Here is a 249,065-nt window from a genome sequence, read left to right as displayed (position 1 = left end):
TGTGTGTGTTTTTCCTCCGTGTTCAGGTCCCGTCGCTGATCGTGTACGGCGACCAGGACACTCAGCTCGGGGATGTCTCGCTCCGTAACCTGAGCAATCTGGCCAATGGCAGCGTGGCGGTGATGAAGGGAGCGGGTCACGCCTGTTACCTTGACGACCCAGACGCCTGGCACAAAGCGCTCACAGACTTCCTTAATTCGCTGTGAAGCTCCTCGCTGCAGCACACAGTGTGACTCAGAGGAGGCGCACGAATAAACGCATGAGTCATTCAGGAGGGAATCAGGCCACAGCTTCCCCGCGCAGCTCCCGCTTCTAATGGCTTCGTATCTGCACCGCTGTTAATTATTCAAGGATCGATGTTTAGTGAAACAGTCAGAGAACAGGAGTGTAAACATTAAGCCAGCTTGCAGAGTATCTGTCAACCTCACGGACCAAAACTGAGCTTGATTTTTTGAATATAAATATATATATTTACCATTTTGTAAAAAAAAAAAAGAAAAAAGTTTCTGATTGTTCTATTGAATTAAAAAAGTTGATCTAATGTGCATCAAGAAGTGTAGAAAAACGCCTGAAGCTGAAACTGTTCCAGTGACGCTACAAGAAGAAAAAAAAGCCTGTTTGTGAAACACTTTAATGAACTTTAACGACACAAAGAAGGAAACACAAGAAGAAATACTTCACTGACGTGATTTTTGAATGTGAAATATGTAAAATTTAGGCATGTGACTCTTTCACCTATTTTGCATTAAAGCTTTTCGTGCAGTTTGAATAAATGTGTGAATTTGATTAGTTACCAGCTCATATGAAACAGAAATTCCATTTCACCATCATCCTAGTGTGAAATACAGTGAGGGCGCCGCTCTGCATCCAGGAACTGAAGATTCCTCAGGCCACAACTTCACACTGGGTGTGTGTGGGGAAAACACTGAAGACACACCCACACACACCCCAGGACTGCTCTGCTGACGTTCACCTTCACTCCACGGACCAAACCTTTTTATTTTTAACCCATGAGGAATTCGACCTATCATTATTCAAATGTGATAGTTTGAACTTTTTCTTGAACCTTTTCCCTCCCGATTATTATAACAACAAAACATGATTCAGTGCAAATCTGTGTCATTTTAATCGCTTTATCCATCACTGAGCCACAGTTCTTCTCCTCACTACAGTTCTTCTTCGGCCAAACTCTGAATGGACAGAAAAAAAACACCACACCATGAAATGAAGTGAAAAATATGAACATTATTTAATAACTGATTCTCTGTAATAAACAATTTGAAAATATTTTACAAGGAGTCACAGACACAATATTTTACAAATTTTGCCCTCTTCTTCTGTGTTTTCTCTCTCTCTCTCTCTCTTTTTTTTTTGTAGCTTCATCTGTACAAAAGAATGGAGCGACATGGACCAGTGCCCAGCAAAGAAGGAGCGAAATCTTCCGCGCACGCAAACATTCACACTCCCACACGCACGCACGAGAAATGAAAATCAAAAGCAAACCGAAAACATTTTGACGTCAGATCTCAAACTTATCGACAGTGCTGTATTCCTATATATACTTTTTTTTTTTTTTTTAAACTTCACTTAAAATTGGACTGCTTTTACTCACTTTGTTTTTTTTTCTCTAAATGTTGCTGTTATTTTTTTTTTTTTTTCACACACTTGTCAAACATGGTCACATAGCACCAGACTACAGACTACAGAATCACATACACACGTGTCTTTCCCACAGAGACGCACCAACACAGACGCAGCGGGGGTCGGGAGGAGGGCGACGTCTCCACGCCGACTCCTCCCTCTCAGCCCGACGCTGCTCCAATTTTCTATTTTTTTTTTTTAAAGATTTTTTTTTCTTCCTTTTGTTTGTTTATTTCTTCTTTTTTTTTTTTGGCAAAAGTAAAATTTGTCAAACCACAGAAATCAGATGTGTGTGTGTGTGTGTCCTTTGGAGAAGACGTATGTGTTCTCGTCCGGATGCGCACACAAACACAAGCGCGCACACACACACGCACACACACTCACGTCACTACATGATTCCTCCGTGACCTTCGGTTCAACAGGGCCGTGCTGCTCTGTGGAGACCCACTCCCTGAGCTTTCCTCTGACATCCCCCCGCTCACAGGAAAAAAAAAACAAAAAACAAAAACAAACAAAAAAACAAGTGACAACACACCTGGAAGTGACGTCCTTGGCTTATTTCTGCCTCGTGTTTGACATCTCCCAGCTGGGCGTGAAGAAGAATCGTTCTATGTTTGTTCTGGTGTGTGTGTGTGTGTGTGTGTGTGTGTGTGTGTGTGTGTGTGTGTGTGTGTGTGTGTGTGTGTGTGTGCGTGATGCCGTGCAGCAGGTGCGCTCGGTGTGTGCGTGTTTTAGCGAGTGTCCGCTGTGCATACGGGAGTCAGGAGGGCAGAGGGAGGAAGTTGCAGGGGGTACATTTCCACAGGCACGTGTAGCGTTCATTTACAGACGGTGGAAAGTCGGGCGATAACAGACAGACGGACGAACGGACGGACTTCGTGGCAGAGGGGGGGAGAGGACGGAGACAAAGCAATGCCGGGAAAGTGAAACTGCGTTCTGCGTCAGGCGAGGCGGGCCGCAGCCAGCGCCGATTTGGGTTCAATAAACACACTCGTCTTAAATTCAAATCATCTCCTGTTGCAGTTACGGTGCCAGCATGGCTTGCCAAACCAAATATTGTATGAACAACTGTACAGAGCGTGTTGTTAAGGTTCACACTGCGGCGGGAATCCCTCCACCCTGCTTCCCAGGTTTTGGGTGTGTGTGAGAACACAGAGGGCTGAAAAGACTCCCGCCCTGCTTTCAAGCATTAAATCAAACAGGAATCGATCGACAGCGAATCGTTCCAGGACGTACAAGGACCAAGTCACAGCTCACTGTACTTACTGCATAACACATAGAAAAACCCAGGGGAGCGAGCATTTTCCCATCTGTGTGTGTGTGTGTGAGGAACGAGGGTACATGGGTGTGTAATAGAGCTCCATAATGTGTAACACTAAGGCATTTAGAGAGGCTTTCTTAACTGTGTTGCATTTGAAACTGAAAAATACTGAAAATACTACACATTCGATCCGACACCTCTGTTCTAGATACAGTCACATGCAGAAGAACGGCCCAAAGAAAACATACCTGAGCCGTCAAACACGTGATCCTCTCTGAAACGAAGCCTTTCATTTCCAGACTGCAGCTCTTTATGGGCCAGACGCCGTTCAGCTTATTGTCGTTATCAACCGATGCGTGAAATTGACATTAGAATATTTACACTTCTGCAGTCGCTGCGCACTAAATTTAAAGGAATTAACATCAGATGTTCCAGATTAAATTGAGTATAAAGACTTTGAGACAACATTTGCAGCCCCGCTCTGGTGTTGCTGTTGGACAGCTCAGCTTCCTTCACTGCAATCTTTCTCTCGCCGTGGAAAACTTGCTCTTAGATTTTAATCTGCAGGTATCAGGATGAAACTTTCAGCTTTCCAAGACTTCTTTCTACTTCCAACTTTCTGCTCAGTTTGATAAATTGTGAAGAAGGGGCAGTTTTTCGTCACTTTTGTTTGGAAATTTGGAAATCTTTTAGTGATTACGACCAAACAAACTTAACTATATTGAAAAGACAGTCCTGGAATCACACACAGGCTTGATCTGTCACTCCTCCTCACTTGGTTGTAATTATCTGCAGAGAACTGGGACTGTAATTTGGACGTTATGAACATATTCAAAACGTATTGTTCTAAATGACGTGATTAGTTCCACAGTGCCACCTTGAGTAGTTCTCATGTTGTTTCAGAGAGGAGTGGATGTTCGGCGCTCCCAACATGTCTACAGAGGCTTTCTTTGAGGCTTCCGCACGTCTGTATTAACATTCAAGCAGACTCCTACAGTAAAAACACTGATCTTTTTGTTTTACAGTAAAATCCCCTTTTTTCTCCTTGACAACACTGGATTTTGTCTGTTACAATGCAGAAACAAGAAGAAGAGAAAAAAAAAACAGCTCTCACAACTGTCATCTCCCCAGACACTCCACAGGACTCTTTTTTTTCTTTTCTTTTTTTTTTTTAAACATAACATTCCCTTTGTGGGATTTCAACGCAAACACACACACACGCACGCACGCACGTACGCATACACGATTCAGGCAGAATTCTAGCAGTCAGGAGGCCCTAAAAACGCTCTATGGCCGGTTCAGTCGCTGTATACTGATACTGTAGCTCTAAACGCGGCTCGGTAGAGGGACGGTATGGTAGCTCGGCGCGGTGACGGTCAGGTGGCTGTGGAGGAGCGCAGCCACGCCAGCCGGCAGGGAAAATACATTAAGTGGAGCCAGTCAGTTTGACAGCTCTGTGTAAAGCTTTTTCTCCGGCCGACAGATTGGGCCTGGGGCTCCCGCGGCGTCCAGAGCTTCACGAAGCGACGACACCGCAGCTCTACTCTTTACACCGCCGACGGGTTCCAAAAACAAAGTGCGTCAAGGCACTATGAAACAGAGCGGCTCCTAAACATGGGAGTCTGAGTGACTTTTCACACATCGCAATGACCAGATGACGAACTCAGCCAAACTACTACAGCACACGATCACCATATTTAGTGGCCTCTTCTGCACTTTAGCTGGAAATGTTGATAAGCCCCCTATCCCCCAGCAGCGAATGGTTTGGAAATCTGAACAGCATCAGTCAAAGGTATTACAAGCCCCCCCCTCCCCGCACTAAACAAAACAAAAAAAAAAAAAAAGTACAATGATTAACCCCAGTCACCGATCCCAGAAGAAACAATAAGAGAAAAAGAAAGAAAGCCACCAGGAGGGGAGTGTGAGGCGGGGATGTGGGTGAACTGAAGTGAAGCACACACACCAGCGGTGGTCCGGAGCATTAGCGGGATTTGAGAAGCCTCGTGAGCATTGGCAGAGGTGAGCTTTCCCATCAGAGGGGAAGGGGATTTGTGTGTGTGTGTTTTTTTTTTTTTAAATTTATTTATTTATTTTTCCTTAAACATCAGTCTAAACCCAAGGTCAGAGGAGTCGACGGATCACAAAACGAGAACACGACACTGACGGTGTTCCTGCAGCGACCCGACACCGACTCATATCTTACAGCCGCCGCCGGCCCGCCACAGTCAATACGAGGAGAAATACTTGAAATGTGATTACCATCGTGTAATTACGATAATCCCCAGTGGACGTCTTTTAAAAGCATTAATCTGTAATTAGGAGCTGCTCAGAATGAGTCAGCGTTCCGTCGCCGAGCGTCTCCTCTGCCGCTCACGGTTTATCCCAAATCGAAATCCATTTCCTCCTCGTGTTTTGGCTATAAAAATAAGACCACATGAAAGTATATCTCATTTTGGCAAGTAGATATAGAGCATAAATTAATTCATGTCTTTTCAACATTTAACATCTTCCATTTGAAATGAAATCCCTAAAGATACTGTATGTTTGAAATACTCTTCACTTCAGCAGTTTATACTTGTTGACATGTTGTATACTCAACAGTTCTTTTTTATTTTTTTTTTTGTTTTCCCCCCACATATTTTCTTTTATGGAGGCTATAACCGGCTGAATGGTCCGCAGCCTCGCTTGAGAGGCAAATGACAGAGCGGTGACACTCTGGGATGGAGGAGAGGAGGAGGAGGAGGAGGAGGAGGAGGAGGAGGAGGAGGAGGAGGAGGAGGAGGAGGAGGAGGTGCAGGCGGGCAGACAGCCTCAGTTCTCCAGTCTGTGTGTGGTGGGAGGTCTGTGAAGAGCAGGCCGACCTCTGGTTCCCCCTCCCACGGCGACAGCGGCGGAGGTTGCGGGACGGTTACGGGTGGGGCGGAGGAGGGTGCTTGTTTTCTCTTTTCTGACTCAGGTGGCCTGCCGCCACCCGCCCTTCCTGCAGATGGAGGTTAAGTGGTGGAGGACGCGGACGTCCGGCAGCTGTCACTAAGCGGCGCACACTGAAGCAGGCTGGGTAACGCGGCACTCTGGGCTTCCGACTGGCCGTGACGGGAAGTCCCATTATTACCTATCACTATACCAGGCGAGGGGGCTTGGCCGGGGGGGGGGGGGGGGGGGGCGTGGGGCGGACGGAGCGTTGTGGGGCTGGAGAGAAGCTCGGGGGAGGGGGAGGGGCCAAAAGGAGGATTAGCGCCGGACGATGGAATTAATGTAGTAGAGAGTGAAGGTGGGGACTGACCGCTGGATAGAGCAGGAGCAGCTGGACGAGCAGTAAAGTATAAAGAGGAGGTCGGAAGGCGTGCCCTCGTCCGCAGTCCGACGTGTTCTCCTGCAAGAGAAGGGTATCGATAGCATTAACGCTGGGATTGATCGCAGTTCCTCTTCAGCCACAGAGACGATCCACCATCTGAACTCAGGGACTCTGCCCCCTGCAGTTCAGTCTGAACAGCTTCACTGATCGGCTCCAGTCATGTCTGCACATCTTCATTAAAATGGCTTAAATCACATCAGGCCAGGGGTTTGTATCATTTATGTCCACATTCATGGCAGTTTTTCACATTTCCAAAATATCAGCACTCGTGTCAATAAAAACAGTATTTACTGTATGCAAACCTGAATGTATCTTCTAACATCGGCTGCGATCGAGGCTATTTATTAATGGCCTCAAACTCCAAGTACTGTTTGAATAAGTTCCTAATATGTGTGAAACTAAGTGCCACGGTGGGTAAATGTTGGTTTTCCTGGGTGACTGTGGCTTACAGTGACGTTATTGTCGAAGCAGGTGGAGGGTCCTTTTCGATAGCGCGCCACAGCCAATTCTTCACATGGATTATCCTCCTTGACTGAAAATAGACTCAATTAAAGAAAATTAAAATCCATTGAAGCTCTGCTTTTTCATCATTTCTCATCACCCGCCTGCACAGTGATTCACCACGCAGCCCAGCAGATGCAAACGACTGGTCATATTTCACGCCATCGTGATAAAAATAACATTATTAAAATGATTGCGAGGCGATTGCTTTTCCACAGGTACGGCGATAAGTCCACAGATTAGAGACCGGCTCTTTTGTTCTTTGTGTGGCAGCTGGTGCACATTGTGCAAAAAAAAAAAAGGATACATTCCTCCTCCTCCTGGGAAAGCTTCTCTATCTCGCAGGTGTTGCATGGCATCTTTTCTGCGACCACAAAGAGCAAGTTGGTGTTGTTTATCCTCTTGGCATGGATCAGCCTGCAGAGAGAGAGAGAGAGAGAGAGAGAGAGAGAGAGAGAGAGAGAGAGAGAGAGAGCGAGAGAGACGGCTCTGTCAACAAGCCCTCTTCTGCTCACTTACATCACAGACCACAGACTCATTTGCTAATGGATCAGCGAGATTCATGAGACAGTCTTCTAAGGCTCATTTAGTCAATGATATGACCGTTTCATTAGAGACGATGCGGGTTAATCATCGGCAGAGTTTATTAACTCCAGCAGGAAGAAAAATCCGTCTTGCTAACTGTGTCTGTGTAGCAGCGCGACCCTTTGTGATGTTTACGTGCGCGCACAAGTCCGTGTCATTATCTGTGTGCGTGTGTGTGTGTGTGTGTACACAGACCTTGAGCAGTTGCCACAGTCTTGCAGTATGTTGTAGGAGCTGCTGAGATTACTTAAGTAATACTGGGTCTGGATCATTACACAACTCCTCTCTTTGGAGTCAAATCCCTCGGCATCCACCTCGTCTGCAGCGTCACCAGAACACAGAGACAGACAGGAAACACTCAACGTTTCAAATGATACACAGCATCCGACACTGAACGTGGCGCCCGGGGATGTGCGTCTCTGCCTGGGAAAAAGCAGTAACATCGTCTGCACTGTTTCCTTGACATGCTTGGAATATAAAGCTTGTGTTAATGAATTACAGGGACCACACAAAAGCCCCGATTTCTCATTCCAGGACTTCCAGGCTTTTAATCACTGCTGAGTTTTAACAATGGAAAAGTGTAACAGAGCAGAAAACTTGCAAAGCCCCCCAAACCCTCCCGCTTTCACCCACCTGTGACAAACCAGCTGCGATATGCCAGCCCGTATATAAACTGCTGGAACAAAGACCTGCAGGGACAAGAGGTGAAATTGGGGATTTGTAAATTCAATACATCAGGCCCACAGGTTAATGCAAAGTATCTTTGACAGCACATAAGGCTATGCAGCGGCTCTGCAGGCCCTCTGGACGTCGACCAGTCACTCGTCAGTCAAGAAGCTCCTCACTTTGTCAGTCAAGTCGCTGCATCTTAATTAGCAGAATTATCTTACACACGGCGGACAGCTATAAAATTTTACAAACCAAGTGTAAATTACACAATTACGAAAACAGCTGGGATGGAAATTGAGGGCAGCGCAGAGCAGCCCACCGCTTTCTGCTTCTCTCTGAACTCTCAGCTGCAGAAGTGCAGAAACACCCGATAAACCTTTTAAAGAACTTTTTAAATAGGACGGAAAACCTTCTGCCGTTCAGCCAGCCGAAGAAAGTGTGCGGTATTATGATTTTATAACTGCGCTATGATCAGGAAGCATTTCATCTGTCTGCAGAAACAAATTTCACAGCACACATGACTGCAGGTGACGGGTTAAATAAACACACGGGGTGGGAGATGCTACTCCTTTTACACTGATTTGCTGCTTTCTGCTAAAAAGTTGAAGCTGAATAAGCTGTTTTTGTGCAGAGTAAAGCGTCTGAAAACAGAGCACACAGTAGAGATGCTGCTAATGGTGATGATGATCATCACTTGCCTGCTAGATTGCAGGTTTTCATAGCAGTCTGGTGTCTCTCTGTGTCGTTCCTTCTATTTTTTTGTTTAAACTTCCCTTCGTTAATGAAGGTTCATCACCCTGAGTACTGAAAGACACTAATGCACATATCTAAGATGTCCCTTTATCTGCTACTCTACCCTGCACTGCAGTAATAGTGAGCTCCTCTTACATATAAATATATCTTGCAATAAAAAAAGCAGTCTGAGTATGTTTTGACTGATAACAGTGATTCAATTTTTAATATTCCAACACAGTGAAAGCAATTCATTCGTTGTTTTGTTCTTGTTTTTTGATGTTCAGATATATGAAGGTGAAATGCTTATTCAGCAGTTACACAGGTAACTATGGACCTTTGTTTCTTTTTGTGTGGTTGTCAATGTTTCTTCAGATATAGCCTGAAATATAAAACAACATACTGCAAGCTACGTAGCTCACCATGCAGCAGCTGATGTCCACCATGCTATGTTGACAAAATCTGCAATTGTGGGCTGGAGACAGAGGGAAAATCATGAGAAGAGCGTCTTTGTATGCTTTGTTTAGTTTGTTTTTCCAGTGATAAATGCTTTCCACTCACTACAAACACTCCTCTGGGTGCAGCTCCTGCCTCGCTGTTTGGAATGCGCTCACACACAGACTGGTAATCGTACGACTGCTTCCGATTGTAGAAGGAGTTATTGTAGAGGGCGTGCATCAGGTACGGGTCCACATCGCTGAAGAACATGCCGACCTGCAGGGGGCCAGAGACGCCGATCAGGAAAAATCTCCCCAAAGAACTCCACAGTCAGACGAAAACCAGGTCGTCTAATCTGACCTTGTTCCAGTCTTCTTTCTGATTGGACATGATGAGGAATCCACCGTCGTCTATTAGATAACACAGGAGATCCTGAACACACACGCACACACACACACAGAGGGATGCACTGTTAACTGGAAACACATGCATAAAGTGCAGCTGAGCAAAACAAATTCAATAAAGCTGACATATTATGATAATTCTCAGAGTCTGGGACTCCAGCGGAGCAGTTTCTCAGCGTCACAGTCACCCATTCATCTTCTGGTAACCCTGAAGGCCCGTGGCCTGCAGCGGCCACATGGACCGCCTGGCACCGGCCGCGGCCCCGCTGACAGTTTCTAATGCATGTCTGATGAATGCCCACACGCTTGTTTCACCTGGCTGCACAGCTTCTACTGAGGCTGTAATTATAAGAAGTGATGAATACCATCAGAGGGAGCTGTGTCGCTCTCGCAACGCTACAAATCGCTGATACACTCGCGACTGTTCTCGATTCGTCATGTCCTGTCTGCCTCCTGTCCCTTCTTCTTCTCACTGGCAGTAACTGCAGGGCTCCACTCACTCCACTGTGGGGTTTTGCTATGTTTGCCATGTCTGGTGTAGTTTCACTATGGAGCATTGAGGGTACTGCTGTGACTGTAGAAGACAAATATATATTATGTCTGAATAAGAATACGTCTTTTTTATAGTGTAAAGTAATACTCACGTCACTGTTGGCTTCGCAGTCCATTTCACAGCCTCGGTTTGGTCCACACTGTCACACACAAACAAACAAAGCCGGCAAATCAGAAAAAAACTAATTTCAAAAAAAGGAAAAAAAAAAAAAATATGATACAGACAATCATTTACCGTATTTGAGCCTTGGCGGTTGTCGGTGTGGTTGCTGGCCAGAATCTTGAACTTATCGGTCCAAGCTTCAAGGTCTAGTTTCACCCCAACAACTGACAGAAAGAAAAGTTTCAGAAAAAGACGGATTGGAAGAGATTCAAAATGCAAATAACAAACATGTAGGCGCGCATGTTCAATGCAGCGCACGGCTCCTCACAAAGAGACAAACACAGACGTGCAATTATCTCTGACTTGCTCTCAAACATTTTCATTAAAGTATGTAATTACATTGATTTTATCATAGACGAGAGCCCACCTGCAGGCTTGATGGTCTTCCCTCCAATTGTAATGTCAACAGCCGTGCTGACCAGAATACCTATGGTGTCATTTTCTGGGTTCAGCAGCTCGTCCCTCGCTACGAGCACGAAACGAGAGAGAGAGAAAGAAAGAAAGAAAGAAGCCAGGAGGGGGTTACAAACAAAGAAACACACCATTACAAGGCTCGGTGTGAGATATATAGGCGGAGACTCCGAGCATCACTCACCTGTTCGATAAGGCGCTCGGAAGATGTAGCCCTTGTTGTCGAGGCTGCGGCGGTAATAGCTGGCATTAAACGGCTCAGGGTCTTCCTCCCAGGTTTCTGCAGCTCTAAGATTTAAGACCACAGATAACAGACTAGTAAATTTCTGATGTACAAGCTTCCCACTGTTCCTGTGCCTCGTGTTTATACAAGCCGCCACTTCAGGAGATCAAAGTAGGAAACATAAGAGCAGCTGCGGTCCAGACACGCAGCCTTGATGAAGAGTGCACTTACTTGTTGGGAAACACTCTTGTTACCCCTCCATCTGTCGCAGCAAACACAGCCAGAAAGCCGTATCTAAATGTCACGAAGGGAGAAAAGACAGAGACAGACTTCAGAAGTCCAGTCGCAGCCTAAAAATACACTCCGCTCGCGCACGACTGGCTGATCACGCTCACGTATTTAAATCTTTGTTCTTCCACACTTTCTCCACCAGCTGTCTGATGATGCCGGTGTCCAGGATGAGGTTGTGAAGAAGCAGATTGTCACCTAAAAAGGAAACGAATGTCCACGGCACACAAAAAGAGCAGGATTTGTTTCAAAGCCACACAGCATATAATATACAGAAATTAAAAAATATCTAAAGTGGAGGCTTGACTGAGCTGCTCCATCAGAACTGAAAACTCCTTTATATGCTGATGATGACATTATTACATGTCTCTCCGTGTTGCACCAAGACCTGATAATAGGGTCAATTTTTTTCTCTTGGATATAGAAAATCATTTAAAAAAAACATTTTATTTGATTTTCTTGAAAAAGAGATTTTTAAAGAGAGACGTGTATTTTCACTGCACATTATTTATACTGAAATCTACGACATTTGTTAGGATAATAAACATTCCAGGGTATTGTACGAAGGATTAATGTCAAACCAACATTCCAATTAAGTGGAACATTCTGTCCAGTTTGAAGGAGCAGCTGATTTCTTCTTCAGTATGTGATCAATATAAATGAGTTTTATGAAACACCTGAACAACTCAATACTTTTTCCTTTTTTTAGGAGAATAATTGAAAGATAATTATTTCATCTACTGCTCTTGTTCTTCTAACACTTCACTCATTCTAAGAGGACTAGACGACTCCTTTAAGTTTAATTCGGGATGTCAGAGTCTAATTAAATAATGTCCATTTCAGCTGGAATACACTGACCACCTGTTGACGCCGCTATCTGCCCTCAAAGCCACACATTCATAGCCACAGAGTGGATTTTGTGAAGCGATAACTTTATGAAGACTCACATTGTTTGGAATCTGGAGTCACTTTCTCCATCAGAGCGATGAAGTTGAGCAGGAACTCGGTGTTGTTGTTGGACAGTTCCAGCTCATTGCAGTATTCCCTGAAGGACAGACGAGACGTTTACACTCAGAGCAACACGCTACCCAGCGCTGAAACGCCACGCCAAACGTCCTTTATGGAGGGGGAGACGACACGAGGGAGAGTCACGAGAACAACGTCCACGCAGCGCTGGGCGCTGCAGTGTGCACGTCTTAAAGCTCAACATGTCCATGACTGCTGTCGGTTAAAACAAAATGTGACCCGGACTGCAGATCAGAGCCCGGCCGCCATGACGAACAGAGACAGACTTCATCGATGTTTCGCAATTTGGGTTGAACTCAGACACAACAGCTCGATAATAAAACAGTACATGCAGAGCTTCTGGTTCTTACTTGCATGAATGAAGGTTTTTGTTTTAGGATTCCTTTGTGGATTAACGACACAATACGATACTTTGCAGAATGAAGCAACCACTAAATGTATTTATAGACGGTAAACATGCAGCATGAGAGAAGCACATCAGCTCCATGCAAATGAAGTTTGACCTGCCTTTTTGGAACTGTGATAATGTGGAAAATACGTAGCAAATACAAAAGAAAATCCATTAAAAATCAGATGGATTTGATATTTTTCTTCACTGAAGTTTAGATAATTTTCTGCTGTCACTACACCAGCATCTGAAAACATCCAAAAAATTAAAGGAATGAATTTTGAATCGTGCATCTCAACGTCACAAAACACACAATTCAAGAAAAAAAAATATGACGGGGAAACTGAAAGGTGGAGCAGAGACAAAACAAGCAAACACATCGCTGTGCATCAAAAACGTGTGAAGATCTGACCAAAAAACTGAGAGCAAGCATTCACACAGGGCTACCTGGGAGCAATGAATACATGTCCTTCAGACTCAAAACTGTTTGGCAGCAGTGATTCAAAATCTGCAACAGAAAGGGGAAGATTATTGGGGAAGAGCAGTGGGCAGAGCAGTGGGGAGTTGTGGGTAAACAGCAGCTGTTCTTCAGAGGTGCGGGGACGGAGAAGGGACTTTACCATAGCAACACTGAGGTATCATGGGAACACTAGCGTTAGCCAATATGGTGCCTCAAATGGAACCTGACTCTGCTTTAACTCGACGAGCACTCACAGCTTCCGGCTATGCTTTTTGCTCCTTTTTGCCAGCAAACGCTCTCCGATCATGTCCGGTTTCACTCTAACAAGTTTCGGACGTCTGAGAACTGACTTCAGAGACGTGGTTTGTCAGGGAGCAAGTTCTCAGACGGATTTTTTTTTTTCCCACGTGAGTGCCGTGAGATCAGGCAGGCATCAACATGGCCAACTATTGCGAGGGGGAGGTGGGTGAAGGTCCTGATGGAAGTGGTCACCCCTCAGACCGGCAGAGGAGAGGACTCCGAGAGACACATAATGGGAGGAGGTGCATCGCATTGTGAAGGGCATTTCGAAGGGCAACTTCAGTTCATCGATCACAAGACGAGACAGTTCACAGAAAATCAACCGAGCCTCGACACGCCATTTTCTCATGTACCTACAACTGTGAACAGAGGAGGAATGGATTTAAGCGGCTAAAAATAGAGTGCCCAGGTAGTTTTCCGCCCACAATGCCATGCACATCCGGGGTCGGGTTTACTTGAGGAAGCCTTGGGGCCGTGCCCCTGGCGGTCTGAGGGGTGAGAAGGGAGGGAGACAAGCCGATGGAGACAGGGAGTACAGAGGGGCGACACAGGAGTGAGGTGCCGTGCCGAGCCGAGCGGCAACCCTGACACCTGACCACATGGGAGGGCCCGGGCGGGCGGGACGCAGCTCGGGCCTGAAGGGTCAGTCTGCAGGCTGCGGCGGGTCCAGCTCAGGAGGAGCGAGCTCACAGACAACAACTGTCAGACCTGTCTTTTGTACGGAGACAGACGAAGAAGGCTACGGCTACAGTCAAATAGAACGACTAGTAGAGATGTGAATGCCAAGAATCAAAGTATGTGTTTACGTGGAATTATCAGCAAAAATGTGACATTAAGAAAAGATATGTGTACGATTCAGTGAGGCCCAATACGCCAAAACTGATCTACCTCCGTCAAAGAGGAGGGATTAATCAAACTTATCTGTCAGTGCCTGTGTGCCTACTGTGAGAATTAGCAAAGGCAATTATGAACTTAGGACTCTGCGAGAAAAAAGACAGAAAGGGGAAGATGAGAGAGCGAGAGAGGAAAGGAGGAGAAAGATGACAAAAAGAGAGAGACATGGTTCCAGGAAATGAGAAGAAAGTGAAAGAAAGGAGCGAGACAACTCAGTTCGGAGTTATCTAAAGAGGGGAGAGGACTGAGGCGGGGAAGGAGAAAGACAAGTTTTAACAGAAAACATGAATCTCTGTCCTCGTCGGGTTTCTGAACCCTCTCTGCGCTTTTGGAGCCGGGGTTATGTGGAAGAGCAAAGGTGAGTCTGGGGACTGGAGGAGCCGCCGTGAGAGGTGTGAGATCTGAGCTGCAGCGAGAAGGGTGAGGAGAGAGAGGGACCGAGAAAAGCAAGAGGGGGGGGGGGAGAAAAAGAGGGGAGAGGGAGGAAATCCTGAAGGCAAGACGGGCAGGAACAGAGGCAAGCAGGCTGGGACAGGTGAGGGTCGGAAGAAGGGAGCAGCAGGAGGAGGAGGGTGGGGGGTGGGGGGGGGGGGGGGGGGTTGGGGGTTTGAGGACGAGAGGAGTGGGAAGGAGGAGGAAGCGGTAGGAAGGAGGAATTAAAAGTAGGGAACGTGGACCAATATGGAGTATACTTGCCCTTGGTGAATGGCACTGTGTGGATCCATCAGAGAAGGAGTGAGCAAGAAAAGAAACAGGGGGTCGGGTGGGAAGGGGGGGATCACAGACAATATTTTATTCAATTACTGTTTGAATAAAAATATTGTTTCTCTTGAAAGAAAGAAACCAATTAAAGTCAAACAAGACAGGAGAGAAAAAAAGAAATGAAGAGCAAACATCTTATTTGCAGGAGCAAACGAGGAAACGGAAGAGCAACGGAAGAAAGGAAAAATAAACTGGGTAATCCAGGAAAAGAAAAAAAAACAATAAAGACAAAACAAGTAACTGTAAGAGATAACGTGGCACAACGAAAAAGAGAAAATAATCAAATGCACTCAGGAAAACAGGGGAGCAACAAGGTCTGGACAAAGTAAGAATGAGAGAGACAGCAGGTGTCTCCATTCAGACCCACAAAAACCCAAACTCCCACAATTGATAAGCCGGGATCCCGGGCCATGTGGGAGTTTATCTGTCGAATGATTCCAAAGCTGAGAAACATCTCAAACAGAAAGGAGAACAATCACACACACAACGGAAGGAAAAAAAAAAAAAACTCTCCAAAATCATAAAACTCATCATAAGGAGTGAAAAGCATGCGTGTTTTCACAGGTTTTTCAGAACATCAAGTACTTTGAACACAGACGCTTCAGAATCATTTCTCGGTGGAGAAGAGGCGAGAGCATTTGGCAAAAAAAATAATAGCACAGAGGTCACCATTATTTTCACCTGAGTAACACAGTAAAACCACAGCTTTCACCTTTCTGTCAGTTCAGTCATTTTTTTCTTCAGCCAGTGTGAAGAAAAAACATCACCGTTTTTTTTTTGTTTTGTTTTTTGTTTGTTTTTTACAGCACAGCATGGAGACAGGAGGGAAGAGGGGCGGAGGAGGAGTCGGGGGACTCAGGTATGATCCTGCCTATCCAGGGCAATAGAGAGGTGGGGGGGGGGGTAAAGGGGCGGGGCAGGTGGCTCCGCTCACACACTCCCTACGATGATGTTGCAGACCCGCTACTCATGACTGAATAAGAGTGTATCCGGGAGAGAGAGGGACAGGGAGAACAGAGCGAGAGAGAGAGAGAGAGAGAGAGAGAGAGAGCGCGAAAGAGAGAGCTAAGGATGCTGGGTATTCCCGAAAGTACTTACACTGCACCTGAAGGATCTGGTCACTTAAGTTGGCCTTGATGTGGTTCTCACTATATGTTGGTAGAACCAACCCTAAACTGAGAGGACAAGGCAGACGCAGAGAGTTAGAATCACACATTCCAGGACTCACACACACGTCTGGTCAGAGAATATCAAAACTGTTTCAAGGTTTGCCATTTCTTACCCCACTTCAGAGAATTTCCTACAGCGCAGCTTCAGATTTCTGATTAGTTACTCAATTTTTTTTTTTTTGTCACAGTGGCTCTTATGCTCAAACTGTCAAAACTTCCTTCAATATCAGTCAGTAGATATCCCAATACCGAGAATAAGGCCAACAAACAGCAGAAAACTTCAAAAGCGTGACATCTCTGACCTCTGAGTAAAACCCTGAGTGAATTTAATTTGTGACTATAATCCAGACAACACACATGTTTTGGAGTATTTATCATTGTAAAAACCTCAGAAGATGAAGCACAAACATAAGTTTCACTCTGTTGTACCATAATTTCTCAGTTCCACATCTGTGCTGCGTTAATAAAAATTTACTGTCTTCCACCAAAGCCCGAAATTAAAACAGACAAAAATGGAAAACATGTTTTATCTTTTAATCTTTGGTGCCATACAAAGCTGAAATATGACTCATTAAGAGGATTAATTGGAACAGATAGAAAATCAGACTGTAAAATGTTCTCTTCCTGAGAATGGAAATTCAAAAAGCTCATTTAGATTTAAAAAAAAAAAAAAAAAAAAAAACCTCCGACATCAACGATTCTCAGCGCTTTGAACCAGATAATTCAGGATGCGTGAGTGTGCCAGCGTCAGGGTGTGAGTGTTACATTTCGCGACGGTGACACATGCAGACTCCTGCCTGAATGCGCTGCATTAATAGAAATAAGCAGAGACAGCCTCATATGGACTCTGACAGGACCAGGCTCGCTGCCAGCAGATGGAATAAAACAAATCAGGGATTTGTAGGACTATTGAATATCATAAACTGCAATTTGCAAAGTGCTGCCTGGAGGAAATGTCATTACGAAGCAACCTCAAATGTTCAACCAAGTTTTGAGATGAATAAACCACCGGCGATTAATTTGAGCTTCGAGTACTGTTGAGGATTTTTCTGAGTGGGGTAAAAAAAAAAAAAAAAAGGCTTCATTTGGGTAATTCAGATGAATTATTTAATGCAAATCCAGAAGGCGAATGAGCCGTCGGTTCGATCAGTGATAGTTTGGGTGTATTTTCTGTTGTGTGACACAGACACTGCAGTTCACAAACACTTCCCCTCAAAATGGAATCGCTGGTGTCAAAGTCGGACTTCACTCACGGCTCTGAGCTGCGCTTTTGATCTTTTGATCGGACGCCCAGCGGCTGCGCCCGTCGTTTCAGACCTACCTGTAGTCCGTGCCCTCCACGGGCGTCCACGTGTACGTCCGCAAGGCCTCGTCGATGTATCTCTGTTAACAAGCAGACAGACACGGCGGTAAGCGACGCCGTCACATCGTCTGCACATCCCTCTGCCCGTAATTAGAGGGAAACAACAGACACTAAACATACTGAGTGATTCAGATTCATTACAACACCGTTCAGGAAGGTGCGACGCTGGATCATGATTGAGTTTCATATATTGATGACTTGCCTCATCAACTGACTTAATGAGCGTTTTGATTTTCCTTTGCCCTGATTCGCCATCAATCATCCGTCGACGGATCTGAAACGAGAGTTGGGGGGGGGGGGGCACCTTATTCAATTCAATCACAGTAACAGGAAACAAGCTCCACTGAGGAAGACGTATGTGTGACACAGAAGACCGAATGACTGAACGGTTTCAGGGATGCTTTTACCTCCTCCTTGTTGCTGTCTTCCAGTTCTGCATCCAGGAAGTCCAGAGTGACGGGTTCCCTGAAGTTAATGATCTGAACAGAGGAGGAAGGCAAGGGGAAGACGGAGCGGGGGCGAGTGAGCGTCAGCCAGCAGCAAGAACGTCCAGATTCACCACCAGAATTAAAAGCAGGAAACTTCTCAAGCGCAGAGAGGAGCTCCCTCTCAGATCGACCCACCTTCGGTCTCAGATTTGGATGCAGCAGAACATAACCGTTTGGGTCAATGGCGAAGGTGTATCCGTTCGCTCCGAGCTGCACAGGTGTGTATGGAGGGAGAAGGTACGGATTGGAGACAGATATTCATGTCACAGAACTGTATTCACACACAGCGTGTTCCATCATTAATCTGCACATGACAGGAGGGCAGTGCCGAGTGTGAGACATGCTCACTCTGTATGTCGGCGTCTTCTTTTTGATTTCGCTGATTGCGATGTCGACGCCCATGACTCCAAGGATGAGCTGATTCTGTAAGAACAGAGGAAGCAATTATTGCCATTTTATCCACACCTCCCGCCGACCTCAAAGAATCCCTGGCAGCCGGCGGCTGCGCCGTCAGCGGCGTCTCCCCACCATCTCCGACTTATCACTTCTGTGTGCAATCTGATTAGTCCATATTTTCACAGTCTATCTTAAACTGAGCCGGCCTGCCGCTTTAAGCCCGGCTGATAAGCTCAGAGTAAATACTCCGGTCATGGATACTGAAAGCGGGATGCGTCTTCCCTCTCCGGACGGTCGCAGATCCTGCAGATGAGCCGCTGTCTGCCGTCACCTCAGGGTGAGGCGTCGCCCCGAAGAGCAGCGTCTGGGCAGACGCCATGAAAACTGATCGATGGCGGTCAAAAACAAACGGACCGCTGCACTAAACCTGGTCTGTCTGAGAGTAACTTCACACTTGTACTCGGCTGAATGACAATCAGATGATGCTACAGCATGATAGTTGTGTCGCGGTGCTATTTTCACCTGAGAGCTGCTGGTATCTGGAGTGTTGTTGAAGACTGGCATCGTACCAGTAATGACGAGGCCCAGACCCTGAAACATTAAATACAATTAAAAGGTGTTTTTTTCTTTTATCTTTGACAAATCTATTAAAAGATTAAAACAAAAGCAAAATCTCTTGGACAGCACTGTCAAATTTTCTAATCTAAAAAAGCACAGCTAGAACAAAAAAAGCAAAATCATTGTTTCAAACAATGAAAATACTGATTCAAATGCTTTGCACAAGTAAAAGTAAAAGCTCTGGAAAGAAAATGAATAGTTATTTTGAGGGTGTTTGCATTTGTTGAAGAAAAAAAAAATCAATGTTAGTTCTAATTTTTTAAGCTTCTTTCATCACACTGACAGGTGCTGTTTGTTTCTGTCTCTACTAAACTGAACTTATCTAAAAACCCTGAGCACCAAATGCAATAAGTGAAGTAGCCTACTGGTATTTGTTTTTAATCAGTACAAGTAAAATAAAAGTGGTATCTCAAAAAATAAGAGTTGAAAAGCAAAGACAAACACACCTCCGTAAATAATTGTGATTTAAATAAAGTAAAAGAAATGTATCGTGGATTTTTGAGTTAAAAAAACTGACATTCACATTTCGTAAATGGAGGAAAGTGTGAACATCTAAAGATCAGAAAGTCGCGGATGAGATTCACGCCGAGTCCATCAAACGTTGCCCGTTGCTTTGAAGCTGGTATTACAAACATCAGTCTGGCTCACCAGGGCGTCCTGGTAGACGTTGGTCCACTGCACCTGCTTGGCTTTGGGGCCGGCCAGCACCATGGGCCGTCCCAGGACATCCAGGTACTCCTGCAACATCAAAGACACACACACACACACACACACACACACACACACACACACACACACACACACACACACGCACAAACTCGTGTGAGCGCCCAGACTAAGCACACACATTATCAAAGAGACATTTATTGAGCTTGTCATGTTCTGGTGTTAAAAGCAGGAAACTGGAAGAGCCCTCCGATGTTCATCTGTCGTAAAACTACGAGAGCCTGACCGGCCTCGTCTCCGCCGGCGGGGGCGTCCCGGCCCTGCAGCCCGGCCGTAAAGCCTCCGGTCCCGAGCCACTCAGGGCCGTTTCTCATCATTATGAAGGAGCTATTAAAAACACATTAAGGGTGTCAATGGCGCCACGTGCAAACACGCCATTTCCCCGGAGGCTCTGCTGTCAGGGAAAGCCGTCCACAGCGGCTGCGAGTAGAGGTGAGGGGTTAAGTCTACAAGTCATACATCATATTCGCTATATTCTTCCATTCTCATGAGAAAACCCATACATCAGCTGAGATGTCTATTTTTTTTGTGTACAACCTATCGATCCTTGTCGTTTTGGACACTGTGTATAATGAGTGAAATTATTGAGCGGCCGACCTCGTGACACGAAGAGGAACCGCTCTTTCTCTTAAGAAGAGAAAGAAGCACACCGAGAGCGACCACACCGCAATCCCTCTGTGTCTCATTAATATAAAGACCCATGATGAATTACTCTGAATCCGGTGGCCCGTTTTTGCTCGTAGCAGCAGTTCCAACCGACGATGAGACACTGTGTGACCACCTTATCAACACAATACAATCAAGTGTAAAAACAGGATCAGCAAGAATTCAGCGGGTCTGCGGGGGTTAAATGTAAAATCTGACATTTAACATTAGTGCTTTGTCAAAAACTGACAAATTTCCATCCATCTAGTGAAAGGGAGCCGTTATCAGGAACGTCTGACCCTTGGCACCATCTATTGCTGATACACAAAAGAGGTGGCCCGTGTGAGCGCACAGCTATTCCAGCGCTGCGCGTTTGACCGTTTGTTTTCCATCGTCTGAACAGCGAGGTGCTGACAGGCGTAACCTATTCTATTATTAGCTCAATAAAAGTGCGGGTTAATGCGCCACAGGGAGATATTCCATCAGGACAGTGACAGCCAGACCTTTTCACGGGATATAGGGGGGAAATTTTCCGCCTGGCAAGAACAATCTAGGAAACATAAAAAGTCAGCAGCGGCAGATATGTGGTCCAGGACTCCAGGGGAGGCAGAGCCGGAACGCAGACTGTGGCACCATCTGAGGTTTGATCAAATCGATATCGCCGATCTGATTAACCTGACAGCCATGATTGTGGAACGTGAACTCATCAGTATTTGTCCTTCTAAAGACAAACTAGCCCTAAAATAAAAGGTTAAATAAGTCACAGATAACAACTGAAAACCAGAGTGTTTTCTCTAAAACACTTCTGCTAATTCTACAAAGAAATCAGGCTCAGATATTATGCAAAGTGATATATTTTACCATCTGCAATCCACCTGCTATTTGAATGTTACCATTGTATTAAAATGAGAGGATGTGATACTGAAGGGAGGAGTGCAGCGAAATAACATCAGGCCCCAGTGTGTCTTCAGGGCCAATACAGTCACCCACCTTCACAAAACCTATTAGAGTAAGTGGCAGTTCTTAGAATATAAATATGCCAGAGTTAATGGAACAGCTGACAGTCTATTCTGGGGCCCGATCGCTCACCGGGGCTGAGGGGCGGAGGGAGGGAAGGAGAGGGAGAGGAGAAAGGGATGAAGGGGAGGGCTGTGCGGTGGCCTCCGCCTTCAACGACCACTGAACAACGGAGCCGGTTTCCGCTGCAGGAGTGAGGTTCTCCCACTGGCCTCTCTAAGCTCAGAGAGCCTCCAGCAAACTGGGGGTCGGAGTGTGAGAGGACCCGGAGGTGTGTGTCCATGCAAACAAGAGGGGAATACATGCATGTGTGATACATGTTCTACAACTTGTGTCGCTTCAGATTTATTGCCTGTTGTACCAGCTGTGCTATTTTCTGGTTCTTTGTTATAGAATATAAAAGAAAAGTACATTAATCGTAATGAAGGCCAGACCAGAGGTGGTGAGTAACAAAGACATTACTGGAACAAAACACTATTTTTGGGTCTTTGTGCCTTATGTAATTTCACCTATATTAGAATTTGCGCCTCAAAAGATGTTTTTGCTATGATTCTGTCGTGAATTAGAGTTCAGAACTGAGTCACTTTCGCTACAGTCTGTCTTTAATCTGACTCTCAGACGTTTGCCTCTTCATTTTGGATGATATTTGCTGAAATCCAGATTGGGTCCAGCCGGCACCTGCCTCCATGAGCACGAACCTTCAGCCATTTTTGTGTTATTTATTCCTCATGTTGCTCGTTTGCGTGACTCAATACACCATCTTGTGGTTCAGTCTTGTACTGCAACGGGCGAGGCTGAGCTAGAAACCCGTCTGATTCTGTAGATATACCACATCGCACACTTTAAACATAACAGGAGTGCTTTTTGCATCATTTTACAAACAAAAAAAAACCAAATTATTAAACCAAAACCACCCAAATTATCCAAAGATTAAACTCTGCATCATTGTGTAATTCATAGACTTGTCTGAGCAATGTTTTCTGAAGACACACATTTCAGTCAGGAAAAATCATTAAAATGCATTTGATAGACACTGCAGAAAGGTCACTGAAAAGTAACTCTATTCTTGAGAATTTCTAACAACTGAAGCAGAGTCACAGCGGTTGTAACTGAGTTTTAAATTTCACTCATGCTTCCACCTCTGCTCTGCTATTTCTCCAGATGTCCTCACTACACTGGACTTCTTACCTGGGTATTGATCCTGATGGCTCCGATTGATGGAATTTCAAAGTAGTAACCTGAAAACGAAAAAGGACAGAATCAATACACGGGTCCAGCCGGAGGCGAGCATCAACAGTCGCTGCATGTCGCACACCTGTGCCGCGTTCCCTCTGCACACACAGGAATTAAAACAGTCCCTGTGTGTACATTAGGGATCCATTTGTAGATTGGACTATAATCTCTTCACATTATTGGGAACATGTAATACGATCATCTCCTGCTGATGAAGTCGGGGCGGCGCAGGCGCGGCGGCGCCGGCAGCCACTGACCCGTACGCGCTCGCGGTCGCGCCGTAGGATGTAAATGTGGAGGCTCATTGGGAATGCTGGGCTTCGGGCGGCGCTGCAGCTGATTAAGGGTGGAGGAGAATGACCGACTGGGTCAATAACCACACTGCTCCCCAAGTTATTAAAGCCAGGAGTGTTTATACAAAGAGCCGCGAAATGGAGGCAGCGCCGGCTGAATGTTAAAGAGCTGAAATAACTTTCATTATTTTCATAAATTATGCGCTTCCTCCACAGAGGTCTGTGTGAGATTTGCCTCCTCTGTCTCATCCATTACTGGGCTTAAGGACTGGAACAATATGCATGTCTGTGCACATCCACACACATCTCTGCACATTCAGCCTCGGGTTCAGGCGCACGTGCACGCACATATGCACACGCAGAGCAGTTATTTGTTACAGTTCTGTTCAAAGCAGCCGTGTCTCTGGTTTTTGGCTGAGGACCAGCGAGGCTGCATCAGAGGCTGTGGAGCCAAACAGAGAGGAAACCGTAGGTGGGAGGCAGAAAGTGAGACGGGAAGACGAATGCAGGTCTCCTCTGCAGGTTAACCAAAGAGATTTGCAGTGTGAAGATCAATTATGAGCCTAATTATTTACTCCAGACTCATTTACATAATATCTTGGCACTTGTAGATGTCAGCGCTCTTTAAATGCCATCTTTGAATTCATAAAATATTGGGTGTCTATTCTGGGACAAATGAAAACTTCGATATATCCCGTACTATAAAGCAATGACTGAAAATCACACTTCAGTTCAAACTGAGCAAAACACTGGAAGACAGTGGAAGTTGAGTGAAGGAGATCTGAGGCCATGGAGTGTGCAGAAGGTCTATTTTGCCACTTTCTGGGCTATGAGAAGACAACTGAATCATCCAGAATATGTAAACACTGTGCAGACTTGCCCCCACCAACCCCAACCAGGGAAACTCAAGCTAACCATGACTTTTAGCCATTACTTGTTTTCATCTAAACTTCACCCGAGGCTACATCTAAACTGAAACCTGACTCCGGCAGGTTTGTGTGGATTTCATTGTTCTTCTTGTTTAGGTGACCAACAACAATTTAGAGAAAATCGTTCTGTTTTTTTCTTATTCTCTACTTCAGCTGGTTTTTTGTTTTTTAAGATAACCTTTTTTTTTTGGTTCGGATTTTCTTGCGCCGTGTGAGAAAAACGGTTCCATTGTGCTCAGAGCCACCGAGCGGTTAACCCTCCTCTCAGGGTGGGACTGCAGCTCAAGTCAAACAGCAGCGAGGAGCATCTGCAAAGTGGCCTACTTGTGTATGTTTGTACTTCTGGGTGTGCGTTCCTGCGGCCTGTCGACTGTGTGCATGTCACGGGTGAAGGGTGAGGGCCTGGAAGTGTCAGGGAGCTGGCTCTGCAGGAGTGAGATACCAAAGAGTAATAAGCAGTGGAGATATGAGAGGACAGCTCCATTGAGGACGGTGTGTCAACACCATTGTCTTCTGCTGGCATTGACTTTAGGAGCAGGGTAATCACTACAGTCATAAACAGCAGAGAGCATGTTGGCACAGAGGCATAATCCTGGACTTTCCCCAGCCTGACAGGGAGATGGCATGGTAATCACACTGCTACCAGACTCCTCCCGCTAATTAATAACAACTTCTGGGGCGACGCTTCTGAAGCAGTCGGCTCCGCCGGCAATAAGCTAATCAGCCGACAGTTAAAGCCCCTCATAAAGGAGCGGCTTCAGATAAACTGCAACACTGAGAAACAAATAACGCCACAAAAGACAGGAGGAGAAGTGGCTTAGGTATTAAAACTAAAACAAAAGTGAGCCTGGGAAAGACTGAAGAGAGTGAGGGGAAGATGAGATCTGAGCAGATGACAGAGACGGGCTGAGTCGTGAGGGCTGTCAGCCTGTCGGTCAACAGTGAAACTGCCTGTTTTTGAAGGCCGGGCCTCCTTAATGTTATATATGACTGAAAAACTGTCAAAAACTAGCTCAGCATCAAACTGAAAACTGTTTTTATTGGCATTTTGGACTCAGAAGCTTCAAAAGTGTTTCACCACTGAACACACTGACGGGTGTGTGTTTGCTGATGAACGCTGATGTTCACAGTTTGTGCAGTTTTTTTTCGCCTTTCTCTTATTTATAAATTACTATCGGTGGGACCCCCACATTTCTGCTGGCTCGATCTCAGACCACTTTACAACACAGTCCTCTAGCCTGGCGGCATTACTGCAGCTCCATCCCCTTTTAGTGGAATCATCTGTCATCATCAGGTATCATTCACACACAACACACTCTGATCCATAGTTTCCCACTTTTTTGTCACTTTTGCATTAAAAATGCAATGATCATCGCTTTGAGATAATGTGAAACTGAGTAAATATTTGTTTGGCTAAACCACCGCAGTCAGTTTGTCACAGCGATCCATACGTGTTGCAGAGAAACGCTTCGGGACACGGCTAATTTAATCCCTAATGCAAGCCACACTTTAACGTCCAGCTTCCACGCCGGCTGCATGGTTACTGGGAGACACTGCTGTTTCAGGACCAAATGTGTTTTTATCAGAGTGTGTTAGGTTTAAAACGAGATGTCGTCACGTTGCTGCTCAGCGGCACGTTTCGGTCGGTGATGCAGCTTTTTTCCTGTCAATTTCTGGGACCTAAGTGACCCTTTATAGAAGGGTGAAAGCAGCATTTCATTAATACACAACAGTTTAGCCAAAACTTCCAACATGAAGTTGTATTTGTTGCACCACACTGGCATAGTGCTCTTTAACGTGTTCAATGAATACTTGCAGCATCTGCAGAAGCTTCTTAAAGCATCTGTGCTCAAGGCACATCCGTATAACGCCATGATTTACCTGACAGGAGGAGAAAAGCCAATATCAAGACACTGCTTAATGTTGCTGGCTTCATACAGTCCTGCTGTCACATGTAATTTGTTACAAAGTGCATTTCCTCAGTTCTGAGCTTCATCACAGCTGTTGCTTTCACTTTGTGAGTGAGCAGATCGGCTCTTGTCTACTGAAAAGAGTTTCTTTCTATTGGCTTGTGTGGAAATTTACTACTTCTAGGGTCAGGATTAGGGTTAGTTTCAATTACTCGACAACTGATGTCATGAACAGGATTCCGGTGGTGGAATAAGGAGGCAGAGAAGGAACCGACGTCACAACCAGCTGGCCAACAACTAAAACGTAAGCCTGTTGTAAAAGTATCAGATTAGCAAAAGCTAAATTGATGGTTGTGAAGTTGTTTGTGCTGGAACCTGTGGTATAAATGTTGAAAAAAGCAAATTTTTTTGTTGTGCAAGTTCTTAATTTTGCCTGCGTCATCAGGGACGTCAGGGTGGGAAGGTGGTTGAAAAAGGATTACTAGTGGATAAAAGGTCTCATAAACCAGCCTCGCCCACTCCAAATCCACATTTGGATTTTGGAGCTGGGGAGGTTCTGGGCACGAGGAGAGAATGCGCCAATCAGTGTTGAAGCTTTTTGTTTTCACATTTTTTTTGGTGAATTCCAGTGGCTAAACGGGAAGTGACGCCATCACTGCGCATAGAGGAGAGTACAGAGATAAACTTTAACCATCATCTGAAAGCTGCAATAAGTAAAGTTACAGCCGAAATACCAAGCATTACAACAATCAAGCAAGAGCAAGAGTCAAGGAAAAGACGTTTTCGTGTGTCGAGAAGCTAGAGCTAAAGAGCTAAAGCCAACCCTTAGAGAAGCTATGCATTTTGATGACGTATTTGTTTTGAAGCGCTGATTGGTTGAAGTGCGCTGTCAGTCAAAGGAGTAACCGACACCCCCTGCTGAAGTTCCTATTGCCGTGTCCCCAGACCCTCCCCAGGTCTAAAATCCAAATGTGGATGAGGAGTGGGCGGGTGTGGTTTACGAGGCTAGGCGAGACTGGGTTAAAGGTTAAAAGTTAAAATGGATGGTGAATTTGACGAGGTTATAAAGGAGTTGGCTGTGAAATGGGTTGAGGATTGAGGACGTGTGTTATCACTTGGAAAAAAACGCTCTAAACCACCACCTGACCAAATGACTGAAATCATCCCTCTTTAAGAAGAGCTTAGGTCAAGAGGGGGAATTGCGGAAATGTATTATTTCTATTGCTATTTTACTCTTCTCTGTTCTATTTACTATTATAGAAAAACACAGCTTGTGAACTCATATAATCTTGCTCGTCTAATCAGACGCGTTAATGTTCATGCAAGGACTTCTGAGTATCTCTGTGCAGAAAGACGGTTAACTCCTTATCAGGCACGCAGCGGCTGTGCTGGAACAACAGGAAGAACACCGTGTCCACATCAGTGCGCGAGAAGCAGAGGCCCAACCAGCCCAAACCAGCTCCAGCGATGGAGAGCCAGTGGATGAAGAGGTCACCCCACCTGCGAGCGGAAGTGGTTAGCACTCCCACCTCATAGTGAAAAGGTCCCCGGTTTGAGTCCATAACGGCCTTGTGAGCTTTTCTGTGTGGTGTTTGCATGTTCTCCCCATCTATTTATTTCCTCCATGAGCACAGGACAATGACATTTGAGTGAGTTGAGTCTTTAAATAGCTCCTAGCTGTGAAAGTGTGTGATTTTCTGTCTCTGTTTGCCCAGTGATGGTCTGGTGACCTGCTCGGGGGTTCCGACTTTGCTCCGAATTGGATGAAGCAGCGCAGAAGATAGATGGATCACAAATATTGGCTTCCGTAATTTTTTTTTCTCATGCCTATTAACATTACTGCCTTCAAATATTTGAACAAATGGAAAACGTAATGTTGTTCGCTACTGTGGTGCTACATCAAATATGACATGCGTATTGACTGAATCTGAATGAGTGGAAGTCACCAGATTTATTCTCAAATGTATTAATAATAGAAAGTATTCGAGTATGCAGTGTATGTATGACAGGAAAACACGACCATCAATAAAATCAGGACACGCATAATTCAATATATGAATAAGAGGAGGCAGAGATCAAAGCACCAACTGTTCGACAGCCAGTCCATCTGTTTCAATGCATATTTTACCAATGAGCGGTACGTGGATTGCTGTGCTGGATTTATGCGTAGCTCCTACAGCTTAATTATTTTTACCGCCAGGAGGGATGAAGTGCTTACGAACACAAGCTTGCTCTCGTACCTTTATTGGCACATGCGATCCACTGCAGAGGCGTGACGTCGTAATTATGCTGACCGACGGAGAAGGTGAAAACTCGAACCTGCAGAGGCAAACAGTTCAAATAAGGAAAAATACAAATGCTTCATGGCAAAAGCATGTCCTGACGTTGTGTTGTCGATCTACCGACACACTTTGTGTCTGTGCTTCTGCTGCAGAATATGTCTTTTTCTATCCTACAAACTATAATGGTTCTGAACGTCCTATTTTCTATAAACATATGTTGAGTTGGACTGATTTGCTCCTGTATGACAGAAGACGCAACGGGGAAGCCGAGTCGTAATAAATATACGAATTAATATTGGTTGGGAAATGAAAAGAAGGCGTGGAACCCATAACAAGACGAGAACAAAGACACAAACTCAAAGACTATCTACAGGCTTTAATATTACAGGCTCTGATGATAAAGTGGCTAATTAGTCAGCAGGTCAGAGCTGTTAACACCAGCAGCTAAACAACAAAAGAGACACAAGAAGTGCGAAAGACGGAGAGACAGATTGAGAGCGGAGAAAAGACGAAAAAAAAAAATCCACAATAACAGAAGAAGCGCAACGAAAAATAGATGTGAAAAAAAGCTGGGAAAGGACAATTATTTGCACAGATTGGAGTACTTGGCATGTCTGACAGTCCAACAACTGCTTGGGTTATAATGAGACAATGTCAGCAGCAAACAGTGACAACAGGGGGTCTGAAATGGGACTCCGAAGACTCTTTTCTGGACATACATGATCTCCTGGGCTGGCAGAGGCGATCGGCAGATAGCCGCGTTACAGGGACACACTCACTGTTTTGTTGGGCCAGTTGTACTTCTCAAAGATTTCCTGTGCGCGATCCTCCCCGCCATCTGTAAACATCATTATCATCTTATTGCAGTTGGCCCTCGGGGCGCTGCTCTCCTGTGGCACACGGGGAAAAAAACACACACAAGAAAGAGACAAGCAGAGAAAGAAAAGGGAACATGGCGGGGACACAGGTTAGAGAAACAAAAGAACAAGGTCCCGCTGCTCAAAGATTATTCTAAAAAGTGTATTAGTGTGGGAAAAATGGAGGAAAACAAGCCTCTTCATGCTAATTACCATCCGCCCCACAACAGCACAGACGCCATCAACATTCATATTCATCCTCCATGTATTATTTCATCACACTATTCTTTTCCCTCTTCTTCCCCAAACATGTCGGCGTAACAGATCCATCTAATCCACTCTCAGCTCTTCATCAGACGTTTATGGCCTCCTTCGCTGGCAGGCACGGGCTTTGTCATATTAGCATGACTTTAGGAGTGCATCTCAAGCATATAACGTCATTCTGGCGTTAAACTTGGTTGTTTCGAAAGCGTTTTGTCAAGCATATCCGCGGCCCCTCTCCCCCTCTCGCTGTGGCAGCTGTCATTGATATGCAGCCCGGCGGCATGTCAGCGTGGCAAGATCCTAATAAAGATAAATAATACAGCGACAATTACATATTTTTATTGTGCTTCTGCCACCAATCATGGCAGCGAGTCTGCAAGCAGACAGCGATTAAAGGGGCCTTTTTATTTCTAATTCTGCCTGCATAAGGAAGAGTGGGGTGGGGATGGGGGGGGGGGGGGGGGGGGGGGGGGTTTAGGAGGTACTTGGCTCTATGCCTCTAAGCCCACCAGAGGAATATAAAGTGTCTGTGGCTGATCTCCTCTGGGCTGCGCTCATCAATCATCCCATCAGAGCCCATTAGGGTGGCAGCCTCCTAATATACACAGCAGCATATGGAGCTGAGGCAGCACCTGTGTCGAGAGCACGTGGATGCCTGCTGCTGACAGACCTCACCACGGTGCTGGCTGCTGCTACTGCAAAAAAAAAACAAAAAAAAAAAACAGCCAGTCGTACTCCATCACCTCCGCAGCTATGATTGGACCTTCCTTCAAGAGTGACAGTACTCTGGAAATGTCTTATGCAGGCTGGAGCCAATCACTGTCAGGGTTGTGTTATCGTTGTAAATTCAGTTTTATCAACCGGATTAGACAGGATGAACGTGCTGGATCTATGGCACGGCGCTGCAGCCTGTGATTTAAGGCTTCCTGGGTGCATATTAGTCAGCAGTCAAGGACAAACAATGTGCTTTAGGACTGTTTAAAGACGGTTCTTACATTGAGAAGCTGTTCGAAGGCAAACGTGAAGCCAGACTTGTAATCCGTGGTTCCTTTGGCTTGCATGTGCATGACGGCTTCCTTGAAGATCTTCTTGTTGCGAACGTTGGCTTGGACCAGAGTCCTGAAGCACGGGACGACGGCGTCTGCCTTTTCATTGAACTAAAATGGAAGATATGCATGAGTTCAATGACTCAGTCAAGTAAAGTGTTTTCGAGAAATAAAGAAAGTCCGTTTCTTTGCAGCCGGCCGGCGTCGCTCGTGTGCGCTTGTTCGGTGGCAGCAGGATGCAGATGCAGGAGCGTACAGATGTAAGCTGCCCTGCGACTCTCTGTCTGGCAGTAAACGCAGGTAATTACAACTTTCCACACAAAGAACAGGTGCATCTGGAGCGCCAGCGTGTTACACCGCGCACAAACCCAGCCAAGGTAATAATATCTGTCTCATCTCATCTACCAAATTACACTAAAGCTGTGCAAGTGTTCACGGGTGTGTGTCTTGGATCAACTGGCGTGCAGCGTCTGCGTGTGTGTGTGATCACGATATCAGCAGCGATGTCTGTAATAGCATGTTTCAAATGTTGTTTCTCCTTGAAGGTCAGCTTCAGAATCTGCTGACATTTTCGGGACAGATTGACGTAAAACGTCGCGTAAAGTAAAAACGCTGACATTTCTGGTTCGGTGCCGTTGTCTCTTTAAAATGACAGACAAAGAAATTAAAAGTATTCAGTGGCGTGCATTCGACATTCATCACAGTGTCAAAACTTGAAAAGTCGGGCTGTGAAACAAGATTAAGAAAAATGAATTGGGGTACATCTATCTGCTATAAATTAAAAAAATAAAAGAACCCCATCAAATAAATTCTATATCATTATAACTAATTACGCTGCTGTTAGAAGAGGAGCCATAGTTGGTCATAAAGAAGAGCACTGAAGCATGCAGACACACAAGATGATGTCTGATGATTGCTTTCAGTTCATTTTTCAGCTATTAGTGTATTTTGTGCTCGCAAATAATTCAAAGTTTCTGTAGGCTCTCACTTTCTTTATACGAGAGAGAATCAGATGCACTTTCACACAGATTATCATGCTCATATGCTCATTTCTTGCTCTTAGAGCCGGGATTTAGAGGCATACACTGGCTAAAAGCTATGGATTATGAAGGATTACTGAAGGCAGTCTACAAACACAGTCACCATACCAAGCGAGTGGACACGTTGGTGTTAGTGTGTTTGTGTGTGTGTGTGTGTGTTTTTATCTATCCTGCTATATAGAATTACATTATTATTCCCCCGCACATTAGTCCTAATAGAAAACTTGGTAATCAGTGAAGAGTGAAAGACACAGACGAGTCCAATCCGACAGACGACGGTGAGGCAGCGAGAGCAAACAACGCCGTAATGGGCGAGGAGCACAGTTTCCACTGCGAGCAAACAACTGGGAGCAGGATGAGCACGCTGCGCCGCGCACCGACTCCCTGCTTGATTAACACCTGCCTAATGAATACAACAAATATTTGTATCAATGTCAGGGAGCGTCCTGCACCGTTAATCCCGGAATCGCGACCCGACCTGGGCGCGACGACTCACCCTGGCCACGTTCACGTAGTCGTCGTCTGACAGGGTGTCCAGCATCTCTATCACCGAGGTCTTCATGAGCTTCAGCGTGAGTCCACTGACGCTCCCGCTCCTGCAGAGAGGGAGCAGTGACACACTGAGCTGCTTCGTAACGTGAAGGGAAACCCATTCAGGTCAGCTCTTTTGAACGCAGCTTTAAACACCTTCATCCTCGTGTGCCAGCAAACGCAGTTAACGGCGTGTTAACGTGGACTTAAATCAAGGTCAGAAAGATGAATGTTGAACACTCTGGACTTTCCACACACCAACAGATGGCACTAGCGCCCTTTGAAGGAGACTTACACTCCACCCGGGGAAGAGGAGAAGGGTGTGTGTGTGTGTGTGTGTGTGTGTGTGTGTGTGTGTGTGTGTGGGGGGGGTGGTACTTAAAAGAGGATTTGAGATACTCACACATCCACTATGATGACCATGTCCTTTGGAGACGATGCTCCTTGGATATACCTGTACAAAAGAGGCAAAGAGCGGGCTTTAATTTGCTCCCATAATCTCTGGAAATTGCAGTAAAGAAAAAAAAAAGCCAAAGTCACAATGAGCCGAACCACGATAATGTGGAGCGACCACGGCTGAGCCCACTTAAGCTACAGAATACTGAAAAGGCTTATGTGCTTAGAAGAGTTAATAAGTTGTTATATACTTCAGTGTTGGCTGCAGCTGCCGTCGGCTGACTTCAACACAGATAGTCCTCCTTGTGGAACAACAATGCCTCCTCTAAATAATTACGGCATGAGCCAAAGTAATTACTAGTTTATGGTCTAAGTAAATAATAACACATTTAGCACAATGGCCTGCACTGAGCTGTATAACACTCTAACCATGCAAGCCACCACTGTGGGAAAGACCTTTTTAAGACTGGTAATGAATCTAAAAGGCTTGAAAATGAAAAATAAATCCAAAATATTTTCCTCTGTAAGAACAGAAGAAGTCTGATGTGCAGCTGTGTTAAGTGCACCATTATCTTCACTTTAAGGCTAACATTTAGGTGTTTAATATTTTAAAATAGACCTGACATTTAAAGAGCGTCATTTAGCTGCTAGAAATATTTATCTCCAGGTTCATCTCTTACGTCTGTTTTGACATTATTCGAATAAGACTAAAAAAATAACAGAATAAGATTCCTGCAGTCGGTGCCGATGTTGATCTCGTTCATTTTAATTAGTGTCAAACGGTGATTAAGTATCACATAAAGGTGATAAACATTTAAAAAGTCATGGCAGCTGTGATGAGAAGCCGACTCTCCGTCATTAAATCTACTGTGTGTTGCTTCACGCAACGTCTACAAGAGTAATTATTGCAACAAATACGACTCCAAATTTTCAGACTTGGTTGTTTAAAAAAAAATCATTAAAAGTACTGACACCCTGTAAAAAGACACATTAAATCAGTTTTGATGTATTCATTTTTTGCCGTCACGCTGCACTTCGGTGACTCACAGAGTCAAATCTAGAGTCAAATTTATCTAAACTTGTGCAGCGGCTCCCTGCGTGGCGCCGACCTGCGCGGTGGAGAGTCCACGCTGAGCCAAGTGCTGTCAGTAAAATAAGATCGCTGATGTCCTCCTGCTTCCATGACTCATCACTTTGGCGTCAAACACACTATTTACTCCGGCGGGCCCTTTTGTTAGCAGCGAGCGCCGGGGGGGGGGGGGGGGGGGGCGTGCAGTCTGGATCATGCTCCTGTGCTTCAGCAGCTACCGGTCTGGGCTGTGCTAGCCTCGCGTCTGCAGGGAGAGACGGCCCCAAACTAGCTGGCCGGACCACTCGGATCCTGGAACATGCGCGCGCAGACCGCCTGTCCAATGTTGATAGAGGATGACATACAGAGGGAAATCAAAAATCCCCTCAGTCTCCTCCAGTGGCAATTAAATTCACATTTACCAGTGATACAAAGAGAGCGGAGATTGATGGACATTATAGGCTCTGCGATGGTGCAGTGGGAGCGGAGGGAGGGGGTTTCAGAGGAGAGTATTAGTTTGACATTCTGAGGAGTGAGCAGGCGAGCAGTTAGCAGCCGTCTTCGGCAGAGGCAGAGTAATCATCAGGGGTCTCTTTCTGCTGATTATCAGCCATTCCGCTGAGTGTGGAGGGAAGCCAGCTGCCTGTGGGCCACAGAGCCTCTTTTCTTATGCTCGGCCAAGCCGATATGAAGGTAGAGCCACGGCGCCCCGGCAGGATCCGCCGCCGCTCCCGCAGGTCTCGGCGGTTCCGCTCGCTGGCAGGCGCCACCCCAACCTGCAGGACGACCTCTGACCTGTGTTAAAGTGACATCTGCCTGCACACTGCCCGGGCCGCTCAAATCCACTTTTCCAGACACAACCTGGGCCCCACTTGGCTGAAAACCTGCCTGAAACCACCAGTTAACTCAGGGACTCCAGCAGCAGCAGCAGCAGCAGCAGAAGTAAGAGGTCGAATAACAGAGCATGCCCAGAGCGAACATACAGAGAGAGAGAGAGAGAGAGAGAGAGAGAGGGAAAGAGAGAGAGAGAAGGAAAGAGAGAGAGAGAGGAATCCAATTATTTTCAATAATAAAGAATGCCACATCAAAGGTAGAACTTCCACAGCTCTCCACAACTGCATGGTGTATGAAATCAGGTCTGGAACCATGAGGCATATTGGCATGCATGACTTTTATCAATTTAATTACTGAAATCTTAATTTGAGGCAGTGAGAGGCAGGAGGGGGGAGAGAGAGAGAGAGAGAGTCAGACAGCTGAGACTTCACACAGCGGGAGCTGCTTTCTCTTGGGAGGATGGGGTTTGTGAAAGTGATCATCGATGCAGGACGAAGACGCGGTGAGAATGTGACCCACGTCTCAACTCCCTCGGGCTCGCGGACGGAGCGGCGCCCCGTCTGGAGATTGAAGGAGGGTCGTTTGGTGACAGCTGATGCCCACAGACCAATTGCTGGATTTCATTAACTCCGGTGGTCAGTCCGCTGCTCGCGGTGGAGAATAGTCCTGTAATGGGACTGGAAGTTATTTTGAAGTGGCTAAATGTTAATCATAAGGCAATGCAGACTTCTATTACTCATTCATTTCTGGTCATCTTCGGCTGGACCAAGGTACAATCTCACAATGGAGCGCCGTGCAAGCTACGGCCCGAAAATACGCTGAAAAAAATATTACTTTCAAGCAGATCATTCCCCTCTAACTGTGACAGAGGCAGCATTGATCAGCAGTAATGAGGCTTAAGACGAGTGTGTGAGCAGCGATGGAGTAAGGAAGAGCAACTCATGAGCCCGGGATAGTGGAGCTGTAGTGCTGCCATGGCTGATCTTCCACACAGATTGTCTTTTTCTCTCCCTTTCCTTCGCCTTGAGTATAACTGAATCCTCTCCGTGCCTCTGAGCAACGAGCATCAGGATCAGAGAAAACGGGATGGAGTCAAGGATTTTCAGTCTCCGGGCTGATATGTCGCTTCATGGCTGACAGATAGAAATCACGAATTGCGGCCGGCATCAGTGTATAATTCTCCACATTTTGACTCATAGATCCAGATGTGTTGTTTCTGCATGGATTCCAGTCAGTAATTACCTCTCAGCTTCTGCCCACTGATGCCATTCTTTCCCTGTCATTACCCAGTCTGCTGCGTGCCAAGGCCAGGTGACAAGCAGATGGGCCTGGCTGGTGCTGAACCGAGTCCTGTCGCCCATTCTGTCCCCCCGCAATGAAACCATCATCCGGCGAGCGCCGCGTCTCCGACCGTGGCCTCTCCGCGCCCTCTCTGTGCTCATGCACCAAACGCCGGGCTTCCAAATTCCACCACTCACACCAAAGCATCAGTGCTGGCTTCACCGTTTGTTTTTCAGGCGGCGCTTCTGCAATTTCCGTGATCATGTGTCAGCTCTTGTTTACTCTGCGAGCAGCTCATTACAGAAGATAAACGGATGTGAAGGCTCTGAGTCCGGCTCCAGCCCCTGTCCGTCACACCCCATCCAAGCAGCTAAGTGACATATTACACCTCATAAACTAGAATTACGGCCTCGCGGTGGAATCCCTTCGCCAACCGGCAGAGTTGCCGTTGACTTAAATGTCTGTCTAGACTCAGATATTACGTGCGGTGAAGACTATTCAGGAATGTAATGAAAGGTACAAAGAGAAGGCTTTCCTGTGACGCCGCATTCACAAAACTGCGGCAGTCCTGAGGTCACGGCGACCTTGGCATCCAGCCAGCCGGAATCTGAAGAGTTCATTGAGGAGGACACGTGATCACTTCAGTTCTAATAGATTCCTTTAGATATTGATGCATGCATCCGTCTTCTGTAACAAACCAACAGTTAGGGTTCAATTTAAGGCTGAACGAGCAGACAAAGGGGATGGCATCTTTTGGGATACTGATATAGATATTATATGTGAAAATTTTATGCAACAGAATATAGACACGCTTAATGTAAACGGAATGCCAGTAGAAATAATGATAATTCTAGACCACAGTGAGGCAGGTTAGTTTTACCCTACTCATGATGTGCTGCTGCAATGATTATCAACAGTAATAATAATATTTTTACTGTTTCTGCAAGTTTCTGAGTCCAGCAATGAGTCATAAATAAACCAAGATTCGTGTAAATGAGCACCATATTTATGCTCATGAATAGATGTTGAATTTATGTTTATTAAGAAGCCAATGATGTTTATTCAGATTATTTTTTTGATATGTTTATTCTTATTTCTGAAATTACAAAATAACAGTCTTGATTTTGGATTGGAGTACAACAGTGTATTTTTAAGTATGTATAATAAAAATCAATTTCATAAACCAATGCAAATAATCCATATGATGCAGGTTACAGTGAAGTTTGGGTGGTTAGAACGTGGCCAATGTTTTTCTTTACACCATTTATTCGATACATTAAATACACTGAAAAGCCCATCTGGTCAAAGCAGCAGCAGCAGCAGCAGCTTGTACGCCCGTGAAAAAGTCCCCAGGAAGTCATATCAAGCATCATGTATGTGATGATAAAAACGTGCTCATACCGTCACGAAAACACGTGTGACAATACGCACGACCAAGATAAAGTCTGAATCGCGCGTGCAGCCGCCGACACGTGCTCCTCACGCCGAGGTGGATGGAGGTATCGGCTCCAAGTGAGAGGAGATTAAAAGCAGAAGCATTCAGAGCCACTCCAGCCTTCCAACCCACTCCCGTAAATCTCAAAGATATGCATTATACCAGCAATGAACACAATAACATATTTGGCGTTGTGGTGATTGTATTTTGCTCTTTTTGCAGCAGTCTGGTAAAAGAGTCTCATTGGAATTCATGAAATATTTTTGTCATGGCACAGTGCCGCAAAATCAATACATTAACTTCGCCGGGGGCCAACTCCTCTCTGGAGATTGTGTTTATGCACCCTGACCCATTCGACAAAGTGTTGTGCATTACATTTTAAATTGGAGGAATTATCTAATACATACATTTCAGAAATGTGCCGCAGATACACGCAGATACATGATGCACGGGCTCGTTCTGCGGCGATACGGTAAATGTGACAGATAAACCTGCTGCTTTGTCTGAGTGTGTGTGTGTGTGTGTGTGTGTGTGTGCAGGAGCAGCTGTCCACAAGTGTGGATGTTTCAAGATTTCCCACTGTGGACACCACGCAGTGCGTCTACGTAATGAGCAGGACATGTATACCGTACCTTTTGTGCAGTGTGTATTTACTGTCACTGCGATGTGGAGAAGCTTTGATACAGAGCAGACGTAATGGGACAACTGTATAATGCCGGGAAGACGCCGCCGTCTGTGTGCGTGCGTGCGTGTGTGCTCCTATACACGTGTGGGTTTGTGCTGTGCTGATGGGCTTATTATTTTATGGACTGCTGCTCTCTTAGTGCTCCTGTGGATGTGGCAGGCGAATAAAGATTGAATTAAGATAAAAATATAGGAGGACGGCGCCCAGAGAGCTCGCGGCAGAAAAAGATGTTGTCTGTGGTTTACTTGTTCCATATTTCTGTTGATTATTGGGAAATGTTGGTACCGAGAGTCACCATTTCTCATATTTTTGGCTATGCCTGGCGACATGCAAAATTATTTTTGCTGCATGTGTCTTTTCAGAAAGAAACCAAAATCAGGACGTAAAAAGAGATTTGCATTTTAGACTTCAATACTAAGAGGAGGCGCATTTTAAGACTTTAATTCTTGGCTGAAACTGAGTTCATCACCTTTTTTTAAAAATTCATCAGAGCCCTTTTTAGTGAAACTGCTGAAGCTCTGCTTCACTTCCAGGAACATTAACAATACCATAATTATTCTGGACTCAGCATCTAACCCGAGGAGGGGAGAGGAGAATAAAAGGAGGCTCCGGGCTCCAGATATTGGGTGATGTTTTTTGGGGGGGAGCCTCTGCTTTGAGGACTGACCGGCAGTCACAATATTTATAAAGAGGTTAGATTGACTTTTTGAAGAAATCAATATGTGATATAGCCTACATGCTGTTGTGAACCTGGGAGGTAATGGGATCTTTGCAACGCTTGGCTAACAGGAGTCCACGCCTGTCTGTGGTTATTTCTCCCTTCAGCCGTTCACTTTCTGCTCTCCCTCCGCCTCACTTCACCCTCTGCTTCACTTCCCCTGATAACGCGAACAGACATTATAATGGACAAATGTTAATAATTAATGTCAGAGCAATTGGAGACAATTAAGTGTGTTGACTGGACCATTAATTTTCCGGAGGCTGCTGGAAGCGGAAGGGAAGGAAGCCCATCTGCAAGAGGCAGGAAGCCCTATATGTGTTTTTCCCCTCCCTCCACAGAGAACCACCTGGACTTTAGGGCCAGGTCAGCCACGCCACCATCGATCGCTCCCAGTAAAACAACAAGTCCACTTCTCTATAAACTGGCTGGGAAGCTGAGCTGCTATGTCCAGGTCAGAGTGGGAAATCATGTAATTGACTATAAGACTCCTCACGGAGGCGGCGTCGGGATAAGTGTTACTGAGGTGTGTGTACTCCGCCGACTCCATCGCAGTCTGAGAAGCTACAGCTTCTATCTCATGAGATCTGATGGATTTGTGAATTTAAGAGGGGAAAGAGCCAGGTGGGGATGTTAGTGAGTCTGGGAACAGTATGCGTTTGATTTTGAAAAAAGTTTTAAAAGAATATTGATATTTTTCATGAAATAGTTTTTTTTGTCTTTCCTTCGCAGTGGATACACGTTACAGAGAAAAGAACAAAGTGAGCTAAGAACAGAACTCAAGTATTATTCACAAATAAAGTCCAATGATGAGAAATTATATGTGTTTTGATGTTGCAATTGCGTGTGATCATGGATGAAAAGATCATTAAAAACTGAAACTCAAAGTCACAAACCTACCGTGGACACAGTGTTACAGCCTCTAAAGGGCACCGGCATGTTTTGATGCTTACATCTGCGTTCGTTTCAGCATTCCTCGTCAGTTTGAGGCTATAACCATCATCACTTAGTAAAAGCTACGGTTGACTTTATGTTTGGCTTGATAACCAACAGTATGCGGGCTTGTTGAAGAAGCTCATTACATGTTGCATCAGTGTTAATAAGTTACACGGGGCTTTGACGTGCCTCAGCGAGCAGCGTACCGCCAGAGATGACAGTGTGTGTCTCTGTAATGCTGGTTCTCGGATGTCATGCTAAAGCACATCCAGACAGTACAAGCTTCGACAAAATGTCTAAAAACAGCTTTTTAAATGGATGTGGGGGAGAAAAAAAAAAAAAAAGAGCCAAACTACTGGCTTTAATCCAGGTTTTCCTTCCACTTTTCTGCCACATGGTTGCATCAGTTATGCTCATCATAGCATCGGTATGCCTGCAGTCAATGTTTGTGTTATTGATGCTTCTGTCGGCGTGATGGATGCTGCTATCTGCGGCTGTCACCAGCACACATGATGGGCTCACCTAACTCCAGTGGGCTGGTTTTGTGAAGTGCGTGATTGGCCGACCTCGCCAGAGAATGTCAGTTGGGGAGACAGCATGTTAGACTATAATCACACCGGCCTGACCTGACATATCATGACGCTCCCCGCCACGGCCCCGCCACTCAGCGCGGCTGGGCACAGGTTGCTAAGCAACAGGCTAAAAGGGGGGGGGGGGGCGGGATGTCTGAGACTCCAGCATGGGCGAGAGCTCGACAGAAATGACAGCGACTAACATGGAGGACCGGGGGTGACGAGGTGTTCAGCCCCTTCCTCTGTGTGACCCGCCGCTCCGCTCGGCGCGACTCCTTGCATCGTCTCCAGAAACAGTCCGCCGCGCCGTCCGCCGGCTCGGGCGCGCGGTGGATTTTTTGCGCTGACAGACCAGAGATGGGACTGTTGCTTAAACTTGCTCTGCTTCACGGCGCCTCGTGTTTTTCAGCAGATTACATGTTTATCGTGCCGCCTGGTGGGACAGCACGGCACTCGGGAGACGTCGCGGAACTTTTAACTAAATTAAAGTGTCTCGGGGAACACCTTGTTAGTCTCACGGCTGTAGATCTACTGAGCTGTTTCAAGGTTGTTGTTTTTTGTTTTTTTTCATTATAGGGCTCAATCAGAGGCTAAACTGTGAACAGTAATGTCAGCCAAATATTAGAATTGGCAAAGATTTTTAACTATTTAATAGTTGTTAAAATGGTAATTTTAAAAGAAACATAACTCTGTGTCTTTACACATGTTTAAAATGCAAACAAAAATCTCGTCTGTATGAGATTTTTTTTCTAATATGACCCACAGAATAAAAGAAGTTATCTAATTATCAAATCAATTTGCGATTGCTATATATAGCTTTATTCATCTTATGAACACTGGGGCTAAATTGAACTTAATTTGAAATACATTTGCAGTGATCTCTGCAGTGATTCTAACTAATTGACATCTGATGAACGATCCTGATAAACCTACACAGTTCTGTCACAAAATATATTACGTAATAAAGTCGGAATCAAAGCTTTTTTAGGTTTTTTTTCTTCTGAACTATGTAACAGGACTATAGATGTAAACACAGCCTTTGTTCTGATGATATTATGATTCCATCTCCAGGGTCTGACGGTTCACATAAAACCCTGAAACGCACTGTGCAGGTTTGCTTGCTGGCGTTTGTTTGCTCTGAGCTTGTTGACTCCGTCTGCCAGCCCGGCCTGACCTCAAACAGCCACTCAGGTTGAGCTGGACGGAGACAGAGATGGAAAACGGGGTCAGGTCTAATCAACATTGCTGTCATGATTATGTCCAGTTCACTCCAGCCTGTAACCAGGCAACGAGCTCCGCTGCCACAAAGCCGATGTGACAGTGGCAGGTAGATTGAAAGTCGAGGGCTGGACAGGAAGCCGGGGCGGGCGGGCGGGCGGGCGCTCGGCCCCTCGCAGCCTAGTTCTGTCCAGCTCGTCACCCTGTGCAGGTTATCGGCTCTTTAAACCAAGACCTAGCCTCGTCTTGTTTTGTACATCATCACTAATCAGGATGAATATGGGACAGGAAAACACTCTGAAGCCAGTCCAGTGAAATAAACCTGTCCTTTCAGCTCCAGGCTGGCGAGCGCTAATGAGAGCACACTGCACAGGAATGGTGACACTGGCAGGATTTAGATATTAAAGCCCCTTTTCTGTGTATGTGGCAAATTCACAAAGTCCTTCATTGAACCAACAGGCTTTAATCCAGTTAGGAACATTTTTGTGAAAATCATACCCACTTGAAATGCATAATATATAAGTAACTTGAGAGAAATGGTTTTATAATAGCGACAGTGATGCGTCAAGTATGCTACATTGTGAAGAGTATTTCAGTGAAGTAAGTACAAGTTTGAAAAAGCAGCACAAAAGATGGCCTGGTATTCACTGAGCGAAGAACTGGGACATTCTCATTTCTTTTCAGTGCAGGAAATAAAAGCATACTCACTGAATGGACACAGGCTGATTCATCTAATATATCACACACATTTACATCTGAATGTGTTTGCAGTGTGTGTGTGTGTGTGTGTGTGTGTGTGTGTGTGTGTGTGTGTGTGTGTGTGTGCAGATGCAGAGCAGATCAAAGTTTTGTCCCAGCATGACGGCGCTGCAGCTGACAGGACAGTTGTTACGACGACGAGCGAAATTCCTGCAATTTTTTTTTTTTAACCACTTTGACTCGTCTCTCCGCCGCCGTTTGTGTCGCTGAGAGATCTGTCTGCTCTGACCTACACACACTCCTTCGCTCGCATTACTCAGGAAGATTCGCCCGGTGCACGGCAGACACCAAGGACAAAGATAATACACTCTGAAATGTATCGCCAATTTGCCTAGGAATTGATCACGCTGTTTAAATTCAAGTCATCTTTGGAAAAACTTTGCGCGTTACAAAACAAATGTGAATCAATGTGAAAATCGACTACAAATTTCTTACAAATGTTTGAAACAAAACCTTCAGACAAATAAGAGATTTGTTTTTAACTGTAAACACGAATGAGTTGCAGCTTTTGCTGTTTTGATGAGTTGGGAGAACACAAGAAACTAAACAAGGCTCTAAATGCTTCAAAATGCTAGAAATCTTGACTTAACCTTCATGTATTGAAACAAGCAGCTTGATAATTGCTAAAGGGAAATTAAATATGGCTTGAGGGCTGCAGTTGGCCCACGACTTTGCAGCGGGCCTGAAGGCTGCTGGGGGCAGCGTGGATAAACAGACGGCACTTACCATGGTCTTCTGCGGACATCGTACAGGTCAATCTTGTTGGGCGCCCTCCACGGAGTGGCTGCAGAGTGCAGGAAAATGAGTTACAGTGCTCTGTAGGATATTTCAGATCAGATTAGATCAAAGTAATCATAATTTCATTCTGTCTATCGAGTTACCACTACAGCCATCTGATAAGAGATTGCCAATGTTCTGCAGCCGAGGATCCCGGGGGTCAATTTAGACTTTATCTGGTCCTGAGTTATAAAGCAGACTGTTGACTCGGTGCCTACCTGGGTAGTACCGAGTCACTCCCGTGGCACTGCCAAACACCTGCCAGCGCAGGGAGCTGTCGTCCCTTCGGTTTTCAATGAAGACCCGCTCCAGCGCCTGGGTCCAGTTCAGCTCGTTGAGGATGACCGGGGCTGTTGGAAAACACACACAAAGACCAACGCGTGTGGTAAGACCGACAAGAGGAAACGCAAAACGCACTTTCACTTGCATTTAAATGTATTGGAAAGTTTAATTTTTGCTGCAATGGGACACTATCCTCCCAAGCTTTGGCAAACAATAGCCTTTTGTAGTGAACACAACTCAGAAAAGACTCCTGTTATAGAAAGTGAATTTTAAAAAATGCAAATGAGTTTGATAAGCTGCAAAAGTGAAAATAAAAACAATAGGAGACAACAATAGTTTCACACAATTCATTTTTTCCAATCACTATTTTAATAATGACAATAATAATAATAAAAATATTAAACTAATATATCTGCACTGAGCTGTATAAAAAGCAGAAGCTGTAAATGTTTTTCAAACATAACAGAATTTCTCTTTGTCTCTAAACCAAAGGTGAACCGTCTCTGCTCAACAACCTTGTCCGCGCCAGCAGAAGTCAGCTCGGCACATAAGAATGGATGTATGCAGGCGGCTCGGCCGGCGGTGGCCGTCTGGGCCTGGCATTTGTCTAATCTGGGTGATCTCTGCGCAGCGCAGGAACGGAATCTGAGATGACCTTGGAGGAGGTCGCGCAGCGTGCCACTCGCTGCATGTGGACCGAGAAACCACCGCTGGAATCTTTGACCGCAAAGTCACAGAAACTCCCGCAGATATCGGCGAGTGGGCGTGCGAGAGGGATTGTGGGAAGGCGGAAGGCGGTGAAAGGAAAAGAGCTGCGTGGGTGCGCGTGTGGTCGCATGTGTAAACGTGTGTTCTGAGTTACAACGTAAGGTCACGGATAGCGTGGCAGTGGTAAATAGATTTATTGTCGCAAAAAAGAGACATTCATCATCATGTCAGGAATTGAAATTGAATTTGAGCGGCTTTTATTGTCACCTTTGCCAAAAAAAAATAAAATAAAGAAAACAAGGGAAATCAGTTTGGCAGCATTAAAAGATAAATAAGTGGAGTAACATGCTGCAGGTGGAGAAATAACGTTGACGTGTGATTACCGTCTGACGGCGTCACACTGTACCTCCCCTTCCTCCTCTTGGGATTTAAATTACATTTTATATTCATACCATATTGTATAATATCCATCTGGACACACACATGCACACACATGCACACACACGCTCAAGCTAAAACACTCTCAGTCTGTTTTAATAGCTAAGCTGAAGTCAAAGATGGGGAGTGCAATCAGAGGTTTAATAGCCACCTGATTAAAGAGGAAACAAGACGAGGCGCTGAGCTGAGGAGAACTTCACTCGCTCCTCTGATTTAATTACTCAGCCAACCAAAGCAAGATAAGCCTCTGAACCGGCAAGTCCAGCTTTTCTCAACCCCTCGTTTGAATTTCACACAAATAAATGATCATTATCCACTTTTCCCATGCTTTTTCAATTACAGCTCGGTCTCTGACGAGCTGTCGGTTTAGAGGTAAGAAACGCCACACTAACCTCTCACAGACTCTGAACCATCATAAAAAAAAAAAAAAAAAAAAAAAAAAAAAAAAGATAAAAAAAATTACACAACATTACCCCAGACAGCGGTTGCCAACGTCGCTCCCTGGAGCTCCCCGCCGCTCCCCGCCGCTTCAGTTTATGATTTACAAAAATATTACAGAGGAGAAAAATGCTGGCACCAACATCGCGAAGCAGGAGGCTGCAAAACGGAGGAAACGGGCAGTTTCCCAGGTCTGCTCTGGATTCTAAAAAGCGTCTCAATGTGGTTTTCTCTGACATGTGCGGATCTAATTTTAACAAGCGCAGAGCAGGCAAACCCTCTGGCCCGAGATGTCTTCTTTAGCCCCCTCCAGCAGGGTCCAGGACCTGAAGCCATTGACCTAAACCATGCCGGTATTTTTGACGAAGTTCCACCTCAACCGGAAAAGCGCCGGTCTCTGGCATCCTTTGAAACAAAAGCATTCAGACTCACACGGCAGCGGCACAAAGCGGCGTCTGGAAGACAGTGCTGCATGAAAGCCAAATTGCTGCCATCACCAAGGGGAGCTCCTTGACATGTTTTTCTCAAAAAAAAAAATCATAGACACAGGCACAAAGGAAGAATGGAGGTGGATGGAGCCTCGCAAATGGGCATAAACATAAAACCCCCATTTGGGGAGGGGGTGATTGATGGAAAGAAACAGAGAAATTAACACGAGTGAGTGACTGCTTTCACAGCAAGGAAAAATGCAATTTCTCACCCATGAGAGCAAAAGAGAATGAGGGGGGGGGAGAAAAAAAAAATAACAAAACAAACTTCAGCTTAAACCGCTAAATCAAAAACGGCAGAATGCAAGGCCCATTTTCAGGACAAGGACTCATTATCCGGTGTGTTTTCATATTATGTAAGGAACGTCAGATCAAATTCACCATCGTCTAAAAACGTTTTTATGTTCAGAGGAAATAAAATTCACCATAAAACTCAAGATCTTCCCCGTTTATGTGGGTGTAGTGAACTAAAATATCTCTCACGCACATTTATAAAGTCATTATTAGTCAGTAACAAATGGGTCAAAACGGCTCAGCGTCCGAGGAGTCAAGCGAGGTTAAAGGAGAAGATCTACGGCACAGTGGCGAGCTCCAGCTTCGAGACGATGGCGGGATTAAGAAGGCTTCATGGGAACGAGTCGGAGATGGTTTCGTCATACATGCAGGAGAGATGTGACAGCTGAGGCGGGAGGAGAAGCGAAGGTCAGCGAGGAGGGAGGACAGGCGAGTGGCTGCTGTCCAGGAGGAAGCAGGAAGACGACGAAACGTCGCTGCTGTGACATTTATTCACAAAAATGTATCTATTTTCCGTGTATTTGCTTTCAAAGTGTCAGTTTTTTCCAGCACAATTTATTTTCTATTTTGATTAGTCAGCTTCTCGCTGTGCGGTTATTTAATGCTTGATTTGAAAAGGACGCGCGCCTCTGACACATCCACGGCAAAATGAAGCCAATCGAGGTTTACGCTGTCTCCCGCGACAGCGTCCACATTTTCACATCTTCTGAAGAAGCAGAGGAGATCAAACTACAGAGAGAAATTAGAGAAACTGCAAGCAATTCAGATATTTTTAACATAAATTTAAAAACTGACTGCAATCACTTCCATCAGTCTGAAGCGTTTCATGAGACCGGTGGCTACATTTCCACCGATATTTATGCGGAGATTATCGGGAAACCAAGCCACGCTTTTCAATTTCATCGGGGCCGAGCGATGCTCCATGGTCAAAGAGTCATCTGATTAATGTGTAAAAAGTATTATCCTTTAAGCATGAGCTATCACAGCGGGTTTCTGCGGCGGCAGCCCGTTTGCTGTGAAGTCCCCGGCGCTCTTATCAGGAGAGGCAGCGGCTCTGTCGTGATCGGTGTCCCAGACAGGCCAAGGGCGAAGAGGCATCCTGCGACCTCCACTTAAAAGTAGCACCATCTCAGCTACTTTGACGAACATCAAGAGCCAAACTTCTGGCTACGCGGGAAGAATTATCTCACGCGAAAATCTCTCAACTCCTTTCCTGACTTTCCTGCCGCTGAAACGGAGCCGCCGCATTTCATGGGTGTTTGAGTCCGGGACGTGCCGGGAGGGGGGACGGAGCCGAGCGCTTCTGTTTAACCTGAAACTGCCGCAGTCACACGTGAACCCGCTGCACATCCGCGCCCATTCTCTGCACACGCACACCGGCATTAATACAGTAAACGCACATCTGCCGCAGATCTCTGCTGAAAAACAGGCACGTCACAGATAAGAGAACACAGCCAACTAATTCTCTTTGATTTATTCAGTTAGGATGTGCTGTGACTTCTCTGGACAGTTGATAAAAAGACAAATTTCCCCTGGGGGGGGGGGGGGGGGATGTGCTCACACTGGCAGACAGGGCAACGCTGGTCTCATCTTTCACATGAAACGCGCCTCTCTCCGATATCTTTAAAAGGTAATTCATCAGCGCGCCGCTCCCCTGACATTTAGAGCACCCTTGGCTTTTCCCCTTTATGGAGCAAGACTGCACACCAAGTAAGGAAACAATTATGATTGGGATTTATGGAGCATCACTGCGCAAGCTCATTCCTTAACACCCCCCCTCCACACACACACACACACACACACACACACACACCCAGCATTACCTCTATCCTATGACCCCACCCCGTACCTCGTACACACATTACTCACACCGATGTGCTCGAGATAAAGAGCTATCCAGACCGATCTGTACCCCACGCCCTGCATTCGCTCAGAATAACATAAATGACTACATGATCGTCCTGAACACCGGGAGCAGGAGGAAAAGGCGCAGCGGTCTGCAATATATCACGAAAGGACACGAGTGGTTCCCTGTAAGGAATCCATAATTGTAATGAAGCCGGTCCTATTAGCTGATTATCTTCGAGGAGTCGTCGCTGTTAACGCCGCCACTGCCGTCGAGTGTTTACATGTTTGATTACTTCGGCAGAGTGGGGGCGGCGTCCTTACAAACCCACTTGTGTCGATATGTAGGTGACATAAATGGAGTTGACAGGTCGGGGAACTTTGAAGGTTAATAAAAGGGAAACATTCATGTAGGGGCGGGAAAAAGAAATTAATCAGAGTTGATTTGATCCACCAGATAAAGAGAAGCAGACAGAGATCGTTTCAACGAGATGCTCAGACACTCATTTGGTGTTCAGAGACACAGATTACAGGTTTTCTGCATTCTGAGTCTGATTTGTTGGTTTCTCACCGCTGTTGTGAGTCAAGCTTTTGGATGAGTCCAGTTCAGAAAATCTTTTCGTTTATGATGCTTCATTTTTCCCCCCATCACCTCCGATGTCATGAAAATCCCTCGAGTGTCAGCTGCATGGCTCCAATTATATTTTTACCTCTTTCCTTCCAGAATAAATCGGTCTTTATTCTGCTCTTTAAATATATTCGTATATCTTCCTACGTGTGCACGGTGGTGTAGTGGTTCGCACTCTCACCTTAGACCAAGAAGAAGAAAACTGCTTGTTTCAATCCCACGTATCGAACCCGTCCGTACGGAATAAGATACTTGACAAAATAAAGGCCGGCTGAGTTAATCAATCAAGTCAAATCTTAAACTATTGCTTGCAGTTTTCTGACCTATAAATCGAATACAGAGCAGTCTTTCCTCTCCAGGCTCCAGTTTCTTTCTCTTTTTATTGTTAAACTCTTCCTCCTCTGTGTATTACAGGGTGATTTTGGAACTTGGTCGACTGTTTAAAGAGTCTGAACCGTAAAATTTTAACCAACTGCAGCGGAAACTGGCAGCGTCTCACACAATCAGGAGAGCCAAGACAAAGTGCAAATTTGGCAACACAAGAAGAAAACATCAAAAATAGACTTTTCCAGAATAGACAACCTGGCCACACCCACAGTTAGCTGCGATTGGCTCCGAACAGGATAGACGCAGCAAGGGAAACGGATGGATGAATACTTATGTACTTTACTTGAAAAGGACATTGTCACTCAGTGACAGTATTTATGATGAACACATTCATCAATGAGGACCTTGGATTTAGAAAATGTTGATCTTTCACTGTGAATGCAGCGAGACAAAAGGCCATTTCCTCTGAGGAGGGATGATTATTCAATATACAGAGTGAGACAGAAGGGGAAGATTTCAGCGGAGTGCTCCTCCAAATACTTTTTCTAATTAAAGAAGAGCAGTAAATAACAAACACATGAAATGTAATTTGTGAGCCTGGTGGTGAGTGAAGTGGAGTTTGCTGTGCCGACTGTTCTAATTAGTGTGTGGGTAAATGATAGTGCCCCTTCACTGGGCACACACTATAGGGGTTGGATGGGTGAGAGAGGGAGAGAGAGAGGGAGAGAAAGAGCGAGCGAGCGAGCGAGCAAGAGAGAGAGAGAGGGAGAGAGAGAGAGAGAGAGAGAGAGAGAGACGACGTCTGTGAAGTTGAAGACGAATGAAATGCAGCCTGCAGTGTTTATGCCGTCTTTCTTCTCTTTTGGTTTAACTTTAAATCCCTTTCTCTTCTTTCCACTTCGACTCTCTCCCTCTCTCTCTCTCTCTCTCTCTCTCTCTCTCTCTCTCTCTCTCTCTCTCTCTCTCTCTCTCTCTTTTCACAAATCACTTTTGCTTTTTCCACACATTTAAATCTGGTTTGATGTTGAGAGGGGCTGAGTTGATCTCCAGCGTGGCGTGAGTTGGTTGACAGGGAGGCTTCCTCCACTGGAAGGAACCTGGGGAGTGTGAAACGAACACAAAGTGCATGTACTACACACACACACACACACACGTGCACAGTCACCGAGTGGCAAAGACGACATTTTACATTTAACCAACGCAAAGCTTAAGATGAATAACTTACCACCTTAAGGTGACAAACGGAGCATTTTAGGACTGAAATCTGAGGCAGAAGCAGCGTTTAGGAAAAAGGGACACTGAGTAATATGAGCGGAGGCACATAATACAGCCGGGTAACAAAAGCACGATTCTCATCCCTGTCATTATTATTTCCTCCTCCTTTTGTGAACAGAGCTAAGTCGGCCTATCTAAAGTCGCCTTTGTCCCACCGGCGGCAGATGAGCCGAATCTCCAGAACCATTTTGAACAAGATGAAGCAGATCATGTGTTTTTTTTTTTTTTTATACACAAGTATAACTTTAAAGATGCAAATCTTTAAAAACTCATACCACAACAAGTTGAGCCTCTATCTGCTGCATCTGTTGCACTCAGCCTTTTTTTAAGCTGCATATTGTATATTCTTTGCCTTTTCGCAGAGGTGTGAACGGGATGATTATTTTTGCCCTGAGCTTCCCAGAGGGGATTCAACCACCGACCGGAGAGCGCTGCAGGGAGCTGACTTCCAAAGAGCCAAAAGTTCAGGCTTGTTACCCGTTCAGGCAGTATTTTAAATGTCTTGTTAGCTGAAGTCTTGGCAAGCCTCCTACTTTGTTTCTACTTTACATTGAACTTAGGTCTTCTGCCTCAAATTTAATCCTTCCTTACTTAAAACACACAAGTAAAATCCTCTTGCTCTTTTTTTTTTTTTTAACTGCTGAAGATTATATATCTCTATGCAAAGGTACTGCACGCCTCTCTCATTGTTCACTCTTGTCAGTCACCTTCCCAGATGCAGCAGCCAGCTGTTCTCAGTCAAAAGGCTTGAATAAATCGGCTGTGCTGTACATCACCTGCCCAGCACCGACCGGCACACGCACCAGAAATCAGCTGCAAGCCGGCTGAGCACAGAGAGGCGTTTAGCAACCGAGCAGACAAATATTTCCCCGGGAGCCCAAAAGCACCAAATAGAGAGATAATATTCTGCATATCTGCTGGAGGTGTCAATAACTAACTTAAAAGGCGATAAAGTGAGTGTTGTGCGAATAGCTTTTTTTTTTCTTTTGCTCCCTTCAACTGAATAACTAAAAACAATTATTATTTTTTTTTTCTTCAGATTGAAAAATCTTCGAAGGCTTGGAGCATCTTTAAATTCAGCATTCAGGAGTCAAGGAAGCCACGAGCTGCAGAAAACACTGCAGACAACTTGAAGATGACGGTTTTTCTTCAGTTTACTAACCGTAACTAACAGCTGAAGGTAGAATAAATCTGATAGATGTGAAAGAAGCAGTAGTCACAATCATGTGTGTGTGTGTGTGTGTGTGTGTGTGTGTTAATCACCCCATGCATAACATTTAAGCTCTGCTCTTTCATGTGCTCACACAGTTGGCCAGTGGTCGCCATTCTCCCCTGATAACAGAGTCTCTGACTGTGCGCGACGACAATAGCAAACTGACAACATGACGTTAGGCTGCTGGAGAAGACGCTGCGGGCGGCGGATTTAAACTTCAAAATTTAATGAAAGAACTTCCCACAATTCATTGGTGGCTTCATTTATTCCCTGCTGGGAACAGTGGCTGCTTATTCTCATGCCAACAGTAATGTATTCCACACACACACGCACACACACACTTATTACCTATTTTAAAATGGCTGATTCACCAACATATATATTTTCTACATGTTATAATTCACATGTAACCGTAGAATGACCCAATCTGGCTTAAAACCTGCTGTCTGCCGGCGGGAACTTGGTCCAATTATCGGCAAAATGCGAGTGAATCTACAAAATACCCACTGAGGAATAATATGTGTATTCCCTCACCGTTTGCTTTCCTACTTTTTAGTCATTATTTTAAAGATTATATTCTCAGAGCTCATCCTGTACAATTATTCGGTAAATCCCTGCCTGTCTAACGCCATTTCTGTAATGTTCACTCACTGGGACAATAAAACCTGTTCCTCTACGGATGACACCACCCACATCAATTTATTCCTCTGTGGCAATGTTGTGATGTCCATTTTGTAATAAGCAATGATAATTAGAAGAAAACTGTATGAATGTTTGACCTAAGCTAATTAGAAAGTTTGCAGACTTGGCAGCAGGAATCAGCAGTGGGATAATGAATCATAAAATGGTTCATTACTGCGCTCAGGGAACACTCTCAATCTCAATAAACGGACACGGGGCCTAGCCGACAAATCAAACCAAGAAGCATACATCGCCTCATTTAGCTGCTGAAAGGATCACAATAAAAAAAAAAGAGAAAGAAAATACTTTTTCTGGACTAAATGGTTTCTATTATTAAAGTGTCTCTTCTCCTCTTCTCTCCTATCACCTCATTTCTTTCTATCGGTCCTTCTATCAGCGCTTCTTCTTCTCTCCCTCCGTCCATCTCCAAAGGGACACATTTCAATGTGACTGGTAATTCAAGCTGCCATTTCTCAGGGAAAAAAAAAAGGAAATTTATTCAGTAAATTACCAACGTGTAAAATCAGAGCGAGCTACTTCAACTTCAAAGCGCAGATGTGTCAATAAACAGCCCAGGACTCTCACATCGGCTGTTAAATGTTATGCAGCGCTCTGGACTGTGTACATTTGTTGCTTCACTTTTCTTTTTCTCTGCCTCTTTCCTTCGCCGCCCCCCTCCTCCGAGGAGCGAGCGAGCGAGCGAGCGGCGGATCTACCCACTCACAGCGCCTCTCCGGTGCTAATCCCAAACCCACAGAAACACACTGCCGATCCAGACCTCTCCAGACCCAGAGGACAACAAAACGCCCACACTGGTTTCCTCAGACGTCCTCTCCAAGGCTCCTGCTGCTGGGACCAGAGCAGAGCCTGACGTACAGATAATAATCCACTCCTGCCGTCTCACTGAAGCAATAATAAGAAAAAACAAAAAACAAAAAACAAAACAGGCGCTGTATCATAATTACATTGTAAATTCCTGGAAGCCAACTCAGCTGAAATAATGCTCCGGGAATTCAGCATTTTACTCCTGTCAGATGTGCAATAAATAGATTAAATGAAAGCACTGAAATAAATCCAGCAGAACCAGATATATTAGTGGTGTAATGGATCACAGCTGACCGCGCTGCGGATGAATCACTGCCACAGGCCAGCGGGCGTCAGAAGCACACGACACACAACAACGTTCACCACGAACACTGTCAAACACACTTCAGTCGACTGCAGAAAAGTTGATCGTTTTAAACTTTTGTTGTTGTTGTTGCGTCTCCTTGTACAATCCAAAGAAATATCTTGAAATGTTCGAAACCACGTCCTCCGTTAGCTACCCTCCTGGCACTGGGGTTTCTCACCTTCTGATACATAACTGATCCCTCAGACCACTGTGCTATGGCTGCTTGTGATCCTCAGTCAATAAATGAGTAAACTTCCTTTCATTGATTTTATCGCTCTCCAAGGTGAGTCTAGACCCCCACAGTTTGCTCTTTTGACATCTGTATTTCAAGTGAATCTGCGACTGACACACTTCTGAGAAGTCTCACCTGTTGTAATCGGTGGCTTTGTGCTCCTTCACCATCTGGAGTTCAGTCTGAGGTGTGTGAGTGTGTGTGTGTGTGAGTGTGTGTGGCCTCGGTCTGCTCTGCCCGAGCTGAAGAGAAGAAAGACGTGGGAGGGACGTTTATTTCTAACTGTACAACTCAAGGGCTTCTTTTCTTTTTTTCATTTTCAAACGAACAATGCTGAGTCACTTCAGGTAGTTGATCAGATTTCGCACAGCTTCTTCTGAGTCCACAAAAGGCGTGTATGCCCTCTTTTTTTTTTTTTTTTTGTGTAACATTTACGGTAGTACTTCTTCCCGAGAGATCAGAACAGACTTTGATGCATAAGATCGATGGGAGTTCCCTTTTCAAAGCCGACTACTCAGTACGCTACATTCAACATGTGAGTATAAATGCACCGAGGGGGCGATTTGCTGGGAGGGGGTCTGCCCACTTCTATTTAAGAAAAAGTGACTGAACAAACCTTTTAACACCTCCTCATCTCTCGTTCTGTGACTGAATGCATCTGGAATTCACGTCTGTGCTGAGAATTTTTCGTTAGATTTAAAAGGCGTCAGTGAATTCCACCGAATCATGCCCAGGTAGAACGTTTAAACTCTACACGCGTGAAATCCTGACTTGAATCAGCGAGAGCGCATTTCTTCGCAAACAACCGACGACTTAATTGAGTTGGTGCAAAAATCTGCAGTTGGCAATCTCGACACAGCAGACCGCACAATGGGAGCTAACTAAACAGCATCAATAGTAAACATTTTCTACAGAGAAGGAAGTGGAGAAGTAATTCCACGCACTGTACCTCTCTGCTCCTCCAGGCTTCACCGAGCTCAATCAAGAGGCCTTTATTCTCTGACTCATATCTTCAGACAGAAGAACCAGAGCTGCCACAAAATGGCTCCGGGAACAATGTGCAGGCCTGATTGCTCTATTGTGAGTAGCTGTGGCCTTTGACATCTCCTCCTGAAGCAAGGGCGTCTAATTCTGACAGGATTTGTCTGGAGACACAGCTGGAGGGCATTGTTACAGACAGGTGCCATACACTGCCTGTTCGACAAAGAAGGCGAACCGCTAGACAATAGCGGGGAGAAGGAAAAAAAAAAAAAAAATGCCACTATGAAAATGGCTGACTGTCGGCACATGCTCCGGTTTCCGAGTCTTTAAAGAGGCAGGCGGTGAGCATCCAAAAGGTTAGAGGTGGATAACAGAGGGAACATGCCAAGCGAAATCAGAGTCCCGGAAGGTACACGTGTTCCCTTTTGTCCATTTGGCAGCTGCAGAATAAGGAGAGTGTTATGTCTGCGGGGCAGAGCGTTGCCAGGCAGGCAGGAAGGGCCGGGTCCAGGGGCGGGACGGACCATGCCCACGCAGGAAACACACAAATAAACACGTCCAGTCCAGATCTGTGGCGAGAAAGACTCACTGGTATGTGAAATCACGTTAATGTGTTAAAAAAGTTGACTGATATGAAAGGACGAGAGCCGCTGAGCTAACGTACTGTGAAGGGGGATTTGGTCACGTAAAAACTGCCTCAAACAGGCAACTATAAGTAAGTTTAAAAACATTTTTGTTTTCATTTGCAAGTGCTTATTTTTTCTGTGTCCATTCCGATTACAAAGAACGATTTCCATCCAAATCAATGGGAAAAGATCTACTGCTTTTTGTATTCATAAGTTCATTTCATGCATGGGGGACCTAACAGGACAAAAACGAGTTAAAACAAACCAAACAGACGAGCAAAAAGGACCTGCCACTGAGAAAATGTGTCTGTGACGGAGGGAAGAAGTGGCCATGTGGCTTCCAGTGAACAAGATGGCCACGAACCAAACGGCAGCGGCCCAAATATCAGCTGTGACCACGAGGAAACAGGAACAGTTGCTACTTACAGCCTTTGTAAATGTCAGTGGGGATCTGGACCGCGCTGTAGGAGTAGTTCACTTTGTTCTTAAAATTGGGATCGTCCACGAACTCCAGCTCCAGTGACAACGAGTTCTCCAGCGGGTTCTCCTCCTCTCCATCCTCCGTCTGTGAACACACACGCACATTCACGCACGCACACACACACACACGTCTTAGTTAGCGAAATCAGATTTGAAAACTGAAACAGCGTGGAAATGAAGAGCTGCAGTCCCATACTGTGGCTTCAAAAACACCCATTTCTGACACAGAATTTAGAAAGTGTTAAACATGAAAACAGCAATTATGTTGCCACCAAATGGAGGTGGAACCACTCTTTACTTCTCATCAGCGAACGGCAGCAGGTTTCAGAGCAGACGCCGAGCGGAGAGACTGATTATTACCGGTGATGACGACCACAGACACGAGAGGCGCCACACAAATGAACACCAACAATAACCAGCAGCGCATCATCGCACTTTGTCCATTTTGTTGAACAAAAAAACTTGCAACAGGTTATTTCCTCGATGTTCTGTCTGATATAGAAGGAAGCGATCACAAAAAGAGAAATACAGACACACAAATTACATTAGAAAAGTGTCTGATATCAAAGAGAGCCGGAATATATCAAAAGGAAAACTGACATTTAAGCTTTTTATCTTGATCCGTGATCAATGCAGCACAATCTGCGTTTGTTCCCAGAGGGTGACGTGATTGTAAAAATGTGAACAAGATGTGACTTTACTGTCTGACTCGGTTTATTAGTCTATTCTGGATGGGAAAGAGCGTGTGCGCTCGCTGAAACCTTGTCAGAAAAAGCAGCCGAACACAAACGCACCAACATTCAGAATCAAAATCCAGGAGGCCGACTTTCCTAAACAAGCGCAATTTAATTAATGTGTGCTCATGCACCCAGCGCTTTGATACACTGCCATACAGCAGTAGCCCTCAGCTAAAGTCTGGCACCAGGCTTCTGTCATTCTTCCACTATTAGTCATACTTCATTAGACTTCATTCACTGAAAATTTGTAAAACAAAACTCACATCTCAGATAATTTCCCATGCATTGAGACTGCTGCAAATTGAAATTCTGCATTTCTAAAACAGAAATAAAAAATTGATAAAGCTTTTTGATAAAGCAGCATGAGGTAATTGAATCTGACGCCATGAAAAAACTGTTTGTTTTTTTGAAGAAATCAAATCAAAACCCCATGTCCGCAGCTGAAACTGATTGATGGGCATGCTTTAATTGACTATTAAAATGCAATTTACAAACTGCTGTCGGGATGATCTGGGGGTGGTTGTGTTGAAACCCCGCTTAAAAAAAAAAACACACACACATACACACACGAGAAGTAACAGTAATGCATCAGAAACCAGCCCATCGGAAAGTTCACATTTCTACTCAAACGGCATCATTATAAAATATGAACACTGTGAACATGTCTGAAATGATACACAGCTGTAACATTTCTCTTTATTTTCTACATCAGGCAGTGAAGGAGTGAAGGTGAGAGGCTTAGAGTGAAATCCTCCTTTCATCAGATGGGTTCTTAAGTAAAGCAAGCTTAGATATAATTTCTCTTAATTCATTTTCTGCCGTCTGTCTTCAGTCTTCGGGGTCTGCCCTCGGCTCGGGGCACAAAACTTTTAATACTTCCGTCTTTAAATACTCCCTGTTCATTAAAAATTAAAAAAACTCATTCTTCAACCAGCAGGTGATCGCTGTGAAAAATTGGCTCACGTCATATCAATCAAGCCTTCTGCTTCCAAAAAAGATGTTTCCCTTCACACCTGCTGACAAAGGCGAAGACCGGGGATAAAAAACAGGGAGGAGGCATTTTCCAATGAAGCATGAAATAAAAGAGTTACCAAAAAAGACAAACTTCTTAAACTGTTCTACAGAAATTTGTTCACAACATTAAAATTGCAATGATTATTATTTTTCAAATTCAATATCTCCAGTGTTGGTTTGACTTTAGTTTGGTCAGCACCGTCAGTGTAAAGGACTTTAACTAATGTTATGAGTCGACTGTCCAATAACAATGAATCTGATCAGGCTAAAGCTGCTGGTTTCTCAACAGTAATAACTGTGAGGTTGAGGTGTTTGTTTATCACTCTGTGTGACACTAATTCTGTCAACGTCGGGCGCGGAGCACATTTTTTCCCTCTATTCCTTCAGAAGAGCCCAATCATAATTAACCAAGGCATCGTCTAATTAGGAGCTGAATAAATCCACACAGGAAAGACTGATTGGTTCATTTCTTCAACCATCCACCACCTGTTTTGCTCGATTCATTACCCAATTTGTTAATTTTATCTCCGCATTCTCAAGGTTTAATTAAAGGCTGAAGAGGCCAGAGATGACATTTCCAAGCTTCTTTCATTCCCACCTTCAGCCAACCAGGGCTAACCTGAAACATGTCATTTACGACCCTGTGTGTGTGTGTGTGTGTATTTAGTTGAAAATGTGCAACACAGAATAACAGTCCTTGAAACATTACAACTGATAAGCAGTTGCTTAACAAATTTAAAATGTATTTTTATTTGCATATAAATGCCACAACAGAAAAACAAGCACCTTTTTGATTTAACGGTATAATAACCAGACTTGAAATTATGTATTTTATATATTTGCTGTTTGTCTTTGACGCAAATTACAACCTAGAAACACGATTGGTGTTTTTTTTTTTTTTCCCCCTCACCAGCAGATAAATATATTACTCAAACAATATTTGCATTTCCATCTGAGACGCTTTGTCTGCGCTCTGCTGAAAGGTACGTTATAATCATATGTTGGGTGTCGGGTGAGTTGTTTTTTTTTTCCTTTTTTCCGTCCATACCAATGGCCAATGAAACTTGCAGTCATAATATTATTCAACTAGCAGACAGAAAATGAAAAATCAAAGAAGTAATACAAAAACAATATTACAAAAGCTGAGGCTGGCAGACAGGTTAACAACCCTCAAGGTGAAAAATCAAAATAAATTGATAATAATAATAAAGAAGGCTCCTCTTCCTCTGTATTTGAACGAACATCAGACATGCTTTGGATTATTGGAAGCTGTGGCTTAAATTAAATGATCACATGACACTTTCATGTCAGGGGGACAGTGACAAGAGGAGAAATTAACAGGGCAGAGAGCAGAAGAGGGAAGAGTGGCTGCCAATCACTTACCTTTCTTCAAATCAATTTTCTCAACATGTCCTACTAATAATATAGAGTTTGAGTCAAGCGGTGGAGCTCAGCTGTAGAGAGCCGTCAGGGCAGGAATCGGGATTCAGACAGGGGAGTACGAGTCGGCTACTGCTCGGGTGGCACGGAGGGTGACCTCTGCCCGACCTCTGCCCGACCTCTGCCATCGCTTCTTTAAGGTGGCGGTGGGGTTGGCGGTGTGGGGGTCAGGGGGGGGGGGCGTCGCTGCCTCGGCCTTAGCGCGCCATGTTAATGATGACCGATGTTCTCCAATTAGATGTGCTGACAGGCCCTAAAGCGCCGTGTCATTAATCACAGGAGCGGCGTTCACAAAGAGAAAATCACATCATGATTTATTGCTCCTCTGCCTCTTCTTTCCCGCTCTCTTTCCATCTTTCTGCGGTTTGGTGATCTAAAAGGGATCCTCACACTCCCGCCCTGGAAACTTCATCAATCAGCGGGGCCGTGGCTCTTCCTCGCGCGCCCCGCGAAGAGGGGCTGCCGTGGGTGAAAGCAGTGACTTATGGGAGCGCTTTTCGGGAGGCGCATGTCTTTCTTTTGAATGTCATTCATGAGGTGAGAATGCCATTCATGAAAGAAATGAGCGCCTCCCCGTATGAAACCGTGACATGACCTGTGTGTCGGCATGAGGCGTCACAGTGGACGGAGGGATCTGACGGCTCCTGATCTGCAGTTGACACAGGCGTGGTGGGAAAACTCGAGTCAGCGGTGGGGGGTGGGGGGCGGGGGCGTCTGAAGTCGCTGTCACATGCACGTTGGCCTGCTCTGTCACACCAACTCACCATGTCGCAGTGTCACCTCGCTAACGCACACAGACAGCCCAGGGGCCGATGGCCGGTGGCAGGGAGGGGTGGGTGGGTGGTGGGGGGGCATCAACATCGAGAAGGCCGAGGGAAGGGTAAAGGGAGGGGGGGAGGAGGGGGGGGGGGGGGGGGGTGCAGGAACACGCTGGCGGAGGGAGGGTTTCAGGGGTTTGAGGCAGGCAGACGGGGGGTAATAGGGAGCAGTCCGTACTGTACTCACATAGTCTGAATCCGCTTTGGAATCGTAGTATGAAATGGCATTCTCCTGTGCAGAAAAGAAAAGGTAAAAAAAAGAAAGATGATGAGAGAAGATATAGCAGTGCCTATATCAGACCCGTCCTGGTGGGAAGTCAGGGAGAGACAGAGAGAGAGAGAGAGAGTCATGGTTATATTCAATCACACTGTTCAGCATGAGAATATAATCAGCATCACAGAACACAGGAGGAGTAGTGTGATGTGGAATGACTGTCATGACAGGGCGAGGAGGCAGCTGCTGGAGGACTCCAGGATGTAATGTTTTGGAGCAATGTACGTGGAACATGTTCGAACGCGTGTTTCAGAACACTGTAGGAACATTTTTCTCTGCTCGTGTGTTTTTGTGGAACTGTGATATGAGCTCAGATGTAACATGGGGCAAAGAGAGTTTGCTGGGAAAGCAGAATAAACTCAAAATATTAGTCTCCCTGGGAGTCTTATCATCCTCAACTGGTTGTGTGTTCAGTCTCGGCAAACAGCTCTCACAGGAGGGGAGAAACAGCGAAAGGGGGGAAAAAAAAGAGAAAAGAAATGGATGTAAATTTATGCCACTGTTATACCATTTTGCTCTAATTGATCTCAGAAGTTTCTTGAAACCCGCCGATGAACAGCAGGCTGGTGTGATTTTACCCAGCAGCACACACAGGACGCTCGCCTCCCGGCCGTCCTCTTCTCCTGTGAACTGGCATCCTTATCTCCCGCGGAGGCCGGCGTGAGGGCGGGCAGGGGCCGCGTGCGGCGAGCGCCGTCCGTGTGGCCGGCCTCATTATCATGAGGAGGCCGGCTGAGGACGCGCTCTCAAGGGCAGCGCGGCCGCCGCCTCGGAGCGCCGACACACAGAGAGCCAGGACAGGTGCAGCGGTGATCGACTCTGTACAGCTCACTTCCTGGTAGCTTCTGATGGTCTTTATGCAGAAGTACTTTCCTCCTCGGTCAGCAGATCTCTCTCCCTTGACTGGTTTCATCAGGGTCTGGACTGGCCTCCAGTGCTAATCAGCGAGTCACTCATCAGCTCAGCCCCAAACAACTCACGTAAGACAAACAGCGTGAGCGAAACTCGAGCTGACACTGGACACTGGGCGGAGCGGCCCGGACGCAGCTTGTGTCTTCGGGAAATGAGAGCGGACGAGACAGAGAAGCAGCAGGATCCGCCTCCCTCGCCACCGCCCTCCCCCCCGCCGGCTCGGAGGCAGGGCGGTGGGAAGAGCAGCCGAGTGGACGGATCAGAGCACACCGTTCAGGGAGCACACGGGGTTTAGTTGGAGGTTAGAATGGAGACTCAGGTCGGGTTGATATGAAGGGATGAACTGAGAGGAGAAAGATGGGTGGTGGTGGGTGCAGTGGGGAAAGAGCTGCCAGGGCTAAAAATAGCCCACGCCTCTGCAGAGAGAGAAGAAACTGGAGAGAGAGAGAGAGAGAGAGAGAGAGAGAGAGAGACTGTGGCACAGCAACAGTGTTGTTGTGTCTGCCAGCAGGATTGATCTGAAGCCCAGTTCTGCTTACACTGGTCCCTCGCTTCTAAAGAGTTTACTCTCACTACTGCGGCATTACAACTCATTATTCAGGACTGCTTTCTGTAAATAAACGTTGGGTTCCTCACACCCAGGGGAAGCCGTCCAACATCTTTGCTCAAACACGAAATGCACTCTAAACACAGACGCCGCACATTACTGAGGACGAACGCCAGTGTGTTTCAGTCATGTGGATGAAGTCTCGTTCTGAATTTGAAGTGCACAGCAAATCATTCAAGCTCCGACACTGCAGGACATATGCATCAAATACAACTTTCAATAAGGCAAACTAAAGCCGGCCGCTAAGAGTGAAAAAGATGGAGGAAGAAAACCAATGGGGTCAAGCTGAAATTGATCAAAACCGTTAAATCCCATTAATTCCTCCAAGTCAGATTTCTAACTCCCAGTACAACTAAAGTGAAAGAGTACACCACAAATGCATGTTTCCAAAATGTTGTTTCTGTACTTTCCTGTCGTTAGAATCACGCATTTGAGGCAAGAAGTTAGAATGTTAATGGCTGATTGCTTCTCTGATTGAAGTAGTCCCTGATGACTGGAAAAGGTGAGTTTTCACAGGATGTGAACACTCCAGCTTCAGTTATTAATGAGGCTGAAAATGACCTCAGAAGCACAGGATTGCTGTGGTCCGACTTCAGTAAAACAGTTACACGTTCGTACAGTGGAAGGAAGAGTACATCTTTTATTTTCAACTAAACAACAGTGTGAAGCTTGTACAGTTGTTGGATCTATAGCTATACTGGTAAAGGTGGGTTTTGTATAAACCACAGAGTTGTTTATGACTATTATAGATAAAGGCTGTGGGGAAAAAATATAATAATAACAACTTTTTGGTTTATTTGAAATTCAAATTAAAATTTTTCGTAAAACACAATCACCACATTCTGTTTTAAGCACATTTTTGTTTGTATCCTTTAAAGTATTATTATTATATGCATTTGCATTTGTGTTTGAGTTACAAATAAACAAATCATTCAAATAGCAGAATATAAAAACAGAAAAGGAAAAGTTAAAATTAAAAAATCTAACATTTCAGATTCTGCTGAAGGCTTCACGGGGGCTCAGCGGTTCGCCACTCCTCAAAATGACGTTCTAAATACACAGGAAACAGCCATCAAACATAAAAATGACTGAGCATGTTTCATGTTTCAGAGGAATTGGATTAATCTCTCCCCTGGTGCCAGAGAGGATTTCAAACCGTATGTTGTTCAATCGGAGGTGTTTTTATTTGGATTAAACATGCACACTCGGGCAGTGCAGAGAGGAGGCGGCTCCGTACTGGCCAGTCCGAGGCCACCGTGACCCTCTGCGCAGTGACCGGGTAGCAGGGCCATCTGCTGCGACTGGTCCCGGGTCCCCGGGGGCCCCGGGGTCCGGGTTAAACACAGATCTGATACAACACAGAGCCAGCACACTGATCCCCATGCCCTGTGCTCCCCGCCTGTTCACACATGCACATACTTAATGCACCATTTCACACTTGCATCCACTAATTTACTGTATGAGCACATTTGCAGTTGGAGGGAGGAGGGCGTAGAGACACTAACATATAAAGCGCACGTACACATGGGTGAACATGCACACGGCAACAACAGAAACAGAGCAAGTCTGAGAAATTTCCACTGACACTGAAGTACTATCAGTAAATTAAATCTATCATGCTGAGTGGACCAACACATTCCAAACAGGAGACAAACACTGAGGTCAGGTGATGATATCCAGCCCCTCCCTCACATCCATCTTCCCGGCTCACTCCTGCCTCCCTCCTCTCTTCACCCTTATCTCAATCTGTTTCCTCTCCTCTCCCTTTGCCCCGTCTCTCCTCCTCATCCCCCCTGTCCTGTCTTATCTTCATCTTTACCCAATCTCTCCTTCCCCAATACCAGCCTCCTCTCTCCAATTTCAGATTTCAGCAAAAGCAGCAGCGGGTAGGTTAGATGCCTACTGTTGCCATAGGAACCACCCCTCTGCTCCAGATTACAATGTCACTTTGTCTACTCGCCGGGGCTACGACGTCTGCTCGTTTTTATGTCTGGCCAGACACGGGCCTGCCGATCGTCTTTTGTCTGTCTGTCAGTTTGTCTTACTGTGAGATTGTTCATCTGCCAGAAAGTTTTTTTTCCCCCCCCTGCTTTTTTTTTTTTTTTTTTTTTTTTTTTTTTTCTGGCTGGCTTGCCATTTCAAAACCATTTCTTGGTTGTAGTTCTCTAACCTCTAACATCCCCCTTCAGGTGAAAGCTGGAACCTTTAAAGCCTCCAAATTTCACGAAATGCAGAGAAGAGCTCGACAGACGATTCATCCTCTGAAAGGGGAACAATGCTGATTGAAAAATGGCCGTTAAATATAAAAGACTGCCGTATGTAGGCACATGTTATGACTGAGTGCGGTCGCTGAGGGTAAATCTTTTGAATTTTAATCTGTGAGCTCTCTCAACACGCCGGCTGAGACAGGTTGACATTTGAGCGCGAGACAACCGCTCCATCATGGGCGGGGACAGATTACAGTCATATTCATATCTCCTCTGGACACCTGCTAATGATTTTATAATTACAGAACACACTCTGTGCCTCAGCCGTGCCCTAGGGTGTGCACACAAGCATGGAGAAACATAACACACACACACACACACACACACACACACACACACACAAAGTGAGTGCACCTCTCTCCTGGCCCCGATAGTCGAGCAATCACTCCTAGCACCAGTTTTCCTAATGGAAGCTGACATTATATCAAACACAATAAAGGATTTCATTTACTGCTCTTCATTAACCCTCGCACATCGGCCCATGAGGTACACACGCACACACACACACACAGTTCACTTAGAGAGAAAATGCAGCCACACAAAAAAAGAAATAAAACCAAAACAATGTGATTTGGCTGCAGAAAACTACTCAGTAAAGATCAGAGCGGAGCTGTTATAGAGCTATATGTTCTCACTCCGTTTCTTATCGCCTCGGCTCCAATCTCTCCTCTTGTCTCTACCGATCTCTCCCCTGTCTCTTTTCTCTCTCCATAGCCCATCTCTAGGTGTCAAGCGGCACAAAACTAAAGACATTTGAACTCCGATAAGCGCCCCACAGCATCAGCCGGTGAGCACGCAGCCCACCGCTCGCCCGCTCGGACTCGGCTCAGGCCACACAGACGTACTGGAAATTGCAAATGTTCAGTAAGAAATGACTGACATCCAATTTCTAGTGGAGAGAGGCAACATACACACAAGGGCACTGCAAGTAAAGAGAGCGACGTGGAAATGAAATCAGAATGCCCCATCAAAAACTAATTTGTTGAGCTCATTTCCTTTAGTCTAAAACACTTGCAGGATTGTGCTTGAGTGAAAAGGTGAACTCATGAAACATGGTCCTGAAACAGGACTGAATTAGTCATTTACATGTAAAAATGTGTCACGAGATCTAAAAGGCCTTTAACCATTTTGATCTTGAACTACAGAGGTCGTCTGTGAATAAAACATGAAACGCGTTCCTTGGCATCATCAGATTGATTCCTGCCTTTGTAAAAATCTTTCTTTTATTTCTTATGTGTGTTTTTGCTGGATGGAGGTGTACTGCAGAATCACCGAAATGAAAGAGAACAGTGTGACACTTTCAGGACAGCAGGTTCAAACATACTTATCTGCTGGTTTTCAAATGGTCGAGCTCAACTGAATCTGGGGTCGTTTAACGTAAAAATACTTGTTAAGACTGTAAATTCAAAACCAGCATCCACAAATCAGTTCCCTGAGACTGCAAATACTCAGATTCAATATATAAAGTTTAATTTATTAGACTGCAATGATCCTCAGTGTATATTCTGCCAATAGGCACAACTCCAGAAGCAATAGAAAACTGAGAGCATTATGTATTAATCTTAATATTAATATCAACACAACTGTTTCCTTTTCAGGTACAAATTGCTGCAGATGTAGAATCAAGACAAGAAACTAAACGCTTTGGAACAAAACAGTCTTAATGTGAATTTCTGTGTTGAAAACTAATTTGAACAAATTTTTAATGCTGCTGGGTTCTCCAAGTTCCCGATGTAGGCGTCTTTTTACATACTTCGTCTTCCTGCCCATTAACTCCACCCTGAAAAAGTGCCGGTAATGCCTTTTCCTGATAAATCTGTCTGTTGTCATCACCGCAGAAGTTTACAAATAAGCTTCTTTATAATGTGAAATCAATAAGGAGTCAACCAACAACCTGGAATTTAAACTGTTGGACTGGAAGAAAAGAGAAAAGGAGGGCGGGGTTGTAGAGAGCCATTGAGCCGAAGTGAAACTCAGATAACGGAGTGTGTGACGGAGGCCCTGGGCGCGGCTGCCTCCCTCACTGCCGCTCTCTCATTGGCATGCTCCGCATCTTCAGGCTTTGAGGCGATTAGGGAGCTGCTGAGACCACGGCGTCCAGACAAGGCTCCGTGCAGATGTTCATTTGTATGCCAATAAACAAATGTGCCCTCAGATTAAAGCTGCCGTACAGTGCAAATTCAGCAGAGTGAATGACATTCTTCATGCACATCTCATCAATGTCTTGCTCTTCTCCAGACAGAGCGCCGTGCCTTCTCCTCCTCCTCCTCTTCTTCCTCCTCCTCATCGCACACTCACTTCAAAGACTCACAGAGATGGGCAACAACCCAGCAGACAGAGGACGGGCTGAGTGAAATTAGACAGAGAGCTGTTGGGGAAGTGAGAAGTCTTGATTATTGTGAAATTAAGAAGACAATATTTTAAAAGTGAGGTTATATATGCTGCAGTTACAGTCCATGCCCCCAATTTCGCTCATGAATCTGCAATTTCTGCCATTTAAGTCTGTCTTTGTAAACATCCTGCAGGTCACAGACTCGTATTTTCCTTTCTTATTCCTCAAACCCTCCCTCTCTTCTGTACTCCTCTCTTCCCCCCCCCCCCCCCATCTCTGATGTGCTGTCTCTTTCTTTCAGAGCCTGACACTTCCCCTTGGTAAAAGCAGTTAAATCAGTCTGTGAATATTCCAATCCTGCGATAAGGAAAGAAAGCTTTGTCCTGCTGCACTCTGGGTAATGCTGCTCTCCATTGTTGGCTGACAGGGCTCCATTGAGGAGTAGGTTTTAATGCTGATAGCATCGCCGCCCTGCATGGACACAGTGCCAGATAAAAGCCTATCCAACATGACACACGCGTGCCAACACCTCCCAAACAAGCCCCCAATCTGATGATCACAGCAGAAGCAGGAACAAGGTGCTGTAACATCAAATAAAGACAAATAAGATAAACAGGCCGTGGCAACATTAACGCTATGCTTGGATTCCAGTGGGGTTTGATAAAGCAAGTGCAATTATCCACACCTAACGTTTACAGCAGGCTCAGCTACGCTGACCAATCGCAGGCAATCTGTTGCTCAGTCCGGGCTTCCCCGTCCAATCACGTCGCGGCTTGGGATGACACTGTGGAGCTCCGTTTATCTGTGCAGAATGTTTCCAGATTCTATTTTTCTTGGAGGGCTGGGTGCAGCTTTTTTGTTCTGATGTATTTCAGCCGTTTCGCTGCGAGTCCATAGAGTCCTGAGAAGTCGCCACCCCCTCTTTACAGGCTGGCTGAGAGTGCCCAATCAACAATCAGCACCAGCCGAGGGAAACCTGTTATTTTCGACCCCGCAATCATTTCCATCAGATGCCTTGCTGTCCCTCACATTGATTTGAACATTCAAATGACAATGGGAACCCTGTTTTAAGATATCTGCACACTGGCTCCAAGGGCAGCGAGGACAGAGCACGAAAACCTGAGCCGGCACGGCTCATGAGATGTGGCGAGAAGCAGGCTGCTCGCCACTCGCAGAACGATAGCTGGGCTGAGCAGACACAATGCTCTCTCTCAAATTAGACCTCACACTGTAGAAATGACAAAAATACATTTTTTGACGCAAACTTGATTTTTTTAATGAGACCAAATTAGAAAAAAAATGAGGGTCGCAACGCTCATACCAGTTCATTCATGTATTCAACAAAACTGTGATAAGTGTCCATCTTTGACGCTCAAGCGCCACCTAAATAGCTTTTCTTCGCAACCAGTGAGCTGAAACTTAAGAAATAATCAATTCACAATTACAGAGAAATATTAAAAAATCTCACAAAGCAAAAGAAGGCAGCGCTAAGCATTTTTCAGACATCAGTGACTTAAAAAAATGAATGAAACTGTGGAAACACTGGGCACAGCGATTTAAGGCTCTGACCACAAACACTGCATGTTTCAGGTCCGTTTGAGAACCGTCATGTTAGTGTTGCCATTATCTCATTTTCTGTCTGACTAACTGCAAATGCTCTTCACGTTCAACCCAACAATAAAAGATAAAGGGCAAGAAACGTTAGGAAAGGCTTGCAAGGGGCTGAGAATAGCAGTGTGTGTGTGGGTGTGTGCATGCACACACACAAAACCGTAAACATGTTAACAAATTAGGCTTATAAAGGGAATAAGAGAAGATTGTCCTCTGAAACATACAACAGTGATCAATTACAACCCTCCAATACTTTTGAACCATTCACCTAAGTTAGTAAAATATAAGCAATATATCAGTCTGATGCAGACATAATTTAAAGTTGAATTCTAAGCATTTAGGTCAGTTTGTACCTGTTCTTTGAGAAGTACACCAGAAGGACCAGGTTTAGCTCTTCAAATAACATTTCATGGATGTTGGCCATGTGTTGAAATGGGAAAATCAGGGTCTGCAGCGTGGCTCGCTGGATTTCTCTGACTATTGATTCCCATCTCCGGTGAGGCAGGTGGATCGATCAGTGGGATTTAGACATGGGGGCTACTTTCACAACGCTCCCTCATGGCGAGCGCGCTGCATCACATTTTGTGAAACTCATCCTGACAAAAGAGCTCACCGACAAACCTCAACTTTTCTTGCTTTTCTTTAAAAAAAAAAAAAAAAAAAAAAAAAAAAAACTTGATCGTTTTCATTAAAGGTGACTTTATTGCTACTTCCATTTTGAGTCGTCGCTGGCGTTGCTATGTCCTTTTGCTCAAGTGCAGAACAGCATGAGTTCTCATCAAGAGGTTTATCTTGAAGCAGCAGAGAAAATTATGTGTAAAATGTGAAAAAAGTAATGTATGGTTGAGAGAAAAAGAGTCACAGAAGGGAAGGAGGGAAAAAGGTGAGAAGGACTTTAATACCTCAGTGAGCACCACTTTAACAAATTACTGTAGTCTGCAATCAAGACAGTGAAATTACCAGACTAATGGGTCACCACGGCAACCTAAAGTCTGATCAAAGCCGTGAAGTTGATGGAAAATGAAGGGACTCATCTGATGCTGACCCAACGAACGGATGACTGTCAAAAAGAAAGAAGAAATCCATACTGACCCAATACTAACTAATGTCGAGTTCCTAAATCCACTAAATACAAACTCATAGGCCAGTCGGACAACTCTCCGTGTTTTAGCTTCCATTTTAAGATGCACCTTGAGCCCAAGTGAAGCTCGGCCCCGTTTTCACTCAGGCAGCCATCAGATACATTCAACCAGGTAGAGACTCCCTTTCAAATGCCGCTAAATTGTAAACTGTAAGGATTTCTCTCCACGTCGTCCCCCCCTCGTTTCTCTCCCTTCCAGCAGATGGAAGTCCGCTCCGCGGCTCAGGATTCAGCGATAACACTGTTTATGAGTTCCATTACGTGCTCGGCAGGCTGCAAGCTCTCAGTCTCAGCAAAGCTATGAGGAAGTGGGGGAAAAAGGAAAAAAAAAAAAAAAAAAAAAAAAACTATTCACAATGAAAATAGATCCAGTTTATTTCTGATTATACAATGTGGCTACGCTTATCAACGTTCAAAATAAACAGTGTGCATTTAAAAAGGGTTCACACAGCGATATTCCAGCCTCCACCCTCCAGGCGTCGGCTGTGGAGACCCTTTTGAATTCTGGCTGTTGCCGTGTCACAAATGATAGTTGGCAAAATCAATTTTTCAGCAAAAGATATTCAATATACATTTTTATCAAAAACAGGGAAGGATGTGCGGTGAAAAACAAGGCTGGAGTAGGAAACAATTTCTGTCCCCCAGAGTAAGATCTATACTAATGTCTGCCCAGAGGATAATTATGGAACATCACAGAGCCAAAACAATATCCACTCTATCACAAATTGTATATTCCGTAGATCTGAAGGCTGCTTGAATGTAAAATCAAATAGAAACAAGGGGAAAAGTATTAATTATTTATTTTACTCTTTTTATGAAATTAAATTGTTTATCCATCCATCTTCATCCTTTAGCATCTCTGGAGCCAATCCCAGCTCCCTATGGGTGAGGGCGGGGTCACCCTGAAAAGGTCACCAGTTCATCACACCGACATAAGAATTTATATGAAATATAAATATTAAATAATGCTATAACAACCTGAAATATATTCAGCAAAAATGGCTGAAAAACATGCCAGAGCCATGAAAATAGCAGATTAAAAGGGCTCCGATTCAATGAGAAGGGAATGTATGATGCTCTATTTATTCTTCTGAGAGCATACAAGCAAAATCAACACGACATGATGGTCAGAGCCCAGAACCAGTACTCATCTCTTTCAAATAAAACACCACTAGCCTGCTAATTATGGCACCAAGCAAAAGCTGTTGGAATCAGAGAATCGGAGGATAAACAAGCTGTTTAGTGCTTCATTGTTATTTGCACGTACTGCAAAGGGCTCAGATGGGTTCGTCTGGTTTAATGGCAGGAAGGGGCAGGAAAAATGTCAAAATTGAACTGGAAATTACTTGTTAACAAACACGACAATGCACGTGCCTCATCAAATGACCCACAGCTCCACGTTTTAGTCGACGCGCAGCGCTCAAAAGAGGTGTTTGGCAGGATTTTCTGACAACCAACAAAACAAGGGAAATAATGGCTAAAATGAACCTGTAGAGAAGCGAGAGAAGAAAGAGAGAGAGGCACACCTCCATTTCTGTCCATTTTAGCAGAATCAGAATTTGAATCTGTCCAAGCCAGCCCTCATAAGACTAATGTATTCCGTAGCTAATGGAGCTGGTAGCTTCGAGGGCTGGGCTGAGAGTCGCCACAATGATTCTCACTCATTTCCTCTGAAGGGCCAATTATCTCAAATAGAGGCATTATGAAAGGAGCTGAACTTGGTCAAGTGAACAAACCCTCACAACTCTGGCTCCCAGCACTTCAGGTCATGTTACACCTCTGAGGAGACTTATTGTGACTTTAGGGAGGTCTGGGCAGCCGAAATAACAAGATAAATGTGGGTAGTTTTTATCCCCCCACTAAAATACAGCTCAACACTTGTCACATCCAACCCGAGGAGCTGCCCAAAATATGATTGAAAGCAGCAAAATGAACAGGATTGGAGGCCAAGCGCTGTGGGCCGCTGTGTGCAGGGAGAGCAGATGTGACTAATGTATTGATGAGCACACATGTGTTTTGAGTCAGAAGGAGGCTGCGTGTTACGTATGAGAGTGGGAGGCAGAGTGGAGCCGGAGACAGAGCAGCAGAGAGAGAGAAGAAGGAAAAGAAAAGGAGAGACTGTGTTGTCCTATGATGAAAGGTTTGATTGATTAGAGAGTGATGATTGCAGTAAATGGCCTGGAAGATGGCTCCATCTCTGTTTCCCGTTTTCTCCATCTCTTATACCTTCTTCCCTCGCTCACTCGCTCGCTTGCTTTCTCACTTACACCTCTCTCTCTCTCTCTCCCTCCGTGCCTCTCGTTGTCACCCTCTCTCCTGGTCTCATCATGGCAACCCATCACCTCTCTCTCTCTCCCTCTCTCTCTCTTCCTCCTAATGGCACAGCTATTAGCACTAATGCATTTCAAACGTACAGCAGCTGCCACATCACAATCTGAATGAAAGGACATGTCTTCCTCCGATCTCTCCCATCTCTGTCCTTTCTTTTGTCCGGCGCGTCGCACATCTTGGCGCATCGCTGCGACCGTGGTCATCGCTGGCAGCCTCCACATGATGAGAGATGAGTGGTTTATAATAACGGAGCTAATAATATATAGTTGACCGTGTCATTAGCCCCAAGACGATGCTGAGCAGGCGGAGAGACACAGAATTTACATTTTGCCGATTTAGCTGCATGCTCGGTTTTGAAATTACTTCGCGGAGTTGCCGACTGAGTGAATCTTACAAAAATTATTCGATGCCATTTTTTAAATATCTGTCTGCATGATGAGGGTTTTTACTGAGGACCCAGTGAAAGTCCATCCATTCATCTTCCGCTTCGTTCAAGTCAGGGCAGCTGAGGGTAGTGGGTGGCCGATCCCGGCTGACTGCGGCGAGGGCAGAGCACATCCTGGACTGGTCCATCAGAGTGAAAACATGAAGAGACGGACAGTCACTCACACTTTTACAGCAATTTCAGAGTCACCAGATAACCTGGAAAGGCCAATCCAAGAGTCAAACCAAGGATTTTCTCACTGTCAGATGAGAGCGCTCGCCACTGCACCACTGTCAACCTCCCTTGTGAAAGTGAAACCAGCAATCACTCTCTGTGAGAGACTTTCCAGGTCCTGACAGCACTTTAACAGCTAACTACTAAACGATATTCTTCACAGCTTTGGTGACTGTGTTTGTCTTCCTTTAAGATGACATTGATGGTGTGGATAGCAGTATAAGCGATAAAAGACACTGTCCTGCTCCGTGTTATTTCTGTCTGACCAACAAACATCCACTTGTATTTTATTTTTACTGGAAACACTCCCTGCAGGACCTTGCTGCCCTTTTCTGATGACTGTCATTAAAAAAAAAAGTCCCTGCAGTTAAATTCACAAAAAATGCAAAGAGCTCTGCAAAGTTTTCAGTAATCTTTAGTCGGTTTCTCTAAAGATGTTTGTCAGATTACAAAACACGTTTTTTCTGACTATATTCTTCACAAATGTAATTACTTCATGCAACAAAAACAAATTCAAACGATTCAGTTCTCTCCTTTAATTAGATTTAATTACCTTTAAAATGCCACAAAAAGATCTGTGATTGTTGTTGCTCTGAAATCAGACTACCAAACACCGGAGCAACGTCTGCAAATAAAACTCAACGTACGAAGTTGAAATCTTTGTCTGTTGTCCAAACTGCAAGAGAGGAAACATTTTCTGTACAGAGTTCTCCTCCTCGAGCATAATGCAGTCCAAAATAGCACAACTCTAATATTTTTGTGCGAAAATTATAATGTGAGCATAATTTGGTGACATTTCAAATGCCAATGCATGCAGGTAGTTAGATCGTCTCGAAAGTGGAAAATTCAGAAAGAACCGAACAAAAATACAGAAAAGAGAAGCTTTCTAGATGGCCTCAAGCTTAATTTGTTGATCACATTGCTAAACTGACAGCTTTACATCTTTGTTTAGCTTTAAACATTTAAACTTTGAAACATGAGCCGACATTGACATTTATCTAAATTTGTTTTGTGCTGAAGTCTGTTTCTCATGTTCACTGAAAGCAAGTACTACAAAACCCAACAGTAACCCCTCTCTGCATTAGTCACTCAACAGTTCACATAAAAACTGACATTTGTTTTCTTCCAAGCCTGCAAATCTAAAAAAAAAAAAAGGTCTGACAAATCCTCACTCTGAAATGAGGCGATTGAAGAGAGATCTGTTCTACCGAGTCAAAACACTGCAATGTGAAAATCTACCTTGACATCTCTCAGTTTACATTCAACTTCTGATGTTACCAAGTACTAATACGATATGAGGAGGTCAAATAAAAGAGGAAATGACGGATTCTGCTTCATAAGTACAATATATCTCCTTTTAGTTCTCATTAACATTGCTAGCTGTGCTAATTATTCAAACTAGCACCTCTTTTCCAACTGGTGATCTTTAGTTTAACATAACAACACAACCATGAAACACATTTACTTTCCATGAAAAACAATTTTGAAACAATATAATAAAAGTCAGCACTTAGCAAGTTAATTTAATATAACGAAGAAGCTGTTTTTCCAGGGCGTTTCCACCTTTTTTTTAACTTAACAAGCAGGTGGATCTAACAGCAGACAGGAATGTCTCTATAGTCTTAGTTGATTTTTAAAACTCATTTTAACTTCAAGTTTGAATGAAAAACAGCAGCTGACTTCCCTTTCTTAGTTTTTAAAGATAATGTTGAAAATATCCAATGCAGTTGGTGAATTAAACATCAAAACGTTACTGTTGGGCAAAGCTGCACCATAAACCCTGTAAATGTAGATTTGTCCTAAAAGAAGCAAAAACTGCTCCAGATTTTAGTGGCGTTCAGGGAGGAAAACCATTCAAAGCTGTAAAGCCTTTCAACTAGTACTTCCCTTCGGAGAAACCCACAATGCATTGCAGGTCCCCAGGTGATATAATTACTTGCTGTTTGCCACTTGAAAGCATTTAAATGACATCCTAAACACTGCACATCCAGTCACGCTGTTTCATGGCTCCGTTTTCAAACAAATTAGAAATGAGCAACATGCTGATGCTATTTGCATTGGTGTCATCGAGCTTTACCGTCCGGCTGCCAATTTTTAGTTTACACAACAGGGAAGGGGTCGTGATGGCTGGCTGTAAAGTTGCTGGTTCTCTTTCGTCTCTTTTGAGAATTTGCAAAACGGCCCTGAAATGACTGTATCGCCTTCGGGCGGCTCCGTTGCCAACACAACGGAGGGATGGGCATGTGACCTTGAGAAACCAGCGACAATCCAACACTTTGATGTCTATTTCACACACCATTTCATTCCAATAGTTTAAAACCCCGAACGACCATCTCAACAGTTGTTACGATCAACATTTTGACATCCATAATGTCCAGCAGTCGGGATGCTCTGAGTCGGACCTGGAAAACGCGTGAGTGTGTGTGTGTGAGGATGAGAAGGCGAGGGAACGGCGGAGGTCTTGCCATTGCCGCGGCAACAGCTGCGACGGCAGCCGCTCCGAGGGGCCAGGCCTGTCGTTGAGTCTCGATGATGTCACCGTTTTGCGGAGGCCGGCAGATGGGCCGGGCCAGGTACCGAACCCGCCGCTAATAAACACAGACAAATAAATACCTGCCCAAACGCAGACAGCCGCCACATTATTCCGTCTTCTACACACACACACACACACACAAACACACACCAACACGCACGCACGCACAGCGGGGCATGCACAATATCTATCAAAATGCACCGTCTCACATGCATAAACACCTTTTCTCTTGGTTTGACAGGCTGCTCCACCCGCTAGTTTAAGATGCGACACATTTCTCCTAATATGCCCAAAGAGCATGCAGCCCTAATCTAATTAGAGTGTCAGTCAGCAGAGTGTTCACCCAAAGAGAAATTAGGAATCCACAAAATCTACAAACAGGAAAAATCTCCCTCCAAGAGCGTAGCGTGTCCCCCCCCCCCACCCCCCCCACCACCTCTTTGTGATATTTTTTAATGGTTTCACAGTTGCCCCTGCTGAGATTCATCACCTGGCCTAATTATAAAGGCAAATGAAATCAGCTCAATACATTATTAATAGAGGAACGCTATTAGGATTCATTTGCAGTATTTGCAACAATATGGTATATTCCAAGTGTTTTCAGGCCTGATTAAAAACACAGAGATTAAAGAAAGACGTATGAAGTGAATGAAGTCTGGAGGGTGAAAGGGTGGGAATGACGCTGGACAGAAAAAGGAGCTGAAAACAGTATAAAGAGCAGCAGGAAAGTAGAGAGAAAGGAGTTTGGGAAGGGGAGGGGTGGATTAAAGAGAGTGCTGGCTTTTCCACTCGAGGAGGTATTGATGCCATATTGGATGCAGCTACTTATGAACAGGTGTGCTGTGTGTGGTCACTGTGACCCGGGCTCCACTTCCTGCATGGCTACACATCCGATTGAGGCGCACCGGAGCCGGACGTGGGTGGGGAGAGGCAGGCATCAACCCTACTCAGGTCTAAGATGAAGGGACAGCCACACTGCAGCCCCCCCTTCCCTCGCTCCCACCCTCCCTCGGACCAGTGGGGCGGGAGGGCGGGATGGATGAGGTGCAGCATCAGCCACCCCAAAACTAAGACTCCAGAGTGTAAGCAACCATGAATAAAAATGGACTTTGCAGGGAAGTAGGGCTCATAATTATTCCTTTTAAATCAGTTAAAGCCTTTTCTCAAATATCCCCCAGGAGGCGTGGGGTTAAAAATCCATTTGTGGGAAGTGTACCATGACATCGAGCTTGTCTCCCTGGAGACAGAGGATATGACAGTCGGGGGTGTGCACGTGTACATATGTGTCCATGTGAGTGTGTGTGTGTGTGTGTGTGTGTGTGTGTGTGTGTGTGTGTGTGCATGCCCGCATGTAGGAATACACGCACATTCTCGTGTGGCATCGAGTGTTTGCAAATTCCAGCGTCGTCGGTGCACAAAGAGACTCAAAGCATTTCTACTTCTTTCTTTTTCAGATTTCAAGCCAGGAATCTGTTTGTGTTTTAAAGGTCAGCTGCAGGAGAGAGCAGCGTACAAGTTGTTGTGCCCTGTGAAACAAAACACAGTGAAAGCTCTTAAGATAACGCTCGGCACAATCGAAACAACAAACCCTAAAACACAGCGAGCCGTGCGTGTGAGGACACAGGGAGGACTGTGTTGAAGTGACACATTGTTTTGTAATCGGGTACCACGTTGTCTCTGTGATGCTGATCACATTGTCATTTACCGGGTTGCAGGTAAAACTGTTCAACTAAGGAGGAGAAGGTAGTACAACAGACGCGGACGTGCAGGGGACAGGCAAATAAATCAGTCTGCCTTGAAAGGAAGAGGAGAAAGCAGATAAAACTCTGGGGACGAAAGGAGAGGAGCAGGCGTCCTACTTTACCGTCACACCGTCTTGCCATACGTGGTCCGTCTGAAGCGCCTCTGCCTCCTTGGCGAGTTTCTGCAGGGAAACAGAAGAACAGCAGTGTGAGTATCAGAAGTCAATAGGTTATTGATTGGCGTGTACGAAAGAGTGCAACACATAAAATGGTGATCTTGTCCACTATGAAATTCAATGCAGCTGGAAATTAACTGGAGAAATTAGACGAGACCAACAGCAGCCGACCTACAAGCCGGGCTCAGCCGCCAGAACAGACTTTATTTAAACTCATTACATACATTTTTGATTAAGAAATGTAATAGAGGTGACTTCAATGTCTGAATGCAAAAAAAAGAAATACTGAGATTAGAGCTTTGCAGTCATTTAATTTACAGGTCAGGCAGATTTATTGTTGATCCATATTGTGCACGGAAAACACTATAAAGGCCACATTTGACTGAAATCTGGCAAAAGACACAACATAAATGGTTTTGTGTCACGTAGAACGTTACGGTTGTTATTCATCGCTTACAAAAATCTATTAATATCAATGATTCTCCAAACAAGGATCGATCAGACATGTTCACAGCTTGTCTGTGAGATTTTGATTTGTAAACAAGACACGCTATTTGATCGTCATTGTAGGAAGATGCAGGCAACACAAGGACAGGTAATCAAACAGCTCAACATCTATGATCTGACTGACTATATGCCTGCAAAGAAAACATTTAATGACCACAATCATGACAAAAAAATAAAACATGAAGACTAATTATTATTCTACATGCATTACACAAGCACATTTTAATGTTATGGGGCAATCTCCAAATTAAGGTCAAATGCAAATTTAACTGGGAAGAAACACTGCTCGTTTCCTTTCCTTAATGCAGGCCGAATATTCTGTTGTATTTATTCTTTATGTATCAACTTTAAAACCTCAGTATCTTGGCAACGTGCAAAACTTCTTCCTTAAATCGTTTCACTTTGTATAAACAGCCAAAATGCATCTTTATCTGACCAACCAAAAGAAAATTTGTTTTCCCCTCACACAGAGTAAAAGAAAAAGCCTTTCAATTTGGAGAGAGGATGTAAATGGTACACCAAAACGCCTTTCCACGTGGTAAATATGAACATTTTCAGGGAATATTGTGCAAAAGCACATTGTCATCTTACTCCATCCAGCAGCACTCGTCTCTGATGCCATAAAATGTGCATGAACAGTCTGACACCATTTGCCATGGATGTGGCCGGTCTTATCCCTGAAAAAGCTCACTGTGTGTTGCTCCTCATATAGAAAGTCATTCAAGTGGCAAATATGGTGAAGGCTCAGAGTCTCTCCTCTTCCCGACCAGTGAGGCCCCCCCTCCCTCCTGTTCCTCAGTATCTAGGTTTCCCCAGGCCTCTAGGGGGCGATCTTATTTATTTTTATCCTTGGGTGGCTGATTAACCATAAAGTCCCAAAGCTCTGAAATTACTAACCTTATTTAGACCCTTTCATTCATTCATTTGTGGCAGGACAATGAATGAGTCTGCCCCCCCCACCACCACCACCACTATGGGGGACTTTTTATCTACCGAAAACATTCAAAGCATAAACGCTGTGTTAAAAATCCTGCCCACCTCGTTTCAGCCCTCCAACACCAAAACAATGTGGCTGTGTTTCATCTCAACACCCAGGAGACACACAGCGCCCGTCTCTGGTGGCGGCGTCCAGCCACGTGAGAGCAACACAGTAATTTCATAAATGTACAAGACGCAAGGTCACACATTATATTTACGTCACGTAAAATGAGAGAATCTGTACGTTGACAGGGCTGAGCCTTGACACACTGCTTTGTGAACACTAATTAAGAACAATGAGATTCGATTCATTTGCTAATGAGACAATAGGAACCTGAAACAATGGAGGAAAGATCTAATTAGCTTGTTGAAATTATTACCAAAGGGTTCATCACAATAGAGCTTTTGTTTCTTTGGCGTTTTGTTGGAGGGGGTCAGTTTCGCTAAAGGGCGGCACCACACCGGTTATCTCCTGGTGAAACCATCAACACAACATAAACGGAGCAGAGAAACAATAATCCCAACGCACCAAGCTTCCTGGAAATTAAATCCACATGCTGCTACCTCAACAGCTGGTATTTCTATTAATGTCTCTCTTTTTTTTTTTTTTATCATTTTAAAAAGTTGGATTTATTGGGCGGGGGACAACAACATGCAACATTTTCTATATAAACCCTCCTTTCTTGATCTATGATCTCGCTACTCTTTCATCCCTCTGCCTCAGTCTTTCTCTCTGGCTTTAATCTGTCAGTAAAAATCTCCACTTCGTCCCTTTAGAAAATCCATTTCTCTCCCCTTGTGAGTGGCCGACACATTTTTTTTTTTTTTTTTCCCCCCCCCCAGTTGTGTGTTTCTCTGGCTGTCTCTCTCCTGGTATTCCTCCTCCTCCTCCTCCTCCTCCTCCTCACCCTGGTAGGCCAACATTTCTCTGGGACCCTATCTGTTCTCCAGCAGCTTAATGCTGTCCCCGTGCTCCAAAAAAAGCCATGTGTCTTCATGTGTCTTTCCTTCCTCTGTGTTGGCCCAGATGGATGGGCAACGCAAACAGCCAATGAATCAGTGTGAGAGATGTGGGAAGGAGGGGGGCAGGGATATATCATCTATGCTGGTGGCTGGAGCCCAAGCAGCTTAGAGCACTGGATGAGCATAGTGAGATCAGCACAGTGGAGCACAGATAAGCTCGGTACAGGCCCACACAACACAGAAATAACACTACGGTGCACAGGCGCAAACGCGCGGCGAGAGTCCGCAACACGAGCGCGAAGCTCCGACGTTACTGCCCCCTGTAACCTTGACATGAGATGCGTCATACGAGGGCCGTTCGTCAGCCACCCTTCAGGCAAGGTCAGGAACCATAAACACCACCGCGTAATGGATAGTGGGATGTGAAGTGTCTCCGCCAGGTCTCCAGACCCAAACAGCACACAGCGGAGCCCGTCAGGTATGCAAACACCGTATGTCATAATGCAGGTGAGAGAGTGATTGTTCAAATCGCCACAGAGGGGGCTGCGGCGGCGGCGGCGGCGTGACGATGCCTCCACTGAAGAGCCCTGGCGGTGAAAAGTCTCTTCCTCACAAAGCCAGAAGACAGCAGCGGAAAAAAAAAAAAACAAAAAAAAAACACAAAGCCCAGCATGAGACGATTAGAATCTTTAATATTCATAACTGTTCAGTTTGCTGTGTTCCAGAGGGAGGCGGCTTAATCACTCAAAGTCATGTTATTTCTCGGGGAACGACGGCGCGCCGGGGACGGACAGCGTCATGCTGTGGAGAGCGCCGAGCCGACGCCACGCCGCCTGTGTGATTGCTGCAGCCTGTTAGGCCCTTCCACTGAGCATTAACTTAAAGGGCACTCCACACGCCACGCTGCCGTCTGTGTGATCTGGAGGGACTCTTCAAAACATCTCTGCGACGTGTGTGTTTGAGTGAGAGGGCTCTTGAGAAAACACGACACGGACTGTACATGTGATTGCAGCTTTGAATAAGGCACTCGACGTGTTCGAAATGACCCCCTCAGCTCGGTTTCTGGGAACGCTCAAGTCACCTTGGAGACCAAAAGACTGTGAAATGACTCTGCCGAGGTCACTTAACCTTCTCAGAGTGACTAATGCGGCAAGGAAAGACCCGTCGTGAGTTTCACAGTGATTGTCTGCCGTGAACAGTGACAATCAGCGCGGCAAGCCGCGGAGAAAAGTAGAGTGTGGAGTCTGAGGGTCCTTTCCACAGAGATGGATTTAATATTCAGACACGGCAGCAGTAGAACTCACATCCTCGCATCGACGTGAACTCACAGGATCAGGAGGAATCATCCGCGACAGGAGGGCTTCCAGTGGCATGGGGTGTGACAGTAGCTCAAACGTTAATAAGGCTCTCCATCTTCGTTTTCTTTAGCAAAACCCGACGAGGAAAAACACTGAACTATTGAATACCTTCCTAATCTAACATTACTAATGACTGCAGTTCAATTAGATTCATTATGCAATTAGTTTCAGAGTATTCTCTCTTTTCTTCTCTTCAGGCAAGAAGGTTGTTGCATTTTGCCATTCTGATATTTTGACTGGATTCTCCCGTCTTTGTCAGAAATGTCATCTGATAGCGGAAGACTCGTCTTTACACACCGGATGACATTTCTGACGAAGACGGGAGAAACCAGTCGAAACACGACAAAAAGGTATTCTGGAAAAACCCTGTTTGCCCGAAGAAAAGAGAAAATACTTATAAACACTATAACTTCAGAACTCCACTGGATTGTACATGATGGTGACTGCTTTTGTTTTTCCATTTCAATTCAAAATCTTAAAGCTGATTCAATAAAATATCAATAAAAAATCATTTAAAATGCACTTCAACTCATCTGTAATAAAATTTTATTTAATGAATTATTATGATGATTTTTGGAAATTAAATGAACAAAAATGTTCAAATCATTATTTTTATTTCTGTTGGTTAGTTCGTTAGCTAGTTAATATTTTATTACATTTCTGTCAGTCTTTGCAGGTCCTCTACACACCACTCGAGGCGCTATCTCCCCCTTTCAGAAACCCCCACACAGAGGACACTGAGGACAAGACTGTGACACCCGGTTCTTGAGGAATGGAAATCTGAGTGAAACCTGCAGAGGGTCACGGCTGCTCAAACGCCGAAGAGGCTCGACAGAGAGCTCTGCTGCGTCTGCATCCGGAGAGCTGCTCCACCTGCTGACAGCCAGGCTGCCGTGCCGCGGCTGCTCCATTAGGGGGCAGCAGACGGACCACAGCAGCCAGCCAGCAAACAGCAACAGCAGCCGCAGCCAGTGGAGCCTGTCAGAGTGAGAGCAGTCTGCTTTAAGCTCTTCATTCTGTCTTCTCCACTCGGCCGGGATTAAGGCCAATCATAGAAATCACTGAGTCAGAACCGTCCCACAATAACAGATGGAGGGACTTTCCACTCCAGAATTTTAAAACATCACAGACAAACTCACTTTCACTCCGCATCGGCCCCCCCTCCTCCTCCTCCCCACCATCAGCACCGGCAACGGCACCCCCATCGCCACTGCTACCGCCATCTTTCATTCTCACGCCATCCCTTTTTATCTCTCCTCCTTGCTTGGCTGTTTTATCCTGCCATCATATGCTGTACTCCATTTCACTCCATCTGTCTCAGTTTACTGCCCTCAAACTTTCTCGCCCCTCGAACGCCATAATAATTCCAACAACAGAGCTACGAACGAAACTTCACAAGAGTTTAATTGACTTCACAGAGGGCAGACCTCGTCGGGAGCGTGAGATGGAACGGGAGAGATCTAGAAAACTCGTGGCGTGTTTTGATCGGTTGCATTATTACATATTTTTCTGTGCAGAGTGACTGAAATGACAAAGCATCGAATTTCAAGATCTGGACACGAAAAATAAAGAAAGAGGACACGAATTTAAAAAAAAAAAAAAAGAAAAAAGAATAGGCTCTTCTCTTTGGAGTGACCAAACAATGTGAAAGTCCATAATGAGGCGAAATAATGACCCTTAATTCCAGGTCCCTGGACGGCTGGCTACTGGCAGCTGGGTATTGTAGTCCTTATTAGCTAACTCTGACAGAGGATCTGCGCGGATGGGTGGGAGACCCTGTCTTTGTTCCCAGATTCAAAGCACCCTGTGGCGGGCCGGTTTGCAGAGGCCGTGTGTGTAGTGCTATTGTAGCATGTGCTGAGATAATCCCTGCCTTTGTTTCTCTCTCATAATCTTCCCCCACCACAACGGAAATGTTAACACTTTCTTTTGCAGTTTCCCCCACTCGTGGCGGCGCAGCCTCTACTCCGCTCCGCTCGTTTCCAGAGAGACTGGATGTGGAGGATGCGGGCTGTCACAGCGGCGGCGGCAGCAAGTCACCGGCTTTTCAAAATCAAACAGCAGCTTTTCTACACTCCACACAGACCTACAGAAACACCACATTCCCACAGCAAATTGCCAGCATTGTGCTGGAGTGCCTGTGTAGTTTCCAGAGGCACAAAAAAAGGGCAGCTGTCTTTACTTTGCAACAATACAGTAGCTTTATGCAGCAGCTAAACTCCCTCGTAATGGTTCTTCACAACAGAAACTGGAAATAATCGACCTTGATCAGAAGCTTTTGTTCACTAATCAGTCCAGTTTTAAGTTGATAACATGCATATAATCAAAATACTATTATATCACAGGAGAAAACGAGCTCATCAGGATGCAGATGAATCTCCAAAAAGACAATCCTCACGAAAAACTAATTTTCCTCTAATTTGGATGCTTTTCTTTGTTTCATTTGAGACACTCTACTGAAAATAATATGCATTTCACTCATTAAGCCACAGAGTCTTTGAAGCTAAGTGGCAGCGTCATCACTGCACAGAGCGGGGCCAAAGACCATTGTGCCGCACATTATCATTCACTGGAGCTACTGCCACTGTAAATTCAATTATACTTCCGAGGGGATAAACGCTCCAAACAACTCCCACAGGCATGCGTGCGCGCATGCCAAACGACATTTTGTGCATCGCGACCTGCGTCTTGCACAGTTCACGGCGAACACGCGCAGCACAGATTTTTCAAAATGCAAAGGTCAAACAAGGTCGGCCTCAGAAGGCTGCAGAGAGTCGAGAACAGAGGCGCGGAGGTCTGACGGCACGCTGGCAGCCGAGACTCCTCCACGCCGGGGCCAGCAGGGGGCTCAAGGTGCTCAGGGTGCTCGGTGACACGCCAGTGTCTGGCGAGCGGGGCTCACTGTCCACCGTTTGACAGACAGTCGCAAGCACGGCCAACCTTCACCGCCGTTCACGGCATCCGTGAGACAACGGTGAGGAAGAGGGGAAGCCAGCCTAAAAGTGACACTCGTCAAAAATAAATCCAGGAGAAATATCTGTCACGATTCCCTCGCAGCCCATAATGCATCAACCTCGCAGGTGACTGAGAAGGAGAAAATTGCATATGCGCTGTCTGGAACAAATGATGAATAAAATAAATACGTCAAACAGAGGCTCAGTGACATTCCAGGGGAAAGTAACTGAGCTTATTGCTCTTTTAGGTAGCGCATCTGTTAACTGTTAACAGGTGTGTGTGTGTGTGTGTGTGTGTGTGTGTGTGTGTGTGTGTGTGTGTGTGTGTGTGTGTGTGGGATTTCATGGGAGACATGCTTGCTTCGGTTAGCTCCTCAGCAGGCTGAGTGGAGAGAGGGCACGGAGTGAAACAGCATCAAGATGCAGGGCAAATGTCTCCTTGATCAGAGGTGAAAGAGATACACACACGCCTGCTGCGACACACACAACAGCAGGACAGGACTGGGAGAGGATGCTTGTAAGCCACTGCGTTATGTGTTAACCATTGGCCAAATCGTTGCACGATGCAAAAACAGAATGATCAGTTAAACAAACGCAGCGATGAAGGTGAACGTAGAAGTGCACAAACACGCCGAAACAAAATTCAACATATGCAATTCAATCACTCCTTGGTCACGTATCAAAGCAGCAAACTGCCATCAGACATATGTGCATACAACAGACTTGCAATCAGAGCAAAAGAGCCCTCACTAATCAACATGCAATCAATTACACACACATTTGCATCCACTGTCCTTGCACTGGCAGACGAACCATCGCTGCTTCGTATGGATGGAAAACGATGTTTGAAGGAGTCAGATGCTGACTGTGAAAATTAAATGGGAAAACAGGTGATTTGTGAAGTCAAAAAAAAGGGAATCACTTAGAGGTCATGTTAAGGACTTTCTGCCAGTTACTGGTGTGTTAAACTCTCCCTTCAGACCAATTACTTGTCAGGACAGTAGCCGGCTTGACCGACACTCCCGATCTGGAGGCGCGCTCACACACGCTTATTGTGTTATTTAAATTGTGATATGAAGCCGTTTTTTTTTTTTTTTTTTCTCCAATCGGCTTCACACTGTCCGTGGCTGTCCATTAGCTGCATGATTGACGTGTTGTTGTCGTGGTTCGAACTGCTGCCTCACAGCAAGCAAACTTATGTTTCATTCCAGGCAGTAGTTTCCATGTGTTGAGTTTGCCCTTGCATGAGTTCCCCACATGTCACATCCGTGTTTGATGACACTAAGCAGCCCATACGTGCGTTTGTGTGTGTGTGTGTGTGTGTGTGTGTGTGTGTGTGTGTGTGTGTGTGTGTGTGTGTGTGTGTGTGTACATATATGTGTGGGTGTTTGTCTGTTTATATCAGCCCAGTGATGGACAGACTGCCCAGAGTGGACTCTGTCCTTCAGCCCATGTTAACTTTAATCATCTCCGGTCTTTGTGACAATAACGTCAATAAAGCGGTTCTCAGATAGATAACCATCTTCCATTTTTGTTTTATTGTACTTGGTTGAAATTATGGGAAGTAGCACAGTATCTGTTTTTTAAAAACCACATATGTCTGCTGTGTGATTTTTTTTTTTAAATCGTCGACTTTGTGCAGAAGAGACGTGACAAAGAGACACGTGAGTCATGTGTGTTTGCTCCCGCTGTGCCCGTTCAACTGTTCACACAAACAGCGCCTCACCTCCACTGCACCTCCGTCGCTGCCTCTGCAGCCAGATCCTCTACATGGGCGGAGCTCGCTGGCCCACTATTATATTTTCATGCTATTCAGAGATGGAGGAGGTGGCGTGAAAATAACCCGGGGCCTCGCACCCTAACCTCGACACCTCCTGGCAGCCGGAGGTGGCTCCGCTGGACAACAGGGTGTTTGGGATTATCCAGGATGGCCGTGTTGTTTCTCATGGCGTGTTGCTGGACTACACTGTGGCTTCTTCCCCGAGGCATTAAGGTCCTGACTTCACAGCACGGCACCAAACAGAACAATATGAGCGCAGATGCATTGTGGGTTTCTTTTTTCTGTTGTTGTGCCGTAGGTCTGTTTGCTAGGAAAACTGCTGCATCAGGTCTTTTTGGGGGTTTTTTTGACGTCTGTATTTATGTGTTTTTCTTTTTGTTGTTTGTCTTTTGAAAGATGGTTTTTGAATAGTACTGTGATGTGATTTTTGAGATTGCTGACGTGGAGAGCTACATCTTGCTTCCATAGACGGGGGATGCGCTGCTGAAGGCAGTCAGACTGTCTGGGCTGAAGTTCGGTTCGAGAGGCAGACGCCGCTTTTCGATCTGTCTTCATTTGCATACAGAGTGAAAGCGAGTGTGTGTGGAAGAGAGAAAGTTAGTTTTGAGAAGTACACATTTAACTGACATTTTAATTACAGAATAATCAAAGGTGCTTTGTTATTTTCACAGGTTTTTTTTTTTATATTAATATCAAGCTGCCAGGTGAAAGCCGCGGACTCGGAGGTGATCGGAATGACACACGTCGGAAAGAAAAAGAAAAACCACAAGAGGAAAAAAAAAAAACGCACTCAGAGATATACCAATGTTATCTAAATCCATCACCTGAGAAGCCATTTTTCTCCCCTGACCTCTCCACAGCGCCGTTCAAGGGCAAACAGTTATTTTTCCTGTCCATTTCTGCCCTTTACTTCAATCACAGTCCTCACTTGACGACTGCTGATAGTTTAATGAAAGGAGTTCACATTTGGACCGATCATTATTCAACTGAAAGGTCACAATATGTTCCAAAAAAAAGAAAAAAACAAAAAATGTCTTGCAGATTTACTTTACCTCCCTTCATCCTTACTGCTACAAAGAGAGAGAGCAGCGTCAGAGTGCCAGCAGTCACTTTCACACAGTGTATCACTGACAGCGTGCAGCCAGTCGATGGTTCAGGATTTACACACACGTGTGCACACATGAGTACACACCTTCAGCCGCCCATGCCCGTACACACACACACACACACACACACACACACACACACACACACACACACACACACACACACACACACACACACACACACACACACACACACACACACACACACACACACACACACACACACACACACACACACACACACACACACACACACACACACACACACCCTATCCGCTATTCTAGCAGACATAAGAGAGAAAAAAGCATGCAGACACGGACGTCTCTCAAAGCAATTACAACAGATTGAAACCAAATTAAATTTGAAGCCTAGAGCAACACCAGCGCCTGAACGTCTATGACAGATATGACAGGAGGGGAAGGGGGGGAACGCTGCGGGGCCGAAGGGGGGAAGGCGAGATGAGGAGAACAGGTGTGGGTCAAAGAAGAAGCGAGAGCTACTTCTTTTAAAGAGCAAACAGGCAGAAGTAGGACAGAGAGCCCTCCCTAAACTCCTCGAAGAAAAAAAAAAACCCCATCAAGACATAACTCCACAAAAGTTTAAAAGACCAAACAAATGATTGTGTATCTTTCGCTTCCTTTAAACTATATGGCTTTTTTTAATGCCACTGCTTTCCTACTTTTGGGGCGTGACATTTATTCTTCTCTCTAGAAAACCACGTGACCCATAACCGATGCCTCCGCTGATAAACAATAAATACCCCGAAAGACAAATTCCACACTGTTCAGCCTCACACAGTTATTTGGAGTCATTCATTCCGCTGTTGTTTTTGTCGTAAAAGCATCACAATAACTGCATAATGCACAAAAATCAATTACCCAATCGCAATAGAGGCCAGAAAAAAAAAAGAAAAAAGAAATGGAAATAATGCCAGAATATGCTGAAAATTAAAAGGATGCCTTACTGTGCACTTTTATGGAATCATGTTTCAGATACACAATTAGTAGATAATGGGTCTAAATCTTCCACACCACTTCAACACTCATACAATGTGATTTAAAAACTCAAATAGAAAAATGTTCCACCTATGCAATTCAAGTTAAATGTAGTCTATCGTCCAATAGAGGGTGTGCTCATCTGAAATAAATACACTAATGTAAAGGACTGAAATGCTAAATTGTCCAGCAACCTGATATTCAGTATGAAATATAATATGCTGAGCCTATGCAATTCAAGTTAAATGTAGTGTTTCAATTAGATGTGTAATGATGTGTTAAGATTGAATACATATAATTGGTTGAAATGCAAAAAAAAAACCCTATAAAGCAACACATTTCTTTAAAAAATATATATAATGTCCTATTTAAAGCCGGAATATAAAGAACATTACCGATGCAATTTATGTTAAATGTAGTTTATATTCCGAATAAGTGAGTGATTATTCAAGGAAAACTAAACAAATGTGTTTCTGGGCACACCAAAGCTGATAAAAGTACACATTTTAAATCGTCATTACACTGGAAAATGATAGCACACAAGTAGAAATACAGCAGAATGTGCAGACCGTTTAGCAATCGCAAACATGTCCTCGTTGCAGGCGTACAGATTAGCTCAGTTTCCAGTTCTCCAGAAGATATCATTTCTCCATTTTCATTATTCTCGTCCAAGAAATGACAGGATTAGTTGTGGCGGCTTTTAAACATCTGATGTTATCTCACTCTCCTGGGTGAACAATTAATCCCCCTTATTTCTCTTCTTCTCATCACCCTCTCTCCCCATCCAGGCTTCATCTCGCCTCCATTTCTCTGCTCCTCTATTCTTTTCACAACCCCCCACCTCAGCGTCTATCTCTCCCAGAGGATATCTTTTTTTACTAGAGAGAAATGGAGCTAAGTGGCCTGGCATTTAAATACCTACGGTGTGCTGTAGAGCTATGCGAAAACCTCACAAAAACCAGGGTTTTGTAATCACCAGTCAATGGTCTTATAGTATACACACACATGAAATGTGACTCTCCGCTGCCGGTTCTGCTCTTAGACTCAGTACGTTATTGTCTTCTTGCCTCTTTACGTGAGGGGGTGTTTATAAAGCCAGTGTGGCCGCTGCATTTCCGCTAAAACAATGTTAGACGAGTCTATAAAGGGGGTCGGGCTGCAGAAGCAGAAGGACGCAACGTGAAGCGACGACCTGTCGCACTTTTCTGACCTACACAAGAAGGAACCAGCGTGGAAAAGGCCTCATATATCAATGCAAATAACACGTGGTTAACAGTAAATGTTTGATCAGTGCGCTGCGCCTCGTCCTCATGCGCTCCACACTCACTGATCATTTACTGGATGCTGAACAAAGCGACGATGCTCTGAATTCACAAGAGTAACATATGTGAAATCCTTTATAAATATTCAAGATGGTGAAAAGCATAACTTTAATACCACACCTGGAAATGGATACGGACACATTGCATTACATTCCGACTCAAACCTTTTTGCTTTATAAACTCACATGATTGCCCCCCTCCCTCCGTCAGGAAAAATAATCCCACAGCTTTCTTTTCACTCCACTTAGATGTGGATGGTTTTTGTTTTTTCACCCAGAGCTGTTCCTACATTGAAGCAACTGGCATTATGTGATCATTTATTTACTTATTTATTGTGGGTAAGAACCATCTGAACCAGCATGGAGTAAATCCACAGACCTATCGCTGAGACTCATCACTATCACGAATTGTGCTGCTGGCATGACTTCAAAAGTTGGACAGAAGATTCTTTCTCTGTTTTTTAGGTTGAGAAAATAAAGTTCATCTTAAATGGGAGACTTTCTGGATCAACGGCAGTATGTGCAGTGCTTGGATCACACTGCAGGAAAAATACTGCAAAACAAACAACTCTTTTTTTGTTGCTGGTTGATACTAAATTTAAAGTCATCAATGTCTCTAATTCTCCATAATTTAGAATAACCGTAATAAAGGTTGTTGCCACTAAGTTACATCATCGTCAACATCTTCCCTTATATTATTTCCTGGTAAACATTCACATTTCATTATTGTCAAACTGAGCATATAAAGCACTTCTGAACCAATTATATCTTCATTAATGTTTCCCTTCCTGATCACATGTGAAAAAATAGCATATTGAAAACCTGGAGAACATAAATACTCCTACACAGCAGGTCAAGAGGACTGTGGTCACACTGTGGGGCTGCATGCTGCTGGAACTCGCAGCCTTTCTGACTCACGCTACACTGTGATTATCACTATGTAACAAAAAAACATAAATAAGACATCTCTGGAGATGATGAAAACCTGCTGTTTCACTTTCCATTGATATTCAACTGATATCTGAGACACACACTCCAAACCACCCCGATGAAGTGTCGCACAAGGTGTCAAAAACAAATTATTCAATCACATGATTACAATCAAAGCAGTCGCCAATAACAGAAGAGAGGAAATGCTGCTCTCATCACAGCAGATCATGTGATCTGCATGTTTGACTTTCATCATTTTCATACTAGACGTCTCTCCTGAAACAACCTGAGAATCACGTAGCAGAGTTATAATGGATTCTAACAGCTCTGACACGAATAAACATCCATGTAACCTTTAGTTATTGTCTCAAAACATATAAAATAAACATTGGACGGCAAATTCAACTTTAAATGCTTTTCCTTTTTATCTGGACATTTGCAAGTCCTTTATCGAAATACAGGAAAACTCAGGTTACTTCAAACTTATTTGGTTTAATAAACTTTGCTTTGCATTGATTATTGATTATGTTGCCGTGGTAACGCACCAGGCTTCATCTGGACCTGAAGTTTAAGGGAAAATGGTTCGAATCCCAGTTACTGAGTGAAGGGCATCCTTTCATCTCATCTCAGAGATCCCAAAAGTATTTGCTTCGAGAAACCAACATGCAGCAAAAACTGCAACTAAATGAAGTTAAATAGCAATAAGATTTCAAGAGTAAGATTTCAACAAAAAAAAAAAAGGGGGGGGGGAATATTTTAAAGATAAAAAGAAATAAAGTATATATTTGAAAAAGTGCGATAGCGGCAGAGCGAGGACGAGGCCCAGGCAGCAGGGAAGCAGTCTAACCTTGACAGAGAGCATCTTCTGACAAGCATCTGCCTCCTGTAATAATTTAGAAATAATCTCCATCCACAAAGGCCCAGCAGTCTGGCGGAGTAAACGCTCTGTGGCTGATCGATCACTCCGATTCAGCCAGCTGCCGGTCTCGCTGTGCGCAGGCCGAACATCGATCTCAGGCCTTCTCCCCCTCTCCGCCGCACACAGGAGGATGATAGAGTGAGGAAGACGATGAAAAGGTGAGAGATATCTGAGGCAATGGCAAACTGAGCGAAACAAAAAAATAAATAAATAAATAAAATAAAAAATGGAGGGGATACGAATTTTTTTAACAATAGACATGAGTGAATGGTTATAACAAAGCGGCTGGATGCTTTTCCACAAACTACAGGATCTACTGATTCTGAGCTATTATGTCTGTCCCCCATGATGCTTTGCTTTATGACAAATATCATCCACTGGACAGGACACAATCCTTTTGTCGGGAGCTTTTTGAGGTACCGCAGGTGGCCACCCAGTTTCAGACGAGATGAACACACACCGGCGCACACACACACCCGCACATCCCATCAACACATCCAATTACGACTCGGCGTTGTGACAGCATTAACTGCCACTGTGCATTTGGCCCCTAGCAATTAATTGACTTTTAAATAGTCTGCCATTAGCACCAATTTGAATGAATAGATGTACTCCTCCGCCTTCCCTTAGCACACACACTTCGCTGTGGCTGCCTTTAGGAAGCAGCACCGCTGTATCATTTAAAACGGTATGCGTGGCAAGCGAGCCCATAAAAGATAAACTACGCTTCAAAAATATGTCATTGTCAAGCATATAGACTGTGATTACAGTATCAGCATCAGATATTCCCACTGAAACACCTGCGTACAATAGGTGCGTCTGAATTATTTCACTTTCAGCTTGATTTACTCGCCAGCGTCTCTCCGAGCCGAGTCGTCTGACGATCCAGTGGCAGAGTCACTCGGGAGATAAAGTCATGAAAGCACCGATATACTCACATCTAAGTTCATTTAAATTATTTCTGAGCTCACCGCAATTAAACTTCTTCTGGCAACACGAGCTCAGCAGTGAGCTGATTGGTAGCCCGCAGCCTGGAAGGGGGACTTCAGGTGAAAATCAAGAAAAAACGGATCAACTCCTCTGAGTTTCTTTACAGACTGAAGGAAATGTAATCAAACCGAAGCCATGCGTGATGAGTTGTTGTGAAACCGGTGATGGGGTCGCACTTGTGTCAGGATTGCGTGACTGGATTTTTTTTATGTTCACCTTAAATGTTCCTAGGAAGTCCTGTTGAGATCAAGATCGTTTTGCATTTGGACCTGACTGACGCAGAAGCCACGACAAAATCAAAACATGAAATAAACACCAATAGCTGCTCACAGTAGCTGAAAGTTGTTCAAAATTCAAATAATAGAATATGTATAATGATCAAGCGATGGCATGATCATACAGTCTATTTCAAGGATAAACTCTGAGAAAACTTTCTAGATATTTAGCTTTATGTAGCCTAATCACAGCTGATCAGGATATTTGCTTTGCATTAGTATAATGTCACGGTAATCCCTGCCCATTAAGCAGATTTGAAAAAAATCCGGCTCTCAATCCATACATGCAGACATTTCCTGTGTGTGAGGCCTGAAGCACCGTGTAACCTGGACCGGTCACCAGTCCGTCAGAGGTAAAACACAAAGACGAAGCTGGGGAGCTCGGAGAACCACGTGCACGCACTGGAGAGACATGCACGCTGCCAAGTGAGGGCTCGGCCGGCGACGCAACTCGGGTCAGTTTGCTGGAAGGTTACAATATTTACCGCCACAATCTGACTGCCATTGTTCGATAATCCTCACAGCCACCCACCCAATCTGAGCGGATTAATTTCCGGGCGTGTGCTTCCGGCTCGTGAAACCAAACCCGCAACCCCGAGTTGGTAACGTAGTGTTTGGAGTTCAGCCTTATAAATCTTACAGTATGGGTAAGGTGGGGGGGGGGGGGGGGGGGGGGTCAATGTGATAAGCTGAACCGGAGCTTGTAAGTTTGTAATCAATGATAGGGATTAATGTGTATCAAACAGAAGGAAAAGCGCCAGGTTGCCTTTATCTGAGGTCGCTCAGATTACAGGAGCAAAGGACAGAACAGAAGGAGAGAGGGAGAGACGGAAACACTGGAGACACCAGCAGTGTGGAAGGAGGGTGGAAAGAAACTGTGGGATAGAGGAAGATAATTATTATCATAGAGGTGGTTTTCCAAGGTCAATATTTGAGATTCTCCTCGACGGTCTCTCTGAAGCATAACGCTCCCCCCTCCCTCCGCCCCCCCCCTCCCTCTAGTACCTCCGCTGTCCTCCTCCTCTGCCTCCAGGCAAGCTTCTATCTTCTCTTCCCTTCTTCGCTCGCTCCTGCGCCTTTCCTCTGTCACTCATCCAGCAGAGGAGGACACTGCGCCATCCCCGTGGTCACTGGATCGGATGAGCCGCAGCCACAGCCGACAGCGACCGCGTAGCGTTTTTCCCAAACACGGGACGAATTAAATGGGCGATAAACAAAACTAACGGGCTTCCACTCCATGTGGTTTTGGGGAGCCCACCTGTCAGTCAGCGGAGAAACAAGGTAACTGGGCATCGAACCACATCTCCCCATGCCCCAACTTTATGGGTCTGTGAGGGAAAACACCTGTCAATCATGAAAAGTGCCGGGTCATTATGTTAAGACAGGCTGTAACAGGCTGACAGAGTTATGACAGGCTGTCAAAACTCAAGACAGAGGGGCAAAAATCACGGTCGAGGAAGAAAAGGAGCAGGGCGAGGAAGAGGGGGAGGGAAACGGTTTGCAAAGGGGGAGCAAGTGAACTCCAGTTTGACAGGATGCACTCAAAAAACTCCTCCAGTGGACTGGAGACTAAAACCGAGACGATAATCATTTCAGCCGGGGAGTCTTTACACGCTCGCGAACAATCCAGAAATGGTTCAAAGTGTCTTTATTTCTTGTAATGTGACATGTTTCCAGGTACCAGGAGAAGGCATCTTCAGAAAGGGGATTTACATCAAATCCTTTAAATCTGATTGGCTTGTTGAAAAGAGAAAGAGGCTTTGTGAATGCAGGATGATACGGATCTGTGCATGATCGCCGCTCTCCACCCCAGCAGCTCCGCCACCCAAACTATTCATGCAGGGCGCAGAGGAAGATGAAGAAATGAATGCAAATACAACAATCTGTATAATATTTACGAGTTCTATCTAATATAATGACATAAATCAAAACAGCTATGTAGACATCTGTCAAATCCCAAATGAACCTTGCCTAAGGGGCGTCAATCTACCTGGTTTGTGTATTACTGGTGTTTATTTATTATGGTAAATACAATTCAACTGGTTACATTTTCTGCAGCATCAGTAAGAAATAAATAGCAATCTAAAAGATGCCATTACTCATACTTTTTTAAATGTGAACATATATTCAAACAAAAACAAACCGTTCAGTGTCCAACAACCATCAAGTGCTTTTTGCTTAAGCACAAGACTTTAAAAGTGAATGTATGAGTCACTCATGGGGGGCCGCCAGCACAATCACAGACCGCACTCAAGCCCAGATGTGTAAAAGAGAAGGGAGGCTCTGGCCATTTGCTCTGCAAATACGCTCTAACGCCAATAAAAGCCCAGTTTCTTTTTTGTATAACCACTATCGCAGGCCAATGCCACAACTAATGTGAGGTGATGCAACAAGCTGAGACAGACTCTGAACAGCTTCCACTTAAGAAACAAACACAACAGAAGAGATGTGACAGCGCGCCGCAAATGAATGCAAACTTGGAAGAAATGGAACGCAGAGAATAATTCAATCTGCAGCCACCTCCTCCAGTCATCCAAGGAGAACCGAGCGGGAAGGGGGGGGGGGGGGGGGGGGGGGGGGGACGACGAGGGACAAGGCGTGTGATGCCTTTCTCCCTGGGCAGGGCGAGGGTGGCAGGCTCCCAGATAAGCCGGGGCACAGCAAAGATTAACTGCTTGCTCTGATGGAAGAGCAAAATAAAGGCAAAGCGACCTCCGGTTCCCTCGGCGTCGCCGCATCAGTGTCGTTACTTTGTCGGCACACGTGGTCGGGTTTGTGTAAATGAACCCAGATTAGCATTTTTAAGCAGAGTTGACACATCAGCCCAGACAGAGGTAAAAACAAAGGGCATAACTCCAGTGAGAAACAGGAGCTGCATGACCCTCATATCCTCACCGACTCATTTTTTTTTTTTTTGTCTTCACTCGGAGTCAAACTTTTCATTTCCTGCAATTCTTCACCGCAGACTCATAAAAACGTGGTGGTGACACCTGTGAAGCTGCCAAACAGCTTCTCTGAAGATCACCTCTAATTGCTTAAGTTCAACCATTACAAAGAAAGAAAACTTTCCAGCACAAACCGAGCCCTTGTGAAAGTGCGGCGGTGGTTCAGTGAAGTTGATCTCTAGAGTCATTCTGGTGTGACTGAGCTCACACGACAAATCTCTGCATGGAATAGATTTTCCCAAAATAACCAGGGTTTTCTGTTTTTCTCTGATGTTGGCTTTGTTGGTTTGAGAGCCGACACTGTTCAGTTCTCACATCACACAAGAAACTTAATACAACGAATTAATTCATGCTGCACCTGATGTAGTTCACTACTGCTGTTTCTCGTGCTGAAATCACTTTACTGTACCTCAAGATGAGTAAATACAATATATTGACCTTTAATGCATTTAGCATTTCTATAGAATTTGAAATTAAAACTGGTTTGTGAATATGGGAACTATCTATCCATCTATCCATCCACTCAGATATCGTCCAGCATCTGGATTTCTTTCATGCCAGTTAGCTTCTTCACTCAGGGTATATGTACGCAGAAAAAAGAACTTTGTTTGATCATATGCTCTGTGGAGTCAGAGTAACTCAACAGATGTGAATCTTTTCTCCAAAATACTCTTCCAGAGATGTTAGAGCTGCTGGATTCACATGAATCTGGCGCCCTTGCATGTGTGTGAGCATGTATCTGGTTATGTAAGAGCGCCATACTGTGAAAACAACCCTTGTTCTCCCGATCAATGGTCTGTCAGGAACTAACAGCTCCTTGTCAGGACACAAGCCCATTATTTGCCTTGTCCATTCCTCAAGGAATAAAGGAAGGGGCCCGGCGAAGCAGAACCAACACTCCATCACACTGGAATTAAAGTGCAGCTTCCAGAGATCAGAGGCAGGCCACGGATATCCGGCCATGATCAAGAGAAGGGAATTATTCAACTCATCACCAGCTGTTCATCACCCATCCATAACACGAAGACTGGCAGGGTCAACGAGAAAGACTTGAACTGATATAAAAAAAAACGCACAATCACAACCATATAAACACTGAAATTCTAACATTTTTGCAAATAATATGAATTTTTACTGGAACGTCCGCCTTCATTCAAAGAATCACTTGGACAAAAGGGCAGCAGTTAAACTTGGCTTAATTAAAAAAACCAACATAAAAGCTGTTCTTTTCTCTGCCTGTGCGGTTTGTATCCACCAAAGTTTGCAGAGTGACTTTCCCTCATGGGAGCCATTTTGCTGTATGGCCTCTGAGTTGATAATGCTGATAAGAGGGAGCCAGCAGATAATAGAGGCAGCGGAGGTGGAGGAATCAAACAGGGTGGGGAGACGGGGGGTGGGGGGGACTGAAGGTGAAGTGGATTTTGACCTGCCTACCATAATGACATATTCTTTAGTAGAAAAATCATTATTGCTATTGTACTGCAGTGCTTGACAAAGAAAATCCCCTGACCATATTGTACCATTCTGACTTTGTACATTTTCCAATTTTCCATTCAAAAATTGCTTTACTATTTCTGTGCAGCACTCACACTAATGCTAAAAGCTCAGCATTCCAAATCATTGCATTTCCAACCATTTCTACGACACAGATGTATAAAATCAAGCACCGCCGCATGCACATGACAGAAAGAGTCCTTCTCAGGATCTCAGTCAATTCCAGCGAGGTGCAGCGACAGGAAGCCACCTGTGCAGTAAATCCCCACTAAACGTTCCACAATCGGCTGTTAGTAGCACGATACTAAAGTGGAAGCTATTTGGAAACAAAAGAAACTCAGCGGATCCTGAGGCGGACAGAGGTCGCCAACAGTGTGTAGAGAGCTTCATGAAGTCCCATAAACAGTCTCCTAAACCTTGTGGATATTCTTCCAAGAAGAATTAAAGCAGCTACAGCTGCAAAAGGTGGACTCCCATCATTTTAATCCTATAGATTGAGAAGGACATTCAAGTTCTCCAGGTTCATATGCATGTGAAGGCAGGCGAGCGGATACTTTCAGCAATAGTGTATTTTATTTTTTTGCACCACCAAGGAGCACAACATATCTTTGCTATTTGATTGCTGAGGCGTTTTTCAAAAGCCCCCTTTCATAAAAATGATCTTTTTCAATTGTGCCCTCTAGGAAAGAAAACAACGCACAGACAAGAGCCCTGCCTTGCAACAGGGAGGGAAAAAGTCTGCGCACAGCTATTCCTGATTCAAGTGTCGCTGTCCTTTCTTTTTTTTTTCCTGCATCTCTGCAGACTCAAAATCGCACATGGGAGACTCGAAATATATGTTTTATGCAGCTTGGAGAGACGGCTGCATAAAAGCACAAAGCAGTCATTTCTATTCATTTGTCTCTCGCTGACGGGGAAATGAAGGAGTGAAGCAGATGCTACTGCTACGTGAACAAGTTGCTTAAACACAGAGAGCATTTTTTTTTCCCTTTCAAGAAGAAGTTGAATAATTAGATGCTGAATCAAGCCCCCCCCCCCCCCACTTCCCGCCTGCAACCCATATTGTCACTCAAATGAATGATTCTGAAAGACGCAGGAACACAGTGAAAACTATAAATCTTCTGCTGTACACTGACATTTGTCTAGTACGGGGGGGCAAGCAGAGCATTCAAATAGAGCTTAAAATTGTACATTCAGAGGTAGCATTGGAAAAGTAAAGTAAAGTGCTGGAGGCAGGAAACTGCCATGAAGCAGATCCCATTTTGACATTTTGTCTAATGTAAAATGCCGCCGAGGAGCGGTCGGTGTTGTGTTGTGACCTTTATCAGTGGGAATGATGGAATGACCCCCGCACTACAGATAAAATAATCCACGCAAACAGCAATCTGTTCAGATGACACCAAGCTGTGACCTGTCGCTGCGTGTTAGCAGTGACCTCCCACTCTGCTTTATGCGTGTCTCGGCGCGCTTTGTGTGTGTGTGTGTGTGTGTGTGTGTGTGTGTGTGTGTGTGTGTGTGTGTGTGTGTGTGTGTGCGTGTGTGTGTGTGTGTGAGCGGGCGGGCCGCTGACCTTCTGATGCATCTGCGGCGGGCAGCAGCGCGGCGACGCCATCGCAGGTGTTCGCCAGCGCGCCGGTGACTCCTGCTTTGAAGGTTAAACAGGCGGCGCTTCAGCAAATTCTCTCAAGGCTTTGAAGGAGTCTGTCTGCCATACGTTGAGTGAGGTAAGTGTGTCCATTCATATCCGTGTGTGTATGTGTGTGTTTGTAATAGCTTTGCTGCAGGTTGTAACAGATGGTTGCTAATGGAAGTTCATACATCTGAATGACAGGGGCCAGGGGATTGGAGATGAGATTATGGGAAAGGATGTGTGACTTAGTGTGTGAGTGCGTGTGTGTGTTTGTGTGTGTGTGTGTGTATGTATACACAATTAGTTTGTATATGACTCAGTACTTGCTGAAAGTCCTGTGACTTTGGGCCAGGTTGGAATTAAATTAATAGACACTCTGTCATGACATTTGGTCCAGACAAGAAATATCTTCACCACAGCGCTGACATTTGTGGTTTTGAGCAAAATAGCTCAACAATACTGGACGACAGCCGGCCGCCAGCGCCGCAGGAATCTATGGTTTCCAAATGAAAAACTCACAAAACTTTTTCTTCTCTATTAGTAGATATTTTTAACTAACACAGCACCATGATTAGGTCAAATATTAGACTTAGTTAACTCTTTTCATCATGACTGAACTCCTTCCCATAATGACCTTCTAATCATCATCAAGTGTACAAAGTCAGTATATAGACCACAAGGCATGGTACACCCTAGGAAAGAGTGTGTCGCACCCTTAAGAGCAGCGTGCCGGCACACATCGACTGAACACGCCAGCAGCAGAACCCAGTGAACACCCACACCGGACAAACTTCACACACTACCAACACACACTGTCAGACAACAACAAACAGGTGGTTCAGAGTGGGGAAAAAAAAAGGCATCGTTCTTCTGATCGCAATAATCAGTGATCTCCAGGATGAATGTGAATCGTTATATCCCTCCAACAATGTGAAACTAACCCCCAAGTCAGATTTAATTGGGATGGTTTCACCACTAGAAGGTGCCATTTAACCTGAATACCCCACTTTGGGGATGAGATGATGGAAAAATGAGAGGAAGAACACCGTCTCCATGCTATTTAGGAAACAAGACATCCAAAACACCAATTGTTATAGTGTTTGGGGGAAAAAAACTTCTATCTTGGCTGTTAAAAGCAGATTTAAAATCTGCTAAAACCTTAAAAAGACCAAAATATCCCACAGAGGGAAGATGCTATTATGTATCCTCTGTGTGCATCAGAGTTTTCTCTAATGCAACATGCAAAATCCTGCCAAGAATGCTTTGAACATTTTTACAAAGATATGATTTCTTTTTTTTTTTTTTCTTTCTTCTTTTTGCCAATCAGCACAGGCTACATGTTGTAAAGTTTTCTCTGCTATTTTTACCCAACTGGAGCTCGGCCTACTTCCCCTGTTCTTCCCTGATGGGACCTGAGAGTTATAACTGCCTCTCCAAAGGCCTACAGGAAATGGAAAACCAAATTACTTTGTTCGAGTCTCCTCTTTAATTTAGTTTCCTCACTATCGCGCCGTGCTGGTGGTGAGAGGGCCGGGCTGCACCGCGTCGCCGCACGTCTTCTCCAACAGCAAAACACAAAACGCTCCGCGCATGTCGGAGGTCTGACGGGCGACTGGGTTCATTAGTTATTCAAACCATCTGACCTCCCCACAGCACTGCTCAGACACAGTCATTACGGAGCCCTTGTAATTCATTAAGCCCCCTAAATGAACAGCAGCCATGGCGAGGGGCGCTTGCTGTTACTGAGTGGCACGCTGTGTCCCGGAGAGGTTAATCGTGAGTGTGTGAATTAGGCTTTAATGCGGTGGTGAGGGCATCGGTCGAGGTTAAATACTTACTCCACAAAAAGGAATAATAAAGATGCAAGATATAAATATATATAAGCAAATGCATACTTCACTGACCATTTAAACCCACTGTGCACAGCTTTTGCCACTTTTCTCAAGGGTTATAATAAAGACGCCATCTCAGGCGTTGAATCACTACCAAGTCCTGCAGCTGTGAAACGGAGAAGAAAAAGGTTTGAGCATCAAATTCAACACAAAATAACTAATTTTGTAATGGGGATTAGATCAAGATCAGAAAAAAAGGCTGTCAAAATATTGGATTATTTCATCCCAACCATAAATGTATGGAGCTAAATTCAAAGTTTAGAAGGTTTGACCAGACACTGAACTGAAAACCTGTTATTCACACATTTACATTATTTTATTTAATGATAACACAAAAACAAACACATACCACTCACCAAACTGTCACACTGCACATGCTGTTTCACACCAAGAAGCTTTTTTTTTTTGGTTGGATAACAATCTTCTGAAAGTTTCTCACATGTTTTTGGGATCCATCGATAATAAAAAAACCAGAACTCTTTCACTGTAAGTTAGAATTGGAAATATCTAATAAGTGTTTTTGTATATTACACAACTGTCAGAGCTGTTATACACACAAAAAGTTAAAGCACATCCACATAAGGTTCAGCTGTATGTCATATTTCATAAAATCAAAATTCAAATTTATTAACCAGGTGGTGACAACTCAGTGTAAACTCAATGATCGATCATAAAAGATTACTTATCAATTCATAGCGATGATGCAATTCCCATATAGTCTTGCGAAAACAAGTCATTGTCGCCCCAATAGAGATTTCAAGAGAGCAGAGCTGCAGGGAAGTCTCAGTCTCCCTGACAGAAGACGAGCCCTTCATTTGTCACCGCTTCACGCCAACAGGAGGGACATAATCACTTGCTGCCGGTGGTGTAATTCATCGCGGGCACGCCAGCTGCTGTGCTGCTGTTGTCGTTTTGGAATGACAGAAATGTAGAAATCAAGTGTTTCAAGTGATTTAGAAAGCACAGCAAACATTCCCGACAAATCTCCTTTAAAGGATGTATGTACAGTTCAGTTTGCAGGCACACCAGGCGACAAACAACACGCCGCGGCACGGCGTAGCTGGCTAAATGGCTGGAAAAAAAAAGAGAATTCACCAGTGGCCGCACTGCAATCAGTAAGCAGACCCAAATCAGACAAAAAAGAGCCTCACTTTACTAATCCTCCAGCTGTAGTACACTCTGCCACTGAGGGCCAATCCTGATCCAAGAGACAGCTCTCACCAGTCACAACAGCTTCACACTGGTATGATAGCAGGAGTCTGATTTTTAAGACCGGCTGGGCTTCAAAAGCCTGAGGGCTAAATTTAGCTCTTATAAATTGGTCATTTATGCCGGATGTCTGTTCAATTAAAGCCAGTCACTGAGGCGTCCGAGGTCTCGCGGGGACGAGGACTCAAGTTAACAAGCATGCACTGCAAGGAGGTGGTTCCACTCCCAGGCGTATCAGAGTCACATCAGACTGTTTGATCATCCACGCTGTTGATGTTTGGAAAATGATTTGAAGCTAGGTGCACAAAACACAAGTTTCCCCCCCAAAAAAGTCATAAAGTTGTCTTTATCTACCCAAGTTCTACCATTTTGTTCATTATATTTGATATTATTTTCATGAGATGTTTATTTTTCTCTGTAATCTCCATCACCATAAACTATTTCTTTAAACTATAGCATAAAAACCTGAAAAATATCTAATGAAGAAATATTAAAAAACATTCCATTCTGATCACATTAAACGCTTTTATGGCTGAAAAGGTTTCGCAGATCAGAGGCTGTGTCCGATCTGAAATGGTGACGGACCCCTCAGTGACGACCCTGATATTTACTGATCCATCGCTGCAGGATTAATGAAGTATCATGATACGTCTGCTTTCTCTGAGGGGTTTGCATGTTCTCTCTCTGTGTGTGAGGGGTTTTATTCAGCGTACTGTGGGTTTCTCCACCCGTCCAAAGACAAGATGTTCGGTTCATTGTTGACTCCTAACTAGACCGACCATCTGTCTGACTTGTTTCTGCCTTTCAGTGTCACTGAAGCCTCCTGCATCTTTAACCTGATGCTAATGAGAAAGAAAACCACACTATGTGATTAATCTCCGCTCCCCAGGATGCAGCAATAACCCTGTTAACTCCACTAAAGATGATCAAAGCCACAGTTGTCTGAACTTACAGTTTTTGCTGAAACACTGGCTTTTATCCTAATATTCATGTGCTGGACCAAAAGAGTGAACACCTTCACCTTCTTATTCTCTTGAAAGATGTGTTTTCGCAACTCAGCACCCAATCAATCAAAAGCTCATCCTCATCCCGCCTCTTCAAAGCTGCGTTTTCCCTGCGGAAAAACCCAGAATTAAGTTGCTTTGCGTCACACAGTCAATTCTGGAATCCTTTATGAGGTGTGAGTGTTCTCTGGCAGTTATAATGAGTTGACAGGAGGTTTTCTGTCCTTAAGAAGCTGGAGCAGCATACAAATAAAGATATAAAAAAAAAACAAAAGAATATAACGGTTGGTGAGTTTCTGTAGCCCACCATGGGGGGGGGGGTGTTTTTCTCCTGAAATGTAATATTTCGCTGTGTACTTGGTGACAGTGAGGCATACTGACCTGTCAGAATGATCGACTTGAAAACAAGGTCGTGAGAAAAGAAAGCGAGCGCCTGACCAGAACCTGGTGACGCCAATTTGCAGTTTGAAAACTGCTGAATGTCAGCTGCAGTTCCCACTGTTCGCTGTATTTGGGATGTCATTTTTAAACAATGTGGAAATGTCAGCGTGCTGCAGGTGAGCTCATTGTGAGCAGAACCATTTGTTCACACCTGTGTCGACACGCGGCGGCCCGCGCGCCGTTCGGCGAGCCACGCATGAGCCCCGGTGTCTGAGTGAATTATTAATGGCTGTAACGTGATGACAGATGACTGGGAGCGGCCCGTCCCTCCCCATCCCCGACCCGGCCGTGTCATCTTGGTTTCCGCGCTTTGGGAGAGACGGAGGCCCGTGCAGCCTGATTGATTATTTCTGTCAACAGCACTTTGGCCGTCCCCGCACAGCGTCCGGTCCGAACTCTCCTGCGATCTCTCACAATCACAATCAGCATGACCGCGAAGTCACAGGGCATCGCCGTCACTCTTTGGAAAGCTCATGCCCGCCCACTGTCCGCCATCTTCCTCAGGTCACATTATATCCCTCTTCAGTCACGGAGCGCCGCCTGTCACGTCACGGACCGGATTCACATCTCTTCCTCAAGTTAGTTCACTCTACCTGTAACACCTACAACCTGAAGACATTATGGATGAAAAAAACACACTATTACGACTATTTCCTCATCAAACCTTCACTTTCACAGATGAATGATGTCAAATGTTTGATGACTCACACTGTAGATCAACTTATTTCTAAATCTGCACCAAATATACGTGTTTCTGCAGCTGTGTGTCAGATTTTCTCTGCAGCAACACTGGGTCCAACTTCAAATATCGGGAACTTCTTGGGTGGCACATGTTCAGCTGGCTACTGAAGGAAAACCTTCACAGCTTTTTGCGCATTTGTTCCAGAAATCCACGTCAGTCAAATATCATTTGGACGGAGTTCCACGGGGTTTGTACCGTACGACGAAGAGCAGTTATTCGACAGCCCTTACGCAACACATTGTCATCAATTTTTATTCACATTGCAATTTAAATGTGATGCAAAAGTATCCTGAGTGGAAAAAAGGAGTTAAAAAAAAAAAAAAAATGTCTCTTTGACAACTGGGAGTCTGCCCGAGTAGAAAGTAAAAAGTATGATTGAAAATTCTACAAAATGTAAATTGACCTACTGCTTTTTAACCATTAGGAAAACAACATAAAGTAAAAAAGTTATGCAGCTTGACATTGGACAGTATTTTAAAAAATAGTATGAATAGACACACTGTTGCTGCAGACATGAGAATTTCATCATTTCATCCGGAGAGCTGAGGTCCCGGGTTTAAACGTGACTGCTCAAAATGTGAGTCCATCTTCACATGTCTGTAGCACCTTCCTGCACGCCGCTTCTGATTCAACCGCATCTTTTTATATGGGTCAATCTCCTTTTCCAGAGCAGTGAAGTGAACCAGGAGCCACGGAGCGCTGCGTGAGCGCTAGTTAAACTATAAAAGCTCTGCTCTGCCCGTGTTTTTCTTTGTGTTTTATCTCTCTGCCTGCTGCTTAAGTCTCGCCACTATCTTCTGTTGTTTCTCAGCCATTTTATGTTGCTGTATTTTTTTCAAAAAAACAAGCAGGAGGCTTTCACCTCATCTTCATGTTTTGACCCTGGAACCACGCCAAACACCACCCCATGTGAGTATCCATTACGCGGCGAGCCGTCCAGAAGCACTCATCCCTCAGCCTGTGAGTGCTATTGGAATAGTATCGAGATCTGTGTAATTGGATTAGACCAACCTTAGTCCCCTCTTTATTCCTCCAGTCCCGTCTGTGAAATCACAACTTAAGAGCTTTGACAATGGTACGGTTTTTTTTTTTCTGTGCAACAGCTGATGGGGAAAGTAGTGTGATCTCTGTCTGCAGCTTGTGGCCCGGACTTCCATCTCCGAGTCAGGAAAACCCCACCGGCGGGCGGCGGTCTGACTGACGGCTCCGCTCTGCCCGTCTCCGGCGGCGTTACAGGATGCTGCGCCGCCTCGGCCGGGTTCTCAAAGGCCCGCCCCGATCTCCGGGCTCCGTGGCACTGGCATGCAGCGCCGCGAACAGCAGCGCAGGAGGCTGCTGCGATCAGTCTGGGAGTTCTATCACACCTGTTCGGCTTTATACACATGACAGCTTACATGGAGAGCTGTGTTCTCTCTGGCTGCTCTGGGTTAAAAGGCCTGTCAGGCCGACACTCCTGTTGTATCACTCAGGCGTGAGCCTGTTGCTCAGATAACACACACACACACACACACACACACACACACACACACACACACACACACACACACGGACAGTGTGGACTGTGTGGCCACTCATTGGTTTTATCTATTCCCGAGCCTCCTTTCCAAAACCTGAGCCACCACAATTAACTGCCAAACCAGGCAGCGCTCAGCTTGATCCACGTCACCATAGACCTGAAGACTCAGCAAGGAAAACATCAGGACCACATGTATCATCAGACCAGATCACAACAATAGTGTGAAATCACTACTCAAAAGTTCATATCAGCAAGCAGAACTCTTCAGAACCATTCAGCCCGTTCTCAGATTTAAGGAAGGGTTTCTTTTAAACAGATTTTGGAGCATTTGTCTATAAGGACAGCATCTACAATGTCTTTTTTTTTTTTTTTTTTGTGGAAAAATATATTCATCTGTTTATCCAACGCCGACATTAGACTGGGACAAATCAAACAGCAGTGTGTGGCAGTCAGAGTCTCTGTTTGACCCCCGGGGAGGCTTTCCTCTCTGAGCTGTCGTCTGGGGAGACGAACAAAAGGCAAAAGGTTTGTCCAAAATAGCTTTGGGAGATCTACTGATAATCCAAATCAGAATAATCAGTGGGATATATTTTCACAAGGCGATCGGGTAAGTATGATAAGTTTGATTTTAGTCTGAACAGTAACTGCTGCAAGTCATTTGAGTAAAAGTTGAAAGTTTGTGTGAAACCTGAGCGCCGCAAAGTCAGCCAATGCGAAACAGAGAAGAGCAGGATTAGTCAGCTGAAAGATAAAACATGCACCCCTTCACTTGTCAGCATCAAAAACATTAGTGTTTTAACCAGAGCAGTGATTTACTCGTGTGGAAGGACTCTTTAACTTCCTCCATCATCTGTCCATGTGACAGACACAGGTACTGCCGACTGTTCACTGTATTCAAAGCACACGTCTGGCTTCATAAAAAAACAAAATGATTTCAAAATGCTGGTGTGTAAAAGCGGTGCTTTTTCTCTGTAAATGTTGTGTAAGTGGGACCGAAGGCTCAGTGATCCGCCCAGTTTGAAAAATAAAACGCAAAACACGACAATGACCCCAAAAGGTATGCCGCAAGTTCGCTTTGTTGAAGGCTTCCTGAGATGAATTGTTTATATTGAGTCGAAATTAACGGACTAGTCGACTATTGCAGATTTTATTAAGTCGACAGAAATATTCAGAACATCCTAATCCAATATTTGCAAAATGTGTATAAATTGTGCACTGGCAGCGCGCGAGCCTTTCGGCCAGCAGAGGTTCGTGCGACATTTGAATTTTGGCTGAAGCCTCAGAATCAGATCATGGTTTGAGAAGCTGGAGGCAAGACGGAGAGAGCAGGCAGGGACATCCAGGGGAGGAGATAAAGACAAGGAGAGAAAGATTCAAAGGCTTTTGACAAAAAGTACGTCGGCTTAAGCCGCTCTTATTTACAGAATAAGAGGGGACGTTAAGCATGTTGCACTTTCAGGGACATTTTAAAGGTATTTGAGCGAGGGCAGGCGCCGCTCTGTTCGCGGTGCCAAACGTGGGCCTTAAGGCTTAGCTGGCTGAACAAAAAAAACAACGCTCATTAATTAAGGTCCCTTTCTCTCAAACCGAATCTTGGACATCACATTAATCACCCCGGCGGAGGCACCAGCCAAAGCAGGTAAACAAAATAAACAAAACAAACGTGGCGTCACCTACCAGATTTAGTTCGGCTTCACCCCCTTCCCACTGTACGAGCACAACCGTTCAATAATTAAAACGGGCTGCTAATTTAGGAATTACAGCTAAATCAACTAAATCCGGAGCGCTGAGAAATGTCTCCCTGCCGACTATATATCAGTGACGAGTGTTTATAGTCAGTGTGCATTTTCTCATTAGTAATATAAACATGAATTACAGCGAATCACCCGAAGCACTATTTAAATAGGTAGCAGAAGGATAATTTCTGCCTGCGTGCATGCAAATACACACTTCTTTAAAATGTGTGGCGGGGAATATTTGGGACTAAATAACCATTACAGGGGGTAGAAACAGGCTGGAATATAAACGCTGTCAATACTGCGCTGAGCGGAGTTTGAGACCTTCTTATCTGCAGACTGCATTAAGACATGGCTTTCACTTCTCTTCCAGCATGAATAATAAGTCCATACCAGCGTATTTACCTCCGGTCTTTAATTCTCAGTTTTAGTTGGGGGGGAAAGAAAAAAATCCTAACCTGGCTAAATGAAACATATTAACTGGCTGCACGTGTCTTTGTGAAGGTTTGTACTTTTAAAAGACGTAATGAGCGTAATGCTCTGCACTGCACATCCACGTTCCCATTTTCATCACCGGACTTTTCCTCCTCTCCCCATGCTTTCTTTCTTTTCACTTTAATGCCCCTCCACCACCACCCCCACCCCACCCGCCCTCCCTCCCTCTCTCCTCCCCCCTTGCTTGCTGCTCATTTTTAAATCTATGAATTTCTGAACATCATTTTCTTGATTTTTTTTCCCTTTTTTTTTTTTTTTTTTTTTTCCACGCCCCAGGGAGACATTCTCATTCCAGGCCTTCTTCTCTTTTTTCACCTCATTTCCTCCCTCCTGAGTGTGAATCTCCCCGACAGGATGTGAGGTGACAGTGTGGCCCGTGGAGGTTCGGGTGGCGCCGGTGGAGAGTTGTTTGTGTGTGTGTGTGTGTGTGTGTAGAAACCGCGGTCTGGAAGGTGAGATCGTAACGCTGCCTCTCCGCCGTCGACAAAGCGAAGGTGGAGGGTCATTGCCATTTCAAATCCAATCCTAGACATGGCCACAGGAGACGGACGGCGACGCTTTCTCCGCTTCAAGGGTCCGAAATGCAGAATTAACCGAGCCTTTGAGAAACTGCCGCTCCTTAGCAGGACTGCGCCTCATCCCACAAGACCGCATGCTCTTAAAAGACACACACTTCTGCTCTTTTATAAGAGTTCAACTGTGTAAAAAAAATTAAAAACCCTTCCCCTTCTGCCTGGAGGGATGGTATTAATGCAGGAGCTGAGAGGGAGCGGCCGCCGTCCCTCAGTCACCTCCATCTTTAAACCAGGCGCCATATGCAGGAAAGTCAAAAGATACCTTGCGAACTCTCACACACCCACACACACACGCAAATGAAATGATGGAATACAAGAGCAATCAGACGTTCTGCCCCGAATCAAGTGTTTATTCTATCAGTTCTTCAGTTTACAGGTGTCATAGTTGAAAACCGCAGCTGTGCAGTTTGGATGAATCGGTGTTTGTATAGAAGTGTGTGTGAGTGTAAATGTGGGTGGAGAGGACGACAATCATCAAACTGATTGAAATGACCGCCCCGCTGGCAGCGAGGACAAAATGAACAAAATGAGTTTTTCTTTTTTAATATATTAAAAAAAAAAAAAAAGAGCATAATCAGTCTATGAAGGTATTCTGGGAATTATAACCTCTCAACGTGTAATTTTCAAGTCTGAAGATGACTTATGTAAAAGTGTGTGTGTGTATGTGTGTATGTGTGTTTATGTGCGTGGACCACACAACCACAGACATCAACATGAAAAAATTACAAATGTCCACAACAAATTATTTTTTTCTTTAAATTGATTAATGCACTTTCCTCTTTTCATGCTGCTTCTCCATCCCCACCTACAATTTTGTCCTCTGAGAGGTGAAAGGTTCCTCACTGACAGAGCGAAGCTAATTCTAACTAATCAAAGGCTTGATTGAGTGTAAAAGACGGGAAAAAAGTCCATAAAGCAGGACTTTGAAAAGATAACCTTTTAAATCACTACAAAAAGTATTCTCAACAATTTGTAAAATAATCTTCAAAACGGGTGCTGGGACAATAAATACACATATTAAAGTGAAACGGGTTTATAAAAATATAAGTGTATTTGTATATTTGCTCGTGCACAGGTGTCGTAGCATGTGGGGCGCGATGGTCTTACCTTCAGGGCTTTTCTCTTGCTGTCGAGCAGCTTGGAGATGTCTCGTGCCACTTTCTCCACCAAGTCCTTGGGGTTGTTTCTCTTGATTTCGAACTGGCTCTTCTTCTCATTATAAATCTGCAGACGGAGGAGACAGGGCATCGCAGGTCAGGTTACTGGAGCCATTAGTTTAATTAGGAAGCTCAGAAGAGGAGCCGTTTGCTCATTCTCAAGATAACACACAAGATGGTAAACATTTACTGTGAGGCAGGCAGTATGCTCCCTGTCATTATACCCATAAGCCCCGGCACTGTAGGAGAATTAAACACCGAACAGAGCGTTAATGGCAGAGCACTTAGCTAGCCAGCTGTAGGCTGGCAGTCAGGATCAAATTAAATAAACGCAAACCCCAGCACATTCTCACTGCTGGGTGAACACCTTGTGTCTCCACAGTCTTACCTCGTCTGGAAGCAAGACAAGCAGCCTTATTTACAGCTGGCTGTCAATATATCTGTAATATAGCCTGACAAGCTGCTGGAGACTGTCCTGGACAAGTACGGTGGAACATAATTAACCTGGCGAAGGAAATATATTTTCTCAAAAGGGCAATAAACGAAGCAGGTCAAATTAATAAAGTCAGAAACCCCCTGTGAAAACCACAGAAAACAATTGGAGGAAAGGGTTTTGATTCACCACAAGGGACCAAAAGAGAAAAGCGAAGGGGCATCCGGAGGCAGAGCGGTCGATGCTCGGACCGCTGACAGAGAAAGGTGTTTGGGAGATTAGTCTGCTCCCCGGAAAGAATGGCCAAGGCTGAGTCGGTGGCCGGTACGATCTGTGGTCTCCAGCAGAGCGCCACCCGGGGGATTACCACGCATCCCGCTGCCCTCGGACGCAGCAAGACCCACTTTCACACCACAAAACCGTTTTGTAGCGAGTCCTTCAGAAGGAAACCCGGGAAAAAGCCCTTTGTTGCTGAATAATGTCGATGCAATTAGGGTCTGCTATTGCCTGAAATGATGCATTTGCAGGGTGTTTAATTGGCCTTTCTGGCTTTGCCGACTGCTTCAATCGATTAATCATGTCCTTAAGTAATTACAGTGTATCCTGCACCCTGGAGGATATAATTCAATGTGTTTTGACTGGAGGAAAGAAGAAAAAAACAATAAAGTAAGAGGTTAAGCAATAAGCTTCGTCTGCAGATCGAGACAGAGAGAGAGAGAGAGAGAGATTATAATTTTAATTCAATTCAATTTAATTCAGCTTTATTTATAAGGCACCCAGTACCACACAGTCATTTCTCTGCACTTTTACAGAGAAAAACCGACAGTTTAAAAGGAAGAAACCTGCAGAAAGAGACTTTCTGCTATTCTGTTTCAGGGTGAGGTGATAGAAATGGGTGCTGGGCTGGACACAAACACATGATTTGCCATGAAATGTTGAAAACTATAAATAAAAAAAAGTGTCTTTGCCTTCTACGAGAGCCAGTATGGTAACTCAGCGAGAGTTTAAAAAAAAAAAAAAGGCTCTTTTGAAGAAGCTGTTTTCTCTGCGCGGCCTCGGATTGCTTCTTTCCCAGCAGCCCCTCTCTCTGCCAGACAACCAAACACACTGACCTTTCAAGCCTTCCTCAAGTAGTCTAATTGATTTTATTATGGAGAGTGAGGTGCAAAACCCATATTAACATTTCCTCATCAAGTGTAATGAATTCATCAAATTTCTTTGCAGGTTTCAGTAATAAGTCATACACTAAAGTAATTTAATGTTAGAAACTGAGTTAATGAAGATGTTTTGTGCATCTGTATATTCGGTACGACTGATAGAAAACTTTTTTTTTTTGCTGTAAAAATGCACTATACTCTAATATTTCTTTTTTTCTTTTCTTTCCTGACGAAACAGTTAACTACATCTGACTGGGGTTATTTAGAATTCAATTGTTGCTTCGCATGCATCAGAGCACACACGCAGTTCAGATCAAACATGATTAATATCAGCAAACAGCCCTTATTCTACAGTCTGATGATGAACGCTATCAGAACATCAGAAGGTTATCATATTTCCGTTCGGCGGCCACGGCCAGGATCTCCTGCAGTTAGAAAATATCATGTCGGAGGGATTGATGTGTTGATGCGCGGCAATTAGGAAAAGGAAAACACTGGTGTCCATATGATCCATCTCTGTCAAGCTGAAAGCCGGGCAAACGGCCAGAGGCACTTTCCTTCCATTGGCCCAGTGAGCCGGCCAGCCCGGCCCCGGCAGCGAGCGCCATGCCAACCGGCCACTCTGATGAGATTGCCTGGTGTCTTATTTTGGCCGCCCTCTGAGGGACCAAGAATCCTCATTCATTTCAAGCACTTTAAACTCGTCCTCAAAGTGGAAACGTCAGGGCGGAATCTGCGTAGCTCATCACAATACAGCGGAAAGCTCACCTTCATCAACGCGCTTGGACGGGCGAAACAAGAGGCTCGCTTCTTCTCATTTGGTTTGTTTCATTTTGTGCTTCGGCTGCTCATCCGGGGAAAGTCATTAATCTGCTTTTGGCACTCTGTTTTAAAAGGCACCATCTTCAGAGCCCAAACCAATGAGCACGTGGGTATTTCTGCACTCATATGAACCCACACACCTCGTGTACGCACTCAGACACACACACACACACCATTTGAGAGGGCTTTTTTCAAGGTGGAAGAAGCCATTAATGGAATCTTATTAAACCATAAAACAAGAGTGAAGTTTTCTCCGCTCCATTGGCAGACTACAAACCCCTGACTCTTTTAAGTGATGCATTTTTCAAGTCGATTTAAAAACCATGTCAAATTTGTTTTTAAATCAATATTCATTCTCTTAATGTGTGCTCTGCCTCTCCCCTGGAAGATTCATAGCGGTCTCAGGGACATTACTGACAGAGCTTTCTCTGCCCTGAGAGACAACACATTACACCAGAAGAGAGATCGATAAAATATGTACAGATTTGTAAAAAAAAATCAGGCTCAATCGTTCAGTATATTTGCTGTAATTAGATTTTTTTTTTGAGATACATTTTCTAAATAGATCTCAGCTGTATTGTGTAATCTTTAACATACATATTTACTTTATTATCTAGTATTTCGGATTTATAAAGAATTCCAGTCGTCTGTATAACTGGACATATCAGCTGATCAATAAACTTTAATAGAAAGGTTGTTTTTATTTACCCCATCAAATCATTTAGAGACAATATTAACTTCCATGAAAACGAACAGCAGCATGAAACACTCAGCGAACAAAAGCATCTGAAATGAAAACAGAACACTTGGCAAAACTGCAAGCTTTTTGTTTCTCATAATGTAAATAAAAAATGGAAGAGGATTAAAATGTGCCTTCTGAATCATCACCTTATTTCTGAAATTTAAATGCATTTTAAACATTATTACAATCGAGAAAATGTGGTGAAAAGTCAAAGTCTTTCACAGTGAGATATTCTAAACATGAAGATTTGTTTATTCAATCTTCAACACTGTTTAATCCAATTTTGGGGTACAGGCGAGCTGAAGTCAATCCCAGTTTTCTAAGGGAGAAGGCAAGAAACACTGGAGGACAGTGGGATGTTTTCACTTCACTGAGTCAAACTCCAGGATAATGATAATCATGAGACAAACATTTCCTCTATATATAGTATGATATTAGAGTTTGCTTTATGTTAGCTACCAGTTTAAACAGGCAGCCCAGCAGTGCGCCGTTCCTCCCACACATGTTCCCTCCTCTGCTGATCTCTGCCCTCTTGTTGTGCAGCAGCAGAAACGCCGCTGCTATCAGTTTCTCACTTATCTTCTCCGAGAACTACAATGAGCGTTTGAATGATGAAAAGCCTCTTTTATCACTCCACATCAAAAAATAAATAAAAATAAAGCACAGATATAGACAGATAGAAGAGTAGGACGCTTTTATCTGTCTGTCAGGTTGGCCATTACGAGCCTCTGCACCTGAGAGGAGAGCTTTCTGTCAGCTCTGAATGAGGATGGAGCTGTACTGTTGACCACATCCCGCTGCAGCCGGCCAATGGGAATGAGGCTGGTGGAGAGCTCGGCGTTCGCCGACAGCTGGTGGTAATGCAGCCCATGATAGGCCCGGGGAGCTTCAAATCCCCCTTTAGCTCGAGGCTGGAGATGAGTGACCATCAGAGCTGAGCGGCCGTGAGCACATCAGCCCGTCTGAAATTATATTTGAGAGCTTTAGAGCTTGACTCACTCAGGTAATGGGGCAGCTACTGCAGGAAAACCGAGCTCTGTGGCAGCGGCTCTGCTCATAATCACATGCAGTGTTTCAACTCAGGAAAACCACTTGGATACACTTGGAAAAAAAAAAAAAACAGCTGAATTATTACCATGAAAAAATGCAGAAATCATAGAGAAACATCATGAAGGTCTTCACACATCTGGGTGTACAGTGTCCCTGCAGGGAGCCTTAATCAGCTACACGGACATCCTTTTCACTACGTTGAGTCTTTTGTGCTACTATAGTTAAATTGTTTATTAAAATTCATGGAACGCAAACTTATAATTCACCTGATCAATGTAGTTATCAAGTAAACACGCCAGCATACAGACAACTACGAGTTATTAAGTGATCAAATGTATTCGGCATTCCCTGTTGAGTTTTATTAAAAGGTCACCGTTTTTAATATAATGCTTTGTAATCATAAAACATAACCAAAATATACAAAATCAATGCAGAAAAACAGTGAAGTTAACAAAGTTACTCTGAGGGGAACAGCATGAAAGTGTGCAGATGATCGACATTTGAACTTGTTTCAGCCTGATTTTCATTACAGAGCAGCGCAAATAACACTCAAAAACAGAGAAACACGTGGATGTGACTGATAAGTGGTGCCCATCCTGATCCTGCTTTTTGGTAAAAGGGAAGGATATCTCATGGACTGAAATGGCTGGAGAGCAAATTAGCAGTGTTAATGGGTGATGCTGCTGGCTGGACGGCGTGCTGGGCAGGCCTGTCATTCTCCCTCCGACGGCCAATCAGACCTTCTGCTGCTCACGCTCACGCACCACGCCACGGGAAGCCGCGATGCCAATCGCCACCAATATGCTTTATCTGGCAGTCAAGGAGTCCTCACGTACAAGAAAAAAGGAAAATCTCTCTCTCACTCACTCACACACACGATCCTGAAAGGGTGTGTGCGCGTGTGAGAAATGCAAATGTGCATGCGCTTAAACTCACATTTGCACTTTTTGAAACTCAAGACGTCACACTCACACTCATCATTAGACATGATGACTGGTTGCAGTGTGTGCCAAGCTCCGAGCGTCACTGTAAACACACAGATGGAGAGACAGAGGGTGGCAAGACTCCAGAACATTACTGTTAAAAAGTGGTACGCAGGATTCAGCTTCCGCCAAAATATCCCTCAAATGAGTCCGCCTCTTTGCAAGTGTGCGCTCAGATCCTTCAGTTTCGCTTAGATTGAAAGAAAAAAAAATAAAATGTGTCATTGCGGTGAAAAATAAATAAATAAATAAATAAATTGAGCACCAGCTCATACGATGACGCAGAGCTGGGATTTTTCAAAATGTTCCTCCTGTCATGAGCACAGCAGAGGAAAGTCAAAACAGTAAAAATGATAAAACATGAAAAAGACTTCTGTCTGCCTCTGCCACTTCGTATAAAGACTTGTTTGGTGACTTTCTCTTTGCTGCGTTCGCTGGCAGTGCCGATGTTCTTTGGTGGAGTTGATGTTATTGTGTCTAAGGAAGAGGGCTGCTTATCTCGCTGTGAAGTCGGCCACAATAGGCCACGTCTGGCTGCAGCTCCGCGCAACTTGACAGAGACAGATGCCACATCATTAAGGAATATTAGTGGGCTCTGCCGAGCAGACCCAGCTTCCACGGGCCCCGGGAAGAGTTCAATAAGAGAGAACACATAGGGAGCGGCAGCCCCTCGGAGGGGCTCGACGAGACACAACACATCAGAAACCTCTCACAGTTCAACAGACGAGGGGGCCTCCAGAGGAGTCCAGTCAGACGGAGAAAAAGCAGAAACACTGACTGCTCCTGTCAACTTACTTTCTCAGATAGGTTTTCCGTCCCAAAGAGACACAGAAGACAAAGAGACAGATGAGTGTGTCAGCAACGGGCAGCATGTATACAAGTGTTCTGCCGTCTGGTTTGATTACAAACACTACGACTGACTGAGTGCACGAGGCTCTGCATCGCAGCCATCAGCTGGTAGTGATCAACTTTTCATACGAGCCACAACCAGGAGGGAACTTTTGTTGTGTCATGGTGAATTCAACAACATAAAACAGATAACAACAGTAACGACGGTCTTTTCACAGCAACCAAGATCATATCAGGTGTGCTTCTGCACATATCTTATTTATCTATCTCTTAGCTGCAAACAGACAAAAACAATACCACAGATACTAAAGCACAGTGATCAACTTGTTACCAACTAAAAATACCATAAATTACCAGACGAGTGAGACCTGAGTTATTTCAAAAAAGGACAAACTGTTGTGGGATCATAAAGATTGCGGGTCAGAGGTCGACCAAAGTCTGAAAATAATTATTGGTGACAACATTCACGGCTCTTGAGATTGGTCAAGTCTGGAAGCGATCAAAATGACATCAATGAAAAGACATAACTTCCTGTTAATGTCCCCAAAACATTAGTAGCTGTGATTCACATGATTTCAAGTCAAATAGTTTTGTTTTGGTTTTAATAAGGTTTGATTTCATTTGATGCACCGAGTCAGCTGCATTTTCAAACCAACTACTGGCTGATATTCTGAATACTGAAATGTAAAGTGTTACATTTATCACCCATCTATCCTTTATACCACTTTATCCGCTTGAGGTCACAGGTGGCTGAAGCCGATTCCAGCTGGCGACTTGAAGGAGGGGTAAGTTCTGGACGGGGCAAAAGTTCATCACAGGACAAACAGAGAGAGAGATAACGACACATCCTCACGAATACGAAGCTGAAAGTCACCAATTAATACACTTTTCTGGATGGAATATAGGGAGACAACCTTTTCTTGATCCTTTCACACTTAATCACCATCGTTTTACTCTCAGTGTTTGAGCACAAAGTCTAACTTCATGCATATTTTTGAATCAAAGATTTATGGCTATAAAACAGTGATTAAATACCTGAAAAGTTCTTGTTTCATCTGTTGTAGCCCACTGTGCTTTGATTGATTCACAAGATTCTTTTTTTCATTATTTTATTTTGTTTTTTGGGGGGGAAGAGGAACGACACAAGGTGATACCTCTGCTCTCTTGTCACCTTCCTGTGTAACAAAGTACCCAAGTTCACAACACAGCTGTCCTCATTTACATTTTGTTCTTGTTTCACCTGAATGTCACCACCCTGTCTGATAAAAATGAGCAAAAAAATCTTCAATGATTCATACATGTGCCTCATATTCAGCTACGCTGATACGGATCATGAACAACGGCAGAAAAAAGGCTCACCTACCACAGCGATCAGCCACAGAGCAAATTAAACAAGCCACTAATGTGTTTTCACTGCATCCGGCAAGCAACCGCAGAAGAAACGTGGACGCCGGCGGCTGAAATGCTTCCTGTGGAAGTGAGATGAGTGACAGAGGCGCTATTGAGCCCGAGTTCCTTCCAGAGCGCCACACACCCAGATCAATATGGAGTAGCACTACAACGGAAAGACGCAGCCTCCAGGGTAATCAGGTGGCCGTGCCAACACAAAGTAACTCCGAACAGACTGCATCCAGCCTCCCATCGCAGGAAACAAAGGTTGGGAGAAATATTTACATCGACCCCATGGGAAGAGTTTGAGATAAGAGGAAGAAACAGGGAGACGAACAAAAGGAGGGTTGGGGCTGTTGTGCCCCGTCAAAGGGATTGTCAAGGCGCTACAAACAGGTCGAAACAAAGACAAACATTTCTCCCGCACACGCGAGCAAACGCCCCACCGAGACAGGACTTTGCATACACTCATCCTCTAATCTCCACGTCCGAAAGAGTCGTTTCACCTGCAGGTACAGGACAGCCTCATTCAAATGTCATCACTGTATTTAAACGGGCTGTGTTTACTGCATCGGTGCATCTCACCGGCACGCTGAGAGACGCAATTATCTTCTGCAACTAGAGCTTACGCGTGTCACAATTTACAAGATTTAGAGGCCCCTAAAAGCGGCTGTAACTCCGGTATCGGCGCTTTTCATCGCCGAACCATAACAGGCTAATCGCCGCGGTCCGGCTTAACCTGGCAGGAGACCATCAACACCCTTCAGATCTCCGCTCAGCATCGCACTTTATAATTGATTCATTTCAGATCTTAAATAGGCCGATAAAAACCCAACGCTCCAAAACAAATAAAGCACGCCAATATGACAGAATGAGGAGGGGAGATTCACAACGACAAGCCGAGAGGCAGACACGAGCAGCTGGACAGCTGGAGCCCGCAGCCATCTTTTAACTTGCCCCGGTTGTTTTTTATCTATTCATTAATTAGCCCTGTCAGCAGAATCAAAGGGTCATGCAGAAGTGGTGTGCGATCACACAATTCAGCAGTGGACGTTCAGTGAAAACCAGCTGGCCAGTTGGCGACGATTAGACAGAGCGCTTCATACTAAGTGACTTGTTGGAAGCGAGGAAGGACGGAGGTAAATGTGGGGCAGCCTCAGCCTAGGTTCCTCTCCTCCTCTCCATCCTGCCTCAGTCAGGGTATTTGTCTTTTAGACAGAGATAAACCGCAGCCTTTTTATTAACTTGCTGATGGTAGGGAATTGTTTTTCCCATCCACAAGGTTTTCTCAAATAGACAGCCACAAAAAATATCCTTCCTATAATTCTTCCATCCACCGTTTCTCTTATTTTCTTGACTTTGCCAGCCCCCCACCTAACCCCCCCCCCCCCCCCCCCCCCCCCCCCCCACCACCACCACCACCACTTTCCACACCCAAGATTCAATACTTCACGTTACACTACAACCGCCTGCATAATGTCCCAGTAATGTCTCTGTCAGCGGCTGCAGTATATCAAACATACAATCATGGAAATTCCGCCTCCCATCCCACCGCATTAACTCACAGCAGTGGCAAAATAACGCAGGATGAGTGTGCATGTGTGAGCGTACCGACGGGCATGTGAGTGAGTGTGTGTGTGGGGGCGTGCACCTCATTTTCTCGGGGCATGCGTTTCCTCTATGTCTGTATCAAAAAGACTTAATGTGTGAAACTGTGGCGCATTATATTCCGGTATGTGCTCGAATTTGTGCTCGCACGCTTGTGATTTTCTGCGCGAGTGTTTGAGTGGGCCACGGACGTCCTCCTGCTGAGGAGACGGAGCCCCGGGGGGGGTTTCTCTCTCAGCGGCGTCTCCTCCACTTCCTCCTCATTTGACTAATTACTGCGCCACTTCCACGCCACTGATGAAGCCTGGCACCTGTCCATCCATCTCGCCGTGAGCTTGACTTGGTTCAGTCTATTGATACGAACGGCTAGCCAAATGCTGTCTCATCTACTACACCGCAGAAATCTACGTATTCTGCAAAGAACTATCCTGACAGCTAATATTAAAGCAGAGACAGCTTTTTTTTTTTTTTTTTTATTCTTTTTTATTTCAATAAGTCAATGTCCAACTGCATTATTTTTGGCTTGCAATTCTCTGCTAATGCTAGTGTTAATCTCAGGTCATCTGTGAGAGATATTCCAGGCGCCGCCGCTCTTTTACGCCATCTGTCTGCCTCCTTCTGCAGCTCACATCCTCACATCATCTCCTGCAGGAGCCAAATCTGCCCCACGCTGCACCAACTGCTGCTCTGCTCTGCTCCTCTCGCTGCATCTCTGTCGAGCTTTACCAGCTACATGTTAACCCAAAGGCTTTTCGGTGTCCTGTTTTCAGCGTTGAACATAATTTATTGTACATTTTTGTCTCTATGACAGTCTTACAGCTCCTGTCATTCTTTAAATATGACAAGTTGCTAAGTTCCCTGTAATACATTAGTGAAAAAAAAAAATGATGATCCAGATTTATAGATCCAGAAATGACTGACAATTTATGAAAAAATAATGAGAATATGAGATTTCGATGAGGTATTACAGCTGCAGAGGTCACTGAGGTGTTGTTATATAATTGCAATGGCTGACAATGCCGTGCTGAATTTGCTCATCTGTGGAATACGACCATCATGAGCTTAACATATAGATGGCGTGTAATGCAACTGAAAAACTCAAATACCTCCCTGTATTTGCTTCGCTTAATACTGTGGCAGACAGATGCATTTATTTACATCTCTGCTTATTGAAAAAAAAAAAAAAAATGGAAATGCTGCCTTTCTGTGCCTGTATGCTGAGCGATCCTGGCCAGACCTCATAGCACTGATATCTAATTAATGATCTGTTTATGCATTTTCTATCATTACAGCGACCATCGTAACTGGAGGTGTGTAATTATTGACACTACCTCTGGCCTTTACGCCGGCCTCCTCAACACATTCTGATTGAATTTCATCAAGTGTGTCTGCACTTGCATAAAAACACTTGCATCTATAATGTTGTCAATTAGATCATGTCTGTGGGTGTACATAACTGAGTTTATTAACTACGTATTCATGCACATTATGTGGGGAGTGTAATTGTTTCTGGGCAATAGCATGACAACAGTACAGTGTGTCTGGATTGGAGATAAACGGGGTAATTGATAACCTTGCATGACCCCAAGATGCACCATTCCACACGTATGCATGAGGTGCAGGTTTTATGTCCTTTTTTTCATCCATGATTTTAAATGAAAAAAGAAAAAAAAATACTGCAAAAATACCACAGATAACAATGAGGAAGGAATGAGTTCAATGGATTTTTACACAGAATTACTTCAGTTCAGGCAGAATTCTCCAGATCTCCGCAGTAGCCTCAGATTATTACTGAAGAAGTGATTTGTATTCTGTGTCAGAATCAGCCTTACAGTGAGGAGTCGAACCATTCAACCACCTGAGGCACTACTTATTTCAAGCTGCAACTTAGCACACTTACTTTTTTTTTTAACACCTACAGACAAAGAACATATTGCAAGGAACAGATGTAATTATGTCCTCCAGTCAAAACAACATCCAAAAGTTAGTTTATTGTCAAATTCGATGAAAAACAACTGTTGCATTGAATTTCTTCATTAAACACAAACATCATCTATGTGCTGGCTGTGAAAGCAGCGACTGACTTTATGCCAGAAACGTCTTGTTTTGAATCGGGCGTCCTGCTTAGCGCAGGGGCTGGCGTGTTGAGCTTCATGTCCGACTCTGCAGGCCCTGCACACACCTGAGTGACAGTCGCTATGACAGCCATTTTGTTCTGGCCCACTTATCTCCGCCTCACCACGGGCAGAATGGAGCAGAGAGGGAGGAATCCAAAGACAATTTAAACTCACAGAGCAGATTACATTTCAAACCTCCCAGAATGAATATTTAACCCTCGTGCCTTCCGATAAGCGATACAGGGATTTTCACTGACTCAGGAACTCAATTTAACCTCCCCTCCGAGAGGCGCGGCTGCCATAACGTCCTATAGGCTCGCTCTTGGTGATGGCCGAACCCCTGGTCGGTCCGGCTGTCTGCTGGGTCTGATAGAAAGCGGCTTCCTGCTAGATCATTACACACAGACCGACGCCTAATTATACACAGACAGCCTCCCATGTAATCTGCCAACAGGGTCACGGCTCTGAGAAGCGACGGCGACCCCAACCCTGCTTAAGAGATAAGGGACACCTTCAGCGGACCATGCGTGCCACTTTGTGTGGGTGGGGGGGGGCAAACCCCGACCCGACCGCCGTATCTGCCCCCGCTGAGAGATGTCAGTCACCTCCATCCCGCTTCATTTGCCTGAAAACTCCCGGCCTGGCATCGGGGCCGGCGGCACTAACAGGTTTTCAGCGATATACTAAACTGGACAAGCTCTCAGCAGAAGGCAGATAGTTCTCCATATTGAACATCACAGGACTGCTTTTACAGCATGCCAATTCCTGCCAAACTGGCTGTTTCCATGGAAACGTAGCACTTAATGACCGATAACAGAGAACGACCTGGGAAAAAAGAAAAAAAAAAAAAACAGGAGAGTTGAGAGCAAAAGAGAGACTCTGACAGAGAGAGATGGAGAGAGAAAGACTGAGATCTTGTGGAACAAAAGAAGCAATTTAGTATCGGCGGACAGCGTGAAGCCTGATTATGTCGTCAGTGTAAATGATCATTAATTTCCTTCTGTCCAGCTGGGCCAGATTAATGGCTACCCATTCTGCACCAGAGAAAAGCAGCCAAGACTTAACTATTTCGCTCAGTGCCCCCACAAGCATGACCACAGCAAGACACAGAGTTTCACCCACACTGGCGGCTGAAAGCACATCGAACATGCACCATACCCAAAAACGAACATGCATACCTTCACCTGTATGTCACACACACGTTTTCTTTCGCAAAAAAAAAAAAACTTGACAAAACATGCAAACTGCATGCAAAAGCCCTGAAAACAACGCTTTTGAATTTTTGTTTCGGAAAAGTATTGCATTGAAACGTCAATGTTGGGTGAGTACATGGACATTCAGATGGACAGAGGACAAAGTTGTCTCCGTTTCCATGGAGACAGAGCTTCACCTTGGAGCCCAAAACATGACAAAAGTTTTGCATTTTCACTTGAAAATGTTGTGTCAATGGGTCTTTAGTATTTCCAATATTAAGGCATATTATACAATGAATATCCAAAAAGTACCTTCACTATTGCTACAACATTGTGTATATATATATATGTATTGCGTCTAACCTGCTCTGGAATCACAGAACAAGAGCAGAAAAAAAAATCAATTTCTGTGCAGACTGCAGCGATAAGAAAACTACATTTATATTACCATTTTTTGGAAGATATACCAACTGTTTCAAACCCACACCGCTCTTAACCGTTCATCCCTTCGCGATAGTTCTGATTCTCATAATCTGTCATCTGTCTCGACAGAAAGAACCAATCTATCTCGCAGCAGAAATAGAAGATGACTTTATGAATTTTAAAACACAAATCTGATCAAAAGCAGAACGGTTTCAATGCTGTTCAGGAGGATATTCACATCAAACCGCAGGTATGAAAAGGTAACAGTAAAAAGGACAAAAATGACCAGATTCAATAACATGAAAGGTGCTGCAGTTATTTCTGTCCTACATTTTTAAAAATGCATATAGCTCTACCCTGTAATTACAAAAATGTTCATCCGATTGAACATAAGACACACCTGGAAAGGACAAATGACTTAAAGTAGGGCAGTCTGCAGAGTTATCCTCGACAGGTGAGGCCAATGACAAGCTGTGAGAGTGGCTTTAATATTTAAATATTTGACTCTGTGCTTGGACACATCATGTTGAACTCTCAGTCGACACGCTCGGGGTCGGAGGTGAAATGTCCTCTATGATCACAGATCAAACGGGCGCGCTTTGATGCGTCTCCGGGGAGCTCAGGAGCTCGTTTCCACAAAGCCGGGTCTGATCCCTCCCACCACAACTCTTTGACCGTTGAAAGCCCACAATTTCACTGCTACTCGGCAATGCTGATCTGATTATTCATAAAGCAAAGCAATTATGCACCCATTAAACCTGCGAATAAAGAACCCGGGACCAACAGACGTGTCACGCAGACCGGGCTCATTACTGAAAACATTCACGACCTCGGCGAGATAAAACGCCTTCCAAAACCATGGCTGACTGACAACATATTAAAAAGCAGCCACACTTACACCCTCCACCACTGAAGACTCAACGGCGGACAGAGAAAAAAAATGTCAACAGCATCAATGGAGATTAAACCGAATAAAACATATGTATCTCGGCCAATCTTCCTACAGAAAATCCATTTAATTTAAAAATTGTGGAATAGTTTTTAAAACGGGCTGTGTGGGAAATGAAGAAACAATCTTTGTCAGAATGTTCAAATTGAAAATGAAAACAAGGTCTAAGCTACGCCAGTTAACCTGCCAATTTGACATTATTTACCTGGATATACTCTTATCTTGCTTAGTCTGGGAAGATAATGCACCTCATCATAACAGGACATGCTTCCACTCGAAGGTTTCAGGAATTTAATGCAAAGCAGCGAACATGAATCCACCCAGCTGGGAGGCTTAAATGTATTCAGAGTAATCAGAGTACGGCAGGGCGCAAAGTGCCTCACACTTCAGCGGCTTTTAAATTCCAATACAGGAGCTGAAAGTGTGATTACAGGCGTCAGAGGACTCACACACAATATTTCCAACTTATCATATGTATACATATTTATATTATGTAACAATAAGCTGTACTAAAATTAAATTGCATTTTTTTTATTAGACAAGTAGGAGAGCCTTAGTAAAATAGTACAAAGAAAATAGAAAAATACAAAGGTCAGGTTAGACTTCACCAAAGATCATTTAAAGAGCATCTCTGGACAGAAGACAGGCAGATCAACTTGCACCAGAATGCTGGAATAAAGTAAATGTTTGGAGAAGAATTGGAGCAGCTCCTGATCCAGAGCAGACCACACGGTTCATGGAGCCTGGTGGAGGCAGCGTGAGAGCGGGGGCATGTACAGCGTTCAGCGGCACCGGGTCACTGCTGCTTACTGAAGCAGCTGGATGGAATCTGAGGTTTATAGGGCAACACCTTCTGCTCAAATCCAGCTCGATGCTGAAGAACTGATTCATATTACAAAAGGACGAAGCACAAAACATACTGTAAAAGCAAATCACGATTTCTGAAGACAAACGAGTGAAACATTCATGATTCTTCAACTCTGAACTCAAAGCATCACAACGGAGGAAACCCAGGACCTTTGACCTTTATGGGTTCCCAACTTCAGGAAATCACTGCCTGCAAAACATCCTCAACCAAGAATTAAAAATGAGTTTATTTATGATAATAATTACTTGTCCAATTACTTCTAGTGTTGAGACAGTGTATGAAAATGTTTCAAATTCCTAAATATTCATGTTTCTGTTAATCTCCTCATATTAAATCTGAAACTCTGCGCTTCAGTTGGGAGCATTAGAAATATACCGATGTTCCACTGCTGATAATACACTAGTGATCCTCTATGTGTCTGTTTTTATTTTCTTTTTAATTGCATAACAGCTCATATCCTGACAGCAGCTGTAAAGCTCAACAATATGCAGACTATAACCAGAAGTAGCTTCACCTCCTCCACAAATGGTGAAGGAAGCAATACTTATGCTGTTTACCTGCTTTATGAAGTGTGTAATCGACTTCTGGATGTCCTAAAATTGAATGGTTAACAATGATTTCCTCCTTCCAGTCTGTGCACCTATCTCTCTATCAAATATGCTTTTGTATTTTATAAACTAGTCTCCCTTTTTGTTACCTTCACAGTATAATTATAACACTAATAGGATTTATTGAATTTTAAATATAGTTTAGCTAAATTTGGTGAACATCTGATAGTATATCCATATGAGGAAGTGAAAAAAGAAAAAAGAAATCCATAAATCTAAAAAGTAAAATTTCTGGTTGATTGAAAGAGAAACTACTGAAATTCAAGTGTTGACAGGAACAAGCATGATTGCACTTAAAGTCCATGCAAGGCGACTGATGATGCACCAGTTCAGGTTTTTCGGTTTGGTTTAGCCAGCTTCACAGTCCCGACACTCAAAAAAAAAAAAAAAAAACCCTGCATTTTACAAACTCAACACAGCTTGCAATATTTTTTTTTTCCAGCACAAAAAGCAATTTTGCGGCGAGTCCATTTAGAACAACACATCCAGAGAAGCAGAGAGATGACTTCAATCCATCAAAGTTGTGTTGCTCAAACGAAGACAACATTTAAGAAAGAGCTGTCGATCAGCATTTCGTACAAAGCGTGTGACTGTGCAACAATCAATGCCTTGAACACGCGGGCTTTTCTTTGAAAAGCTCTACAAACACACTATTAAAACAGAGATCAATGCAGGCCCTTGCTTACTATGTTATCATACAACACAGACACACATGCTGCGGCCCAACCACTGCTTTGTACTCCTAAAAACCAAACAAAACACATTTAACACAACCTCTCAGAATCAAGGCTAAGACCCTGAGTAATGAGCGTGTGCTTCTATCACTTCGCCTCTCCTTTCATTCTTCAGTGAAACGCTGCAATAACATTCATTTTTCATTCCCAAAGAACAACATTAAATTGAAAGGTTTCCTAAATCTGAGCGTTTGAAGAAATATAGATGTTTAAAAAGGTTTGTGTGATTACTGATAAAACAGACATGTATTTAAATTAAGTTTCAATTCAAAGAATTTCAATTCCCAATTACAAATTCATATGCTTTAACCAAAGGAAAGTCTAAATTCAAAGTCAGAAACACTGAAACTGAAGAGGTAAACAAGACAGGAGTCGCTTGAAATAAATAAAGCAGCAAAGTAAAAGTCAGATACATAATTCACAGAGCAGAGACGTTTCTTTTTTCCCCAGTGCTCAGAGAACAGAGTCACATCATTGTTTTGTGGTTGGAGAGTTCTCGCTGCTTGTTCTCGGGTCCCGAGGTGGAACTTTTCAAAAAAATGCTCCAACTCAGTCTCCATGGAAACAGGGAGAAACACAACTTTTTGAAAATGCTTTTCTGAAACGAAAACATCACAATGATGTGTTTTCTCTTGAAAGGCTGAGTAAACAGGGCCTGAGGTCATTTCATATTTCATGAGACACATGAGGGCGGAGCAACAAGACGAGGGGAGAGACGGAGCAGGAAACCACAGCATGAACTCCACAGATAAAAGCAATGACTGGATCACAATATATGATTGATTTGACGAAGAAAAGGCCAAAAGCCCAGAACAAGTATTAAGAGATTTTACACTAGTTACTAGGGGTGTAACGGTACACAAAAGCCACGGTACGGTACGGTACGTACCTCGGTGTAAGGGTCACGGTTCGGTACGTTTTTCGGTACAGTGGGGAAAAAGTAAAAAAAGCTCACAAATGTACCAGAACATTTTTCCCAAGCTTTCCCATGCGACACATTATTGGCCCAGTTTACGTGGTGTTTTTTCAATCCGATTGTAAACAATAGTATTAAACGCGAGTGTATTCATGTACAGCATACAAAGCATCCACGTTTACAAGGACCCTGTGACATGCGCACAAAGTCTCACGAGGAACTTGCAGGTCTTCCTCTCTGCAGCAGCAGTCCTCAGCGCCAAGCAGAGAGTTTTTATCTGCTGATATCTGCTCAAATAATGTCCCAAAATCTCCATGATATGCTGCTGAAGGAGCGGCTGCTCCCCTGACCGCAGCACCGCCGTGCGGAGCAGCACGTCTCGGTGTGAGCTCTGCGCCGCATGCCGATGTTTCGAATTAACTGGTGCCCGTGTTAACTTGTGACCAGTAATGACTGAAACATCTAGTCGTTCTGGCGAACGTCGGTCATCGACAGTTACAGTGAGTGTATACGTTTAAAGTCTTTTGAGAGTCTTACTTTAACAACTGCTGTAATCGGCATGTGTTTACACAGACCTCCACCGTCATTCGTTAACACGGGAACCAGTTAATCCATAACACCAGCCGGCGATCGTTCGTATTCTGCTATAGAGCTCTTTATACAACTCGCTGTTGCGCGATTTGGTTCCATCTCGCCTTTCCAATGTTTTTTATGTCGGGGTTTTGTATTAAAAAAGTGTTTTTCCACCACCGTGGCGTACTCTGCTGGTTTTTTGACTGTGCTGCTTCCCGTTTACTGGCACGTCACACGTCACTCCGTATGAGGGAACGCACGCGGAACAAATACTCTCCCGTTTAATCCGCTCCGCCACACGCTTTAGCTCTCATTCCGCTTGTACTTTCTTCATTGTTTGTTCATGTTTGGACCTGCTTGTTCTACTACTACTTCTTCTTCTTCTGTGATAATGGTGGTTGCCGGCAGCTTTTAGGCTCATTACCGCCATCTAAGGTTGGATTTTTTTTTTTTTTTTTTACTCACTGGTGTATTCGTCGTGTGATTGTGTGTGCCGAACCGTGACCCCCGTACCGTGACGGTACAGGACGAATACAAATACCGTTACACTCCTACTAGTTACAACTCATTAACTCAAAACTAAATGATAACCGACAAGAAAACAAAACCAAAGGAGTAAACCAGTGAAGATAACATGACAAAGCATAAAACTCTACAACACAGGATACATCAGGAATCACACACTCGGGAAATGCTGGGAAAACATGAACCAAGAGACGTACTGATGAGAAATGCTTCTGCTTCATCATTTATGCCTCATCTGTGTGTTCGTGTGTGTGTGTGTGTGTGTGTGTGTGTGTGTGTGTGTGTGTGTGTGTGTGTGTCAGATGTATCCGAACCCGCCTGACTGACGGCTGAAGAGAATGATCCTCTTTAGAGCCGCAAACTTTCTGCTTTGGTGCACACGTTTGCAGAGCTACAGTACAAAGCAAAATGTTTCATAAAATGCTCATTCTTCAAGCTGTAAGTTTCAATTTCCACTGTAGACGTTCTGTCACTGCCTTCCTGATGTCTGGGAGGGAGAAAAAAAAAAAAAAAAAACGGCAGGCGCGGGAATCTTATACCTGAGTTGCATAATTTCTCCGTCGGTATTAGATCTTCTTTCCTCCACGGCGGGATAATGGGACGCTGAATGTGGTCATTTAAGTACAATAAGAGTCGAGTTAAAATGAATCAGGAACAAGTTTCAATCGAGTCTAGTCCCAGGCTAATTTACACTTAAAACGATTTGAACCTCGCCCCAACGACTTCATTGTAATGATCAAGCAAAAATACTGAGAATCACCTTTATGTCTTTTTTGGCATGTTCCTGTGTCTGCATGCGCCTTTTTCCATTAGTGAGTGTGAGAGAGAGGGAGAGAGAGAGATCTGGGGTTGAATGGGGTTATGCATCATGAGCTTTAATGTAGACAGTGTAACCTTGAGGCTTACTTTTACTCTGTAAACGGATTATCCACACTGCATTACATGTAGAGGGAAATGTATCATAATAACTCATGGATCACAAGTTGTGTCGTTTTTTTCCCCGGTAATACACTCAGCGAATGATGAAATAATCATGTTCTATGACTAAATCCACCAACAACGGACTCAGAGCAATAAACATATGTGTAACTTGTGTTGCTGAAGCCATTTGAGGGAGGAGTCGGTCGGGTGTGTTGTTCTGATCCAACAGCAGACTCGTCCCACGTCTTCTCCGTCTTACAGTCTCTTCCTCTGCAGCCCTCCACTTACAGACCAGATTGGTTAAGATCATTTCAGTGGTGTTCAATTCCCTCCGTGGCTCAACACCTTAATGCCTCTCAGACAAGCATCTGAAGCACTGCCTTGAGAAAACACCGGTCTCCTGACGGCGGTCTTTTAGCCGGTCCCAAACCCAGGACGATGACAGACAGGCAGGCCACGTTTAGCGTCTGAAGCCACTGGCCTCAGAAAAAAGTCCACTTAAAACACACAGTCTGAACAGCTCCACAAGAAATCCTACACAATCTTTATTCTTTATTTATTCCACTGGCATTTTTTACCATAAAAAGTCACTACATAGTCACAATGTTTTTTCTTAGTTTTGCTGTTGAGCACTTTGTTCGGACTTTGGTTTATTTCCACAGTTCAGAAACATGCATTTAATGTAACTGGTGATCTCTAATATTGTCTCTGGGTGTGAAAATGAACATTTTTGTGTTTTGTTTCCCCCTCTTGTTTGGTATGCAGTGGATTTAATAGCAGTCTGGGGTGCTACTGCTTTGCCCACATTAGCTCAGGTCAGTTCCACTGCCCTGTGGCCCTGAGGTGCACAAAAAATAAAAACTAAAAAAAAGTTTGGTCAGCAAAAATAAATGTGCTGAGTATGACAGGCCTGGTATGAATGGCATATGGTGAAGGGGTCCCATGTGTTTCAGTGTTTCCTCATTTTGAGATTGTTGCAGGAAGTCTGATAATAAACTGTTTTTCTTTGGTCCTGAAACATTTGGGTGCTTCCATTAACTCATGAAGAGCATCTCTCCACATCGCAGCCAACTCCCCCCGGGTGCTTTAGCATGTTTAAAAGGCTTAATACTGGTCCACATAAAAGACTTTTCACCGAGGCTTTACATGTTATGTTTTGAAGGTTTTCATCCATTTGTCACAGCTTTAACATTAAAATTCCAGGGAACGATTGTTCCAGCTGTGAACATGTTTGTGCTCATGAGCCGTGTAATTCAGAGCAGCAGCAAGCATCTACGCAGGAAGCCCACCTGATAAAGGGATGCAATTATTTTGCAGTTCAGCAGGGAGAGTTTTAATAAATACGCCGTGTGTACGGAGAAAGGAGCTCAGTTGACCTCAGCCTAGGCTATCGACTCACACAGAGGCTGTGGAGTTGAGTCACACAGAGAACTGTGACTAAAAGCTGTTAATTTGAGTGCAGCGGTCTAGCAGATACTGAGAGACTCTCGCTGTGTGAGACACAAGCCTTTTGAGACAATAGTGGAATGCATTTTAATGGCATGAGAGCCATGGAGACACAAGTGACTAACACCCAGTTTGGAAATAGACTTGTGGACGGTTCTGGGGCAATAGGAGTGAATAAATAGCGGACTGACTCTCGTCGAAAGGGTCGGTACACAGCGTGAATTCTCCTCAGCTCATGTCCTCTCAGTAGAACTGAGATGAAGACTTCACAACTCCACACATTTAACAGTGAGTTTAACGTTGCAGACCCTGGAGGCCACGCAGGGTTTACATCACCATCAGACAAGATTGTTCCCAACCCCCTATACACTACACACACACACACACACACACACACACACACATACACACACCCCTGGGCGACCTTCAGAAACACTCCACACCGCTGAACAAAGGGATTTCCCCGCCAGAGTCGGTGGTGGATGTGTCCTTCTTAAAGACATGGCCGTAAAAGATTCTTTCCTTCACTACACACACATTGATGGAAGCGCCACGCAGTCACACACGCCTCACTAGGCTCTTGAATCCTTGCTTATGTATTATACCGGGAGGCTCAATCAGCCCTGGATGGACTATTTATCATCCTCATTTGATGCTAAATCCTCTCCAGTACAAACAGCTTTATTCCTTTTCTCGCTCTGTCGACCAGTAACATCATCTTTATCTGGAGCAGCTACAAACACAAACACACAAACATGCACACACACAATCTACAAATGCACCTAGATCGGTTCAGCTGAGTGTAACTGAATTATTCAAATGATGAAAATTTGCAACAAGCCTTCATTACGAGCGGGGACAAATGCTCGTTCCTGTTCTGCACAGGAACTGTGGGACAGACCTGAGCTGAAATGCCACACCATAAGCAATGACCCGTTACCATTTTATTGGCATGCAGAAATAAATTACACCTGAAATCAGCCTGAAATTAACTCTGCAAAGCTATAATGGCTTTTTGCGCCCTTCCAAAAATACTGCACAACACACACGTCCTTCTGAATGATGTATGACATCGGAAATACACAGTGAAGGTATTGACAGGAGGGGAGGTGCAGCAAACAAAAAAATGTTAGATCAAACCCTCCCTTTGTGAGAAAAAGTTATTATTAATTTTGTTGAGATGAAATCACAGTGCCTGCAGACTATGATACTGTAAATATAACTCCAGCAATGTACAGACATGCTTGTTAGTTTCATCGATTACAGTAAATTTGCTGAAGAGGGAAGTAATCTGTCCCTTTGTGTTTCTGTTCACTCAGTCAGTTGATGTTGGCTCCAGCCGCAACTTGAACACGGCAGGTTTATAAGATTAATGGGTAAATTCTCGTGTCTTTGTGAGATTTGAGAGCAGGGAGGGGCAACTTGGGTCACTGTGAGGGCCACAACATTTTATTTTCATTACAACCAGGTCAAGCTGTGACTGAACATCACACTTATAGCCACTAATTTAATTTAAGAAAGGACTCTAGTTAAATGTAGTTAAAGATATTTTCCTGTTCTGATAAAGTGTAAAAGAAATAATGAATTCATGTTTGGCATTTGGTTCCTGGGCGGCCAGTTGTCTATGTCTGCTGTACAGTTTAGCCCATAGATCAGACTCTGGTTAAGATAAAAATGTATCATTCAAACATAACGATCGACAAACATCATAAACCTGTGTTGAATTCGCCTTCACTTAAAAAAACACTCCGCCAATTAGGAAAAAGGGTGTTATATAAAGGAAATATGAATTAAAGACAGACAGCCTGTTCTTGTTAAAGACACAGAGGAGCTCAAGATAAGAAAATTCTAATTTTCAAAGTATTTTGATATATCAATCAAAGAAATATGTTCCTCTCGATGGCCAGACAGGAACACCAACTAAAAAGTAGGGAACCTTTAACATGATTTATGTAATATTTTTTTAAGCTGTCTGCTAGTTTGTCTCTTCGTTTGGTCATCTCTGATTCAGTTCTGTTCACTAACTTCCACAGCTTTTAACCACACTACTCTTCTTTGTATAAATATTGGCTCGAGTCCATTTGCCTGCTTTATTTCCTGGTGATTGGCTGCTTCAACACACTTCAGCACTCGGAGCAGAGAGGGGATGTCCGGAGCTGGGGAAGTGTGTGTTTGACTCCGGACTCCTGGTCCTGAAGGGCCACTGTCCGCCATGTTTCTCCAGCAGACCTCGGTTTAATGAATATGTCACCAAGCTCTGGAGGAAAACCTGATAATGAGCCTCTCATTAACATCATGCGTGTTGAAGCAGGGAGACGTTGAGATGGAGCCGTGGCTCCTGGGAACTCAACACCTCTGCTCAGAAACAACCCGGTGTTATCCGTGTCAGGTATATTTTCAAGCTCTCAGATAAAGAGGTTTAGAGATTACTGAATTACAAAGTTTAGAAGACATGACTACACAACGTGAACGGGTTCAAAGTGGCTTGTTAATGTGGGCAGCAGCAAGCCGAGGACGGATCCTCGGTCGCATGAAGCTGTGAGGAAACAACAGATGCGGAGTCTGACAAACAAGCACTCAGCTGACCTTGAGTTGAAACTGTTTGGTTAGCTAATGTTTCCAAGGTCAAGAATGAATGGAAATAAAATTACAAGTGATTCAGCCGCTGCTCGTAGCGCCGCCCACAGGCCTCCCGCGGTTATGTAATGCTACATCATCCATTGTGTGCCGGTTTGCGGGGCTCTGACTTGAATAGCAAACGGTGAAACGGGATGTGGGCTGAGCATGTGAAAAACATACTGTGCCCACACATATTCACAACATGGCAAGCACAAAACAGCTCTACCAGTGCACAATACCAAAAATCATTCAAAACTGGTATTATGTAAGACTTGCTCTTCTTTAAAGCAGTTAAGTTTGAACACGGTTGTATGGGGACCTGCCACATGGCTTTAACACGAACACCTCTGTGTGACGGCGCTTACACACACGCGAAGAGGTGAATGCATCGGACCACTGGTCCTGTACACATTTAATTTTAACTTTCATAGACACAGTAAGTAAGTATGGAGCAAATGACCATGAGGGGAGACGTCCTGCTACAGTACTGAGAGCAGTGTGTGTGTGGGTGAGGGTAACACAGGAGGACGAGGTAAGGTCTCAGTGGATTACTGAACAACCTCCAGAGGAGACAATAAGAGGCCGTCTGGGGGAGGAGAGGGGAGAGGCCAGATTAATGAAATATGAATGTGTTCGCTGAATAGCCGTCATGGCAGCCTACTGATGGTTTCAGGGATATTAAAAATACACCGTGTGGCACCGACAGCTTCACCTACACCGCAGCGACCCCCGCCATCTTCACAGACTCCTCTAATCAGCATACAACTCATCGCAATCACAATCACCCTCCGAACGCGATCATCATCACACTCTTCATCGCCATTTCCATCCTCGCCTTTCTCTGCTTGTTCATCTACATTATCGCTTTCATCTTGCAACAGAATCACGCTGGTGCAGGAAATTGAAGTTGGCCAGATCAATAAATACAATATAAAATTAAATTAGCTGCCAAAATGAAGTGAAAATGTGAAAATAAGTGTTTGCAGAGGTGATGCTGGCCAGTCAAAACAATCGAAAAACACATTTTGGACACAAGCAAACAATGAGGCGAGGCCAGTGCTTCCTGGCGAGGATTTAAAAGTGAGTTAAAAGAGGTAAACCGCACATACTTTGATGTGTGTACCTGCGTGCATCGGCGAGAGTGTGTGACCATGACGACATTGCTGCAGTGTCTAATCAAGGAGAAAGGGAGCCTGCTTTCGCAAGAGGGCGGTAATGGAAACACAATTGACCCGCTTTAATAGGAAAAACATGATACCTGCACTTTGCCCACACTTTCACAGAGACACACAACACCCCCACTTCAGCAGTGGCGGCGCGCGGCCGCCACCCCACCTGCAAACAGATCCAATGTATCTCTGCTCTTTTGAAGTTTTATCTTTTCCCAGTGAAGGATGGCAATTTGGTGCACGGCAAAACTCCATCTGTTCATTTCAATATGAATGGCCGAGTAAGTTTGGTGCTGCCGGAGCGGCGGAGATGTGAAATTGTGGATGGCTTGCAGAGCGGCCCCGACACGCAGGGTTAATTCAAACTGCCTTTGATGTCTGCCTGTGTGTGAAATGAGCTGGTGGTCCAGGGTTCACTGGAGCGCATGCCAGCACATACATACATACATACATACATACATGCGTGTGTGTGTGTGTGTGTGTGTTTGTGAGTGTGTGTCTACACACGTCACACACACGTTGTCATCATCGCACCAAAAGCTCGGGAGACTCCATGAAGCCAAATGAATCCAACCTCACAAGGAGAACGCAGCTCATATCACACGCCGCATGACACCGAAACACCAACAAAAAAAGCTCGTCTTCACTGCCGGTGACTCGCAAATCCTGCGCACTGTTCAGGGTTTAACTCCCGAGCAGGCCCAAACATTCACACACACACACATACACACACACATCCACATGACAAAGGAAGCTAAGCTGCCTGTAGGCAAAAACAGACTGCTGGCGCGCGCGCACACACACACACATACACACACACAGCATAAAGCTAGACTAGGATGAAATATTGATTGTCGCTTGATTCAAATATTTATCAAGTTATAATATTTTTAAAACATGTCTAGAACTGATTTCACCTAAAGTTGCACAGCTGTCAAAGTTAAACCTACACGGCCATTAATGTCATTTTAAAAAAAGTCAAATCACATTAAACTAATGCATTTGTTTTGAATTCAATTAGACCAACTGTGTCATTTACTGTGCAAGCGCATGCTGTCTGATAGTAATTATAGTGTTGGCCTTCTTTAAAATGACAACCACTAACTTTAAACTGATAATACAAAAACAGGCAAACACATGGGTTTCTAAGAGAACACCGAGACTTTAGTTCAGCATGAAAGACAGTGAGTTAACAGTGCAGAATCAACCGCTTCTCTTGATTTTCATGGTTGTACATTTAAAAGATTTATACATAGAAGTATGAATAGAAAATCTGAGAAACAAAAAATCCCCCCCCCAAAAAAAAAAAAGCTTGATAAAACTGATAATAGTGAGTCTGAAAGGGTAACAAGGTAATAAGAGTCCAGAGACAGAACAGTTTCTAATTAACTTTCAGTTTTGCTGTAAAATAACACATTGAGGGAGGTGGTGATACTTTGTCATTTACTCTAATGAGTGCGAGTTGTGACGGTGACATTTTATAACGCGGTTCTTGTAGTACTGTCAGCTGTACAAGCGAGGTGCAAGTTCGAAATGATTCGAGTTATCAGGATGTGGACAGGTCTCCTCAGATCCAACCAATTAAAAGACAGAGAGCAGAGGGAGCAGTGACTGGCTGCATGAAGAGCCCGTTCTTCACTGTGCTTTACTAGAAATCAGAATATTGAAAATACATGTGTGGAATGATCTTTTTGCTTGTTGTGTGCATAAAAGAAATTTTAGTTTGCTTCAAACATATTTTCAATGACAGACTAGTATAGATTAATAAATTAATTAAAAAACCAGTTTAATACAGGTACGCTGACAGTCTATGTTGTATAGCGGTGTGCCGTGTTTGTAAATATGGTATATGCATGCTTACAAGTGCACACGCGTGTGTATGTGCAGCGATTGTAGTGGTGGAGCACAAATCCCATCAAAGAACGGAGCCTTGGGAAAAGGGCCAGAGGCAGAGATGAGAGTCCAGCTCAAAGCCAGAGAAGGGGGTGGAAAATTGCAGTTTGGAGGGGGAGCTTCACTCCTGGCTCTGTTCAGAGAAGGAAAGAGGGACAGAACCAGGCAGAAGATACCACAACCCACAGAATTAAAACATCGTAGGTAGCACTTCTGAAGACCCTTCTCAGATGGCAGGAGAGAGTCCTCACGGCCCACATGATCAAAAATTAAAACACTTTTCTAGGACTTCCACAGCAGTCCCGCGTTTGAGAACCACCCACCGCCGAGGCAAGCCAATTAAAGTTATTCAGAACTGTGACCAATCAATCAGAGACGAGTGCAGGTGGAGGAGGAAGAGAAGGAGACAAGGACAAAACCTCGGAGACTCCACACACACACACACACACACACACACACACACACACACACACACACACACACACACACACACACACACACACACACACACACACACACACACACACACACACACACACACACACACACACACACACACACACACACACACACACACACACACACACACACTAGGGCCCAAGCGCTGATGAAAGACACAAATATGTTTTGTTCACAATGGACAACAAACATCACACCTACCACTTCACACATGCAGAAGCACTCCCTCTGCAGAGAAATGAATAAAGCACTTCACACCTGGAATTTTCTAGGGCATCACGCCACTCTACATTACCTCTGCAGCCCACTCAGGAAACTCTACCCAGTGGTTTCTCTCTGTCAAGCAAAGATAGCACCAAAGACACATCAAACATGAGACTGCACATGCATGCGCACGCACACACACACACTGCAAATAAAAACACACACACACACTGCAAATAATAATGTGCAGAGAAGGAAACAAGAAGAAATGATCTGCAGCTTTGGCACACACACACACACACAAAAAAAAAGCATCTTCCTCTGACAGGGCTGGAGCTTCAGCAGACCCCTAATCCTATTTTGACACATAATGCTATATTGTCTTTCTTCAAACAAGTGCAAGCCTTTCTTTTTTTTTTTTCCCCAACCAAAAGCTACTGGTAGCACCAGTGCCGAGACTTTTTTGTTTTTCTCAAATTCATTAAGAACCAATTATTTACACAAAACCAGGCCCCGGATGAAGCAGCGCGGACGTCGGGGAGATTCAGACGCTGTTAGTTCAGTGCTGACACTAAAGAGGCCGTTTCTCCCCAGTGGGCTTTTACAGCTCCATCCCGGTAATACACTGCACTGGACACACACACACACACACACACACACACACACACACGGTGATATACTGTTAGATCTGTTAGAATGCGACCGGAGAAGACACCAGCACAGCGTGCAGGATGTAGCAGTGTGTCTTTAAAGCTCGTCTCATTGATTTCAGTCAGTCTGCTTTACCGGAAGAGAGAAGACTTACACCTGAAGACGGTTAAAGAGAGACGAAAAAGAGCCTTTTTAAAAAAAAAAAAAAAAAAAAAAAAAAAAAAGGCAGCGATATCTAGAAAATGAAAATTCTGCTATGAATTAAAATATTCAAATGGAATGAAAGCAACTGCAGTGTTAATCTTCCACAGGGCGCCTGAGCCACAAACCAGCCATACGTGAATTAACAGCACCTTGGTTCATTTATTAGCTTACGTTCAGTAAAATATGAGTTACATTCAACTATGTTTCCTAGCAAGCACAAATCCCTGAGCACAAATAACAAGCCATTAAATTGTTATTATAACATCAGTAATTCATTATTTGTGTGTGAAAGTTACATTGCATATGTAACATGAACTAACAGCTTCAAAGTGAAAACCATAAACATGCAAATCCTGAAAAAAAAAAACAAAAAACACTGACACTAAACAATCTTTGCCTAGTTTCCCAAAATTGCGCCTTTTCTTTTCTCTCTCTTTTTCTTTTTTTAATAGCAAAGCTATTTTAAGTAATTCCTTCAAACAGTAACTCAGGGACATCTGCATGTGCGGCTGCACTCTGCAGATATATGTATTTTCATTTATATAAACACCGGCAACCAGCGCCAGGCCATCAAGCCGGGGAGCTGAGGAATCCTTGTAACCTTCCCCAGTGTCAGAAAACCAATAAAACGGCAGAAAAATAAATACTGTTTGTTTGTGTGCCCTTCTGTTGTGCTGTCAGCCCAGGGGAGTCTGCGGCTGGGAGTAATGGCGCTGACCAGCGCCGGCGCTGCTTAACGTTCAGCCCACTACTGGTTTAATGTGCCTCTAATGTCCACTGTTATTTTGCTGTGTGATCCATTTTGCTTTGGTTTGAAGAAAACTCACAGTAAATGCCGGAGTCGCCGTGCGAACGGCGGAGTGTGGCTCGCCGGGGCGGAGTAGCGGTTTGAGTGTCGGCTCTCGCAGACCTGACGGGTCGCAGCGATGACCCCTGACCCCTGGGATAGGCTAATGGCAAGTCTGAAAAGGATCCAGCTACGCTTGGAAACTGAAAAATACAATCACGCAGGTACGCAGATGGACAGATAAGTGAATAGCTGAAGGGGGCACAATTAATTTTGGCTTTTCTATTACTATAATGATTATGGTCACTAATCCTCAGCATCAAGGTGTCCTTATTAGGCTAAAAAAACAAAATGGAAACAACTGCAGACCCCTCATTGGTCTAACATTTAAATTCATTGACACAGTGGGGGTGTCAACACAGAGGGCTGCAAAAAGAACAAAAAAAAAAAAAAAATGGAGCTATCGAACAAAGAGCATTTTAAATCCTGCCACCACATTGTGGCTGCGTGTTCATTAAATAAACAGAAGTGCACTTTCCTGGTGGGTTACTTTGGAACAAAATTGGTGTTTTCACTGTTTATCTCCGAAAAAGTCATAACAGAAATTATCCCACATCACCGTGAGTTCACTCTGCGGAGCACACTTTCAAACAAATTCATCCTTTATCCAAAGTGAACTTCTTGAATCGTAATTCGTCCTCGCTGCTATCAGAGCCCCGAGCCACTCAGCGCTCAGCCGCACAGTGCTGTTGTTGTTTACTTATTTGTCGATAAGATACCACATAATTGGATACAAATTAAAAAGTTTTCACTCCACTTTTGCGATAGTAAGTTGTGCTTCAGACAATATCTGGGATTTGAATAGTTCTCTTACAATACAATAGGGTGTAAATTACGACTGATGAGAAAAGCATCAAATGCATCGTTTATTGTGTGCATCCCCAGAGGTGCAAATATGAGCACAATGAAGTACACAAAATACTAATTGGATGACACAAGCACACATTTACATCTCTGTCGAACACAAATGCACAGAAACAGAGTGTCATTTCCTGCAGAGAAGTCTCTCTTTACAGACAAGAGTTGGAAAATAGCTTTTTCTGGAGCAGAAACAAGAGTCACCATGCAGTGACTCAGGGACTCTTTAAGAAAAGCCATCAGGAGAACACACCAGAGCCATGTTCGTAAGCGGTCCTGCAGAAATAGTCTGTGATGTTTCACACAAGCCGGATAACAAGTCGCTGTTGTGTAAGGTCCAGGCTCGGAGATGGAGGGGGAGGGTGGAGGGAGGGACAGAGACGGGGCCCGCACGCTCGCCTTCTCTCTCTCTCTCTCTCCTTTAAAGGTAACCGCTCATGCCGGGAGGATCCTCAACTCCTCTGTAAACTGTCAAAAGGGCTCTTAAATCAAGAAACAAATGGCACTGATCAGCCTTCACATAATCATCCGCTGATGGATCAGCAGATGGGGTGGGGCTGGGGAGCCGGAGCTGACATCAGCTTTCAGAAGAGAAGGTGCGGGCGGGGGGGGCGCTCCGGAGACGGAGCAGGGGTGGTGCCTGGCGTAACACTGGGAATTTGAAACAGATTATTGGAAATTTCAGTAGTCAGCGATACTGGAGCAAATCCACCAGCGCGCCTCATAGAGATGCGGGTCTGCTGGGGTCGGCTGTGAGCAATCTCCCTGTATGGAGGGGAGATGGGAGATGGAGAGGACAAGCAGGGAAGACACGCCAACGAAAACATACCTGATCAAACTGAACAAGACTGATGTCTAACAAAAAAAAAAAAAAAAAAAAAAAAAAAAAACTAAGATGACTTCACTTAAGGAAAACACACACGTGTGCAGCTGAGGCAGGAAGGTCTGTGTTGAACCGAGATAAACCTGCAGCCAGCATGTGGTCAGCGGGCTGACTGATGCAGCCTTGACCACACACACTAACACACACACTAACACACACAAAAAGATACAGACTGAAGGGCAAAACTAAAGGAAAGACAGCAAAAACATCCGTGGGCCTCAGAAAAAAGACGAGGCTCATACGAAAACAGAGTGATTCTCCCATCCATTAATTGGCACTCTGTCTTCCCGCCCTGCGTCCACATGTGGGTGTATCGATCTACAAATGCCGTTCTCGGGTTTCCAGTAATCAAGAGCAGCAAACGGCTGCAGGAGGAGCAGACGGATCCTCCGAGTGCAGAGAAGAGCAGAGATTCGGGAGCGGTCATACACACCAGCCTGAATCATTTATGTGGAATAAACTCTTCTCACCGAAATGCAGCTCAATCCATGTTGAAATCTTTTGAATATATTGTTCTACAGCACCGGCATTTAGCTGAAGCTGTAAAAATATTACAGCAGATGTATGTATGTATTATAAAATGCAGGGTTTTTTTAGACTACTAAGTAATGTAACTGAATACAACTAATCAACCACACTGATAGAAACACATTAGTTTAACAGCTGCAGTTAAAGAAGATAAAGAATCACTAAAGAAGATAACAAAAAAAGCACAAACGTGCAAATTTCAACCACATTTTTCCAGATTTTTTGGTATCTGACCAGTTTACAACTCGAGTTTCTTGTCGATTAACCTAAAAACATGTCTGCTGACAATGAAAGAAGTAGGAAGTACGGGAAAAGCACACGAGTGACAGAAAGGTCCCGATTCAAACCTGATCTTTCTTAATGTAAGGCAACAGTGTTAATCCATCACCACCATAGCAGGGTTGGTATAGATTAAAAAAGGTCAAATGTCTTTAAAAGGTTGTACAGGAACTAAAAACTTGAATTGAGGTCCATATTTTCAATGAAAAAGTGTAATAAACTCCGTCATAAATTAAAGATTATTATTCCTGAAGGGAATTCTGGGAACAGAAACTGGTGAAAAATATGAGAAAGTGAAAAGTAAAACCCACAGTACAGTGAGTAATTCATTATTAATATACAGAATAAGTGTCTAGTGTGCTGCTCCCTTGTACCAGAGGCTTGGACAGAGTTCTCACTGGAAGAGCTGACGGCCTCCACAGCGATGGTGGTGGTGGGAGAAAAATAATAGTAATAAATTAAATAAATTAGATGCATTGGGTAAAATGTGAGCACATGATCACCTTTTGCCCGTTTTGTTCCCCATAAGCAACACTGATAAAATACAGAAAAATGCTTTAATTTTTCTCAGAATGGTGAAATTATTCCATGAAATGTTTGTGTAATTACATCTCTAAAAGGGATCAGTTTTACCAAACTCATAATTTGGTTTAATTTAATAACGTATCACATAAAGATTGCTGCTCTTTGCTACTTAAAGTCTTATTAGTTTGGATGTTTTAAATACATCTCAGTGTTAATACATTACCTGAAGTATAATCTAAAGATTTTATTTCACTTAAGAGGTCTGAGTGCTGCTATAAAACATTGCCTCCTCATCTGTAAAACCATGACTATATATTTGATATAAATAATATGCATCCATCTATTTCGGTTCAGGTCACAGCGGTCTCCAGATCCCAGAGGATTTAGGTAAAGGCAGGGAACAGGTCTCCAGTCCACCGCAGGACAAACAGACACACAGCCACACACACTCTCACAACCCACATGCAGGCCCCAGACCGAGTGACCCACAGCTGGACTCGCACTGCATGCACGACAGTTTGGTAAAACGCGATCAACAAATGCATGACATCTCCTCATTTCAGAAGTTGGGACCAGGAACAGCTCCACGTCCCTGTTAAACGACTTAAGCCATTTTTGAATAATCCAAATAACGATGATGATTGGATTAATCGAAGGGTTGCAGCTCTGTGTGTATCTTTGATAAAGCATTTATGATGACAGGATGTGGGAGTCGGCACACTGCTCATGTGTGCCTATTAAAACTGCTCTGAATAAGCCTGGGGATACGAAAACAATGGCAGTGTCCACCGCCGCCTCTCATCCCCACATACTGTAACACATCAAACGCAGCGGCACGCAGGATAACGAGGAGGATAAGGACTATAAACAGCATCCGTCTGCTCACATTTAGATTCACCAATTCTCGTCCTTCCCCTCTATCATTTCATCCATCTTAAGTCGTTTGACTCTAAATATACACACAAAACCGCCTGAACATCCATCTCGATTGTCAAGCCATTCTTCATCCCCGCTCTGTGAGAAAGCCTCCTCCTCTGCTCTCAAAGCCGCCCACTCTCCTTGTCTATCTGCGCTCCGCACTCCTCCGTTCCAAACTTCCAACTCCTCCGGTACATCACTCACCCCTCTTTCGTTCTTTCACTTCCCCGGGGGCAAGAGGAACATCTGGGCCCAACCTGGCCGGAGAATATTAAAATAGGATTCTTAGCATGTAAATGTCTTCAGGGCTTTTTTTAGATGTTCAGAGCTCGGGCCCACTTTTTTACAAACTAGAGCACGTCAAAATATTGGACATTTCTGAGTTGGTATTTATTCAGCTAGTTTGGGTTCTGTCCTGTCTCGTCTCTTCCCTTCCCTTCACCCACTACCTCACTTGTCAGAAAAAGTAAAATCTCCACCGGGGGTAAGTGAACACAGCACATTATACTCAACTTAGTTCCCTTGTCTCTTTTCATGTAAGACAAACTCAAAAATAATTTGCACACACTTTACATTTTTTGTCTGTGAGAATAAACTACGCATGAAGAGGAAGGGGGCGCAGAGGGAGGCAATCTTGTTACCAGCCAGCATAGCCCTGGGAAGATTTCTATCAGACACACGTATAGAGAGAGGCATCCATTTAGAAAATGGCTTTTCTAGGCATGCTGGGCCATTTAGCACACCCTGTGACGACTCCTGTTTGGGGCAATGATAAATGCTCTTTCACACCCGGTCTGTGTACACAGTCAGACCAGCGCACACACACACACGCACACGCACACACATGCACACACAGCCATATGGGTCCCCGACACAAGACATCACTGGGACAGACCTCAGACTTTTACAGAAAGATTGGCTTCGCTGAGTTTGGCCTACAGACAAAAATAGATAAATAAATAAAATCACTTGAAGTATAAATGAGCTGAAAAAGTCAGAACTTAAATCCCACTGAGCTCTTAGCATTGTGTCAACTCGGGATCACTCAGTCATACAGCCCAGCTTGATCAGAAGTACCGAGGAGACGCCACACCGTCTATACACCAAATTCACAGAGCATTCATCTCACTGTCATGAAGGAGCAACAACTTGTAAATTAATCAATTAGTCAACTAACAGACTGATGCACGAACAGAGTAATTTATCAAGACCTGGAGCAACAGTTGTGTCTCACGTTTTATGAGAACTGACATAGTTTGGATGCTTCTCTACTCAGAGATGAATCCAAATACAAATGACACACATTTTTCACAGCTTTACTGAAGCAGATGTGATTTACAGCATGGGTTAGAGTTCACCATACACAAATGAATACATTCTCAACACAAATGGCTCGAGGGGGTAAAACTGCAAATGTGTTTCTGTAACCATTAATGGGTTAAATTTATCAATCACCTGCAAAAACAAAAAAATCAAAACCAGATATTCTCCAGTTCAAACTTTTCATTTGTGAAAATTTGCTATTGGCAATTTGGCTAAAATGAACACACTCCCTTCTCCTTAAACCAACTCTGGAGAAGAGATTTAGGACGGTTACAGGCATGTTATGTCCCCACTTTGTTCTCTTGGATTAAATCATCTAAAGCTTTCTGTCTAATTGCAGGTCGCTGGAAAACCACAGACAGCGACACTTTAGATTCACCTCAATTAGCAGGTGTGCTCAGCTACACAAACTCTCACAAACGCAAAATGCAAACTGCTTTTTAACTCATCAACTGAGGTCTCAAGAAATGTTTCCGAATAAAAAGTGGGATTTATATGATTTTTCACAGTGAAGCTGCGCCGCTGGGCTGATCTGGGAAACGGGTCAGAATTGTGTTCACATCAAACGCGCAGGTGAAATTACCTTCAGAATGGAGATATGCCTTCTCCCAGTTCAGTGGTCATATTAACCTTTCAAAAAAAGACAACAGATAAGCGAATTCATCTGTTGACGAAATCGTCACTGTGAAAGGACCCTTAAAACTTTTTCATAGAGTCGTGACGTTATCACAGAAGTGGATCTTCACCAAGTGGGAAAGTGTTACGGTTTTTTTCTTTTTTTTATCGTTGTTGAAATGACAACATTTTTGAGATGCATCCTTTTTATCAGGCAGCAGCAATAAGCTTTCACCTTGGAGCAATGAGCAACTATATTTTAACAGTCCTCTGTTGTGTGGATATCTACAACACTCAGTGGGAATACGGAGAAAAAATATTTGCACAAAAACGCAAGAGCCAAATATTTTGGACGGGTAAACACTGTCTGTTATGCTTTGTTTACACTGGATGAGTGCTAAAACTCAACCTATCTCTACAACGCAGCCCGAGCGTCTGCCTGATAGCCACTAATGGTCGTTACCCTTTACACCGGCACCATCCCTGTCAGCTCGCTTCCTCTTCTCTGGGATCCATCAATGTCGCCGCCACACTAACAGCGATCACAGTAACCAGTGTTGCTGCTCCCATAAAGCCACGGGCACTGTACCGGCAGGATGAATCAGACTCACCCGCGTCGCAGTAATGAAGCGTTTATCTCAGGGTGCATTACAAACCCTGGAAGCACTGGGAACATGTGCACACGGCAGAAGTACGAGGAAACAGTGTCAATCACACTTCGGTCGACCATCTGCTCCGCCACAAGACAGACACGTGTTGGACAAAAAAATGCACGCAGGACGGCAGATACCAACACGCGCGATTGCAATCCTGCTCAGTGTGTGTCCGTCTTCATGAGTCATTCAGTGTGTGTGTGTGTGTGTGTGTGTATCATCACACAGATAATATTAAAGTCTGAGACTTTCTTCAACTTCACTTTAAAGCTCTTGTTTAATAGAGCTTCTGAATAAAACCATTCAGCTTCCAGAGAGCCAGAAGGCATCAAGAGAGATCTGGTTTGAGAAGATTCTTTAAAAAAAAAACACACACACACACACACAAAAAGATAAAATAAAGCTGATTTATATCATTTTAAAAAATACAATCTTCTCCATCTGAGAACAGAATGTATCACTAAAACAAGCGAACATCTTACTTGCTGCCCCAGAGCCAGACATGCTCTGTTACACTGTACCACTGAGCCCAATGAAACCACGCTGATTAATAATGCAGGGAAAGGCCGGGCGTCACATGCCAGCGTGACGTCAGCTTACCGATCTCATCTGCTGAGTCCCGGTGACGTGCTGCAGAACCTTTTCCAGCTCCTTCTCGATGCGTCCGGCCCAGTGAATCATTCTGCAAAAAAAAAAAAAAAAAAATCTAATTAAACATCTTTAACCACCGACACCATCATCTCAACATGTCCTCACATTTATATCTCTGTCCCTTGGTGTGTGAGAGAGTGACTGAGTGAGTGTGTATGTAAGACCGGCAGAGAGTGCATCTCCTCCTGCTGGCAAGCTGCCACGCTCGCCCCTGTTCCCGGATCGTATCTGGAAGTTTCCCCGTCCTATCTCTGCTAATGTCTGGGTTAGTCATCAGCACCTCCTCTCCCCGCCGCTCCCTGCATATATCTGGCTGGACCGGCAGCCAACGCGCCCCTCTCGGCTTGGCTGGGATCGGCGGCTCCACAATAAAACTGCTCAGGTCTGACAGAAGTGCACCCTAAGCAGGAGCTGATCTCCGTCAGACGGAGCCAAGTTTGGAATTAAGAGATCAAACGGTTGGAGCTCATCGCTGAGCATCTTCCCAGCAAGCAACAAATGACTTAATGGATGGAGATTTTCACAAGATCATGTTGAAGCAGCAGAGGCCAACCTGAATCCATGCTAAACACTCAGGAGCATGGTCAAGAAGAAGATCTACCTGAAAACAAAAGATCTCATCTCATCAGATTGATCAATTCTGCCATGTGTGTGTTTTTGAGTTTTTTTTTAGATCGTGTGCCAACCTTTTCCTTTCAGCAGCCTGGAGATAGCTAATCATAGCTAGCATCAACAGCGTAATACGATCGTTTGTCTTTTAATATGATGACGGAGACAAATGTCATCTGTAAATGTCAGATTTGCTCAGAAGACAAGAGGGAAGAGACAGATTTATTAAACTGCAAAAAAAAAAAAAAAAATCAGCCTGACAGTGACAGCCCTCGCCATAATCAGCCAGCCGGAGCGGGCCTCATCAGGAGGGGAACAGCAGAGCAAACATGCCAGCGAGTGTGTGAGTTTGTTGACTGTGTTTACCCGGACGGGAGGAGGAGGAAGCGAGCGCGGCCTCCGAACGGAGGACGCAGGGAGACCACTGTGGAGAGAGCGGCGACTATGAAAAGGTCACCTCAATATGAAAAGAAAAACAAGTTTGCAGTGAGAAGAGAGGCGTGCGCGGCGCTCTGACGCTAACAGTGAGGGACAATACCTCTGTCCCCCGAGCCAGGCACACTTCTTATGCAACCGCTTCAGTCTACAGGCTTTACAAACACGCACACACACTTATTTTCTAAATTGATACGTTCCTATATACATGTATATCGTGTGTGTCACACAGACTTCTCTGTTTTCACAGATCTGCAAAGAACAACAGGGTCCTCTATTGAAACATCTATAATGTAGATAAAACAGATAACAATACGACCTTGCTGTTTATCATCACTTCTTTGTTTTATTTTAAGCTCACCACTCACCAACTCAATAGACTACAGATGAGGCAGGATGCTCTGCTGTTCTTTACAAAAGTTGCAAAACTTTTTTCTTTTCAGAATTTACACTTCTGAACATACTATTTTTCAAATGGATATATAATTAATCTGATTCATTAAGACATATGTTGCATTTGTGAATTACAGCACAGATTATATGATCCAATACCACAGCCATCAATTCATATCATCGCCAAATGGAGATATATTTATGAATAGATCATCAGGGCATTAAAGTAATCTTAGCAAATACAGTATATTGACTTTGAATACATTTCAACACATCCACTGTTCCCACAAACTTAGAAATAAGAAGAGTCATGTTTTTTTGTAGATTCTATAGATCTTTCAATAAGTAGTTTTTGTGTACTAACCTGGTCTGCTGCAAACCTGAATTTCCCTCAGGATTAATGAAGTATCTATTTATCCACCTATCTTATTTACTCAAGTTGCACAGACCAGATAAATGTGACAGAAAAGCATTCAATGAGGATATAAATCAACCGAAAACCATGTCGAGACCATAAGATGCCATTAAGAGGAGCACGTAGACAGCTCTGCTCTATTCACCAGTTCACATGACCTACTGTAACAGCGTGCAAACGCCCGAGACAGCCTGGAATAGCCCAAGTTTCTGTTCAGCAACAATTGCACAGACATTTCAGAACAGTTATGTCATGAATTATGTGCACCGCCGAGGCCTCAGAGACCCCTCGTTCTATAAAAGTTGCGAGCTGTCTTTGAAACACACAAGCTGTCATGGTATCGACGCTACATGAAAGCTTCTGATGCTCTCCAGCTCTTTGTACTTTAATGTACACCTCTTCCATTTGCTCCTGTATTCACAAACGCATTTCCCTTTAATTTAGGCTCCACACCATTATGGAAATGCACAAAATATGACGAAATGAGCTTGGATGGAAGACCTGTGTGTGTGTGTGTGTGTCTGTGTGTCTGTGTGTGTGTGTGTGTGTGTGTGTGTGTGTGTGTGTGTGTGTGTGTGTGTGTGTGTGTGTGTGCGCCACATACAGTATCATCACCATGTTTACTCTGTTGCAATGGATCCCATCACTCCGAGGGCCGCGCTCAGATATCTATTAGGGCAGGAGGTTGGACCATTTTTGTGTGTGTGGAAATAGCATTTGGAGGGAAATTGCTGATGATATTTTACCTTCCAAGAAAAGATTTTGCTTTCCGTGAAAATACTGTAAAAATGCCCATTTGGAGTCCAGTTAACAGGTTTTCTCCACACAATTTAGAAATGTGGAAATAGCTTCCTTGTGAGCACGTTTCCCTCGACCAGACACACACCCGTTCAGCCATGCATCTGTTTCCATATAGAATCTGAATCATGTCTATATGCCAACGTATGCAACACGTTTCCTGGGATGCCAGTAAAAATACAGGGGGTCACATTCTGAACATTTCTATAAACACTTCCTGACTCAGACCTGAAATACAGAGGAACTGAAACGGCAGTGGCAGTGGGTGTGGATGTGTGTCAGGCCCTCACATCTGCCTGCGTCTCTCTGCGTACTTCAATTAACTGTCGAACGCCACAGTGATGTGGGTGACCCCAAATCCGGGTTATTAATACTAAGAGGTGACTGAATCTGATAGAGAGCATATTTGCGAGGAGAACGGTGGCCTATTTATGGTATTTTTATCCGTCTGAACAAGGGCACGGCTAAACTTAAATAAGTAATGAGGTTGTTTTCTGTATTTTGAAAAAAAAAAAAAAAAGTGACCCAGTGCTGCTGTAAGAAACCCTGCAAGCTCAGATTAGATTACTGACAAATAAAATAAAATAAATATGATTTCAACATTCCTGGGATTTTGCCTGTAATATAACCCAGGTGTGCCTGTAAATTACTCGCATCACTTTTCTTTATAGAGCTTGAGTAATCAAGTCAATGGTCCAGTTATTTGTAGTTTTGAGTCAATCGAGTGTGATATAAAGGATAACTGATTTTTTGTACCTTTGAAAGTCACCTTGGCCGTTAAACTAACAGAGTCCTCAAGGTTTCAAGGGATAAAAACCAGGCATTATGAAATCATCACTCAAATCTCAGTCATTTCTCGCTGACTAATCACCACTACAGTCGACACACACTCTCCCTCTCTCTCACACACACACACAGATCACATCAGATCGGTCGAGTTGGCTTTAAACAGGACTAGGCATCAACTGATGCTGCAGACTTCAGGAACTGTTGCTCTCTTTGCAAAAGCTTATTGTTTAACAAAAATATTAAACTGCGAAAATAATCTCAAATGAACAAATGCTTCTTAAAAAGGGACTATTTCTGTAAATTGTTGTCTTTTTTTATTATTATTACAGAGCCTGACTCCGCACAGGTGGCAAATTGTTGCAGCAAATATTACATTTACCAGTGTGTGTGTGTGAGTGTGTGTGTGTGTGTCCTTGACAAATAAATTGCTGTATTATTCCCAGATGATGGGGAAAAAAGTTAGGAATATAAAATATGACTGTAAACTATTTCACAACAGGTGCAGGATGAATTTAGAAAATAAAAACTCCAGCAGTTTGTGCTGGAGCAGCTGGACGCTTTGCTCGACTTTCTGCCTGCGGTCACTTGACTCCAGAATGAACGCTCTGAACGCACATTTCTACTGTAACATTTAAAGATTCAGAAACCAAAACGCTCCGGTTGAAATCGGCATTTGTGTCCAGATAAGATCTCCAGGCTGCGCGCGGACGAGCGTCGCCTTCCCGAGACGACAGCACGTCCTCTATTGCTGTTGTTATTTTATTTTTATCCCGGAGAATCTTCTCGGTTCGCCGTCTGGACGGGCTGCTGGCCCGGCAGACATGTGCGTTTTCCCGCTGAAGGAGACTTTGGTGCGATGACCGCCGCCGCCGCCGCCGCCGCCGCTGCCCACAACAACACCGACAGCCGGATAAAGATGTGAGAGATGTGACATTCGCAGCATCGCGGAAAACCGAGCTGCGTGAGTGTGTGTGAACATCAGGGACAGCGGCTCCGCTCGCGCTAAGGTGAAGCGGCGCTGCGCGTGCAGGCAGGCGCGTCAGGGGCCACCTGTCCTCGTGCGGCGCCCCACAAAACCCACCTTGGTCCCCCCCCCCCCTCCCCAAACGAAAACCCCGCGGGGTACTTACGTGTAGTGCTGGGGGAAGAGATGCGTCCCGGCGGTCGGCGTGGACACGCAGATGATAAGTACAGTTTGGATCGCGAACAGGCAGAAAATACCGCACGACTGCGCGCAGATCGCCATTTTCCATTAAATATTCAAGAAACTGGGATAAATAAGAGAAGGACCGGAAGGAGTTGTCTCTCGCAGCTGAGCTAAGAATAGCCAAGCTTCCAGAGAAAGTGTGTGGTAGGAGGTGATGGTTGGCGGAGGCTTCAGCTGGACACTTCAGCCGGCAGTGAAATCTCAGAGAGAGACGCACACGAAGCGCTGTCAGCCGGAGACTCGGGGGATCCGGATCCGGATCGGGATCGGGATCGGGACCAGAACGAGGAAGATGCTCCTCCGCCGCCGCCGCTGATGTGCCTGGCTTCCTATTTGCGCACTCGCTGTCCTCCCTCCCTCTTCGCCGCCGCGCACATTTGCTCCTTTGCTCTCACACTGTCTCCAATGTAACGAGCGCACAGAGTGAAGCGTCCAGTGCGCGAGCGCAGCGCATCCACCACGCAGTTTCACAATAAACCTAAGGCAGCGCGTTTCTCTAAATGCACGTGTGGAAATTTATATCATCCTTAAATCCGACTAAGAGCAATATGATTTGTTATAAAAAGTGTTTTTAAGGATGTTTATGTCAAAATCTTATATTTATTCTTCCCATTTACGCACAGCTCTGGTGATTCATTCCAGTTCTGCGTTTTATTTTCACACTTTTATTTTGGTAAAAGCTGGCCGTTGAGCTTCCTGTGCTCATTCCGTCCATCAGTGGAACTTTATTCATCTGTTGGCACCAGTGGTCCTTCCTCCTTTCCAAACAGTCTATTCCTGTGCTTCAGACAGACGGGGGCGCGCATCAGGCCACCTCCTCTTCCTCCTCAAGCCTACTTTCTGTGCACTCCCCAAACTCTGGAATACGAGCAGATCTCAAGTCTCTATTCTGATAATGAGGTTCATGAATGTGGAGAGGGGCGTATTGTACTAACTGGAGTGTAAACATCCAGCTTTCACCTTCAGGCTGCTCTCTAACATGCCGCTGTTTTTGGTGCATCTGGTCCAGTGGATGAAATTTTAAATGAATGCAAAGATAAACAGCTGCATAGTTCTGAAGATAGCAGCACCAGATTTTGACACAGCATCTTCAGCTTTATAGAGAACGCCTCTTTGTTTCACATAAATGGAAGAATTTAATTAATTATAAGCTTGGAAATCATTGGGTGTGTTTCAGCTGAGCAGGCTGCGCACTGTGTAAGTCAGACGCTCTTCATTTTACTGGCAAACAAGGAAAAAAGATGCACTGCACCCTCAAGGTACATCTAATTCAGCATGAAGTTACCCCCTCAGAGGACTGACTATCTCCCTCTATCAGCTGTGTGTTTGTGCGTGTGTGTCCTATGGGCACCTGCGCCCGTCTTTCCACCTTTCGCAGCGCGGCCGTTTCTCCTCTAATCTTCCCAGTTCACCTGCAGGCCATCCTGGGTGTGACACATTTGCACCTAGACACAAGCTATTTGCCGCCATACATAACATAAAGCATGGTTCGTCAGGTCACGTCTGTCCTTTTCCTGTATTTTCAGAACTCAAATCATTCAACTAAAGTTTGGGCACTAAAGGAGCCTCTAAGACTTTTCAAATTTCTCCAAATGTCTCTCAGTCAAATCGCAGGTTCGGGTCATTCGGCCGGCCCTCGACCGCCCCTGGGGGAAGCTGACATCTCTCAGCTCATTGGCCGGTCTCGCGGCTGTGTTGTCCTTGGTTCAGTCAGTCAGGTGCTCTGCTGCACAAAGCCACGCAGCAGTCAGCCGGGTTTCTGCCTCTTCGCTGACCGAGAAGACGGGGCGGCTTCGGTCGAGAGGACACACTGTAAGCCACGGCACACACCTCAAGGGGGGGTTTAAACCCACCCGATGACATGGATTAGAAGCTACAGCAGCCCTCTTCTGCATATGCACACGGACGTCATGGATCATTCAGTCAGAACAAATGCCTGGGCTTGTTGCTCAGGAAATGAAATAAATAAAAAAAAAACAACAATGCTTCTTTTCCCCCACAGCTACAATTTTTAAGACATATCGAGCAAGCAACTCCCTCTCATCCTCCCCTCTGTGCAACTCTGTGGGAAAAAAGCAAGACAACACCACGTTTGATTTATTATTCTCTCACGTAGAAAAAAAAATAACCCAAATTGATGGCTGCTCTTGCACATTAATTTACTGTACAAACTTCCCATCGTGACATTATTGATAATAAACATACACTTGGTGGCTTGCTGACTCACTCCAAACATTTCTGCTGACTCACAGTCGTCCCTTTGCGAGTGGAGAGGTCTGTATTTATCAGCAGAGAGGATCTTCTTCACCTCTGGGTCGCTTCAGCTACAACAACAGGAAAACACCGGCAACCAGTCGCAGCAACAAGTGCGGATGAGGCAGCGGTTTCACGGTGAACTGCTGTATCGTCGCAGGCATGATTCCCGCACCGAGGCTCGATACCAACTAAAGTTAGCAGCAGGGTCCCAGAAGCAGGTGGGCAGGCGCAGCATGAGCCACGGTTCAGAGGGAACACGGAGGAGGGAAAACATCAGGAATAAAAATATAATGAAAGGAAGTGTTCTGGATAAAATACACCATCGTCTTAATAACCCCAGAGGACACTGTGTTCCAGAGAATATAAAGGAAATGAATTATAAACCTCGCAGTTCATTATTTGATAATAATAGGTAATGAAAATAACATTTCAGAAGTGGCTGCTTAGGTCATGTACAAGTGTAATTATAAGATTAATTTAGTACATGTGCTGCCAATTGTATTCCTGTTTTTCTGTATATTGAAGATAATTTTTAAAAATGTATTCATTAAGGATATTCTTAGAACTTCTGTGTAGGAATGCAATAACACTGATTAATAACTTTTGCAATATTTTTGTTAAGAAGATGACAATTTTTAAAATGATTGTGACAAATAAAGGTCACATTATCGGCGTGATCAATATTAGTCTATTACCTCTCCAGCACCAGTGTTTGATGACCTTGGCCGGCCTCGTGTGCAAATTCACTTTAATTTGTTTGTATCTGAGCGGAGGTGGTGGTGGTGAGCAGAAGAGTGGCACATGAAAGAAGTGACTGTCACTCGGCGGCATCGACTCCCAGCGAACACGATGCAACGCTCTGAGAGAATCCACTCTTTATTACGGCTGATCGATCAGCCGGGCTCGGGGATCCGCTCGGCGAAAACACAGATCAATGACCTCAAGCTCTGCTGATCCTTCAAACGCTGAGAGAGGCGGACATAAGGCGGCCCTTCAATTCGCGGGATCTTTCTCTCATTGGCCGTGCAGTTTCTCTTGAAAAGATTGACCTGCCAATCTGGTATCGATCCTGGGAGTGGAGCGGAAGGAGACTGGCCTGGCTGTGCTGTATCAGACTCCGGCCTTTCTGGGACTGCTCCCCCAGACAGAGGCCAAGTAGGTTGGAGTAGAATTAATCACTCCTTGTTTCCCCTGTCTCCCAGCCTCAGGGAAGTCACCAGTAAAGGCACAGCCCACACATCCAGACACACACACACACACTGTCCTGTTATCTTCCTTTTTCCTCCAGCTTATCCATCTTTCTCTTCCTCCCTAACCTCCTCCTCTGCCTCTTTCTCCAGCCTGTATGCTGATGTTCTGCTGCGCTGGACAGAAAAGTGAGGCTTCACACTCTGTAAAACCGAGTCTAGTCAGCATGCTGAATGCTAAGATTTTATATTTCTGATTAGAGAGGGACTGCGCGTCGCGTTCGCCGCAGATGATAGAGCCCGTTGCCCTTGAGAGAGAGTCCCGGCGCTCGCGGCAAACTTCAATGATCCTCTCAAGTGCTCTCTGTAAAAACAGGAGCATGATATACTGTCACTCATTTACTACACACTTTCTTTGAGGCCCTTGTCTTTTTCTTCAACTAGAGCTGGAAAGAGCTGATTTGCCCTTGTAGTCTATGTGCGTTTTGTCGTCTTCTCCCTGCTCACCTTGCCGTTCATCCACTATTTAGCTGAATCCATTCACCAGATCAGATGGATTCCAACCAAACAGCAGTGTATTTAGGTCTTTAATTGTTTTTAATATCCGCAGCTCTGAGTATTTGCTGAGCTCCGTTTGCTCACGGCCTCGACGGTTTACTGAAATCGATAAGAAAATCCCTCGTTCAGCCACAGAGCTTTGTACACCTCCTTTACTGTAAAACACAAACACACACAGAGATGTACGACCGCAAGGCACTCTGGGACTTTCATGCTCAAATGTCAGAGCGTTTCATCCTGATGATGATGACTCACTCCCCTCGTTCATAGTCTGCATGAAAGAACAACAGCGCCAATTAATGCCCGGGCCGCCTCACGTGCAATCCGAGGATAGCAGCCACTCTGGTAAATAATGAAGTGGGGCGTATAAACAGCGCTGTCGTGAGACGGAACATAAATATACATGCATTTATGAGCTAAATCTTTACATTTAAGGGTATGTTTTATCACCCCCAGAGAATCTCCCCCCACTTCGCCCACAGAGACGAGTGACTGGATGTGAAAACAGAGCAAGACTCAGCACTCATTGACATGCTCTACTAGAGGCCTAATGGCCCCTGGGTAATGGCCTCTTTGGTCTTCAGGAAATCCTCCCTCATGCATACATCAAAGCTGGGATTGAGAAGGATCGAGAGTGGAAATGGAGGAGAGGAAAGAGACATCAGTGCCACACAGGGAGGAGAGATGAAATCAACACAGTAAAGGGAGCTCTGTAGTTTTTGTTTATGGTATTCATATAAAGGTCAACCCAGTACACTTGGTTGATTACACTTAGGGTTGTAATCAACTCTAGTATTATACTAACAGTCTGCCAGTAGGACTATACTTTTTTTTATGTATTTAGTATCTTAAACACAAAATGATGAAGTGCAAAAAGTTGCATTGAAATATTTTTTTAATCACATGGAAATATTTTCCAAAACGTCATTGAGGACTCTAACAGTGATATTTGCAATATGTTTACAGATATTTGAAGGGAAAACCAAGGAGTAGTAGTATAAATAATGCATTATTTGGCCTCTTTGTGCTGTGACAGCCAACTGAAATATGCATGATTAAAATACAATACTGTACTTTACAGTATGAGCCCGAGTTTAGCCAATAGTTTATTTTAAGGCTGGTGTGAACCTGTGCTTTGTCAATAATGTGGATTTATAAAGTTATGTTTCATCCCTTCATCATGAATGCGCAACCTGTTTTCCTCTATTCTCTCAGTGAAGTTCACGTGCACATCTTTCTGTCTCTCTTCCTGTATTTTCCCTGTACTTTGCTGACGCGCTGTATCCCCGTTCTCAGCCAGCTGCTACAACACGAGACCTAAACAAGCCCCCTCCCCTTCTCCCACCGTCCATGAGCCATCTGCTTAGTCTGCATATCACAGATCTGTCGGTGCTATCTAATTATAATTCGCACAAAAGTCTTCATCGTGACCCTGACCGTGTTTGCGAAAGTTTTTTTGTCTTCCTCCATATGGCAGGAACACAGAAGGCACCTGTCTGTGTGCGTCTCCACACCTACAGCGGGTCTCCGACCTGGGAGAAAAAATATACAGCAGAGCAGTGAGGGCACACATTCAGAGGAAACTATGACCTCTATTTGTCCTACACCATTAAGCAGAGCATGAATTCTGCCCCTTCACAATGATTTTCAACTCTTCTCCTCAGTTCAACCTTTGGTTTTTTGCTCCCACCTCAGCAGACGTCCCCGCAGACTCGCTTGGAGGTGAACGTGGTCACGTTCTTTAAAATCCAGATGACGTGGATTGAGATGGGGTGAGAATAAATCGGGAGCGACTTTAAGCTGCTCCACAGAGGCATGCCGACATCGAATTGGCCCTCAGTATGTTTGCAGGGAGCGGAGTGCTCGGCGTTGCAATACAGAGTACATTAAACAGTGTCTGCATTAGAGAGGCAGAACTAACAGGCCTGTGGCGCCTTCAGGAGCTTGATAAGGCAGGCGGGTGGTCCTGTCTGAACGTGGTCGACTCCGCTTCTCTTGTCACTGTGTGGAGTGAGAAGTGCAAAGTCGCTTGCCCGCCCTGCCGTCACATTAAAGAGCATCTTAATTGGCATTAAAACTGGTGATAAGAGCTTAATGAAGGAATTAATAGATAACACACATTCTGGAGCTTATTCTCCACAGTCACACTCTGACAGACACATAAACACACACAGCTGTGCTCAAACGGGAGAAAATGTTCCAAGTGAAGGCAGAGTGAGTGAGAATTCCTGGGGAAGTGGCGGCCCTGCAGCCAGGTGCAGGTCTGGTACTTAAAACCTGTAATGGATCACGTCACCTTGCATGACTACAGCTGACCTTCTCATGCAATATGGCTGAAAGTGTGGCTGGAATGGGGAAACATGCGCTCATATTAGACTGTTTCACCTGTTTTGTTTTATTTTATTTTTTTTTGGTTCAATTTGTTTATGATTATGCTTCAAAGTAAACACTTTTTCAGAAGTTAGGTTAATGTAATCAATAGAACCACACCATGCTGTTATTCCATGAAATGGTTAATTTCACATAGAATCCTTTTAGGCATATTCCAGCATAGGTTATTGGCAAACAGAGTTTCTTCTGGACTCCAACCTCACAGTTATCAATATCAGTTGTGGCTAACTTGTCCAGAATCACAATAGATAAATGAAATGTTTACCTGCTGAGTTTTGATTTAACAAAAAAAAAAAAAAAAAAAAAAAAAAAAATCATTACGGTGATCAGTATCTTTAACCGGCAAAAGAGAGAACTTCGAATCAAGCTGACAAAAAGATGGGAAGCAGAAATATGAACCTGAGATATCTTGAGATATTATTAAACAAGAACAAAAATACAAGAAGAAAGAGAAACATTTGAAGGATTGCAGGTTTAATCTCAAAATTGTATTGTAATTGAAAAAGGTACTTCCTCTTGAGTTGCTGTATTAAAAAACGCAGGGGGCTATTCATTTCATTAGAACAAAAAAATTCCAATTTGAACATTTTTTTTGCCAAAGATGTATGTATGTTTTTCACAAAATTTTCAAATATAAAAGATGCTATGATGGTAACAGTGATTGCCTCCTGCCTTCGTGGCATTTGTCATTGGGGAAAAGAGACGGATGGTACTTGTACCACAAGCCCCTGACTTTTTATGGTATAATCAAAAGGCTTTTAAATCTTACAATTTTACTCAATAGTTTTGTGGAAAATTCCTTATCTGTCAATAAAAGTGAGTAATAGCCATTTAAACATTTGAACATTTTGGTTTAATCAGATATGAATCTATGTACTCTTCTTTGTATTGTTGCATTTAAGCCATTTTCTCAGGATGAGCAGGTGGAAATGTGCTTAACTCGTCTACTGCTCTTCAGCCACTCTACTCCAACAGATAATAAAACAGCACACTGGAGCAGTTCTACCAAACGATGGCCTCCAGCTCGGGATCAAGCAGAGAACAGATCAGAGATCACGGCTGCTTTCTGAACCCCCTGCGATGCTGCATTTAGTGACTCTTCGTTCATGCGGGGCATCGCTTCATGCTCAGGTGAGAACCTTCAACAACAAGACCAAGACCAGGACACGCCTCTTTTCCTTCTTTTGGCTGCTTAGTTACTCGAGAACTTAAAAAACAATATTGGCTTCATGTTCCTGTTGGTAATATCGATCCGTCTTCTACACACTTTAGAGTATTTCCTAAGGTCGTTGGTTCAAGACACTGATAAAGTGAAAGTGTTAACACAAAGTACTTTAACTTGATCCATTTATACAGAAAACCTCACCCTGCAGGAGGTGGCAGAGAAATCCTCACAGACGTCTTCACCATCAGCCCAAGAAATGTGCCTTTCCCTGCTCTTCAGCTCGGTCTGACTGAAGCAGAGAGCAGAGGAACTATCGGAGCTCCTCTCTCTCGGCAGCGCTCCGTCCAGACTCCCCGGTCTGCTGCTCAGACCATAACGAAGATGGCTACATGTCTGGCACAGTGGGTTGAGAGGACTGGGACGAGAGCTCTGCTCACCAGGGTGGTTATCGGCTCTCGTCTTCAGAATCTCTTGTGTTTGTCTGCCTCCTGCCAGGTTCAGGGCCGGCGTTCCTCCTGGTGGGGGTACAGTAGCAATCTCTCCAGCCCGGCAGCAAAGGGGCCCCTAATACTCCCCATAATACCATCTCTCCAGACGCAGCAGTCGGCTCAGAAGGAGGGCTCCGGAGTGTCAGCAGCACTTCAGTAACGTTGGCGGTGTTTATATTTGTGGGATTGAATCCTGTTATTTTACTGGTCTGACCCACTTCACATAAAACGGAACCACATGTGGCCCCCGAACGAGAATGATTCTGAGACCCCTGCTCTGTTGTCTTACAGTATATAAAGCCAAAATACCAACACCTTCGATAATATGCATGTTTTCAGATTGAGACTGATTGTAAAATATTAATCTCATCATTGCAGTTTCAGATAAACAATAGTTTGTGGTATGTTCATGTCCTTGATTCATGTAAGTGTAAAAAGTTTCAAATCACATCGAAGAGGCTGAAACAGATAAAAATAGTAATATGTCAGATAAAATAAATGTTTCTAATATTTCATAATATCAGCATTAAAATGATGCAATTATAAAAAAAAAAATGCTGCAACAATTTACATAAAGCAATGAGTCAGATATGTGAGATATCTTTACATAACTACATTGAAATATTTCTCATGATCATGATTAAATATACGTAAGTTGTATTGTCTCATGGATACTCTGTTTTACACGTACACTGGGCTTATCAATGGTTTACTTCATAGATGTAGATGATTAATCATTTTACCGTCTTGTCATGTAGGTATTAGTGCATTCTAAAGTGGAGCATGAATATCTGGTGAAGAATATCTGACTTCAAAATATTGGCATTGTATTGGTAACCTGTAACCTCTGAGCTTGTGGTATGTGTGTGCATGAGCGTGTGTGAGTGTGTGTTCAAATATGACCTTGTCAGTAAACTAAGTGATCCAGTTTATACTGACAGCCACTTAACAATGTTGATAATTACTGATAATCATTGTAACTGACAATTTTCTTGACATTATGATATTAATTTTCTTTATACTCAATAACAACATTCGGCTGCTGAAACACTGAAGGTAAGAAATGCTGAAAGATGACAACAAGTTAACTGAACTGTTTTATTTAAATTACCTGAACTAAATTGAAAAATAAATCAAATAAAATATGTACATTCTATAACAAATTTTGGCTTATTATGAAGTTGAGTGTGATGTTTTTGAAGATAATGGTTCTACTAATAATTAATTTTCAAGTTGTGTCAGAAAAATGTACATTGCTGCAGGTTACAACTACAATTTCAAAGAAGGTTAGTTTCAAGTAACAAGTTCTACCAATAAAGCAGTTAAGTCAATATTGTCATCATGATGCCACCATTGCAAAGAGACTGACAATAACCTGTTCCTGTGCTAATGTGTGGAGCCAAAACGCCCCTATACCTGATGGATATTCTGCTTATGGACAAACTTACACAAACTTAGAAGGACAGGCATAGAAGTGTTTGAGTGGAAGACAGATAATGTGATGTACAATCAATTACCTGCAAAAAAAATAATGAATTGATTGGAGCTTAACATCCAACAGTCATTTCATGTGAAGCGGGAGCAGAGCGACTGAACATTTCTGTGACCTTGACAGGATGAACCGGTTTAATGATGATTTTGTAAAGAAAAAAACGAATATAATATTTTCTCAAACAGCAAATTCAAACATAGTTTGATGACAAAGCTCATGAAATGCCTCACAGTCTCATTCTACTAACCACATCTCAGATGAGTTGAATTGTTCACACAGTTTTTATTCCTCACTATGTCAAATATTTAAAAACACATCAGGATCATGAGTACACTATACATTCATATCATAATTCATTTAATTTCAAGAGTATCAGCGTTATCAATTATACTTTTTTTAAAAAAATATTTCTCCATCCACGCCTACTATCACACTGAAATTCAGTATTGAAATTCACGAATGATGCATAAAAAAATGAAATGATCTCATAGACAGAGTAAAGCTGAGACGTGAACACTTTTCAATCAGAGTAACAGTGGTTCATGAGACGTAAAATACTTTCAGTGTCGCCACACACCTTTTACACAATGACTGGTATCACTGGATATTGAGTTTTTGATGATTTCTTCTAATTTTACTGCATCACAGTTTTAGAAATTCCTAAAAAATAAACACTCTTATAACATTATTAAAAACATATAGATTAAATCAATGTCTCTAATTTTTACTGACTTTTGTGCTTCTATAAATATGCTGAGGGATTCTTTTCCAGTGAGGTATGGGGCTATAGGAGACCTACTGTATTTCAGCAGTGATGCTAACAGTACTCTGCAACTGGTTCTCAGTGCTACATCCGAGGCAGGACTTACTCATGCTTAATAATTTACCTGGAAGAAAAACCATCAGCCTAGTTTAGTGCTCAGATTTCTTTTTCTTTTTTTAAACAAATCCTACTGCCCGCTCAGTAGCACAGATTTCGTTTCCGGTATGCACAGGTTTGCATGGTCCAAAGGGCGCCTGTTCCCCTCAGCATAGCAGAAACACAAAACAACACAAACAGGAAAACTAACCAAGCATTTGAAGCAGGGCGCTTTGTTCTTATTCGGGATGCTCCTCCTGAGCACCTAATGAAGCCAGCAGTGTAAGTCGTTCCTTATTACGGCTAATGGATTGTTTGTATGATTATTTTATCATGGGCTTAGAAAATTGTTGCATAAATCTTTATTGTTATCTCAGTGATTATTGCACCTCTTCAAGCATGTAGGGATGAGCAGCATTACAGCGATCCATAACACACAACACAAATTAGGGCATAGAAATATGTTTGCACAAATAATAAGTGTTTTTCTTTTTTCTTTTTTTTTTTTTTTGCTCAGTTGTGCAGGTTATATGTTTGTTTGTGTGGCAGTGTGTGTGTGTGTGTGTGTTTTCTCTCCCTCCTCCTGAGCCGTGCTGTTTGGGCTATTTTCCCAGAAATGTGTTAGACAGACAGAGGGAGGCAGATGCTTTCCTGTCCTCCCAGAGGAGTCTGCAGCACATGTGGAGAGTGGCTGGGCTGGTCATATTAAACACACCATGTGCACCCTGCATGTGACTCTGACGGTGTGTGTGTGTGTGTGTGTGTGTGTGTGTGTGTGTGTGTGTGTGTGTGTGTGTGTGTGTGTGTGTGTGTGTGTGTGTGTGTGTGTGTGTGTGTGTGTGTGTGTGTGTGTGTGTGTGTGTGCATGACAGCTTGTGTCTGTGCAGCCTTTAAACGAGCATAGAGTGAGACATCTCGTGGCCAAAATATAGCACTACAACAATAAATGTGTGCGTGTGTGTGGTTGTGTGTATGTGTGTAAGAGAGAGAGACCTATTCTATTCGTAAATGCAAACGTTTATCCCTGTTTGTCACAAACTGTGTTTACAGGGAAAAGTGACTACAATTATTTGTGTTTACTTGCAGTTACTGTATGGATGTGTGTGTGTGTGTGTGTGTGTGTGTGTGTGTGTGTGTGTGTGTGTGTGTGTGTGTGTGTGTGTGTGTGTGTGTGTGTGTGTGTGTGTGTTTGTCAGATTGTGGATATGGTTGCCATCTGATACCATCTTTCCTGCTGTCATCACAATAGATCTTGCAGTTGATGGTGATGTATCATGTGTCAAACCATCCTTTCCAGGACTCGGTCCGTTGGTCCCGTGAGGCTGCAGACATGATTCGCCGCGTTTTTACGGCCGGTGTTTTCTTTCACTTGTGGAGTTGCCACCGGACTGCCGGGCTGTCTGATTCCGCTGCCCTCAGCGGGATGTCGTATTAACCTTTTTGCTGCTAAGCGCTGATTATTTGTGCAGGGGATATTCAGGATCTATGAGCTGCATGGCGAAGCTTATCTCATTTCATCTAATGGCTCGGTAATCAAGACATCTGCACACAAGTAAACAGACCTCCACAATCCCTTCCATGGTTATTAGTAGAAAATCATCAGGCTTTTACATATTGGATCAACATCAAATGCTCGTCCGCATCAACACCACCGCAACGTCCGACAATGCACTGAGCCAGCTCTAATGGTGCGATGTGAGCTCCCCAGCCGGGGCGTCCATCAGCGTCTCTCATGGAGACAGATGACACACAGTGGGAGACACTGCAAAACAAAAAGTCCCTGTAATTTACAACCAGCAGCTCAGTCTTTTACACCTGTCCCTGCAGACTCACACACACACACACTGGTGTATCTCGAGCTCAGAGGTTACAGCTGAGATAAACAGGTTTTATGATGCATGCTGCCTGTTTGAGCCTCTTCTGGAATCTCCAGCCTCTTTGTTACGACTAAGCTGGAAGGCGGGACCTGCCAGCGGAGTCGCAGACAGGAGATTAAGACCTGAATCAAAAAGCAGATTAATGGATTGTGTGTATGAATGTGCGGTTGTGTGTGTGTGTGTGTGTGTGTGTGTGTGTGTGTGTGTGTGTGTGTGTGTGTGTGTGTGTGGGTGGGTGGGCGGCCTGACGGGGCTGTGTTTGTATCTGCTCTTAACCCTTAAAGCTCCTCTAATTGAGTAAATATGTATGATGTGGTGCTAAATGCACTTTTGCCTGTTGCCGTATCTCAACAGTCTCCAGCAGTGATTACAGAGATTCAATGTGTGCGCAGACGACCCCGAGTAGAAGACACACACTCTTGGTAAAGCTTTATAAGCAAAGTAATCCACAGGTAGTGACAGGCTGTGATTCAGTAGATAGTTTTAAACACTATGACAAGTGTGTGAAAGGCTGTTGAATGGGCAGAGGTGTCATCTGTGAGTGTGTTTCTCCTGGGCGCCTCAGTCCTCTTCTTCACACAGCCCGAATTTGTGTTCTGCCGTCGTCGTATCGCCGGCCGGCCTCTGTAATCATCCCCCAGGTGATCAGCGGGGATAACACCGAGGAAAGCTCGGTCTGCAGGACAACACCAACAACAAGTTTGCCACTGAAATTTCAGCCGTAGTAATAGAGCATAAACAAAGGCACACCTTGAATTCAAATCCATCCTTGGATTTCATGATTATTTTGTTCAACTCCATTGAACAAGAATAATGATAAAGGCAAAGTGCTTATCAGAAAAAACGCCTGTGTCTGGGCCACATGAAGCATGTCTGGGCCGACAATGAACACAGAAGCTCCAGCCTCCCTGAAACCCTCCAGTCTGCTCCTCCTGCTCGACGTTTTGATAAAGGACTAATGATGAACACGTTGTCCTCAAAGTGCGATTAAGGTTTATGGCAAATCTGTTCTAATTTGACAGTTTAAATCATAATTCTTGTTAGTTTTATCATAATAAGTGAACATGGAGGTAACAGGAAGCTAAAAATCACACAAACAGATCTGAAGCACGTTGACGTTCAGTCTGTCTGTACAGTTTCTGAACGGTTTGAAGTGGATTTTCTGACAGGCGTCAGCGACTCGGAGGAAATCTAACAACCACGTCTTCACTTTTTCTCTCTTTGATCAGTGACGTGTCTGATAGCAGCAGAAATGCCTCAAATAAATTTTGTGGTCAATTCAGGTTTAGTGCACTTTCAGGTTTCACTCGATGACATTTATTACCCATAATCTCTCAGAAAAAGAAAAAAAAAAAAACCTTCCTACTTGAGATTTTCAAAGCCTCCGTCTTTGAGAGAACATGCTAATTGGCAGCCTTTGAGCCCTTTCTTAATTTTGCCTGTACTTTTTGAAGACTGAGCATGGTTTTAAGTTTTCTGTAGTATTAATGTTGCATTTGTTGGATGTTGCATGTTAATGGAACAATGTATCAGAATTTTTTTACAGATGTTTTTTTTTTTCTTCAGAGAAACCACAAAAGGAAATGTCCGTAACCTTCAGGTTAAGGGAGCGAGGATTATGTTCATTCCTGATAATCCAGAAAAACATGGACAGGATGGATGAAATGAGAAATGTGGTAATAATACAGTCAGTTCTCTCCAACACATTTCAAACTTCACGCAGATCTGCTGATACAAGAGTGACTACGGTTGGAATGATCGCCTCCATGCTTCAGCCTCATACACATTTATTTTTTTTTACCAATCGCATAACAGTTTTCGAGCATCACATTAGAGAAAACTTCTGTCCACATGATGTGTCAAGAGCAAGCTGTGAGAAAAGAACAACCTAATACTTTCCTCTCCGCCCTAAGAGAGAAAATCAATGTCTCTGTCCTGGTGCAGTATGTGGAGACCTTATGGTCAAAACCAGATAGAAAAATGATGCAGACTTGGATGCAAAGCGGCTGCAACATGAAACTGAACCTACATCCAGAACAACAGCTATGAACAAGGAAGTAGAACAGCCCAGCAGACAGAATCTGTAATGCCTGACAGCAACACCGAACATGACACGAGCACGAAACCATCAGAATGAAAAGAACGAGACGCCATATGAAATACAAGGAAGCAGGAGGGGATTCGAGTGAGAAGAGAGCTGGAAAAAGAAACCATGAAGACATAAGAACTGACCGAGTGCAACACAAACCACAACGGCAGTGATGTGGGTTCAAATCCAGGCCTGGGCCTGGCGACCCGTCCAGGCTGAACCCGGCAGCCTGTGACCCTGAACAGGATTAAGCAGGACAGAAAATTGAAGGACATTCAACATGTTTTTTTTTGTCACAGTGTGGCAAATTTAAAAATGAGGATTCTAACAGAAAGTGCAAAAAAAACAATAAATCACTTTTTTTAAGAATGTATTAAAGATTGCAGGAAAAGGCCTGGAATTAATTCAGACTCTCCTGTTTCTGAGTCAGACCGTACAGTGTGGAACTCTCCATCTCTGCTCCTGAGTTCGTACGTGTGCTCCAATTTTTACTCATCGGCAGATCGGTGAGAATTACAAGAATATCTGTTTCCCTGTCAGCCGGCGCAGACAGATGAGCAGGACGAGGTGAGCGACTGCAGCAGACTGGGCCAAAGATAAAGCAAAGACAACGGCAGGATTTATAACCGGATGTGGCCTCAGTAATTACCCGGTTTGTTTTGAAACGGGGCGTCATTTTTGGGAGGAGATGGAGCATTGATTTCAAGACGGAGCGAAGAGGAGGGAAAGTGAATTGATCATCTTGAAATATATGCAGTGAATCGCAAGCAGGTCAGCAGTTTACACTCGCAGATATTAGAATAAATGTATGAAAGCAGAAACATCTACATCAGCATGGAGGCATGTTTACAATCATGCCCCCGCCTATGAAACAAGCTCAAATGAAGAGATGCTCATACGTTTTCCACATCAGCTTTGCCCTTGACTTGTCCCAGCCGGGGAGGGGAGATTTTCCCTATTTGTTACTCTACAGGCACCAACTGGCTGTGACTATAGCAGAATTTAAAACAGTAAATAAGGAGGTAATGGGCTTTGAGCCTACTGTCATCTCCAGTCTAGCTCTGGCTATCACCCAGGATATTAGCAGATAAATCTGAATGGTTTCCATCTGAGGCGGTGCACAATGGTTATTGATCAGACAACCCTGCGCGGAGTGGGGGGAGAGGAGCAGAGTTTATTAATTAGGGATTGACAGCCAATTCCCTCTTCTTATTCACAGACGGACGGCTCGGGAATCCTGATGAGCTGTGTCCTCTGTGCATTCACCAACACCTCGCTTCTCACTGCTTACCAAATGCAACACCAGGATACACGGGGGGAATTGAACCGCTGACCCTGCTCACCGCTCTCAGGGTGTAAACCCCGGCACAATGAGAGATCAGCAGGTTATTCAGGTGTAAAATAACCAACCAACCATCCACACCGACGCTTGTTTTCTGTGTGTTTCGTGGTGGATGACCCTTGAAAACAAAGTTGTCTGTCTGGTTTACTTTCAATACCGGGATGTAAATTCACTAGAACTCAGGTGAAGTGGCTTCTTCGCGTTTCCTTTTTGTATTGAACCTATTTATCTGCGCTCGGTGCCTTTTTGTTTCCGTTCTGATGGCTATATGAATGTCCTAATGGCTGTTCCCCAGCAGCTCTGCTTCTCCTCCCTAAACTTGACTCTAATAGGATAGAGGGCTTTTCCACTGATTGGGTTGCTAGAGAATAAAATTGGCTCTTAACTGTACCTCGGTGCCGAGCGGCGCCCTAATCCAGCCACCCCGGGCTGCCAGGCTCCGTTGTTCTCCCTCAGCTCTCCCGTATGCTCCGATACGGATCTGATCCCCTGCACAATTTCATGCCTGCTTTGCCCTCTTCTCCTGCAGCAAAGCATCAATTACCCTCATAAAACAAATTCTGCCCCCTTCAGAAGCTGCCGCCAAAAGTGTTCTCCCTCACTCCCACATCTTCATGACGGCCAAACAGCCACAAGTGTCTCGCGACTTCAAATAAAACCTGCTGTCCACTTCAAATATCTGAAGCACACAAATACGACAAGTAACAGGGAAATATTCAGAGATAATTCAAGGTTTGGAAAACACTCTGTGCAGCAGGACGGTTATACTTTGACCTTTGACTCTCATCTCTGCCACACTAATCCCAGGTTAATGATGAGGGCAGAGAGCAGCAGGGGGGGACACCACAGTGACTCTGAGCCATAATATAAACACATCCAGGAAGCAAAGCCATGGCTGAAACATAATATCTCTGAAAATAATTCTATTCTGCAGCGTGATGGGGGTCTTCATTGATATCTGGCCATGCATGAAGGATTGGAGCCAATCGACTGGGTGAAAAGCAGAATTACACCCTACGGTCCATCAATGGAAGCTCCAGTATGCAATAGGGAAACGTACAAAGAGTTTTCTTTTTTCATGCTGGGCTTCGGTTGAACTGTTTACTCACGAATATCCATATATTAAGAAGAAGCCTTCATACTAATTTTCAGCATATCTGAATTTTTTTTGTAGAGGTTTACTTGTTTCGTTTTGTGTCTCTGATTCAATTAATCTAAATTGCATACTTTATTACATCTGAAAAAGCTCTTAACACATTGAAATGAAGATTAATCAAGTGAATTAAAGCTAACACACATAGCAATTGACCTGACCATGGAGCAAAATCAATGATTGACATCAGACATGCGTTTTTGAACTATGGAGGAAACCAGTTGCCTCGTAAACCAGCCCCGCCCACTCCTCATCCGCATTTGGATTTTGGAGTTGGACTCAGTCTGGGTAGGAGCCCATTGAAGGGAATTTCATTCGGCCGTGAAAGGGCCGAGCCAATCAGCGTTGCTGCTTTTTGTTTTCAAATTTTTTTGGCCAATTCCGACAGCTAAACCGGAAGTGATACCGTCACTGCACGTAGCGGAGATTACGGACATTAAAGGGGTACTTCAACATTTTGGCAAATTGGCCCATTTAGCGCAGTTCCTTAGTCATTTCGAACAGCATACTTACTTTTTTTTGTGAGGGCGAGCTGTTGTTTATTCAGAGGTGAGTCGGGGAAGGTTTTCGGGACGGACACAATGGAAGTGAATGGTATTTTTGTTTCCCCTCGTCAAACTCATCAAATACAAAATCCAACAACCCCAAAACACTTTGGTGGACACGTTATAATCCGCACATTCACTACACTGTGAAATATTAATGCAAAATTATAAGATTGAGTTGTTTTTGTGAAGATTGCTAAGACAGAACTACTTACTAAACATGGCGTCTGGGCGTAGTGATTTCAAAAGAAAAAGTAGTTCCCAGTATTTGCTTCAGTTTCGTAACGCTACAATATTATTTGTTGGTGTTCCACAGCGTAGTGAATGTGCGGATTATAACGTGTCCACCAAAGTGTTTTGGGGTTGTTGGATTGTGTATTTGATGAGTTTGACGAGGGGAAGCAAAAATACCATTCCCTTCCATTGTGTCCGTCCCGAAAACCTTCCCCGACTCACCTCTGAATGAACAATAGCTCGCCTTCACAAAAAAAGTAAGTATGCTGTTCAAAATGACTAAGGAATTGCGCTAATGGGCCAGTTTGCCAAAATGTTGAAGTATCCCTTTAACCATCGTCTGAAAGCTGCAATAAGTAAAGTTATAGCCAAAATACCAAGTATTACAACAATCAAGCAAGAGCAAGAGTCTGTGCCTGGTGAGTTTCTTACAGGAAAAGTCGATTTTGCGTGTCTTTGCGTGTAGGGAAGCTAGAGCTAATGAGCTAATGCGAACTCTTAGAGAAGTGAACACATTTGGATTATGTATTTGTTGTGAAGCGCTGATTGGAGTGCGCTGTCAGTCAAAGGAGTAACCAACATCCCCTGCAAGAAGTTCCTATTGGCTCCTATCTAGACTTTGCCCAACTCCAAATCCAAATGTGGATGGGGAGTGGGCGGGTCTGGTTTACGAGGCTAGGAAACCAGGCTGCAGTGAAAAGAACTTGAGCATCCACAGAGAGAACATGCAAACTGCGCTGCAATATCCCCAAGCAAAAACTAACTGCATCTACAGAGGAAGTGAATGTGCAATTAAAATAAAGTAGTAGAACCTCTGAGCTCTCTCTCTCTCTCTCTCTCTCTCTCTCTCACACACACGCACACACACACACACACACACACACACACACACACACACACACACACACACACACACACACAAACCAAACGCAGACCATTTATCTTGCTGTTGTCCCTTCACGTTGCCCTTGTTCACATCCCAGCAGTTCAACAGGGTCCCTCCTCATTTATGGGAACGTTCTCTCCAGAAGATATTCAAATGATATTCTCTTTCTTCTCATCCCTCTTTTTAAGTGATGCATATTACTTATGGGGAGAGGCCGGATTTTATCTCAGGACTGCAAAAAGAGGAAAGCCTGACACGGGAAGTTTCTCACTGACCTCAGGAGCTTAGCGTAAGAGCAAATAGTTGAAGGGCAGAGGGTAATGGTGCTGCAATGTGAAGGGAAACGTCTGAATACTGTGCTTTTACAAGACTGAGGAGCGCTCCAAGAAACTAGACCTAAATGTGGCACTCGCTGACAGGGAAGTATTTTCAGTGCATTACACCGACTCAACCGAAGTTCATGTTTTTGAGTGTTTACTGTATTTTTTTTTAATATAAATTAAATCTTTATTCAACTACAGTCAAACACCAACGGCGTAACATTTACTTGCCGTTACTGTAACGACTGTGTGTGGAGGTCAGTAGCCATTTATTCTCATTTAAACCCTCGATCTGTCAGCATTCGGTGCTTAAAAATTAATCTGAACTTAATGCTTTTTAAAGCACTCACTTGGTCAACATATTCTTTCAGGTTTCTGTTAATGACTTATTGAGCATTTTCTTTCATCGGTTAATTAGCATTCAAACACAAAAGGTGCTTAATTTCAAAGCAATTATTGCGTGATTGGCTGGAAAAAGTCGTCTGCTCGCCAGTCTGCTAAACCCCGGTGGATTTCTGCATGAATTAGTTCGTGTGTGTGTGTGTGTGTGTGTGTGTGTGTGTGTGTGTGTGTGTGTGTGTGTGTGTGTGTGTGTGTGCGCGTGCAGTATTACTATTCATAGAAGGCACGTGTTTGTGTATTAAGCACACACTGGGTAAAATTACAGACACCCTTAAATTTTGGCCCATAATTCAGAAAATCTGCAGACGCATCCGACAACAAACAGACATCATGTTAGCAGAAACTTTTTTGACTGCTGGAATTCAATCATCCTGGCATCGACATCAGTCTCTCCAGGCAGTTTCGATGTTGGGAGCGCAGCAATTAGTTCAAAATCAACCAATCTTTGTGAATTCTGCACGGCCTAGCAATTTTGTAAAGTTTGAAAAATTTGCAAAGACACACAGAATTCACAGAGATTGTTTGAATTTGAAGTAATTGGTGCGATCGCAGTATTGCAACTTCCTGGAGAGACTGAATTGTGGTGAAGATTGGAAAATCCCCACAACAGTATGGGTTTGGGAACATAATGACATGTGCAAAAATGATAACGTGAATGAAACACTGTGTCATATGTTTATTTCTTATTCTTTTCTTTTCTTTTCTTTTCTTTTCTTTTCTTTTCTTTTCTTTCTCTGAACTCTGTCACAACACTCTAATGTTTAAAACTCCACTGTGGAGTCGTTGGCAATGATATTAGAAACCAAGGCTCTTGAGGTTTTGGTCAGTTGTTGGTCAGTTGTTGACCTGTTTGTAGATGTTGTTGCTTCTCTCAGTATCAGCTAAGTTAGAAGCGGTGTCTGTTTTTGTGCCAGTATGATCAGTTTAATGACACTTACAGTATCTTTCTCTCTCTCACACACACACACTCGCACACCGCCGTTTTTTTAACAATAGCATCAGTAACGGTCTCTGGCCAAGCTGTACCGTTGAAGCCATTCTGTGATTTCTGCTCGGGGACAGTGGCGGACCTTCTCTTGTATCTCAAATAAAATTTCCACATGCAAAATAATTTCCCTCCACTTATGTCTGAAAAAACGAAGAAAGTGTTCAGCACTGGTCTTTTGTCCATTGTGTAATTCTATTTAGAGCGATGTGTGACCAACAAGATTGTGGGCAAATTGAAAAATTTCTAATTGTTTGGTTGAGTGTGCATCGATTATTTTCTGGAGGGACTGGATGAAGCTTGACAGCAATTAAGTAAATACAATATTTCCACAAAGAAGGACTCGTCAGAGAAATGTTTATTTGCAGAGAAGAGTCGAAAATTTTCGTGTCCACAAGAAGAAAGGATCTCTCGTGGGTTTTTCTCCATACAGTGATGCTCTCTCGCTCCTCTCTCTTCATGGAACTGGAACTGGATCGTGTAACTGGAGGTTTGTGGTCTGAGCCTCCTGCCGCCCATCGTGTCTGCAGCAGGTGGATTTGAGACAATCACTTGTTTGTTGCTGTCTGTCCTTTCCTCTCTTTGTATCCTGTGATCGCAGAACAGAGGACGTCTCCACCTCTGAGTCTGGTTCTGCAGGTTTTGACCATGTGGCTCACAGTGACCTCCCATTTTTTCACCTCAAAAGGCCGCTGCAGTATTTCTGGGAGCCACCTGGGAACGTGTTCACCAGAGGAACATCACCTCAGGTGGCCTTACCTGCCCTGTGTCAGCTCGAGGCAGGTTCTGGGTGTTCTGATGTCTGGATTGGCAACGGTCTGTAACCGGGCTGTGGCAGAGTGGCAGAGGGAGGAACATAAACAGCCACAATGATGGTGTGGGAGAAATCACATGGTAAATAATATGGTCTGAGACCAACAGCAAACACTTCAGCGTCTCGGCAGTGCTGCTCTTTGACCGTAATATGAGCTGAATTACACCGCCGGTCGTTAACAAGCACTTACTATCTGGGAGCAATCCCGATCAGCACGGACCATCTGAAACCTGGCGATGGCGACACCGGCGTCAGGAATGTGTCAGTGAAGCACATTAAACTCCACTCCCAGCGCTCCCTCTGACTCAGTACCTCCATTTCATTCCCTAGCGATGAGGGAGGGTGGACACACCCTGAAGCTCCTCTTCTCCTCCACATCATCTTTGTTGTATCAGGTTATTTCTCTTTTTCTGCTGCTCAGTTCTTCTTTTGTAATCCAGATGTATCTTTCTCTGAACCTCCGCTGGGATGTTCGGTGGTTGCTGTGTTTCAGTCGATCAGGATTTTTTTTTTTAAGTAAACATGACAGCTGGTGATGATATCCAGGTTACAGTGAAAATAATAATAATAATTAAAAAAAAAAAACTCATCAAGGTGCTATGAAGTAGAATGAAAGTTAAAAAGTGAGAAAAAGTGTAAATGAAATGAGAGCAGTTTGGCTCAGTCACCAGCCTTTGGATTTGTGGTTAACTTGCTTAATATTTGAGACAAGTGTCATTTATAAATTTATAAATGAGTTGATTTTAGCCACATAAAGTGAAGAAAGCTGGAAAAATCATGCCAGTAGAGACAAGTAAAGCCCGTCTAACACCACTGCAGCTTTTTGCTGCAATAAGGAATCAAAGGTATTTTGCAATGATCAAATTTGACAAGTGCCTGAAAAATTTAGGGGGAAATGTGGAAACCTGGGCTTGGTTAGGAGTGATTCACTGTATCGGAACAAAATTACCTGAAACGCACCGCTCACTGCATTCAAATAGGAAAAAATGGCAGGAAGCTGGTGAAAAAGTTGTGCTTTACCAAACGTAACAAACACAAGGTATTCCATCAATATAATTACTTTCACACAATGAGCACGCACACACACACACACACACACACACACACGTAACGTGGATGTATAGCAGCAGGCCTTCAGAGGATGCCGGGGATCATCCACTTTTCTTGTCGTGGGGAGAGATAAAGAGCAAATGCATTCTGCAGCAGTCAGCTTCCTCGTCCTATCAGCCTCCACTCAACAGTTATCTGCACAGAATCCTGTGTACACGCGCCGAAAATGCCTCGAGATTTCAAAACTTAATTACAGCATCAAATTAAGAGCGTGACAAGTGCCAATAGAAGGCCAGTGGAAGGGTCTTTAATCCCCCTCGCTTCCTGGACTCCCCTCCACGGCACTTCATGCGCCACCTCAGCCACTGTTTACTAAATTAGAAAAAAATCCCAACAGTGGAAGGCAATCAACAAGCACGTGGATTTACGCGGCGCCTTCCCCCACACTTGTTTGTTTGTGTTATTGAAAGGAAAGTGATGCATGATTTAATTGAATGAGGTCCCTTTTTGCAGCCAGTTTAAGGGGTAAATTTGATTGCAGTTTTAATTAACAGGCATAGTTCTCCCCTTTCATCGGTCCAAGGGATTACAATTATAAACACAATGAGGCAGCAGTCTTGTGGTGATTTGGTCATTTGTACTCGACTGAGGGCTGCTCAGCTGCGCCTTTAAAGATGCCTGAGCGCCATCCACGGCCCCGGTGAGCGCGGCTTCCGCGGGAATTCAGAGGTTCATTTAATCCAGTGTGAACAGAGTTCAAAATGCACACAAACACACATACACACACACACAAATGCTTCATGTTGTTATTGTAAAAATGTTGTTGAAAAGTGTGCTTGCTTAAGAAATTACTTTCTCCTCAATTAAATTATTCGCATCCTAATTAATATTATTAGAAACAAGTGTGATACGATCAGAAAGGTAAGCCAATTTTCTCTGCAACATTTTGTGATTATGTTAATTATTTGCATTCAGTTACACTAAGCTAAACTATTAGAGCACAATATTCTGCTGGTAACTTGTGGATAACATCACCAGCAACGTATGTTTTAGGTAATAAAAGAGAATTTTCCTTTTCCAAGATGTTCAGAAATCAAATCTGTGCAGTTTTAAATGGAAGAGTTTATTCGGTACGGTATACATTGATTGTGAGGTGAATTAGCAGTAACCAGGGCTGTTAGTGTTATACGCACACACATTTTTTTTATCAGTTAATTTCATCAGACAGTCTCTCCCAACAAAACGGACAAATTACTACGCCTCATCCTAATGTGATGGCTGATGGCCCGCTGGCAGGCAAAAATATTTTTTCGACTTAATTGTACGTGTTCACTGAAACAGGTTTAAATGACACTCTGCGGGGAGCAGCCCTTAAAGCAGAAAATCAAGGAGAAATGGACCTTTTTCAATTATTCAAGCATTCAGGCGTAATTAACACATTTTGTTGGCCTGTCATATCTGAACCAATGTTGGGTTTTTGCACAGTGTGAGACACAAAAAGGGACCTCTGGGTTTGAGACACACTGTTCCCTTCTGTTAGAATTGAAGAGCACCATCTCCATTTAGCATCACTACATCCAAACATAAAGGCCTCAAATATAACTCCTAAATATATTCACACAGGCTAGACTGACTCAGCTCACGCTAATGGCTAACATCGGTCATTTTCAGAAACACAAGTCTACCAAACAGTTTCCTGTTAAAGTTCTGTTAAACTTCTTTCTCTGAGCTTTCACTCAGGTATCATTTCATTGAAAAACTCTAATGCTGCATGGTGTGAATGCTTTGTGACCTGGATCACACGTCGCCTGAAGATTCCCAGAGAACAAACACAGGTGCCTCGAGTGCCTGCTGTATTTATCAGCAGGAATATTACACATGCACAGAGCTGCTGCTGCTGCTGCTGCTGCGGTGCATCGAGACAATGGAAATAATAAAATGATAAGTGAGAACAGGGGCGAATAATTAATCAGGTCCAACATTTGTGTGAGTCCCACATAGGATCAGGAGGAGACATGTTTACTTTGATTCATGAATATCAAGAAATCACTGCCTCATTAAAGGAATCTATCTGCTGAAAATTATTGGCACAAACTGGTAAAATAATGACAGAGACGTCTCCTGATTCTGTACTGGCCTGTTCAGATGAAGCAGTCTGGCTGAAACCTTTAGAGGTGTAATTTAACCATTCTGGCTTTATCTCAGCAGTGCCAATAGGAAGCATCCTTTTCCTTTAGCTGGAACCAGGCAAACAGTTTTTTTTTTGTTGTTCCTCTGCATCTTCTTTATCTTGTTTGTTTAGCAGTGAGGAGACAAAGATTCTGGTGTAGCTACACATTCTGAGGCCGTCGATCTTGATTCCTCGGCGATATTGCCTCTTTAAAACCGCAGTTTGCTCAGCTGGATATTTAATATGAGTCATTACACAAATAAATGCAGTCAGTTTATAGTGCCAGTGATAATAATCATTGCCACTTATCACACGGGAACTAGCTTTGGGTGAAACCCAGGAAGAACAAGACGTGTTGGGTTGTTCGACCATTTTATTTGCTTTTAACAGCTTATTTACATCAGGCTGCAGCAAAACACCCCGTGTATGTGGTGCTATAGATTCAAGAAATAATAACAGAACAAATATATTATTTAGTCAAAATGATGACGCATAAGTACATTATTTATGTAGTTTTTTTTAGATGAATATTTATGTGGCACAGACAGTGGACTACTGTTCCCATTTTTTACATTTAAATTTGAGTTGTGCCTTTAAAACATGTCTTAAAGTCATCCTTAATGTATCTAACAGATAATTATCACTGTTTGTCACGCATTTTATTTGTGAATTTAAAATAAAAACACTACATGTGTTAAATTTAGTGGTTTATTTCTTCATAATGGGATCACACAGTGTTGTTACATAAGGAGAAGTATTGTTCCAGCTGTACTGAGCACAGAGACGCTCGCTGTGAAGTTAATTTACAGCCCACGTCTCTGGTTTGGCCTGTAAGTCTAGATTAAAACAAGCAAACAAGTGCAAAGATAAAACAGAATAAACACCCGGACAGATAAAGCAGGTGGTGTGTGTGAGCGCGTGTTTGTGTGTGTGTGTGTGTGTATGCGCCGACATAGATTTGCTTGTAAATATACAGTATTCGTGGATAAATGTAACTTTCTCCGTCGTTTCTCTGCTCCATTTACACAGTTCCCTTCCCGAAATGTGACTAAACACAGCGTTTGAATTCTCGAGTTTGCTGCTTGTTATTCTGCCTCAACCCTCTGGGTTTATTGTGTACTCATAGACGTACATTAGTAGTTTGGTCACGCGCGCCGTGATGTGGTTTACATCACAATCGAAATCAGATTGACTCCCTGTGGGAGTCTGAGGCTCGGGCGGAGGAGCGGGTCATCCTCTGACGGCAGGGTCGCCGGCCGCACACGTCAAAGTGTCCTTGAGCAAGATACTCCAAACTCAGAGACGAAACCTGGGAGGCTCGTCCCCAGCGGCGTCTTGATTCAAGATTCATGCATTTCTTATTTAAATGATGTAAAACACTGGCTCCATGTTTGGTACTGAAAGTACGACTACAGAATGTCACATCTGCAAAAAGAACAACAGTGAATAAACACCAGCGTACCTGGAAAGAGATGTTGGGACTATAATTTTATGTGGATGCTTTTTTCTTTCTTTGTTGTTGTTCTATAAACCTTTCAGGAAAACATATGTGAATGAACATATTTATCTTATTCTTTCTTTGAATTACGTACAAATCTAAAGCTAAAAAGGTAAAATTGCTAAAAGTGTTGAAATGATTGAAACTCCCCAGAAGGAAAACCCTTCAGCTGAAAGGGTGAAAAGGAAAAACAGTGAAAATGGTTAAGGAAAAAAAACAACTACATTGACTAAAACGTTAAAATTGCAAGAGTGAAACAGTCTGAAGAAGAAAGAAAAGAGATAAAAACTAAACCAGCTGAAGTGGCTGAATCTACGAAAACTTCTCTAAAGGAAAGCTAAAATGACTACAGCTGGAAAATGCAGCCATGAAACATCAAGGATGCAACATAAAATTCAATTTTGTAAGTGTAGGAAAACAGAACAAGTTTCAACAGAAGTTTAATATGTGACTATTGATCAAGTATCATCACTGCTTTGTTAAACTAATAAAAACAACAGACACATACAAGGCGTTGACAGAGGCACAAACATGGTATTTATAAATAACCACCATATTTATTTATATGGCAGAACAAAAATGAGACTGAAGATCGGGAGTGAAACTCTTCAGACATGCTGCGTTTGAGTCCATGAGATTGAGCTCTGGTTGTTTTGACGTTTGGTGCTCATCAGCGACAGGCGGAGCTGAAAACAGAGAACAGATTCGGTCCAGGATGTGAACCATCAGCACCAGATGAACCAAACCCACCGTATGAGTCACCGTAACGCCATCAAGCGGTCGGGTTTATGAGATTAAAGTTCAGAGAATTAACTGTTTGGACTCCTTTTCTCTTTTTGGTTAAACTCCTCTCATTCCCGCCTCCTGGTCTTTCGCTGTGCTTAATGTTTAACAGGTGATGCTGCAGTGACCTCTTCCTCTCTCCATGAGTTCATCTCACACACACACGGAAGGACAGGAGGGCGAGACGGGCCCAGACAGACGCTGTCCCTCCTCCACCCTCCCCTCCTCGCCCAGCTCGCCCCCACCCTCACTGTAAATGAGCAGCGGCGGTGTAGATCAGCTCCCGCTGGCCAAATGGATTGTGTCAGCTCACAGAGAGCATCATCATCACGCTGCTTAGTTTAGACTGGCAGTCCGCTGGGAGGAGCCAGCTAATGCATTTCAATCCACTGGCACACACACTCGCACATGCAGATGCAGCACGCATATGTATGTGGACACACAGACACAAACACACACACACACACACACACACCCAGCCAGTAACTGCGTTCAACGTCGCAGAGACAGAGGTCGCTAGAGAGGCGGGCAGAGGCTGCACTGAATTTAGATACAGAGGGAATGAAATCGAGTGAAGGCTGGATTACCTTCAGACTTCACTCGACTCCATTTCACAGCCGCACACACAAAACAACATGCTGATCCACACACACAAGCTGTTTCTTTGACACATTGATGTCGACATACTCTTACATTATCAATGCCGACTTTGCTTTTGGTGGTAAATCTGTGTTATTTATGTCCATCATGAACCACATGAAACTGCATACTTACAGCGAAGCTCCTGCTATTTTTTTTTCCCGTGATTCTAAAGTAAAAAGTAGATTTCTGTGTATTGAAGTGTGTATTGACTCACATTCACGTGAGAGTAGTTTCGCTCCAAATCTTTTCTTTCAAACTTTGTCCCTGTCCCCATTTCTCCTAAAAAGGAGGCAGGTGTCTGCATATAAACACGCATCTTTGTGTGGCAGGTTCACCAACATGTTGCGGCACACATTTCCCGTCCCGCGCCGCAAATCTCTGCCTCAGCGCGGGTTCGGGATGCGGCACAGGACCCCAGCGACAGTGTGAGTTTAATAGCACACTGATGAGGTCAAAAAGAGAGGGGAGTCAGGTTAATTGGGAGCCGCTCAGCAAATCTCAGGTTGAATGATGATTACAAATCCTCCAAATGTTAACTGGGGAAAAACAGGATAAATATAGTTTCCGGTTGAACTGAATGGGAATGTGGAGCAGAGCGGCGACGGGAGGAATGCTCCCAGGAGATCCTATCTGTCAGAATTAGGTTATGATAGCAGGGTAGATAGAAGAAAGGACAATTATCACAACTCCTCCTGCCCAGCGACGCTGATAAGACACCCTGTGGCCACAGACAGTGGTAACCAGGATCAGACTGCGTCGAGGGGGAACGTGGAGTTCAGTTTCAAAGCCTGAAGGAGCTGCTGGGGTTACTAGTTCTACTGTATTTTTTATAAAAATGTGTTTCATTACACATGATTAGGTAATATGTAAGTGTCAACGCTGCTCTAGAGTCACTTTTGTTTGTTTTTTTGTTTGTTTTCGGTGTGATTATGTGACCAAAATCTGTCTCCTCACTCACATTATGGACGTCCTATTGGATGGGTGGTGTAGTGGTAAGACCTGTCACCTCACAGAGAAAGAACCCAGCATCAAAACGCCAGTAAGGAGGTGAATGCATGTCATGCAGTGTGTGTGTGTGTAGAGGTTTGTGACGCTCAACTGCAACTGCCTCAAACAATAAGACATTTGTCAATTAAAACTGTGATTTGAACTTGTCGGGTTTTATTGTTCGTGCCTCCTTTTGGCAGACGTCGCAGCTGAAACCACATCCATGAAAGGGAAGGATGTCCTCAGTTTTCTATAAGCGCTGGCAGCGTGCAGTGAAATGGCAGTATGAATCCATTTGCGCTAAAGGGTCACGCAGAAAAGACGAGAAATGTAGTTCGGCTTTCTTTGCTCCTGAGCTTTACTTTATGGGCTTCACTGGTCTGATTTTTTTTTTTTTCCATTTCAGTCTTGCCTTTTTGGATGTGAGAAAAAGAGAAAAATGCCTGCAATGATGAGAAAAGTTTAAACCCTGCTTCATCTGCATATATTCATTTCAGTTGTTTACTTTCAGCATTGTAAAATAGGCCTTCTGTCTCACTGAGACACTTTGGTTCTCTGCACTTGACAGGACGGCAACATTTATTTACACAAAAATGAAACCCGCCAGGTCACTCGCGCTAAACACTCGCTGGGACAAAGGTGCAGAAAATTTCAATGAATAATATGCAAATGGCGCTTCTTCTAGTCAGATCAACGCTGCGGTTTCTCAGAGTCATCCATATGAATTCCTGCTCTGTGTTCCTCTGCTCCTGCGTCTGAGAGACATCAGGAAACACGGTCCGCACCGCGCACCCACGGAGGCTTTATCAGTGTCGGTATAATGGCGTTTTGCAGGCCTGTCCTGCGGGTCACGCTGTCTGGTGCAAACAGGAGGAAAAAAAAAAAAATGCAACCAAGAAACAGGAAGAGAGACGGACAGAGGAGGCAGAATTACGAGTAGTAGGTTATTGGCCTTATCATGCATTACATGCTGGCTTTTCTGTACAATGCCTTTCAGCGGGATTGCGTTACTGAAGCGTGCACTTAACTGAAGGCAGGAAAACAGACAAATATAATCCAGGAAAAAATGGTGCTGCGCCACATCTTTGTTTGATTTTTTTGTTGTTGTTGTTGTTTCGTTGTCTTGTTAGAAACTGTGCATCAATTCAGAACGCAGCAGTGTCAATTTTTCTTTTCTTTCTCGCTGCACATCCTGCACACACACTCATATCCACACACACCTACACACACCCACACACACACACACACACGCAAAATGCACAAATTTTCAGCGTACTTCCCACATCTCTCCACCCACATTCCCTTCCACACGGAGATAGCAGCACATGTATAATTGCAGTGTGCAACAGTGCGCACCTTAGAGGAAATAATTACCACCATAAAAAGAGCAATTACTAACCTGGCAGAGTTGCAGTGGATTTTAATGTTTCTGCCAGTAACGTCTGCTCACATACCACTCTTTGTTTGTTTGACTAATGGCTTCTTTTGAAGGATAAACAAGCCACATTTACCAATAGTCAAATCCTGTCTGTTTCGCAGACACACATTGAGACGTAACGTACAGCTGGTCGGCTGGGCGGCACTCAGAGAAAGCAGTGAATGCTGGGAAGAGAAATGGGGCTGGAGGTTAATATCAACTTGATTCCTATAACTGCACATTAAAGAGCATTAAATGAACTGGCTGTTTAGAGAGCTGTTAAGAGAGGCCCGCTTCGTTTCAGTGCGTAATATCCAGCTTCGATTACCTCATGTGTCATTTCAGTCCCTTTCAACTGTTTGGGACGGTTGCCAAACCGGCTGTCAGCTTAAGACAATTATTCATTTTCTTCCTGAATGTCATTAGAGGATCACTAAAAATGATAAGACCAGAATGACTAAGTGGCTTTGTGATTTGCATTACAGCCACTCACTCTCATAGACGCCCTATTAAAATATGGGAAAAGGGGGAAGAATAACAGCGGCAACTTTTTTTTTTTTTTTGAAATCACTCCGAGAGAATCAATCACAGTCAGATCCAGAGTCACTTCAGAGAATCTGGTTATTCATCAAAGCCTGTCGCGACCAGACCACGGCGTTCCCCAGTCGTCCCCCAGCTTGATTGATTTTACAAGACAGCCACTGTGGATTATCATTTCGCATCATATTCTGCATGTAATTGCGTAATATTGATTAATGCTAATGTAAAGCCAAAGCACCTATTGAAGAAATGAATAACAATTCCTGTATTGACGGAGGTAATTTGTTCAAAACTACGTGAGATCAATAAGTCTCGTCATGAGGATTAACAGGTTACGAGTTTAAGTTAAAAAATGTTACAAAAAAAAAATAATAATAAAAATCCATCTGCGAAGAAATGGTTTACTGGTCAAAGAATTTACCAATGAATATTTTGATTTAAAACCATTTCTGAAAATGGTTTAAAACCAGGCTACAGGTGCTCTTCGAATGATGTGTACACATTTCTAATTAAGCTGAAAGTTGTTGGAGTGGCCAGGAATCACACCTCATCAACAGAATAACTTGCAGAATAGTCTGTGTGGAGTTTCAATGATTTTCTTGTGTCTGCTTGTTTTTTTCCACTAAAAACTCACATTAAGGTGCATCTGTGACTACATTTGCCTTCACCCATTATCAGCTGAGCTGGACTCCAGCACCCGCAATGGATAGCTGGACTAAACACACACGATCATACACACATTCACATTTGAGATCAATTTCATTCAAACAATTAACCTGAAATGTACATGTTTTGGCACTGTGGCAGGAAACTGGAGAAAACCCAAAGAGCATCAAACTGCACCAGACGATGTGGTGAAAACCTGAACATGATGTTATCTGCTGATGTTTACTCCTCTGTAACAACACTTAGCCTTTTTATCTTAAAGGGATACTTCAACATTTTGGCAAATTGGCCCATTTAGCACAATTCCTTAGTCATTTCAAACAGCATACTTACTTTTTTTGTGAGGGCGAGCTCTTGTTTATTCAGAGGTGAGTCGGGGAAGGTTTTTGGGACGGACACAATGGAAGTGAATGGTATTTTTGTTCCCCCTCGTCAAACTCATCAAATACAAAATCCAACAACCCCCAAACACTTTGGTGGACACGTTATAATCCACACATTCACCACGCTGTGGAATATTAATGCAAAATTACCAGATTGAGTTATTTATGCGAAGATTGCTAAGACAGAACTACTTACTAAACATGGCGTCTGGGTGTAGTGATTTCAAAAGAAAAAATAGTTCCCAGTATTTGCTTCAGTGTCGTAACGCTACAATATTATTTGTTGGTGTTCCACAGCGTAGTGAATGTGTGGATTATAACGTGTCCACCAAAGTGTTTTGGAGTTGTTGGATTGTGTATTTGATTAGTTTGATGAGGGGAAGCAAAAATACCATCCACTTCCATTGTGTCCGTCCCAAAAACCTCCTCGACTCACCTCTGGATAAACAACAGCTCGCCCTCACAAAAAAAAGTAAGTATGCTGTTTGAAATGACTAAGGAATTGCGCTAAATGGGCCAATTTGCCAAAATGTTGAAGTATTCCTTTAAAGGTGTAATACAGGATTTTCTCGAAAAGACGAAGCTAAACGTCTGTTACTCACTGTTTGAACAACACGCATGCACCAGACCATCCGCCCGACTCTCCTGCTCCTCCCAGGAAACATGGAAGCGTGCGAGCGCGATCTCCTCTTCTCCGGGCGTGCACGGCTCTGTTTACAGTTTCTGCGATCGGCCTCGCTCATACATAAAGCTTGTTTTCCGAAACAGTTCCAGTTTCATTATGTCAGACTTGCCATCGTTAAGTACTAGCTTAGAAAGTCACAGCTACATAGACACTCTGAATGCGCATGCGCAAAATGGTAAAATGGTAAATGGACTACACTTATATAGCGCTTTTTCATCTGCATTAGCAGAGACCAAAGCGCTTTACGCTGTATTATCACATTCACCCATTCACACACACATTCACACACCGGTGGAGGCGGCTGCCATGCAAGGCGCTCAGTCCACCCACCGGGGGCAATTCAGGGTTCAGTGTCTTGCCCAAGGACTGCACACACACATATATACTATATATATACACTTTGAAAACAATTGCATGTCAATCAAAAGGGCGCTGGTGTAAGTGAGTCAGCTCCGGCACCTGCTTTGATTTTCATGAGAATAGCAATCATTGCACATTAGTTTCAGCGATATAGGTGAAAGGTGTTCTATTAAATACATATATTCAGCTCTGTGGGCTGTCATTATTAACCTATATGGGTGTTGTGTGCCCACGGTTTGCCTGTTTATGCAGTGGCTGCTTTCCTTGCAGGTACTACAGAGACAAGGCAGAGCAGAGTGTCATCAGGAAATTATGGTCTCTTTATCAGGGCTATAGCAACACCGAAGTGGTGTGTGGTGATTTAAATAAAATCCTGCTTGAGCCAATTACTCTTCCTTCCTTCTGAGATTGATGTTTGGCTCATTTAGCAGCACCACCAACACTCTACCTGCACATTGCTTGAAACTACACAGCTGGCTAATCTGAATCACACACATACCCCATTAGTTCAGTTTTTAAAGTTTTCCCTTTGCTAGAAAGATCTAAAATAGATCCTAACTAGCTCCCTTTTTGTCACGTGACAGGAAAAACTGAAGTTTGTACATACCAAAAACAAGTGTGGACCACTTCTAATTCAATTCAATTCAGCTTTATTTGTATAGCATCAATTACAACATAGTGATTTCTAGATACTTTTACAGAGAAAACCCAATAGATCCACATGAGCAAGCATAAGCGACTGTGTAAAGGAAAATAAATGTTCAAATCAAATAAATAAATGTTAGATAAACGTCACTTTAGTCAATCAAAGAACTTTACTTTGTCAGTCACATTCACCTCTTCACACACACTCATTTTTGAATCCTCACAGTGCTGAACTCTGAGAAAAATGATAAGTTGATACAAACCGATAAGTATCAAAATCTATAGATAATATTGAGGACAGAAAAGCCTCTAAGCGAAAACAGCTGGCGTATTCTAGAATTTCCAATACCTGAAGGTAACTAACACATCATGTTTTGATTTGAGGTAAAAGGTGATTTTCCTACACGACCAATCGCAGTTTCCCAGAAAATACACATAAATGCAGCAGTTAAGTCAGTCAGCTCAGTCATCTGTCCTCATTTCAGTAATTGTGTTTTGTACAACCGTGGGATTTAGAAAAAATGTAATTTCATTAAATTTAACCGACTCTTTCTGACTTTTTGATCCTCTGAATTATCTCTCTCCATCAGCAGATGAAAAGTTTTGTTCATCCAATTCAATATAACATATTCTTAACTCATTCATACAGATGTTTGTGTTTCCTAAAAAATAAATCTCAGTGACTTTGTTGATCCTTTAGCTGCATCTAATACAAATTGTCAGGGAGTATAATTCAATGCACACTTGCTGCCCTCAGGTTGCAGTTTGTGCTAACATCAGATCAAAATATTAATTTACTTTACAACAAAAATACCTGCAGAACCAGCTAATGAGATTCCCATCAGCCGTAGCCGCACTTTGCGATTAGCGTTAATTGGTGCACATTATCACACTAACACAGTAAACTGGCAGCGTGTTGCTGACGTTCGCGTTCAGCACAGAGCGCCGCGGCGCCGGAGTGCAGCCTCACAGACCTGCTGCTCCACTCTGCACTAATCTGGTTAATTAATGGTCTCCAGCAAGATATTATGACGCAGAATCGCAACTGAGTGTGAGCGTGTCAAGAAAAGTCAATGTTTACCTTCATTATTTACGATAAATCGTCGCGCAAATATGTGTCCAGCATTAATTACTTTAGAGAGGGCATGTCGTTTTTTCATTGAATAAATACTATAAAGTCTAAGATTTTGCCGTTGCTTTGAATATAGGCTGTTTTTAAAAAGTGCTCCATGATCGAATTCTTTATTTTATTACACAACAATTAAACAGTTCATCCGATTTCCAGTGTTGCACAGTGGCAACAGTGTATATGTGTTTTAAAGTGTTTCTTAATTTGGAAGTGAGGCCAGGCTTTAAAGAGCGGAGCCATGATGGCATCCGGCGCTCTAACAGATTGCTGGCTGGGTTAGGGAGCGATCAGCATCACTCCTGCTAGTGGTTTAAGTAACACAATCTGGTGTCTAATTTCAAACAGCTGTCTGCTCCCCCACAGGACGGGAGCGAGGGCGGAGGGCCAGGAACACCTTGATGACTCATGGACTGCGAAATGAAGATGAATATTTTATATGAACTGGTATTAAGAGGTTTCAACACAGTGGTCCAGATCAAACACAACAGGCTGACAGCGCTGTGCTCCGCTGTCTGTCTGGTCTGTCTGCACAGCTGCGGGCTGGAACACGGTCAGCCGTGTGGGCCGGGCTGGACTCGATGCAAATATGCATTCTGAGTATTTGATCCCCCTTGAAATTGGCACAATTTGACCAATGATAGCACATACTGCTGTTTGTATTGATGATTTAAATGTGTCTTTGATATTTTTAACCACATCCCTTGATTAGAGCAGGATAAACAGTGGTCTACTCTGCACCATAACCACCAACTATCCGGTCGCCTCATTAACCTACATTTTAATCAGTCCTGCTTGCATCCACTCTTTTCTGCACATTATATTGTTTCATGTCGTAGCCTGAAATGCATCATTTCAATTTAGTGCACAAATTAGAAATTGGATTTAATTTCTGTCTCGCTTTAATGTCCTTAATCCTGTTAACTAATGTGGGGCGCGTGCCTTTTACGCATGCATGCACGCCACGGCGTACATACGTGCCACCCCAACGCATGTGTACGCTGCCATGTCTGTTCCCTCTCTAACTAGGTTTGCAAGGGTAAATTGAGTGTGTGACTGCATATAATTCACTCTCAGAACAGCCCCATTTCCCCCTGCCTGCCTGCTTGGTCACACTGATTCAATGCACCAGTAGCGGCGCAAAATCCATACCAATAAATTTCACCTGCGAGGGGTTGCATGTCCCATCAGCCAGCGGCGCCCAAGCCAGAAAACCCACCCATACATGGTTAGCCACAAGGAGCAGCCTGCAGTTCCTCGGTGCTGATCTCGTGGTGCTTTTATCCCTTTCCATTATGCTTTATAGCTATGATTTCTTAACCCAGGCCAGGCCCTGTTAGAACACATCCGCACTCATCTGCCACTGTCATCAGTGTCTTCATAATATGTTGTTAAATCAAAGCAGAGCCCACAGGCCTGGCTGCGTGTGTCATCTCATTTGGTCTGTAATGGCCGGACGCTGTCTTCGTGATTGATTCTGCTTATTTGACGTGCACCTCGACAGGGGTCGCAGGCCAGGCTCAGATCCGCCGCAACAGTCAGACTTCAATACTCTGATGTGATGCATGCGCCATTTCTACCAGCAACAATCTGGATTTTATGTGTAACCGTCCCTTCACACGCCATTAACCTGCCCGTGGTCTTCATGTCATTATCGATTCTCAAAGGCTACATGGGCTGTAAACGCTCCCGATGCCCTTCAGAGATATCGCTCCTAATCAACGTGGGACACTCAAACGTGGAAGGAGAGAAAGGCTTCACTACGCCGAGCGGATCACTCTCTAATCACATGCATGCTATCTTATTGTGTTCATCCATGTGTGGGTCTTTCTGTGTCTGCGTTGCATGCGAATGGCAGTTTGTTGACAAAAATGTCTGCTGCCGCTGAAACGCTGCCACGAAGTGATTTTACACCAAAGAGTCGCTGAGGAAAACAAAGGCAGGCGAGACCACGAGCAGAGCGGTTCACAAGCTGTCTCCATGGCTTGGCCATTTCTCAGATAGGAACCACAAGCTCTTCCTCATCCCTTGGATGAGCTCCCTGAGAGCCCTTATTAATATTCACCGACGAGATTATAGTTTAGCAAAACATTATCACTGCTGATTAACTGGGGATTGCAGCAAGGGCCAGATTTTCCCTGGCATTTTGATTCATGTTTTGATTTTGCAAGCATGTTGAACTCTGGATACGGTACATCACTAAGGCACGGAAAAATGGAAATGAGTTTAATTGCACAGACTGAGATAACAGCAGTGTCCCTTTCATTCTATTCCCCAGTGGTGGACCAGATCAGTGTACTCTATGTCAGCTCCTGTTACTGGAGATAGCCGGGATGCGTATAATGCTAGTCAGGCACACAGCTGCACAGATGTGTGGCATATAAAGTACGTTTTGATTCCCTTTATTTGGCGCGCTGTTTAGTTTATTCTCCACTTGATCCAGTCCAATATTGTCAATCCATCACCGAGGGGAGTGCATGTGACTCTCACTGTGCAAGATATATTTACTTAAGTAAATTGCTATTTAGTTTGCTTTTGTATGCACAGCAGTGAGATTTATTAAAAAAAAAAAATCTTGTCAAGAGGTACTCGCAGCTATTGAAAATGAGAACGAAGAGGCAGGCAATGAGCATAAGGACAACTGAAAAAGACATGACATGCAACAGTAACTCACTGCTGGCAGTGCTGCAGACAACCAGCATTCAGAAAAGGGACTGGAGAGACTTTCAATATGCTGCCACGATGCGGCATGGTGACTGTGATGAGAGCAATTTGGATTGCCAAACTAGCATTACAGCTAAAACGCTAATCTGACCACAGCTGGCTGTCAGTCTGATCACATTAGTGTTCTTTGACATCTTCTTCAGCTTTTTAGGAGGTTGGGACATTTACAGGCTGTAGCAGGAGGAAACGGTGATATGAGTAAACATTGAGTTGCTTCAACTTGTTTGAGGTTCAAGAAGTGTAGTTATTTTTCATTGAAAAGCATCTTTCTTTCAACAAAGGTGATCCAAACTCCAAAAATCATTCAAACAGTGTGTTTAACATATGTGTTTAACATTTGACATATTGACATTATTCTCTTGCTAGATTTTAAAAGTGAATATTCAGGACCTGTGTATTTTGTAATTTGCGTTATAACTAAATTGTTACATTTTTCTGATTATTCTTATCAATATTTTATTTTGCAGCAGATGTGTGATGAGGTTGGAGATTTCAGTCCTCCATGTGTCCTCTGCTGGCAATAAAGCTGACCTCGGCTTGACCTTGACTTAAAATACTCCGTTAGTAAGATGTGCATGTTTGGCTTTCACAAACGCTGTCGAAAAATAAAAATGAGCATAACATGGGTCATTTCTTTCGTATGTATAGTGAAAGAACAAAATATAAACAGTTAAATTCCCTGTGTATTCGGTGTCACCAGTAATGGGAACAGTGGGAATGTTTCTTAGTTGTCAGGAGAAACACTTTCTGACTGCTGAAGCAGGTTAAATGTATTTAGATTGGAAAGATATCAATAAGTTTATTGGACACTGTCACTGTTGGATGTCAATAACCGGATGAAAAGCTCAAGTGGAAAATTTGACTCAGACTTTCATGCATCAGACGCAGCAGCAATACAGCAGTCTCTAGAATTCAAGCCCAAAACTGTTTGGCTAATTCTGATAGTTGTGTCTGCTGCCGGGTGGAGACGGAGAGGATGGAGAGGATCAGCACTGTGACGGTAATGTCAGGCTACTGAAACCTTAGGAAGTGATCAATAACTATAAACATGGCCATTACACGATGAGGACAGCGCTGCAATGGGTCATCACTGGTCTTTTGATTGGTGAAGGCAGCGAAAGTTCTCGTCATGTGGAACTTTTTAATACAAATATAACTTGGAAGAAATCATAAATTGTCCTGTCGAAATCCTGCCAGAGGATGCAAGGAAAGTCACAATGACATCTTAGAGACTTTTTCCCCAACGTTTGCCCCGTTTGCCTCAATATTTGACGAATAACAACAGTCATCACTGAAAGAGAAATATTCTGGCGTGAGAGTCAGGAGGAACTTTAACATTCTGCTCTACCGCTCAGTCAGCGTGGCACGAAAAAAAGGCAGCAAATAACATCACAGACACAGGATGGCAGAGCTAATATCCGGGATGTTTTGTCTTTTCTCAGTATAGAAGAGAAGGTTGAGACACATCATCCATCTAAATATAACGTTCAGCATTTATTGTGGACTGTGAAAAGATAAGAACAAACACAGATGTTCAAACTTTGTCCTTTAAATTTCCTGAAGCTGAGTATTTGTGCTTGCTGTTGCACAAATTGTAAGTAATATTTCTTTATTATTATTAACGGTATCATTGATATTGAAAACATGAAATACATTTTTAGAGCGTTTGTTTCCCACTTTGTTCTCCAGAGAAACTATTTACATCCTTTCTCAAAGTATTACAGTGAAGCCAAACACTGGCACCAACATATAAAGGCAGGATCATTGAAAATAAAGACATTGGACAGTTTCTCAGCTTTCTTTGAATGTCTCAGATGAGACAAACCTGCAGCATCCTCCCATGTTGCAAAGCACTGATTCAGATTTGTGTTCACTACAAATACCCACAGGCACACTGGAGACAAATCAATCCAGCCAACCAGGCCCATGCATGGCAGAGAATCCCTGATGTAGTCCCTACTTTCAGTGCGATCCCCGAGTCGTGTTAGCCTTGTAAACTTGACTGCTTCACGACCTTCCACCCTGTGAGTGGCTGTTGTTTTACCTGTGCCGTTGCCTTCAGAGAAATCAGAAAATATGACAGGCTGCCGTCCAGCTCTGAAGGCGATATACTTGATAGATGTCAGAACATTTCATGCTGTCACTTGGTCACTAATGGACCAATAAAAAGGATGAAGGGAAGCGATGGAAGATGATCGAGTAAATGTCTTTTCTTCTCTCTCTCGCTTTCCTGCAGGCCCGTGTTAACGCGCCTCGCCTCGAATTCACACAGCCATTATGGACGATATGTCTCCTGTTAAAGTCTCCTGAGCAATGACCCACCTAATAGTTAATGTGTATATTAAGTTGTAGTTAATATCCCCACGTAGCTTCAGCAGTGGCCTTATTAGATCAACCTATTAATATTTGAAGGCAGATAAGAACAGATGATGGTGTTCGTATCAGCTCAAGTCCACTCATTGCATATTGATTCAGGGTGAAAAAAGACAGCAGGAGAACCGTCGTCCATTCAATGAGGCCTGACCACAGCGAGGTGTGTGCCTTTATATGTTTGTGTGTTACTGCGCGGGTGTGTGAGTGATGCTGCAAATTGTCCATTTGCAGTATATCCGATGGGCTCAGGGATGTCATTAGTCACAGCGTGCTCGTTCTCATTAAATGGCCCAGTCGCCATGGCAGCCCCACAAAGGCCAGCCCCTCCCCCCCCGGAGCACCCGGAGTGACAGGCCAATTAGAGCAGGACGCCGTGACATGCAGTCTGCTGTGATTACCGCTCTGAGGAGACACGAGCCGAGCAGGGGACACCAAACACCGCCGAGGTCCCAACAAGATCCATCTCCAAACAAACACGGCGAGCCGGGCCCTGGAGGTCGTGTCTGCTCGCCGGACGCCGCGGCGTTATCCCTCCATTACATGTGCCACCTGCCATCGAGAGCGGATAGCTGCAATACCAGCAGGGAGAGAAGTACAAACTACACCACCGAAAAGGGCTTCGGGCAGACGTTAGACGTCGACGTGTTGATTGTCCAGCAGTACTGCGTGTATGAGATCTTCATCACCTGTCACACACACACACAAACACACACAGCACACACACACTGCCGCTCTGTAATCCCCTGCAAGTTTACGCCTTCCTGCAAAAAGCGCGTGACAGTCAGGTATAAGTGGTGACGACGCAGCGGGAGAGAGAGGAAGCCATTCTAATCCGGGCAATGATGAGATGATAATAAAAGGAGAAAGCGTGACACGCAGTGTGGCATTGAATCTGTCAGCCCCTCTGAGATGCATTCAAGGTACAACACAACTAGTGAGACACAACAGACGACATAAAGACCGTAACGTGACGCCAAAACAACACATTCACAGACAACAAACTCCAATCATTCACACAGTAACCACAACACAGCAGCTTTCAGGGATGCAGCATCTGTCCTGGGAGTTTCGCTCACATCTCCTGGTGACGTGAAGCTTAGATGGAAACGGAGCAGACAGCTTGGTTTGAGTTTCAATTGCTGACATTTTTAATCCCCTTTAAATTAAGTAAAACTCCCTAGTAAATGTTTCTCCTGTACTTCTGTCCTTTTTCACTGAGCCATGGACAAGTTCCCTCCTCCCCTCTGTTGCTAACACATCAGATCTCATCAGGAAATCTGAAACACCCGCTTGCCAAGCTTGACCCAATGCCAACACCGTTAGTCAAAGTGTGTCTCACCTCCCTCTCGTCGCTGATAGGTTTCGTCATCTGTTCGTCCGTCACCTCAAGTTTTTGTTCCACCAACTGTCACATTTGCCCCTCTAACTCCGATTCTTATTAAAAACAGCTCAGATTCCAACTTAAATTACCTTTATCCGCCATCTGAATGTGCCATTTCTTTTAAAGATCCCTGTAAAAGAAAAGAAAAACACAACATACAACTCCACTCCACTGTCACCTCATCACCTCTCCGGCGATAATCTCCATGGACAGTTTCTGTCTGGTTTCCGTCCTCATCACAGCAAAGAAACAGCCCTCGTCAAAATCACTGACCGTCTCCTGATTGCAGCTGACGCCAGACTTTATTCAGCCTCATCTTCCTTGATCTGAGTGCAGTTCTGAAGCAACTCCGTCCGATGAGACAGACGATATAACGCAGCTCCGGACTGGTCCGGCTGAGACTTTGATGGTCTGATTCAGTTAAGTTAGTTTAAAACCTTCTTGTTCAAAGTATTTTCTCTTTCCTCCAGAGGTCCACAGTGCATGGAAAAAGCTCAAAATTCATTCTAGAATGTGCTTAAATACAAAAAAAATTCTGATGAATCCCATTTGTTCTTAATCACCATGCTTGTGCACTTTTTAATCATTTGCTCTCAGGAACACCTCCACTTCTACTGAGCCAGAGGAGAGAACGTCAGCAGAAGGTTTTTTTTTTTTTTTAAATTGGTTTGACATTAAACTCTGTGCCAAAAAACCCAGAGTGGACAGCAGCGGATGTGCTCTGAGATGGCCTCGGTTCTTCTTGTCTCTCACTCCAATATCGTGCATAAATCACTGCATAAATTCATTTATATTGGTTTTGGGAAGCAGTACGGTAGCCACTCTGCGCTCTCAGCAAAATGGGCATACACTTTGAAAAACTGTTCCCTTCGGACCGCACGGTTTATCAAATCTTCTGACAGCCTAAGATCAGCTTTGGAACTCATGTACATTTGAAATACCTGACGATTAAAGGAATCAGGGGACATATATGTAGCATTTCAGATTGTTCAGCACCTGTCGTGACACTCTTAATACTTTCTGTTTGTAGTTTCAAGTAAGGAAGTATGGTCAGAGCTGTGTTTGTATTTAAGCAGATTCTTAAGATCATGTTGATAAATTCCATATTTTGTTCGTACACAGTCATTGTGCACACATCTATGCATACAAACTGTTGACAAATAAGGTCCCAGGATTCTATCCTAGAGCCCATTTTCTCCGTTATCTATCTCCCTCTCAGCCACAGTTTTTTTTTAAATGTAAGATAGAGTTTCATTGCCGTGCAGGCCAACTGCTCTCCAAGTCTACCGTCAAAAAAAAGGAATTCATTTTTCCATCACTGACAGCTCCTCTGTTTCTCTCCACTCAGGTTAAGAGTCTGGGTGTCATCCTTGTCAGCACTCCTTCTACATATTTTAACTTTTCACCACATCAACCATCTCTGTCTCTCTCTCGCCCAGCAGCACGGAAGCACGGCCCACGGCCTGGACAGTTATTAGATTAATAAAAAGACAATAAGCTACCAACATGTCACAGACCTAAAGTAGCAGCTCCCTATTATGGATCTCCCTCTGATAGTCGCATATTCTCACACAGGCCTACAGCTTGACATGGCTTCCACCACCTAATGCTACCTGGGGCAGTTTTATTTGCTATGAAGGATCATGTGATTCGATGTGGAAACGGCTACATGTTGAACCTTCAGTTTATTTCAGTTTTTGGATGGTTTCCACAGACTAATCTGTTTGAGCGAAGTCTTGCCAGAATACAGATCCGCTGGTTCTGCGGGTTTCAGGTGTGTCCGCATCCACATGGCGAGGACACGCAGGAGCCGGGATTTCAGCTGCTGGAGGGCATGTTTGCAGCGAGAAGAAGAGTTAAATGCCACTTAAAGCTTTTTCAGTAAGCCACAATAGAGAAGATAGAAAAAAGGGAGAAGAAAAGAGCCGTCTGTCTGGGCAGATCGAGCCACTGGCCTCTCTCACTGCACATCTTTTATGTTTCAGAGAAAATGGTTCGCTGGCTTCTGACAATAAAAACCATGGATGGAAAAAAACCCCTACAATTTTCTCCAGGCGTTGCTGTCTTCCATGGCTAGTTTCAGCATGTATAGCCACACAAAAAGCTGGAAATTTGCGTTTTGGTTGCTGTTTTGTATGAAATGTGCTTCTGACACATTTAACTATACCAAATTTTCTTTCATCTGTGAGAGACAGAGATGAGACAGCGCAGCAAAAAAAGGCAGCAACAAAGTAATGATTTAATTGCTGGTTGGGAAAAGATATTTATCATGTTGTCAAACGTAATTACACTCAAGAACAAGGCTACAGCATGAACAGAAAATAATTTTTTTCTTGATAAAAATCTGTTTTATAGTTGCAGTGGTACAACATGAATATTTGCTTTGAAGCAGTTTTTCTTCGGGACGTAAGGGAATTTCCAGCAGCAATTCTGTCATAATAGAGAGATCCAGTCCAAGCAGAGCTGGGGGATTGTTTCCACCTCCTGGGCAGCAGGCAGTGAAGCCATCTTCACCAGCGGCTGATCGTGTGACGGAGGCCTCAGTAAAGAGGATCCTCTGAAAGCTGAAGCTCACCGAGACCGGAGGTCAGCCTCAGCGGTCCTGCCATGATCAGCATCAGCATCGGACTGACAAGCAGCTGTCGTATGAAGCTCTGTTGATTGTCTGTGTTTCCCCTGTGATGGACTGGATACCTGTCCAGCGTGGATCTATCCCTGCCTTTTTCCCATAGTCGGCTGGGATCCATTTCATCTCCACACAATCATCCTTGATTGTCCGCATCTGAAAATATAATTCAGTGTCATCCCTTTCCAGTCCTGAGGTATTCCTGCTCCTTCTTTTCCATTGGTGCTGCACTGTCAGTTTTGGCTTTCTTTTCAAAGCTGTTATCTCGTCATGCTTATATAAACTTCACCTTGTCTCAGTGTTTTTTACATTTCTCTCTCTCTCTCGCTCAGTTGTGTCTTCTTCTCTGTTTTCTTCAACCTGTGTCTTGCTTCCTTCACCTTTTGGACAGTCTATAAGTAGAGCTGATAATATGTCCCGTCAGTCTGCCCATCATCTCACCAGTTTTCCTCCTTGTTATCCAGTAAGTCCGTCTTTCTCTGACTGTCTGGCTCCTTGCTGCAGGTTTGTCCCCGTCGCCTGCTCTTTAGGTTGGTTTGAAATGGGATTTATCCTGAACTTTATCACTCCTTTTGGTGAGTTCTACACTTTCTTCAGAGATTGGTTTCTGCTCAGTTTTCTGTTTACACAGCTCCCAGTGGCTCCTAACAGTCACATGTAAGCTGATGAGTCAGGAAACAATACATTCTTAAAGGAATAATCAAATGGAGAAATTCACAAACATAAGTAAAGCAGCAAAAGATTTTCAAATGATTAATCTCTGACTGTAAACCCCCGCAGTCCTCTGACAGGACTCTCCAAAAATCTTTGCCACCTGGATGCAGAGATTTTTTTCCCATTTAGTCACTGATGCCTGGCTAGAAGGGCTGTCTCACAATCTGCCGCAGCTGATCCCAAAGGTGTTAAATGGGATCAGGACTTCATGCAGATCACTCATGTTGTTCCACACCAGACACGGACCAGGAAAGGAGTCTTTCACAAACTGCTGCAAACTAAACTGATGTCTAAAATATTAGTTTGTCCTTTGAGTTTCTGTTCTGGTTTGTTTGATGAGTGTATTCTGGTGTGAGATTATTTTAATGCCATCTGCCCATCTTCTGGTCACAGCTCAGATGTTTTGTTCATCTTCTGAACAACATTATCATTTGGCAAAGAATAAGCTTCAAAACCAGTTAGTCTGAGAGTCCAGCTGTCCCTGTCAGGGACGACCAGAGCTAAAAACAGAATAGATAAAACAACTTAACTCACTTGGAGGAAAGAGGTTTTCCAGCAGGAACTAAGCAAACTCTCTACACAGGTAACAGAGAGTGAAAAAAGGAGGACTCGCCCAGAGAGAGGCCACGTGAAGGACGGGGTTATTCAACATGGGAGCAGCTCAGGACCCCAGACACACTCAGGAAAAGGGAAGAAAACACGACACAGGCCTTAGAGAGATGAGACAGAGACTAAACAAAAAAAGCACTATAAGAACACAAAAAGTCAAAACCAAACACAGAAAAACAAGATAAATGCACATTACTGAACCCTCCAGCTGCAAAGGCCTTCCTCTGGTTTGGTATCGTATTTCTTATGTCGATGCGAAACAATTCAAAATGGTTTGGTGCTTTTCTGTGCACACATTTCTTATATACCTGGATTTCATTGATAACAGTCCCTCATAACATGCCATGGCTCCAAAACATCTGCCACTTCACTCCTCTGGTTAATATATATTGAGCTACCTGTGGGATGAACACTACAGCCCATCAGTGAGGGTCAGTATTTCCCCATTACTTTTATATCATTTATATTTTCTCAGGTGTGAACACAGACAAGCTGCAGCACGTTTCTTTAGCGTCTCCATATGTAGATGTTCACCGAAACTTCTGGATCTGTGAGCACATTTACAAGGCTGCAAATGCAAAAGCCCACAAATATCTATAAATTTGATCGACTCTAGAAATCAGGTTGTGTTTATTTGTTGTGTTCATGGAATAGTGGTTTCTGTCACAGTCATCAACTGTGGATCAGACACCATTCATTAACTGCTTCAGAGAAGGACTCAAGACGCCCCTGTAGGTGGAGCAGGAGCTCGTCTTTATCCCAAAAACGGAAACCAAATGACCAAAATAACAAAGTCCAGGGGATAATTACTGAGGCAGCGGAGAACAGGACATAGACTGAGACACTAAACGAGCAACACAGACAAACCAGCAGCCAGAACACACAGAAGGAGTCCAGGATGTAAAACAGCGACCAGGTGAAGTCAATCACACACTGAGACACAGGTGAAACACATCAGGGCAGGGAACAGCAATCAGACATGAGGAGGAGAAATCAAGGAGCCTGAAATGAGAAACAGAGTCAGAATCTCGATTTTATTTTATTTAATTTTATTTTACCAAGAAAGTCCTGTTGAGATTAAAAACCTCTTTTTCAAGGTAGTCCAAGTACCACAACAATTAATATTACCCCTTTCCCACTGCAACTAGCAGGTCGACCCGTGTCTTCGACCCGCTAATGATCGGCTTCTTTTTTTTTTTTTTAAGACTCCTTTCCCACTGCATGCAGACGGGGGTCTAACCGCCTGCTGGCGAGCCGCAAAGCTGCATTTTCCCGCGCTGATGGTGTCCCACGTTGATGACATCATCAGCGCGACGGAGCAAAACGAAAGTAAACAATGCAGCAGAACACAGTTGTCGACAAATCGTCTCTTCCCCACGGATCAAGAGAAACTCTCTGGTCTAGGAAATCTCACGCTGTGTCCAGAAGCAACAACTAGCGCGCTAACGTAGCCGTGCTGCGTCGACGTCATCATGTAAGTTCCCGGATGTATCCCTCCCACTATTAGCTGCTACAAACTCACCCGGCAAATTACCGGGTCGATTGCCGGGTCGAATTCCCGGGTCCAACTCCCGGGTAAACCCTTTCCCACTGCCATGAGGAGCCGATAGTTAGCGGGTTTAAACGAGTTTTTTGGCCAGTGGGAAAGGGGTATATTTGAACTGTTCTTTCTGTTAAAATAGACTTTCTAATGTGGGATTCTTTCTAAAATACATATTTCATCCCAGTGTTGAATGCCACGGTCCAATTGATGATTTATTATTTTAAAAGATGAATAAAATAACATCTTTCTGTATTATTTTGCAAATAATACAATCCCAAACAGTAGCCGTGCAACAGTTTCTCCACAGGACACCAAAAGAAATGGAAACATCCTCAATTTAAAGAAAGTCAGAAAAAAGTGCATTAACTGCAGGTTATGAAGGACACTCTGGTTTTCCTCCTGTTTGAAGCTCTATATGGTTTTCCATCACCTTGCGTACTTTTCCCTTCCTTCATGATGTCTGCCTTCAAAGGCCGAAGCGCCGCCTGCGCTCTGATCATATGGAGGCAGATGTAAAGCAGAAGAAGCAGAAATGTTGAGAAGTCCTCGGAATGCAGATGAGAATGTCTGTCGTATATATAAACTTCTGTATGAAGTCCTCAGCCTGCAGATATCCCACATCTGTACTGTTTTACCAAGCTATTTGATGGGTGCATTTAAAGACCACTTTTCTCTCTTTTTCTTCCCATCTCTTCCCCGATTCTTCTATCTTTCTCCCCAAGGACAAAACTGTGACTGAAATTCAAGATGACAGGACAAGGTGAGCGAGGAGAAAAGAGCCTCAAAGTGACTTAAGAGTAGAAACTCCGAGAAAGAAAAGTGAGAGTTACACAAGCCCAAAGTGAGAGTTGTGAGAAATGTCTGAGTGGAAATGTAGAGAGGGAGTCCGAGGCTTTGAAAATGAAAGTAAAAAGCATAAAGAGGGAGAAAGTGAAAGACACAAAGAAGAAAAGAGAGGGTAGCGGTTGAAGGGTTAAGGGCGAAGTTGGAGTCTGTGTGACAGTATCAAAGCCACAGGAGCAGCAGAGAAAAGCTGTTAACGGGAGCTCACCGTGCCTTAATCGATTGTGAACAGTGCTGCGGAGCACAGCCAATCACAGCAGCTCTCGGAGACTTCTCCGGGTTAGAGCACTTACACGCTGTCTACCGCCCGATCAGGGAGACGATGCAGAGAGAGGAGAGTGGAAGAGACAGAGCAAAGAAAGAGAGGGGGAGAGAGAAAAAAAAAAACAAAGAAACAAGCAGGGAGGGGGGCGTTAGCCACAAAGAGAGAGGGGGAGTGGGACTCCGTGATTTTGGTTTCTTAATCTTTGTGACCTTGAAAGTTTTCCTTCATGAACGTATGTACTGCTGCCGCATGTCCCGGCTGTTTGCTCCATTTGTGAATTTCTTTGCTTATCTCTCAGCCATCATTCCTTAACTTCACACGGGACGTTTTCTGGCCGACGACATGCTGCACGGATGACCTTTCGAGGCCTGTGGGGCGGCATTGAAAAAGAATTTGAGCGCTGAAAAACCTCCTGACATTTTGCTGCAACCTTCCCCAACAAATTCCTGTGACATGAAACTTATGAGAGAATAAGAATAGGCTATATGCACGAAAAAAAAGCCCATAGCTGCATCCTGGATACCCTGTCAGAACCCATCCAGAGGAGAATATTGTGATACATTAATGTTTTCTTGACACAAAATGAGTGGAAACGCAAACAGTATGCAGCAAAGCGGCTCATCTGATCCAGTTCTGTCATCTTCACTTACTTGTCTGATTTCCTTTTTGAGTTTCTGACATTGTGCCTCATTAGCTCAAACAACTCACAGACTGATCCGACTGCAGACTGAATGAACTGACTGTACGGCGTCGCGCTGCAGAAATCCACAGCCAGTTTTATTCCGTCACCACGTCTTCATTCTAATTAACTTTTGTTTGTTATAATTGGGAAAGTGTGTAAATAAATGTTGCAACAGCTAAGAAATGACCCAGAAAACTTGTGTGTTTGGTTTATTTCTGTTGCCTCACAGTGAAACGCTGTTGTTCTGCCTGTGAACTCCAATGTGAATGAATCTTGTCAGGAAAGCTGTTTCCAGAAAATAGAAGGCAACAGAAATATTTTTGGCAGTAATCTGCAATTCAGTTTTCTTCCAATAAAATATTTCTTTGTGAGCAGAACAGACTGCGGGGTTAATGTGGGTAACAGCAAATAAATACCACTTATTTCCACCATCAAAGTTTGAAAAAGTGCTGAATATTGAAACACGTTATAAATAGCTGCACCTGCAGACATTTTGCAGCAATTCAAAAAGTTGGCTCCAATCTATTTAATAACATCTGAAATCTAACTTTCCTTTTATGGGAAGAAGTGAAATTAAAGGGAAACAGTTTCTTCGCTTTGTTCTCTGTTCAAGCATAACGGCTGTGTTTGATAGGCGTGATAGCGTGAAAGAGAAGGGAATAATGGAGATTATGTAATTCTGCTTCTTACAGAAAATCCAGGTCAAGTGTGGATATCTCAACACTGATCACTGATCGCACAAAAAAATCTCTCAGGTCACAATCAGTCCATTTTAAATTTACATTTTAAATAAAGAAACGAAGTTGGTCCGAGTCGGATTATTACTGCAGAAAAAGGAAGCAAATGCTCGAATATACTGTTAAAAGTTTGAGTGTAGTTCGTTTCACAACAGGTTAATATGAGAGTAACTGGAGAGACGGCCCAGTCAGACGATTTAACAGGACAATATTATTCTGTTTGGGTACAGATATTTCACAGTCACAGGCAGGCCCATAGATTTAAAAATGCACAAACCTCATATAAATCAGTGATCACAGAGGTTATAAACCCTGCTGTAGCGTGATATCTGAGGAGTTAGGAGGGAGGCCGTGGGGGTAAATCACCTCCCGATCGTCTCCTCTGCTCTGATACAGTAATATATAAACATATATACAGTATACAGTATACAGTAATATACAAATATATATATTTTTATATATATATACATACATACATACATACATATATATACACACACACACATATATATATATATATATATATATACTGTATATATATATATATATATATATATATATTTTTTTTTTTTTTTATGTTAGGCTTGTTTAAAATCGATTCAGATTTTAGGAGATAGTTTTCTTCAGAGTACAGTGGATCTTTTGTTCATTTGTTCCTTATTAATATTTTTAAACCTGACAGAGGAAGCCACTCTGAGAGACGAGCATTCTGCCAACAGAACCACCGCCCCATGGATGGATGGATGAATGAATGGATGAGCTGAATGACGAAGGCCAGCCACAAGAAGTCTCTTTAAAAAACTAAAAATCTTTTTTTTTTTATCAGGATTTTCCACATCTGAAATATTTGAACTTCTTTTAAATCTTGACCAATATTTAAAAATCAGTCTCCAGTTGTAAAGCTGTGAAAAACTTCCTGAAAAGGTCAGAGGATCCCTTGTGACAAACTGACAATATACACAGTTTTTAATCAGAAGACAATCTCTCTTCCAGCGCTGTGATTTCCATGCACCTCTCACACTAAAATACCAGTTTCAGACAAAAGACATTTGCATGTGTTTGAAGGTAAGAAATCCCATTATTAGCTTGTCTGATTTCACCTGGTAATGAATAATTTAGCCATAATCTTCAGTCGGAAACGGGATGGGTTGCCAGATTGAGACATCAGGCTCTGTGCTGATAACATAAAAGCGCTCTGAAGGAGGTCTCAGTGAGAGACCAGAGGAAATTCCCCTCCACATATATCTTATGTGGTTTAATTTTAATTTGGTGGTGTGGCAGTTGAACTGCAGGGGGGCCAGTGTCTGCATAAACCTGTTATTCAGTTACTCAGCCGAGTCTGCGACTACACCTACACTGATTTTGGAGTTTGCTCATTTCACTCACCATTTAGGCTGATTTCCCACATTAAGCATAAACTATGACTCAAATCCATTCTCAGCGGAAATCGCTTCTTGAATTAAAATGCCAGAGACAAGGCGAAATGAAGCCTCGTCTGCTTAATTCTTTACACCCTGTTACGCCACCCGGCAGCAGCAAGAATTCAGCCACGACTTCTGCTCCACAGTGCCGTGAACTGGCAGTGAGTGAGCACAAGGAGTCAGTGCAGGGAGGATTAAAGAAAGAAAGAAAGAAAAAAAAAAAACTTCTACCCTGTTTGAACCAAACAGTTTTTAAGTGCCAGCAAAGTGCCAGTCAAGGGCAAACAGTCAATAACCAGAGCCGCCCCTTTAAATGTCAGTTGTCTAGGAAACAGGTGCAAAAATGGAGGATTTGGACGGTGGCTGAGCAACCCGGGAGCCGCCGTTTAGCAACGCCCAAGAACAAGAGCTCTGCCAGGCGAATGTCACCCTGCAGAGTCACACTGCTCCACTGGAGCACTGAAGGCTGAGATTCAGGCAGACAGGGGCGCTCGGCACCGTGAAAAACAACAGGGACCACCTGATGGCATAATCCTCCTCATCTTCAGTATAATTCATGAGGAATGAATGTGGATCTCACACACCATGCAGAAACAAACCGCTTGAAAAGAGCAGCTTTCAAAACTGACACACACGCTTCTGAAGAGGGAACGTTCATGTCACGCAATGTAAAAATGAACAAAGAAAATCACAATTTTATTGACTGTGAATTCCTGATTTTAAATAATGGTGCTTTTTTTGTGTGTATTTTCTGGTATAGTTAATAGTGTGTCAACTTATTCATTACTCTCAGATTTTATCACCACAGATGAGGGGCTCTAGAACAAAAAAAAAAGAGAGATTTCAGACCTCTCCTTGAACATGCTTCAAGTAAACAGGTATTTTTCTACAGACTTTGTCAATGTGTGTCTCAACAGAAACACTATTCACTACTGCCCCCTGCTGTGAACACGAATACTGACCTGGAACATAAAATGCCACATGCTGGGAACACTTAAACACAGCACAGCACAGAAAACTGGAAGAGCCGAACAATAAAGAACAGTTACTTGTGCAGGAAAATTCACTTAAGAGTCGGAGTCTGACAGAGAGGCAGAGTTTATAATGTGAGGGAAATTCTTCAGAAAGGGAACAATGCAGAGTGAAGACAATTTAAACAGAGTATCCTGAGGTATATCAAAGCCAGCAGTCAATATTCAGAGCTAGTTGAATAAAAATATGTCATTAAAAAGTATTCTCTCTCTGAGAGGTGTTTACACTTCGATTCAAACAAACCCCAAAATGTTATTTCCTTGTTTGTGTGCTTCATTTGTGAAAGTGTGAAAAATATCATCCAAACATCCGTGGACAACGAACAGAGGGAGAAATTCTGCTTGAAAATCTACTCTGAGGTGGTTTAATTTAAACCTCTAATGATGCTCTATAAATTCGGTCTGGAGAACGCAGGTGATTGATCCCGTCTCACCTGCTGATGCCTGAATCTTCACAGCTTTATGTTGGATGGAATAAATGACACACGTTAGCTGGTGCTGTAGGTTTTAGAATAATGCCACGCCAGTTACAGTGTCAGGCGATCGAGTGAAATGGTAGTTTGGGTATTTATCTCCCAGAATGCTCAGTCACAGGTCTGACCTCTGCTGTCAGCATCACATCTCCAGGTTGCGTCTTTTCTGCAGGTAACACACCTCGTCACGCTGGCTGCTGTGCTGGTGAGCGCTGTATCTCCTTTCAGCATCGTGATGGTGTGCTAGCCTGGTTTCTGGTCTGCGCGCTGCAGATGGATGGATGAATGACAGATGCAGTGCTTGCATTAGTCAGATTCATGGCAAGAAATGTGCACGATCCAAATCCAAGGAGTCCTGGCAGCAGTGCTGAGTGTATGCAGCCTGGAGAATATATGTGAGAACAAAAAGAAATGTCATGAATGCAAAATAATCAAAGCAGCTAATGAAGATTTGGCGATTCATTTGGCTGGTGTTAAAGTTGTGCTTGGAGCCTAAATAAACGGAATATATATTCTTCAAGGCAACGTTCTCCTGCTTAATTTGAGAACTATGTGGTTATTGCTTCATTTCCCGTGGTTTAAAAGGTGAAGATATATATCTCCAAAACCAACTGCCTGGTCTATTCATTAGTTTCTCAAATACATTAGGCATAGTAAAAAATAATTTCAAAAAGATTTAATCAAATTTTGCAGTGATCATAGCATGGTGTGAGCCACACGATACAAAAGCTATAGGACTGGATTTGAAGACTGCTTTGCAACAAAAGGTTTGTGAGACCCACAAGGTCATAGATTATACAAGGTCAACGCATAAATGGTAAGACAAAGGTATGGATTTTTTTTAAAGATAAGTCATATTGATAAGGATCTGAAGATTACAAACTGCACCTCCCTCCGACATAACTTGGCTTCATAAACCTTGATCCGAGCAGATAGGGGTTCATGGATTATCAATTCAGACGGCAGATTCATTCATGCTCTACACAGACTTTAAGCCATCATTAGACTCTTCACAATGCAACTCACAAACATAATGGAGGTCACGGACGGTAATCAAGAGGAGGAACAAATGCACCTTCTCAAATGATTTAGCACCATGTCATTCACTGAATAGTCCAGTGGAGAAACAAGCCAACGCCGCTTTGACACCTCAGCCGTTGTCACTGGCAGGTTTATACAGGAAGCCTTGTGTGTCACACGCTCGATGGCACGACAGCGGAGTAACGATTCTTCACTAAATCTGCAGTGTTTCCCACGACCTCTCAGTATCGAGTCAGCTCAGGACCCGGATGCTCAACTTCCCCCCGAAACGAACCCGAGATAAGCAGCGGAGTGGAGTCAGGGCCGCACAGTGTGAAGGAAGCATAACAAACACTCGGTGGTGTTGTGATACGATGCTAAATGTCTGCACGTGTTTGTGCTTCACCTGACTGCGAGACAAATTTTCCCCTCAGAAACAATAAGTTGAAGTTAGAAGTAGGTCACAGCGATACCGTAGCGTGCATGTGATGTGAATTAATTCTATTTGCAAGGCTTGCTGAGTAAACTTCGCTCTCCTTTACTGTTTGTGGCTGCAGTTATCAGTGTGACGAAGAAGCAAGTTAAGATGGAAGAAAGCATCCCTGCAGCTTCCTTTTTTAAATGAAGCATGGTTTATGTAATGTGGATCTTCATTTGTCTATCCAAGCTGACATCAAGGACACCCCCCTGATCTCCGTGGTTTAAGCAAGGAGCTGGCATTGTCACTTTCATAACTCATGACCCGCAGTGACAGATACACATGTCAGCACTTCTACAAACAGATCTGCATTTAATACCATCAACTCCATCCATCTTCTTCTCCCAGCATCCTCCTTCATGTCCTCTTCTCCTGCTATTTAAGACCCACACCCTGGAAAAAGAAAGAAAAAAAAGAGCAGCCGCGACATGTCAGATGGATTCTTTTCCCTTTCTGTGTCACATTTCTTTGTGTCCCTCATCCTCTCCTCTCATACGCAGAATGACCCAGCTCCTATTCTCCAGCCACAGCTGATTAATTAAGGCCACGGAGATGCAGATGGAGGGGGACAGATCAGATCCTTGAAACTTTGCGACGTGCCGTAGTGCTGGTGTTGCTGAACTGTGGAGGCAAGATCGCCGGTGGGCACGGCTTGGATGGGGACCTTTCAAATCCAATCGCGTCGCGTTGGTCCCCATCCCAGCCCGGCTACGCTATCAGAGCAGATAACGTGCTCCAGTAAAGGTTACGACTCACCATGACATTTCTGTGGAGACCCAACAATCCCTGATTCCTGTGGTCTAATCTCGAATTCATGTGCATGTTTGTGTGAGCGCCTCCCCGCTGCGAGAGCGTGTGCACGGGCCCCAGACTCTGTTGTTTATTATGAAAGGTTATGGAATAAAGAAAAACAGTTGGTAAATCAAAACAGAAAGAGCAGACAGCCAATTAAGATAAATATGAGCCATGAATCATATAAAATCACATTTTCTATCGGTGCGGAGCAGAGATCATCCAGAGAGCAGAACCGTCTCCAGAGCTAAGAACTGATTGTTGGACCGGTCCGTTGACCTTATTCAGAAGCATGAACGATAGAGAGGTGAGATCCTTGTGAAATCAAACGGCAAATGAGTTTCTCCTGCTTCCTAAAAGGTAGTTTTCCCTGAACAATGTAACACCTGAACATTCATTAGAATGCACAAGATATTACCTTTATAAAGTAGGAGAACAAGTATATTGTGCTGACAATAACTATGGTTTACTTGACTTTAAAAGTCAAACATGTAGCTTAAAGGATGTTGAGCGGTCCGTAGTGGTAACGTGCCCTGATGTCTCCTCGAATCACAGCGTCTCAGTCGGAAAGGGTTGAGGATGAGGAGGAATCAGAGGAAGCTACTGCATGACGACACAGCAAAGTTCGTTTTCTTGTCAGTTTTCTGTGTTTGGGAAGAACAGAGGAAATCTGAATCAGTGCTGACAAGGAAATGCAGAGAGAGAAACACAAAGATGGCAGCAAAAATACTGCAAAATCAGCAGTTTTTCATTGTTTATCAGGAAATAAAACTTCAAACCTTTTTCTTACATTTCTTTACTAAGCTATTTAACTGAACAGAATACAAATACAATACAGGCCATAACAAGTGAGGGCTTCAAGTATTTGTTTCAAACGAGGAAAAAAAAAAAGTCTGCCACTTCAGGCACTCAAACTTTGCCCAAAATAAATGACAGCTCATTGGAGGTATTGTACATTAGATTGAATCTCGTATCCAATCAGTAATTTCCCTGCTGAGCTGACCAGTGTGACACTTCTTTGTACCACAGCAGCCTCCTCTCTCATAACAAAAGCATTTCTCTTCTGAGATCCACTTCATTACCCAGACTAATATGGAGCAAAATGTTTATTCAAATGAGCCAAGATCAAATCCTACAAAATGAATGAGAAAAGGCTGAAATGGATTATATGCTTGCTGGGGGAAAAAAAAAAAAAAATCACATTTGAATTAATTACAAACCGAAAGGGCATCATGGTTGAAAAAATGCTTATTCTTCGTCTATTTCCTCCGTTATTTTCCTATTATCTTACATTTATTTAGTGTCACCACTCCTCACTGGCCGGCACCATCAGTATGGGTCCATAAAATCTGAGAATAATTACATTTTATCAGGATCAACATGACGGCGACAAGCGCTGTGAGCAACCTATTGGCTGTTGTTTCGAGGAGAAAGCACATTGTGAGGTTTTGATTGGCCTCCGCCAGAGGAAAGACTTTCTATTAGTGATTGATTGGGCGGTGTAATTTTCCACCTGAACGGCTCCCAAACACACACCGTTATTGTGTGACTTTGGCAGGACCCACCTCTGTATAGTAAATGTGTGATTGTGACTTTCCTCCGGCTCTTAAGTGAAATTCCCGGAGCTCTGATGGGGTCTTGTGGGGCGAAGGCCGGGGTTGAGCGCAGTGCTGTCTGTCGCACGATAAGTCACATGTGACAGTCTGTCAGGTCACCTCTCATCAGGAGGCATACAGCAAAGAAAGCAAATCCTTCACGGCAATAACACACACGCGCACACACACACACACACCGACACAAACCAGGCAGCCATTGGCCGCTGCTGTTTATCCTTTGTGTTTTCTCCTCTTTTCAACTAATTTATGTGCAAATGCATTGCTCACCGTCGGCTCCCCGGCATCCAGGCGTGCGACACGTACCTCTGCAGGACGCGGTCCGGGTCGGATTCAGACGTATCAGAGCTCCATCTCCTCCGAACAGGACACCGTGACCTTCCCACCACTCCGCTTTCTTTAAGGCGCCTTTTCATCTCAAGTCTCCGAATCGCTGCTCTGACTTCATTCACTTACCCAGAGATGCAGTCGAGGGTGGTTCAGAGACCACGTTCCCATTAGTTTTTACAGCCCATCAATCACTTTCCTTTAGCCTGTTTATTTGAAAGGTGCTGAATGTGTAAATAAGACAATAAACTGCTTTTATGTTTGGTGAGAAATAAATGATATTAAACTAAAAGGTTTAATCAGAGCGATAGAAAATGAAGAAATACAGACAAGAAAAACAGGGAAACACACACCTGGTTCAGTGGAAGAGATAACAGGAGCTTCTGCTCTTTTCTGTGTGTTTGACGTCTCCACTTCCACCAGTTTATGATGTTATACAATTTAACTGCGTATTTATTTTTTTCAGAAAGTCCAACATATTCTTACTTCATTTTGGTGTTCGGAATCCAACAGGCTGCTTGAAAACCTAACAGAACAACATTATTTCCTTCCTAAAAGATCGGACTTTGCTGTGTACTCTTTATAAAATCTCAATGCTTCGTGAAAAAGACCATCAACAAGCGCCACCTGTGTGTCGCCTGTTTACGACAGGAGATTCTCAGTAGCATCAAAAAACACAGTAACATCTTGGAAGAAGTGGCAGAAGGGTTCACTCACTGCACATTTTACAACTAAGAGAAATAAATCCAGTAAATCTTGTTGTAAAAGGGTTAACACTATGAAAAACTTTGGCTTTCTCAACATTTTTGACAAACTGCCCAGAGATATTGGGAAGAAATCAGACCATCGTGACCTCTGTGGTAACAAGCTTCAGTGCAGAGTAAGAATCAGTTTGTGAACTACAGACTGCTGTCAAAGTGTTTCACATTTATCTTATTTGGAACGAATGGTCTGCTGGTGAGGTATAGATATACATTTGTTTTCCCCGCCAATTAAAAAAAGCAATCAGGGTAGAGTTGGATTCATTGAGACGACTTTCCTCCTTCAGCTAAACCGACAGCTGAATCCGGCTTCATACTCATCACTCAAGTGTAAATGTGTGCACATTTTCCAAAACGCTGACCTGTTCCTTTACGTGGAGACATTTAGAAAGGCTGACATACACACACACACACACACACACACATGAATCATGTAAATAGGCGCGCATCAGATCTTTAGGAAGCCTGATCAGAGAGAGGAGTTCTCTGAAGGACACCGAGACAGAGCGTGACAAAACAGTTATTAAAGCGAGAGCGAGGCGAGACGATCTGCAGACTGAGCAGCAGGGGAAGAGGAGACGTGACCATGGAGGGGTGACAGAGCGAGACGCCAAAATGAAGAAATGTGGATGAGAGGATAGAGAAATAGAGGGTCGGCCTGCCAGGCCTGACAGAGGGTGGAGGGAGAGGAGACGACCACTCCAGGCAGATCAACTGATCAGTGACACTTCTGTTGCATCTACAATGAAAGGAAACTGTGCTTCAATGCATAAAGTTGAACAGGAGGAATAAAATATTCCTTCGATTATGGTTTATGTAATGTAAACAAACCGGAGTGAAACAGGCTCATTAAAACTAAAGCTGGAGTATTGGACAATTCATTCTGAGCGAGGAAAATAGACCGGCGCTGCTGAATGCCAATCATTATGAAAGCCTTGATGTGTGGAGTTGTTTTTTTTTTTCTTGCGTTCACAATGTGAACACAATTTCAGGATATATATGAATCTTTAAATTGAGCAATTTGGAAAAACACTCGTGTCCGGACAAAGTGACACACGGAGAGCAAATCTATTCCTCAAAAAGTACAGGCTGCGGATATCTGACAAAGCGTCTATCTCCTCCTCATTTCCTCACCATCCAGCCAGTTATGATAAAGCCGGAAGTGGCAAACTGCAGGGCCTGCTGGGAGTCTGTTGTTCCTCCGGCCTCGCCGAGCCTCGGGGGGACGGACGAGGGAAATTACTATCAATGACGGCGGTTTGGAGCAGCGGTGGCAATCAGATAAGACAGAGCTGAACATGCCACTCGTAAATCAATCAAGGTCACCTTCCATTTTCTGCGCTCGCTCTGGTTTCGCTGTGATCCGGCCGAGATGCTGCTCGAGCCTAAACCTATCTGGATCTGACACTCACACAAATATGACTTTACTTCTGCAGTTATTGGACTCTTTCTGAGATTATCAGCACCCAGAGCTCTGACCTTGATGGCCAGTGTCTCTCTGCTGGTTGACTGTCATGCAGCTCCACCTGCTGGCCATACATATATACACCAGAGTTTAAAAAAAAATCTAAATGAGCCTGAGAAAAAAATGTGTATATTCAAAACTGAAAAGTTTTTACTGTAGAAACAGTTACTTTCAAAACACTGCACCTTCATGATAAACGTAAAATTTAAATTGTGAAAAGGAAAAGAAAAACTTCCAAAGATATATCTCACTCCACGTCTCTCACTGAGCCGTGTTATAACCTTGATATTTTTGTAAAGGCACACATTCCTTCACTTCATTATTCCCTTTTTATTATATATACTCACATACAGTTCCATGAATATGCTATCAGTCTTGTTGATCCTCTTCTTATTGGTAATAAATTCTCCCATTTTTCCAGTTTTTTATAATTCGTCTGTCAATAGTTCTCCACACAAAGAAAAGCTTAAAAGATAACCCTATTTACCAGATTTGTGTCATTTGTCATGTTTTATTTAAGGAACCTCTCAGATCGAAAATGTAAAAATGTTAGTACCCGTACATTAGTGAGCATCAAAGAAAAGCCTCAAATCTTCAAATCAAAAAATATTTTTTTTTTTGTTTTATTAAAGTAAAGTCCTCTTTGATGTTTTAATGTTGAAATCAGCCTGACATTCACAGGCCTTTGTAGAGCCTGTTAATCTGACAACCATTCCCATCAGCTATGATGAAGTAGGAAAACATCTTAAACATGCAGGGCATCTGAAACCCAAACCAGCAGCCATTAACACTTTCTGTTGGAGCCTTGACGGCTTCCACACCGTGCTGAATGTGCACGTAAAAGTCAGGTTAAAGGTGACACGCACACGCACGCACAGGCGATGTACAGTATCAATGCATTGATCTCAAATACTTGCTTGGTAGAAAAAAAACTACTGCTCACACAGGAAGCAGCACCGGACGACCGGGATCTTTCAGCTAGTTCACAAGATTGATCAAATCAACTTCATATTTCATTTTAAAAAAACATGAAAAACCATATGAGAGAAGCATCATGCACAAAAGCACAAAAAATGAGTATGAATTTTCAGGAAGACATCTTTAGAGTGCTTCTTGCTTGTAGGTAAAATATGATATGGAAGGTAGCTGGGTTTCACTTTGTCACAGCATTCCCAAAACACTGTAGATATAAAGGCACAGCAGCTTTTAATAGTGTGCAGTTCATCTTTTACAGAAGTCAACTGTACATTGTTTTTGTTTTAGAGACATTTTTCAAGAAATACAGAGATCTGTTGGGTTTGGATCAGTGTAATGCTTATTCTGCCATGTGTAAATTGCTATTAAGTGTTCACTTATTTCAAAGGATTAAAATGATCCTAAATACCGCTGTGGAATGTGGTATTTCAATGAATGCCCCTTGAAGGGTTAAAATAGCTATAATCCACTGTGTAACAGATTTGGCATGTTTAGCCAATGAAACAGCTCGTTTGTCATTAAAGCATTTTACTGTCAAGCAGAAACGTGTCCATGTGTTGTGAGCTGGTGGCTGGTTGTTAAACATCAAATAATTTCAGCCTTTTAGGAGAACACAGTTTTTAAAAAGTTCCTCTGATGAGGCAGCACATGAATGGCTTGTTTCCTCCTCCAAAGACTTCACCATGGAAGTCTCAAGTGTGAGTGGGCTCGGAGCAGCTCTTCCCGCCCCACCCGGGGTAACACTTACACCGGAACTCCGACCTGAGGAGCTCCACCTGCTGCGTCTGCATCCGTCCCAACACGGTGTAGTTCCTCCTTCCCCCGGCTCCTCTCTCAGACACCACCTTCCACAGGGCGGGGTGGAGGTGCAGGTAGGCCCCGGAGCCGGGGTCCCTCCTCTGGCACCGTCCCCGGGAGGAACACAAGGTCCGACTGCAGAGAACCGCAGCCGACGTCACGTTGACCAGGTAGGAGCCCAGAGTGGCGTCGATGTAGGACTTCACTGCTTCACACGCGGCCTGAGGAGCAGAGAGCGACACGAGTGTGTACCGAAGAAAAACAACTGATTCATCACCGGATGAAGATGATTTCCCAGCTGCTGAGAGGTCGTGTGAGTTCAACGCACACAGAAGTTCAGACTGAAAATTACAGATGTTTTCAGTGGCTTGACGATAATCTCCCTGTGTGCTTCTACATCATTATCATCGGTATTTCATCAAGGATCACCCATGTTGCCTTCTTCTTCTTTTGACTCAGTCCCATCGATACACACAACATCCGACTGCCTGGAAATCTGTAACTGGCCATGCATTTCCTCCGTTTACTCCTCTGACTCACCCAAAACCACAAACTCATTACTGAGTGAATTACTGGGTCCTAGAAACCGAAACCACGCACTTCATTTCAGGATGCAGCTTTAGGGGGAAAAAAAGTACATGAGCACTGCTTCTTTTTTTGTATTTCTTACAGTATGATCAAACACAGTGAGGCCGTGTGCTGGAACATATCGAATAGTATCTAAGATATAGAAGAACGGCAAAGCAAAGCAAAGAGGTTGTGCTTCTTCCTTTTGTGCATGTGTGGTAAGAATGAGAACACTGTGTACTGTAGCTTCAGAGATACAGGTACAAAATACATGAAGTGTGTTTCTAACTGTGTATATATGGGGTCTTTTTTTCAAAGTTGCGATTTGTTACATATTCTGATTTATTTTAATGATCGTCCATTCACAATTTATCTATCACCACTCAGCATTTGACTCACAGGTTACCTCTCCCACTGGTCCTGGGCCCACCTCAGGGGGGTTTCATCCCGGTTAGACATACCAGGTCCACCCCCAGCAGGAACATGCCTTGTGAGGAGACTGTGATTGTGTCCCTGCGTTACTTCTGAGATGAAGTGAAACACGAGTCGGTTGTACGCTGACCTTTGCTTAATGTTAGTTATTATAAGCTCCAGCTACTGTTGCAACCAGAAGCTGGATATACTGGTGTGGATGGACAGATGGACGACGTGTGTGTGTGTGTGTGTGTGTGTGTGTGTGTGTGTGTGTGTGTGTGTGTGTGTGTGTGTGTGTGTGTTTGATCCAGAATAGTCATAGGTTGTACCTTGGATCTTGAAAAGCTGTTGTCGCCCCACAGCACCACACCTCCTGCACCTAAAGCTGCGCTCTCTCCGATGGTGTACACCAGGTGTTCCTGCGGGATAAAAACACTCAACCACTCAGCGAAATTCAACTCCAGATGGTATCCAAGAGATTCAAGAGGAAAGAGTCTGATAATTCACTCATTTAGTTCAGAAGTGTCCCTTTCAAACGAATTCAACATCATGACGAGCTGTTCCAGAAATCTCCGACTTGCCTGAGAGAGGAAATCTAAGGTGTAGGTGTAGACGATGCGGCTGTAAGGGTAGACGGGTGGAGGCGAGGGCGTGGCCTGAGCGCCGGCTCTCATGGCCTCCAGGATGCGGTGGTGAGTGTAAAGCAGCACCTCTCTGTGGAGGCCTCGCTGCGACAGGCCGAGGTAGATGTCGGGGTAGAGAGCCGACGAGACGTTCCACAGCCACAGCAGCTCGTCGTTCCTCTTCATCTCCACGGCCGGACACTCCCCCGTGTAGTTGGTGCCGTTGTAGTAGTTGTAGCAGCTTGGAAATCCGTAAAAACCCCACAGACCACCGGGCCTTTCCTCCCGGCCCAGCCTCACAGTTTCCTCCATGAATTTCCTGGCAGCTTCCTCGAACTCCCCTCGAGCGGCGGCCTCCACCTGCGCAGGGCTCCAGTCTGGATGCCTGGACCTCACCAGCGATCGGGACCCCTCCCAGTAAATGTGCTTGCTGTCCCAGTTTCTCTCCCACATGGGCCGCCAGCTCTCCCAGTCCACCACCGCCAGGCCCTGGAACTCCCTGTCAGGGATGTCGGTGCGGATGTCTTGGCGGGCGGCTCGCAGGTGCTCCTCCAGACTGCTGTTCTGAGGCACCCCGCCGTTCAGCGCCTCGCCCTGGCCGCTGTAGCTGGGATACAGACCCAGCTTCTCAGCATAAAAGATGGTGATGTTGTCGCCCATGAAGGTTTGGTTCTGGTTCTGGACAATGCTGAACGTCCCCAGGTCGAGGTCCACGTCGAACCGGGAGAGGCAGCTGGCGGTGGGAGCATTCCACACGCTGAGGAAAGGGACCTGGGAAAAGGAGGAAGACTGCAGTCCAGAGACGAGGCTGAGCAGGACGGGGAGCAGCAGCAGCAGCTCCGGAGGGAAGGACCTCATCTCTGCAGCAAGACAGAAACACTGCACGACGTCAAACTTTACAGCATGTTGCGAAACTGGGCTGTTTATTCAGACTGGACACAGAACCACTGTGCTTTTGTGGTACATGTGTGGCGTATTATATATATTTTGGGACAAACTTGTGGCTTGTCAAGTCTCAATTCTACTGTAAACTTTAACATTTTAACAAAATGTTGCCTTCATACCACAGCTGGCAGCTCAGTTTTAGATCCCCGTCTTACGATTTGTTTGATCATTTCATTGAAACAGGGCCACTCACAAAAGCCAAGATTCACTTCAGCAGATATCTTTATGAGTTTGTGTTGTCCTCGTAAATGTCACACTTCATACCATCGTGCAGGAGGGACGGGAGCCTGTGGCAGTCAGGCTTTAAGCTCAGTGTTTATAGACTTCACACTGCCGGTGTGAAGCAAACCAAATGTTTAAAGTGCTGTATACGTGTTTCGTGGAAGGAACTAGTTTTTTTATGAACTAGTTTCGATGTCCTGATTATACACAAAACACTTCAAACTTGTACAACTGACATCCAGAGGAGGAAACTACTGATTTCCTCACTGCAGTCATCCCTCCTCCTCTGAGCTTGTCTTTTGCAGAGGAAGAGCTTTCAAATCACTTTTTTTCCACATAGTTTGAAGGAAAGAACTAGGCTACAACTTGACATCAAGTTCCTGTTTTCAGGAGTAAGACTGAAACACTGAAATGAAACTTTTACCAGCAGTGCTACCTCCTCCATCTTTTAATGCAATCTGACTGCAAACTGATCACAAACATCACGTGAAAAGAAGCTACAATGAAGCAAAAATAAAAATCTGGAACATTTGGTGTGAAGAAAACTGACAAACACTGACTTACCTAGTCTAAAATTGGAGAAACACTCTGGTTTGCGGTCTAGTTATGCAAACCAGAAGTCTCATGATCTGAATGATACATTCAGGAAAAAAAGGGGAAGGAACAAATAAAGGGAACCAATCCGGAGTGTGCACAGGATTCCTACCGACCAATAAAACGGTGCATGTTGAACCCTCTCACAGAGCAGAAAGATTTAAAGTCACAGGCAAGTTGAAACACCATTCCACGAGCCTGTCGACCTCAACAGAAAAAAGTAAATGGGAACTTAACAAAAAAAAAAAAAAAACTGAGTTCCTCTAACTCTCCTCCAAGCTTCAAGCCATAATGAACTCTCCCAACTCCAAACTTAAATGTATGCTTTGCTCGACTCTTAACAGCAGTAAAAAATAGCTCTCGGTTAACAAAACCCTACAATTACATGGGGAAGGGGTGTGAGGCAGCAGTCTGCAAAACGTGTCCCTCCCTGAGAACCAGCTGGAATCGACTCCCCCTGGTCAGCGGCGAGCCGAGGCGTCCCCCCAAACTTCACGTTTTATTGACTCCTCTGCACAGAAAGGCAACCTGTTACAGCCTACTGCTGCAAATCCAACAGGAAGACACACAAAAGATGTCGACAACAGGTTTATTTACTCTGAAAAACGTGAACCTTGGAGATAACAGTACACTTTTGCTTGTTGGACACATTAATGTCAGACAAAAATATCTGAAAATTTCAGGCTTCTGAAGTCAAACTGGAGAAATGTGTTTAAAGAGGAAACTAGTAGTCATACTGGACACAAAAATAGGGAAATATCATACAAAACACATGAAAATACATTCAAATAAATAGCAATGCTGCATTTGCCTCTATAGAAACATCAAATGTCTGAAAGAGAGAGAGAGAGAGATCAGGCACTTGAAATGTGTTGTGCTGTTTTTCCAGATTTTAAGTGCATCACTTTGACTGTCACTACACAGCTCGGACGTACGTCGACTCATTCATCGCATCTTTACCACAGAAGCCTCCTCTCGATGAGAAACATGGAATCGGACACCTTGGGAAACAGTGAATGAGAGGAAACTGAGAGCAAAAACGTAAACAAGGTCACTTCCAGCAAGTCCTTCACTGTTTGAAAAAAAAAAAAAAATCAACGTTATAAACATACATTGCTTTGCAATTTCCACAGTGTTTCTATCAAAAACTTCACTTTGTGTCATCCATGTTTTACAACGATTGAAAAAAACTAAACGCCGCTCGTTCTGTGAAATCACTAATCGCTCCGCTCGTGTTGTCCTGCATGTCTACTGAGGGTTTGTGCGGTTCATTAACGGAGGAGCAGAAAGACCACCAGTAAGATCACGTGTCTGAGCGCCGAGGCCGCGGCCGGACCCGCCGCCGCCCCTCCTCTCTGGTGCATGGGGTCCGTCTGGTCGCAGCCGTCTCCCTGAAAGCCGCTGTAGCACTGGCACTGGAAGCCCGCCCGAAAACCCGCCCTGTCCGCCTCGTCCAGCTCGCCGGTGACGGACGGCTTTCCGCCGTGGCTCGCTATTTTGAAGGCGACGGGGTTGAGGTGCAGGTAAACATCGCTGTCTGGGTTCCTGCGCAGACAGCGGCCGTGAGAGGCACACAGGGTCTGGCTGCACAGCTCCGCTGCCGTGGAGACGTTGAGGAGGTATTGACTCAGTGTGCCGCGCAAATATGCATCCAGGTCAGAGCAGCTTTTCTAGAGAAAGGGAGGGGGGGGGTGAAAAAAATGTGTGTTGACTGAGAGGGTGTTTAACATGAAATATGTCACTGTTGAGAACTTTTCCAGGTGGTTTTAGTCAAAGGCAGGTCAAGAAAGCCACAAGAACTTCATGTCGTGCTTGAAAAATAACGTATTTACAATTTAGATGTATTAATCATGTGTTAGAGAGAAAAGTGTGAGAAAAACATGCAAATCCACATTAAAAAAGCTCCAAGCCCAGAATGAAACTGGCTGATTCTAACTGTGAGGCAACAGTACAAACCACTACACCAATGTGCCACCGTCTTCTGATTCTAACACCTTTTATTTTTTTTTTTTCTTTCAAGATCTGAAGTAGGTCTTTTTCATCTCCAAGTGTAAAATATTTAGCAGAATTGAGGCCTAAAGCCTGAAATAACTTATCACGTTCTCTTTTTTTTTTTCTTACCAATTAAATAAGGTCAGCAGATTGTCATGTTACTGTAACTGGATTCTATACTGAGGACATTTAAAAGGTTTATGTACGTCCAAAAGTGGGTTGCTGTTGAGTGGCTAAAAATAGACTTGAAAGAAAACCCAGACAACCCGACTTTCACAGCCTGTTTTTGTTCCAGCAAACTTTTCCAAGATTTATCACTTAATTGTCCTTTTCAGGTCACAGTGAAATGAGAGGCTTTCTGGGAAAGGACAGAGCATTAAATTGTGTCACAAGTGACAGAATCAAACGGCAGATGACGTCGCGCACAAAGTTAAAGGCATTGATTCATTCATGAGGTACTGAGACCGATCAGATTCACCAGACTGAGAGAGGCACAGAACACAAGTCTACAAGTAACACATAAAAACTACCGTGACCTGCTTCACCTGCGAGACCGAACCGAGTGTGTCTCTTCTCACATCCGATGGTTACTGTTTCCTACGCTCAAACGAAAGCTGCATAAATCGACATTCCTCATTGCTTTTGTCTTCAGGCATTCCAGTCGCTGCACACAGCTTCGTACCCTGCTTCAAAGGCATCACACACACACACACACACACACACACACACACACACACACACACACACACACACACACACACACACACACACGGCTTCATGCATACCGGCCATCTACTTCTCCTTGTCTCCCTTTTTTCTTCAGCACAAAAATGATAAAATATGACGTGAGCCGAGTAAAATCATGACTTCTCAATGTGGACACTTTAAATGTGAACGAGTTAAAAATCACATCTAAATGAGGCCAATGTTTTACTTTAATGTCTACTGGCTGTTTAAGATCATTTCAAGACTTACTTTTGTTACGTTTTAAAAGCCTTTTTGAATCAAAATGTTTTAAGAGCTGAAGGTTAGAGGGTTTGCAGTAGTTTGTGCACAGTGTGTATTCTCATTGTCATGACTTCATAAAGTCGAAGCTGTTTAAATAAGCAAACCAATGTTTAAAAAACTATTCACTCCTGTATTACATGATTTCCAACATATGACCGCTGTTAGTTTAGAAGTTACAGGAAGAAATGCTGAAGTTTCCAAACTCGGTCACTTCCCGAGGACAACACTGAGTCAGCGTCGCAAGATTTTCTCTCTTTCCCTGCAGAAATGATGTCTTCACAACACAAACAGTTTTTGGTGCGATTTGAAGATTTAATTATGGGTCTAGGTCAGATCAAAATCCCTTGATAATGCTATCGTAGTCCTTCGGACCAATGTCTCCAGTGGATCAGTGGACCATGTGACTTCAGCCGCTCTATTTATCAAAGCCCTGAGGAATAAGAGCATCAAATGACTGCACACATGACAGACAAGAGCAGCGGCACAAAACCTGATATGGTAGCATTTGTGGTGAATGTTTGTGAGTTACACCAAAGTAATTCATGCGGGGGGTTTGATGCGCTGTGTGCTGATGCTCACTCTGCTGCTGGCGTACACCGCCTCGCCCCACAGGATAATCCCAGCTGCTCCCAAGGCCACGCTCTCCCCGATGGTGGAAACAAGATCGGTCTGTAAAAGACGAGACAGCACTTCACATTTCTGAGAGGACAGGTCAAACCGAGAGGAGGAACAGGGTCAGGCTGTTAGTGGGTCACAAACGGCAGCATGTGAAGCCAAGTGAAGCTTCTTCTCTTATCTGTTAATACTCCCATAAGGAAGCGCTCTATCGGGTGTTTGGCCAGATTTTCAACTTGACCAACACCCATCCTGCCTACTCCACACAAACGAAAGGTATTGGGGTGTCTGACTGGAACCAGAACAGGAAGGGGCTGTGGGCTGCCGATAAGAAAAAGTCGTGAGAGACGGCTCTGTGAAGCATGCAGCGATAGAGGGGCAGCGCCGCCTGTTAGAGCCACGGTGTGACCGAGGATTAGGCTGACAGATGAAAAAGACACAAGACCACACTGGCTGCTCCAGGAATGTTTAGTATCATACGCGGCTGACAGGAAGGAGGACATTAGTTGGATTAGACCTCGTCGGAGTGGGAAAAGAAAGAGCTTCAGGAAGAGGAACCGGAGCCGGTACGGCCAGAGCTTCTAAAGTTAGAGCGTCACCTCAGTCAGCTGCTCCGGGGAGTTGGCGTAGGTCGGTCTGGTGTACACAAAGACCGGGCGAGCCAGGCCGTCGCCCGAGGAGGCCAGGCGCATCCCCTCCTTCACGCGGTTCCGGACGAACTGGCGTCCGGAGGCGGAAGACCGCAGCACCGTGCTCATGTAGACGGAGGGGAAGAGCGCCGTGCTCTCCGTCCACAGCCACTTCAGCTGCTCGTTGCGGGCCACCTCCACGTCGGGGCAGCGGCCGGTGTAGCTCTCCAGGGTGTGGCGGTAGTCGTGGTTGTAGCAGTCCGGGAAACAGGTAGAAGCCCCACAGCTGGTTGGGCCGGAGGTTCTTGGCCTGCCGCAGCGTCTCCAGCATGAACTTCCGGGCGGACATCTCAAACTCCTGCTGGGCCACCTTGCTCACCTGCTCCGGGGGCCACGTTGGGTTTTTCTGCCGCACCAGCTCTCGAGAGTGCCGGCGGTAAACGTCTTTGGTTTCCCAGTTCCGTATCCAGAGCGGACGCCACTCCTCCCAGTCAATCACCGCTAAGCCCACGGCTCCGGGTTCACGGATGTACTTGTGGACGCCTTCCGGCATCTTCTCCAGGTGCTGCATGAGGCTGGCCACCTGCGGCAGCCCCCCGTTCACAGGGGTTTGGTCCAGCTCGTAGTAGGGGTACAAGCCCAGGCGGTCCTTGTAGAAGATGGTCAGGTTCTGCTTGACAAAGCCCTCATTGGGCGAGGCCACGATCTGGAACTGGTCCAGCTGGAAATGGATGCCGTGCCGCGGGGCGCAGTCCTCTGTGGGGGCATTCCAAGCGAGGAGCAGGGGCTTTTGGGAGTACAGCGGCCATCTCGTGGGCTTCAGCCCCAAAGCACAAAGGCCTTCCCACAGCAGAGCATTCAGCAGGACAGTCAGAGTCCAGTACACCATGTCTTCAGATGTGGATTGACAGGAAGGACTGTCGCTCTCTGCTCTACAATTCAAATTGACATTTGGGGTTTTTCTTTTCAGTTTGGCTGGCAGATTAAAGAAAGTTCCAGTACAGTCATTCATAAATGTAACACTTCAAAAAACGAAGCCACTGAGAAGAGCCCTCTGTTAAATTTAGCGTTTTTGTCCAAGTAAGAACCACATGCATGACTTCAAGTTCAGATTTTTTTTTTATGCCACTTAGACTTCAGTTTCACTACATATGTAGATTTGGAGGGAGCCTTTAAGTAAAACTCACTGAACTAAGAGAAAATTTAACAATTTAACAGGGATATTTCATACTTCAGTCAGTGAAAACATGCATCATTACACTGCAATAATTACATCAAATCTTTTGCACACTGACCACAATCAAATGTGTTTCACTTGTTCTTCCTCATTAAATATTTTGTAAATGAGCACTGTCCACATAAAGATCACCTACTCATGATTGAGCACAATTATCCTGCAGCATTCAGACAGTAATTATGACTCACTACATTTATTGTGTATATAAATAGAATTTGTTACTTGCAGTGGATTCATGACTAATTGTTGATGTTCACACACATTTATTTTTTTCACATCGTCTCATATTTTACTTTGACTATCGTGCTTCTGCTTATTTGAGCAACCTGCTGATTGAGCTGCCCTATCCGTCATTTGCGCAAGATCCGCTGATCCTGCTGCACATTTCACCAATACAAATTAACATGCAATGGACGCATTCTATCGATCTTATGTATTTACTGAAGTTCACGTAGATAAAATTTTCCTTTAGTTGATATGTTGAAATATTAGATATGATTGCAGGTTCAAAAATTGAATATCTTCAATAATTAAGGATCCATAATTTGCGCTGGAAAAATATACTAATCAGCCTCTAAATGAGGACAGGAGATAATAATAATAATAATAATAATAATATAACAAAAACGAAACATTTCCCAATAAGTAGCGCATGTTTCCAATATTTCATTATTTCCTTTAATTTACCAATGTTGGTTTTATGATGAAGTTTAAACATCCCAAACTGTGTAAAATTCAATGCACGCATGAGTACATCTTTATTTTTAATAACTATTTTAATACTCATGTATTAGCATGGATAATGAAGCAAATACTTACACTTTTTTGAATAGTTTGTTTGAGCACAAACATCTAAGCATTTCATATTTAACTCTAATTAAAGACCTTTGATTGCTGATTTAGTTTTTTTCTTCTTTTGCAGATTATCTGCTCACAGAAAGCATCCTCTCTCGGCCACATGCACGTTTCTGCTGCCCTGTTGACAGGAACTGCGGTGTGATCGTTGCTCTTGCAATGAATGAGGAAATTTCCAGCTTGCAGCAGATGACAGACTTACCTTCACAGGCAGACTGAGGACGCATTCCCCCCCTCCGCGCTGCAGCCCTCCCTCCGCCGCTCCACGCTGCTGCTGTCCTGCAGCCGGACCAACTGCAAATCGACCCGCGTGACAAATAAAAAGGTGCGCGTTCTAAACTACATGAATACGGTGTGAGACGTGCCGCACGCAGCCCGCACACACCAGGGAAGTGAGCCCAGTAGCCCACCCCCTGCAAGGTTGTCAGTTGCGCTCCATTCAGTGGGGGAGCTGCTGGACCTCCTTCAGGACGTACCATTCCGGCTGGGACAGAGGGGGGCGCGGACGGAGAGAGACACACCGGACATCCCAAACACTCTGTCAGCAAGTCGTACGTGCCAGTGCCGCATGTTTATTGTCCGAAAGTCCCTACATAACCCCATTTAAGAGAGATAAGGTTTGATTATTTTGTGCTTATTGCGTAAAATGCTTATCCTGCATCCCAGTACAGTGTTTTATGGGTCAGTCCAAAAGGTGACACAGATCCACATCAGATCCACATCAGATCCAGTTCAGGGTCTGATGATCCACATCCAACTATTAATGCCACACTGCACACACGAGCTGTCAGCAGCAGCACAGTCACAGAAAGTTATCAGTCAAAACACTTCGATAGATCAGAGTTTAAAACACACTAACAGTGACAAACTTCAAGCATTCAGCTGATAACAAACGCAAAAGATTTATTTGAATCGAGCATTTTTGTTAACCATCTCAAGATTATAAAAGACTAAGACTGAGAAGAGAGAGCAGGTTTTCTCTCTCTCTCTTTTTTTTTTTGTCAAGGTTGGAAAAATGTCAAGCAGGCACCCAGTGAGCTGCCCAAAGGGCAAATGTGAAAAATACTCAGCATGTAAGCATGAAAATATCCAATATGGTGATTTATTTGATGTACACACATTGACAAAAAAACAACATTTTTTTTAGAATAATTAATTGACTGGCATACAGCAAATGAAAGGTTTAAAAATGAATCTATATTTTGAGTGTAAGAACTTATGATGTAAAAGTAACAGATCATGTTTCAAGTTTTCCTGTTGCATGGGGTGTATATGCTCAGAATACTTATGCATAGCAAAAATAGCAAGTTTGAATGCATGAGCTTGTGTTATTCAAGCCCAAGTGTTAAACTCAGTGATACAAAAAGGTACAAAGTGATATTGTAAGATATTACCTAATGAGGAGTTGCTAAAGAGATAAAGAAACACCAAATATAGGAACATATGTTGCAAAAATGTTACAAAAAGATGACATAAATAGGCAAAAAAGTCATGTAAAAAATTATCTAGAGAGATGCAAAAAAAAAAAAAAGCAGAAATTTAATACTCGTTTCATAGTTTTTGATGAAGGTTGGGGAGTTTTTTCAGGTTTATCTCTATTCATTTTTCACTTTGAAGAGGAACTGCTACGTCTCTGAAACAAAACCACAATGTTCTTCTAACTTTATGTGATATGTTAACAAAGACACCCAATGCTTCAGATATTTTCTAAGTATTGCAGTAAGCAATTACAATATAGTAGAGGCAACAAAATGTCAATAAAGTCATATGGATTTTTTTTTCTGAGACATGCTGAGACGTTCCAGAATTTTAACACATGCAATAAAAAGAGTAGTTTGTACAAAATGGCATCATTTGTGGCTTTCATGGAAGCAAGGGATTGCTGATGAAAAAACCAGCAACTCTGAAAATATCAAAACTAGACTTACACATTGTTGACGCTGCTAATAAATGAACTCGATTTCAACATTCTTTTGATATTGATTTGTTGTAGATAAACACTGATTGTGAAAACGAGAGTTCCTAAGGTGAAAATGCTAAGATGAATAAAGCTCAATCATTTGTCCCATAATATAAAGAAGCGTGAGAAAAAGATGAAGTCACTTAGAAAGAAGAGCCATCTCGCAGATATGAATATAACACAGAAAAAGAGAATGTGTCCCTTCTGAATTCAAGCATGCTCTTTTGATCATTCCTCTGCGAGTTTAAATAAGTAAACGGGTGGCGCTTTACTGTCGCTGAAGTGATTTTATTTTGCTGTCTTGCCACTTAAGTGAAGGGTTTTGATGTTTTTTCCACTAATACTTTATGCACACTACAGACAGTGGGCACGAGGCATCTGGCATGCAGATGTTACTGCCGCCGGGGGCATGCGATGACAGCCACTGGCAATGGCTTCATGATGGATCCAAGCACCACCACATGTCCTGTTTCCACATACGGCAGATAGGGAGGTGCGCAGAGGAAGCTCCGGGCCACGCTCACACATAATTAAAGGACTTTATAAACTGTTTTGATCATTTGGGGGGAGGAAGTGTAACTCTCATCTCTAATAGACTGCCGCCTCAGCCTGACAGTGCATGTCTAAGTTTAAAAGACCCTCTGCAAGTTAAAGTTGATTTGTGTGTGTGTGTGTGTGTGTGTGAAGCTGAAGGACATCCTGAGCACGTGGTTGGATTGAGGTCAGGGCCTGGAAGGACGGCGTTTTCCTGTGTCCCGGTACTTTGTGCTGTTTGTCCGCAGAGCTCTGCTGACTCATTCACCGTGTCCTCAGTTTTCTCTCTCTTTTTTCCCCCTTCTCTGTGTTCTTTCTACGCAGAGGAACACTCGGAGCATGAACAGCCCACGTGAATGAAGAGGGAGGGAAAAGGAACAAATAAATGGCTCCTCTTCCTGCTCGGCCGAGCTTCCCTTTGACCTCCGAACATTACGTCAGCGGGAGTCCAGGACCGCCAGGAAGTGGAAACAATGGCAGGGAAACTGGATGCACACCCTGCCACCTAAACACCATGTACTTTCATGAATCGTACTGCGTTTGGGTGTCCCTGCCAGAAGGTGAACTTGGGATAAGAGAATAGTCCAAAACTCCAAAACTCAAGGAGAGTGGAACCCAAAGGTGTCATGAAATCCTTAAATACACACATCAGTGTGATCAGTGAGCCAATAGTGATTCTCAGCCTGTGATGCCGGAACCTTTTGGGGGCACCACAGATCATCGGAGGCCACAAGATTTCATAGCTCTGACGCTGTTAAAGTTGTCCTTTGCACATGTTGAAGAAGTAACCATAAAAACAGGGTTTATTAACTAAATGCTTTCATTTGGAAAGTCCTGCTTTTGTACAAAGTAGTGGTGTGAACCTCAGGCTCCTAAAGACCTGCGTCCTCGAGCTCGATGGGATTCGGAATCTCCCCATGATCCCTGGAAGGTCTCCTGCATTGTTCCTGTGTCAAACACACTACATCCCTACAGCCCTGCGGTGCCGACATCCGACATCATGAAGACTCTGGAAAGACTCCTCTTGGAGCAGCTAGTTAATTTTCATCTGGACCGTAAGGGGCTCTGCAGCCATTCTTGAAAGGCAACTGGAGTATTCTGAGAAAACAGGATAGAATCAATCAGTCCAAAAATTAGTGCATGAGCAGCCAGAAGAGCGGAAGAAGACAGCACAGTCCATTTCCATCGTTCAACACACTTCCTTTACATGCAGGTAATCAGTTTGTGGATCTACTGAAGTGAAAGTGTCCCACTTGTCCTTAAGTGTTCCTGAAGTTGTGTGCGTTTCAGATACTGTATCTATTTAGCAGCTCTGGAGGACATACCAGGATCCAACATACCAACAGCCTGCACATGACTCTGCTGATCTGAGGCGTCTCATCTCCTGAATGAAACAAACATTCGAAGTGGCCTCTTTTTTGTTCCCATGAGTGACCCTGTAATCATACATTTTTAGTAAATTCTCTCGGGTACCACCCTGTCTGGTCTGTCGATTAACTGAAAGACCAGCTATTCTACAAATCTCACACGAGGGTAGCTTTAACTGTTTTGGAACACGTGGAAGGGAAATTAAAAAGTTTCAGCATTCATAGGTATTAAAATAAGTCTTTGTAGGGTTTGTATGATATTTTTAGTTGTTGATTTTGAATAAATTACAATAATGATTATTCTGAAACACAAAGTCCACGCAGAAAGAGTGTGAACCAGGTTTTAACCTGAGTTCTCTCTGTGCAGAGCCTCAATGTAAGGTAAGGTATGGTAACAACAGTAAATTCAAGAATTAGGATTTTAGTCACTTATCATAAAATATTAATGTCATTACAAAACGATGGACTGTTGCGTCCTCCAAATTTTGGTCTGTTTACTCTGTTTTAAAATAACACACAAAACAGAATGTTTGATTTGAGTGGAGCATCATGGTCACAATTTATATGGAAGCAATTCAGCTTTACTCAGTATTGTCATTTTCATCCCTGAGCTACAAATGATGACTTTGTAACAACATAATGAGCATAAACCACCTGTGAACCTCAAAATAAGCATTCAAAGCTGCTGCACTTGCTAAATGACTCCAGCTAAGCAATATTTCTCTTCTTCTGTTTAAATTCAAAGCATGTTCCAGTTTGTTTTCAGGGGCGCAGATCATTGTCTCTGTCCGCATGGATTCCTTTTTCCTGTTAAAACACACAGGGGAGCTGCGCTGTCTCATTTTCAAGAAACAGCTCCTACATGTACGTTTTTTTTTTTTATGATTTTACAAGAAAGGGCTCATCCTTTTAATACCAGCTGGACTCTAGCACAACATGAAAGAGCAGTGGAGAGGAAACACATCAAAGCCACTGACCTCTGGCCTAAAAAAACGCACCCAACCACATTCCTCACAATTACAGACACAGAGTGCCTGCAAAGGAAGGCCCTGCCCATTATTGTGGGGATTTGTCATCTGCACACAAGAAAATATGTTTACATAGCTATTAAAGTTGGTCCTGAGCCAGCTGCCTCCAGCAGCATCAGCGGCATACAGCCTTCAAGATTTCAGCTTCACAGAGCATTACATTTGTTCTTCAGCATGGAGGGACTGTGCTGGATCATCACGAGAGGAGAGAAGTAAATGTGTACTTAATTCAAAAAGTCACATAATAAATGAAAAGAAATATAGAGTGAGATTACAGTCAGAGCAGGAACAGCGTCTTACTGCCATCTAGAGGGAGCAAACCTCACAAACTGAACTGAACTGGCATTTAACATATTCTGTCTCTGCACATTCCGAAGAAGCAAGGGAAGGAAAAAAATGAGCTCAACAGCTTTTTTTTGTTTTAGCTCAGTGGGTAGAAATACAAGAAGGCAATGACGGAAAGTTAAAAATATAGACACAATCTGCAGATTTCAGAGAAATGACTCCAGCTGTCTGCAAACACAGAGAACGGGCGATCTCATGAGTCACAAACGGCCTCGGCTGGTGTTTCAGTCTGGATGACAACAGAACGACAGTCTTTCTGGATATATTGGTTAAAATTACCAGCACTGGCAGTAGCATAACTCTATGCCCTCTATCAGAACAGGCCACTAGATCATTTCCGAGGGCCGCAAACAACCATCTTCTCTCCAGTAGGGCCAGATTAACAGTTTTGAGAATGTGAACTACATAGTGAGCTCACGCAAAGATCTAAATCATGACAGCAAATTAAACTCATTGATCATTACACTTTAACATAACGTAGTTTTAAGATATTTGAAGAAAAAATGTAGTGGATTTGAGTTAAATATTCTATAACACAGACATAAGCCATGATGTTGTCTATATTGTTTTGTTCAAAAAATTATAAAAACCTAATGAAAATCACTACCAGTACTCTCCTTCTGCATAAAAACAATCTAAGTTGATTTGTGGAAATTGCACTTAAGTATGACGGTCCAATGACCTGGCATGAGAGCTGGAAACAGTCCACCGTGCTCCATCCAAGTAATAAAACACAGCAGTGAAATGTTTGACAGCTATTGTACTTGACACAAGATGTTTCCTTCTTCAAGTCCATTGTCAGACTTCAGTTTCCACATTTCTCTCACGTAACCTGTGAATGGGATCATGCTTGGCTTCCAGACAAGTTAAGTCACTAAATCCTACTTGAAGATCCTCTTCTTAGACCCAGATTCAAAAAGAGAGCAGATAAACCCCTCTGCTTCATCCGTCTAGTGTCAGACACCACTAATATATCAGTCTGCATTGCGAGGCAGGGCTGGGTGAAAATGCTTGGCTGGATTATCCACAGTCCCCCTGGGCTCAGACAAACATGAAAACATCCTTTAGTTATTTGTGAAAACAGGCCAAGCCGACAGAGCAAGGAGCAGCAGAGGAATAAACAAATCAATGGACTTCTATTTTTGAAAAAGAAAAAGTAAGTCTTGGCCAGTTATTGATATATTGTTTTATGAACCTCTCTTTAGTATTGATGATAGTGAATCAGCTGATTTGATCATTTCATTGCAACTCTGAATCCTTATCTGTACAGACGTCAGTGACTGATGGAAGTTGATGTCAACAAATGACCTTAAAGCATGTGAACTCAAGATTCAGGTCAGTTAAGCATTTATTCAAGTATTTCCAACTAAGAAATCTGCATGTATTTACAGTACAATATGTTCACTAGTGCAGGTCTGAGCTCCAGTAAGTGAGACAGACTCCGACATGACGATACAGAACATGACCGTATGTACAAGACGTTTCACAATCCTTCAGTTCTCCCGCTCCGTACCGCTTTCACACACTCACCCAAACAGAACTAACACAAATACACAGATGACGACGCACACGGAGTCTAACGCTCTACAACTCACAGAAGGCATGAACCATTAAAGCCTTTTCACATCAAAGATGTTTTTGTTTTATTTTTTTCCCTGCAAAAGACTCACGAGAGAAATACGACTTGGTCTGATGTACTCTTGAAGACTGCTCACACAACAACTGGGGAGTGGAAACACAGCCTGGACCATCAGCGTTTTTGTGAACGTCAAAATATGGATTGAAGTGAAGAGGACACTCTCTGACCGAAGCTGAAGTTTTATCACGTGGGGTTGACGGCTCCGGTCTTCTTATTTTCTCGCCGGACCACAGGTCCAGTCTCCACCGCAACACTTTGGACCGGAACAAGTCACTTGCTCCCTGAAGAGCCCCTGTGGTTTTTAGTGCATGAGTCCTGTGCAACTTTTCACACCTCACAGAGGACGATGGGGAAATCTACATGGATACAGGGGTGGTCCAACTTCACAATGCCCTGAAAACACAAGAGGGAGCCATGTTGGGTTTGACTCACGTCTGATTCAAACTCTCACGGTGCTGTTCTAGCTCACCTGTGGTATCAGATTCTTCTGGATTCTCTTTAACTTGGACTTTTTTCTGCCATTTTTCGTCACCACCGTCTCTTCGTAGAACTCATGAGCGAGGTCTCCATCCTCGTCGTAGTACAAGGAGCTGTCGGGACAACAGACATTTCAGACTACAGGTCAGGTTTCCAGCTTTAAAGAACGTGTTCTCATTTACCTCCAGTCTACTGGGACAAAAGTGGTCACCAACATCTTTTTCAGGCTACTTTCACAAAGGGCAAAATGTAAATTTAACACATTTTGTTAAAAAGAATTTACATTCAAATCTACTTCTGCTGTCCCAGATACAATGCTCCAACTACTTACTATGTGGCCACGCCAAACAAACAACCAAAGCAAAAAATGCGCTAAAGAAACTAGTCAGTATTGTTTGTGTGTTTCACTAAATACAACGGTGAAGTTTTTAATGAAATGCAGCTGAACTGCAGACAGCAAATGTGTCTTCTCTGAATTATTAGCACAAGGACGCAGATTTCTCCTCAACCATTTAGATTTCACCGACAAATGCCGTGGGGGTGATTGATGGGCTCCAGGAGACTTTTTGGCTCCAAACAGTGGAGTATTTGAGGCAGCTTCCACAGCAGAGTGCGACTGGATATTTTGGTGTGCAACGTGCGAGTGTCCTGGTCAGCCCAACCACACAGCAATCCACGAGCTCGACATAAAAACTGCCCGTGAAGAAAGTCTCCATCGTTAATATTAACTGCATTGTTTATCACATCTCGCATGATTTGTCTCACTTTGAGTGGAGCTAACGCGCTCACATGATCTGCTTCTGAAGTTCAAGATAATCTGATCACTTCAACATGAATAGATCTTTTTCATCAGCGAGAATTAATAAGAATGAAAACACACAGGAATGTGGAAGCAGAATGCCTGAAAAACTATTGTAAAGTAACTATTCAGATGAGATTGCTCTATGGTCTGAGTCAAAATAAATTTCTGATTACCTTACCCATTGTTCAGTCCCATCACTGTGAGTCAACATTGCTAGAAATTACAGAATGACTGTTGTATAATAAATCTGGAATTTATTTGAGAGGGCTGCCATGAGTGGATCCAGCTGCCGTCAGATCACAAACACATGGTGAAGTAGGTGGTCCAATTATTTACTAGAAGTAATAAAAAAAAAAAAAATAACAATTGACCAGATATCAACCTCCAAATTTCTCCATGTTACTGCTTGTCAGAAACAATGGGTTTGTAGTGTACTGTGTAGGCACACGGTGCAACAACTTGTGAATGCGTGAGAAACCTTTTTGTTACTGGAACAGCAATTTTACAGCAATTCACAAAATTGTATTCTTTACATGGGTAAAAACGTCTTTAAGTCCAATTGTGTTGTAATTACCTCCTCCTGGTAAAAACAAATGGTGTTGCATTTCTGGAACCCTTGAGACGAGCCAAAGACTGCCCGTTCCCATCACTTCCTGAATCGCTTCCGCCTCCACTGCCTGAGAAAGGCCAGACACCTTTGGCTTTGGATCCACTTCCTCCCATTCTCCTCAGAGATAAGGCATAGTCTCAAAATTGGAGCTCTTGGGCTGTCTGCTGGGGGGCCAGATGCTCTCAATCCTTTAGTGAGGCCAAGTCCTAAAAGTGAAAGTGTACAAAGAATTAACATTTCCAAGAAGTGGTTTGATTTCTTTTACCAGTCCACTGTAAAGAATATTCTTAAAGGACTTCAGTAGATGTTATCACTTTAACATGTAAAATCCACAGTAATGCACAACATCACATTTTGCCAATGACAGTCAGAGATTTCTACGATTCTTAACTTGTCTTCATCAAACAACCGGTCTGAAAATATGTGAATCTAAGGTTTTTGGTCAATGAAGACTGACATTATCATTGCGTATTGTAAAAAAAAAAAAAAGATGCTTTAAAACTGTTACATTGTTGCTACTCTAAATACCATCACCATCTAATTTGCATAGCTGCTCATTCATATTTCTAGGTCAAATTAGATGATGACGTCATTTCAAACAGATACATTGTTGCCAACTCACTGAAAGCTGTAAAGTGTGTCACATGGCAGAAATACAGCCACAGAGCCCTGACCATCCAAAGGCAGCTTTTAAATTGAAGTACAGACATCTTTTGACATACATCTATTGTGTTTTGTTATTCTTCAAATGTAGAAATGATATCTACAGTTAAAAACCTAATTTGATTGGTGTCTTGTCTCATACACAGCAACATTTCAATAATTTAGATCATGTTGCATTTCATGTCTGTAATTTATTCTATGAAGTGTCCATTGATTTCATTAATTATACATTCAGTTTTATAATAAATTATTGATCATGCATCTTACAGTTCCATTAAGAAGGGATCCAGATCCAGATTCATTCATTCATTCATTCATTCTGTGACACGTTTTCTTTAAATAATGCAATAGTTACTTCGCCTAGTAATTAGTTACTTTCAAAATATTTGAACTCGGTTACGAACTCACTTTTTGAAGAAGTAACTTGTAACTTATCACCTTCTAAAAGTTACTTGCCCAACACTGACCTTAAGCCATACGTTACAACAGGTTTATTGAAAGGAATCTGTACACTGAAGAGTAAACAGATTTTAGTTTGTCAATTTCCTGTAGTTCAAAACTCTCAGTCAGCCATAGCTGACCTGCTGGATCTTTTAATAAAACATTATATGATAACTCACTTATCAACAACCATAGCTGCCATGTTACTGGGACGTACAGGTCTGTCAGATGCTAACACATGCTCTCCCTCGCGCTTTGTAAAAATTTTCGCACACATATCTAAATCAATGCATATAAAATCTGCATTTAGCTCGATGCACTGCATTGTGGTTGACATTGTTGTGATGAACTGTGCTAGCTCTGCGTCAGGCTAACCGATCGGGCCACACACACGTAAACAAACTCTCCCCTCGGGCAGGCTGACTCATAACGCTGGACGCATCTCTGCAGTCTTTAACACACACGGCTGTGGTTTTAAATTCCCCACATTTCGTTTTAAAAGAGCATAAAGGTAAATGCGAACCCTTCGTGTAGCTAATGATGACCGGCTAACAGTACCTGCTCGAGGTGAGTTAGCCTGTTAGCTTCGGCCACTGACGCAGGTTAGCTTCCCGAAGCGAGTGGAGAGTTACTGCAAAAAGACACACACACGCTCACAAACTGCTCCCCGACACAGTCCGGACGTCTAAACGCGAGCAGAGTGCTGGTCCGGTCTCCTACCTGGTCACCTGCGGCTAAACCGACATCACGAAACATAACTTTGGGTTGGCGGCTGCAGTTAGCAAAGCGCGAGCTGTTTTGGTGCTCGTGACGCGGAGGCGACCAGCTGATCACACGTCCGAGCGTAAACACACGCGACTAAAATTATTTTAAAATTCGTCACAGACACCTAAAAAAAACATGCTAAAGTGCATGGATTTTATTTAACTATATTAAATGTTACATTGTGCACTTGGACTATCGTACTACAAAAACTCGCAAATAATTATTTTTTACTATTAATCATTTATTTTCAGAAAGCTGCTAAATTCTGAAATTTGAATATGTCTTACTTCTTGTAAGGATGATACCAGACTGAATAGATTTGTTGTGAACTGCTCATCAGAAAAGAAGTTCAGAATGCATTTGACCAAAAACTACCAATTTTCATTATTCTCTGGATCTAAAAAAAACCCAATAAAATTAAATTAAAAAAATCATCTGTAGGGAATATTTATCATTGAAAAAAATAACACCCAATAGGCTTAAAAAACCCTTTACTGAACAGTGCACAATTGCAAAGATTGTTACAACATGTAAATTTGTGCAAAGACAGACAAGATAAAAGTGAAATAAAAAAGGCAAAAAAAAAAACAAAACCAGAAGACATTTTGTTCAAGGACAAAGAAGAACACAGATATAAAGGAATGACAGGTAGTTTCCATTGAAACACATGTAACATCAATGTTCATTCACGATTTCAGTCAACCAGAGTGACTTTGACATTCAATACCACAAATGTCCATACATCAGTCACATTCACACATTGACAGTGAAATAAAAGAGTTGCACCATCAGGGGTGTGCAGAGAAGAGAGGACATGGCAGACTCCTGAGATCGGGTTAAATGATCATCCAAATACCTTTCAGCTGGGGAAAAAAATGTGTCTTTAAAGAAGGTGGCAGAGTGGGAAACTAAAACTATGGCGAAAAAGCTTAACATTCATGGAAATGGTTGAATTGACTGTAAAGGGAATCGAATATATCTGCAATTTTGTTCCCGGAAATGTAACAGGAATGTATGTTTAATATGATTATCTGCTCAATTATCTTGCAGTACATTCTTCACTGGGTTGCTTTGTAGTTTTTAACGTGTGGAAAAAGCCCCTAACCTTCATTTATTCAGTCAAAGTGACACAGCTGAGGTACAGGATAACCAGATTATCACCCAACAGGCTAAAACCACTGTCTCATCTGCCAGTCTCTGATTCTCTCAACTCATTCTCTCAGGCACATCAGGCTCTCCAGGTGTAAGGCACTTCTCATCTCTCGCATCATCTCACACGCACATTCGCGCTGGTTCTCTCTCGCTCGCTCTCTCTCTCATTGTCTCGCGCCCAGTCTCACTCTCTCCTCCAGAAGAGATGTTTGGAGTTGTAATCTCTGGGATCTTTGGATGCAACGATGGCTGGTCGTCTCCGTGGCGACCGTCCAGCCAAGAGGTGCACGTTCGAACCCCGAGCGCGGAGTCACATCAGCCGGGGGTGGAGCCAGCCAGAGCCTCCTGCATCTTGGTGCGGGCCAGGGCGTAGCGCTGCACGATCTGCTTGACGTGCTCCTCTTCTTCACGCTGCAGAATGCGCAGGAAGTTCTTCAGCTCGGGCATGGAGAAGGCATGCCACTGCAGAAAAACGGGAGAAAACCATCAACGATGCATGTAAAGTATGGAAATAAGCTTGTTTGTGGGGTCTGAGGAGAGGTTTGGATGGGCTACTCTAATTCCGAAGATGCACTTACATTGACGTCACCAGTTTCGTTCTCTTTCAGCACAAAACTGAGGATTTTCTCATTGGGTCCAGCACTGAGGCGCAGGCGGAGCGGACGCTCGTCGTCAGACAGCTTACGGACATAGACTAAAAGAAGCAGCAAGAAAATAATCTACAGCAAAAATGTAAATAGAAATATACAGCATAGGCTTATTTGAAAGCAGTAATACCTTGGTCATGACGCTCGCTGCGCTCGAACAGGGCAAACTTTCCAGGATTGTCCACAACAGTGAACTTTTTCAGTAAAGCCTCGATGACCTCCCGAGCAGAAGTCCGGGAACTTATGTGCAAATGCTTGGACGCGTCCTTTGGGAGGTAGAAGGAGGTGCGACGCTTCACTCCACTGGATTTCCTGGCTCCTGCGTCGGAGCTTCCTTTCTTTGGGGTGGGAACCGACACAGGCCGGGCCAACTTGAACTGCACTTTTATGAAGCCGGTGTAGGACGCATCCTTGTTCTGTGGGGTGAAACAGGAGGACATGGCACTTCAGTGTGATTTCAATCCCATACTACACTAAATCCTTCATTTGAACAGAAGAAGCTGCTGCAGTGTGTGGGTGGAATAATAAAACCTCCACACTCAAAGTCCAACTGATATATTTCTGATAATACATTTCCAACAGCATGATCTTCCTGTAAATACTCATGACTCACCATGTTCATGAACAGGTTGCTGTTGATCTGAGCGTTGTATTCCTTCACCTTCTGCTGGATGTCTGCAGCCGTCCACTCCTGCTTGCCCCATTCCACTTGTTCGTCCTGGAGGCAAAAGAAAAAGAGTTGCGGTGTTAAACCAGCAGATGTCAGCACACCGCTCCAGTCTCAGAAACCTCAGCTCAACAGCTGCTAATAAGCCAGAATAATGATGTGGTCCGAGGTTGGAACATTAACTTTGGGCCATGTAACACGAAAATGAGAAGCTGGGAACACGTTACGCCGATCCAGCTTGGAAAGAGTTCCTTCTATAACATTACCCTGGTGTGGAAACACAGAGCTTCTACAAGCAGATGGAAGCTTTTTCCAAAGCAGGGTTTTTCTTTAATCTGCAGAAGTTAGTTGCAGTGTTGGACTGGGTTCAACTTCAGGGAAGATCTTTAAAAAGGGCTTTTTTTTAATTTGACATGCTTGTGTAAAATTACAAAAGTAAATGAAAATCTGAAATCATATTTCCTTTGTTCTCCAAATAAAGATTAGATTTTTCTGAATTAGATTTCACTTTATGTTGAATAAAAAGCTCGATTTCAACAAAACTTCACTTCAAGTTATTTATTTATTTTTTTTTTTTTACGAGTTTTGTCATTTTAAAACTTAACAACACCCGAAAGCACCACTCCCATTTCCTGTATCAACAACTATAAAGCGCTCTAACTTTATGTTTGCAAGTTCCCCTTGAAAACCATCTCTGATTGGTTCCTTATCTTCCGGTTGCATCAGACTCAACTTCCTGACAACGCAGCAGTGGTGATGTCAGCCACGTCCAATCCTCTCCCGGAGCGCCGGCCCCCCCCCCCCCCCGTGTGGGAGGAGGGAGGAGGGAGGACGAGGGAGAGGTTTGTGAAACTTGCAGCTGTTTGCAATGAGCTCTTCCAACGGCTCGGCGCTGCATTCCTCAGCTTGGTATTCATGTAAAAATAGCCGCCTCTCACAAGTGGGAGAGACAATGCCCTCCCTTGTCGCACAGGCACATCCTGTTAAGTCAGCTGCCTCGTCGACCGCACAACCCCAGTCATGTTTCAGTCATGGACTTCTGGTTTCCATCATGTGCAGTTTTAACCGTTAACTTCTTTTCTGTCTCTGCCAATTCAGCTTTGAGGCAGCATATTTTCATTTTCTGGGGAAAAAAAAAAGAAAAAAAAACAGGAGGGAATTGACAGTAGAGGCAGGAGATTTCCTGGAGAGTATGCCCACTACTCCACTGCCATACAAGAGCCTTCTTACGTACTTTTCGTCTTTTTTCTGGCTGACAATCCAATTAACTGTTGAACCACAGGGTAACTGCCAAAAAAATCTTGCGCGTATTAACAATGGTCACCGGCATATAAGTCAATGTTAAGCAGCAGAGAATCAATAGCTGGGATCTGCATGCTCAGCGAAGAGCTGTAGAATTAACCAGCTGCTGTTAGCTCAATAAATCAATACAGTGGTCAAGTTGAGTTTTGCATTATGGTAAGAAGAAGAAGAAGCACATCAACGGTGCCTCTGTGCCCACAAAAGGAGCGCCATGTAAACACAGAGTGGGATGTGCCAACAGCGTTGAACTAGACCGGCCTGTGGGCTGAGCAGAGGGAGGTGCGGGCCGTGTATTTCAACAGCAAAATGCTTCTGTTTCAGGGTTGAGAAAGATGATACCTGAGTGGGTGTGTGTCACAAAAACAAAGGGAAGTGAGGAAGGCCAAAACACTGCATGACTCATGTGTGACTGAGAAAAAGTGTGAAAAACCTGAGAGACCAGTCAATGAGTCGTGGGTGCCTGCATGGAAAACCGATATGCGTCATAAACAAGGCGTTTGGGTTGATCTCAGCGGGGGTTCGGACATGACTGAGTCTGTGCCTTTTTGAAACACACAAGAAACACATACGAGAGAATGACTGGGAAAGCCAGCCAGGCGTGAGCCCAAGGCCTGAAAGGTCAGAGGGCACGCAAGTGACATGAAAGAGAGCACAAACAAGTAAAAACAGAGCGAGAAAACACAACAAAAAGACATGCAAGATGAAAAACAGCCAGCAGTCAAATACCAAAAGATGTAAAAAGTGCAAAAATGATGCTAAACATCCTGAAAGAGGTTAACAGAATGAGGCACAATCAGAATATGCTTCCTCCAAAATACATGCAAAAGCAAAAAACGACATGCAAAGTGATAGGGAAGTGGAAACTACCAAAAAAAGAGAAGAAAACTTAAGAGTAAGCACGAAAGATGAAGACATCTGCAGTTGCGACAAACAATCGACCAGAGAGATGGAGAGAAAGAGAGAAAGAGGGGGAATGTTCGTAAATGTCAGAGATGACAGAAACATTGTCTGCCGGTGTGGGTGGAGGCCTTCTGGGCTCCAGTCCGCCCATGCTTCCAGTTCTGTGTTTATGTCAGGCGCTTTTGGGCGGGTTGCTTCGCATATTTCACCTTTTTCCACCGCCAGATTGATTTCTTTCTCTCCCCAGTCTGAACAGACTTTACAGAGTTCCTCCGCTCAGGCCTGGAAACAGGAGGAAGCAGTTCTCTACCCAGAGCCCCGAAGCAAACCACACATTCCCGGGAGCAGAAAACTCAGCAAGAGAGAGAGAAAAAAAACCCCGAGTGGAAAGAAAATGTCCCAATAAACCAAAAACTGACAGAAAGAAAGAGGAAACTTCAGATAAGGCAAGAAGGGGAATTCAGTCTGCTTTCACTTCCCCTTTTTAGAATTAAGTTCGAAACTAAATGCTTCCGTACATTAAACATTTTATCGCTTATTATTCATTTTCCGTCCCCTCACCTGCTTCACACTCGGAGTGGCGGCAGGTTTGCGGGTTTTGGGGAAGAAGCTCGTCCGGGCCGTGAAGTACTGCTCGAACTCGGAGTCGGACTCCTCGTCGCTGCAGTAGCCGCTGCTGGTGGAGCTTCCCCAGGTCATCTCGAAGGACGGGGTCTTATCGTCGGCCATGGTGCCACCAAGGACAGAACTCAGAACTTCTCGATAAAGCTGCGCTGATAAACACCGACTGGGCGGTTCGGAGCTCGCTGGGTGGAGATTTTACAGAAACCAAACGGCGGCGGAGGAACAGACGATAAAACGACGAACTCCGTCTCAGACGATCAAATGTCCGCAGTTAAAAGTCTCGGGAATAGTTTAAAAAAAAAGTCGCTAAAACTTTCTGCAGTCAGACTCGGATCAGCCGGCCACGTTTCCACTGAACAGACTGTGTGAAACAGGATGTGAGCCGGTGCCGTCCCCGCCCCGGTCCCCCGGACCCCCTCCCTCCCCTCCCTCCCCGGGCATAGCCGCTTCCTGCCCGCCTCGAGGCCCCGCCTCCGCCTCGACCTCCGCCCGGGACCGTTGGGTTTAGAAAATGCACAAAACCTCGAGGACCGCCTGCGATTGGACATCAGGGGGAAATACCGCAGCCTCCACCCCCCCTCCTCAGTCACATGGCTGTGGCCTCAGGTCCGCCTCAGACAGCATGTGAAATTAATTATTCCCACAGCGTGATCACCTTCCCGTGTTTCCTAGAAATCCCCCAAACATCAATCTACACTGCAGATGATCGTTGGGGAATTTCATTTAACACCGAAGAGACACATCCAGCTCAGTGTGATGAGCAGCAAAACACAGAATAGAATAAAGAAAACTTTATTCCCTGAGGAAAAGTCTTGAAAAGGGCCTTCATTGAACCCATGTGAGAGATGAAGAGCAGTAAACTGCCTGAGCAGAGATCAAGACAAGATATGTCCAGGGATATGAGGGAATCTGTCCAGTAAGTGTACAGTTTGGACGTTCACTGATCTCTCTGGTGGACCGGTTCTAGCCCACAGGCCATACATTTGACACCCCTGGTTGGACACTTCATCCACTGCAGCCTCTGACTGTGGGAAGGCAGGTTACAGAACACCCTGGACAGAGGGCCAGACACCCACAGTCACGTTTATGAACGATATGGACAAGTTCAGAGTCACCAGTTCACCCTCTGATAAACCACAGAACGGTCACATGTGCTCAGGGACAACATGCAAACAGCGTCTCCAAGAGTGTCTAAACCACTCACTAATACAGCCACAGATATTGTGGTATATTCACTGTATTTTAAAGGTTAAATTACAAATAGGTACATTACTGCCATTAGTTAGTATTTTGGAAACTGCTTCCAGCACTATTTTTCTGATTCTGTTATTTTATTATGTAATTACTGACAATCTGTAATTGCTACGTTTCAAAAAGTCATCAGTGAGCATGGGCACAATTTGAATTGATATTCAAGCCTTTTGTTTTTTTTTTGTTTTGTTTTTTTTTTGTGGCCAATAAGTGTATTTTTAGTACAAAGGATTACATTTGTTTAGAAGATCAATCTTGCTGTAATTAATAAAACAAAACTTTGTGTTTATTGTACTTGAGTATAAATTGCCTGTAGTTTTTCCAACACTGCGAGATTCTTTATTCAGTTTTTTATTTATATGAAAGAGGGAAGGAACTAAATACCGTACTTCCTTATTGAGCTTAAATAACTCAGCCAAACACGTTTTTACAGAAGTGCTCAGTGACTGCATTTCAGTTGATGCTATTGTATTTAATGCATCCATGAAACCAAAACTTTATTCAAGCTCAGATTCAGGGAAGCAGGAGCCAATCCCAGGCGACCACGAGAAAACAGAAAACGACACGCTGGCAAACTGTCAGGCTCCTCACACGGCTAACACAAGAAACACATTCAGACTCAGGCCATTCCAGTTATATCATCCAACAAAACCATGCACACAAAAGACCCTGTTATTCATTCATTTTGTTTTTACTGATAAATATTTTTTAGCATTTTTAGTTTTTCATGTTTTACAAAAACACGTATTTTCATAATGTCCATTTCCTAACTGATATTTATTTAAATCCTGTCAACATCGTTTGGGATTGTAGATTTATTTATTTTTTGTCCTGATTTGTTGAAGCAATTAATAAACTTTATATATTCTTATTCTTCTGATTTAGAAATTTGGGTTGAATTTTGATTGGGAGATATGTTCCTGTTCAAACTTTGGGAAAATAATATAGAATAATTTTCAACGATCTAAAATCTATATTGTATTCAAAATATAATATAAAATAAAAGAATGATATCAGAATTTTGCCAGTGAGAATTTGAAAAAAAAAACATGTCGAACATAAAACATGTAAAACAAACTTTAGGGAAGTTTGAAAAAGTCAGCGGTACTAAGTGTAAGAAAAAGGAGCATTTTAGAATCGATCACATGGATTGTCAGAAATATGGCTCAATATATCAAAAAGACCTTTCCAGAGAGGAAGCGGCTCTCAGAAGTGAAGAAGTTCAACAATGTGTGAAAAACATAATAAGTCACATGTTTATAGAGTGTTTTTTTTTTTAATGTTTACAGATTATTGTAATGAAAAAGGAAAAAGTTCCACAATGTTCAATCTTTGCAACTGGCGCCTGCACTTGATAGAGTAAAATCCAGTCCCTGGAATTCTTTGAAGGGTATTCCCAGGGTCAGTTTTTATCTGAGGGCTCCAGCTAGTGGTACAGAAGATGGATGAATTAATTTATTTGAATTATGATCTATGACATATGAAAAGAATCTGAATTTCAACACTGTAGAAATATTCTTAATCTGTCTTCCTACTACCCCACATGAGTGCACTATGCCCTCCTGCCTCAAAACTGCCCCAGATGGTGTTTTTGTCCCAGGCTGTAGCAGTTCTCAACTGAAGCCACACAACTCAGCCAGGTTACAGCTGTACATAATGAGTGATCTAAATGTAATGTATTAGACAACTGTGGTGTCTTAATTATCAGAATCAGGAACACCGTCTGTCACACAGCGGTGGACCAGACTTCAAATCCCACTGTGGGAGGAAACCGGAGTCCACAAAGCGGATGCACACACCTGGAGAACATGCAGACTCCTCACAGCAAGGCTCAGGTCAGCACGTAGAATTTCAGATAAACAATCCCTTTTAGGTCTATTCATCTGGAACATCCCGGGCATAATTTACACCAGAGCAGATTCTAGTAACAACACTGAGAAGAACATAAACCGAGAACCAGATGTTTTGTGAGAACAATCGGTGATGTGTTGCTGAGCATCTTTAAACAGCATCAACCATCATTCAGTTTTATGGCAAATATGTACAAGAAAGAAACTCCTCCATGAGCTTCCCTGTTCGGAAAGTCTCTACACAGTAATGAGGTGCTCACGTGGAGATATTTAGACTCAAAGCAGAACAAATCCAGGTGTTATGAATAACACGGTTCGTGGCTGCGTTGTAGTCCAGTGAGACAATCTTTGGCTGCAGGTTACGTCTGTGTGTTCCGTGCAGAAGACGACGCACACTGAGGCTCGCGCACCAACAAACTTTAAAGCCATGCCTTCACTCTGCAGTGAACTGCACCTTGCCAGAGTGTTCTTATACATTGTTGTCATTCTTTGATAAGCAGCAGGTCCTTGAGAGGGTGAATAGTATCAGTTAGGCGCCAAAGCCTGTTGATTACAGTTATGTAGACGTTTAGATTCCTTCAGATTTTCAGTCCACGCTTCACAGGAAATTGTTCGAAATAAATACAATAACAAGTTTAGAACTGGACTCTTTGCATGAGTTCAAGTTGCAACACTTTATCTAAATGTGAAAACTGAATTTGTTAACAGTGATGTGACCACACAAGCGGCAGACATAAGGATTAAAAACATAACACACTTTGCCAAAATGAAAAATAACCATCTTTTTAGTTTCTGCACTTGATGCCCTGCACTGACATTTACTAATTGCTTTTGTCTCATTTGATTTTTTTTTTTTTTAACATAAAGCCATATATCATGATACACACAACAACTCTCTTATTGATTTTTCACCATAGTAACTGAACAAGGTGAACTGGATCTTGATCGAGGGAGTCACCTCAACAAAAAAAGCTTCCCCTTTAAATCCATTTACTTCCCTCTGCAAGTCTGATGCTGCCACCTTATGTGAACCTGCAATGCATGACCACCGCCAGCACATCTGTGATCGCCCCTAACATCCAGGACACCTTGATGTTACCATAGGTTCATTTCCTCAAAACACAACCACCATGTCTTTGAAACATGTCGCACATCCCATACAAAGCATAAAGGTCAGGTTATTATGTGGCGTGTTGGTGAAATGCCGCCGGTTACTGCCACCACAATAATGTTTGAAATAAAGGATCCAAATAGAAAAGGTCTTTACCACATTCGTGTCGGTTTCGATCACATGCTCCACAACAAAAGCGTTGTCAGCTGCAGAGCTTCGCTCCCAACTGCAGTCCAACCGGATCAGGGCCCGGCAGCGGTAGTGGCACGTGAACCTGCAGTCTGAAAATTCAGAGAGCGAAAGAGTTCAGGTGTGAAACATAAGAAAAGACAAAATCATCAGTAGTTAAAACAGAAGCTGCACAGCAAATTTTCCAGTGTTGAATTAACTCTGAAAGTGTTAAGAGTGGTCTCATATATACACTGTTGTAGTGTTAAATGTAAGTGTTAAAATATACACTTTAAAGTGTTCATTCTAAGAAGTAACACTGTATAGAGTTAAATAGGAACACTGGTCAACAGAGAGGAATATTAATATAATTCCACAGAGTGTCAGCATTAGAAAATTAACACTGGTCAGTGTTGAGATTTTAACACTACAAAAATGTATATATGAGACCACTCTTTAATACTTTCAGAATTAATTCAACACTGGAGAATTTGCTGTGTGCTTTAATCTGTGAAAATGCCTCAGAGTTACTGTGTAATACACAGATAATTGTCTTTACACCACGAGTGTTTTTTAAAATAACTAACTGTGAGATATCACTGAAAGGTTGTGTTAGTATTTCAGTATCTTTTAATTGTGGCTTCATGATCACATTACTGCTGAGAGGTATTTTTCTATTTCTTTATATTTCAGTGATTTGAAAGGAAGTTAAAAACCTTTACACTGTCAAAGTGACTCTTGAAAGAGTTGGCGTGCAGCTGAGCCTCAACCGGAATAATGACCAAACCAACAAAACCACTCAGAAATGCCTGCAGGCGGGCAAGAATGTCAGAAAGTTCCGAAGAACTGAATCTGAAACATAGAGTTACAGTTATCGGTGCAATATCCGACAATGTTCCCACTATCTTTAGAAACATGACATTAAGGATAATGATTTGGTAAATAAAGCAGATCAACCTGTAAAGTTTTGTTTTGGTAAAGAGGCCGAGCTCAGGATTATCTGGGCGTTCAGCAGCACTGCTGGCTGCATCTTCCTCTGCCGGGGCAAACTTCCTCTGTGTTGGTGTTGCTCTCATTTCTGATCATGCATATGCACCGAAGCAGTCACACATGCACACACCCTGAAGCAGAAGCGGCCTACGTAAGCTGACTCACTGACACACCGCAGGCTCTGCTTGTAAAGGCCCCAGATGAAATCGCCACACAGGTCGCACCACGTGGGCTGAGCGTGGCTGCAGGGCTGGAAGTGGTGTCCCTCTCCTCTCTCCTCTTTCAGCTGGGGGTCCTGGGTGCTGCTCAGCACCCTGATGATGCCCACCCTGCTCAGCAGGTCGGGCACCTTCCCGGGGCTGATCCTCAGGGCGTTGGTCCTCTCCAGGCGGGGAGGCGAGCATGGCGAGCGAGAGCCGGTCAGCTCGATCTGGTCGCCGCTCGAATTCAGATCGCGGAGCTCAATGAACTCCCCCCAAGACATGGTGTGGCTCAGAGCAGCTCCTCCTCCATCGTCACTGACAGGCAGAAAAACAGAAAGTAAGAGACGGCAACAAGCCCGCGCTACATCCATCCACCTTCAACCCCAACGTCATCTGTCACGATCTGACCTTCATCTGTCACATGATGCATGAGGCCAAAAACATCCAGTAAGCCTGCAAATGTGGGAAAAAAAACTCCAAAATGCTTTTCTACTGAGGATGCTTTGATGTGATTTGAAAGATCATTGACAGCCTTGCATCTCCGATGTGCTTGTAATTATTTTACCTTCATGAATTTTGGATGACTAATAAAACAAAAAGAAACATATTGTGTTTTTTCATTTGTGCTACTGTTAAATTACACTTTGTTTTTAAAATCCTTATGTCAATGTAAAATGAAAAGTCAAATGAAGCCATAACTGACACTTTGAATGGTAGAGGAAATAATTTAGGGAGGGAAGCATGACATGAGAGGTGCACCGTATTTTAAAATTACCATTTCATGTATTAAAAGCATCCCAAACTCCAAGAATGTCAGAGCTTTCGTGTGTAAAATATGTGTAAGGAGGAAACATTTTATTAAACTACTTGAAACAGACCACACATGGGCAACTGAACCTGTACGAATTCCAACAGATGAATTTGTTTTTTAACTGAAGGATGATGATCATTTCAAGCCCATCTGAGCCAAATATCCAATAGAATAGAGGGAAAAAAATGCCTGAAACGGGTCCTTATCATTAGATTACATAATTCTCATGAATCCTTGAGCTACATGTGTTTAACTTGGATCACATTTTTTCAGAATCAAACTTGCTCATCAAGTTATGAATCGACTCTTTGGTGGATCACTTCTTTTTTTACTCTCAGTTTTGTCTTCATTTTGACGTTATTGTGAAACCGATGTAAAGTAGTTGGGGGTGGTTGGGGGGTAAACATGCTTGAAGTTGTACATGTAGAGTAAAACCCGGTCGTTTGTTCCTTGTGCAGAAAGAACCGACGTTTTCTTTTATTGATCAAATGTCTGATCAGTACAGAAAGTAAAAGATCGGCGTCTAAAGTGTGACTTACCAACAGAGAGGAGAAAAGAGCTCCGTGGCAGCCGCTTTGTCTCAAACCTCCCTCCATCCGAGGAGGAAAACTTTCCGCTGAAGCGTCTGGACTCGTTCCAAGTATAACGGAGGTGTGCTCGGCTTCATCCCCGGAGGAGCTCCGGGGCGGCGGGCGGCGGCGGGGCAGAGCCGGGCTCCAGCTGCTGCTGACGGTCACATCAGGCGGGCTCTCCACCATCTGTCAGCCCCGAGAGCGGAGGAAGGAGGAAAAGAGAGAGTGAGATGACACTGAGCCGCACATCCGGGATGTTTTCACATAGGGGGTGCTTCTGAGTCCGCAGCTCCGGGGAGGAGGAGTGGAGGCGTGCGGCGCCCGAAAACCCCGCGACAGAACTAAACCCTACTAAACCCTGCTATAACCCCAAACTCTGCAGAAATCTAAAACCCTGCAGCCCTCAAAACCCCGCAGCACCCCCACCTCCAAAAAAAAAAAAAGAAAAAAAAATCCTTGCAGCCAACACCCAAACCTGAGGGTCAGAAGATTTGAAGATTGTTTTATTTGTTTTAGGTCTCTGAATGGACCGGCCTCAGAGTATTTATCTGACCTTAAGGTGCATCAGCCCTCCAGAGCCCTGAGGTCAGCTGACCACATGATCCTGGACGTTGCTCGACCCCCCATGAGAACCAGAGGAGATGGAGCCTTTGCAGACGTGGCTCCCTGACTCTGGAAAGCATCATCTCTCTGTGCAGTCGACAAATTGCCTCCGTTTTTAAAGCATGTCTGCACAATGTGGCACAGTGAAGGTTCTGGGTTCAAATACGTCCGGGGCTCAGGGCCTTTCTGTGTGGAGTTTGCATGTTCTCCCGTGTGTGTGTGTGTGTGTGTGTGTGTGTGTGTGTGTGTGTGTGTGTGTGTGTGTGTGGGTGTGTGTGTGTGTCCGTGTGTTCACTCCGGCTTCCTCCCACGGTCCAAAAACATGCATGTGAGGTTAAATGATAACCCACTGTCCCTAGGTGTGAATGTGAGTGTGCATGGTTGTCTGTCTGTATGTGAACTATGTGAACACAATCTGCCATTTGTTGCCCTAAATGCCGTATTAATGATGACATTCATTTAATTAAAAAAAAAAAATCCTTTATTATTTTGTCTTTGAACGAAAGGTTCTTGGTAATCAGGTGCTGCTTTAGCTCGGTGGCTTCATGGCTTCCTTTTCTAACAGCTGAAGACTCTCCTCACATCTTTCTGATGCTGTACTTCTCAGTGAAACCAAACTCAAGAAAACTGTCAAAATAGCTTCTCAGTATTGCTGGTTTAGACTTATAGCACCACTTGAATATATTTCCTTCATAGCTGGAAACACGAAGCAGCAGCTGGAGCTGTGTGCGATGCGAGTAATGGATCACAGATTTACCTGATACATAACAATCATGGCAGAGTTTTTTATTGGTTCATATCTGAGGTAAGGTGGAGGAATTAGTGTGTTATTGGTGCATTGCTCCCTGTAACTGGCAGATGTGCTGACATGATCAGTCTGCACCAGGCGGTCACAGGACGAATCCACATACACTCAAACCGCAATTCAGTGTCACCAACTATCTGATAAGCATGTGGGAGGACGTTAGAGTACCTGAGAAAATCTTACACACCAACAATATACTCCACACAGGAAGGGCAAACATGAAGGATTTAACCAGGTCATGTCTCACTGTGAGGAGAGAGCCGTAACCACTGCTCCACCATGCCGCTATTCGAAGGTTTATTACATAAAAATGTGGATGGTTGATAGAAATTCAACAAAATGAACACCAAAACAAAACATCAGGATGCTACTAATTTTGAAGACATACACAATAACCTTGATGAAAGAAAAGCACTAAATCCATCTATAACACCAAAGCTTGGCCCAATACGCTAAGAACATTGACAAAAAGTCTTATTACCAAAACAGTTTGGGTTTTTTTAGTTGAAAATGATTGAATCAAAAATGTTTTGGAGGCTGAAGATTCATAAACTTACTTCTTTTGTGGAGATACGTATGCTGTCCTGCTGTCCCGTGTAGAAAGTCAGCAAGGCGGCATTCAGGGAGGGTAAAGTCTGAACACAACTGGAAGAAACATTAACTTTGAGGGAAGACCACCAAGCCCTTGCTAAATCTTCAGCTACTTTCCCTGTCTCCCAATACCTGCGGCTAATGCACCATCAAACTACTGAATATTGACACAAGATACACTGTTCCAACAATTTTATTGACAGTTGGTCTGACAAAGTTTTTTGCACAGCAATGCTGAAATAGAAAACTAATTAAATAGCATGAAGGCAAAAGAAACAGAGGTTGCTCCCTGGTCTCCTTTATGAAACATGCTCTATTTGAATTGCAGGAGTATGCTGCACAGACAATAAAAACATTGTCAAATCTTTAAATACTGAAGTCTTGTTCATTTTGGCTTTGCCACCAACATCGGCCACACAGTCGCCTCCTCAGACGCTGACGCTCGGCTCCTTCTCCAGCTTCTGTGTGGCGACGGCTATGAGCTTGCAGGCTTCCTTGTGTTTAGGCCAGTGCTTCACTTGGCACTCTCTGTAACGACCAAATCAGACGATATGAGATATTTTACATCAGTGGAGAAGAAAAAAAACAATCATGTACTATACGAATGGAAAAAAGGTGTCGAGCGTTAGTGAGAACTCCACCTGTACGCAGCGTCCGCACCCCTCTCGTGGTCTCACCTGCCACAGTAGAACTCCGACTGGCATCGAGAGCATCTCTTCGTGGACTCTTTCCCACAGGAGCCGCACTTCGCTTTTTCGGGGAGTAAACTGTCCATCACATCCATGTTGTACGTTTCAGCCAACCTGGAATCAAACAAACAAAATGACTTGAACTGATGGATGCAGGACTGACTCCGGCATTTATTCACAAACCTGTGTTCTCTAGTGGGCTTGAAATTTGAAAGTCCATCATAAAAGTTTATAGGAAAAAGTGGGTTGTAGCATTTCTAGTCATCAAAATATTGAGCATGGCTGTGTTTTCTCTGTGCAAGGGACCTTTTGTAAATTTCCAAGCTCCAAGAACAACTGGATTGCACATTTACCTCTGGGCCTGTTCTTTCAAGTCAAGATGAAATGGACTGAATATTTCTTTGGCTTGATATTTAGCGATTGCCTCCCACTTCCCACAATTCTCTGCGACAATGTGGTTCCATATTTCTGGGATCTAGAAGTGAAGACACGTTGAAGGTAAATGTACTGGGAAAAGTATCTGGACAGAGATGCATAAAAACCACAAAAGGCTCGTGTGACTGAACCTGCTCTAGAATCAGCTCTTTTTTGGGAGGCGCTGGGTCCGTCACCGCCAGCTGAGCCAGGAATCGCTCCAGGTCTGCCAGGATTGGCAGCTGATCAATCAACACGCTTGTCATGAAGCCCCGCAGCTGTGGCACAAGACGGACGATAAATGAGACAACAGCAAGAGTTAACGTCACAATCATCAGATTGGCAGGAGATGGACAGGAGAAGCAATCCGTGATAACAGGAGGACGCAAACGGCTCTCTGCTTATATAATTAATGCAGCAGGAAGAGGATGAGAATACCTATAATAGGAGGAAATGTCTTAGACAAAACAAGCAGTGGAAACTGAATCTGTGCTCCAACAAGGCAGCAGATCAGATATGAGGCTGGAGGACAATGACCTGGCAACGCACACTTCCGAAACAACGGCTTCCAGCTACGATCCCGCAGGCATCCGATGAAGGAGGAGTTAATGAGAGCAATTCAAAATTCAAACACCCCAAAAACATCAGCACAAGTTGCATCGCTCACGCCCTGATCACTATCTCGGTATATTTAATTTGTTCAGTTGTATAAATCAGTACCAGACTCTATGCATATATGGCATAAACTATTTGCAATAATTCTCCAAGCTGGGCCTTAAATATATGGAAAAAAAACCCACAAGTAAAAGTGGAAAGTACAAGCAATAAAAAATACAGACCAACACAAGTTACCCACTACAAAGCATTATTAGGATCATATTATAGGAAGGGTCAAAATAGTCATGACTGCATTAAAGTTCTTTGAAAAGAAAAAAAAAGTGAATTTCTGTTTGAATTGATGTGAATAAGGATCCAGTTTGGGTTCAACAGGTAGTGGACCTCATTTATTGACTGTAACAGGAGTCGGTCCTGATCCTAACTGACTCTCTCCACCGGATGCTCAGCATGTCGCTGAACACGTGAAGAACTGGATGATTATATCAGCATTCTGGGATGAGTTCCACAGCGTCATCATAAAAACATTCATAGTTGGCCAATATTTCGCTCAGTTTGCACCTTGAGAAGCTGATTCTTGTTGAAATTGTTGAAGTCGTATTTTCTTTGGCAGTCTTCTTTTAGCAGCAGGTTGTAAAGGGCGATCCACACCTGACCTTCCAGTTTGATGATCTTCAGGTGATCCTCGGCAGGAACGTTCTGCCATTTGCCATCAATGTATTTCTGCAATTTACCTTCAGTGGGCGACAAAAAGCAGACAGATCAACAGAAGATTAGTTCATGTGAACGACATTGCTCAGGAGAAAACTGAAAAATCCCTCATGTCTTTATGCAGCTATCAGAAAAAAAAATCATGAAACTGGCCAATAATCATTTCACTTAACTTTTGAAGATGCAGTGAGTGTGTTTTTAACGGAATGCTTTGAGAAAGTTGAGAAACTGTAAAGGCATTGTGGAAAACAAGTGGTGTGACGCACCTTTGACGTGGCGACTCCAAGGACAGCTGCACAACAGCTGGACCAAGACGCAGGGCAGGTTATGCGTGCACAGCATGCGGTGGATGACGCTGATGCTGAAAGGAGATGAAAGAGCGTCAGCCGGACTGTACGTAACGCAGTGCATCTCGAATGTGCATCCATATACCTGCCGGTGTGATCCGTGACGTATCGCAGCACAGACAAGGCTTTCAAAGAGATGCCAAACTCCAGAGCAACGTTCTGCTTCTGCACCTCCTTCAGCAATAAGAAAAAAGAATGGCAGAAACTTTTAAAACAGGATGAGCAAATGACACATTTCTGCAGTGTTGATGAAAGACTATACAATCAATAAATCAGTCAGTCGATCTTTATTTATAATGCACTTTTCATATAAAAAACAACAACACAAAGTGTGTTATGATATGTGGCACATAGAGCACATGTACATGGATATTTGTAACATTTTCAACCTTCACATGAAGATTCTAATCCTCATTATTCACAGAGGTGAAGAAAGCAGAGGCGACTGAAACAGCTGAACTCATTAGACAAGAGACTCAGAACTGCCTGTGCTCTAAGTTTTCTCTCCTTTTTCTTTTCTTTGAGCCAACTGCTTACCCTAATCCTAACTCTGTGAGTAACTGCAACAGTCCTAATTAAAATATAGAAAGTCTGCAGAAGTTTGGTGAAATTCTTAAGAGTCAAACCACATAAGTTACCTACTGAAGTGATAGGTCTATCATTCAGGACTATCTCCCGTTATAGAACGAGGGGAAAACAGTCAGTTTCAGACCCAATGTAGTATTTGATTGACAAGTCTTTAATGATACACAAAAAAAGTAAATTTTCCTATTTCTTCTCAGAATGGGAGACTCAAAGAAGCGCAGGTCTCAGAAGTTTACCTTTGTAGTGGAAATGTGTTCATCGTGATCCTCGCTGTTGGTGGTTCTGCTGGCCAGCAGGGTGAGTTTGCGGTGGCAGTAATCCACCAAATCAAGAACAGAGTCACCAGCTGCCTCACATGAGTCCTGCACCAGACACGCCAACATTTCAACATGTCAAACTAATGAATCCTCAGTCGCCAGGAGCATTCAAACTATATTCACACATCATTGAGGTTGTTTGTGAATCCACCGACCTGATGAAACATTATTGTTTCAAGCAGATTTATAATTGTGGCTTCATGGTAGATCTGAAAACAGAAAATAAAACAATATGAAGCATGACTATTGTGAAGTGATAAAGGTACTACGCTTGATGATTTCACTCACCACCATAGACAGATGAAACGTGCTGGCTGGATTAAAGTCCTTCAGTTGACATAAGACAGGAAACACTTTCTGCTTCCACACCTCCACCAGGATCAGCTCACTGACCAGGACTGGGATCTATAGATGGGAATAAACCATTCACTTCAGGCTACGCAGGCGATGACAGGAGATGTCACTGCATTTTAAAATGAGCCACATAAAGGTGGTCACCTTTCCACATGATACCAGCATCTCCTTGATGAACTCATCATGCATAGCAGTTGCACTCAAAATCGCCTGCATGTTCAGTTTCTGGATGTTCACATGTTGTTTGAACCACCTGTTAACACACAGAGAGAAATCTAGGCAGGAGACGAAGTTGGACACCACATCACAGTGAACAGGTCTCAGTACTCAAAAAAGTAGATTTACATTTCTACTAAAAGAACCATACTGGATAGGCCTATAAAAGTTGCTTTTTTAACACCCAAAATACAAAAGTTCACAGGAAATAAGTGAGTTTCTTGATCTTCTTGAGAACGAACAAGCTCATGCAAGATGAGTTCAAGGTTGGTACTGAGAAGCAGATCTATGTCCACTGGGAGTAAAACTGTGTCAACACAAGTCAAGAGAAAAAAGGGTTAAAACTATTTTTAATGTTTTGTAATTAAATTAAAGTGTATCAGAGAGATACACTTTTACATGTCACAGAAAAAGAGCAAACACGTGGAGAGTAAACACATAACCACAGGCCATGAACATGTTGCAACAAACACACCAAACACTGTTTGTGGCTGCATATGCTCCAGGATGCAGAGCTTTGTGTCATCTGATCAATAAAAAATTCAAATTTGTACAAACATAGCCTCCAAGGATTTAATGCAAGATATAAGCAACCAATGAACTTCAAAAACATACATTTTAGTGAGCGTGTGAAACAAATAGCCTATCAGCCTCCTCTTGTCTTATGGAAAGAGGAAGTGTAGAAAAAAGGAAGATGGTGGTGCTCCAGTTGAGCAAACTAGTCATTGCATATCTATTTACTGTTGGATGAAGCAAAAGGGGTCACTTGAGAAATTCACTTAAGGATGCTGTCCTGTCCTCACATTGTGCCAAAAATACATAAAAATCAGTTTCATCATTGAGCAGAAGACTGAAAGGAGACACAGAGTTGAAGCAACCAAACACCTTTTAGGCAGGAAGTGGAATAAATGAGTGAATCACAAGATCTCAGTCTGATCTACAGTCAGAAAGAAAGAAAGCAAGGAGGCAGTGACCTTTGTTTTCCATTTCAAAGTAAAAGGAGAGTCAAAATAAAACTGTGTCTCGATAATTGAAAGTAACGTCTATTTTTCATTAAAAATGTCATTTGTAATCTGAAGATCTGAAAGACTCTTCAACAGTCCCTGCTTCAATCGGCTCAGACACAAATGTGAATTAAAGCGACACAAACCGCATGAAAGAGTTCCTGTGGGGTCATTCTGTCTGAAATGGTTTTACGCTTCACTGCATGACAACAAATTCACTTGTGAAACTTGATCAAAGAAGAGATGGGCTTCAGCTGCAGAAAATGACCACAAAGAGAGCCGGCACAACCATGAAACGACCACAGAGACACACAGGTTCCAAATGTAAAACAATAAGACGCAGCATTATCACCAAGATCTAGAGAGTCACATCACCAGAGCATCAGGCTCACACTCACCGGTCCGAGCCCACCTGCTTCAGGCGGAGTGTTTCCAGACTTTGGACCAAACTCTCCGCTTCCAGAGCATCGATCACCGAGTGAGCCATATCGATAAAGACGGAGGGTCTGCTAGTGCGCTGACAAAACCACCGCAGCTCCAACTTTTACCACGTTAAAGACTAATACAATCGCAGTTAGGCTGGAGCGGTTGTCATGGTTACTGGCAAACACATACACATGCTCACAGTGCAGTTAGGTTTTCCGCCACGCGGGGGCGGCAGAGCAACACCAACAGTTTATCATGAGCTCAGCTCAAACCATAGATGTCATGTAATAGAAGACTTCATCTCACAGTGGAGAAATTTACAGGTGCAAGAGGCTCATATAGCACACAGGGTGGTGCAAAAAGTAATGAAAGGTGCAATAAAGAACAAGAAATAGTGTAAGTCGTAGTAAGGATTGATAACAGAAAGCTAAAGACAAGGAAGATCTAACTGCATGTACAACATGAATTTTACAATATAACACGAAATATATAATATAACAGGTGTGCGGAATTATTAGGCAAGTTGTGTTTTTGTGGATTAATTTTATTATTGAACAACAACTATGTTCTCAATGAACACCAAAAGACTCATAAATATCAAAACTGAATATTTTGGGAAATTGGAGTGGGGCTTTTTAGTTTCACTATAGGAGGATATCTGTGTGCGCAGGTGACAATTACTGTGCATAATTATTAGGCAACTTAACAAAAAAGAAATATATACCCATTTCACTTATTTATGTTCACCAGGGAAACCAATATAACAATTCAAAATTTACAAATATATATTTCTGGAATTCAAAAACAGACAAAAACAAATCAGTGAACAATATAGCCACCTTTTTTGCAAGACACTCACAAGCCTGCCATCCATAGATTCTGTCAGTGTCTTGATCTGTTCATGATCAACATTGTGCGCAGCAGCAGCAGCCACAGCCTCACTGTTCAGAGAGGTGTACTGTTTTCCCTCCCTGTGGATCTCACATTTAATGAGAGACCACAGTTTGTCTATGGGGTTGAGATCAGGTGAACAAGGAGGCCATGTCATTATTTTTTCTTTATTAAGACCTTTTCTGGCCAGCCACGCAGTGGAGTACTTGCATGCGTGTGATGGAGCATTGTCCTGCATGAAAATCATGTTTTTCTTGAACGATGCTGACTTCTTCCTGTACCACTGATTGAAGAAGGTGTCTTCCAGAAACTGACAGTAGGACTGGGAGTTGAGCGTGACTATCTTCAACCTGAAAAGGTCCCACAAGCTCATCTTTGATGATACCAGCCCATACCAGTATCCCACCTCCACCTTGCTGGCCTCTGAGTCAGCGTGGAGCTCTCTGCCCTTTACTGATCCAGCCACAGGCCCATCCATCTGGCCCATCAAGACTCACTCTCATTTCATCAGTCCATAAAACCATAGAATTATCAGTCTTATGATATTTCTTGGCCCAGTCTTGACGTTTCATTTTGTGTGTCTTGTTCAGTGGTGGTTGTTTTTCAGCTTTCCTTACCTTGGCTGTGTCCCTGAGTATTGCACACCTTGTGCTTTTTCAATCAATCAATCAATCAATTTATTTTTGCATAGCCCAGTATCACAACAACAGTTGCCTCAGAGGGCTTCAAGGTGTTACATGGGTTGGTAAAAATAAAAAACAGTGAATAAACATAATGTTAATATGTCAAATTCACAGTAACGAGACAAAACGAAGCAACCACCACCTTAGACCCTCACATCCGGCAAGAAAAAACTCCAAAAACCCAGTGGGAAAAGAAGAAATCTT

At 43.8% G+C, this 249,065-nt stretch overlaps 7 protein-coding genes across 12 annotated transcripts in view; 1 reads left to right on the top strand and 6 right to left on the bottom strand.

Moving 5' to 3' along the window:
- The window catches only part of abhd14b (abhydrolase domain containing 14B), a 6,097-nt gene extending 5,517 nt beyond the window's left edge, over nt 1–580 (top strand). For both annotated transcript variants that reach the window (XM_030090983.1, XM_030090984.1), the window contains exon 4: nt 27–580. In XM_030090983.1, the coding sequence (XP_029946843.1) occupies nt 27–206 (180 nt within the window). In that variant the 3' untranslated portion in view covers nt 207–580. The remainder of the gene's footprint in view (nt 1–26) is intronic.
- Nucleotides 581–5,533: 4,953 nt separating this feature from the next.
- On the bottom strand, nt 5,534–147,802 carry cacna2d2a (calcium channel, voltage-dependent, alpha 2/delta subunit 2a). 3 transcript variants are annotated; one of them, XM_030090916.1, is made up of 38 exons: nt 147,308–147,802; nt 142,688–142,769; nt 107,104–107,220; nt 75,187–75,246; nt 58,844–58,888; nt 54,594–54,732; nt 42,759–42,890; nt 42,490–42,547; nt 32,264–32,314; nt 31,826–31,925; nt 30,239–30,400; nt 28,902–29,012; nt 28,081–28,159; nt 22,664–22,713; nt 19,736–19,825; nt 18,992–19,060; nt 18,422–18,496; nt 18,209–18,283; nt 17,993–18,064; nt 17,788–17,859; nt 17,544–17,605; nt 16,152–16,228; nt 13,085–13,145; nt 12,171–12,268; nt 11,331–11,421; nt 11,167–11,229; nt 10,897–11,000; nt 10,669–10,767; nt 10,374–10,465; nt 10,231–10,278; nt 9,543–9,614; nt 9,306–9,458; nt 9,167–9,219; nt 7,977–8,032; nt 7,539–7,662; nt 7,066–7,175; nt 6,707–6,789; nt 5,534–6,275 (listed from the first exon to the last, which is right to left on the bottom strand). In XM_030090916.1, exons 1-38 carry the CDS (start codon nt 147,421–147,423, stop codon nt 6,153–6,155), a joined length of 3,324 nt encoding a protein of 1,107 aa, XP_029946776.1. In that variant the 5' UTR covers nt 147,424–147,802; the 3' UTR covers nt 5,534–6,152. The 3 variants fall into 3 exon arrangements, 2 of the variants coding, with proteins under 2 accessions (XP_029946776.1, XP_029946777.1); XM_030090917.1 differs by lacking the exon at nt 58,844–58,888; XR_003931443.1 differs by lacking the exons at nt 5,534–6,275; nt 6,707–6,789; nt 7,066–7,175; ... (9 more) ...; nt 11,167–11,229; nt 11,331–11,421 and having other exon boundaries at nt 12,245–12,268; nt 13,085–13,146; nt 16,146–16,228.
- A 57,860-nt stretch (nt 147,803–205,662) lies between these two features.
- Nucleotides 205,663–210,598, bottom strand: hyal1 (hyaluronidase 1). Its single transcript, XM_030090946.1, has 4 exons — nt 210,366–210,598; nt 208,593–209,494; nt 208,341–208,430; nt 205,663–207,251 (listed from the first exon to the last, which is right to left on the bottom strand). Exons 2-4 carry the CDS (start codon nt 209,490–209,492, stop codon nt 206,925–206,927), a joined length of 1,317 nt encoding a protein of 438 aa, XP_029946806.1. The 5' UTR covers nt 209,493–209,494; nt 210,366–210,598; the 3' UTR covers nt 205,663–206,924.
- Nucleotides 210,599–210,973: 375 nt separating this feature from the next.
- On the bottom strand, nt 210,974–217,169 carry hyal2a (hyaluronidase 2a). The gene is given in 5 exon segments (XM_030090944.1): nt 210,974–212,065; nt 213,975–214,064; nt 214,610–214,906; nt 214,908–215,571; nt 216,934–217,169. Coding segments are annotated over 4 exon segments (1,407 nt in total). The 5' UTR covers nt 215,529–215,571; nt 216,934–217,169; the 3' UTR covers nt 210,974–211,666.
- Nucleotides 217,170–223,296: 6,127 nt separating this feature from the next.
- Nucleotides 223,297–227,453, bottom strand: LOC115388070 (tumor suppressor candidate 2). Of its 2 annotated transcripts, XM_030091004.1 has the most exons (5): nt 227,318–227,453; nt 227,156–227,228; nt 225,458–225,699; nt 224,074–224,194; nt 223,297–223,997 (listed from the first exon to the last, which is right to left on the bottom strand). In XM_030091004.1, exons 3-5 carry the CDS (start codon nt 225,604–225,606, stop codon nt 223,932–223,934), a joined length of 336 nt encoding a protein of 111 aa, XP_029946864.1. In that variant the 5' UTR covers nt 225,607–225,699; nt 227,156–227,228; nt 227,318–227,453; the 3' UTR covers nt 223,297–223,931. The 2 variants fall into 2 exon arrangements, with proteins under 2 accessions (XP_029946864.1, XP_029946865.1); XM_030091005.1 differs by lacking the exon at nt 227,156–227,228 and having other exon boundaries at nt 227,318–227,434.
- A 365-nt stretch (nt 227,454–227,818) lies between these two features.
- LOC115388025 (ras association domain-containing protein 1) lies at nt 227,819–239,813 on the bottom strand. 2 transcript variants are annotated; one of them, XM_030090954.1, is made up of 7 exons: nt 239,578–239,813; nt 238,190–238,542; nt 237,023–237,147; nt 229,775–229,879; nt 229,292–229,577; nt 229,093–229,208; nt 227,819–228,976 (listed from the first exon to the last, which is right to left on the bottom strand). In XM_030090954.1, the coding sequence occupies exons 2-7, from the start codon at nt 238,506–238,508 to the stop codon at nt 228,830–228,832; spliced, it is 1,098 nt and encodes a 365-aa protein (XP_029946814.1). In that variant the 5' UTR covers nt 238,509–238,542; nt 239,578–239,813; the 3' UTR covers nt 227,819–228,829. The 2 variants fall into 2 exon arrangements, with proteins under 2 accessions (XP_029946814.1, XP_029946815.1); XM_030090955.1 differs by lacking the exons at nt 237,023–237,147; nt 238,190–238,542; nt 239,578–239,813 and adding an exon at nt 232,592–233,021 and having other exon boundaries at nt 227,822–228,976.
- Nucleotides 239,814–242,037: 2,224 nt separating this feature from the next.
- Nucleotides 242,038–247,348, bottom strand: zmynd10 (zinc finger, MYND-type containing 10). The gene is made up of 12 exons (XM_030091115.1): nt 247,260–247,348; nt 245,786–245,894; nt 245,576–245,692; nt 245,443–245,496; nt 245,207–245,332; nt 244,471–244,559; nt 244,305–244,399; nt 243,889–244,061; nt 242,865–242,990; nt 242,652–242,773; nt 242,287–242,412; nt 242,038–242,137 (listed from the first exon to the last, which is right to left on the bottom strand). The coding sequence occupies exons 1-12, from the start codon at nt 247,346–247,348 to the stop codon at nt 242,038–242,040; spliced, it is 1,326 nt and encodes a 441-aa protein (XP_029946975.1).
- Between the last annotated feature and the right edge of the window lie 1,717 nt (nt 247,349–249,065).

Source organism: Salarias fasciatus, chromosome 5, assembly GCF_902148845.1.
Source record: "Salarias fasciatus chromosome 5, fSalaFa1.1, whole genome shotgun sequence".
Lineage (NCBI taxonomy): Eukaryota > Metazoa > Chordata > Actinopteri > Blenniiformes > Blenniidae > Salarias > Salarias fasciatus.
The sequence above is the reverse complement of the archived record's forward strand: the minus strand, read 5'-3'. Positions and strand labels throughout refer to the sequence as shown.

What these genes read in the sequence shown, in the direction of transcription:
- LOC115388070 (XM_030091004.1), bottom strand. Translation starts at nt 225,606, where the DNA reads ATGGGAGGAAGTGGATCCAAAGCCAAAGGTGTCTGGCCTTTCTCAGGC. An exon ending in TTTGTTTTTACCAGGAGGAG is followed by an intron (nt 224,195 to 225,457) that starts GTAATTACAACA and finishes TTGTCCCGACAG; the next exon opens with CTCCTTGTACTACGACGAGG. An exon ending in AGAAGAATCTGATACCACAG is followed by an intron (nt 223,998 to 224,073) that starts GTGAGCTAGAAC and finishes TTGTGTTTTCAG; the next exon opens with GGCATTGTGAAGTTGGACCA.
- LOC115388025 (XM_030090954.1), bottom strand. Translation starts at nt 238,508, where the DNA reads ATGTCTTGGGGGGAGTTCATTGAGCTCCGCGATCTGAATTCGAGCGGC. An exon ending in GCAACCTGTTCATGAACATG is followed by an intron (nt 229,578 to 229,774) that starts GTGAGTCATGAG and finishes TTCACCCCACAG; the next exon opens with AACAAGGATGCGTCCTACAC. An exon ending in CAGCGAGCGTCATGACCAAG is followed by an intron (nt 229,209 to 229,291) that starts GTATTACTGCTT and finishes TGCTTCTTTTAG; the next exon opens with TCTATGTCCGTAAGCTGTCT.
- cacna2d2a (XM_030090916.1), bottom strand. Translation starts at nt 147,423, where the DNA reads ATGGCGATCTGCGCGCAGTCGTGCGGTATTTTCTGCCTGTTCGCGATC. An exon ending in ACCGCCAAGGCTCAAATACG is followed by an intron (nt 10,279 to 10,373) that starts GTAAATGATTGT and finishes TGTGTGTGACAG; the next exon opens with TGTGGACCAAACCGAGGCTG. An exon ending in AGAAAGAAGACTGGAACAAG is followed by an intron (nt 9,459 to 9,542) that starts GTCAGATTAGAC and finishes GGCCCCCTGCAG; the next exon opens with GTCGGCATGTTCTTCAGCGA.
- hyal1 (XM_030090946.1), bottom strand. Translation starts at nt 209,492, where the DNA reads ATGAGGTCCTTCCCTCCGGAGCTGCTGCTGCTGCTCCCCGTCCTGCTC. An exon ending in CCTTAGATTTCCTCTCTCAG is followed by an intron (nt 208,431 to 208,592) that starts GCAAGTCGGAGA and finishes TTTATCCCGCAG; the next exon opens with GAACACCTGGTGTACACCAT. An exon ending in ACAGCTTTTCAAGATCCAAG is followed by an intron (nt 207,252 to 208,340) that starts GTACAACCTATG and finishes TCTGCTCCTCAG; the next exon opens with GCCGCGTGTGAAGCAGTGAA.
- zmynd10 (XM_030091115.1), bottom strand. Translation starts at nt 247,348, where the DNA reads ATGGCTCACTCGGTGATCGATGCTCTGGAAGCGGAGAGTTTGGTCCAA. An exon ending in GTCACGGATCACACCGGCAG is followed by an intron (nt 244,400 to 244,470) that starts GTATATGGATGC and finishes ATCTCCTTTCAG; the next exon opens with CATCAGCGTCATCCACCGCA. An exon ending in TCGGAGTTCTACTGTGGCAG is followed by an intron (nt 242,138 to 242,286) that starts GTGAGACCACGA and finishes TGGTCGTTACAG; the next exon opens with AGAGTGCCAAGTGAAGCACT.